This window comes from Oncorhynchus masou, chromosome 15, assembly GCF_036934945.1.
Source record: "Oncorhynchus masou masou isolate Uvic2021 chromosome 15, UVic_Omas_1.1, whole genome shotgun sequence".
Lineage (NCBI taxonomy): Eukaryota > Metazoa > Chordata > Actinopteri > Salmoniformes > Salmonidae > Oncorhynchus > Oncorhynchus masou.
The window spans coordinates 48550133-48785747 of NC_088226.1; the positions used below are offsets into that span (position 1 = coordinate 48550133).

At 43.2% G+C, this 235615-nt stretch overlaps 5 protein-coding genes and 1 pseudogene across 8 annotated transcripts; 3 read left to right on the forward strand and 3 right to left on the reverse strand.

Annotated features, from left to right (window-relative positions):
• Positions 1-19017: 19017 nt before the first annotated feature.
• Positions 19018-26885, reverse strand: rpf1 (ribosome production factor 1 homolog). Its single transcript, XM_064989524.1, has 9 exons — positions 26573-26885; positions 23977-24033; positions 23701-23781; positions 23307-23402; positions 21907-22060; positions 21546-21628; positions 20864-21045; positions 19793-19919; positions 19018-19388 (listed from the first exon to the last, which is right to left on the reverse strand). The coding sequence occupies exons 1-9, from the start codon at positions 26813-26815 to the stop codon at positions 19347-19349; spliced, it is 1065 nt and encodes a 354-aa protein (XP_064845596.1). The 5' UTR covers positions 26816-26885; the 3' UTR covers positions 19018-19346.
• A 35318-nt stretch (positions 26886-62203) lies between these two features.
• On the forward strand, positions 62204-115773 carry LOC135556370 (importin-13-like). 3 transcript variants are annotated; one of them, XM_064989526.1, is made up of 23 exons: positions 62204-62424; positions 82772-82897; positions 82969-83112; positions 85274-85486; positions 85623-85876; positions 101652-101792; positions 102196-102337; positions 102454-102620; positions 103023-103143; positions 103222-103369; positions 104924-105105; positions 105221-105247; positions 105741-105875; positions 107147-107299; positions 107445-107525; positions 107700-107837; positions 107956-108052; positions 109432-109484; positions 110792-110858; positions 111070-111128; positions 112856-112945; positions 113075-113256; positions 113374-115773. In XM_064989526.1, the coding sequence occupies exons 1-23, from the start codon at positions 62386-62388 to the stop codon at positions 113474-113476; spliced, it is 2862 nt and encodes a 953-aa protein (XP_064845598.1). In that variant the 5' UTR covers positions 62204-62385; the 3' UTR covers positions 113477-115773. The 3 variants fall into 3 exon arrangements, with proteins under 3 accessions (XP_064845598.1, XP_064845599.1, XP_064845597.1); XM_064989525.1 differs by lacking the exon at positions 62204-62424 and adding an exon at positions 62705-64128; XM_064989527.1 differs by lacking the exons at positions 62204-62424; positions 109432-109484; positions 112856-112945; positions 113075-113256; positions 113374-115773 and adding an exon at positions 62699-64128.
• A 2116-nt stretch (positions 115774-117889) lies between these two features.
• LOC135556872 (E3 ubiquitin-protein ligase RNF170-like) lies at positions 117890-143359 on the reverse strand (annotated as a pseudogene).
• Positions 143360-144317: 958 nt separating this feature from the next.
• Positions 144318-173167, forward strand: LOC135556371 (protein Hook homolog 1-like). Of its 2 annotated transcripts, XM_064989529.1 has the most exons (23): positions 144318-144529; positions 156419-156504; positions 156739-156811; positions 157578-157628; positions 157796-157928; positions 160352-160419; positions 160670-160732; positions 161027-161107; positions 162256-162419; positions 162555-162695; positions 163008-163208; positions 163431-163542; positions 163684-163771; positions 164206-164269; positions 164345-164485; positions 164555-164642; positions 164790-164821; positions 165062-165144; positions 165236-165336; positions 165474-165575; positions 165728-165796; positions 165942-166011; positions 168167-173167. In XM_064989529.1, exons 1-23 carry the CDS (start codon positions 144458-144460, stop codon positions 168178-168180), a joined length of 2097 nt encoding a protein of 698 aa, XP_064845601.1. In that variant the 5' UTR covers positions 144318-144457; the 3' UTR covers positions 168181-173167. The 2 variants fall into 2 exon arrangements, with proteins under 2 accessions (XP_064845601.1, XP_064845600.1); XM_064989528.1 differs by having other exon boundaries at positions 165942-173167.
• A 3840-nt stretch (positions 173168-177007) lies between these two features.
• On the reverse strand, positions 177008-193462 carry LOC135556373 (cytochrome P450 2J2-like). The gene is made up of 9 exons (XM_064989530.1): positions 193103-193462; positions 192693-192855; positions 180037-180186; positions 179530-179690; positions 179108-179284; positions 178818-178959; positions 178556-178743; positions 178151-178292; positions 177008-177589 (listed from the first exon to the last, which is right to left on the reverse strand). Exons 1-9 carry the CDS (start codon positions 193283-193285, stop codon positions 177414-177416), a joined length of 1482 nt encoding a protein of 493 aa, XP_064845602.1. The 5' UTR covers positions 193286-193462; the 3' UTR covers positions 177008-177413.
• Positions 193463-208235: 14773 nt separating this feature from the next.
• rabggta (Rab geranylgeranyltransferase subunit alpha) lies at positions 208236-215519 on the forward strand. The gene is made up of 17 exons (XM_064989531.1): positions 208236-208354; positions 209303-209336; positions 209468-209578; positions 210202-210326; positions 210474-210661; positions 210888-211145; positions 211344-211427; positions 211510-211592; positions 211688-211783; positions 213195-213300; positions 213468-213519; positions 213644-213732; positions 213840-213928; positions 214017-214133; positions 214252-214365; positions 214484-214571; positions 214674-215519. The coding sequence occupies exons 2-17, from the start codon at positions 209334-209336 to the stop codon at positions 214820-214822; spliced, it is 1752 nt and encodes a 583-aa protein (XP_064845603.1). The 5' UTR covers positions 208236-208354; positions 209303-209333; the 3' UTR covers positions 214823-215519.
• The last annotated feature ends 20096 nt before the right edge of the window (positions 215520-235615 follow it).

The window sequence follows — 235615 nt, forward strand, 5'->3', positions numbered from 1 at the left end:
CGCGTGTAGATATTCTATGTGTGTAGATATTTTATGCGTGTAGATATTCTGTGTGTATGTGTGTGTGTGTGTGTGTGTTAAGTGTGTGTGTGTGGAGTCACAGTCTCATGTGTCTCATATGAAAGGTCATGCATGAGGGTCAGTAATACTGTAGAGAGAGAGAGAGAGAGAGAGAGAGAGAGAGAGAGAGAGAGAGAGAGAGAGAGAGAGAGAGAGAGAGAGTTGCCCTGAGCAGAGCAGTGACATCCCCCTGACAGACAGGCCATTCACCATCTGAATCAGACCCAACATCACGCCCTCTCACTTGGCCTCCCTCCTTACTCCAGCCCCAGGCTTTAGTTGACTGGAGGCCCTCTACAGCAGCATACAGAGAGTCCCTCCCCCACAACCACAATCTCTGCCCTGGCTACCCTGGCTGGAAATCTCTCCCCTAGAGGGGGCTAGGGCCTGGGGAGAGGGGGGAGAGGTAGAGGAGGGAGAGAGGGGTGAGGAAGGAGATGAGGGAAAGGAAGAAAAATAAGAAGAAATGGGTGAAGAGAGGGGTGTGTTTGTCTCCCTTCTGAGTACTGCAGTCTGTCCCTGGCATTGAGGACAATAGAGGAAATAGACCTGTCCAACTGGGGAAGCCACAGCCAATAGCAGGACGAGACAGTGTGGACACAGGAAGTGTCTACAGTCTAGAGGATATGATGACTCATCAGAGAGAGGCTGACAACACAGAGTACAGCGCCCTTCTAGCCAGCCCTCTGATACTACACTGACACCTACAGGATGGGAGGGGAACAGCAATACTGGGCAATTGCTAACCACACTCCTCTGTTGTGTGTGTGTGAGCGGCTGGGGTCTATGCGGTGTGTGTGAGTGGAGGTTTGTGTGTGAGCGAGGGTGAGAGCTTCTATGAGATGAGATGGTTGTTTGTGCCACCCGTTGTGTGAGTGGATTCCTATGGGAGATGTGTGTGTTCCTGCTGGAGAGATGTGTGTTTGTGTGGGGGATTTGTGCGTCTCTGCGGTGCGCGTGTATGTTCCTGCCATGAGTGTGTGTGTCCCAGATTGGTTTTCGGCAGAGAGGGCAGCGTATCTGTCCTGATGTAGCCAGGCTAGGGTGCAGCAGGCAGGGCCAGCAGAAGGTGTGACCGCATGGTAGTATGGAGGGAGGGTGGAGACAACTGTCAAACTCACTGAAACACACAGGACACACCTCCTCTTCCTCCTCATCTTCTTCCTCCTCTTCTTCCTCTTCCTCCTTCTCTACCTCTTCCTCTCTCTGACATAGAATTTTGTCTTTGCTGTGTGATATCATTCCTGTCACCTTGGGCTGATCTGAGGTCAGATTTCGGAGCGTGTCTGTGTCTCCGCAGGTCAGTCTCTGTCTTAAGGTCACTGACCAAGGATGAGTGTGTCACGCTGTCTCAGGTTTCCCGCCCGTGGCTTGTGTGCGCCGTGTCCTGTTAACGTGTAGCGTGTTGTCTGTCTGTCAGCAGGGCTGGTGTGTCCTGGCTATGTCAGACAGAGGACATTAAGATCAGTGTCACAGAAACACACACACACTTCGATGCACGCACACACACACACACACACACACACACACACACACACACACACACACACACACACACACACACACACACACATACAGACGTACACACGCACGCACAGACACACACACAAATGAGTAAACGCACACACACATAGACGTATGCATGCACACACAGACACAAACACGACAAATGCGCTCAAAGACGTATGAACACACATTAAATGTCAGTCTCAGTTTTCCCTTCAGACGCACATTACACACACACACGCACGCACGCACGCGCACACACACACACACACACACACACACACACACACACACACACACACACACACACACACACACACACACACACACACACACACAGAAGTTCACTAGGACAAAAGAGAAGAAATACACACCGAACCCAACGCCAGCCCAAACCAATGATCCTCCTCAGATTCCCTGAAGATTTCCACTGGGTAACCCTGCAGGGAGAGTTAAGTACACATGCGCGTACAATCACACACTTTCTGCAGTACTCACTCAAGTCCAGAGCTCGACAGACAGTGGTTTGTGTCTGTGTGTGTGGTCAGAGGCTTGGGATTGACCAGTAGGGTGTGAGATTCAACACTCAACTTCAACTCCTAAAAACAGCCACTTCACTCATCCACCATGACCAAGACTCTCAGTGCTTTAAACACACATCATAACACACTTCATTAATTACACACAAAGCAATTATAATGACCGAATGACCAAAAAATAACATTAATGACATAAAGAAAAGTAATAGAGTGAATTTAAAGTAACATAATGACAAAAAAGAAATGTCCTGAATATAATGTAGAAGGTCAGGTAGGGAAGTAACGAAGATACATCTGCCTGCAGACCCTAATTATCCAAATGTAGCATGCATCGGTCAGAAAATCAATTCAAACATTTTGAATTGCTGATTCACTAAAATGTTTTGCTCATGTAAGTTTCTTTCTACTTCCCAAAAATACATATATAGTTATTTTGCATGCTGAACAACCTCAGGGAGTATCAGTAGCCTTGTCAAACTGCTTTGCGCGCTGACCAACGCAGGTCGGTGGCCTGTTCCTGATCTTGCATGGTAAGATTACACTTTATTAGTTCAGTGACAACCTATGTAATTTGCTAGGTTATTGTTATTTATGACTATGCGATGTTGAAAATAGTTTTTTACCGGAAATTCAAGAAAACTCCCAGAGACAATTCCCCACGTGGCAAAAACTGGTTAAATCAAAATTCTTAAAACAACATTTAAAAAAACATCAAATTTACAAAATGACATCTGTGCCCAGTGGGTCTCATCTGGCTATTGGCTACAGTTGATGTCAGAAGTTTACATACACCTTAGCAAAATACATTTAAACTCAGTTTTTCACAATTCCTGACATTTAATCCTAGTAAAACAATCCCTGTTTTAGGTCAGTTAGGATCACCACTTTATTTTAAGAATGTGAAATGTCAGAGAGAATGATTTATTTCTGCTTTTATTTCTTTCATAACATTCCCAGTGGGTCAGAAGTTTACATACACTCAATTAGTATTTGTAGCGTTGCCTTTAAATTGTTTAACTTGGGTCAAATGTTTCGGATAGACTTCCACAGCCTTTCAGTTCTGCCCACAACTGTTCTATAGGATTGAGGTCAGGGCTTTGTGATGACCACTCCAATACCTTGACTTTGTTGTCCTTGAGCCATTTTGCCACAACTTTGGAAGTATGCTTGGGGTCATTGTCCATTTGGAAGACCCATTTGCGACCAAGCTTTAACTTCCTGACTGATGTCTTGAGATGTTGCTTCAATATATCCACATAATTTTCCTTTCCTCATGATGCCATCTATTTTGTGAAGTGCACCAGTCCCTCCTGAAGCAAAGCACCCCCACAACATGATGCTGCCACCCCCGTGCTTCACGGCTGAGATGGTGTACTTCGGCTTGACAGCCTCCCCTTTTTCCTCCAAACATAACAATGGTCATTATGGGCAAACAGTTCTATTTTTGTTTCATCAGACCAGAGGACATTTCTCCAAAAAGTATGATCTCTGTCCCCATGTGCAGTTGCAAACCGTAGTCTGGCTATTTTATGGCAGTTTTGGAGCAGTGGCTTCTTCCTTGCCGAGTGGCCTTTCAGGTTATGTCGATATCGGACTTGTTTTACTGTGGATATAGATACGTTTGTACCTGTTTCCTCCAGCATCTTCACAAGGCCCCTTTGCTGTTGTTCTGGGATTGATTTGCACTTTTCACACTAAAGTACATTCATCTCTAGGAGACAGAACGTGTCTCCTTCCTGAGAGGTATGACGACTGCGTGGTCCCATGGTGTTTATACTTGCGTACTATTGCTTGTACAGATGAACGGGGTACCTTCAGGTGTTTGGAAATTGCTCCCTCCCAAGGATGAACCAGACTTGTGGAGGTCTACAAAACAAATGTTTAGGTCTTGGATGATTTGTTTTGATTGTCCTATGATATCAAGCAAAGAGGCACTGAGTTTGAAGGTGGGCCTTGAAATACATCTACAGGTTTTCCTCTAAGTGACTCAAATTATATTAATTAGCTTCTACAGCCATGACATCATTTTATGGAATTTTCCAAGCTGTTTAAGGCACATTCAACTTAATGTATGTAAACTTCTGACTCACTCGAATTGTGATACAATGAATTATAAGTAATCTGTCTGTAAACAATTGTTGGAAAAATTACTTGTGTCGTGCACAAAGTGAATGTCCTAACTGACTTGCCAAAACTATAGTTTGTTTACAAGACATTTGTGGAGGTTGAAAAATGAGTTTTAATGACTCCAACAATGAAGTGTATGTAAACTTCCGACTTCAACTGTACCTACTGTACGGCGCTTACAATCTATTTTATTTAGATTGTTCAGGTTCACCATTGGCAAAATTTTGGTAGTTTTTAAATATGCAGGGTAAAGTTGATAATTTCATGGCGAGGACATCAATCATTTTGCGAGGCGCACTTTACTGTGTGTCTTATTTTATTCAGACATTTATGCAGAAAAATAAAGCATGTTATGATTGCGCAACAAAGACAAAGGAGGCCCATTTATTAGAAGTTGTTTTTTATTCTTGTTCTGTGTAAACAGGGCCTGGTTAGATGGCTACCAAGGTCAGGTGCACTGTATTTAGGTAGGTTTTGTGATTTTGTCAGTGCATACTTTTACATGTTTTTATACTCACCTTCCCCCCCTACTCACAAGGCAGGCAATACGCTCGACCTCATCTTTACTAGATGCTGTTCTTCCACTAACCTCATTGCAACTCCCCTCCAAGTCTCCGACCACTACCTTGTATCCTTTTCCCTCTCGCTCTCATCCAACACTTCCCACACTGCCCCTACTCGGATGGTATCGCGCCGTCCCAACCTTCGCTCTCTCTCCCCCGCTACTCTCTCCTCTTCCATCCTATCATCTCTTCCCTCTGCTCATACCTTCTCCAACCTTTCTCCTGATTCTGCCTCCTCTCTTCCCTTTCTGCATCCTTTGACTCTCTATGTCCCCTATCCTCCAGGCCGGCTCGGTCCTCCCCTCCCGCTCCGTGGCTCGATGACTCATTGCGAGCTCACAGAACAGAGCTCCGGGCAGCCGAGCGGAAATGGAGGAAAACTCGCCTCCCCTGCGGACCTGGCATCCTTTCACTCCCTCCTCTCTACATTTTCCTCCTCTGTCTCTGCTGCTAAAGCCACTTTCTACCACTCTAAATTCCAAGCATCTGCCTCTAACCCTAGGAAGCTCTTTGCCACCTTCTCCTCCCTCCTGAATCCTCCTCCCCCTCCCCCCCCTCCTCCCTCTCTGCAGATGACTTTGTCAACCATTTTGAAAAGAAGGTCGACGACATCCGATCCTCGTTTGCTAAGTCAAACGACACCGCTGGTTCTGCTCACACTGCCCTACCCTGTGCTCTGACCTCTTTCTCCCCTCTCTCTCCAGATGAAATCTCGCTTCTTGTGACGGCCGGCCGCCCAACAACCTGCCCGCTTGACCCTATCCCCTCCTCTCTTCTCCAGACCATTTCCGGGGACCTTCTCCCTTACCTCACCTCGCTCATCAACTCATCCCTGACCGCTGGCTACGTCCCTTCCGTCTTCAAGAGAGCGAGAGTTGCACCCCTTCTGAAAAAACCTACACTCGATCCCTCCGATGTCAACAACTACAGACCAGTATCCCTTCTTTCTTTTCTCTCCAAAACTCTTGAACGTGCCGTCCTTGGCCAGCTCTCCCGCTATCTCTCTCAGAATGACCTTCTTGATCCAAATCAGTCAGGTTTCAAGACTAGTCATTCAACTGAGACTGCTCTTCTCTGTATCACGGAGGCGCTCCGCACTGCTAAAGCTAACTCTCTCTCCTCTGCTCTCATCCTTCTAGACCTATCGGCTGCCTTCGATACTGTGAACCATCAGATCCTCCTCTCCACCCTCTCCGAGTTGGGCATCTCCGGCGCGGCCCACGCTTGGATTGCGTCCTACCTGACAGGTCGCTCCTACCAGGTGGCGTGGCGAGAATCTGTCTCCTCGCCACGCGCTCTCACCACTGGTGTCCCCCAGGGCTCTGTTCTAGGCCCTCTCCTATTCTCGCTATACACCAAGTCACTTGGCTCTGTCATAACCTCACATGGTCTCTCCTATCATTGCTATGCAGACGACACACAATTAATCTTCTCCTTTCCCCCTTCTGATGACCAGGTGGCGAATCGCATCTCTGCATGTCTGGCAGACATATCAGTGTGGATGACGGATCACCACCTCAAGCTGAACCTCGGCAAGACGGAGCTGCTCTTCCTCCCGGGGAAGGACTGCCCGTTCCATGATCTCGCCATCACGGTTGACAACTCCATTGTGTCCTCCTCCCAGAGCGCTAAGAACCTTGGCGTGATCCTGGACAACACCCTGTCGTTCTCAACCAACATCATGGCGGTGGCCCGTTCCTGTAGGTTCATGCTCTACAACATCCGCAGAGTACGACCCTGCCTCACACAGGAAGCGGCGCAGGTCCTAATCCAGGCACTTGTCATCTCCCGTCTGGATTACTGCAACTCGCTGTTGGCTGGGTTCCCTGCCTGTGCCATTAAACCCCTACAACTCATCCTGAACGCCGCAGCCCGTCTGGTGTTCAACCTTCCCAAGTTCTCTCACGTCACCCCGCTCCTCCGCTCTCTCCACTGGCTTCCAGTTGAAGCTCGCATCCGCTACAAGACCATGGTGCTTGCCTACGGAGCTGTGAGGGGAACGGCACCGCAGTACCTCCAGGCTCTGATCAGGCCCTACACCCAAGCAAGGGCACTGCGTTCATCCACCTCTGGCCTGCTCGCCTCCCTACCATTGAGGAAGTACAGTTCCCGCTCAGCCCAGTCAAAACTGTTCGCTGCTCTGGCCCCCCAATGGTGGAACAAACTCCCTCACGACGCCAGGACAGCGGAGTCAATCACCACCTTCCGGAGACACCTGAAACCCCACCTCTTCAAGGAATACCGAGGATAGGATAAGTAATCCTTCTCACCACCCCCCCCCTTTAATGATTTAGATGCACTATTGTAAAGTGGCTGTTCCACTGGATGTCAGAAGGTGAATTCACCAATTTGTAAGTCGCTCTGGATAAGAGCGTCTGCTAAATGACTTAAATGTAAATGTAAATAAGTAAAATGCAGGTCAACAGAGAAATAAATTACAAAACATAGTCTGTTGTGGCCTAGAGACTACACTTTAAGTACATTTCTTCAAAGGAAAATAAGACATGTTATTAGGAAGGTTACACATGTCTTGTGGTTGTGGTCTGAGGTAGGCTATGTTGTACTGTAATTGTGTGTGCATCAATAAGCTCGGTTTGTCTGAATGCCATCCTAGACTATAACAGACACAATTCCGCACTTGCGCATGTCCTTCATCCAGTAGTCATTCACAGTTCTCTTCTTACGACCAACAGTCTGCAGAACCAGCAGCAGCACTTTTTCTTCTCCTTCTCCTTTTTCCTCTTTTCCTCCTCCATCATTGCCCTCCAAACAGAGCTGCTAAGGGGGAGAAACAGCAGGGAGCTATCTTTTTTATTTATTTTTGTAACCTTTTATCACTGAGGCTACAGATCAGTACAGGACAGGAAAGACACCATCCAAATGTTCTGATACAATCAATCAATCAAATGTATTTATAAAGCCCTTTTTACATCAGCTGATGTCACAAAGTGCTATACAGAAACCCAGCCTAAAACCCCAAATAGCAAGCAATGCAGATGTAGAAGCACGGTGGCTAGGAAAAACACCCTAGAAAGGCAGGAACCTAGCAGGAAACCAAGAGAGGAACCAGGCTCTGAGGGGTGGCCAGTCCTCTTCTGGCTGTGCTGGGTGGAGATTATAACAGCACATGGCCAAGATGTTCAAACGTTCATAGATGACCAGCAGAGTCAAATAATAATAATCACAATGGTTGTAGAGGATGGAACAGGTCAGCACCTCAGGAGTCAATGTCAGTTAGCTTTCATAGCCAAACATTCTGCGTTAGAGACAGCAGGTGCGGTAGAGAGAGAGAGAGTTGAAAACAGCAGGTCCGGGACAAGGTAACACGTCCGGTGAACAGGTCAGGGTTCCATAGCCGCAGGCAGAACAGTTGAAACCCGGAGCAGCAGCATGACCAGGCGGACTGGGGACAGCAAGGAGTCAACAGGCCAAGTAGTCCTAAGGCATGGTCCCAAGCCTCAGTTCCTCCTGGAGGGGAGGGAGAGAGAATTAGAGGGAGCATACTTAAATTCACACAGGACACAGGATAAGACAGGATAAATACTCCAGATATAACAGACTCTAGCCCCCCGACACATAAACTATTGCAGCATAAATACTGGAGGCTGAGACAGGAGGGGTCAGGAAACACCGTGGCCACGTCCGACGATACCCCCGGACAGGGCCAAACAGGCCGGATATAACCCCACCCACTTTGCCAAAGCACAGCCCCCACACCACTCGAGGGATATCTTCAAACCACCTACTTACTATCCTGTATATTAATGATATACATTGCCTCAGAAAGTATTCATACCCATTGACTTAATCCACATTTATGTTGTGATACAGACGGAATTTCAAATGTACTAAATCAAAAAAACTTCTCCCTCATCAACACACAATACCCCATAATGACAGTCTAAACATGTTTTTACACATTTTTGTTAATTTAAACAACATTATATACAGAAATATCTAATTTACATAAGTATTCACACCCATGAGTCAATACATGTTAGAATCACCTTCGCAGTGATTACAGCTGTGAGTCTTTCTAGGTAAGTCACTAAGAGCTTTGCACACTTGGATTGTACAATATTTGCCAATTATTATTTGCAAAATTCTTCAAGCTCTGTCAAATTGGTTGTTGATCATTGCTAGAAAACCATTAAATCTTGCCATAGATTTTCAAGCAGATTTAAGTCAAAACTGTAACACGGTCACTCAGGAACATTCACTGTCTTCTTGGTAAGCAACTCCAGTATAGATTTGGCCTTGTGTTTTAGGTCCTGATGAAAGGTAAATTCCTCTCCCAGTGTCTGGTGTAAAGCAGACTGAACCAGGTTTTCCTCTAGGATTTTGCCTGTGCTTAGCATAATTTGGTTGATATTTTATCCTGAAAACTCCCCAGTCCTTAACGATTACAAGCATACCCATAACATGATGCAGCCACCACTATTCTTGAAAATATGGGGAGTGGCATTCAGTAATGTGCAGTATTGTACTTGCCCCAGACATAACACTTTGTATTCTGAACAAAAAGTGAATTGGTTTGCCACAGTCACAGACCAGCAGGGACCCGATTCCCAGTGTTCTCACCAGCACTGGTTTTGGGCCTAACACCTGCTCAAAGTTGTTGATGACAGCCTTGGCCACCTTGTAGGCATCAATGGACTGCTGAGTGTTAGACAGCCCCTCCTTCTCAGTGACTTGGACCCAGTGAATTGACCACAGAAGATTTTGAGTGTCATCAACGATAGCAGGTGTCTCCAAATAGACTTCCTCCTGAAAGGCTTGGTGATCTACTTGAGAAAGCAACCATGCTTCACTTTGAAACCAAGTGCTTCAAGCTGTTTTGGCATGATCTTTATCTTCATCGTGGACTTCACCGTGGCCTCAATATTTGGGAGGGCCTTTTGGATTGTGGGAGAGCTGCTCAGGTCAAGGACCTCAATGTTCTTTTCCTTCACATGGAAGAGATAGAGAGGCATTGTAATGTTAGCTCCATGTACACCTGTGGTGTCTTTACTACAGTTTAAAGCAGCAGTCCATATGTATTGTAGTGTATATCTTAATAAATATACAGGTATAGTTCTCTTAAACAGCAAAAAGTCACAAGTAGACCCAGTCATTCTCTCCGGGACCTCCATGATTTCCACTGCTGCAGATAAGTAGGGAGAGGGGATAAGGTTTGCCTCAAGGTCCTGAGCCTTCATCTCATGGTCTTCTCTATCCACTACCTTGTCTCAAAAGGTTGGCTGGTCCTCATTATAGTCCTGTAGATCACTGCATTACTCCATTTTTGTTTACAAAGCTTTACTACACAAGCTTCCGACCTACCTCACTTCATTGTTCAAATAAAACAAATATGAGAAACCAACCCATTCACAGGGACGATTAACTCTGGAGGTTCTACTAGTATGTACCGATTCTGGTAAATCTGCCTTCAGTTTTAATGCCCCACATTTTTGGAATAGCCTACCAAACTCCCTACAGCTTGACTGGTGCCTCTAGGGCAGTTTAAGACTTTGATGTTGAATGAATTTAATGAGAATTGCAACTGTTCAGATAGAATGTAAATACTTGTATTTTTGGTTTTTGAAGCTGTAGTGTTGATTCTGTAATGTGTAGTTTATTTTAGTTTTTATTGATCCTTTAGAATTTGATGTATTGTTGTCCTCAGGGCACCATTGGAAATGCGACGCTGGTCTCAATGGATTTTCCTGAATAAATCAAAGTTAAATTGTCCACCAGGCTCTCCACGGCCTCCCTGACTTCCTGTGAAATCTCCACCTGGATTTGGCTGATGAGCTCCACCTGGAGCATCTCCTCTGATGTGATCTCAGGCTGGCCCACCATGGTTACCTTCAGATGGAAGAGAGGAAGAAGACATTAGTTCATAGTGTTCCTTTGTGAACTAAAGGTGTAATAACAGATAAATAAACAGTCTATGTGGATGGCACAGGAGCCTGGTGGCACCTTAATTGGGGAGGACGGTCTTGTGGCAGTGGCTGGAGCGAAATAGGTGGAATGGTATCAAACATGTGGTTTCTATGTGTTTGATGCCATTCCATTTGCTCTGTTCCAGCCAATATTATAAGCAGTACTCCACATAGCAGCCTCCACTGGTGGACGGGTGCAGTGGTGTACTGTCTTTCAGGAAATGGAAAAATATGATTATACCTCTCCTGAGGACTGGTGACATTGGCATTGTGATACTCTTAGCTCTCTATGAACTCGCTGCTCAATCTCATGGAGTCTATGGCTACCCTTCACCTTCAACATCTGTACACACAGAAGGAGCCTTTGTTTACAAATACAAAAATTCACAACAAATGTTGTGCCCATTCGACATTGTAATTTGCTTCAGGCTACCACAGCTTTATCTATTAATCTATTCCTCTGTACGACAGGCCATCGTTAGGTCCGGAACCAGGGAAAAGAGAGCGATCAGCCCATTTATTGAAACAGATGAATGTGGTTGGTTACTTTAGGGCACAACATTAATTCAATACTAAAGAGGTCCAAAATAGATGCTTATAAACATGAGAGCTACTGTATAATGACAAATGTACCTGCTCATCAATGTACCACTCTACCTAAAATTATCTTTGAATCACCAGGAGACCAGTAAACAACCAGAAAAACTATTATGGTGGAGAAATTACAAGATGATGTTATAATGCTGTTATTGCATCAAATGGTTGTTTTATGCAACAGAATAAGGGGTTGTTAGAATGCTCATCTGTGTGTGTTCTATTGAAGATGGGCCTCTGGAAGATTTACGATGTCTTTGGGTGATACCGCATTCCAGAGCATGAGTTAATGTTTCTGTTCTATAAGGTACCAGGGAGAGATGACCCCAGGGCCAGACCTTGGTCTCTACACAATGAGATACTGTCTGTTGTGATTTATAAGTATCTTTCATACTAGTCATAACCTTGTGACCCATTCATTACATCTGTTGTTTGTCATGTAGACTGAAGGGGGTGTATCTTGGCTATAAAAGACCTTTGTTCTTTTGTCTCAGGGCTCTCAACGAATCATCTGATAGTGACTCGTCGAACAGCCATCATAAACGCAGAGCACTCAATCAATTCACTTCATATGTGTGTGTTGTATTGACCTGCTCCCTTATTAATACGTTTTTTAAATAGTTTAAGTATAACTGTGACTTGTGTGATAAGTTTGTCTCTCCTCATAAGTTTGTCTCTCCTCATTTGATAGTAAAGAAATTAACCACCACACTTTCTGTACAGAACACTGGACAAAAATCAGATAGAAAGCTGAAATAAGAGCTATATAATCAACCAATGCAAACAACACCAGTGGTGGAAATAGCAGTCTGAATGCAAAATGCATTTTCAACACAAAATAGCCATTCCAATTTTTTATGCAATGACGTGTGATATTGTGATGTCACCGTTAGATGGCACTTGTTGACAAGAATAACCACTCTGTATTCTATGCATTCTAAAACAGAAGGGTCTTCATACCACAGGCTTGAAGCATCATAGTCGAGTGGCTAAACTGCCAAATTTGACAAAATGTTTCACTTTGTGATAAAAGCACCAACTTGGTAGAAAGGTAGATTTCTGTATCCTGAAAAGATTTACATATGGAGTCACCTCAGATTTGGCCCCTTGGGAGGCATTTTTTAAAAGGCCCCAGACAAACACTATTTTACAATTCAGAAGAACTGCTTTCAGGTAAAGACACCAAATGAGTTGCATTAGAGCTAGATTTAGTTTTCTAGATAAACTTACTAAATTTGGCACAGTTAGATTTATTTATGATAGGGGGCCAACACAGATTTGGCCCCTGGGGACAATGGCAGCCATCTTTGAAAATGACCATCTGTTTGTGACTGGACCTATATACTGTGTGTAACTGTTAAACCGTTTGGTGTAAAGGATATCCAGGCCAAGAAGTATAGGTCATGACTTTTAAAAGTCAAAGAAGTGTAGGCCATGACATTTTGTAGATAATTGTAGATTAAAGGTTTGTAAAATAGTGGTATAGTCTGCAGCTATTTAGCAAGATGGCTGCCATGGCTCCCAGGGGCCAAATCTGTGTTGACTCCATATCTAACTCCTTTCAGGGTACATAAAACTGCCTCTGTGCCAAATTTGGTGTGTTTATCTCAAAAATGTCCTTCAGAACAGTAACATTGTATTTACCGACAGTGGTCACTTTGTAAGATGGCTGCCATGGGCCCCAGGGTCCAACTGTATGGTGGCTCCATATCTAAATGTTTTCAGGCTACATATATCTACCTCAGTGTCAAATTTGGTGTGATTGTCTCGAAAAAGTCCATCTGAACAGATAACTAGCACTAACGTCGGCAGCCATGGCCTCCAGGGGCCAAATCTGCGATGGCTCCATATCTAAATATTTCCAGGGTCCATTATTCTAACGATGTGACAAATATGGTGCTTTTATCTCAAAGCAGTCCTTCTGAATTGTAGAATAGTGTTACAGTCTGGGGCCATCCTGAACAATGGCTGCCATGGGCCAAATCTGGGTTGGCTCCGTATCTAAATCTCTGTCAAATTTGGTGCTTTTATCAAAAAAGGTAACAATTTATCAGCTTAACTGCCCACTATCACAGGATATTCTGAGTTAGAGAAATAAAGTCTTGCAAATGTGACATGTTATTAATTAATGCAAGTATCCCAAAATAAATATTAAAACACCCTTCATTAGTGAAAAGAACAAAAAAAATCAAAATAAAACCAAGGCAACATTTACAATCTCTTGGTAAAACAATGGATTACTCAAGGGTATTTGGCCACTTTAGATTTGATGCATTTACAATAATTTACATCAGGGACGGGCAACAGGTGGCCCACAGGCCTTGAATAAAAAATTATAATAAAACACAAAAAAAGCATATATATATTTCACTTAGGGCCCTCAAAAGGCTGGGGTTTTGCATAGCCGCTGTAAGTACGGGTGCTGAAGGTGCTGCAGCACCCCCTAAGAATCCCCCTAAGAATTTGTTTTGCAATAAAAAAACTATTGAACTATTTTTCTGCTGCATTATTTATATACATTATAATACGATTGGAGTAGGTGAGAGAAACAAACATGGGATATTTATAAATGGGGCCCATTCTGCATGGAGAGCTCGCAATGCACTCATGATACACTCTTCTCTATTTAGTTGTGGAGGTTTGGAGTTGGACATATGCTGTGTACAATAGACAGTTTTGCTTGAGTTAAGTCGGGTCTCCTCGCCCTCTCCATCCCTCTCTGTCCCTCTCCCTTTTCTCTTCTCTCCTACTTGTGGTGGATATCAAGTGACCTGGTATTTTGGTATTTTATTAGGATCCCCATTAGCTGTTGCAAAAGCAGCAGCTACTCTTTCTGGGGTCCACACTAAACATGAAACATGACATAATACTGAACATTAATGGACAACAGCTCAAGAACAGAACTATATATATTTTTTTTTACACAAGGCACACGCACACAAAATATCTAGCTCAAATTGGGGAGAGGCGTTGTCAGGTGTTGCTTTATCAGAATACTTTCGCAGTTCACTTGAGCAATATGAGATGGAACAGAGTTCCATGCAATAATGGCTCTGTACGCTTTCTGGAGTTTGTTCATGGGGACTGGGAAAATAATAGAATACTGTATGCTTTCTTGAATTTGTTTTTGCGGACTGTGAAAAGCCCCACCCGTCGTTTAGCACATCTACTAAGTGCATGACACAAGTAATTTTTCGAAAAATTGTTTACAGATTATTTCACTTATAAGTCACTGTATCCCAATTCCAGTGGGTCAGAAGTTGACTGTGCCTTTAAACATCTTGGAAAATTCCAGAAAATTATGTCATGGCTTTAGACGCTTCTGTTAGGCTAATTAACATAATTTGAGTCAATTGGGGGTGTACCTGTGGATGTATTTCAAGGCCAACCTTCAAACGCAGTGCCTCTTTGCTTGACATCATGGGAAAATCAAAAGATATCAGCCAAGACCTCAGAAAAAGAATTGTAGACCACAAGTCTGGTTCATCCTTGGGAGCAATTTCCAAATGCCTGAAGGTACAACGTTCATCTGAACAAACAATAGTACGCAAGTATAAACACCATGGGACCACACAGCCATCTTACCTCTCATGAAGGAGATGTGTTCTGTCTCCTGGAGATAAACGTACTTTGGTGCGAAAAGTGCAAATCAATCCCAGAACAGCAGCAAAAGACCTTGTGAAGATACTGGAGGAAACAGAACATAACCTGAAAGGCCGCTCAGCAGGGAAAAAGCCATTGCTCCAAAACTGCCATAAAAACAGGCAAACTATGGTTTGCAACTGCACATGGGGACAAAGATCGTACTTTTTGGAGAAATGTCCTCTGGTCTGATGAAACAAAAATAGAACTGTTTGGCCATAATGACCATCGTTATGTTTGGAGGAAAAAGGGATGAGGCCTACAAGCCGAAGACACCATCCCAACCGTGAAGCACGGGGTGGCAGCATCATGTCGTGGGGGTGCTTTGCTGCAGGAGGGACTGGTGCACTTCACAAAATAGATGGCATCATGAGGAAAGGAAAATTGTGGATATATTGAAACAACATCTCAAGACATCCGTCAGGAAGTTAAAGCTTGGTCGCAACTGGGTCTTCCCAAATGGATAATGACCCCAAGCATACTTCCAAAGTTGTGGCAAAATGGCTTTAAGGACAACAAAGTCAAGGTATTGGACTGGCCATCACAAAGCCATGTCCTCAATCCTATAGAAAATTTGTGTGCAGAACTGAAAAATCATGTGCGAAGGAAGGAGGCCTATAAACCTGACTCAGTTACACAAGCTGTCAGGAGGAATGGGCCAAAATTCACCCAACTAATTGTGGGAAGATTGTGGAAGGCTACCCGAAACATTTGACCCAAGTTAAACAATTTAAAGGCTATGCTACCAAATACTAATTGAGTGTATGTAAACTTCTGACCCACTGGGAATGTGATGAAAGAAATAAAAGCTGATATAAATCATTCTTTCTACTATTATTCTGACATTTCACATTCTTAAAATAAAGCAGAGATCCTAACTGACCTAAGACGGGGAATTTTTTACTGGGATTAAATGTCAGGAATTGTGAAAACTGAGTTTAATGTATTTGGCTAAGGTGTATGTAAACTTCTGACTTCAACTGTACATTAAAAGTAAGTATTTTAAATGCACACATTTTTAAAGTATTTTAAATGCACATGTGTAATACCATCCGTCTTTTGATGTTAACTGTTTAGCTAGCTAGTTTGCTAAAATATTCGTAACTTTCCTTATCAAACACTATTTTCCACCACAAGTGGCTAAATGCTAATCCCAGATGTTGTGCATCAACATCATTTGTTGTGCATAAACAAGCATTTAGCTACACTCGCATTAACATCTGCTAACCATGTGTATGTGACCAATAACATTTGATGTAGGTTTCTAATCTTTCCATGAGGGCATTTACCTGGGTCCGCGTTGTGGGTAGGCCTCAGGGGGCCTGGCCCGCCCTACCGTAATCTTCCCTGCCCTTCCAAATAAAAATATTTACTTGACCGAGATGCGCGCCAAAAGAAAGTAAGATGCATCAATCTCAGATAAAGCATCCGATCGAGTGAAACAGCATCCCTCTGTCTCAGTATGTGTAGACCACTGATGCCGTCTGGACAAAAAGAGTATGGCATGTCATATTGTTTCTGGCTATTCAGGATCAGATACATGTGCTACATATAGTAAGACAGAAGGGCAATGTTTTGCTCGCTTGAATGCTTTCTCCGGTGAAGAGATTGCCTCACCCTCGCCAAAGTCCACAATACGCCTAATGCATTTTTTGGGGCATATAATGCAGACCGAAGCTTATAACCTGCCTTTGGGACAACAACTGCCACTGGAGCTGCAGGGTAGCCTAGTGGTTAGAGCGTTGGACTAGTAACCGAAAGGTTGCAAGTTCAAACCCCCGAGCTGACAAGGTACAAATCTATCGTTCTGCCCCTGAACAGGCAGTTAACCCACTGTTCCTAGGCTGTCATTGAAAATAAGAATTTGTTCTTAACTGACTTGCCTAGTTAAATAAAGGTAAAACATTTTTTTTTAGGGCGGAGACATGAGCATCTCGTCATTATATACAGATTTCTGGTTTCAGCCTCATGCGAGTTGACAGTTGGCTTCCCCTAAAGTAAATGTATGTTTTTCCAAAGTTAAATGACTCCTTTCAAAATACTTCCCCAGAGAGCATGACTTAGCCACAGAGGATCATTAGTTTCTTATATATATATATATTTTCTGTGGATTGTTTCAAATCACTAGTGCATAGCCCTAGGACTATTTGGGAAGGCCGCTGATTAAGTTGCGGCTGTCTGTAAAAAGCATCTAAAATTAGTGAAGATAACGGGTCTTTAGTATAATTTAAAATGTTGAGACAAGGGGAGGGGTGTGTGGCGAAGATATGCCACCTCTCTCTCCAGAATGCATGCACTCAGCTCTTCAGCTGTCGCCCACAAATTATTGTGCTTTGATTGTATATTTGTTATCAATGTCACCAGTAGGCCTAGTAAATGTACCGGTACTCCTCTGTCATTTGGTTACATTCATTTATGTTAATGCATGTATTAGTTATTTAGCCTACCGTTCTCATTATCAGAGTGGTAACTTTGTTTGCAGAAGTTCACAACCTGCTACAGTTGTGAGAAACAAGTTTTGGTTTATTTCATAATCATTTGAGTTGTCATTTTCATTTGCTTGGAGTGCCCCATGTGAGCACAGGTCTGGTTTCTCTCGAGGAACAGAGGGAGCTTGCACGCCTGAGCATGGATAGAAGTAGACCTACCAGACCTGTTGCATGCATATGTAGGAAAGTGGCCATTTGGGATGTCGGATTTCTGATTGTTTTAACTCACTACATCCACCACTAGCAGAGTTTCTCATTCATTTTTTTTCTCTTCACCTCACAGTAAGTCAAGTATCTTTAAAAAAAAAATCCTTTGCGAATAGATCTTTACAGTATTTGAAAAATCTTTCCAACACTCCCCCAGCCTCGATAATCACCAAGCCTCGGTGACAAACCTATCAAGAGCCCATATATCCAGTGGAAAGCTGTCTGGCAACTCTAGGAAGGCACACGGAGTAGAGGGATTAATGTTATTTGAAAGTACTGGAATTTATCAGGATATTTTCCGTTTTTATTTTGTCCGCTTTAGGCCTATGTATTTTACTTAGTTGACGATGGACGCTATAGGCCTACTGCTGCTCTGGCCTATTTATAGCTTAGTTCCATGCGCTCATTTCTTTAGCCGCCAATGGGATCACAGTGTAGACCATCAATGTCTCCATATGGTAGAGGATGGTGCTCTCACCTTAGTTTAATCTTTACTTTTAGATTTATCATTTTTTATTTAGATTAACCATGTGACAATGATTTTGAAGAAACAAAAACGTTAGTCAAATTAAACTGTTCCACGAAAGTGCATATAAAAATAATCAAAACTCGCAGGCAGGTCAGTAGAAATGGTAGGATAAATTGTAAAACCCATGGGGAAAAACAAAACATGCCCGCCTATGGAAATCAAAGGCCCATCCAAATAATTTGTTCTACTGCCGGGCCTTCACCGAGTAGATAGAGAGGAACTCAAGAAACTGAACCACTGCAAACCAACATAGGAAGTAAAAGAGTTGCCAGAAGATACTCTTCAGTAACGCTTTTTACACCAAGCTGGGTCCTGTGTGGCTCAGTCGGTAGAGCATGGCGCTTGCAACGCCAAGCGTCGTGGGTTCGATTCCCGCTGGGGCCACCCATATGTAAAAGTAGTGGCCCCAGCCGACTTGTAAGTCGCTTTGGACAAAAGCGTCTGCTAAATGGGATATATATATATTGAGGTCGCAACGCAATCATGGTTACATTAAGACGTCTTGGAGCCGACCCGAGATATGGGTCAGAAAACATACCACAATGCAGGGATGGGATATGCCAGTGTCCTCCTACTTTTACCTTCATTCATTCATATTACTCCATCGAAAAAATTGAAACACTGCTAGTTTTCCAGAAAACTGCCCTTTTTGTCCTCATGCTAGCAAGCAGTAGACACCACAGCCATTTTGGAATGGCATTGTCAGTGAATCAGCTCCTTTGTTCTTCAACGAGACGTGCTACGCATCTTGTGGTGCCCCTTAATACACTAAAGGGGAAATTGTATACCTCTTGCTTGTACAACATTTTACATGTATTTGATAATAAATTACTAACATTTCAGAGTACGTACATGTTTTACTTGAAAATATGAAATACCATTTACAGGTACATATTGTTTTGTCTAAAGCACAAAGATAACAAGTGTTAACAAAGCCAGAATCTATAAATCAGACTGCTTTGCTCTTTCACAATGACTGTCTATCAAATGTGAACAAGATGTCATCAAATTAAAATGACAACCTATGACAAGTTGTCACATTTTAAGAGACTTGCATGGCCAAAGGCACGACTGCAATTTTTGCCTGGACACAATCTGACAAACTGGTATGCATTGTAGAAAATGTCTCATGTAGATGATGTCGTGGGAAGGTCCATATGTTTCACTCAAAGGTTGAACCTCCTTCTGCAGACGTCATTTTCATGTCGCTGAAAAGTGTAAAAGCAAATGTAGGTATTATTTAGCTACCAACGAGGATCTGCCCTGATTCTGCCATTCACACTAGTCTAATATCGCAAATCGGTGATAAAACATTTTAATTTTACAGTGGGTAAACATTGATCACCCTTCTCAGGGAGTAAAGTAACACTACCTTTGAAAATAGCCAATGTATTTTTCCTGCAAAAAGTGGATCAACACAAAAGGTGTGCTACACCATTGATCTCAACTTCTCCCCCAAAACCAATGGTTATGGGTTGCAGAGATGAGGAATTATTCAAAATTGAGCTGCACACCTTTACTCCCACAGTACTCTACTGCTCTTGCTAAACGAGCAGTCACTCACAGTTTCAATTGTTCCACAATCAAAGAAAAAAAACAGGACTGAACTCACCTTGAGAACCCACTCATATTCCCCAAACTTGGAGTCAAAGGTCCCCTTCTGTAATGATCGGAGTTTCAGAGTGAAGCGTGGGCCCAGCTCTTGAATACCGACTCTCTTCTCGTTCTTAAAGATGTACCTTTGGAGAGTACAAGGGCATTGACATGTTGCGGACCACTCTATAACCCCATCATTCAGATCTCATTGGAATGGGAAACAACGATGGCCTGACAACAATACTCTACGCGAAGAGAGCAGCAAACACGCACACCTTTGGCCGACGTATTGTGTAGGGAATATGTGACTTGCTCCAGTCACATTGACCCGGACATACATTTTAGCTCTATACATTGTTGAAAAGGGAAGACTATTAAGCTTTAAAATGATGCATAACTTATTTATCAAACCTTAAAGTTTTGCGCAGCAGAGCTAATTACAACAGAGGTATCTCTGATCAGCTGTTCAGAGAAATTACACCCCTGAAGTCTGCATGCTGGACGTCGTAACGCAAGTGTCACTGCAGAAGACATTATGTCTTATTTGGCATAAATTATTAACAAGGAAGCTGCAAGTGAACAGTTTGACAAGATTGTGCGCTAGCTAGTTGGTTAATATGTTTACAAATGAGTTTGTGAGGTGTGCTAGCAAGCTTGTCAGTTGATTGTTAGCTAGCCAATGACTCGTTTTGAAAGGTGGATCTTGTCATCGGAGACATTTAAACGATTAGGGTTAGCTAGAAAACATGTTTTAGTGAATTCTGTTTTAATCCAAAAACACACCATGCCAATCATTTGTCAAAATGTGCATTTTTTATGCTTATGAACGAGCGCGACTTAAAATGATAGAGCACGTCACATACGTAGTTTGGAGAGTATTTGAACATCTGGAAGACCTCGCCGAGACGTATAAATTATGCAAGTGTCGAATTTACAATGCAGATAATGAACATACATCTGCTAGACGTCTTGTCAGTTAGCAAACGATGTCTAAACTGTATTTTCCTGATGTATCCTTCATACATCATGCAAAAACATTGGGCTATCATTATGCAAATGGTTTCTAGGCATTCTAATGAACATTCACCTGTGGAATCTGAAAAAGATGAAGTCTCTCTGGTTGTGGAAAGTGGCGACTTGGCGTCCCACAAACTGGGGGTCGTGAGGAAAAAGGGCAGCAAAGAGTCGTCCCATGCTGTGGCCCAGGCGGGTGGTGAAATTGTTGAGGATCACCTCTGGGGAGTGTTCGGTCGGGTCCTTCCCTCGCCTCTGTAAAAGGTTCTTCTTTCAGTATTTATATTCTCACAATGTATACATTTTCCAGATCCATCCCCTAAGTGAGCTGAGTTTCTGCTTGAAGAATGCCATCATGTGAATAATTATAAAGCACATAGATACAACACTAAAACATTCAGTCTGGGATTGATACATTTTGGGAATTTTAAACAAATTATAGCTATTCATTATTAAAATAATAAAACCTGGAAATACCTCATGAGCTTAGTACAACTGTCTTACCCTATCAGAACAATGTCATTGTAAAAAACACATGGACTGTCAGTTCTTGTATCTATCGTATCTAGTGTGCCGTTTATAAAATTGAGAGGTTAAATTTATCCAGCCCCATCCCCCAGAGAATGTTATTATTATCCCTCAGCTATATATCAAAATAAGTGGCAGAGCATCAGGTTTGTTGTTTTTCAAATGACATACTGTAGCTCTAAGTGAGACATTAACATTTCTGTTTGAACAGTTTTGAAATGTCTTGCCTTCATCTCCTTCCGCAGTCGGACACTGCTGACTTTGAAGTGTGCAGTAGGCCCATCAGGGAGGTGGCAGAGAACCATACCATCTTAGTGTTGTGGTGAAGGAAACAGACATCTACAAGGGACTTTGCATTATTACTGACACCAACTGCAACTCTCCACCTCGAGGTGGGCGGTCCAACTTGAAACAGGACTTAACTGTGTGCCAGGCTGTTAGGATTGTGATACTGAAGCCTGGTGTGTGACTTCAAAGCGAGTGCATGTAATAACAAAACGCAGACCAACAACAGCATTAGAGTATCATAAGCAGTCAACATATTAACAGTCGCAATGTCCCTCTTTCAATCAGTCAACCAAAGGATACTGGGCACCTTACGATCTTCATTGATGACCATGAGGTATGTGAAACCTCTGGCTATACACTGGGGAATGACCTTCTTTAGTGCCAAGCCTCTTCTGTAGTACACGTGTGCGTCGGGGATGACTGTGGCCAGCTGGTTGCAGAACCTCACTGTCCTCTGAAAGACAAAGCAGAAAGCAGACAGTTTTGTAATAACTACCATAAAATGTTACTGTATATCTGATTATTTGTTAGAGAATATTAAGTGACCAATGATCGCCCAGCCCTACATACAGTATTACTCTCCTATATTCCAGTGCGTCAATAACCGTCAACCTTCTTGTCTACAGATATCAGCCTGAGCTAGATTCTGTCGGTCTAATCTTTAGAAGGATTTCTTCCCTTTGTTTGGAATTTTCGGTGATTTACAGGTCAGCTGTGCAGCGCCACGGCTCAGACATCCTCATGAACACACAAGTCGGGCATGTTCCACCTCATGTACCAATAAGTCAGGCACATTTGAGGTCATATTCATAAGCATTTCCCTGTACTGGGTTGTACACCATGTGTATCATGTGCATATGGCAAATAAAGTTGATTTGCTGACACCCGGAGAAGAACATTTCATAAATAATATTAAACTTACCAGTGTTTCGAGAGTTAGATAGTTTTCCTTCCTAAATGTTTTAATGAAATATGTTAAAAAGTAGCTTTTATGTGTTTGAATGGTATGGGCATATACTAGTCATTAAAAATATTAACGTGAGTAGGCCTGATCAGCCAATGAGATCATATTCTATGAACGTTCTTTAAAAGATCTGTTTGATATACAGGTTCTCTCTAATTTATGCTTTGGCCACAAATGAGTAAACAACATTAACAGAATATGAAATTTTAAAAGTGAGATTTTCACTAGGTAGTTACTTCAATATGATAAAGCAGGAGTGGCCAACCCTCTTCCAGGAGAGCTACCAGGTACACAGCCCCCCCCCCCATGTATTGACACCTGAACCAGCAGGTATGCTAGATCAGCATTAAGAAGCCTACAGCAAGGGAGCGGAAAACACCAGCCAAGCCTTCTACAGTTGATTAAAAAGATATTGTTAAAGAAAGCGGTCCAGCAGCAAGGGGAAAAAGTTCAAATGTGTTTAACTGGACTGGCAGTGAAAGATTCTCCGCTTGTGCATGTGGCTGACAACTGCTGTCCTTCCCGGTAAAGCTGCTGCTGGGGTGTGAGGCAAATTTGACGCCGGCTTTATATATAAACCAACGGAGGCGGGTGCATTTTATTTTCTGGAGTGTAAGCACCTTTAGAGCGAAAGCTTGCAGAAGGTATCACCCCCGTGATATCAATCTTCTGAGATTCACAGCGGGACTGAAATAAATAACAGCACCGTCTCTGGGTGCTGTTTTAGTCCACTCACCCCTCTAGGTCTGTCAGATGTGGTAATGAGGACTTTGGGGTTGGTCAGCCGGTTGAAATAGGCCGAAAACTCATCAGTTCCCTCATCAAAGGCCACCTGCAATGGAGGGTATCTGAGTAATATGCGACATCAAAACACTATACTGTAAATGCACGAGATGACATCAAAACACTATACTGTAAATGCACGAGATGACATCAAAACACTATACTGTAAATGCACGAGATGACATCAAAACACTATACTGTAAATGCACGAGATGACATCAAAACACTATACTGTAAATGCACGAGATGACATCAAAACACTATACTGTAAATGCACGAGATGACACCAAAACACTATACTGTAAATGCACAAGATGACATCAAACAGCTCTGCAGAAAGACAGTACCTCTTCATCTTCAGGGTTAACAGTAGTTTCGTCGTATACCCTCTGGTTTTCTATCGTCTTTGGAACTTCCTTTGGGGGAGCCTACATTGGAAAGGTAAGAAGAGTCATCTTAATATCAATTATGTTTAGGCCTACATCTTGGAATTCTTTGGTCTGTCAATAACGGGCTACTCTTATAGTCTTTCTGCTCACAGAGGGCTCTAACAGTTGTCTATTCATTTACAGATCAGTGGGACCAAGTGATGTCATAAGTGTTGCAGCATCCAACCTACTTACCTTGTCACCTAGAGCATCCCTCTCTTTTTTCTTTTTCTTCTTCATTGCCACCTTTTGCTGAAATTAAATTTAAAAAACACCATGTTACATGGATACACTAAAAGACCGGAATAGATACTCTCGCCCAGTTCCCACTGGTAAGACTTTGCACCGGGGCGGCAGGTTTTGCGTCGAGGTTAGAGTGTTGGGCCAGTCACCGAAAGGTTGCTAGTTTGAATCCCGGAGCCGACAAGGTGAAAACCTGTCATTGTGCCCTTGTCATTGTGCCCTTAACCCCAAATGCTCCAGGGGCGCTGGACAATGGTGACCCTTGCCTTGATCCAATTCCCTGTAGGTGTCTCAAGGGGAGTTGGAATATGCAAAACGCACATTTCCATTACACACTTGTATAAACAAGACATAAGGACGCACCTAATTGTTATTATTTTGAGGACTGGGTTGTTCAAGTGTTTTCCCTAAGCAACGACCATCATCCAAACAGCCGTTAAAACTTATTTTCAGCCGGTATCTTAAAAAAATAATAACAAACTGCTGCTTTTCATTTAAAAGTTTCAATTCACTAGCAGAAAAGTCAGCCGAGCCACTTCCCGCTAGAATGAGGATATGTATCTTCTATCGATCTATGGAAAGGACAGGTGCCGGTCAGTCACAAAGCGAGCGATGACTGAGCAACTGCTGTCTGCCCCACCTCCCGGTACCAGTGTGATGTGTGTACGCTGTGGTTGGTCGCAGTCTACATTTCTTTAGCTGGAGGAGGGAGAGCATGGTACTGTGCTTTGATTGATGACCGAAAAGCAAATAATAACTAGTTTATAAAAGGTGTCGAACTGACTGAATAAAGTTAATCTCCTATATTCCTTTGCCATTCATAAGCCATACAACGTGGTTATTAGGGCCGTGATGATACAAGTATCGTGAGACACGTTAGTATTGTGCCAAGGAAACAAAACACGAAGCGGATTGAACTTCTTTAGGAAAATAGACATATGTTTGAAACACACATCATTATGTCGTAATCAAGAGTCACATTTATTTATTTTCCAAGCTAAAGCACACAATATTTTACATACAGCAGGTTTTTAAAAGACCAATGAGTAAGATCTGCTTCGTGTTTTCATTTTTGGCGATTACCTGCAGAAAAATTATGAAATCCCTTTGTTTGGAAGATTGTGAATCATCACTGCAGGAACAAAAGGTCGTTATTCTTCTTCAATTTAACCTTTAAATGTATTTTTCAAGATAATGTGCCCCATTTAATTTCTATTTTAATAATATACATCATTTGAAGAACAAACATCATTGTGGCAATTCAGATATTGCAGTAAAACTGTAAATAAGACAGATTTAATGTTAAAAAAGGTTTCATGTTCTCCACTTAGAAAATTTGATTTGAAAATAGTCCTGATCATATAGGCCTAGATAATATCCAAAAGAACTAACAATACACTGAATTCATACATTTTCAGTCATGTATTTATACATAATACATTTTACCAATCTGGGAGGTAAACGCTATAAAGTATTCAATAATATCACTGTTTATTTCTGATGGAATCAAGGCATTAGAATGTTCCAGAGGCCACCAAAATAGAGCGTGTCCTGCAAAAATGTGCTACTACTAGTAAATGATTACTAATCTATGTACTTTGATATTTTTACAACATTGCATTTTTTACATGTTTGCATTATTTTGTCACTGGTGTTACCTATATTTTAGATGACAATTTAGGCTTTCCAAAATCGCATTTGACCATTTAATTAGTATATTTAATCAAAGAGAAAATGTTAATGATAATATTAAGAAAATATTTTGATTAGTAATAATTTACTTTAATAGGTATGTGTAAAGTTATATTGTGTAACACCAGGGACGGTAACAAAATGACAGTAACACCAGTGACCAATAACACTATTAAAAATATTCTATTAACACCAGCGACGGTAACACCAGTGACAAATCTGCAGGCAAGATGGCATAGCTAATATGGCGGACAGTTGCTCAAACCACACTTGTTAATAAATTGTAAATAAATCACGGGATTTGATCAATTATTGCAATAACATTTCCCCCTACTATAAACTGTCTAACACCTGTGATATCTTAAGGTTCCGCATGAAATTACCAAATGAATCATCAAAAAACAGCCCTTTCTCCAATGAATGTTGCATTTCAAAGAGGTGTTTATATTTTTACAAAAGGGTAACACCAGTGACAAGTAATTGAGGGACAGCTATTCCCTGTAAATTATTTTTTACATTCGTTTTTTAAGTAGTCCACGAAATAAAGCTAATACTTTATATTGCATTATGATATTTAAAGTGGGGAGAATGTTAAACATTGACTCATGACCAGAGGGACAAGCGCATTTCATGCTACTGACCGGATTGTACAATATTTTACACATTTGTGTTGCCATCTAACGGTATTACATACATTTTACATTGTAAAGTTGACATTTAAGGGTTCTTAGTGGTGGTTACGGCGGGGACTGGAAATACACTATTTTCGGAGATGACCCGACTACGACTAAATAAGTAAATAGAGAACTTTAAAGAATTATGAAGTGGGAACACATGCATGCTAAACGTTCATTACCTTCCGTTTCTCCTGCTTCAGCTTCATGAACATGAGGTGTCTGCGTTGTTTATTTTTTATTTCAGACACACTGAATGTGGGGGGAAACGAGAATTCTGCTGGCGCATCCACATGTTCTGGCTCTGTTTTCTCAATCATGCTATCGTTACCATTTTCATGTGGAGGCTTTGGCTGTTTCTTTGGCTTCTTAGTCTTCTTTTTCGTGGGTTTATCCTGTATATCATGCTCTTCTACGACGTCCATGTTGTCAGCTAAATGTATATTCTTTCACGTGTTCTGTCCAGTACTTCCGCCTTGCTTCCTTGTGTAAAAGGAAGTTACGTTCAGTAGAAAAAACTGAACGTACTGCCCTTTCTTCTTCTTTTGTATAATGGGGTTCGCAACAAATATATGTGCATTCCGCCACCTACTGTACAGGTGGATAATTTTTATATATGTTTTAATTTATTTAACCTTTATTTAACCAGGTAGGCCAGTTGAGAACAGGTTCTCATTTACAACTGCGACCTGGATAATAAGGATCCAAAAATGAAAACATTTGTGGTAAATAAATGAATAAAAAATATCATACAAACTATCAGTAACAAAATGTTAATTAAAGTAAATCAGCCTCCTTTTCTGGCTCAGAAGTATCCTGTGATGACGGGACATCTCTCCTGGCGACAGTCCTTGCAGTGCTTCTGCTGTTAAGTCTTGGAGGCGCAAAAACTTCTCGGCTGCAGAGATGTCCAGCTTCTTGGACACTTGTACAATTAATAACTGTGGCTATAAATGCTACAAAATCCACCTTCTTAACAATAAGTGTATCCAGATCACTTGATTGGCGTATAACACTGGCAACTGGTTGTGGTGCATCCACCACCATATCTTCTTTAGAACTGTGGCCTCTTGCCCCTTCAACGCTCTTCACCACCTCCACATATGAGATTTGCTGTACAGCCCTGATCCTTGACACCTCAACCTCTTTCACCCTAACAGGACACTCAGGGAACTCGGAAATATAATCCCCACCACAGTTGCACCATTTTACATTCATACTCTTCAATAATATATTCCTTCTGTCTGCAAACACTTGACACATGGACAAAGTTTTTACACTTCTTGCATTGCATTAGGTTTTGCATGAACGCTCTTACGGCGTACAGTATCTTATATATCCCAACTTTACATCCGGTGGTAAATATACAAACGTCAATAATTGTCACGACTTCCACCAAAGTCGGCTCCTCTCCTTGTTCGGGGGGCATCCGGCGGTCGACGTGACCGGCTTTCAAGCCATCGCCGCTACATTTTTCATGTATCCATTTGTTTTGTCTTGTTTCCTGCACACCTGGTTTTCATTCCCCAATCAATCTACATGTATTTATTCCTCTGTTCCCCATCATGTCTTTGTGTAAGATTGTTTGTGTCACGTGTGTATTGTTGACGCACCAGAATGGCTTGTTTTTCCGTGTTATTTTTCACGAAGATGTTTATTGTTAATCATAATTCTTGACTGTTTTGCGCGTTTTGCACTTTTGGCTAAATAAAGTGTGCGCATGTTCACAAATCGATGCTCCTCTGCACCTGACTTCGCCACCAGTACGCACACATTCTGACAATAATAGAGATAAACTTAGCTCCTTTTTCCAATTCTCCATACGGGTCAAGTGACGTGCATTAACTACTCCTGGATTGTTTTTGCATAAAATATTATCACTGTCCAGATATAACACCTTTTACCCGTGCCCTGCTCCGAAAATCAAAGCTGTCCACTTCATGCGTCGATAATTCCGCGAACCACAATGCGCGCTCCTGTTGCTCTTTAGACACACACGATATAAACACCATGCCACTCCTGTTTACTTTGACTGCATTCACGTTTACCAAAGCTTTCTTCCCCATCCTCGTGACTTCACAAGGGTTTCCCAAATAAACATCCTTATCCAAAAAACAACGTACTCCAACAAGCAACGAGTCATCAGACTAAAAATGTTGGCCTCAAAACAGGTGAGGCTCTTTTGTACAATCAGTGTACTGTACATGCAAGGACTAACAATCCATGACATCCAACAGATAGTTAATCACATGACATTGACGTTTACATAATTGATGTTTATAAACAATTGAGAAATAAAACCTTATATTTGGGCATATGATGGAGACATACAGACGGGAGCTTTTTTCATTGATAATATTTCACGTTCTATTTTATTCACGGCAAATTGCCGTGAGTTGGGGATGTTGAAGTCATACTGCATGAGTATACATGAATGTACTGGAGCTGAATAGCTGTGAATACAGAAAATAGTGGGTAAAGATAATATATTTCTTCCTCCAATTTAGCACACCATCACCATGCTGTAAAATAAATTATATTTAACCTGGAACCAAAACATATGTTGATATAAAAATGTGAAGGAACCAAATAGGCAGTGGTGTTCAAATAACATTGTCAGGAGTCAAACTTGTAAAATCTAGATTATGCTGTTTCAATCAACTACTCAATATTGGTTATGTATTTGGAAATATTACCAATATTTCTGAATTCGCTGTATTTGTAGGTCACACAGATGAATGTTCGACTAAAGCCAGTTTGCGCTGTTCTGTGAAGGGAGTAGTACACAGCATTGTACGAGATATTCAGTTTCTTGGCAATTTCTCGCATGGAATAGCCTTAATTTCTCAGAACAAGAATAGACTGACGAGTTTCAGAAGAAAGTTCTCTGTTTCTGGCCATTTTAAGCATATAATCGAACCCACAAATGCTGGTGCTCCAGATTCTCAACTAGTCGAAAGAAGGCCAGTTTTCTTGCTTCTTTAATCAGAACTACAGTTTTCAGCTGTGCTAACATAATTGCAGAAGGATTTTCTAATGATCAATTAGCCTTTTAAAATTATAAACTTGGATTAGCGAACACAACATGCCATTGGAACACAGGAGTGATGGTTGCTGATAATGGGCTATGTAGATATTCCATTAAAAATCAGCCGTTTCCAGCTACAATAGTCATTTACAAAATTAACAATGTCTACACTGTATTTCTGATCAATTTGATGTTATTAAAAAAAAAATTTTTGTGCTTTTCTTTCAAATACAAGGGTATTTCTAAGTGACACCAGACTTTTGAATAGTAGTGTACTTCAAATACGTCATGATTGATGTATTGTAACAGGCCAACAATGTGGGGTTGACTTCCATACAAGCAGCATACTCATATTTTTACCTCAAAATAGTGTGAAATACACATATAAAAAAAGATTAAATGTCTTCACATTTTACTGGGGGCAATGAGGAGATTCAGGATCCTTCCCCCAAGCATTTCCATATCAATTCTATTGTTTTGGTCAGGTTTGATTTATCCATTTACCCATGGCATATGGTTTACAGTAAATTGTTTCCATGCTCATCAAACCATAGGGGCGGTAGAGAGGTCAATGGAACGCAGACCATGGGGGATAAAAGAAAGACGGCGGATTGGCGCACATTCAACAAATCTAATCTGACAAAGTGGATATTTATCCAATCTGTCATGTATTGCAGGGATAGGCAACCCTGGTCCTGAAGCCCCGCAGGCACTTAATGTTTTTTGATTTAACCAAGATGGAAGACCAGGTGTGTTGAATTTAGGGAATCATAAAACTGTTCAGATAGATCAGTTGGTCAGGTATGGTGTATAGTTGGAACAAAATCCTGCAGTACCTGCGGCACTCTAGGATCAAGGTTGCCTCCCCCTGATGTATTGTAACAGGCCCACGATGTCGTTACTAAAGTCCAATTTGATTATGCAGTATTGGCTGTTTTCGCTGCACAACATTTAGACATTTAGCCCCAATTCAGGTTTAAAACAAGTGACTGCTAAATGCTAACACATTCGTATAAGTTGAAGTCTTAAATTTACATAAACCTTAGCCAAATACATTTAAACTCAGTTTTGCACAATTCATGACATTTAATCCTAGTAAATATTCCCTGTCTTAGGTCAGTTAGGATCACCACTTTATTTTAAGAATGTGAAATGTCAGAATAATAGTAGAATTTTTTTTTCAGCTTTAATTTCTTTCATCACATTCCCAGTGGGTCAGAAGTTTGCATACACTCAATTAGTATTTGGTAGCATTGCCTTTAAATTGTTTAACTTGGGTCAAACGTTTCGGGTAGCCTTCCACAAGCTTCCCACAATAAGTTGGGTGAATTTTGGCCCATTCCTCCTGACAGAGCTGGTGTAACTGAGTCAGGTTTGTAGGCCTCCTTACTCACACACGCTTTTTCAGTTCTGCCCACAATTTTTCTATAGGATTGAGGTCCGGGCTTTGTCATGGCCACTCCAATACTTTGACTTTGTTGTCCTTAAGCCATTTTGCCACAACTTTGGAAGTATGCTTGGGGTCATTATCCATTTGGAAGACCCATTTGCAACCAAGCTTTAGCTTCCTAACTGATGTCTTGAAGTGTTGCTTCAATATATCCACATCATTTTCCTTTCCTCATGATGCCATCTATTTTGTGAAGTGCACCAGTCCCTTCTGCAGCAAAGCACCCCCACAACATGATGCTGCCACACTGTGATTCACGGTTGGGATGGTGTTATTTGGCTTCAAGCCTCCCCCTTTGTCCTATGTACCCAAATTCTTTGAAAATGTGTGCACATATATGAATACATGAGAGTGCAGTGATTTAGAGGGACAGTTTGAACAGAGCATGAACCAGAGAGCCTAGTGTCGCGAACACCTAACCCTTGAATTCCTCCTGACTTCAGAGTCTGGAATGGCTCTTTGATGATGTCAAATGCGTCACTACTGTAGGAGGCGGTCCTTTTACTGGTTGTCTCCTCTGTCTTTCTCATTCAAACATCCACAAGCACAGCCACACACCATCCCAGAGCGCTGCCCCGTTCCATTAAAATGGTTGGATTTTCAAATCCAAACAACGAGAGGTCTCAACACCAAAGGGGAAATAAATATGAGAGAGCCAATCAAAACCGGCGCACAATTTCTGAGCGAATATTGCTTGACAAACATCATCCTTTCTAGACCAGTGTGTTCACAGCTCTCCCTGCCCTGTGAGTCACATGAGCCAGGCTACCAGAGAGCCTGGAGCTAGAAGATAAGTGCACTAACTCCTGTGCCATAAAGGCTCGTTCCTCTTGGTACCATTGTCCTATGGTTTGTGTAGAGCAGCCATGAGATGAACAGGGACAACCAGCTGAGTTTCATTCTCTCAGCAGCTGATGGCAGCATGGCCAAGATGAGGGTGAGTAACCAGTAGATGGCACTATAACATAATTATACATACTGTACTTGGCATTATACATCTCTAGTCTCCCCCATCCCTCCACCTGTTCTCACCCTCCGTGATGCAGTGGGCAGACCTGGCAGCTGTCCAATCACAACTGCAGATCCAGGTCCATGTGTGTGTTGTGTGTGCATGCGAGTGTATGTGTTTACATAAAATAATACTTTTTATTACATACTTAAAAGGTGCAATACATTTGAAGTAATTTCTTCTTCCTCTTCTTCCTGTTGTAATGGTTTCCAGGCCCTAGAGTCTCTAACTCAAGTCTTCATGACATGGACAGAGAGACACTCAGCAGAGCCACATACAGGCCTTACAAGGTACCTATAAATGACAACACAGGAATATAGCAACCAATATTAATAGATTTATTGAATGAATATTGTAGATGTGTTATTCTTTTATCTCTCACAGACGAGATTCACTGGCTGTGAGAGCAGGCGACGGAGAAAGAGCAGGATGGAGAGAGGGATGGAGAGAGGAGACGGTCAGGGCCGGTGAGTTCGGGAGTGGAGAGAAGGAGGAGAGAGCAATGGAGGAGAGAGGTGGGCTGTGAGCTCAGCACTTTGAGAAGGCAAATGACCAGAGCCCACTAGGTAACCTGGAAGAAAGGTGATATGTACTCTGACCCAATCCTAAATCAACCATTAGCCCTTCGTGTGGAACCATACCAGTTTGGAGCAGTTTGTTGAAAGCTGTCCTTTTCGTTGATCGTTGTCATTTACAGTTTCAGCTCTTTTTATTTTATTTATTTTACCAGGTAAGTTGACTGAGAACACTTTCTCATTTACAGCAACGACCTGGGGAACAGTTACAGGGGAGAGGAGGAGGGATGAATCAGCCAATTGTAAGCTGGGGATGATTAGGTGGCCATGATGGTACAGTATGAAGACCATATTGGGAACTTAGCCAGGACACCGGGTTTAACACCGCTACTATTACGATAAGTGCCATGGAATCTTTAGTGACCACAGAGAGTCAGGACATCTGTTTAAAGTCCCATCCCAATATACAGCACCCTACACAGGGCAATGTCCACAATCACTGCCCTGGGGCATTGGGATTTTTTTTTTAAATTGACCAGAGGAAAGGGTGCCTCCTACTGGCCCTCCAACACCACATCTAAACTGCAAAGGGAGTAGTTGGATCATCTGAGGAGAGAGGTGGACACACTCAAACTCTGTTCTCAGGTTGTTTCTGCAGGACTACACATCTCAGACTCAGCGCTGGTCTCTGTAAGAAGGGCAAGCACAGTCTTGCTTACACCTACTCCTTCTGTTTCATCTTACATTATGCGTGTGACAGGGAGGCATGAGGAGGACATGTTTCTTCAGCAGTTGGAGGCCAAAGAGATGAGGGGCCAGTATGAACGCAGCTGCAAGGTATGAATGAATGAACAAATGAATAATAAAAGAATGGATGAAGGTAATTTGAGTGACTCCCGACACCTAACCTCTAAAAAGTATCTTTCCCCAGACACTAGAGGAACTGACAGAGCTACAGAAACCACAGCTTTGACCTGACCAACTGTCTTTCAATATACACACTCTGAGCAGATCAGGTGTTTGTGCGTGTGTAATAATGCTATCTCTGTGTGTCCTGCAGGGCATCTGTATCAGAGCTGAAGGACGAGATCAGGAGTCTGATTCTCAAGGAGAGACAACTCACCTACTTTTACAACACACACAGCAGGCAAAATACAAACACACAAATTCACCTGAGTGGTTTAACCCTCTGTTTCTCTTTAACCTGCTTTTTGGCACTTCATATATGGAGCTACTAATACAGGAGTGCAAATGAACTACCATTCAACTAAACTCAAATAGAACCACTTGGTTTCAACTATGACTTTAGTCCCGTTGATACAGATGAGTGGCACGACAACAAACCCCTTGACTTGTTGGTCTGCAACCAACAAATCTGTCAACTACAGGGCGGTATCCCAAGCAGGAACTCTAAGTTAGCTAACTTTGATAAACATTCAGAAATAGAAATAACTATTGTTAATTAGTTCAAAAAAGGTCAACTTGTATGTGCTGTTGTGAGTGTTGAGTCAGTTAAACCATGTCTATTTCTATCTATCAGTATCCACCTGTCCAAGGTTTATCTACCAGTATCTTTATGAAGTCCGAAATATGAAGTTACTTCAGAATATTTAGGAGAGTTTGCTGGCTCTCTTTGATCCTGCTTTGTGACACATACAGCTAGTCTGTATGTGTGGGGGTGTTCTTCTTTCCTTTGTGTCTAACACACACACACACACACACACACACACACACACACACACACACACACACACACACACACACACACACACACACACACACACACACACACACACACACACACACACACACAGTATTATCTTTACATTTACATTACATTTAAGTCATTTGGCAGACGCTCTTATCCAGAGCGACTTACAAATTGGTGAATTCACCTTATGACATCCAAACTTGGTCTGATTGCACTACCTAAAGATTGAACATAATTTCACCAGGACCTTAAATATACTGGGAGCCATGATTTTCCTCAGTGCAATGGCCTCAGGCAAACAAGTGGCAGCCACATGATGGATAAGACAAACTGGTTACCAATCTTTGCTTTGGGCAAAGGACCAACACAGTCCAACAGAACCTTGCTGAAAGGTTAGTCAAAAGCAGGAAATAGGCCGCAAAGTGACAATCGATACAGGTTGGTTCGTTTTACCCTTCAGGTTGCAAACGTGACAGAATTTACAGTGAAACACAACATCCTGTTTCAGAACAGGCCAGAAGAAGTTACACAAGATATGGTCATACGTCCAATATCTCAGCATCTCTTGTCGAAATGTAACTGTAATTACAAACTCCCTCACCTTTGGTGTTTTGAAAGGAGAGGTCAACTCAGGGGACTGAAACAGGATCACACATAAACGCCTCAGATGGATTGAACATCGTGGATCACTGACATCCTCAACACTAGACTTTCTCCCTGCGACTTTCTTAGACAGAGCACTTGTAACTGGGAACTGGGAACACTCTAGGGTACATTTCTGATAACCCATCAGTTTCCTCTACTCTGGATTCCTTACAAATGACAGGATTTGGCATGACCTTCCCTCCAGCCAAATAATTTCCCAAAATGAATGGCACCCCCTTCACTGGTCGACTAGGGGGTGTGGATAACTACTGGATGCTTTGTTTGAGAAGGTTGTTTTAGGCAACACCTTCATGAAGGCAATTCTTGAACTGCCCGAGTGTCTTTAAATCCTCAAGTTCTTTAATACCTCTTGAGAACCACCAATCAAAATCAGGATAGCAGCTTCACAGCTTTACTGTCATAAACCACCAATCAAAAGAAGGATATCAGCTTCACAGCTTTACTGTCATAAACCACCAATCAAAAGAAGGATATCAGCTTCACAGCTTTACTGTCATAAACCACCAATCAAAAGAAGGATATCAGCTTCACAGCTTTACTGTCATAAACCACCAATCAAAAGAAGGATATCAGCTTCACAGCTTTACTGTCATAAACCACCGATCAAAAGAAGGATATCAGCTTCACAGCTTTACTGTCATAAACCACCAATCAAAAGAAGGATATCAGCTTCACAGCTTTACTGTCATAATCTGAACTCTGGTCAAGAGATAAAGTGGTGTACATTTCCTGAGCTTTTCCCACAAGAACACTTTGGAGGAACAGTGACCAAATATCTCGTGGCCTTTTTAGGGATGTGGAAATCCACTCAAACAGAGTAAAATATACGTCCATCTCCTTTTCGTTGAAAGGCGGTACAAGTCGGCTGTTCCAACCGAGATCAAACTCTGTTGAGGATGATGGCCTGACTGGATTCAGAGTACTTCCAGGTACATCCGATAAGCATCACAATTGGTCCTTTAGTTCAATCAATTCCGCCCATATATATCGAAAATGTCGATTTACAAAGCCCGTTTGATCCAGCAAAAACAGCCTACAAAACCACAACGTCAATACAAAATATTTCAAAAGTTGCCTATAAACTTTGCCAAAATACTTCAAACTACTTTTGTAATACAACGTTAGGTATTTTTAAACATTAATAATCGATCAAATTGTAGACGGGGCAATCTGTATTCAATACATGAACGAAAAGAAACCAGCTCTGCTCTTCACGATATGTAAACATTATTAAAGTGGCATTAGTTAAAGTGACTAGTGATACCATTATTAAATCCATTTATTGAAGTCGCCAGTGATTTCAGTCTGTATGTTGGCAGCAGCCTCTCTGTGTTAGTGATAGCTGTTGAAACGTCTTATGGCTGCTGGGGCAGTATTGAATAGCTTGGTTGAAAGATGCCCAGAGGTGCCCAGAGTAAACGGCCTGTTCCTCAGTCCCAGTTGCTAATATATGCATAGTATTATTAGTATTGGATAGAAAACACTCTGAAGTTTATAAAACTGTTTGAATGATGACTTTGAGTAAAACAGAACTGGGAAATCTGAGGTTGGTCGATTTTCAACCCAGCCCTTATTGAATACACAGTGGGATATGGATCAAGTTGCAATTCCTAGGGCTTCCACTAGATGTCAACCGTCTATAGAAAATTGAATGAGGCTTCTACTGTGTTGTGGGACTGAATAAGAGGGGAATGAGTCAGGCTACTGGCAGAGAGCCATTTCCCAGTCACGCGCATACCACATGATATTTTCCTGCGTTCCGTTCCTCCTTAAGACACAAAGGAATTCTCCGGTTGGAACTTTATTGAAGATGTATGATAAAAACTTCCTAATGATTGATTCTGTACTTAGTTTGAAATTTTAGTTTCTTTGACCTGTAGTATAACTTTTTGAAGTTTTTGTCCGAAGAAATGGTCGACCAGCACCAGCGTTTGGATAGGTGTACCAAACGCGCTAACAAAAGTAGCTAATTGGACAGAAATAATGGACATTAATGGTCGACCAGCACCAGCGGTTGGATAGGTGTACCAAACGCGCTAACAAAAGTAGCTAATTGGACAGAAATAATGGACATTAATGGTCGACCAGCACCAGCGTTTGGATAGGTGTACCAAACGCGCTAACAAAAGCAGCTAATTGGACAGAAATAATGGACATTATCGAACAAATCAAGCATTTATTGTAGACCTGGGATTCCTGGGAGTGCATTCTGATGAAGATCATCAAAGGTAAGGGAATATTTATCATGTAATTTCTGGTTCATGTTGACTCCAAAATTATTGCATGCTTTGCTTTTTCCGTAATGTTTTTTTGAAATCTGACACAGCAGTTGCATTAAGGAGAGGTATATCTATAATTCCATGTGTATAACTAGAATTATCATCTACATTTATGATTACATTTACATTTAAGTCATTTAGCAGACGCTCTTATCCAGAGCGACTTACAAATTGGTGAATTCACCTTCTGACATCCAGTGGAACAGCCACTTTACAATAGTGCATCTAAATCATTTAAGGGGGGGGGTGAGAAGGATTACTTATCCTAGGTATTCCTTGAAGAGGTGGGGTTTCAGGTGTCTCCGGAAGGTGGTGATTGACTCCGCTGTCCTGGCGTCGTGAGGGAGTTTGTTCCACCATTGGGGGCCAGAGCAGCGAACAGTTTTGACTGGGCTGAGCGGGAACTGTACTTCCTCAGTGGAAGGGAGGCGAGCAGGCCAGAGGTGGATGAACGCAGTGCCCTTGTTTGGGTGTAGGGCCTGATCAGAGCCTGGAGGTACTGCGGTGCCGTTCCCCTCACAGCTCCGTAGGCAAGCACCATGGTCTTGTAGCGGATGCGAGCTTCAACTGGAAGCCAGTGGAGAGAGCGGAGGAGCGGGGTGACGTGAGAGAACTTGGGAAGGTTGAACACCAGACGGGCTGCGGCGTTCTGGATGAGTTGTAGGGGTTTAATGGCACAGGCAGGGAGCCCAGCCAACAGCGAGTTGCAGTAATCCAGACGGGAGATGACAAGTGCCTGGATTAGGACCTGCGCCGCTTCCTGTGTGAGGCAGGGTCGTACTCTGCGGATGTTGTAGAGCATGAACCTACAGGAACGGGCCACCGCCATGATGTTGGTTGAGAACGACAGGGTGTTGTCCAGGATCACACCAAGGTTCTTAGCGCTCTGGGAGGAGGACACAATGGAGTTGTCAACCGTGATGGCGAGATCATGGAACGGGCAGTCCTTCCCCGGGAGGAAGAGCAGCTCCGTCTTGCCGAGGTTCAGCTTGAGGTGGTGATCCGTCATCCACACTGATATGTCTGCCAGACATGCAGAGATGCGATTCGCCACCTGGTCATCAGAAGGGGGAAAGGAGAAGATTAATTGTGTGTCGTCTGCATAGCAATGATAGGAGAGACCATGTGAGGTTATGACAGAGCCAAGTGACTTGGTGTATAGCGAGAATAGGAGAGGGCCTAGAACAGAGCCCTGGGGGACACCAGTGGTGAGAGCGCGTGGCGAGGAGACAGATTCTCGCCATGCCACCTGGTAGGAGCGACCTGTCAGGTAGGACGCAATCCAAGCGTGGGCCGCATCGGAGATGCCCAGCTCGGAGAGGGTGGAGAGGAGGATCTGATGGTTCACAGTATCGAAGGCAGCCGATAGGTCTAGAAGGATCTTCACATTAATAGAGCATTATCCTCATAAAAGCTTTACATAAGAGTTTCTCTCTGAACTTGTGTGATACATTTACCATGTCTGTGTTCATGGGGTTCCCTTCCCTTGAGACAGTAAATGGACTACTAATGGTAGTGGCTAGCACTGACTGACTTAACATATTGGGCAACAAGTTACCCTCGTGCGATGTAGTTACATGATTAAAACAAGGAGTGAATTGTATTGAAAGACAACTGCTCAAATTCAGCTGGAAACAGTCATGTCACCAGTGAAGTCTCTTCTGTTGAATCTTCCCAAGGCTCTTCCTGACTAAGACCCAGACATGTAAGAGCATAGATCTGGGTCTGGGCCTGGCTTTGAGAACTACAGTGATGGACAACCCAGTCTCAGAGTTAAGAACGCTTGCTTTGAAATGTAGAATTTTAACTAGCATGAAATTCTTGAGCTGACATGGAGGAGTTTCCCTTGTATTGACTTGCACTCTGTCTATATCTCTGGTGGCTATGAAGAGAGTCCATTAAAGCTCTATAAAAGGTACTAAAGATACTCAGACAAAGACCCCTCCCCCTTTTACAAGTGTGACTGACCAGGTTTGAACCCAGGCTGTCTGCACGCCACAAGACTAGGTTAGCCCACTGAGCTAAAAGCACCAGAGACATGTCTCCCAATCAATAAACAAGAGAAGATTTTAAAAATGAACAATAACAAGCAGGACCTTTAGAGAGGAACTCGTTTTCAATTCGTAAAGTGCAACCGTACTGTATGACACTATAGCCAGCCACAAGGAGCCTACCAGGCTCTAACTGGTGTTGAGAGATGATCCTTCGTTACTGACCACTCAACCAAACCACAGCTGACTGAAAGTGCACCCTAGAATGTAGAATGTAAAAGTGGGAGTGCTGCTGATGGAACCTGGGATCCACACAGATCAAGAGGAGAGCTGTTCACACTCGGAACCCTACTGTTGCGCAAGGACACAAAGGTGAAGAAGGAACGCCAAGGTTGCATCTCAATGGTCTAAAATGGCACCTCCCTCTACCCCATTCTTCATCTGCACTGATCTGAAATCACAGGCTCAATATAAGCAATATGGAGAATGCCTACCAGGGACTGGCTTTCACCAGTCCATTTCTCTCATGTCAGTGCAGATAAAGGAAAGGAGACAAGGACAGGGGAGAAGGAGAATAGATCAGGTTGGACTATAGATACGCAGCCCCAGTTCAGAAAGAGAGGGTCTGTGGGGTTCTAGCTGTTCCACCTGGTCAGAGGCAGAGGGTCTGGGGGGGGGGGGTCCGTTTGGCTGTTCCATCAGGTCAGACTGTGTCCTCTCTGTCTCCATCAGAGGCTGCACATGGACAGGGGAGTATCCTCCATCATATCATCTTAAACAGGGGAAAACGCAACAGGATATCAGTAGGAACACGATTAAATGCTGAACGGTTAGCACTAGTCCAGGTGACAGGCGGTGAGTGAAGTAAATGCTAACAATGCCTACTTAGTGTAATAGCTCACAAAACAAGACTAACGCAATCACAAGTCTTCAGGTCTCATTACTGTTAAGCATTACACTAGCTCTTCACCTAACCACTTGTGTTCTACTGTCTCACCATAGGCAGGTCCTGGAGCATGTGGAACTCAGGCCGCAGGTCCCGTCATTGCAGTTTAATGAAAAGGAGCGGGGTGATGATGGCTGCAGTGACAATGAAGGCTGACACTAGTCTAGCTAGGAGAGGGTCCAGGGCAGGAGCGCCATTATTGAACACTGGCTCCCCTGCTGGGGTTAGGGGAACATATACTATACTGTATATACACACACATATACAGTATAACATACATTGAGTGTATAAAACATTAGAAACACCTGCTCTTTTCATGACAGACTGACAAGGTGAAGGATTTCTCAAGACTACAAATTCCGGCAGGCAGCTCCTGCATGTCATCTCCAGCCGACATGGTCAGCCACCATATACCAGTGCGATATCAGAGACCGTTTATGCCCAATCCATGATGAATCTATAGCGGCAGGGTAGCCTAGTGGTTAGAGCGTTGGACTTGTAACCGAAAGGTTGCAAGTTCGAATCCCTGAGCTGACAAGGTACAAATCTGTCGTTCTGCCCCTGAACAGGCAGTTAACCCACTGTTCTTAGGCTGTCATTGAAAATAAGAATGTGTTCTTAACTGACTTGCCTAGTAAAAAAAAAATAAAGTGTTGAACTTCTTACATTCCCCTTCTCTATTTTAGCTCGCCACTGACTCCACTTTAGCTAGCTAGTGAGCAGTGCAGTTGAGGAAAAAAGTATTTTGTTATACTTAGCCTAGATAATTGTTTGTAAAGTATGTCAACTTTGGTGTCTATTTCAAACCTTATGACATTTTTTAAGGATGAGCATAAGAGCGTTAAAAGGAGAGAGGACCACAATAAGTCCCTATGTCCTCTCTGGATCGTGGTATTGAACGCATTAGCAAGATTCTTTCTCTTCACAGCTGGCTACGTGATTATTTCAGCTCAATGGGTGTAACTTTTGTTGACAATTTCGGACACCTTTTGGAAACAAAACATCTTTCATAAGGAGGGTGGGATCCACCCAAATCACTTGGGCTTCTGGATCCTTTCACAGCATTATAAGGCTGCGTTGAGACAATGACTTATCAATGACCCAAGCACAGCTCAGTTAATACCTACCATTGTGACACATTGTTGTCATAATGCTTCAGCAAATGTACATTACACCAGGGGTGTTGGTAGACACAACGTATGTCCCTCTAACTGTCCTGAATGCCTCACACTGCACTAACATAAATAATATGAGCATATCTACTTCTGTTTAATGTAAAGTAAAGCTAGTAAAGCTATAAAAATAAGCATCCAAAAGTGAACATATGTAGCTTAAGAAACGAGGTCCATGAAATCAATAACTTGCTAGTAACCGATGACATTCCTATTCTGATCTCTGGAACTCACTTATATAATACCTTTGATGATACAGTTGTAGCAATACAAGGTTATAACATTTACAGAAAATATAGAAATTCCAATGTTGGAGATGTTGCTGTTTATATTCAGAACTATATTCCTGTAAATATTAGAGAGGATCTCATGTTAAATACTGTTGAAGTAATATGGCTACAGGTTCATCTGTCTCACCTAAAGCACATTCTGGTTTGGAAGCTGCTATAGACCACCAAGTGCTAACAATCAGTATCTGGATAATATGTGTGAAATGCTTGATAATACAGTGCCTTGCGAAAGTATTCGGCCCCCTTGAACTTTGCGACCTTTTGCCACATTTCAGGCTTCAAACATAAAGATATAAAACTGTATTTGTTTGTGAAGAATCAACAACAAGTGGGACACAATCATGAAGTGGAACGACATTTATTGGATATTTCAAACTTTTTTAACAAATCAAAAACTGAAAAATTGGGCGTGCAAAATTATTCAGCCCCTTTAAGTTAATACTTTGTAGCGCCACCTTTTGCTGCGATTACAGCTGTAAGTCGCTTGTGTGGCTTTTGACATTATCGATCGTAATCGATCATTACACTCCCTGCTATATTGTGCATAAAGAGTTACCTGTCTAACAGAACACAGAGGGTGTTCTTTAATGGAAGCCTCCTAACATAAATTGCAGTTAGCTCAGAACAGGGTTATGAGAGTTATTGACATGTTGAATGCACCGAGCTATCTGTTTGAACTACTAGCGCGCAGCTCCGACACCCATGCATACCCCACAAGACATGCCACCAGAGGTCTCTTCACAGAAAATACACCTTATGGAACAGAGGGGACTGTGAAGCAACACAAACATAGGCACAGACACATGCACACATGATAACATACTGTAGATATGTGGTAGATAATGTGTACTGTAGATATGTGGGAGTGGTGGAGTAGGGGCCTGAGGGCACACACACTGGTACAGGATGTCCATGCACCGGATGGCCTGAGGGATGCACTCCTGTTGTACTGGAAAACAAAGACATTTGGTCAGTGGTGGGTCTTTTTCAAAGCCATGTCAACTGGAAATGGACAGGAAATACATTGTTTATCATAGTGCAAACCGACCTTGGACAATGTGACAAGTTTTCCCACAACACCCAATTCTCAAGCCTCATTGTTTGTTCTTGTTTCCCAATCAACAGCTACTTCTCTGATGAGTGGGTCTTGGAAGTTTAAAAGTGCACAGCAAGTCTGCACCAGCCCATTACTATAACAACACAGGTAAGGTGGGCTGAATCTCAGGATTTTGAAATCTTTTAGTCAAGCATTTGACCTTGCAACATGGATCCTGTTTCTTGCAATGTATTTTGTGGCCTTTGTCTGCCAAAATCATGTCTCCAGAGCTGAAGATCTTCTCAAACCCCAACTTCTGGACAATGGCTTTGTCCAACACAGATCCTGGATACAGATCACTGCAGTATGTTATCACCACATTAGGTGCAACTCCCAGGAGTAGCTTGAAGGAGTGCATTGAACGGTACACAGAGTAGGTTTGCTTCTGTAGATCCATCTGACTTGGAGTAACAACTTCTATGTCAGTACAGTCAATGACCATCCTGCAGTTTCTGCTGGACCCCTGAAAAGACGTTTGGTTCTTCTTCCGACTTGGAACAGTCTTCATGAAGCTACTGAAAAAGGCTTGTAGATCACGTGAATGAAAGTGATGATAGCATTGCTGACAGTGCTTGCACTACAACAGAATAGTTGAGTCAGGTGCAAGTTGGTGTAGCTGTAACATCTTGATTAAGCACCAAAAACACTTTAACCTCAAATGACAGCACCTCAACCCTCCACTTGGCAAAGTAGAACATGCAGTCCTTGTAACCTTCCAACTATTTAACAACAATGTTACACATGTCTTTGTCTGTAAACCCTGTTTCCATTCTAAGTATTTTATCAGACAGCTGTGATGGTGAATACAGCTGATTCTCCTGTAGAACCTTCAACTGCGCTAATGTTTCCTCAAGATACACCTCAGTGATAACATTATGCAACAGTGCAGACAGCAACCTCCTACATTCTTCCGAGGCCGAGGAATGTCGTCTGCCATGTGGATATGTCTGGATCTTCCTCTGTTGCCATGTTGGAGGTGTCTGGATCTTCCTCTTCTGCCTTGGTGGATGTGTCTGGATCTTCCTCTTCTGCCTTGGTGGATGTGTTTGGATCTTCCTCTTCTGCCTTGGTGGATGTGTCTGGATCTTCCTATTCTGCTTTGGTGGATGTGTCTGGGTCTTCCTCTTCTGCCTTGGTGGATGTGTCTGGATCTTCCTCTTCTGCCTTGGTGGATGTGTCTGGATCTTCCTCTTCTGCCTTGGTGGATGTGTCTGGATCTTCCTCTTCTGCCTTGGTGGATGTGTCTGGATCTTCCTCTTCTGCCTTGGTGGATGTGTCTGGATCTTCCTCTTCTGCCTTGGTGGATGTGTCTGGATCTTCCTCTTCTGCCATGTGGATATGTCTGGATCTTCCTATTCTGCCTTGGTGGATGTGTCTGGATCTTCCTCTGTTGCCATGGTGGATATGTCTGGATCTTCCTCTTCTGCCTTGGTGGATGTGTCTGGATCTTCCACTGTTGCCATGGTGGATGAGCTACCTTTTCTGGTAAATACTGGGTCAGTTAAGAACAAATTCTTATTTACAATGATGGCCTACCGGGGAACAGTGGGTTAACTGCCTTGTTCAGGGGCCAAACGACAAAACGATTTTTACCTATGTAATGTAAACTCACTCACTTTTGTACATCGCCTTGGTCCGTACAATTGACCTAATTTTAGCACCCCAAAAACATACTACCTCCAGATCAACTGTAATGTCAATACCATTGTAAAGCACAATTTCTCCCCTTTCCAACAAAATCAATTACATGACCCCAACGCTATCCGTTTCTGCATAATTCAAGAAGACAATGAGCCCCGTCGGGTCTTTAAAAAAATGTTGGGTGGGGAAACAAAACTAATGCGTGATAGTGAGAAGGAGAGATGTTGTGTGGGAAAATTGCTTTTTTTCACTCGATCTGTCCAACTCATCACCTTATCGCCTCTAAAATGTAAAAAAACAACACTATAAAGAGTTTATATAATGTGTCATTAAATACCGATTTGAAGGTTTGTGTCGAATTTGAATCAGGTTTTTAGGGCGGTGCTAAAGTGATCTTAGAAGTAAACAGCGGCTTTGAGAATGATGATCGCATGCATTGATGATGCTAAAAATGACTAGGTATCCCCTCTTACCCCCGTCACTGTCCATTTCTTGTTTTTAGAGAATGAGAGAAGTGCTACACCTGGTGGAGAGAGATTGTAAGACAGAAATAGTTGCTTTATGCGTGCTGTACGTTACAACATGACACGTCACGATGTAACGGAGGGTCCGTTTTTAAAAAACTTTTCTCCAATACTATGGAGCCATTACCATGTCGATCGATGCTTGAATAGAAACCTAGTTCACACCCCTGATTTTGAAGTCAACACAGTCCCATTAGTTTTTTTTGTAGCCTCGTTTGAATGTTGCGGTTGCGCACATTTGTACGGAATGGGGTGAGTTTACGTTAGCTAACTAGCCAACCAAGGTACCTAACTAGTTAACGCACCAGGTGAATATTTAACTAGCTAACTAGTTAACATTAGCTCACTGTTTGTGTAGTCAGACTTTTCAAAGTGGTGACATGCTAGTTAACCAATTATCCTTGCCATGGTGCAGGCCTAATGTTAGCTAGAAGGTCTGACTACACGAACGGTAGTAAACATTGGGATAATTCTAGCATGTCACCACGTGAAAAAGTATGACTACACAAACCGGGAGTTTAAGTTAATTATTTGGCTAGCTCACAAAAAATGTATCAATAAAAAGGTCACAACAGCCATTATGCTAGCCTGTGCTCGTTTTCTTTTTCCTTGTAACATGCATTGTACACGTAATGACAGTCAGTGGTTATCTAGCTAATTTTCATAAGCACCTAGCTAACCACAGATCTTTGGCCTTACCAAAATAGCTTGTTAGCAGCTAGCAAACATGGCTTACCTTATGACACGGCTCCAGCAATGCCTCTCGCTTACAGAGGTCAGAACACAATCAAATGAACGTGTGCTTATCAGAATAGTGGTTACAATCTTGTACAAAGCACAGAACAATCATTGCTTCTGATCAACGGAGAGACCTAAGGTTAGCTAACAATAGTTAGCTACAAAGGTCAAGGTAATTAAAACAATTCTAGTAATTCAAAAATTCTGAAGGTAGGTCATTTGAAAGATGCTAAACAACAATACACACAAGAAATATAAGATATCAATTATTTAAATTAGAAACTACAAAAAGGCTATATTATTTACTAGTTATTCTATTTTACTTCACTTGTTAGGTTCCTTGCGACTTGTTGCTGAGAGTTTGCATGGAGAAATGTAGGCTTTTCCCAATCCTGCAACACTACCTTATGTGATGATGTCAAAGCTTGCAACAGGATGTGTGGTTCTGTATGATAGGCACATTAGGGGCTAATTAGCGTTCCATTTTTGAAGCGTAATTACAGGCAAATATATTGATAAAAGTTACCTTGTCCGAGAGAGATTTACGTGGTTATCAAAACGTCAAGCAAGGGTAAGCACACAAAAACACAGACCTTATATGAAGTTGTTCTAAAATACCCTGTGGAAAAATGAATGGTGGAAAAACTATTGGAATCATTTCCATGTTTGACCACTAGATTTTATGGGTATTATGACTCATACTGTGGTACTCAATAGGGCCGGGACGGGAGAGATGAACAGAGACAGCTGCTGTTTGTGTGTGTTGAATTTTTTTCTCTGAGTTGTAAAAGCAAGCAGAAACTGGCTACTCTTTATTTTACTGATGTAGCTGGCAAGATAACTGTGGTTAGACTTTATAGATAAAAAAAGGTATTTATTCCCAGTGCTGAGCTAGTAGTGTAACTGACATGCAACGCTAGCTAATGTTTCATCCCCTCTAGACTGAGGTTCTGTGTGAAGTGAATGGACTAGCTAGCTAGCACTAGCTACCACAGCCAGTTCAGCTCCAGCCTCTAGCTATCTGTCAGGTAGCAGTATCTCTAACAGCTGTTGTGTGTATGGAAATGTTTTGTAGCCTTTGTTTTGTCCTGTTCAACAGAAGTAAATTAACTTGGCTAGTCTTTGCCAGTTGATGTAGCATTAGAGATATCCAAAAGTTGCCTAACGTTAGCAAGTTTGCTCACTAACTTTAGATATAATTTTTGCCTCAATCACACTAGAACTGAATCAAATGACGAAACCAGCGGCCAAACAATTGAAGACCGATATTCTGACATTTTTTGACATCGCAATGTGAGTTTTTATTAGAGTCAGTATTGCAATGTAAAGTTATTGATCTGTCAGCTTCTCTAGCTAATTCCCTACTTTTTTACACCGGCACGGTATAAACAGCTTTACAAGCTTCACTGTCATGGTGCACAGTCAGCACACAACACTATGCTCATCATGTCTTAGCAGGATAAGATGGTGACAGGTGTCCCAGCAGGGTCAGACAGCAAGGGAAGACCAGTCTTGGGAGCTCAGGTGAATTTTGCAGTATATTATAACAATCAGTGAATGGATACAAAGTTCCATATTGAGTTGATGGGTACAGTAGGCTACAGTCTGGGATCTGGGAATAATGGTCATTTCAATTATTGAACCGTTGATTCTATTCTTGGATAATATAATATATAAGTGCACACCAAGGTAAGTCTTTGTCATGCTTCATCTTAGCAGGATTAGATGGTGACAGGGGTCTCAGAAGTTTCAGGCAGCCATGATGAACCAGTCTGTGACAGAGCTGAGGGGAACAACACTTTATTCTCTCTGTGCAGCAAACACTAGACAAGTGTTAAGGATAGAAACTATTTTAAGGCAGTTTGACAAAACCTCTAAAGATGATTTCCAAACTGTATCAAGGGTTGAGAATTTTCCCAATTACACAAAACATGAAACAAAATGTGAGTAAGTCCCGAGAGACACTATTGATGATGAATGGATACAGATATGTTTAAATGCACATGTCATGTTCATATACTCTCAGTCATAAATTACTGCCATTCAAGACCATACAGAGAACATACTATATTTCATTACGTTTAATAATGTTTACATACTGCTTTGCTCATCTCATTTGTACTGCAGATCTAGGAGGATGCTTTGGCAGTGAGGAGAGCCTCCGTGACACAGTGAAGAGCAGGTTCGGTTGAGTAACCCGTCTTGAAGCCTGACTGGTTCGGGTCAAGAAGATCATTTTGAGGAAAATAGCAAGATAGTTAGTTGGTCAGAGACCGCACACTTAAGTATTTTGGATTTTTTTAAAAGAAGAGAGCGGTCTGTAGTTTGACATCAAAGAAATTAAGTCTTGTGTTTTTGAGGAGGGGAGCGACTTGGGACATTTTGAAGACAGGGAATGCAACCAGTGGTCAGAGATGAGATGAGGGAAGCGAAGAATGGCCTAAGGTCTCCAGAGACAGTCTGGAGAAGGGAGGAGGGGATGAGGTTGAGCAGACAGGTTGTCGGGCAGCCAGACCTCACTAGTCACAGGATTTCATCTGGAGAAAGAGGGGAGAAAGAGGTCAAGGCATAGGGTCGGTCTGTGTGAGTGGGATCAGTGGACTCAATAGGCTGAGTGAATGAGGAGCAGATGTCGTCAACCTTCTTTTCAAAGTGGTTGACAAAGTCTTCTGTAGAGAGGGAGGAGGAGGGGATGGAAGATTAATGAGGGAGGAGAAGATGGGGTTAGAGGCAGAAGCTTGACATTATGAGTGATAGAAAGTGGCGTTCACAGTGGATACAGAGGAAGAGAAGTCAGAGAGGAGGGAGTGGAAGAATGATAGGTTCTCGGAAAGATTAACTTCCCTCCATTTTTTCTCAGCTGCCCGCAGCCCTGTTCTGTAAGCTCGCAATGAGTCACTCAGCCTCGGAGCAGGAGGAGAGGGCCGAGCGAAGAGGACAGTGCGAGTCATAGGACTGTCACAAGATTATCCACATGAACTTTAAATTAATATAATATATATATATGACTGTATCATCTGCATATAGATGTAACTTTGCTGGTTGCATCCCATTTCCCAAATCATTAATAAAAATTGAGAACACAGGAGCACACCTCTATTAATCTTAAGAAAGCTAGACTTCTGATTGTCAGTATATACACATTGTGTTCTGTCAGAAAGATAGTTCCTAAACCAATGTACTGCCCCTTCACTGAGAACAATGTGTCTGAGTCTAGCTATTAACAATTAACTGTCAACTGAGTCAAAGGCCTTTGATAAATCCACAAACAGTGCAGCACAATGTAGCTTTTTATCAAGTGCATTAATGATGTCGTTTCCACTACCATAGCTGCATTTGTGGTGCTCTGCCCTGATCTAAAGCCAGACTGAACCTCGCTCAGTATGTTCTTTTCAATTAAGAAGTTTTTTAACTGTGAGTTCACTAGGGATTCACAGACTTTGGCCAGGATAGGGAGTTTAGCGATAGGACAATAGTTATTAGCATCTGAGGGATCTCCACCCTTTAACAGTGGGAGGACATGAGCTGATTTCCAAATGCAGGGTATGGAATTGGTAAAGAGACTCAAGTTGAAAATGTGAGCCACAGATTCAGTAATAATACCAGCTGCTATCTTTAAGACGTAGGGGTCCGGGTTGTCTGGACCTGCAGACTTTTTAGTGTCTATTGCCTTTAGTGCTTTATAGACCTCAGGATAAGAAACAGGCTCAAAGTTAAAATGGTTAACTAAAGGGCCTATATCATAGTTGACAGTAACAGAGCTTACATTAGAGGCCTAGGCACCACCATTATCAAAAACTGAACCAGCAGATATGGAGTGCTTGTTAAAACCCCCGACAATATGGGCTTTATCCTTCACTTCATTAGAATCCATCATTAAATGGCCAGGAAGGCCAGACATTAGAACCTGACACTGGTTTGATTAGCTTCCAGAACTTGGTAGGGTTGTTTAGGTTCTCTGTGACTGCATTTAAATATTAATCTGATTTGGACTTCCTGATCAATTTGGGGCATTTGTTTCTTAGTGCCCTGACCCTGAATGAGGCCCAGTCAACAGGAGCATTGTCTAGCTTGAGCCCAAGAGATATGTATTTTTCTAATAAATTCTGCCAAGTTATCTGAAAACCAAGAATTGTCCATTCAACTGATTCAACATTTCTTCATAGGGGCATGCTTATCACACAAATGTAATATAAAAATCGTCCCAGGCAGTGTCAACATCGGGAATCAGATTTACTCTGTCAATATTATGGTACAGATCATGTAAGAACGCTTGCTCATCAAACTGTCTAAAATGTCTTTAATTAAAATATAACGGTGTTTGGCTTTGGTCATTTTTGTATTTCTAACACAAGCAATTGCACAGTGATCACTGACATCATTACAGAATATCCCAGTCGATGTGTATTTGTGAGGGGTATTCGTTAGAATAATGTCCAGTGGCGTTGATTTGTTAGGTGCTCTGCGATTCGGTTTTGTATGCGCATTAATTAATTGAGCGAGATTCAGTCGCATAGTTCTTCAAAAGAGTCCGATACAGATGTAAGCATGTCCCAGTTCAAATCTCATAAAACAATTAATTTAGCTTGTGTAGGACATCATCAGAAAGAGAGTTTAGTGCGTATCCCGAAGCCGAGGGCGGTCTGTAGCAGCCGACTACAGTGATGTGGGAGTCCTTATACATATTCACTTTAACCGCAAGCAATTCCAAATGTTTGGCTTTGGTAATCTAGAGAATTTCAGAGGTGTTAAACTCAGATTTCACATAAATTGCAACCCCTCCTCCTTTACTCATCCGATCCGCTCTAAAAAACCGTGTACCCAACAATAGAAATCGAGTTATTTGACACAGATTTCTTTAGGCAAGTTTATGATAAAACATTTACGTCTGCATTTTGTCGTTTCGGCCCATATTCTAATCATGTCTATTTTTGGAAATAGACTTCTGACATTTACATACATGAGGCCAAAACCTGCTCTGTTTTAAAAACCATAGGGAGTCGGTAGGGATTACGTGGTATCTACTGGCCCAGGATTTGGTCGCACATTACCAGAGATGAACAATAAAAGCATAACAATATATCTCAGTTGCCCAATGCGTGAGGACTTGGTGGAGCCAGCACCATTGTGAATAAAACGAGTCTTTAGACACAGAAAGAAAGTAATTCAATAGTTTGATATTTTGGTTGTATGCCATCAAGTGCAGGTCCAATTGCGTTTGAGAGTGGTACAAATGTAATTGCAGAGAGAGAGAGAGACCAAGTTCCTGATGGTATTGACATGATGGTCTCGTCGGAGTGTTTGCAAACTGTAGGGCATAAAGCGAAAATAATTAATTCAGCCTATTTAATCCACGATGGCATGGAGTAAAGATCAGACACAGTAACATATACACATTGCCGGTTTAGAGGTATTTCAGCACAGGTGTGCAACGACCAATAGACGTCGTGTAGAACACGGTAGATGTTCCCACCGCCCACCGTGCATCAGGTTTTCCAATCCGATAACCACTTCTCCGCTCCTAGCCTTCAGTGCGCACCTGCGCTCCCGTAGCAGGCCTTGCGCGCAGACAGACGCTCCTGACACCGTGAGCTCCAACTCCAGAAAGGTGTAGAAAAAAATAAAGGCCTTCTCAATCCGAAATCTTTGTACAGGTAAATTTCATAAAACATAGACTGATAACTAAAAATAATAGTTGTTATATACAGCAACCACCTTCACATAAAAAGTATTTGAGCAGCCCCGGACATACCCAGGGTCAGTGTCAGTCTGATGGGAAAGAGGAAGTAACAGGGAGGTCCTGGCCTGGAAGAGAGAGAATCAGGGAAGGAATTTGGACTTTTAGTTATAACAGGAGAATAGGAGTGTTCTTGCTGAAGCAGTATAAGGAAAGACATGAAACAATATGTTCACATTCTCTGAAATAAGCCCATCTGTGAGTTATGCATTTCTGATGTCAGATGGTCCTCGTTTTCCAGAAGACTGACAGATCCATTAAATCCCTTCAGGACCAGTTAGGATAATTTCCTCTGACTCCTCTATTTTTAAAGAACTGCAGACAGAGACAATTGATGGCCTACTGAAATAGATGGTAAGGGAGAATAGATGTAACATGTATTATTCAACACAAGTCTATGTCTGCTAAAACATTAGTCATGGGGGACATGCTGATAATCAGATTCAGTTGAATTTTAAAGGAGGACTGCCATCATGGAAAATATGTAATATGCATATGGTAATTTCAGAGTGAAGGGAACAATGAGCACCAACATGTGAAATTTATATGAGTGAGTATATCACATTTGGTGTCAAATGATAGCTAAGCGTCTATACAGTGCATTCGGAAAGTAGTCAGACCCCTTGACTTTTCCACATATTGTTACGTTACAGCCTTTTTCTAAAATTGATTAAATATATTTTTTTCTCATCAATCTACAAACAATACTGCCTAAAGACAAAGCAAAAACACGTTTTTAGAAATGTTACATTTACATACATTACCAGTCAAAAGTTTGGACACACCTACTCGTTCAAGGGTTTTTCTTAATTTTTTACTATTTTCTACATTGTAGAATAATAAAATACATTAACACTATGAAATAACACATATGGAATCATGTAGTAAGCAAAACATATTTTCTATCTTATATTCTTCAAAGTAGCCACCCTTGCCTTGACAGCTTTGCACACTCTTGGCATTCTCTCAACCAGCTTCACCAGGAATGCTTTTCCAACAGTCTTGAAGGAGTTCCCAAAACTGCGGAGCACTTGTTGGCTGCCTTTCCTTCACTCTGCGGTCCAACTCATCCCAAACCATCTCAATTGGGTTGAGGTCGGGTGATTGTGAAGAACAGGTCATCTGATGCAGCCCTCCATCACTCTCCTTATTGGTCTAATAGCCCTTACACCGCCTGGAGGTGTTGGGTCATTGTCCTGTTGAGAAAACAAATGATAGTCCCACTAAGCGTTAACAGGATGGGATGGCATAGAATGCTACAGAATGCTGTGATGACCATGCTGGTTAAGTGTGCCTTGAATTCGCAATAAATCAGATGGTGTCAACAGCAAAGCACCCCCAAACAAACACACCTCCTCCTCCATGCTTCACGGTGGGAACAGAGATCATCTGTTCATCTACTCTGCGTCTCACAAAGACCAAAACATCTCAAATTTGGATTAATCAGACCAAAGGACAGATTTCCACTGTTCTAATGTCAATTGCTCATGTTTCATGGCCCAAGCAAGTCTCATTCTTATTGGTGTCCTTTAGTAGTGGTTTCTTTGCAGCAATTCGACCAAGAAGGCCTGATTCACGCAGTCTCCTCTGAACAGCTGATGTTGAGATGTGTCTGTTACTTGAACTCTGTGAAGCAATTATTTGGGCTGCAATCTGAGGGCAGTTAACGCTAATGAAATTATCCTTTGCAGCAGAGGTAACTGCGTCTTCCTTTCCTGTGGCGGTCCTCATGAGAGACAGTTTATTCATAGCACTTGATGGTTTTTGCGACTGCATTTGAAGAAACTTTTAAAGTTCTTGAAATGTTCTAAATTGTCTGACCTTCATGACTGTCATTTCGCTCTCTACCATTTGAAGTATTTTATTAGGCCTATGTGGTCTAAAAAGAAACAATACAATCACGAGGATCCACTTTCATAGATAATATACAGATTCACTGACAGCGCATTGCGCAAACAAAACAACAATCGCAATATGAACTGGAATTACATGGGTCTATTACTGAACTTTTTGTTGAATAACAATATTTGAATTGGAATTGACTGTCACAGGCAAACATGGTTACGAGGAGGGGATACTATAATATCATGATGTTGGGTAACTTTACAACCCTCCTTGTGGAGAAATCAGAGTTAATTATAACACACAAACTAAGAAAAACAATTAAATGCATCATTCTAACATTGCCTAAAATTATGAATAAGACACTAATGAGATAGACTTATATAAGCAATATTACAATGCAGATGTACAAACTATGGCATATATTTGATGATAAGCGGTTTGATTAAGACATGAGCGAGCTGAGACGGATGTAGCCTATATGCCACCTATTTGTTCAGCACTTTTGATATGGACAGCGACAGAATTCAGAACATGGGCCGTTCTTACAGTTTTCTCCCTGTACACCAAGTCAGAACCATAGAATAAATAAAGGGGGCAGGTAAGAAGGCAATGAAAACTGTTACAATATTAAATTATTACATTTCTCTAAAACTGGCTATAGGATAGATGTGCACAACCAATTCCGAACAGTAGGCTCAATTAACAGGGGAACATAAGCAGACAATGAAAGCTCTTAAAATGGGGGCAGGTAAGCAGGCAATGAAAGATGTTACAATATTAGATTATTACATTTCTCTAAAACTTGCTATAGGCTAGATATGCACAACCAAGTCCGAACAGTAGGCTATATGCCTATTTGTTCAGCAGTTTTGAAATGGTCAGCGACATAATTCAGAACGTGGGCTGTTCTTACAGTATTCTCCCTGTCTATCAAGTCCGAACAGTAGGCTATACTAACGGGAGGACAATATTAATAAGCAGACAATGAAAGCTCTTACAATGGGGGCTGGTAAGCAGGCAATGCAATCTGTTACAATATTTGAAGATATTTCTTAAACTGGCTATTGGCTAGATGTGTACAACCAAGTCTGAACAGTAGGGCACACAAGTAGACAATGAAAGCTATTACAATATTTGAAGATGTGATTTCTCTAAAACAGGCTATAGGCCACATGTACACCACCAAGTCAGAACACTAGGCTAAGTTCTAAGGGGGGAAAGGGACCATATTCTTAGGGTGAGGCATATGGGCTACCAACTGCTTTCTACACAACATACACTTAGTATTACTTTCTTAACTACAGTATACATCTCCCTGTCATATTACATCACTTATGCAGCAGCATACTAGACATATTTATGGACTCACCACCTCACTTGAACACCTCACTTGAACACAAAGTTCTCATGGCGGTCCTTCTTGTGGGCAAACTTCTCAATTACTTTGTCATCAAAGTCTGGCATTCTCTGGATGAAGTCATCTTGGATTGATAACATGGCCAATGCATTTAACCTTTTCTGGCCCCCCCAGGGGCCGTGGCTGCACATTTTAGTTCCTGCCCAGCACACCTACTTGCTCTTGATTAGTTTAATCAGGTAGGTCCCTTCTGCAGGAGGGGGCAGAGGAACACTGGTAAAGGCAGCTTCCATCCCTCATTTCCTTCATCTGCACCATACAGATAGAACAACACCATTTTAACCAGGGTCCAACCCTACCACACCCCATGTTTGTCCTCAGAAGATGACTGTGTGTGTGTGAACTAGCATATATGCTGAACTGTCTGTGAATAACATCTCTGTTCATTTCAGCAGACCAACAAGACAGCCTTTTAGTGAGTGTTATTGCTCCATAAAATAAAATACAATTGTATTTTTCACATACAACGGGTGTAGACATTGAAGTGCTTGCTTAGAAACCCTTAATAAAAATGATGGATTAATAGAGATAACGGATTCAGAAGTAGTTCAAATGATCATGGTAAGCCTATACCACTTATTAACAGTGTCATAACCTGCATCTCTCACACGTTCCTAAGTCTTTACTATGCCTGTGAGACAGAGAATGAGAGGCAGTGCAGACCTACAAACTAACAGAGAACGAATATAAAACCAGTCGGGATTAGAGAGAAGAGGAGTAATAAACTACCTTAAATAATTGCTAAAGGCAGAACTGTAACAGCTAATTAGAAACTGATGCACACACATAGACATCGACATACCGTAAATAAATCACACAGACTTTGATATTCAAACAGGGCACAGTTGATCCATGCAGTCTCCGTTCATGCAGTCTCCAGTCCAATTCCTCTCCAACCCACAGAAACATGATGTAACAAACCCCAAAATGGATCTGAGAGGACGAAAATGTATTCTGTCTACATGTATTATATTAAAACAACCTCTTAAACTGCCACAGAAAGCACAGAAGTGAAAATCACAGAGCTTCACACCTTCCTCATTCCAACTCATGTTGAGTGTCACTAGACAACAGACCACGACGTGGATTTTGGTTTCTATCGCTCTCGCCAGTAACTATTAAAAGGCTGTTCGCCTTCTCCTCTGTTCGCACTTCTGTTCCTGATAGCAACAGAGATCTGTTAGTTTGTTAGTTCTTTGTGGCCCTTTCAACTATAAATAACTGCATGCACGGCCGATCAGTGGAGAGCCCAACCCTAACCTTAACCACACTAACCTTATGCCTAACTCTAAGCTGAAAATCAAAACCCAAAAGCAAATGTTTTATTTTCATTAATTTATGATATAGCTTTGTGGCTGTGGTAACTAGTGGAAACCTTTGTGCCTGTCTTTCACACGCTTATCTGCCCTCACATTGGCTAGAATGGTCCCTATACTATTAGTCTTTGGTCAGAAAGGATGTAATCGCCAGTGCTAGTACGGCGCGTACCACCAGTGCCAATAGAAGGGGCGTGATGGATTAGATTAGATTAGACATTTAATAGTCACATGTACATGGCTGCAGATGAAATTACAGTGTACAGTGAAAATGTTAAGCTCCAAGCTCCAACAATGAAATACACCCCATGCTGTGAAATAAAAACTATAAAGGTATACTGAACAAAAAATGTAAATGCAACATGCAACAATTTAAAAGATTTTACTGAGTTACAGTTCATATAAATTCATATACAGTTCATATACAGTTCACATGCACTGAAGATAGGAAACACTGTCACCACTGATATATCCACCATAATTGAGAATTTCAATAAGCATTTTTCTACAGCTGGCCATGCTTTCCACCTGGCTACTCCTACCCCGGTCAACAGCACTGCACCCCCCACAGCAACTCACCCAAGCCTTCCCCATTTCTCCTTCTCCCAAATCCGTTCAGCTGATGTTCTGAAAGAGCTGCAAAATCTGGACCCCTACAAATCAGCCGGGCTAGACAATCTGGACCCTTTCTTTCTAAAATTATCTGCCGAAATTGTTGCCACCCCTATTACTAGCCTGTTCAACCTCTCTTTCATGTCGTCTGAGATCCCCAAAGATTGGAAAGCAGCTGCGGTCATCCCCCTCTTCAAAGGGGGGGACACTCTTGACCCAAACTGCTACAGACCTATATCTATCCTACCATGCCTTTCTAAGGTCTTCGAAAGTCAAGTCAACAAACAGATTACCGACCATTTCGAATCTCACCATACCTTCTCTGCTATGCAATCTGGTTTCAGAGCTGGTCATGGGTGCACCTCAGCCACACTCAAGGTCCTAAACGATATCTTAACCGCCATCGATAAGAAACATTACTGTGCAGCCGTGTTCATTGATCTGGCCAAGGCTTTCGACTCTGTCAATCACCACATCCTCATCGGAAGACTCGACAGCCTTGGTTTCTCAAATGATTGCCTCGCCTGGTTCACCAACTACTTCTCTGATAGAGTTCAGTGTGTCAAATCGGAGGGTCTGCTGTCCGGACCTCTGGCAGTCTCTATGGGGGTGCCACAGGGTTCAATTCTTGGACCGACTCTCTTCTCTGTACTGCTGGTGAGTCTCTGATCCACCTCTACGCAGACAACACCATTCTGTATACTTCTGGCCCTTCTTTGGACACTGTGTTAACAACCCTCCAGGCAAGCTTCAATGCCATACAACTCTCCTTCCGTGGCCTCCAATTGCTCTTAAATACAAGTAAAACTAAATGCATGCTCTTCAACCGATCGCTACCCGCACCTACCCGCCTGTCCAACATCACTACTCTGGACGGCTCTGATTTAGAATACGTGGACAACTACAAATACTTAGGTGTCTGGTTAGACTGTAAACTCTCCTTCCAGACCCATATCAAATATCTCCAATCCAAAGTTAAATCTAGAATTGGCTTCCTATTTCGCAACAAAGCATCCTTCACTCATGCTGCCAAACATACCCTTGTAAAACTGACCATCCTACCAATCCTCGACTTTGGCGATGTCATTTACAAAATAGCCTCCTATACTCTACTCAACAAATCGGATACAGTCTATCACAGTGCAATCCGTTTTGTCACCAAAGCCCCATATACTACCCACCATTGCGACCTGTACGCTCTCGTTGTCTGGCCCTCGCTTCATACTCGTCGCCAAACCCACTGGCTCCATGTCATCTACAAGACCCTGCTAGGTAAAGTCCCCCCTTATCTCAGCTCGCTGGTCACCATAGCATCTCCCACCTGTAGCACACGCTCCAGCAGGTATATCTCTCTAGTCACCCCCAAAACCAATTCTTTCTTTGGCCGCATCTCCTTCCAGTTCTCTGCTGCCAATGACTGGAACGAACTACAAAAAGCACTGAAACTGGAAACACTTATCTCCCTCACTAGCTTTATGCACCAACTGTCAGAGCAACTCACAGATTATTGCAGCTGTACATAGCCCACCTATATTTTAGCCCAGACAACTACCTTTTCCCCAAACTGTATTTTATTTATTTATTTATTTTGCTCCTTTGCACCCCATTATTTTTATTTCTACTTTGCACATTCTTCCATTGCAAATCTACAATTCCAGTGTTTTACTTGCTATATTGTATTTACTTTGCCACCATGGCCTTTTTTTTGCCTTTACCTCCCTTATCTCACCTCATTTGCTCACATCGTATATAGACTTGTTTATACTGTATTATTGACTGTATGTTTGTTTTGCTCCATGTGTAACTCTGTGTCGTTGTATGTGTCGAACTGCTTTGCTTTATCTTGGCCAGGTCGCAATTGTAAATGAGAACTTGTTCTCAACTTGCCTACCTGGTTAAATAAAGGTGAAATAAATAAAATAAAATAAATAAGGAAATCAGTCAATTTAAATAAATAAATGAGGCCCTAATATATGTGGCCATGAGTGGGCTTGTTAGGGCATAGGCCCACCCACTTGACATCCAGGCCCACCCACTGGAGAGTCAGGCCCACCCATGGCTGCACCCCAGACAGAAATACTCCTTAGCACCCCTTCAGACAATCCCACAGGTGAAAAAGCTGGATGTGGAGGTTCTGGGCTGGCGTGGTTTCACGTGGTCTGTGGTTGTGAGGCCGGTTGGACGTACTGTCAAATTCTCTAAAATGACGTTGGAGGCAGTTTATGGTAGAGGAAATTAACATTCAAGTCTCTGGCAACAGCTCTGGTGGACATTCCTGCAGTTAGCATGTCTGTTGCACGCTCCCTTAAAACTTGAGACGTCTGTGGCATTGCACAAATCTGTGCAAAACATTTGAGAGAAATAAGATGTGTGCATATAGAACATTTATTGGGATTTTTTATTTCAGCTCATGAAACATGGGACTAGTGGTGGCTATTCAGAGAGACAGCAGGGAGGGGCAGAGAGACAGAGATGCCCTGAAATTATAATAACGAATACAGAATATTTATCATAGTCTGTGACAGAAATAGGGGACATATGATTTGTACAATATTGAGTGCACCCCTTATATGGCATTGCAGAGTTATATGAATTGAGGAGAAGCATGGCAGAGAAGCATTTATGTTCTGCACAATATTCTAACAATCTACAGAATAAGAGAAATTACAGGAAAAAAATACAATATATATTTGGAAAAACATTTATGAACACCTGACATAGACTGACCAGGTGAACCCTTGTTCATCACCTGCTAAATTCCCTTCAATCAGTGTAGATGAAGGGGAGGAGACCGGTTAAAGAAGGATTTTTAAGCCTTGAGACAATTGAGACATGGATTGTGTATGCTTGCCATTCAGAGGGTGAATGGGCAAGACAAAATATGTAAGTGCCTTTGAATGGGGTATGGTAGTAGGTGCCAGGCGCACCGGTTTGAGTGTACCAAGAACTGCAAAGCTGCTGGATTTTTCATGCTCAACAGTTTCCTGTGTGTATTAGGAATGGTTCACCACCCAAAGGACATCTAGCCAATGACAGGCCACTGGTTGAAAATGGGTCATTGATGAAAGAAGACTAAGGAGGTTGACAAATTGTGCAAAGCAACAGACGGGCTACAGTTAGTCAACTGACAGTCCAGTGCAACATTGGTCCCCAAAGACCAGTGGTGGAAAAAGTACCCAATTGTCATACTTGAGAAAAAGTACATGTACCTTAATAGAATATTACTCAAGTAAAAGTGAAAGTCACCCAGTAAAATACTAATACAAGTATTTGGTTCAAAATATACTTAAGTATCAAAAGTAAATCTAAATGCTAAAATATACTTAAAAGTATAAATAATTTCAAATTCCAAATATTTGTTAAGCAAAGCAGATGGCACCCTTTTCTTGTTTTTAAAATGTACAGGGGTACACTCCAACTCCAACTCATCATTACAAACTATGCATTTTTGTGTAGTGAGTCCGCCAGATCAGAGGTAGTAGGGATGACCACGTGTTCTCTTGATATTGGATATTGTTCCTCTGTCCAGTGTCTGTTCTTTTGCCCATTTTAATCTTTTATTTTTATTGGCCAGTCTGAGATATGGCTTTTTCTTTGCAACTCTGCCTTGAAGGCCAGCATCCCGGAGTTGTCTCTTCACTGTTGACGTTGAGACTGGTGGTTTGCGTGTACTATTTAATGTATCTGCCAGTTGAGGATTTGTGAGGCTTCTGTTTCTCAAACTAGACACTAATGTCCTTTTGCTCAGTTGTGGACCGGGCGTCCCACTCCTCTTTCTATTCTGGTTAGTGCCCCTTTACGCTGTTCTGTGAAGGGAGTAGTACACAGCGTTGTACGAGATCTTCAGTTTCTTGGCAATTTCTCTCATGGAATAGCCTTAATTTCTCAGAACAAGAATAGACTGACGAGTTTCACAAGAAAGTACTTTGTTTCTGGCCATTTTGAGTCTGTAATCCAACCCACAAATGCTGATGCTCTAGATATTCAACGAGTCTAAAGAAGTCAAGTTTTATTGCTTCTTTAATCAGAAGTACAGTTTTCGGCTGTGCTAACATAATTGCAAAATGGTTTTCTAATGATCAATTAGCCTTTTAAAATGATAAACTTGGATTAGCTAACACAACGTGCCATTGGAACACAGGAGTGTTGGTTGCTGATAAATGGGCCTCTGTACACCTATGTACAGTATATCACAAAAGTTAGTACACCACTCACATTTTTGTAAATATTTGAGTATATCTTTTCATGTGACAACACTGAAGAAATGACACTTTTCTACAATGTAAAGTAGTGAGTGTACAGCTTGTTTAACAGTGTAAATTTGCTGTCCCCTCAAAATAACTCAACACACAGCCATTAATATCTAAACCGCTGGCAACAAAATCTGCTGTTTAAACATTTACAATAGTCTACAATAGTCATTTACAACGTTAACAATGTCTACACTGTATTTCTGGTCAATTTGATGTTATTTTAATGGACAAAAAATGTAAACAAGGACATTGCTCAGTGACCCCACACTTTTGAATGGTAGTATATATATATATATATATATATATATATATATATATATATATATCCCTCCGGCAGGTGGCAGTTTTTCGTTGAAAGGAGCAAGGAGTTTTTGCATGAACGTCAGTGAGAGAGTGTCGAATTTGGTCAACCAAAAAATGAATGGCTTATTTGCTACGTGGGGTTTATTTGATCCAATAGAAGGTTCGTAATGCTTAAGTTGTTTCGAGTGTACTGACGTTAATAGGACACGTGACATCCCGGCAACTTTGGAGAAAAGAAGTCTGTATCAGAGTTTTCTCGAGATGGTATGCATATTCATACTATGAGGCCAGCATAGCGTCTCTCTCCATTGAATACATGTGGATGACGTTAACAACCCTCATGGAATATTCAATATAGTATTACAATAATGAGATGTATCCACCAATCCAAATAAAGCATATGTGGGAGCAAGACAGCCTGCGGTGCCTCGCATTGTTAGGGCGGAGAGACATGTATCTTGTCAGTATATCCATAATTTTTTGCGATGACATAGCAGAGCGTTTTACTGTAATAAAAATGTATGCAATGTTTTCAAACAGCCCCAAAGAGGCAATGTTGCACTGTAAACCAGTCTACAAAGCGACGAGAACAAATAGACTAAAAACTCCATCAACCTCTCGGCTTGCCAAATGCAAGCAACGTCGGATAGGTTGAAATGCCAGATATAAGTTACCTCTGGTTCGTTCAGCCATCCACATGTGAAAATGCTATAGCAGATGGCTATATCAGCCGACAGGGCCACAAAAATAATTAAACTCATGAAGTGTCACAGTTGCCTGCCGGTATGTGCACCCATATTATTTTTTTTAAACGTTTTACAGCACATTTTCTGCAATTCTACACATTTTGCCATAGGGTGAAAGTAAAGGGAAAGGGGAGACATGTTTGCAGTTTTTAAAATGATATCTGAGTGGGACTGACTAATAAAATCAATGGGGACCCCCAGCCAGTAATTCGACCATTATAACACGTTTAGATAGCTGGTCGCTAAAATAACTTAACAATCTAAAGCAATGTTAGCTGACATTGGCTAATTGCTGATGCACAATAACAATTTGAAATTGCACCTTCAGTATTCTACTATTGTAACTTGCAACAAACAGCACGTTGTGTTTTTGTCCTCCGGTGGCTAGCTAGCTAAAATGGTTCCTTTCCTAAATTAGCCATGGATGGAGATAGGGATTTGGACATGTGGTTTTACGTCATTCTCTGTACTGGTCAATGATTATAACGGCGACTCTGATCCAACCATAAATTCATACATTGTGCCCCTGGCCTGAGGATGGAAGTTCAATATGTAGCTAGATGTAGAAGGCTAATGTTAACTAGCTGGCTAATCGTTGCCCCTGAAAAGGAAGTTAGGCTAGCGAGTAAGCATTTTAGCCAGGTAGGCTTGGACAACAAAAAATAAAAGCGTGTTTTGTATGACTGTCATAGACCGTTTCGGCAACATGAATGAGAGGAGGATGGCATTGGCATTTCTCTACAAGTAGTGTGAGTCAACATGTTTTTTCTACTTACGCACACACACACAGAAATTAGTACTATGGACAGTCACATGTTATTTAACTTACATGGATTGGACTAAATTGTTTTAGGAACATTTTAGTTGTCACTGTATTAGACTAAGCATAGGTGATTTGATGATGATGAAATATTGAAGTTGAAATGGTGCTGGAATAGTGGAGTCAGCTCCTGTTTTCTTTGTGACTTGTGGTAACTCTCGGGGCTCTACATCAATAGTTGTTTAGTAGTCCGAAAATATCGGAAACATGAACTTGACTATTCTGTAGGTCATGTAACTGTTTGTTACATGCAATATGCTTTGTGGACTCCACCGGAGTTGCTCTCCGGATGTTGCTCTCTGGTTTTGTGATGAAACAAAAGGTGTGGTTGAATTTATGCTGCCACTTACTTCTTATTGTCTCTGCCTTTAGGCCTATATATCACGGTGGCAAGGCATATGAACTAACAGGTTAAAGAGCAAACAATGCAATTATCACAACACATAGGTTGTAATATGGCCGTTCCCCCTGGCTTGGCTTCCCCAGTGATTTTACCCAAGCACAGCAACTGGTGTGTTAGCTGTGGAAGTGCCCATGGTGCTGGAGATCAGAGGTGTCCGGTAAGAGAAAGGCAGGTTGAGGTTGCCAGGATCAGAGTAGTACAGAATGTATTGTATGCTGAGGCAGTGAAGAGAGTAGTAGAGGGAGATCGGTACAGGGTGAGGGATCCTGAGAGGATCCCTGTGAGTAGGCAGAGGCCAATAGAGAGTGATAGGAATAATAATGTGATTCAGTAAGGTGCGTTGCTTCGCATTCATAGCTATGGTTGTCAACTGTACTACTGAAATGGAACATAAGTCACAGAAAATAGAGGTTGTGGTGGCAGTGGCAGAGAGGTACTTGGGATTTTGAGGTTTTACTGTAGAAGAGTTCCAAAGAGTGTTGAGTGGTAGTGTTCTGTCCTCCCAGGCTGTTGGCCTGGTGTAGGATTAAATAGTGGAATGGTGGTAGTGTTTTTTTTTTAATGAGGGCTATTAGTTGCCAGGGTAATTTTTCCTTTCTCAATTTTGTATCACCAAAGATCTTTTTAAACCATCACCACGGAATATGGATTGCACAGTAGGTGGCAGCATACACCTTTCACATTTTTTTGCGGACCGCCATAACTATAGAAGAAGAAGAAGAATTTATACCAGCGTCGTAGCAAAGACACCGCGACTATATACTGGATATCTAGCAACAATTAACTACCACCAATTTCTTATGCTATCGCATGTTTGGATGTTAATGACTTATATCGTCAGCTAAGGACAGGTTTAGCTAGCTAGGTTGTTTTTACACATACATTTCCAATAGGGTATCGAGATGCTAACTAGCTAATGTCATCAAGCCATAAATTGTGACCCCCAGACATACAGAAGAATCGGGGCTCACTGAGGTCGGTCAGTCAGCTTGCTAACAGGGTTTTGCTACGGAAGCTAACACATAATAGCCAGCCATCCAAATCGTGGACAATTGATTAGTACCGCATTCTGTAGCTAGCTAGCTTGAGAGACAGACAGCTAGCTAGCTAGCTAAAGAAGCGCGTCTGTCATTTATTGACAGACCGGCCGGTTGGGCTAACATGGAGACATCGGGGAGAATAGCAACCACGCCAGACGCCCTCGACTTCACAGTGGAAAACGTGGAGAAGGTAAGAATCTTAGTGTATGGACACCTTCTCCAATCAAGCATGTAGAATCATACTAATAATCACAATATGAAATGTGTGTGTAGCCTATGTGTGTCTCTAATGTATTTATATGGGGTAACGTTAGCTATGATGATGGCGGGTCTAGCTACAACATACTGTGTATCATGACGTGAATTAACAGCTACTAGATAGAAAGCTACTTAACAGTGGTGCCACAAACGCGTTGTATTTTGTCCCTGCAGCTGAACATTTCACAATTAGCAAGTCTGCGTTCTGTCCTTGCTTGCTATTACCCTGACTAATCTAAACCAATATGACTGGAGGGCTTTAATTGTTCTCTCTGTGTAGTTGACTGTAAGGATAATACATCCATCCTCTGTCCTCCTCTCACCCGTCTGTGTGAGACACTACATCATCCAAACCACTCTGGAGTCTTATTAAGGTTGTTGTGATCGAATGTAGGCTAGAAGAGAAGGGTGTTGTGCAGTGTTTTGTGAATATACTGCAGAATATCAAAACAACAGTAGATATGAAACTGTGGTCTTTGGTTTAGAAGTCTAGAATGGGAATCAGAAGGAGAAGCAAGGCACTCTTCATAGTGTTTGAAATGCCTTTTTTTTTCTGACATGAGGTGTTTCAGTGTGGTCTTTGTCAGAGAATGAGACATGGGGAAACCATCACAATGTTTTAAATCAATGAAATGTAATTTATCTGATAATGTAATTTCTAGTAGACTATGTAGTGTTACATCTTCCTAACGCCTCATACACACACACTATCCATTCCTCTTCATCTGTCACTGACTGACAAGTGGTAGGATTCATCATCAGTAGCCTATTTTTTTTAAATCTAAAAGCTGTTTTAATGAATGCACAGAGGCTTGTGTGTGTGTGGTCCGACTGTATATTCCGCCACAGGGAGCACCCGGTTTTGATAGGCATGATTAACAGTAGCTGGCAGGTCCGACTCGCTTGCTTACAGCTGCACTAGTGTCGGACAGGCTTCCTGTGTAGATTAGGACACCGAGTGGCTGGCAAAAGATAATAGCTTGGAAAACGTACCATTAATCCAGGGATGACAAATGTATTGTACTCAGAATTGTGCTATTATCTCCTTCCTTCACTCAGTTCTTATTTTTGTGTGTGATTATTTTTGTTCTTTTAAGTGTAGACAGACCTGCTGCTGTGATTTTCACACAATATTATGCCACCATCCACCTGTCTGTGTCTCTCTTGTCTGTGTCTAAACTCTGTCCTAATGAAAAATATAAAATGTGTGTGTGTTACAGTCCATTACTGGCTAACTGCTGTGCAGTGAAAGTCTCAGCTAATGACTAGTCGGCTGGGCTTAAGAGTTGTCTGAGGGGGGCGAGGGGGAGAGAGAAATATGCAGACTATTCTGATACTGGAGGTCATTATAGCCACCAGCCAACTTTCTCCATCTGTCTTCTAAGGTGTGCATGTGTGCGCAAGGGTGGCGTTAGAGTTGAGAAATCAGCATTTTCAAAAAGCAGACCATAAAAAATATGCTTTTTGCACAATATCACCTGCATGTTTTTTGATGTTAGGGCATTCGGAAAGTATTCAGACCCCTCAACTTTTCCCACATTTTGTTACGTTACAGCCTTACTCTAAAATGGATTAAATATATATTTTTTAAAATCTTCATCAATGTACACACAATACCCCATACTGACAGTGAAACAGGTTTTTAGAAATTGTCAAATGTATTAAAAATAAAAACAGATGCCTTATTTACATAAGTATTCAGACCCTTTGCTATGAGACTCGAAATTGAGCTCACGTGCATCCTGTTTCCATTGATCATTCTTGAGATGTTTCTACAACTTGATTGGAGTCCACCTGTGTTAAATTCAATTAATTGGACATGATTTTGAAAGGCACATATAATATAAGGTCCCGTAATTGACAGTGCATGTCAGAGCAAAAACCAAGCAATGAGGTCAAAGGAATTGTCTGTAGAGTTCCGAGACAGGATTGGGTCGATGGACAGGTCTGGGGAAGGCTACCAAAAAATGTCTGCAGCATTGAAGTTCCCCAAGAACACAGTGGCCTCCATCATTCTTAAATGGAAGAAGTTTGGAACCACCAAGACTCTTCCTGGGCGCCCAGCCAAACTGAGCAATCGTGGGAGAAGGGCCTTGGTCAGGGAGGTGACCAAGAACCTGATGGTCACTCTGATAGAGTTCCTCTGTGGAGATGGTTGTCCTTCTGGAAGGTTCTCCCAGCTCTGCAGCGCTCCACCAATCAGACCTTTATGGTAGAATGGCCAGACGGAAGCCATTCCTCAGTAAAAGGCACATGACAGCCCGCTTGGAGTTTTCCAAAAGGCACCTAAAGGACTCTGACTATGAGTAACAAGATTCTCAGGTCTGATAAATCCAAATAGTTCAATATGGGTTTCATCTCAAAGTACTGAGTAAAGGGTCTGAATACTTATGTAAATATGATTCTTCATTTCATTTTTAATTTCTAAAAACTTGTTTTTGCTTTTTCCTTATGCGGCATTGTGTGTAGATTGATGAGGGGTAAACCCAAACACTATTTGGCTAGCAGCCACACAAGTAAATGAGCTTATAATGAAAAGGCAAACTATTTTTTGCAAAAGTGATATATGGCCGTCACATTTCAAATGTTTATCGTAGAAAGAATGTAGCAATTTCCCATTTTTTTTTTTTTTTTGCTGGAAGTTAATCCTGTTACCAGAGAAGAGTTGGCTCCACTGAGAAAAGTACAGGAGAAATGTAGCTACACAGTCAGAGGCTGTCTGCTGATAGAATGCTCGTTCGTGAATCAGAGTGAAGAAGTGCAACTGAAGCACAAAATTATTCCCATGCCGAGCATAAATGAGAGGCATCTTGGATCTGCGTTTACAAAAAGAAGTAAGATATTTGTAATGTGCTTTATCTTTTTTTTTTGCGTGAGAAATGCAGAATTCTGAGCTAACGTGTGTGTCTGAGTTTGACAGGTTTCTGTAATGAATCTCCATGTTGCTGGGTGGCCAGGGATAGGCTTGGGCAGTATACTGTATCGAGTATTTAAACAAAAAATTGAATATTTATAACTACTTTTTAAGTAAATACCTGTCAACTTGTGCAATATGTTAGATGAAAAGATTGTTCTTCATCTTACCTGTCACACTTTTTCATAATGAAGCCACCCGGAAGTCCGGTCACGTGGTGTTTGTTTAAAAGTGTACAACAACAGAGACCGGAGACTTGAGTCACTTCACTGTTGTGCAGCACATGCCAGGTGATCTAGTTACAGTATGGAATTCACAGCTAAATGTTTGCCAGCTAGAGATCTTACAACTATTACATTAACTGTCTAAAGTGTGTTATTTTTATTTAACCTTTATTTAACTAGGCAAGTCAGTTGAGAACATTCTTATTTATAATGATGGCCTACTCCGGCCAAATCCAGGCGACGCTGGGCCAATTGTGCGCCGCCCTATGGGACTCCCAATCACAGCCGGATGTGATGCAGCCTGGTTTAAAACCAGGGACTGCAGTGATGCTTCTTGTACTGAAATGCTGTGCATTATACCACTGTGCAACTCGGCTAAATGCTCTGCTGTTGTGCATTTGGTTTGCTAATTTAGTAGCTAGTTAGCTATCTAGCTTAGGGCTGGGGGTATACCCGCATTTTCTGATATACCGGTATTGATGCACTGACCAGTTTGGGTTTTTACTTTACCTTCTTTAACAGTATTTTAATGTTTAGTTTGTTTAATGTAATACACCGTGACTAACATCCATTTTTATAGTTTGCTTTGCTCCTTGAGTCATCGCGCTCTCTCTCTCTCTCATGCCGCTTTCCACACAGACCTAGCCCCTCCCCTGTCTCTTAAGGAGTGCATTTGTTGTTCCCCGACCACGAGACACTTGCGTTCAGTCTGCATGGTCAATACAGCAACAATGTTGATGACAATGATCCTGTTTTCACTTTGCTTCTTAATATAAATCCACTAGCGTTCTGTTATTACACTGTTCGTTTGTTTCTTACATCTGCAAACTGATAGTCTTTTCTTTACAAGTTGGTCCTAAATCTTGTTATCGCTGGCTTGCTAATTAGCTATACAGGCAGCTAATACCAGTGATGGTGTGGCGCTAAATCAGCATGTTTGTGCAACAGTATCTTCTAAATCAAAGAGGAATATGCAAATCGTGAATATGTTAGCTACATGAAGTAGCGAAGAGAGAACATTCAATGTAGCCAAAGATTATAGTGTCCCACAGGAAACAACACTTTGGTTCCAACCCTGTTACAATAACTCCTCCCTGGCATTGTTATGTCAAACAACACTGTATTCAAAGTGCCCACTATTATATTAGAGCTATGAATTAGAATAATCATTCTATTTCTATTATTCCAAGTGTTTTGAGCTAAATCGGAAGTCAAATCGAAATTATAACAACGGTGACCCATTTCAGGAAACTAGGCGTATGTCGCAGGTCACGATTTCACAGGATAGCCGTTTGAATGTCTTTTTTTTTTATCAAAGCGCGTTTTTGGGGAGAGATGCTTTCTCGAACATTTGAACTTTCACGTGCCTTTAATAACAAACTTGTATGCCATCTGTAAATACGAATACAATTGTTAAATTACGAGCCTAGTTAGGTTAGCCACAGAAAAATACAGCAACCTTCCCGCTAGCCACGGTTGGCTGAGATAACGAGTGGGCTGGAAATGCCGACAGATGAGTTTGGTTTGGTCTGCCATATAGCATGCTTCTGTCTATTTGAGCTGGTCAGTATGTCTAGGTAATCCTGTCTAACGTAGCTTTTTTAAAGATATTGTGTATTAAAACTGCTTAAGTGATGCTCTACACTTTCTGGAGGACTGAGTTTTGAAATAATCAGTGGAATGCATTCGGAAATTGTCTGGCCGTCTCCTCCGATTTCAGAGCGATCTCATTTGAGTGTGCCAGAGAGCTCAGAATAAATGATGAAGTTATGAACGCTCAACACCTGTTGAATATGGCTGGTGTCAATGATCTCATCGGCCAGGGCGTCCGCTGGGCGCCTTGAATGCAAAACGCTCTGAATTTTTGAACAGACAATCTGACAGCACAGTTGCAATCACTAACACTCTGGATAACATAACAGCCTAACCAGCTCTGCTAGGACGAGTAGTAATCTGTGAGCTGTTCTCTCTCACACTTAGATTTCTGGAATATAGGTTGAATGATTATGATTTTTCAACCCCGATACCAATTATTGGAGGACCAGAAAAGCAGATAATGATTAATCGGCCGTTTAAAAAAATAAATAAATAAATAATTTATTTTTATTTATTTGTAATAATGACAATTACAATAATACTGAATGAACACTTATTTTAACCTAAAATAATACATCAATAAAATAAATAATGAAACATGTTCAATTTGGTTTAAATAATGCAAAACCAAAGTGTTGGAGAAGAAAGTAAAAGTGCAGTATGTGCCATGTAAGAAAGCTAACGTTTAAGTTCCTTGCTCCGAACATGAGAACATATGAAAGTTGGGGGTTCCTTTTAACATGAGACTTCAATATTCCAAGCTAAGAGGTTTTAGGTTGTAGTTAATATAGTATTTATAGGACTATTTCTGTCGATACCATTTGTAATTTCATATACCTTTGACTGTTGGATGTTCTTATAGGCACTATAGTATTGCCAGTGTAACAGTATAGCTTCCGTCCCTCTCCTCGCCCCTACCTGGGCTCGGACCAGGAACACATCGACAACAGCCACACTCGAAGCATCGTTACCCATCGCTCCACAAAAGCCGCGGCCCTTGCAGTGCAAGGGGAATAACTACTCCAAATCTAAGAGTGAGTGACGTTTGAAACGATATTAGCACACACCCAGCTAACTAGCTAGCCATTTCACATTGGTTACACCAGCCATTAGGCTGATAGGCTTGAAGTCATAAACAGTGCTGTGCTTGCGAAGAGCTGCTGGCAAAACGCACGAAAGTGCTGTTTGAATTAATGATTACGGACCTGCTGCTGCTCAGTCAGACTGCTCTATCAAATCAGACTTAATTGTAACATAACAACACACAGAAATACGAAGCCTTTGGTCATTAATATGGTCGAATCCGGAAACTATAATTTCAAAAACAAAACGTTTATTATTTCAATGGAGTACGGAACCGTTCTGTATTTTATCTAACGGGTGGCATCCCCAAGTCTAAATATTCTTGTTACATTGCACAACCTTCAATGTTATGTCATAATTACGTAAAATTCTGGCAAATTAGTTCGCAATGAGCCAGGCAGCCCAAACTGTTGCATATACCCTGACTCTGCGTGCAATGAAAGCAAGAGAAATGACACAATTTCACCTGGTCGATACTGCCTGCTAAACTGTATTAGTAGTTATAACTAGTGATTATGATTTGATTGGTTTTTATAAGATACGTTTAATGCTAGCTAGCAATTTACCTTGGCTTCTACTGCATTCGCGTAACAGGCAGGCTCCTCGTGGAGTGCGAAGGTTAGAGCGTTGGACTAGTTAACTGTACGGTTGCAAGATTGGATCCCTGAGCAGACAATATGAAAATCTTTCGTTCTGCCCCTGAACAAGGCAGTTAACCCACCGTTCCTAGGCCGTCATTGAAAATAAGGATGTGTTCTTAACTTCTTGAAACTCCCCATCCCGGATCCGGGATTGTGACTAAGCCTCAGGCTCATTAGCATAACGCAACGTTAACGATTTCTGAAAATCGCAAATAAAATTAAAATAATGCGTTTGCTCTCAAGCTTAGCCTTTTCTTAACAACACTGTCATCTCAGATTTTCAAAATATGCTTTTGAACCATAGAAATTGACTAATTTGTGTAAGAGTATGCAAAGCTAGCATAGCATTTTGTGTAGCATGTAGCACGCAACATTTTCACAAAAACCAGATAACCAAATAAATAAAATCATTTACCTTTGAAGAGCTTCTGATGTTTTCAATGAGGAGACTCTCAGTCACATACCAAATGCGCAGTGTTTATTGAAAGCGTCATTGTGTAGGAGAAATCGTTCCGTTTTCTACATTGCGTCTGGCTACCGAAACGAACCGAAAATGCAGTCACCTACAACGTCAAACTTTTTCCGGATTAACTACATAATATCGACCGAAACATGGCAAACGTTGTTTGGAATCAGTCCTCAAGGTGTTTTTTCACATATCTCTTCATTGACATGCAGTTCGTGGAAGCTTGCTTTACTCTCTGTATCGTATGGAAAAATACTGGCAGGTGACTTTTGTCGACCAATTTCGGCGCAGGACACCGGGCGGACACGTGGTAAATGTGGTCTCTTATGGTCAATCTTCCAATGATCTGCCTACAAATACGTCACAATGCTGCAGACACCTTGGGGAAACGACAGAAAGGGTTGACTCACTCCTCTCGCGTTCACAGCCATATAAGGAGATCATGGAAAACAGAGCCTCAAAAATCCTTGTCATTTCCTGGATGCCATCTCATCTTGGTTTTGCCTGAAGCTCACGTTATAGGGCACGCACAGAGAAGATCTTTGTATTTCTGGACACATCAGAGTGTTTTCTTTCGAACGGTAGCAATTATATGCATAGTCGAGCATCTTTTTGTGACAAAATATCTTGTTTAAAACGGGAACGTTTTTCATCCAAAAATGAAATAGCACCCCCATAGATGTAAGAGGTTAACTGACTTGCCTAGTTAAATAAAGGTATATAAAAATATATATCTATATTTTTAAATCGCGAATTGGCTCCCCAAAATTCCGATTTCCTATTGTTATGAAAACTTGAAATCGGCCCTAATTCATCGGCCATTCCGATTAATCGGTCGACCTCTAGTCTGGAAGTAGCTAGCAAGTTAGCTTGGGTGCTTGACTGCTGTTAGTACATTTCGGGTCAACCTTTAAAGAGATGGTTGTGGCTTAAGAGGGTGTGAATGATGCTAAATGGGTGTAGACAAAGGTCTTTCCAATATTAGTACCAAAACATTCATAGGCCATTTTCTCAAAAGTGAGTTTACAAGTTTAGCAACATTCTAAGCAAAATTACTTACCCATTGTTCCTCAACTGTAGTAGTGTATAATATTCAATTTTGTGTCTCTGAGCCTCTACTGTTATCCAATTTAAAAAAAATGTTTTTTTATTTTTTTACATCACACAACTTCAAATTTTGCTACATAAGATGGTCGGTCACATTGGGTTAAAAAAAAAAGACTAGATTGGTGTCCTATGTCGTGCAGTCCTATGTGGCAGTGTGGAAATGATCTCAAATGAGTGCAGAAATTGCTGGAATTTTTATGCTGTTTAATTAAACTTCAATCAGAATGGAGAAAGACCCATTGAAATCACTTACAATGTGTCTTGCCACCCTAGGGTCATGCACTACTTATAAAGCAAATGTAGAACTTATTTGTATTCTGTGATATGTAATCCATATCGCTCAGCCCTAATCTAGCTAAGTGCTTAGATTCTTGCAAAATCAAGCTTCGCTTGGTAACAGGAGAGGATCCCCTCCTGGATCAAGAGCCTTGCTGTGTAATTTTTGTTTGTGCAGGAAACTGTGAAGCAGCATTTTGAGTTACTTGTATAACTATGAGTTGGGATGTCTGTCCTGCAAATACTGTAGTTTCAGTGAGAGACCTAACTTTTATTTGTTAGAATTGCTAACCTTCGGATCTCAGATGCTCAGTGGGGATGGAAAATAGCGCTCCTTATGTTCTATGCCGGTATTACCGAATGCTTCAAGGTCAGTATGAAGGTATGACATTCTGAATACCGCCCAAGCTTAGCCAGTGACCAGCACCAGATGAGAGGGGGGATGGTAGAGGGGAGATGGGGATGGGTGAGACAGAGGAAAAAAAGCTGTTGCTGCATAGAAGCAGAGATGACGTGATGAGCTGGAGGACAGAGGGGGGGGGGGGGGGGTTGTAGTGTCTGTGACACTGACGGTAAAGGAGGGAGGATGGGAAGTGCAGGGGAAATGGCTTTTCCCTGATAGAACACAGATGACGAAGGTGAGGGAGGGAGAGGAAGAAAGGTGTGTTTAAATAGATGCTGGTGGCCCCTTATTGGTTTTGTCTGTTTCATACTATTTTAAAGCTAGTGTCAATAATTGTTGTAGCTTCCTCAATTGGTCTCCTCGTCTCCTCACCATCCTCTCATTGTCTCCTCTCCTTTATCTGCTCTGAATAGGGATAAATAGAAAGGTGAAAGCGAAGTTGTTGTCCGGAGGGAGAGCTGTTCAGGTATATACCTTGTCCCCCAGTATGTAACTCTATTAGCCGAGTTCAACGCACATGCAAACATCTCTTTAGTGTCCTAAAGCTAAATTGTGCTACCCGTAAGTGGTTAAGCAGCGTCCGCGTCATGGAGAGGTTGGTCCCTGTCTCTGTCTTGGTACCAGCAGTACAATAGCCTTTTTCCTAACTGTATGTCCCTAGCACAATCCCTTTGTCCTCCGGACTGTGTGTACATCTGGGCACCTGTTGTTATTGTAAAATATATTTTTATATATAAGAGCACTCCAGCCGGCGACAGGCGAGTTGGGTGGTGGAATATGAAACTAAAAGGAGTCGTTGTGTAGAGGAGAGCGAGGAATGAACAATATGCGTCTTCTAGTGATCTATTGATAGGACAGGGTCCTGTCAGTCACAAAGTGAGTGATGACCAGGAAACGTAGTCTGCTGTCTGTCCTGCCTCCTGGTTCAATTTGTGCGCTGTGGTTGGTTGCAGTCTAATTTCTTTACGTGGTGGAGGGAGAGACCATGATTCTTGTGAATTTTCAGTTCTGGCTGGGTCACTCAAGGACATTCAGAGACTTGACCAGAAGCCACTCCTGCGTTGTGAACCTTCGCCCCCCAGTCTGAGGTCCTGAGCGCTCTGGAGCAGGTTTTCATCAAGGATCTCTCTGTACTTTGTTCCGTTCATCCTTCCTGACTAGTCTCCCCAGTCACTGCCGCTGAAAAGTATCCCCACAGCATGATGCTGCCACAACCATGCTTCACCGTAGGGATGGTATTGGCCAGGTGATGAGCAGTGCCTGGTTTCCTCCAGACGTGATGCTTGGCAGTAAGGCCAAAGAGTTACATTTTGGTTTCATCAGACCAGAGAATCTTGCTTCTCATGGTCTGTGAGTCCTTTAGGTGCTTTTTTGGCAAACTCCAAGTGGGCTGTTATGTGCCGTTTTTACTGATGAGTGGCATCTGTCTGGCCACTCTACCATAAAGGTCTGATTGGTGGAGTGCTGCAGAGATGGGAGGACCTTCCAGAATCACAACCATCTCCACAGAGGAGCTCTGTCAGAGTGACCATCGGGTTCTTGGTCACCTCCCTGACTAAGGCCCTTCTCCCCCGATTGCTCAGTTTGACTGGGCGACCAGCTCTAGGAAGAGTCTTGGTGGTTCCAAAGTTCTTCCATTTAAGAATGATGTAGTCCACTGTGTTCTTGGGGACCTTCAATGCTGCATATATTTTTTGGTAGCCTTCCCCAGACCTATGCCTCGACACAATCCTGTCTCGGAGCTCTACAGACAATTCCTTCGACCTCATGGCTTGGCTTTTGCTCTGACATGTTCTGTCAACTGTGGGACTTTACATAGACAGGTGTGTGCCTTTCCAAATCATGTCCAATCAATTGAATTTACCACAGGTGGACTCCAATCAAGGTGTTGGACCATTTCAAGGATGATTAATGGAAACAGGATGCACGTGAGCTCAATTTTGAGTCTCATAGCAAGGGGTCTGAAAATGTATGTAAACAAGGTAATTCTGTTATTTTTTAATACATTTTCTAAAATGTCTTAACCTGTTTTTGCTTTGTCATTATGGGGTATTGTGTGTAGATTGAGGAAATAAATGCATTTGATCCATTTTAGAAATAAGGCTGTAATGTAACTACATATGTAAGAAGTGAGGTGTTCTGAGTACTTTCTGATTGCATTGTAGGTATTGAAGTATAGGCCTAAATAAGCTATGGTATTAAAACTAAATAGCATGCTCTCCTATGCCTACAGGTTGATGGTGGTTATACAAGGCTGCTATAGTAAGCCTACAAATGATAATGACATTATTATAATAAGTAATGAGGATCATAATAATAATAACAATAGAGAGATCTAGAAAAAGAAGGGTTATTGTTTGGAAAACTGTAAATAATCTCTAAATAATACCAAATTAAGTGTAACGCCTTTATTACAACTGCCGAGTTTGTGAAATGTTTTCTCCGACATGTGGTTGCGTGAGGCTTGATGCTCATGGAATCAGTAGGCTTATTAAACAGTCAAACGGGCAACAGGAGCTTTCTTATTTCTGTAGATGTATTTGAGGGTTTATAAAGCCAGGCACATTTAACAGCTAAGCTATTGATTATAGACCTAAGTAAGTTGGTTTCTTCTCTCCTCATTTTCTTAGACAATTAAGGCAAGGGCTGTTTTCGACAGTTGTCTTGTACACCATAATTATTATTATTGTGTTTTGCTGCCGCTCGACTAAATAAATCTCGGTTGACCAACAGCCTATTGACCAAACAGTCGACTAAATGAGGTCCGCCTTAATATAATTTCATCCCTGGCATAACAAGTGCACAGGCCGGTAGGCTTTGCAAGTTCACTGTCACGCAGCATTGCCCGAGAGGAAAGACAGCTTCACGACAGGTAGGCATGCATACACCTTTACAGAAAACGGTTTGTCTCTACCTCAAATGGTTAAAAAAAATCCGAACTATACAAGCTACCTTTTTTCTTCCTGTGGATTTGATATAATTTCACAAACCATGTCGCTGGCCGTTTTTAAACTAATCCCCGGCCGATAATTATGGTTTGATAACAAACTAGGTTGTTCAGTCATGTTACCTATCTAGCTAACAATCTAGTAACTTGACAGCAGGACTAGGGAAATTTGATTGTCACTGGAAGAAAGGAAATGTGTCTGCTGATATTCTTTTAAAGGTAGGATTCATATAGGCCTAATGTAAGCCTAAACTATATCAAAAATCTATCTCTTTCTGGTGCTTCTTAAGTTCTGTTTCCCGCCTCATGTTTTAAATGTTGAGCAGTGTGTGTGTTTGTTGGAGAGAGTGGTGTGTGTTAGAGGGAGAGTGGTGTTTGTGTGTGTTAGAACTGAAGAGTAAAGGTTTTATACTGTTTTCCCCTTATTGCAACAGTGACATGCCAATCATTATCCATGTATATTCATTCCTCCTATTCATTCCAAATCACAGGTAGGCCTTTGCAAATATGTACAAATATGTACAAATATGCCATACTATGTAGTATTCTATTATAGTGAACAGTGTGAAGGTAAATTCAATGTGTTGAGTCGAAATGTGAAAATCAGAGACTTTTTTTGTGTAGAACATGCGCATAACGTTTAGAAAATGTGAAAAAGTGTTGGGGGGAAGGGGCAAACAGGATGCTAGGCCACTCCCCCGTGGTATCGCAATACCCGGCCTGGTATCGTATCGTTAGTAAAATGTTGGTATCTTGACAACCCGATATGTAACTGTATTGACCCCCCCAAAATTGAGCTCTTCAGCAAAAAATGTTGAATCCTTGGGATCTGGATATTTTTTTCTCAGTGGAGTAAAGTGAAAATACTTGAAAGTACTAATTAGGTTGTTTTTTGGGGTGCCTGTACTTTTTATATTTGACTACTTTTACTTTACTCCACTCCATTTCTAAAGACAATAATGTACTTTTACTCCTTACATTTTCCCTAACATCCAAAAGTACTCGTTACATTTTGAATGCTAATTAGGACAGGAAAATGGTCTAATTCACACAATTATCAAGAGAACATCTCTTGTCATCCCTACTGCCTCTGATCTGGCAGACTCACTAAACATTTGTAAATGTCTGAGTGCTGAACTGTGCCCCTGGCTATCCGTGAATAAATAAATAATAATTTGTCTGGTTTGCTTAATATATATATATATATATATATATATATATATGACATTTTAAATACTTTTGATACTTGACATTTAAAACCGTATACTTTTAGACTTTTACTCAAGTAGTATTTTACTAGGTGACTTACTTTGACCTAAGTAATTTAAGTTGTCTTTACTTTTACTCAAGTATGAAAATTGGGTACTTTTTTCACTACTGCTTTTTCTATTTTGTTGGCTGCTCTATGTACTTGTGGGAAACACTGGAGAGACTCGAGGCTATTTCAGACATGACTGATATGAGAGGTAGAGCACTTCCAGTTGACAGAATAAGGCATGGCGTCAGTTCTCTTTCCCTTATCGATTGTTTCTTATTTTAGTGCCTGGGGCTAGTACCTTATCTCATATCTGATGTCATCAATCTTCTCAATGGCAACCACATAATGATCATTCAGTGTGTGTGTGTGATGACAGGTTGTTTTATTGTTGCTGACGAGAGTGTGAACTGTCGTTGTTTTCTGTCTAAATTGGTAACATGGGATTAGTATTTGTTTTTTATGTCTCTGCGCAGACAGTCAACAACCACCCTCGCCCCTACAAACGACCCTACACACACATGCGCGCGCACACACACACAGTCCCTGCTTCATTCATCAAATCTCCTACTTCCTCTGCTTGTTTTTTAATCTACATTTCACATCATGAATATTAATATGAACAGTTATGATATAAGAGGACATGGATCTAATTAATAATGATGTTCAGTCAGTATCCTGTCCTTCAAGAAGAGTCTCTGGGCATGCCTCTCTGTCCCCTACGAGTACAGAAGTGAAAACAGAACACAGACGGTACATCATAGTAGCTTCAATGGATACCAAACTCAGATCTGTTGTGTGACTCATGCATATTAGCTTACTGAGCTAAAGCTTAGTCGCTAGATCTGGGAGTTACGAGTCTTCAGGTCTCAGTCAAGGATACACAACACAGTATACTGAACCTACTACATAAACATATAGGCTATCTGCACCCTCACAGTACCGGAGTTAGGAGCAGATTTACTATGTGGCCGGTTACACCTGCGCAATATTTGCATACTTCTCCCCAGAGGGAGTACCCAATGGAAGGCAAACTACTAGGACAAAACCGTGGTTAACAGACAACCTGCATGTGATGGGCTGATAAACATGAATCTGTCTATTTTATTACTCAGAAAATAGCGGGTGCTGTCTCTCTCACTATACTATTTTCTGGGACACTGTGGACTGACCGGCTATTCAATGCAACAACTGCCTACTTACGGAAGACAATTGGACTGAGCTGGGTACCCTAAGCAAACAAATCTCAGTGTTGCACAATTTGCTGGGGAAACCAGTACGTCTACCTACCTTCTCCTTTTCTACACCTCAGGCTGGATGTCATCCCGATATGGTGAGTATCACCGCCCTGTCAGCACTCTTTGACTGACTGGTCAGTGCTTCACCAGGGCCTCTTACCAGGGAAGTCTCCCCTGCCTGTGGAAAATGGGACAGGACCGACGCTTCTAGAGGACCTTGCAGATGCTACAGTCTCTGATCCCACAATGGAATCACATCTTGGGCTGTTGTGGTGACCACATTAATGCCAAAACAGCAGTCATGAGTCATGACAGCAGTAAAAGTCCATGTGACAGTTGAGTCATGGTAATCTCCTTTTATGTGGTCTGGACATGAGTCAGTAGTACCCAACTATCGAGCAACCATCAGGTCCCTAATGGCCTGGTGCTCAGCGCTCTTTTGTCCCTCTATGCAGGCCTGGGCAAAGGCTGGCCTGGGAGCCGTATGCGGCCCGTGACCTAATTCAATATGGCTCGCGGAATCAGGCTCAGATCACATAGAATTTGCCATAGTAAAGTTGTGAAAAATGTATTTGTTATTCAAATTAAAAGCCCAATGAATACTCGCATTTGTGTAATAATTTAACTCCCACCGCTTGTGGAAGATTTATTTTGAAGGCACGTATAAATAGCAACTGCAAGAGGACAGACCGTGGCTGACACACACACACACACGTCACAGTTACAAATGGTAGCTAGCTAGAAATCGCGGAATTTTATTTCTTCTCAAATATTTACAAGAAAAGGAAACTAGACTGATTTGTAGGGTGTTCCAGCAAGATGTATCGCCAGGTGTATGGTGTTTCCGCCGACACATTGTTGTAGTCGCTCTGGATAAGAGCGTCTGCTAAATGACTTAAATGTAAATGACTTAAATGTTATGGCTGGCTTCCCGGGTTAAGCGGGCATTGTGTCAAGAAGCAATGCGGCTTGGTTGGGTTGTGTTTCGGAGGACGCACAGCTCTCAACCTTAGCCTCTCCCGAGGCTGTACGGGAGTTGCAGCGATGAGATGACTGTAACTAGTAATTGGATACCACAATTATTTTTCTGCATTGCATTACTCATCAGGAAGTGTTCTGAAAATGAGCCATGTTGTGGATACAGTCACTAAAGTGGTAAACTTCATAAGAGCAAAATCTTTTAATCACCGGCAGTTTGTCTCCCTGTTAGAAGAGATATTCAGATCATGCAGATTTCCCCTACCACACAAACGTGAGATGGCTGAGTTTGGGGAAGGTGCTTAAAAGGGCGTGAGACCTGAAGTCGGAGATGGCTGAGTTTTTGCAAATCAAAGGAAAATATGTGGATTTCCCTCAACTGCAACATAAAGAATGTTTGTCTGATTTTGCCTTCACCGTGGACATCATGGCCCTAATGAATAAACTGAATTACCAACTGCAAGGGAAGGGCCTTTTTGCACATCAGATGTACAGCCGGGAGAAGTATACATCGCTGCTGCATGCTTTGAACGGTGTGTTTTCTCGTCGGTTTGAGTATTCTAAAGTGTTGGGAAATAACACTTTCACCTTCAATGTGGATAACGCTCCCACTGACCTGCAACTTGAGCTTATCGATCTTCAGTCTGATGCAGTGATTGGAGAACTATTCAAAACAATGTCACTGAGGTTCTATGCTTCTTTCGATTAACAACTTTCCAAAGATTAGGAGTCATGCTCAGAAGATGTTTGTACTGTTTGGGTCAACCTATGTATGTGAACAGACATTTTCAGTGATGAAATATAACAAGTCAAGACACAGTTCATCTCTTACTGACTCTCACCTCTCAGCAATCCTGCGCATAGCGATGTCAGAAACTATACCTGACTTCACTGCTCTAGACAATGCCAATCAGAGACTTCACTCCTCACATTGATTGAGTAGTTTAAATGTTATGTTGAGCCCTCTCTTTCTTGTTTTTTTTGTGCGTACCTGTTAAGATTTCTGTACTTTTCCCTCAGTGTAGTTCATTGCATGTTTAATAATGAAAATACCTACCAAAAAGAGAACATAGATGTGGTTTATTTCTGTGCATGTTAATTCAAGTAAAAGAAGTAGCATATCTGGATGTGATTTACAGTAGATATAATCCTGTAATATGATTCTGGCCTGTGATGTCAAATATATATTCTAATGTGGCCCCCCATGGAAAATAATTGCCCAGGCCTGCTCTAACCACTGACGTCAATGCAAATTAGATCGAAACTCACATCAAACACTTAAAAGCACAACACTGTTATGATGATAAAACTCGTCTCACTCAACAGTTTCCCGTGTGTATCAAAAATGGTCCACCACCCAAAGGACATCCAGCCAACTTGATACAACTTGGTGTATTTTGGGGTAATGTTACTGGACCCCAGGAAGAGGATCTGTAATGGGGATCCTTAATAAATACAAAATACAATACCAGGTGCTCCAACCTGGTCCACAGCTGCAGGTAGGGAGGTTGTTCAGCTCAGCAGTAGGCTGGCACATTCAGCCACAGCAGTTTCACTAGTTGCCCTGAACAGAAAGGATATCTGATCTCTGGTGGCTAATGAAACAATAGAGCTGTTAGTTGATTTGCATTTGGCTGACTGTAGTGAGATGGGTCTCACACCCCAGGTTTTGCTCAGTCTGGAGTGTGTCTCGGGGATGAGAAGTTACCTTAGATCACACAGTGGACAGAGGTAATGACCTGGTTTGAACTCTGGGAAATCATATTCTTGGAGGGAGACATTTCAGTAAAGACACCGCTCCTCAGTAAAAATCACTTTATTGGTCAATTGCACCCTTCGAAAGACACACATGCATACATATATACATACACTGCTCAAAAAAATAAAGGGAACACTAAAATAACACATCCTAGATCTGAATTAATGAAATATTATTTTTTTCTTTACATAGTTGAATGTGCTGACAACAAAATCACACACAAATGATCAATGGAAATCAGATTTATCAACCCATGGAGATCTGGATTTGGAGTCACACTCAAAATTAAAGTGGAAAACCACACTACAGGCTGATCCAACTTTGATGTAATGTCCTTAAAACAAGTCAAAATGAGGCTCAGTAGTGTGTGTTTCCTCCACGTGCCTGTATGACCTCCCTACAACGCCTGGGCATGCTCCTGATGAGGTGGCGGATTGTCTCCTGAGGGATCTCATCCCAGACCTGGACTAAAGCATCCGCCAACTCCTGGGCAGTCTGTGGTGCAACGTGGCGTTGGTGGATGGAGCGAGAAATGATGTCCCAGATGTGCTCAATTGGATTCCTGGGGAACCGGGCCAGTCCACATCAATGCCTTCCTCTTGCAGGAACTGCTGACTGAGGTCTAGCATTGTCTTGCATTAGGAGGAACCCAGGGCCAACCGCACCAGCATATGGTCTCACAAGTGGTCCGAGGATCTCATCTCGGTACCTAATGGCGTCAGGCTACCTCTGCTGGAGGGCTATGCAGCCCCCAAAGAAATGCCACCCCACACCATGACTGACCCACCGCCTAACCAGTCATGCTGGAGGATGTTGCAGGCAGCAGAACGTTCTCCACGGCGTCTCCAGACTGTCACATGCTCCGTGTGAACCTGCTTTCATCTGTGAAGAGCACAGGGCGCCAGTGGTGAATTTGCCAATCTTGGTGTTCTCTGGCAAATGCCAAACGTCCTGCACGGTGTTGGGCTGTAAGCACAACCCCCACCTGTGGACGTCGGGCCCTCATACCACCCTCATGGAGTCTGTTTCTGACCGTTTGAGCAGACACATGCACATTTGTGGCCTGCTGGAGGTAATTTTGCAGGGCTCTGGCAGTGCTCCTCCTGCTCCTCCTTGCACAAAGGCGGAGGTCGCGGTCCTGCTGCTGGGTTGTTGCCTTCCTACGGCCTCCACGTCTCCTGATGTACTGGCCTGTCTCCTGGTAGCGCCTCCATGCTATGGACACTACACTAACAGACACAGCAATCCTTCTTGTGTGTGTGTGTGTGTGTGTGTGAGAGACAGTTATAGCAGTGTTTCAATAAGGAACAACCGAGGACTGGAATATGATTCAGGCAGTGATCTCTACCATATGACACACACAACCTGAACCTATTCATACTGTGTGTGTGTCCACTCTAGGAGGTGATTTCAAAAGGAAACAAAGGGACCCTGCACAGACATGTCTTTCCATTAGACAATGTGTCAACCAGCCACCCACCACACTAGCTCTTGGTCAGGGCGCTAGGGTTGATCTACATACCAGCACTGGAGAGCCTCTTGATACTGACTGTCTCTATTGATGGTGTTCTTTAACAGCAGTCAGTCATACAAGAGTCTAGAAACAACGTTCCTGTTCTAAATGACATATAATTGCATTGCAAGAATTATACTGACTCTCCCTCCCATCTCTATCTTGCTATCTATAGGGGCTCCACCAGTTGTACTATGACCCTAACATTGAGAATAAGAACCTGGCCCAGAAGTGGTTGATGCAGGCTCAGGTCTCCCCTCAGGCCTGGCAGTTCTGCTGGGCTCTGCTCAGCCCTGACAAGGTATGAAATGCCCACATGCGCTCGCACACATGCAAATACACACACCTATACATAACCCTCTCTCTTCCTAGGTTCCTGAAATCCAGTACTTTGGGGCTAGTGCCCTCCACACTAAGATATCCCGCTACTGGTCTGATATCCCTTCTGACCAGTATGAGACCCTGAAGACTCAACTCTTCTCCCAGATCGCCTGCTTCTCCTCCGGATCCAAGATGGTGGGTAAATGGATGGACAGTTGGATTTATTAGATCAATAAAAATACTAGTGATGCACCGATATTATTATAATTTTGGCAAATACCGATATCAGATATTTTCCTTGCCAAATAACCCGATACCGAAAATCGATTATTTAACATTTTAGCGGTCTTTTAAGCATTCTAGTGCAGTTAAATATTTAAATCACACACGGACACAGCGGTCTAAGGCACTGCATCTCAGTGCAAGAGGCGTCACTACAGTCCCTGGTTCGAATCCAGGCTGTATCACATCCGGCTGTGATTGGGAGTCCCATAGGGGGGCGCACAATTGGCCCAGCGTTGGCCGGGGTAGGCCGTCATTGTAAATAAGAATTTGTTCTTAACTGACTTTCCGAGTTAAATAAAGCTTACACACCACACTGACCAAAAAGTAATTTTGTTGGCATTTACGTATGTCCCCATTACCAGTAAAACCTAATCAAAATCAATTTACTTTCACTTACTTGCTGTGCTGTTTCGTGGTTCGCTTGTATAGTCATTTCATTCTCAACCAGGGTTTCTATGGAACGCCGTTTGGGTCTTTGCGTGTCCAAAAAGATACACGTCAAATAAGCATGTTGACTAATCAGGTCCTGAATATGACTGCACGTCACATAATAAATTAACACGTTCATACATGTTTTACTCAGTTATTACACTATCACTCCGTATTTTGTATGTCACACCGATACATATGCTATGATGCTGGTATAGTTGTCTCGCGCACCTACAGTTCTGGTCATTAAAAAATCTAGCTAACTCATTGATGCAAACAATCTATTTCAGTAGCTATAGTAAGCTAGCTAACTATATAGCTAGTTGTCATCTACAATAACCCTAATTAACCCTAACTTATTTTAATAATGGTGGTCAACCAATCTATGTGAAGCTAGCCACGATAAGGATTAGCCAAGAATAGGAATCAACAAAAGACTAATTTGTCAATTTGACAAATATCTGAAATCACACTGGATGTGTATATATATATATATATATACACTGCTCAAAAAAATAAAGGGAACACTTAAACCACACAATGTAACTCCAAGTCAATCACACTTCTGTGAAATCAAACTGTCCACTTTGGAAGCAACACTGATTGACAATAAATTTCATTATAAGAGTTCTTATTTGAATAATGGTGGTCAACCAATCTATGTGAAGCTAGCCACGATAAGGATTAGCCAAAAATAGTAGACTTTGCAGTTAGCCTTCAAAATAAAAGTATGTCATTGACAGTGACGCAAATGAATACAACTAGTAGAGTTATGTCATAATTTAATAGATCATGCTTAATATGTTTATTGATGTTTATTGATGCGGGGCGGCAGGGTAGCCTAGTGGTTAGAGCGTTGGACTAGTAACCGGAAGGTTGCGAGTTCAAACTCCTGAGCTGACAAGGTACAAATCTGTCGTTCTGCCCCTGAACAGGCAGTTAACCCACTGTTCCTAAGCCGTCATTGAAAATAAGAATTTGTTCTTAACTGACTTTCCTGGTTAAATAAAGGTAAAATAAATAAAATGTGTATATTTTTTTATGACACCCAAAGGTCCAAACGGCGTTCGATAGTATGTTGTGAAGCTAATAGCAGTGATGCTATTACTGCATAACTCCGGTAGGGCAACATCTGAACAATAGCGCACTTGGTAACGTTAGTATGTACCGGTGCTCGACCAGTCGCGAAAGCCAACATCACCCACGACAGGGAACGGTTGATTGTCAAGAGCAATGAATTTCGCCTTTGAGTTGTCTCGCTGAAATTCTTACTCTTTCAAATGACTGCTCGACTTGTTGACTGCTCAATCCACACTGCAGACATTGTGGGCGAGGTTAGGAATGCTGTGTTGCATGTTTAGCTCTACATTTTACGTGGTGTCATTACGTCATGTACCTTATGTAGGTATGCATGTCAACTTTGACATTGGTTTTTCACATTGGCATTAAACTAGACATCGGGCCAATATCAACGGTGGCATTTTTAGCTAATATCGTCCGATTCTGATATGTTCACCGATATATATCCTACATCCCTAAAAAACACATATAACTGGCGGTAGCTACGTGCCTTAAAAACCATCAAGCATAAACACAATTGTAAAGTTGTTGACTTACAAGACGTTGTGTTCCTGTTTCCAAGGTGCTAACGCGTCTGTGTGTGGCGCTGGCCTCCTTGGCCTTGAACACCATGCCAGAGGTGTGGCCGGGCGCCGTGCCAGAAATGGTGCGTGTGTTCCAAGAGGAGGGAGGGGGGGTGGATGGCCGGGCCAGATGTCTGGCCCTGCTGGAGCTTCTGACCGTCCTGCCTGAAGAGTTCCAGACCAGCCGCCTGCCGCAGTACCGCAAGGGACAGGTGAGGGGGTGCTGGAGACTGAATAGTGCCAATGGGGACAACAAAAATGCAGAGGGGCACACCGATGCACACACAAAAGGACAAGTGGGGGCCGGGTTAGTATTTCCTGTAACCTTGTGTGTCTCTCTGTCTGTAGGTGCGAGGTGCTCTGGGTCGTGAGTGGGGGTCAGTGTGTCCACTGCTGCAGCAGCTGCTGCGTCAAGGGGACAGTCCCGGGGCAGTGAAGGCTCGTGTCCTGCGCTGTCTGTCCTCCTGGGTGCTGCTGGACGTCCCTCTCAGTGAGAGTGAAGGACTGGTGGAGGACTGTTTCACTGCTCTACCAGACCCCGAGCTGTTTGATACCGCCGTGGAGGCTATTGTCAACGCCATATCACAACCCGACTCCCAGAGGTGTGTCTGGGCCAGGGGGAGGTTGAGTGGGTGTGTGAGTGGGTGTGTCATCCAGAGTATGTGAGTGGAGCGGAGTGTGCCCAATGGGAATCTCGCCCCGCGCTCCAGTCAAAAGGCTGGAGCGTCGGCCTTCTCGCCTGCTCTAATTTCACTCCAGTAGCGCTCACTTCACGAGCTCAGGGCATGCCAGGCCCAGCATGCATTTGCATCTACTTGTGTTCTGCTATAGCCCCTTGCTTTAGCTACTGTCATGGCGTTAACTAAATATTTCCATAAAGAAACTGACCAAGCACACAGGTGCTAAATCAAGGTGAGTAAGAGAGGGAGTGTGGTGATGTAGTGTCCACAACTAAAGAATCATTGAATCTGAAAAGACATGTAGCCCGACTGCATGAAGGTGCACTTACTATGTGCACATGCTAGAAGAAAGGAACGAGGTGGGTAGATAACTGTCTCGTTTTTTCCCCATTTACCTGTACAATAGGCCATAATTGATTTTGGCCCAATAGACCTGGCATATTCCCACGTCCAAGGAGCTTTACGTTTTTATTGGGTTATTTTGCCTAAAAACGTTTAGGCCTACCTAAAACAAGAGAGAGAAAAAACAACTCTGCATCTCCCCAGCCTGGCAAAAGTGGCCAAAAGGGTGTTTAGAATTCCCAGTTGCTCTGCGAGTGTGGAGAGGATGTTCTTCGCTGCTGACTTGCTCTCCAGGCACCATCACATGAGCCTGAAGCCACAGACTGACCAAACTCATGTTTCAAAGGCACTGGGGTTATGTTTTGTTTAATTTGTATTTAATTCTAAGTAAATCACAGCAGATATGCGCATTTTATAGACTATAATGATTTTAATACAACAAAATGTTGTTTAAATGCTGAGCGCTTTATGTTCCTACCAGCCTATTGTGTCACACTCACAAATGCTTCACAATGTATTTATTTGTAGGCCTTGAAATAATTAAAACAATATAGCCTTACTTTTTGTTCATTCTTAGGCTCCTGACCTATTTAGTGTTTATATGATGTTTTAATATGTCATGTAGCCTTTTTTTTAAATGATCTGGGCTTCTTACATTCACCTTTTAATGTTTATTCAAATACTTTTCATTCAAATCCATGTTTGGTAGGTCCAGGAAGTCACACAAATAATTGTGTGTTGGTTAAATTGTGATTTTAATGAATGGAGTGAATTTGGAGCAGCAGTTTCTTTCCATTGTGAGCGTGGAGTGGTTTTTAGTGGAGGTGTTGGAAAGGACATGTAGTATCGAAGCAATGCGCAAGCTCCGCTCCATGAGCGATTGAGCGGGATTTCCAACCAAAGAGATGGGAAGGGAGCAAGAAAGACATCCAGGGAGAGATGACAGCCAAGAGGACGGTGCATGTATGGGAAGGGCATCTGAGAGAGGGTAGGGGAAATAGGGATGCAGAGAGAAATACAGGCAAGGGAGAGTTGACAGTTGAGGGGAGGATGAAAGGAAATAGGTTTACTGGGGGAGAGAATGGAGGGAGTACATGGAAAGTTGACTGCCAGGAAGGGAGGGGCATTTCTCGGCTGGCTGGTGTTGCCATGGTTACAAAGCTGGGGAGCGATGTCATCATGCTCCGATTGGCTCCGATGGCAGGCACCCAGTACCCCCTCCCGAGAGACGGGGAGGGAAAGAAAGATGAGCAAGGGAGGAAGAGGTGCAACATCTACCCGGCAGGTTGGAGCTATGATTACTCTGCTGACAGGCCTGTTCTCACACGCACAGCACACATTACTGCTCTCTTCAACTTCTCAAGTCTTTTCAACATGTTGTTTTTATTGATCTATAAGTAAGGCCAGTATGACTGTAGGAGGAATGAATATGAACCTCATATTTCAATTGTAGTGTCATCCAACCTGAGGCAGAAACACTCAACATTTGATGGTTGTGTACATTTTTGTGTCTGTTTGTGTTTGTCGTTCCTTCCTCTTTCCTTCACGTACAATGTTTCCCTTTCTCTCCCTTTCCTCTGTCATAACCCTTTTCACCCATTTTCCTCCTACTTAATTACTGGACAGGGGAAATTAGTTGCCTGGCAACAAGACCGGTGGACCAATAGCATCCTCCCAAATGACTTCACTGTAATGTGTTTAAACGGAGGGAAAGGGAGGAAAAGAGGGAGGTGAAATTAGGTGCTTTTAAAAGAAATCCACCCAAAACCACTCATTCCTTTTCGTTTACATTGTTAAATAACACTGAGAACAATATTTTTCATTTTAGCATTATAAAAAGGTTGGTAGCAACATGGGAAATCGTTGTGGAAATCTGTTGCTGCTCTTGTCGACAACAAAATCTACAGTGCATTTCTCCCTCGATGGGCTAGGTAGCTAGCTAGCAAGCAAACAGCTCCACACAATAATAACAAAGACATTATCAGCATGTAAAGTAGCTAGTTGGCTGTAAAATTGCCTAAACAAACTGCACTATCAATTTAGGAGTCTACAATATCAATATGTTCAACCTGCAGATCAATTTGCCTCAGAGTAGAGTCTGACATTCACAATGGCTGATATAATTTTGAGGGGAGAGCATGGGCAACGTTTTGTATGTCAATGGGCTGCACGGTGCATTCTGTGCGATTTTTGGGACAAGGAACGTTCTCCATCACGGAATGAAAGGGAGTCTATTGGGCACTAGCTCAGAAATCCAACATTAGCACGGATTTCATCAACGAGAAGTAAAATATTACTAATCTTTTCCCGATTGATGTATGGTGGAGTTAACTTGCTATCTGTAATATTGTATAGGTTTGGAATCATCAAATTTACATACTTTCGAGGAAAATAGGCACGTTTCTTGACAAAGTGCAATCGAAAAGGATTCTGACCTCCTTGACTGTTACCACATTTTGTTATGTTACAGCCTTATTCTAAAATGTATTAAATTGTTTTTCCCCCTCATCAATCTACACTGCGATTATAGCCTTGAGCCTTCTTTGGTATGACACTACAAGCTTAGCACACCTGGATTTGGGGAGTTTCTCCCATTCTTCTCTGCAGATTCTCTCAACCTCTGTCAGGTTGGATGGGGAGCATCGCTGCACAGCTATTTTCAGGTCTCTCCAGAGATGTTCGATCGGGTTCAAGTCTGGGCTCTGGCTGGGCCACTCAAGGACATTGAGACTTGTCCCGAAGCCAGTCCTGCGTTGTCTGGGCTGTGTGCTTAGGGTTGTTATGTTGGAAGGTGAACCTTCGCCCCAGTCGGAGGTCTTGAGCGCTCTGGAGCAGGATATCCCTGTACTTTGCTCCATTCTTCTTTCCCTCGATCCTGACTAGTCTCCCAGTCCCTGCCGCTGAAAAACATCCCCACAGCATGATGCTGCCACCACCATGCTTCACCATAAGGATGGTGCCAGGTTTCCATCAGATGTGACGCTTGGCATTCAGGCTAAAGAGTTCAATCTTGGTTTCATCAGACCAGAGAATCCTGTTTCTCATGGTCTGAGAGTCCTTTAGGTGCATTTTGGCAAACTCAAAGCAGGCTGTCATGTGCCTTTTACTGAGGAGTGGCTTCCATCTGGCCACTCTACCATAAAGGCCTGATTTGGTGGAGTGCTGCAGAGATGGTTGTCCTTCTGGAAGGTTCTCCCATCTCAGAGGAACTCTGGCACTCTGTCAATGACCATCGGGTTCTTGATCACATCCCTGACCAAGACCCTTCTCCCCCGATTGCTCAGTTTGGCCATGTGGCCAGCTTTAGTAAGAGTTTTGGTGGTTCCGAACTTCTTCCATTTAAGAATGATGGCGGCTACGGTGTTTTTGTGGACCTTCAAAGCTGCAGAAATGTTTTGGTACACGATCCTGTCTCGGAGCTCTACGGACAATTCCTTGGACCTCATGGCTTGGTTTTTGCTCAGACATGCACTGTCAACTATGGGACCTTACATAGATGTGTGTGCTTTTTCTCAATCATGTCCAATCAATTGAGTTTACCACAGGTGGACTCCAAGTTGTAGAAACATCTCAAGGATGATCAATGGAAACAGGTTGCACCTGAGCTCAATTTTCGAGTCTCATAGCAAAGGGCCTGAATACTTACAGTTGAAGTCGGAAGTTTACATACACCTTAGCCAAATACATTTAAACTCAGTTTTTCACATTTCACAATTTAATCCTTGTAAAAATTCCCTGTCTTAGGACTGTTAGGATCACCACTTTATTTTAAGAATGTGAAATGTCAGAATAATGATTTATTACAGCCTTTCATCACATTCCCAGTGGGTCAGAAGTTTACATACACTCAATTAGTATTTGGTAGCATTGCCTTTTAAATTGTTTAACTCGGGTCAGATGTTTTGGGTAGCCTTCCACAAGCTTCCCACAATAAGTTGGGTGAATTTTGGCCCATTCCTTCTGACAGAGCTGGTGTAACTGAGTCAGTTAACTAGGTCTCCTTGCTTGCACATGCTTTTTCAGTTCAGCCCACAATTTTTCTAGAAGTTTGAAGTCAGAGCTTTGTGATGGCCACTCCAATACCTTGACCTTGTTGTCCTTGCATGCTTAGGGGTCATTGTCCATTTGGAAGACCCATTTGCGACCAAGCTTTAACTTCCTGTCTGATGTCTTGAGTAGAGGTCGACCGACTGATTTTTCAACGCCGATACCGATTTATTGGAGTACCAAAAAATATGATACCGATTTTAATTGGCCGATTTAAATAAATAAATAAATCATAATAATAATGACAATTACTACAATACTGAATGAACACTAATTTTAACTTAATATAATACATCAATAAAATCAATTTAGCCTCAAATAAATAATGAAACATGTTCAATTTGGTTTAAATAATGCAAAAACAAAGTGTTGAAGTAAAAGTGCAATATGTGCCACGTAAAAAAGCTAACGTTTGAATTCCTTGCTCAGAACATGAGAACATATGAAAGTTGGTGGTTCCTTTTAACATGAGACTTCAATATTCCCAGGTAAGAGGTTTTAGGTTGTAGTTAATATAGTATTTATAGGACTATTTCTCTCTCTACCGTTTGTATTTCATATACCTTTGACTATTGGATGTTCTTATAGGCACTATAATATTGCCAGTGTAACGGTATAGCTTCCGTCCCTCTCCTCGCCCCTACCTGGGCTTGGACCATCGACACATCGACAACAGCCACACTCGAAGCAGCGTTACCCATCGCTCAACAAAAGCCGCAGCCCTTGCAAAGCAAGGGGAACAACGACTCCAAGTCTCAGAGCGAGTGATGACACTGATTTGAAACTCTGTTAGCGCTCATCCCGCTAACCAGCTAGCCATTTCACATTGGTTACACCAGCCTAATCTCGGGAGTTGATAGGCTTGATTGAAGGCATAAACAGCTCAATGCTTGAAGCACAATGAAGAGCTGCTGGCAAAACACACGAAAGTGCTGTTTGAATGAATGCTTACGAGCCTGCTGGTGCCGACCATAGAGCAGCCTGACTGATCAATCAAATATCAAATCATAGACTTAATTATAACATAATAACATACCGAAATACGAGCTTTAGGTCATTATGGTCGAATCCGGAAACTATCTTTCAGGGAAATACGGAACTGTTCCGTATTTTATCTAACGGGTGGCATCCATAAGTCTAAATATTCATAATGTCATAATTACTTAAAATTCTGGCAAATTAGTTTGGCCCAAACTGTTGCATATACCCCGACTTTGCGTGCAATGAACGCAAGAGAAGTGACACAATTTCACCTGGATAATATTGCCTGCTAACTTCTTGACGCTACCCATCCCTGTAGCGGAATCATTTTCGTCAGCAACCGCTGAATAGCATAGCACAACAGTCAAATAATATTACTAACAAATATTCATATTCATGAAATTACAAGTGCAATATTGCGAAACACAGCTTAGCCTTTTGTTAATCACCCTGTCATTTCAGATTTTGAAATTATGCTTTACAGCGAAAGCAATCCAAGCGTTTAAGTTTATCGATAGCCTAGCATAGCATTATGTACACTTAGCATCAGGACGCATGGTCACGAAAATCAGAAAAGCAATCAAATTAACCGTGTACCTTTGCTCTTCGGATGTTTTCACTGACGAGACTCCCAGTTAGACAGCAAATGTTCCTTTTGTTCCATAAAGATTATTTTTATACCCAAAATACCAACGTTTGTTTGTCGCGTTATGTTCAGAAATCCACAGGAAAGAGCGGTCACCACAACAAAGACGTATATTCCAAATAATATCTATAATGTCCACAGAAACATGTCAAACGTTTTTTATAATCAATCTTCAGGTTGTTTTTAAAATATATATTCGATAATATATCAACCGAGTGTGTAGCTTTTTCCATAACAGCGGGAGGAACAATGGTGGCTTTACTCAATTGCGCACAAACTCACTCTGAGAGCCCCCATCTCTCCACTTACGCAATGTGATCCTTCACGCTCATTTTTCAAAATAAAAGCCTGAAACTATGTCTAAAGACTGACACCTTAGGGAAGCCAGAGAAAAAGGAATCTGGTTGATATCCCTTTAAATGGAGACTAGACATTTCTATCCGAATCTGTCAATTATATGCATATTCTAGCATCTGGTCCTGAGAAATAGGCCGTTTACTTTGGGAACGTTATTTTTCCAAACATAAAAATAGTGCCCCCTTGCTTCAAGAGGCTAACCTGGATTTCTTTTAGCTAAATTTGCAGGTTTAAAAATATATACTTCTGTGTATTGATTTTAAGAATGGCATTGATGGTTAGGTACAGTCATGCAATGACTGTGCTTTTTTCGCAAATGTCTTTGTTAGGAAGAAATAGTCTTCACACAGTTTGCAATGAGCTAGGCAGCCCAAACTTCTGCATATACCCTGACTCTGTTGCAAGAGAAGTGACACGATTTTCCTAGTTAAAAGAAATTCATGTTAGCAGGCAATATTTACTAAATATGCAGTTTTAAAAATATATACTTGTGTATTGATTTTAAGAAAGGCATTGATGTTTATGGTTAGGTACATGTTGGAGCAACGACAGTCCTTTTTCGCGAATGCGCACCACATCGATTATATGCAACGCAGGGCACGCTAGATAAACTAGTAATATCATCAACCATGTGTAGTTAACTAGTGATTATGCTTGATTGTTTTTTTATAAGTTAAGTTTAATGCTAACTAGAAACTTACCTTGGCTTCTTACTGCATTCGCATAACAGCGTAATCAGGTGGTTAGAGCGTTGGACTAGTTAACCGTAAGGTTGCAAGATTGAATCACCGAGCCACTGGAATTGTGATACAGTGAATTATAAGTGAAATAATCTATCTGTAAACAATTGATGGAAAAATTACATGTGTCATGCATAAAGTAGATGTCCTAACTGACTTCCCAAAACTATAGATTGTCAACAAGAAATTTGTGGAGTGGTTAAAAAACAAGTTCTAATGACTCCAACCGAAGTGTTTGTAAACTTCTAACTTCAACTGTATGTAAATAAGGTATTTATTTTATTTATTTTTATCTAATTTGCAAACATTCTAAAATCCTGTTTTCATTTAGTCTTTATGGTATATTCTAAGTAGATAAGGGGGAAAATGTATTTAATCCATTTTAGAACAGCAGACTGGGATAAGGATTGATTGAATATGTCTGTAAACACACTAGCCAGCTGGTCTGCGCATGCTCTGAAGACGCGGCTGGGGATGCCGTCTGGGCCTGCAGCCTTGCGAGGGTTAACACGTTTAAATGTTTTACTCACCTCAGCTGCAGTGAAGGAGAGTCCGCAGGTTTTGGTAGCGGGCTGTGTCAGCGGCACTGTATTGTCCTCAAAGCGAGCAAAGAAGTTGTTTAGTGTGTCTGGGAGCAAGACATCCTGGTCCGCGACGGGGCTGGTTTTCTTTTTGTAATCTGTGATTGACTGTAGACCCTGCCACATACCTCTTGTGTTTGAACTATTGAGTTGCGACTCTACTTTGTCTCTATACTGACGCGTAGCTTGTTCGATTGCCTTGCGGAGAGAATAGCTACACTGTATTCGGCCATGTTTCCAGTCACCTTGCCCTGGTTAAAAGCAGTGGTTCGCGCTTTCAGTTTGGCGTGAATGCTGCCACCAATCCACGGTTTCTGGTTTGGGAATGTTTTAGGTGTTGCTGTGGGTACGGCATCGCCGATGCACTTGCTAATAAACTCGCTCACAGAATCAGCGTATTCATCAATGTTGTTTACCCCAGTCCTCAGCAGTCTAATCCCTGTACCTTTTGCAGAATATCAGTCTGTCCCTGACGTTTTTCCTGGAGAGAAGTGGCTTCTTTGCTGCCCTTCTTGACACCAGGCCATCCTACAAAAGTCTTCACCTCACTGTGTGTGCAGATGCACTCACACCTACCTGCTGCCATTCCTGAGCAAGCTCCGTACTACTGGTGGTGCCCCGATCCCGCAGCTGAGTCAGCTTTTGGAGACAGTCCTGGCTCTTGCTGGACTTTCTTGGGTGCCCTGAAGCAGCCTTCACAACAATTGAACCGCTCTCCTCAAAGTTTTTGATGATCCGATAAATGGTTGATTTAGGTGCAATCTTACTGGCAGCAATATCCTTGCCTGTGAAGCCCTTTTTGTGCAAAGCAATGATGTCAGCACTTGTTTCCTTGCAGGTTACCATGATAAACAAAGGAAGAACAATGATTCCAAGTGGAGGTTGACTGATTAATCGTAATGGCCGATTAATTAGTGCCGATTTTTCAAGTTTTCATAACAATTGGAAATAAGTATTTGGACACCGATTTGGACAATTTATTTTTATTTTTTTAAATATATATTGTGGCAAACCTCTTCAAGGTTAGGAGCGTTTGTCACAAACTAAGTGGCAAACTGTCACCAAATCACCCAAGAATGAGAGTTCTTTCGAACAGGACAGTACCTGTGTGTTTGTTTCTCCGTCCTGGTCCACCCAGGCCGTAGGCGAGGTCAAGGATAGCAGGGTTCGGTACACGAATCGGGTTCTCGGTAGGTCCAGGTCCAAACGCCAACAGGTAAGTCCAAAACAGTCCAGCTCATACACGGTAAATCCAGCCAATCTCTATTGTCTCTTTCTCTATTGTTCATAGATCCTTCCAGCACTCTCTTCTTCTCTTCCTGGTTTTTCTTGACCCTTTATCTGTGGGTTGGCTCCACCTTCTGAGGGTTCCCCTTGCTTCTGGGACTTGTAATTTTGGTGGTCGGCCATTTTGTGATCTGTAGTTCTGACAGGGGTGGCCATTTTAGTGATCGGGCAGAGCCCGTTTATTAGTTCTGCTCTCACATATCTGCCATTTACCACTCGACCCCCTTCTTTGCCACAATATTTTTAAACATTTTATTTAACTAGGCAAGTCAGTTAAGAACACATTCATATTTTCAATGACGGCCTAGGAACGGTGGTTAACTGCCTTGTTCAGGGGCAGAACGACAGATGTTTACCTTGTCAGCTCGGGGATTTGTTTTAGCATCCTTCCGGTTACTAGTCCAATGCTCTAACCACCTGCCTTGCATTGCACCCCACGAGGAGCCTGCGTGGCAGGCTGACTACCTGTTACGCGAGGGCAGCAAGAAACCAAGGTAAGTTGCTAGCTAGCATTAAACTTATAAAAAAACAATCAATCTTCACATTATCACTAGTTAACTACACATGGTTGATGATATTACTAGTTTATCTAGCGTGTCCTACGTTGCATATAATCGATACCTATTAATTTCTCATCGAATCACAGCCTACTTCGCCAAACGGGTGATGATTTAGAGCTGTTGTTGCAACAAACCTGACCGTCAATATCAATGTCTTTCTCTAAAATCAATACACAAGTATAGATTTTTAAACCTGCATATTTAGTTAATATTGCCTGCTAACATGAATTTCTTATAATTAGGGAAATTGTCACTTCTCTTGCAACAGAGTCAGGGTATATGCAACAGTTTGGGCTGCCTAGCTCATTGCAAACTGTGTGAAGTCCATTTATTCCTAACAAAGACTGTAATTAATTTGCCAGAATTTTACATAATTATGACATAACATTGAAGGTTGTCCAATGAAACAGCAATATTTAAACTAAGATAAAATACGGAACACTTCTGTATTTCACTGTAAGAATAAACGTTTTGTTTTCAAAAAGATAGTTTCCGGATTTGACTATATTAATGACCTAAGGCTCGTATTTCTGTGTTTTATTATGTTATAATTAAGTCTATGATTTGATATTTGATAGAGCAGTCTGACTGAGCGATGGTAAGCAGCAGCAGGCTCGTACGCATTCATTCAAACAGCACTTTCGTGTATTTTGCCAGCAGCTTTTTGCAATGCTTCAAGCATTGAGCTGTTTATGATTTCAAGCCTATCAACTCCCGAGATTAGGCTGGTGTAACTGATGTGAAATGGCTAGCTAGTTAGCGGGTTGCGCGCTAATAGCGTTTCAATCGGTGATGTCACTCGCTCGGGGACTTGGAGTAGTTGTTCCCCTTGCTCTGCAACCGCCGCGGCTTTTGTGGAGCGATGGGTAGCGAGGCTTCAAGGGTGGCTGTTGTCGATGTGTTCCTGGTTCGTGCCCAGGCAGGGGTGAGTGGGACGGAAGCTTTACTGTTACACTGGCAATACTAAAGTGCCTATATAAGAACATCCAATAGTCAAAAGTATATGAAATACAAATGCTATAGAGAGTAACAGTCCTATAATTCCTATAATAACTACCACCTAAAACTTCTTACCTGGGAATATTGAAGACTCATGTTAAAAGGAACCACCAACTTTCATATGTTCTCATGTTCTGAGCAAGGAACTTAAAAGTTAGCTTTTTTACATGGCACATATTGCACTTTTACTTTCTTCTCCAACACTGTTTTTGCATTATTTAAACCAAATTGAACATGTTTTGTTATTTATTTGAGGCTGAATTGATTTTATTGATGTATTATATTAAGTTAAAATAAGTGTTCATTCAGTATTGTTGTAATTGTCATTATTATAAATAAATAAAAATTGTCAGATTAATTGGTATCGGCGTTGAAAACTCATAATCGGCCGACCCCTAATTCCCAAGCACCACCCTCCTTTTGAAGCTTCCAATCTGTTATTCAAACTCAATCAGCATGACTGGGTGATCTCCAGCTTTGTCCTCGTCAACACTCACACCTGTGTTAACGAGAGAATCACTGACATGATGTCAGCTGGTCCTTTTGTGGCAGGGCTGAAATGTTTTTTTGTGATTCAGTTAATTTGCATGGCAAAGAGGGACTTGGCAAGTATTTGCAATTCATCTGATCACTCTTCATAACATTCTGGAGTATATGCAAATTGCCATCATACAAACTGAGGCAGCAGACTTTGAGAATTATTATTTGCGTAATTCTCAACTTTTGGCCACGACTGTACATTCCATTGCATTCGCCAAATCAGTTAACATCATTTGAATAAACATTCTACATTACCATGGATGTGATTTTGTCACAATGCCAGGCAGCCATTGCAAGTTTACGCATGAGTTAAGGCTGGTTTTTACTTGGCGCAGTGACTTCATGAACATGCAGTTGTCGTCCGACGTCAAACTTTTGAAAAAGTATATACTCAAAAACGACAGGCTGCATGACATCAGCAGCCTGGTGGTCCAATATAACATAACTGCTGTATTTCAAATCAAATGTTATTAGTCACATGCGCCAAATACAACAGGTGTAGTAGACCTTACAGTGAAATACTTACTTACGAGCCCCTAACCAACAATGCGGTTAAAAAAATAAAATAAATAAATGACCTAATAAGTAATTGAAGAGCATCAGTAAAATAACAATAGCGAGACTATATACAGGGGTGGGGGGGTAGCCATTTGATTAGATGGCTTGGGGGTACAAGCTGTTTAGAAGCCTCTTGGACCTAGACTTGACACTCCGATACCGCTTGCAGTGCGGAAGCAGAGACAACAGTCTTTGACTAGGGTGGCTGTTTATTTATTATATTTTATTTCACCTTTATTTAACCAGGTAGGCTAGTCGAGAGCAAGTTTTCATTTGCAACTGCGACATGGCCAAGATAAAGCATAGCAGTGTGAACAGACAACACAGAGTTACACATGGGGTAAACAATTAACAATTAACAATTAGTCAATAACACAGTAGGGAAAAAAAGGGGAGTCTATATACATTGTGTGCAAAAGGCATGAGGAGGTAGGTGAATAATTACAATTTTGCAGATTAACACTGGAGTGATAAATGATCAGATGGTCATGTACAGGTAGAGATATTGGTGTGCAAAAGAGCAGAAAAGTAAATAAATGAAAACAGTATGGGGATGAGGTAGGTGAAAATGGGTGGGATATTTACCAATAGACTATGTACAGATGCAGCGATCGGTTAGCTGCTCAGATAGCAGATGTTTGAAGTTGGTGAGGGAGATAAGTCTCCAACTTCAGGGATTTTTGCAATTCGTTCCAGTCACAGGCAGCAGAGTACTGGAACGAAAGGCGGCCAAATGAGGTGTTGGCTTTAGGGATGATCAGTGAGATACACCTGCTGGAGCGCGTGCTACGGATGGGTGTTGCCATCGTGACCAGTGAACTGAGATAAGGCGGAGCTTTACCTAGCATGGACTTGTAGATGACCTGGAGCCAGTGGGTCTGGCGACGAATATGTAGCGAGGGCCAGCCGACTAGAGCATACAAGTCGCAGTGGTGGGTGGTATAAGGTGCTTTAGTGACAAAACGGATGGCACTGTGATAAACTGCATCCAGTTTGCTGAGTAGAGTATTGGAAGCTATTTTGTAGATGACATCGCCGAAGTCGAGGATCGGTAGGATAGTCAGTTTTACTAGGGTAAGTTTGGCGGCGTGAGTGAAGGAGGCTTTGTTGCGGAATAGAAAGCCGACTCTAGATTTGATTTTCGATTGGAGATGTTTGATATGAGTCTGGAAGGAGAGTTTACAGTCTAGCCAGACACCTAGGTACTTATAGATGTCCACATATTCAAGGTCGGAACCATCCAGGGTGGTGATGCTAGTCGGGCATGCGGGTGCAGGCAGCGATCCGTTGAAAAGCATGCATTTGGCTTTACTAGCGTTTAAGAGCAGTTGGAGGCCACGGAAGGAGTGTTGTATGGCATTGAAGCTCGTTTGGAGGTTAGATAGCACAGTGTCCAAGGATGGGCCGGAAGTATATAGAATGGTGTCGTCTGCGTAGAGGTGGATCAGGGAATCGCCCGCAGCAAGAGCAACATCATTGATATATACAGAGAAAAGAGTCAGCCAGAGAATTGAACCCTGTGGCACCCCCATAGAGACTGCCAGAGGACCGGACAGCATGCCCTCCGATTTGACACACTGAACTCTGCAAAGTAATTGGTGAACCAGGCAAGGCAGTCATCCGAAAAACCGAGGCTACCGAGTCTGCCGATAAGAATATGGTGATTGACAGAGTTGAAAGCCTTGGCAAGGTCGATGAAGACGGCTGCACAGTACTGTCTTTTATCGATGCCGGTTATGATATCGTTTAGTCCCTTGAGTGTGGCTGAGGTGCACCCGTGACCGGCTCGGAAACCAGATTGCACAGCGGAGAAGGTACGGTGGGATTCGAGATGGTCAGTGACCTGTTTGTTGACTTGGCTTTCGAAGACCTTAGATATGCAGGGCAGGATGGATATAGGTCTGTAACAGTTTGGGTCCAGGGTGTCTCCCCCTTTGAAGAGGGGGATGAGTAGTCCTGTAGTCCTTTTTTGGGGCCTTCCTCTGACACCGCCTGGTATAGAGGTTCTGGGTGGCAGGAAACTTGGCCCCAATGATGTACTGGGCCGTACGCACTACCCTCTGTAGAGCCTTCCTGTCGGAGGCCGAGCAGTTGCCATACCAGGCGGTGATGCCACCAGGATCTGAGGACCCATGCCAAATCTTTTTGGTCTCCTGAGGGGGAATAGGCTTTGTCGTGCCCTCTTCACGACTGTCTTGGTGTGTTTGGACCATGATAGTTTGTTAGTAATGTGGACACCAAGGAACTTGAAGCTCTCAAGAATGTGAGCGTGCTCGATCCTCCTTTTTCTGTAGTCCTGACATGCATGCATAATGACCTGCATGTTAGTGTATCACAAGGTTGGTGCCACCCTATTTGGGGAGGACAGTCGCATGGTAATGGCTGGAGCAGAAGATTGGAATGGTATCATACACTTGGGTTCTATGTGTTTGATGCCATTCCATTTGCTTCGTTGCAGCCATTATTAGGAGCCGTCCTCCCTTCAGCAGCCTCCTCTGATGTGTATTACTTCCTCCCATTCCTCCAGTCAAATCACAGGTAGGCCTTTGCAAATACGGGCGAATCATCCGTTCTGTGCAGTATTCTATCAAACACTGAACAGTGTGAAGTTAAATTCAATGTGTTTTATTGAGTAGAAGTGTGAATTTCAATGACAGGTTTTCAGAAACTGTGAACAACCGTCCGGGGAACGGGGCGAACAGGATGCTAGGCCATAGATTTTTTTTTTTGTTCCCCACTGTGGTATCTCGATACTACTCGGTATCATGATACTTGGCCTGGTATTGTTTTTATAATTTTGGTTTCATGACAAGGTGAAATCCCTGAGCAGGTTCGTTCGTCTCCAGCAACTGAGTTAGGAAGGATGCCTTTAGCTTTGTAGTGACTGGGTGTATTGATACACCATCCAAAGTGTAATGAATAACTTCACTCTGCTCAAAGGGATGTTCACTCTCTGTCTTTTTATTTTTTACTCATCTACCAATCGGTGCCCTTCTTTGCGAGGCATTGAAAAACCTCTCTGGTCTTTGTGGTTAGATCTGTGCTTGAAATTTACTCCCTGACTGAGGGACCATACAGATAATTGTATGTGTGGGGGTACAGAGATTGGGTAGTCATTTGAAAATCATGTTAACCACTATTATTGAACAATGAATGAGTCCATGCAACTTACTATGCACATTTTTACTCCTGAACTTATTTAGGCTTTCCGTAACAAAACGGTGGAATCTTCATTGACTCCAGACTTTTCAGCTTTTAATGTTTAATACGTTTAAATGTTTTACCAACAAAATTCCACTTTGACATTACGGGGTATTGTGTGGAGATCAGTGACACCAAAATCTGTGGAAAAAGTCAAGAGGTGTGAATACTTTATGAAGGAACTGTAAATATTCAGAAGTCAGAACCAATGATACTGGAAGGTTGTCCGGATCTGGGAACACACACACGCACACACCTGCATCATACACAGTGTCAATTGTAGGGTAAGATGACAGAATGGCAGTTTGAGCTTAATTAGAATAGCAGAGCAGGAGGACAGGGGTGTGTGTACATGCGTGGGAGTGTTGCTTCTGTATTCTGTTCACGTTGTGTCCGACCTCCAGCCAATCTCGATTTCCCTCTTAGAGGGTAAAATAAAAACATTATTTTATGGACATTACTGTTCCAGTTTCCCAATGAACGACCCTGAATACCTCAGAGAGATGGAGGTGGAGAGAGAGTGATAGACCCACAGCGTGTGTGAACATGCATAATGCAGACAGACGGATAGATGTGGGGCGTTATTAAATGGGTCTGTGTGTCTAAACGAGAGATGTATTGGTGCTTCCGGAGAAAAAGCCAATAGATTTATTAGAAAGGACTGAGACGGCAGGAAGAACAGACCAGGGTAATTTCAGCCGTCAAGAGAACTGGAGAAATGAAACAAAGAAACTGAGCGATGAAGCTGGTAAAAAGTGAAAGTTTTCTGTGTGTGCGCGCATGGAGGTTTGAGTAGAGACTTTTCCCCTGGCATGTGAACTAACCCATCTCTTTATGTCTCCCTGTCTGTGTGTGTAGATATGTGAACACGCTACTGAAGCTGGTGCCACAAGTCTTGTCCCTGCAGGAACAACTAAGAGAGGCCGTCCAGAACGGAGACATGGAGACGTCACACGGAATCTGTCGCATCGCTGTCGCGCTGGGCGAAAACCACTCCAGGTGCGTGCGCTGTCACCACATCAATCAATCAATCCTTTCACTTCCCCGCCTCACACTGCTTGGTGACAACATTGATGCTGCTGGGTTCATTCACACAACCAATCTACAAATAATCAGATCAGATGACGTGTTCAGTTTCAAGCTCAGGCCCATCCTGGTAAACAAGCTGTTTTGTTATTGTGTGTTTCTGTCTCCGGAGGCGTCATGTCTCCCTGTGTATGTCAATGGCTCCAGTCTGAACCCTTCAACTGTCACACTCTATCTAGAGAAAAAGCCCTGCTTGTCCCACCTCACCTCACTCTTCCTGCGCACTGACCTAGTTTTCCTGGCTCTGTGTCCCTTTCACTTACTCTCTCCCTTTTCTTTTCTCTCCTTTTCCATCTCTTGATCTCAACCCCCCCAGGGCTCTGCTGGAGCAGGTAGAGCATTGGCAGGGCTTTCTCGCATTGGTCAACATGATCATGTTCTGCACTGGGATACCAGGACACTATCCAGTCAACGAGACGACCAGCTCCCTCACACTCACCTTCTGGTACACACTACAGGTATGCACTCTACACCCTAACACTGGAACCCAGGACACTTAACGTTACACCCTAAACCCAACTACCCTGTTCAGAATAACAGCACTTAACAGTACACACTCTCGCTCTCTCTCCAGGATGACATCATGTCGTTTGACTGTGAGAGACAGGCGGTGTATCTGCAGGTTTATAGACCTGTGTATTTCCAGCTGGTGGATGTTCTGCTGCATAAAGCCCAGTTCCCCTCTGATCAGGAGTATGCATCATGGTCCTCAGATGAGAAGGAGCAGTTCAGGATTTACAGGTACAAGAGTGTAGTTGGGGTTGTGTGGGTGAGCGAGTGAAACGCAGTATGCCGACAGGTCTATTGCTGGGTGTGTTTGTGGTTGTAAAAGCCTGTAAGTGAAGTGGCAGCTGAGAGGGCACACATTTTGGATGATAATGTTTGAGTCATCAGATGCTCAGAAGCACATTACTAACAGCACATTATAAAGTGATGCCCTGCTGTTAGTCCCTGCACAGTTAAATGGTGCCTTCTATTTCACTTGATTTGAGGTGTAAACACAAAAACTGAACCTTGTGACACACCACTCCCCCCCCACCCCATAGCATTGATTGTTCCACCTCTATAACAAAACCTTGCCTTCTGTTGGTGGTATGCATTACACTCCTGTATTCCAAGACTTAACACATTTGTGTGTTCCAGGGTGGATATCTCAGACACTCTGATGTATGTGTATGAGATGCTAGGAGCTGAGCTGCTCAGTAACCTGTATGAGAAACTAGGACGAATATTGACCAACACAGAACAAGCCTCGTCATGGCAGGTACGGTACACATACATTCAACACACACACACACACACACTGAATACACTGTCTGAAGCCTTTAATTGTCTCCTCCAGCATACAGAAGCATTGCTGTATGGGTTCCAGTCTATAGCGGAGACGATAGATGTCAACTACTCTGATGTCATCCCAGGCCTGATCGGACTCCTCCTCAGAATCAACATCAACAACGTCCAACTGGCCGACACCGTCATGTTCACTATCGGTAGGTACTGATACGCTCATACGTGTTCACGATAGGTATTAATTAGAGGTCGACCGATTAATCGGAATGGCTGATTAATTAGGGCCGATTTCAAGTTTTCATAACAATCGGAAATCTGTATTTTTGCACGATTTGCCGATTTTAAAAATAAATTTAAAAAATAATGATAATATACATTTTTTTTTACACCTTTATTTAATCTTTATTTCACTAGGCAATTCAGTTAAGAACACATTCTTATTTTCAATGTTGGCCTAGGAACGGTGGGTTAACTGCCTCATTCAGGGGCAGAAAGACAGATTTTCACCTTGTCAGCTCAGGGATCCAATCTTGCAACCTTACAGTTAACTAGTCCAATGCAATAACGACCTGCCTCTCTCTCATTGCACTCCACAAGTTACGCAAATGCAGTAAGCCAAGGTAAGTTGCTAGCTAGCATTAAACTTATCTTATAAAAAACAATCAATCATAATCACTAGTTAACTACACATGGTTGACGATATTACTAGATATTATCTAGCGTGTCCTGTATTGCATATAATCCGACTGAGAATACAAGTATCTAAGTATCTGACTGAGCGGTGGTAGGCAGAAGCAGGCACGTAAACATTCATTCAAACAGCACTTTCGTGAGTTTTGCCAGCAGCTCTTCGTTGTGCGTCAAGCATTGCGCTATTTATGACTTCAAACCTATCAACTCCCGAGATGAGGTTGGTGTGACCGAAGTGAAATGGCTGGCTAGTTAGCGCGCTAATAGCGTTTCAGACTTCACTCGCTCTGAGCCTTAGGGTGGTTGTTTCCCTTGCTCTGTATGGGTATCGCTGCTTCGATGTGGTGGCTGTTGTCGTTGTGTTGCTGGTTCGAGCCCAGGGAGGAGCGAGGAGAGGGACGGAGGCTATACTGTTACAATAAAGTGCCTATAAGAACATCCAATAGTCAAAGGTTAATGAAATACAAATGGTATAGAGGGAAATAGTCCTATAATAACTACCACCTAAAACTTCTTACCTGGGAATATTGAAGACTCATGTTAAAAGGAATCACCAGCTTTCATATGTTCTCATGTTCTGAGCAAGGAACTGAAACGTTAGCTTTCTTACATGGCACATATTGCACTTTTACATTCTTCTCCAACACTTTGTTTTTGCATTATTTTAACCAAATTGAACATGTTTCATTATCTACTTGAGGCTAAATTGATTTTATTGATGTATTATATTAAGTTAAAATAAGTGTTCATTCAGTATTGTTGTAATTGCCATTATTACAAATACTTAAAAAATTAAATTAAAATTGGCCAATTAATCGGTATCGGCTTTTTTTGGTCCTCCAATAATCGGTATCGGCTTTGAAAAATCATAATCGGTCGAATTCTAGTATTAATACAGTGATACCTGTCATCTTGTTGTGCGTTGTTCATCCAGGGAAATAATAAGCTGGAAAAGAAGAGAAACTAATTGGACAAGAGAACAGGAAAAGCACCCTTTGTCTCCTGTAGCATAAAGTGTTCAGTGTTTTCATCCACTGTGTTCTTCTTCTCCCTCCTCCCTGTAGGAGCTCTAGCAGAGTGGTTGGCGGACCACCCGGTGATGTTGAGTAGTGTTTTACCTCTGGTACTCCAGGCCTTGGGGAACCCAGACCTCTCCATCTCCTCAGTCTCCACACTCAAGAAGATCTGCCGAGAGTGCAAATACGACCTGCCACCCTATGCCTCCAATATAGTGGCTGTATCACGTGTACGTGTACCATATATGTTTTATGTCTAAATTAGTGTTTTCTGAATCAAATTATTACATGTATGTCAATATTTTATTCTTATTCTTCTGCTTCTGCTATCCTCTCTCTTCACAGGAGGTGCTGAGCAAACAGATTCACAAGGTCAGTCCCAGTCCTGTCTGGAGATGATGCAAGCCGTAACCCCAATGTCCCGACTCACTGGACCCACTCTACTGTTTACAACATCCTGGAGAATAATTTATAGTGAAATTCAGAGTCCGAGTCAAACTTTCAAAAACTTTGTTGCCTGTGCATTTGGTACATGCAACAATGAGCATATTCAATACATTCAAATGAACCACAGGGAGTACATCAGACCATAGAATCAGTCAGTCCATTCAGTCACGAAAGCAAGGTAAGAGCCGGTGACAAGACTGGATGGTAGCTAGCAAAAGACCACTTATCAAATCACATTTTATTGGTCACGTACACATGGTTAGCAGATGTTATTGCGAGTGTAGCGGAATGCTTGTGAGGAGTCAGCACAAGGAGTCAACCTTTCAAAAGTCCTGGAACTGTGTAACAATGTTCTCTCCTCTTCCTCTCGCTCTCTCTTCCTGCTCCCCTCCCTCCTCTTCCCTTCCTCTCTCTCCAGACCAGTCAGTGTATGTGGCTGATGCAGGCCTTGGGCTTCCTGCTGTCTGCTCTGCATGTGGAGGAGATACTGAGGAACCTGCACTCTCTCATCACTCCCTACATCCAACAACTTGAGAAACTAGCTGATGAGACGGTACACACACACACACTGTGGTAACAGTGTTATTACAGTGACATATTTTCCTCTGTTGGACTGCGGCCATATGAACAGACAGTGTGTGTGGCGCATCCATGCAGACACACAAACACACACGCTTGCGCGCACAGACACACACACTCTTCTCTTTCTTTTGTTTCTTCCCCCTCTCACTGTTGGACTGTGTCCATATGAACAGGCGTTGTATCTGTGTGACTCCACTGCAGTTGAACATTTCTCTGTGGGACCAGATTGGCTTCATCACTACACCATTGGTTACTGAATCACAGGGCCATAACACCCACACACCACGTTCTTTATTAAATGTCAGGTCTAATGAATCCAAGCTTTATCGGAGCTAAAAATAAGGATTTGACATTTTCTCATAAAAAAGAAGCTGACATTAACTACAAATAGGGATGTGACATTATCAGTGTTGAATTAGTCTTTCTCCCCTGATCTATTGGTCTGAAGTCAGCAGAGACCTGAGTGTCTGGGTGAACAGAGATGTCAGTTCAAATGAAGAGTTTCATCTCTTTTTCTCTCTTGTGCTCACTTTCTCCTTCTCTCTACGTCTCACACGCTCTGTGATGTATAGCCATAACATCAGACTATGGAATCGGGTTGTCTGTGCAGCCTAACAAACACTGGCACCCTAAGGCAAGACATGAAACTGCACCTCCACTATGTAATTAGCTACAAGCAATGTCTGGTTTTATGCATTTAGGGTGGTATTCTGACTTAAATACAGTGCTCTTCACTAAAATGTTCACCCATTGATGTCTCTGAATGATTAAGGCATAAATCCAAGTTGAACATACCCATCTCAAATGAGCGTGTGTTCAGTTGCAACATGACCCGTTGCTCATTAAGAGACGGGTCGTCAGCCCAGCCACATGACTCCTCCCTTGTACTCCACAGCTCCGTTGTCATGGATACCAAGCAGTGATTAAATGGTTGCTAATGAAGCTTTAATTAGTGTTGTCACCCGAGAGAGAGAGAGAGAGAGAGAGAGTGTGTGAAATCTGCAGAAAAATGAAGCCATCAACTGACTGACGCACCCAAACTCCTGTCTTTCACTGATCCCTCTTTCCCTTCTTCTGTCCTTTTCACTCCATCCCTCCCTTCATTGTCTTCCACTGTCTTTTTGCTTCACTTAACTCGTTCACAAAAACCAACAGATAGAAAAGGAGTGATGCCAAATCTTGTTTCAGCCTTTCTTCGTAAAGCTATTGACTTACTTTCTCGGTCCCTCTTTCCCTCTCCAGCCCAACCCGTCCAATAAACTAGCGATAATCCACATTCTAGGTCTGCTGTCCAATCTCTTCACTACGCTGGACATTAGCAAACAGGAGGACGAATCAGGAGAGAGCACTGCTCCCCCTGTCAAAACTGCCCCACTCCCACCAGGGCCTAACCCGGTGAGATGCACCTTCAACTTCATCATCCTTATTATCATCATCAGAACTCAGCCAGATGCAACCTCTTTTAACGGGAACGTTCATCCAGTTTTCATAATTTGATCCTCATTTAGCTAGTGTTGTCAAACTAACCTGTGTGTTCTAGGTGGTGGTGGTCCTACAGCAGGTCTTTGCTCTCATTCAGACGGTCCTCAGCAAGTGGCTCAATGACTCTCAGGTGGTGGAGGTGAGACATGAACACACACACACAACAAAAAAAGTGATGCGTTGTCTCAACAGTTTCAATAAATGATCTGCACGTTCATGAAACATTAAAAGAATCCAGCCTGAACCAGCTGAAATTACTCTCATTTCACTCCCTGCTCCCTGCCCTCCCATCTCTCTCCCGACATCCTCCCAGGCCGTGTGTGCTATCTTTGAGAAGTCAGTGAAGACTCTCCTCCATGACTTTGCCCCCATGGTGTCTCAGCTCAGTGAGATGCTAGGACAGATGTACAGTACCATACCACAGGCCTCAGCACTGGACCTCACACGACAGGTACATACACACACACACACACACACACTCTTGAGAACACTCGCATACACCATACACACTCACATGCATACATTCAGAGGCGCACCGATGTGAAACCGTCTGTGGTTGTGTTTGACAGATGGTCCATATATTTGCCAGAGAGACGGACCACTTCCCTCCCATCAAGGCTCTATTTGAGCTGGTCACCTCAGTAACACTCTCCATCTTCCAGCAAGGTAGGGGGTCCTGCAGGGGAGGGGGAGGGGGGTCATCTCTGCCTGTTTTTGTTTTGGGTGATTTTGATTGACAGACAAACCTGCACACACCTGCTTTCACAGGAAAACAAGGAACATGGAGAATGAACATGGCTTCCATGAAAAATGCTTTTTGTGTGTGTCAACTAATACCTGCATAACACAAGGGGAAACCAGGATGGCTGCATCTCAATAGTCTAAAGTCCTTGTCTTCTCATATTGCTTTCACCTGCCCTGTGTTTTTAGATGAGGGCAGATGAAGGGGAGGAAGCCACGTTAGACTGTTGAAATGCATCCTCTGTCCTCCTGTGCTCTTATGAAGAATTACACAAGAACGTTTTGTTTTTGAAGCTGATAATATCCAGTGGGTCTTACCTGAAAACTGTCTGCCTCTCTTCTCCCCTTTCAGTTCTCCTCTCATACCCTTCTCCCTCTTCTTCTGCTTTGTCTGTGTTTGATTGATAATGGCTGCCTCTCCTTTTTTTTGTTACTTTCTTTCTGAGCAGGTGTCCTTCAATGTTGCTCTGTGGCCAGTATCTTATACAATATGGTGCAATGTTACAAAACACAAGAGAATGTGGTTGCAGAACAACGTTCATATAGAAATGTATTGAGTAGAACAGTCTTTTACAGAACGGGGAATTGTGTGGGCTCTATTCGTTGCATTTCTATCTGGGTTGCACCCCACTGAATAAGCCTGTAAGGTGGGGGTGTGTATGGGGAGTTGAGGGATGGGGTTTTGTTTGAAGTCTAGGAATAGGGAAGGGTTGCCTCGTAAGTGTTCATCTTTTTGGGGGGTGGTTAATGGTCAGTGGTACTATCCCCTAGGTGGTTGTAAGCCACACAGAAAAACATTACCTTGCCTATTGTATTACACGGTGGAGCTATTAGCAAGCCCCTAGGGTCTAGGAGATGCCTAGGGCTTTGGGTGGCTAGTCCAAGGGACGAGGGATTGATTTGGGACTTGACGCCCCTTTTCTCTGAAGCATTACAGTAACAGTTGCCTCCTGGGTTCCCCACTCCAATACCACTTTTTTGTTATTTTTAGGTTTATTTTTCTCTCGTTATTCTTTCGTTTTTTATCTCCAAATGGAACCCATGTCTCCTCTTTCTCTGCCTGTTTTCTGTTCGTTTAACCGCTCACTGTTTTCCCAAAGACTCTTCCAAAGCTTCACATGCCCCTCCTCCCTCTCTCTCCCCCTTTGTTTGTTCTTTACTCACGTGTGACAATTATTTCAATGAGATCTTTTCTGTTCTCTTTTCTTTCCACATGACTGTTGAATCGGTTGAGTTGCTGTTTGTATATTATTATTCTCTTTATTCTTTATGATTTGTTAAGTTTCATCTTTATTATATTTTAGGACCCAGGGATCATCCTGATATTGTTGATTCATTTATGCAACTCCAAGCTCAGGTGTGTTTTTGGTTTCTTATTTCATTCACTTTGGGTTTCTCTCTCGTTCTGTCTCTCGCTCACACACACTCTCTCAAGCTCTCTCTTTCTCTTTGTTCTTTGTTAAAGGGTCTGAGGGCGACCCATCATAATGGCATGGCAGAGAATAGACAGTAGTTAGTGGTATTGAAGGATGGACTCTGTCTCCTTCAATACTCAGGGCTCTAACCATTCTGATGAGGGAGTAAGGGTCAGTGTTCACCAAGGTCTTGTCCAGTAGGCACAAAACATGACAAAATGCTTTGTAATGAGGAGGGACTACCAGAATGTGTCCTATAATAAACATGTTCATGTTCGGTTGTCTTCTGAACATGACCCTGGGATGTAGTTCCCTGTGACCTCAATGGTTAGAATCCCCTAGCCATGCCCCTTTTCTGATGTCATTCCAACCCATAGCCAATCAAAGCCACAATTAATTAATATTCCATTAATTAATCAATTCAGGCGAATTGGGTGCCCTCTTTTTGTTTTTCTTCCTTCTACATTCTTCCTTTAATTTCTATCTTTGGATAGAGCTGATCTCCATCTCTCCTCTTCCCTCGCTCCCTCTCTTTTCCTCCATCCTGAATGAGTTCATTACAGTATCAGTTGTATTTATCCGTTCATGTACCTTACTTATGTTGCATATTCAATCCAAACAGGCCAAAAAAAGGGAGAAAAAATTGTGTATCAGAATGAAATTGATACAAACAGCAGCTACAGAACCATCATTGCCTTTAGTTTGACTTAAGTTTTAAATAATTTCTGTTTGATTTCCTCCAGTTTGCTTGCTGAGTTTTCATTGGAGCAAAGTTGTGTACTGTATGAGTGATAGTTTATCGTAGAGAGAGGGAGTCAGTTAGTCTAGCCTGGTAGCCTCCACTGTTTATCTGCTTGAGATGACTCCTTTAGCCCAGTTCTCATTCACTCCTTCTCAAGAATTTAAAAGCATTGGGATTGGTGTAAGAAACACTGTCTATACCAATCCAATACTGTTAAATCCCCAAGGGGGAGTGAACGAGATCGCACTTCAGGGAGAAGGGGGACAATCAGTATTTGGCTTTTGTTGTATATCTATGTCCCAGAATTTTTTCCTGACCTTGTGGGCAAACAGTTGGACATGACAATGGCAAAGGAGTTATCTAATGCAGACACAGTTCTGTCTACGAGGCTAGGAGAGTGGGGGGTTCAGTATTTTCCGGGGTGGGAGGTAGTAGTTGGGGTGTACCCCTGGAGTAGGGGAATAGACTCCTGCCCTGTGTCATGCCTCTGTCTGCCTCCTACTGTAGGCCCTCAAACGGAAGCCAGATCTCTTCTTGTCTGAGAGTCTTGACGTGAAAGCTGTGTTCCATTGTGGTAAGTGTGTGTTGCTTTGCTCCCGCTCACACACACTGCTCATTGTATGTGTTGCCGCGTTTCTCTTAACACACACACACACTTTGTCAATTGTCGTGCCTCAGATCCACAGAGATTGTGCTGGAAACATCTGAAGAACAAAAGTGTTAGTGTTGAAATAGAAATAAGTATTTGGATGTTTCTAATATGTTCTCCCCTCTCCCCTCTGTAGGACTATTGTCACTGAAATTCCCTGAGGCTCCAACAGTCAAGTCTACCTGCTTGTTTTTTGTGAGTGTACACACTAGGGATGTGAAAAATGTACAAATATTCTTAACGTTTAAAATGCTATTTTCTTTAGCGTTTAAATATATATTTATTTTTTCATAAAATGACCTGAAATTAGAATCCTGATATGGTACTGCGTTTGACCGCTAGGGGGCATTGCAGTTCAATCTACGAGAAACCTGGCTACCAACCTACCTGTCGTCAGTTACCACAGCCACAAAGTCCTAAAGCCTACCTATTTCTACAATTTATCTTCTTAAAATGTGATTTTAAACCTAACCTAAACCCTAACCACACTGCTAACCTTAAATTAAGACCAAAAGATAATTTTTGTTTTCATACATTTTTACAATTTATCCCATTTTGACTTTGTGGCTGTGGTAACTAGTGGAAACCCAGCAGACGGCGCTCACCTTACTGCTGTCCCCCAGTCACGCAGCAACGATGGTATTAATGCCATTTTAGGTTCTCTGTGTGCCTCTACTCCATGTCCTTAGTTGTCAGTGCGTACTTCATCAATGTGAAAGCTCATCGCAGTGATTTATCACGGCTTGTTCATATACGTCCATCAGGGCCGTCAGGTTTTTTTCACATGGCATCTCGTGGTCTGATTCTAGATAAGCCAATTGACAATGGCTGCATATCAACTGTAATCATTTCTATAATCAGCTCTGTGATTTTCTCACTCCGTCCCTTATCGCACTGCTGCCCAGCGATGGGTTGGTTTTCTCACGGTGCCTCCTTTCAGAATTGCACCTGTACTGCCACTGTAGCTCAATTCCACCTCGCAAAGTTTGTATTTCATTAGCTTCTCATTTAACTTCTCAAAGTATTGCCATACAGGACTTTGCTGTTTACGCCATTTTTCTAACTGTTAACAACGATGGCGTGTGGCGCACTTTATATCCGTGGCAAATATATGAAACAAAAAATATAAACCGAACGATTTCAACAATTCTACTGCATTACAGTTCATAGAAGTCAATTGAAATGAATTCATTAGGCCCTAATCTATGGATTTTACATGACTGGGCAAAGGTGCAGCCTTGGGGGAGCCAGGGCCAGCCAATCAGAATGAGTTCTTCCCCACAAAAGGGCTTTATTACAGACAGAAATACTCCTCAGTTTCATCAGCTGTCCAGGTGGCTGGTCTCAGATGATCCTGCAAGTGAAGAAGACTGATGTTGGGGTGCTAGCCTGGTTTCACTTGGTCTGCGTTTGTGAGGCCGATTGGACGTACTGCCAAATGGACATTCCTGCAGTCAGCAAGCCAATTGCATGCTCCCTCATCTTGAGACATCTGTGGCATTGTATTGTGTGACGAAGCCGCACATTTTAGAGTGGCCTTTTATTGTCCCCAACACAGGAGAAAAAAGATTTTTGTGTGTACGGAATATTTCTGCGATCTTTTATTTCAGCTCATGAAACATGGGACCAACGCTTTACATGTTGTTTTTATATTTTTGTTCGGTATATCTCCTGCTTACAGCATTGTTGTGTTAGGTATTTGTTTAATTTTAATTTTTGCCTTTATGATGATGATAATGACCTGGACCTGTTAATGGTAGTTTTGTGATAACTGCACTATGATCTATAAAAAATTTAAAATTATTGTTTAAATGTCACATCCCTAGTACACACACACACATTTTAGGATAACAGAGGTGAATCTTGTTGAGATGGGATATTAGTGTTGTGGCTTGTTCTGATAGTCCCTGTGTGTGCCATAGACGGAGTTGTTGCCCCGCTGCTCAGATGTGCCCCCAGTGGCCAGAGTGGTGCAGGACAACGGAAAACTACTGCTGCAGGCCGTACTAGAGGTAAACCTACATACTCACATCCTCGCTAATGTGTTTTACCTGTCCTACTGTATACTGAAACATATCACCTTACTGACTGGTCTTTGCACCCTCGCGCTCTTTCTTTCTCGCTCTCTCTCGCCCCCCCAGGCAATCGGTGGAGGTTCATCTCGTAGTCTGATGGAACAGTTTGCTGAGGTGCTGTTCAGTCTCAATAAGCACTGTTTCCCTTTGCTCACCGTGTGGCTGAAAGAGGCACTGCAGGCACAAGGCTTCCCCTCTACGAGGGTCACCACAGAACAGAAAGACACCTTCACCCAACAGATACTCAGGTACTACACGCACGTATAGACACAGACATGCACACACACATTGGTTTTCTGTCTTTGTCTTGACTATTTCTCGCTCCCTCCTCCCTTTCTCTCTCCTCCCTTTTCTTCCTACTCTAGAGAGCGAGTGAATAAGCGGAGGATGAAGGACATAGTGAAGGAGTTTACACTAGTCTGCAGAGGTCTTCACGGGACCGAGTATGCTGCTGAATACTGCCTCTGACCCTTGACCTTGCCATGACCCCCAGGCAGGACACCACATTACTACAGTGCCCATAAACCCCTCAACTGGAGTTTCCATTGGACGATAGAAACAAGACCCTCCCCGTAGAACAGAAAACAGCTCCCCATAAAGGTCTGCCAATGATGGAGCTATGTCACACCCCACAGCGGTCTGAGGAAGGTTGCTCAACCCCCCCCCCCCCCCCATTTCTGTGACTTCAATTACAAGCATGCCCTCTGTTTGTCTCGCTTTGACTTTTGGTTACGATCTTCCATGGCTCCAAGGCTGTTTCTCTGCTGTTTCCTGGTTGTTTAGCATCTGAGACGATAGTGGTACTGTACCTACCGTACGTAGCTAGCTAGTTGACCTATGTATCTTTGGAAAGAAAACCAAAATAAATATATATCTAAACATATATATATATAAACACACACACATATATAAATACCTAATGTAACGAAACACAGCCAGTCCTGCTGCTGCTAAACAGGAAGAGGGAGGGACCAATGACAGGACAGCATTCTGTGGATAGACACATATTTTCAGCATAATGTATATCGTACAACACTGACTCGCGCACCCCCATGCTCTTACGTTTGCCAAAATTATTGTGGAACGTCATGTGAACTAGTCTTTTATTTTGTGTATTTGATAGTTGCCTTGATGGGGAAATTATGAGGGGATTGATTGAAGATTGAACCACTGACTAAGTAGAAGATTATAGACTCTGCTCTCCTGCACCTGCCATACACAGTCTCTCTCACACACACACACACACACCAGTCACACACACACACACCAGTCTCACACACACACCAGTCACTCACACACGGTCACAAAACTGTAGTTTCCTCATGAATCTAGAATGTATTTAGTTCAGGAGAGTGATACAGAGGTAGGAGAGTTGATGAATGTTGGGAGGGGATCGATGGGGGTGTGTAGGAGAGGGGTATGTTGTCCTAGCTGTGGACTACAGTCACTGTAATCGTGCAACTCTATTAATCATGTTGTGCGTATTAACAGGCATATTACTGAACATTTCTGTGCGTGTGTGTGTATGGGCTCATGTTTTTGCGCAAGTGTGCAGATGTCTGCCCCCCCACTTATTGAGTGCACTTATATCGGACCTACATCACTTTCACATACCAACCCCCCCCCCATGGCCCCGCCCCCTTTAGAAACGGACCCCACCCTCCCATTTGACACTCTTAGTCCTCCCATACATACAGCACATGTCCCGAGTACTCTACTTCAATGTTCTCCGCTTGCCACACAGACCAAAATAATACAACAGTCCACTAACCTCCACATGGCCTGGATTGACTGACAAGTCCTAACCAACGACTAGATGAACTCATCCATATGATCTATAAACCAGTAGAACAAACCGCACACCATACTGCTCTTAACCGGTGCCTGTCAACCAGTGTCTTATCAACCAACCGGTTGCCTGCCTAGACTGAAACCAGAGGGAGGGGGGTAGTCACTGATGTCTGAAAGATTATTCAGGAAGTATATTTGCACTGGGCGCCAGATGAAATGGAATTGAGACTGTCTGAAATGAAACCAACGTGCACTACTTTGAGAATAGATGGAGATCAGAATAGGGTACCATTTAAGACGGATGAAACGATTGGTGCAGCCGGCTCCCTTGTTTATTTCCTGGTTCCTTATTGCATCAACTGGGTCCATTCTCTCTTTCTGTCACTCTAGGTGCCTGCAGACATGTAGCATGTGTGTGTTTTTGTGGTAAGGGGATGGGTGATTGTGAAATACTGTGAGTGTGACACTGTGAGACAATTCTCTGGGTCGAAGTTGGCCTTAGACAGATCGTGGATCCTCTTAACCATTACTGACTGAAGATGCAAGACTGACTTTAGATCAGTGTCTCGTGTTGACTTCATCCAGCGCCTACGGGTACAGTCTGGGAATATGTTGTCACTGAGAGAGGAGAGGAGGAGTGGGTGAGGGAAGGGGGGGGATAAAATGTACATTTTCTTTTTTGTACTTTGTTTTAATTTATTAAATATATCTTAAGACGGCACTTCTGGTGTGAGAATGTGTCCATTAAACACTTTCAGGCACTTCCTACTGGCCACTATGTTAGGTCTGTGTTTAATGTAATGTAAATAAAAAATGTTAAATGAAACATCTGTTACAGTTATAGGGCACCAATCTGTATTAATTCAACATGTTCATGGTCATCTTTCTCATTTTCCAAAGCAAAGAAGAGAATAACATTTTCAAGATCACAATTAAAGGTTCTGATTCGGGCATTTAGAAAACTTTGGAATGGATGGGTTTGTGAGCTATGTCATCTTATTTACATCACTGAATAATCGCACACAATTTATTTAAAAAAAAATGTTTTTCCATACCAGCAATGGTTACAGTACAAGTAATGCATGCGCAGTCTTCCTAGTGTCTGTGTGTGATGGAGACTTTTGTGCCAGCGTCCTGTTTTCCAGAATATTTGGGCTGCTTAAACAATGTTGCAGGTGAAAATGTATTGGTTGTGGGTTTTTGGGCTACTTCTAATGCCATGGAGCCCATGGTGGAACTTTTATATATTTTAAGATTTAGTACCAGTCAAAAGTTTGGATGTACCTACTCATTTCAGGGTGGTTCTTTATTTGACTGATTTCTACATTGTAGAATAATATTGGACATCAAAACTAGGCAATTAAACATATTGAATCATGTAGTAACCAAAAAAGCCACCCTTTGCCTTGATGACAGCTTTGCACACTCTTGGCATTCTCTCCACCAGCATAATGAGGTAGTCACCTGGGATGCATTTCAATTAACCGTTGTGCATTGTTCAAAGTTAATTTGTGGAATTAATTTCTTTCCTCAATGCATATGAGCCAATCAGCTGTGTTGTGACAAGGTAAGGGTGGTATACAGAAGATAGCTCTATTTGGTAAAAGACTGAATCCATATTTTGGCAAGAACCGCTAAAATAAGCAGAGAGAAACAACAGTTCCATCATTACTTTAAGACATGGTCAGTCAATGCTGAAAATGTCAACTTTGAACGTTTCTTGAAGTGCAGTCGCAAAAACTATCACGAGTTAAGATGAAACTGGCTCAGAGGACCGCCACAGGAAAGGAAGACCCAGAGTTATCTCTGCTGCAGAGGATAAGTTCCTTCCAGTTAACTGCACCTCAGATTGCAGCCCAAATAAATGCTTCACATAGTTCAATTAACAGACACATCTCAACATCAACTTTTCAGAGGAGACTGCGTGAATCAGTCCTTCATGGTCGAATTCCTGCAAAGAAGCCACTACTAAAGGACACCAAGAAGAAGAGACTTGCTTCGGCCAAGAAACACGAGCAATGGACATTCGACCGGTGAAAATCTGTCCTTTGGTCTCATGAGTCCAAATTTTAAGTTTGGTTCCAACTGCAGTGTCTTTTTGAGATGAGGAGTAGGTGAACGGATTATCTCGGCATGGGTGATTCCCACCGTGAAGCATGGATGAGGAGGTGTGATGGTGTGGGGATGCTTTGCTGGTGACACTGTTGGTGATTTATTTAGAATTCAAGGCAGAATTAACCAGCATGGCTACCACAGCATTCTGCATTGATACGCCATCCAATCTGGTTTGCGCTATCATTTGTTTTTCAACAGGACAATGACCCAAGACACCTCCAGGCTGTGTAAGGGCTATTTGACCAAGAAGGAGAGCGATGGAGTGCTGCATCAGATGACCTGGCCTTCACAATCACCTGACCTCAACCCAATTGAGATGGTTTGGGATGAGTTGGACCGTAGAGTGACGGAAAAGCTGCCAACAAGTGCTCAGCATATGTGGGAACTCTTAAGACTTTTGGAAAAGCATTCCAGTTGAAGCTGGTTGAGAGAATGCCAAGAGTGTGCAAAGCTCTCATGAAGGCTATGGGTGGCTGCTTTAAAGAATCTAAAATATATTTTGATTTGTTCCATATGTTATTTCATCGTTTTGATGTCTTCACTATTATTCTACAGTAGTGTAACATGTAGTGTGGGGCGGGGTAGTAATATGAATGTTTCTTACCATTTCAGAAGTGAAAAAGACATCCAAACCGAAGTTGGACTCCAGTGTGAGGGAGCTGTATTGTCTAGCTAACTCTCTCACTGTTGATGACTACACCAGGCAGCAGTGCTAGTCAACATGCGTAGTCCAGGAGATCACTTGAGCTGTCTTTAACGTTCCAATGTTCACGCAACTACTAACACAGAGTTTGATTGGTCCGCTGTCTATCACTGGAACTGTTCAATTATATTGGAAGATTAGTTATCGTGTAATTTACTGACAAATTGACAAATGGTTTATGAACTGTTCTTTCAAATGGAGAACTAAATAAATACATTTCAATAAATACAACATGTGGAGATGCAATAATTGACACTCAAGGACAAGGAACAAACCTTTAGAACAATAAATACAACATTTATAGAATTATAAGTGTTTTACAAGTATTCACAATGTTAAGGAATAATCAACGTGGGGGTGTTCTATGGAAAATAACAAGCTACTTGAAAGGTGTTCTGACCTTCCACGGAGTTGCATTCTATTCCAGAGAAAGAGCCCCGAGTTGATTATCCTTTTAATACCATGGCTATAATTGAACATTTACTTTAGACGCTAACAAGTTTACTAGATAGCTACACTACTTGCAGTGGTAACCACACCATCAGTCCTAGCTTGGCATTATGAACATCCAGTGGTGGAAAAAGTACTCAATTGTCATACTTGAGTAAAAGTAAAGATAGCTTAATAGAAAATAACTCAAGTAAAAGTGTTAAATCACCTTATGAAATACTACTTGAGTATACTTTAGTATCAAAAGTAAATGGAATTGCTCAAATATATTAAGTATCAAAAGTCAAAGTATAAACCATTTCAAATTCCTTATATTAAGGAAACCAGACGGCACAATTTTCTTGATTTTTGTTTTACATTGATGGATTGCAAGGGGCACACTCCAACTCTCGGACATAATTTACAAACAAAGCATTTGTGTTAAGTTATCCTGCCAGATCAGAGGCAGTTGGGATGACCTGGGATGTTCTCTTGATAAGTCTGTGAATTGGACATTTTTGGGTGTCAGGGAAAATGTATGGAGTAGAAAGTACATTATTTTCTTTAGCAATGTATTGAAGTAAAATATAAATAGTAAAGTACAGATACCCCAAAATATCAACTTAAGTACAAATATTTAAAGTACTACTTAAGTACTTAACACCACTTTGAAAATCGAATTCAACAATTTGACATTGGTATTCAATTATTTGTTTATTTTTTTAACCTTTATTTTACCAGGTAAGTTGACTGAGAAAACATTCTCATTTACAGCAACGACCTGGGAAATAGTTACAGGGGGGAGAAGGGGATGAATGAACCAATTGGAAGCTGGGGATGATTAGGTGGCCATGATGGTATGAGGGCCAGATTAGGAATTTAGCCAGGATACCTTGGTTAACAACACCCCTATTTTTACGATAAGTGCCATGAGATCTTTAGTGACCACAGAGAGTCAGGACACCCGTTTAATGTACCATCCGAAAGATGGCACCCTACACAGGGCAATGTCCCCAATCACTGCTCTGAGGCATTGGGATATTTCTTTAGACCAGAGGAAAGAGTGCCCCCTACTGGCCCTCCTTCACCACTTCCAGCAGCATCTGGTCTCCCATACAGGGACCGACCAGGTGACAGGACAACCCTACTTAGCTTCAGAGGCAAGCCAGCAGTGGGATGCAGGGTGGTATGCTGCTGGCAAAAGCAGTTGAAACATACTGTATAACATTTCATAATTTAGCAAGCAATCTTATCAAGACACTCTTAACATGTAAGAATGAACTATATCCATTGAATTCTACTGTAAGTTATATGGAATTATACAATGGGTGGGTCTAATCCTGGATGCTGATTGGTTAAAACCGCATTCCAGCTGGTGTCTATTTAAGCAATCAGGTACGAGGGGGTGTAGTATATGGGCATCATTACATCAAGTGTATTTGTGGTCTATGCCATGTAAGGAAAAACAAAACAAGCTCTGAAAACAAGGATAGCCGAATTCAGGAGTAATATCAGGACCCTTGACCAGAGAAACCCTGTGGCTGTGCATTTCGTGGAGGCTCGTCACAACATTAGCTCTTTGAGATACATTGGCATCGAACATGTTAAGACTCCTAGAAGGGGGGGATACTGATAATCTATTATTGAGAAGAGAATTGTACTGGATTCAACATTTGTGTACCATGTCTCCTAGAGGTCTGAACCAAGAGTTTGATAAATCAAAGTGAATATGTCACTTTGATTTGTCTTGCCTTCCAGGTTAACCACTTGGTCATTTTGTAAATATATATTATTTTCTGGAACTACTACATGTACTCATCTCATTGTTATTCAATTATTAGAGATACACATTGTTTTTGCACCCACCATGCGTCATGTCCACAATGGTCATGTGAGGTGAAATGTGTATATTTTGGGATGTGAGCACTCAGTTTATTTGACCTGACGAAGATTAGTTTCAGATCGAAACGTTGTCAATAAATCTGTGAATTGGGAGCTTTAACAGTGTGCGGGCCTTCTTGTTCTATACTCGTATTCTTTATTAGCCCAGCACCTATGTTTTTAAGGATGTGCGTATAACCACAAACTTTTCTATATGGCCAAACTATCATGGCTAAGGGCTGTTCTTATGCACGACGCATCGCGGAGTAGCTAGATACAGCCCTTAGCCGTGGTACCGTACACTGGCATCATACCACAAACACCTGAGGTACCATATTGCTATTATAAACTGGTTACCAAAGTAATTAGAGCATTTTCAAATAAATGTTTTGTCATACCCGTGGTATATGGTCTGATATAACACGGCTTTCAGCCAATCAGCGTTCAGGGCTTGAACCTCCCAGTTTATGATTCACAAATGACCATAGGCTGAATCTATACCTATTTACTCCATCTGACTGTGCATCTGACTGGATAATCAGTTCAGCCAGGCCATTTATTTACTAGATCTACATTGTAAAAAGCATCTAGACATTATCTCCCATTTCTTTTAGACTAGCATTTGGTTTTCAACAGCGGAGATTTGTAATAACCTTGCTGTCTGTCTCTCCAACATTTAAACATTGTTTCAATATTAACATTCAATCTCCAGCTGTCCTATGGTAATGAACGTCTCGAGAAAGATAGGCTTGCAGATTTTCTCAGCCAGTCGAAATCATGAATCTGCATAATTTCTTTGGAAATATACAAAGAAAAGAAAAACACGAAATGTAGCTCGTTTGCTTTCATTTCAGCTTCAGTTTGAAATGATTGTGTTAGCTGTGTATTTGGCTATCTATTCCGAACAGTGGCCTGGCGAGAGGGCAAATGTTCTATGCCAGGCGAAATCGCACATTATTAGTTCATTGTTATGGATGAATCCACATTCAAGGTCTGTAGAAAACAGCTTAAACAAATGCAAATGCAGTTACTTTGGCTGCACTTTTTTGGTGTGAATGTAAGTTGGCCATAGTTGGCTAGCTAGCAAGCAAGGGATAAGAACGTTGCCAGCCAGTATGGCAATGGAACATTGAGAACAGACTTCGTCTCGGGCCTAACAACACCCGTGCCAATATAGCTTCCAAACACTGCCAATATATCCTCCAAATATCCTCCAATGCTTCTCTGGCATTATCACTTAATTATAAACTGGGTGGTTCAAGTCCTGAATGCTGATTGGCTGACAGCCATAGTATACCAGACCGTATACCACAGATATGATAAAACATTATTTTACCTGTTCTAATTACATTGGTAACCAGTTGGTAACATGGCATCGTGCCTAAGAACAGCCCTTAGCCGTAGTATATTGGCCATATACCACACCCATCATGCCTTATTGCCTAAACCATGGAATTGTTGAATAGTCTTTTCTGATTGGCTTGAAGGGCATTCTAGAGTGTGCATTATTTCCCTACAGCGCACAGTATATTTTCACTGTTGAGTTCAATGGCTATAGTGAATTTGTACATGTTTTGTTTGAGCTGCTGTGATGGAAATGTTTGTTTGTGCTTATCAGATAATCAATTTCTGCGTTCTGTTTGTGCTTTTCTGATAACCAATTTCGGTGTTCATGCAAGTGACTGATTGAATGCCTGGGAGAAATCCTGTAGTATTTGAAATTTGGAAGTACGCCCAGACCCCCAGTTTCAAGGTCTCAGCTTGGAGAGAAGAAGCCTCATGAGGTATTGGTCTGCCACATGCATGAACCAGTATTGGTCAGTCACATGAAGGATAGCAATCCGTCACATGAATGATAGCAAATAAATAATGAACAGGCTAAATCATGCAAGTATTACTTTCTGTGTAAGTATATAAGAGAACTAACGGGACTGCCACATTAGAGACCCTGATCAACATGTGTACTATGGTGCATTGAGTTGGTTGGAACCTCTCCAGCAAGCTGACAATAAACAATGATTCATTTTAGATTTACTTTGAGTGTCCCTGTGTAAGAATTTCCACAACATTGCTTTTGAAAGCAAAAGTCTAATTGGAAACAGTATTGGTAATGTTGAATTCAAAATTCATAATAGCAAGTTAGGACTGATGGTTTGGTTAGCTAAACTAGCAAGTCTGTTTGTTCGGTTACCACAGAAACTACTGTAGCTATCTAGTTAAGTTGCTAGCTAGCTACTTCAGTGTATGTTAAGCACATTTCTCCCAGCAAAGAACACGTCTTAATATATAGCCATGGTATAAAAGGGATAATCAACTTGCGTTCTCCAGAAAATAATGCAACTCCAAGGAAGGTCAGTTCCACTCCGCTAGTGGTGTGTCGTGGAACACACCTTCCACGTGTTCATTATTTTCCAAAGAAAGTATATCCCCCTCCTTGATTATCCCTTACATAATGCACGTTCTAGAATGCCAATCAGAAGCAAGTTACCACACAACGCCTTGGTAAAATATCAAGTATTTACAGTTTAATTTTACCGTAGGGTGCAACACAATAGGTCTACATTTAATCGGCACCCTCTTGAACAGACCCCGGGTCTCACTGAACCACTGAAGGCCTGTGATAACGATAACTGTCTCCAAAATAAAGGCTACAGGTACTGTATATACTGTAGGAGTAGAAAAACTACACCAAAAAACAAAATAAAATGCTACATCGTAATCCATCAAACATGCCCACTCTCAAATGAGTTGAGTAGGACTCAGTGGAGGCTGGTTGTAATGGCTAGAATGGAATTATGTTAGATACCATTCCATTCCAGCCATTATAATGAGCCTGTCCTCCTATAGCTCCTCCCACCAGCCTCCACTGGTAGGCCTACACCGCATGGTGAAACTAGTTGTGAAGGTTCCACCATGTAGCTTTCACCATCTCACCAGATCACTGGTCATGAAGGCAAGGTGTGAGACAGTTGAGACACGTACGTTAGCATACATTCATCAACGCATAAACTGGGTCCCTGGTTAGACTGCCTGCTGTTCGCCTGTAATTAGCTGTAAACCTAAATGTTGTCTATGCTAGTGCTACAGTGAGTTCAACACCTGCTAACACCAGGATGAAAACCAGCAGACGGACGTTGCTGACATTTTGCCAGGTTTCAATCAAAAAATAGTTTCTTCACCTTGAGATCTCCTGTTGAAACAAAGGTTAAATCACTGCAGGTTGTCATCTCTGCTGCTACAGTGAGTTACTGAGCAGACCTACTCCCTGTGTGGCTGTGTGTGCTGAGGAGTTCCCCCTCTCTGGCGCCATTTGCTGGTTGATGTTGATAACACAGGTGAGCAGCATGAAGACCACCACCAGGTCATCCAGGACCCCCAGGAGGCCAGACAGGGAGGATGAAGTGACCAGGGGGGCAGAGGAGAGGGACACCATGGCCCCAAGACAGCAGAGCACCCCCCCCCCCCACCCCATAGCTGCTGCGAGCTAGCAGGAACAGGGGCATGTCACACAAGTAGTCTGTCACCCAAGGGACAGAAGACAAGACAGGGGCACAGGTGTGAGTAGAGGGTGTCACGGTCACCTCACCTGGCTTCAGGTGGGATAGAGATCTGGCTCGTGTTCACTAGAGTAGAGCATGATGTAGCAACGGGTTTTGTAACGTTTTCTTATTTTAGATCAATCCAGATGAAGTAAAGGAAATGACGAGAGGTGGCCACTTTAGGGTATTGAGATGTACCCAACAGTATCAACCACAGGAGTGAGAGAGAATTGTATTCTACTTTAGTGTGATATCCTTCCATTGTCCTTGTACAATACAGTCTCTATGCGGTGGTTGCGTAAGCAGTATTCCAGTTACAAAACCATTATCAGAGGGATGGGAAAGGAACTTCCCTTTATTAACATGTAAATACTGCCATCTTTTCTGCAGCCACATTCAAGGTCAAAATTAAATCACAGAACCTTATATGTTCTACAAACGCGAGAGACATCAAGCTATCTACAGTGTAACAAAGGCTATGAAGCTCTAGTCTAGCGTGCAAAAAATACCTGCAGAAAGACCCTTGAGAATGTGTTGTATGGTCCTCTTGATGCTATGGGAGCGCTATTTCATTTTTGGATAAAAAGACGTGCCCGTTTTAAGCGCAATATTTTGTCACAAAAAGATGCTCGACTATGCATATAATTGATAGCTTTGGAAAGAAAACACTCTGACGTTTCCAGAACTGCAAAGATATTCTCTGTGGGTGCCCTAGAACGGGAGCTACAGGCAAAACCAAGATGAAACGGCATCCAGGAAACCAGCAGGATTTTTGAGGCTCCGTTTTCCATTGTCTCCTTAAATGGCTGTGAATGCGAGAGGAATGAGCCTGCCCTTTCTGTCGTTTCCCCAAGGTGTCTGCAGCATTGTGACGTATTTGTAGGCATATCATTGGAAGATTGACCATAAGAGACTACATATTCCAGGTGTCCGCCCGGTGTCCTCCGTCGAAATTGGTGCGTCTTTTTCAGCTGCTGGTATTTTTCCATGCGATTCTGAGGGGAAAGCAGGCTTCCACGAACTGCATATCAATGAAGAGATATGTGAAAAAACACCTTGAGGATTGATTCTAAACAACGTTTGCCATGTTTCGGTCGATATTATGGAGTTCATTCGGAAAAAGTATGACGTTTTGGAGACTGAGTTTTCGGTTCGTTTCAGTAGCCAAATGTGATGTACAAAACGGAGCGATTTCTCCTACACAAAGATTCTTTCAGGAAAAACTGAACATTTGCTATGTAACTGTCATGTCTTGTTATGTCTGTTCCTGTCCTTTCTCTTCATTCTCTCTCTCTGCTGGTCTTTTTATGTTACCTTCTCTGTCTCTCATCCCTCAGCTGTTCTACATTTCCCCTAACTAGCTCATTCTCTCTTTCCCCACCTGTTCTCTCTTTCCCCTCTGATTAGGTCTCTATTTCTTTCTCTGTTCCTGCTACTTTCAGTGTCTGATTCTTGTTTGTGTTTTTTGATGCCAGAAGCAAGCTGTCGTCTCGTTTGCTTCCACCTTGTCCTGTCCTGTCGGAGTCTGCATGGCAGGTGCAACCTGCATTATACTACGTTCTTTTGTTCCATTGACTACGTTGGAAGAGGATTTATGCCATTCCTGTTTTTTATTAAAGAACTCTGTTTTCTGTTAAAACCGCGTTTGGGTCTTCACTCAAGTTCATAACAGAAGAATCAGACCAAGAATGGACCCAGCGGCTCCGGACCCTTTTCACTCCGCCGTCGAGATCCAGGGAGCGATGCTAGGCAGACACGAGGAGGAATTGTCTGCTGCTCAACATGCCGTTGAGACCCTGGCCGTCCAAGTCTCCGACCTCACAAGACGGGTTCACCAACTCCACCTCGATCCACCGCCCACTTCCAGGGTTTCCGAGTCTCCGGAGCCCAGGATCAACAACCCGCCGTGTTACTCTGGGGAGCCCACTGAGTGCCGCTCATTCCTCACTCAGTGTGATGTGGTGTTCTCTCTCCAGCCCAACACTTACTCCAGGAGCGCAGCCCGCATCGCCTACGTCATTTCTCTCCTTACCGGACGGGCGCGTGAGTGGGGCACGGCAGTCTGGGAGGCGAGGGCTGAGTGTATTAACCAGTATCAGGACTTTAAGGAGGAGATGATACGGGTTTTTGACCGTTCTGTTTTTGGCGAGGAGGCTTCCAGGGCCCTGTCTTCCCTATGTCAGGGGAATAGATCCATAACGGATTATTCTATTGAGTTTCGCACTCTCGCTGCCTCTAGTGACTGGAACGAGCCGGCTTTGCTCGCTCGTTTTCTGGAGGGTCTCCACGTCGAGGTTAAGGATGAGATCCTCTCCCGGGAGGTTCCTTCCAGTCTGGACTCCTTAATAGCTCTCGCTATTCGCATAGAGCGACGGTTTGATCTTCGTCGCCGAGCTCGTGGAAAGGAGCTCACTTTCTCCGTTGCTCCCCTCTCCACATCACTGCCACCTGCCGCATCACTGCCACCCTCCCCCGCCGGCTCGGATGCTGAGCCTATGCAGCTGGGGGGTATTCGCATCTCGGCCAAGGAGAGGGAACGGAGAATCACCAATCGCCTCTGTCTCTACTGCGGCTCCGCTGGTCATTTTGTCACCTCATGTCCAGTAAAAGGCCAGAGCTCATCAGTAAGAGGAGGGCTACTGGTGAGCGCAACTACTCAGGCCTCTCCTTCTGGATCACGCACTACCTTTCCGGTCCATCTCCGCTGGCCCGGTTCATCTGCTTCCTGCAGTGCCTTGATAGACTCTGGGGCGGAGGGCTGTTTTATGGACGAGACCTGGGCTCGGGAACATGACATTCCTCTCAGACAGTTAGGGAGCCCAGGGCCTTGTTCGCTTTAGATGGTAGTTCTCTCCCCAAGATTCAGCGTGAGACGCTGCCTTTAACCCTCACTGTCTCTGGTAATCATAGCGAAACCATTTCTTTTTTAATTTTTCGTTCACCTTTTACACCTGTTGTTTTGGGTCATCCCTGGCTAGTGCGCCATAACCCTTCTATTAATTGGTCTAGTAATACTATCCTATCCTGGAATGTTTCTTGTCATGTGACCTGTTTAATGTCTGCTATCCCTCCTGTTTCCTCTGTCTCTTCTTCACAGGAGGAGCCTGGCGATTTGACAGGGGTGCCGGAGGAGTATCACGATCTGCGCACGGTGTTCAGTCGTTCCAAGGCCACTTCTCTCCCTCCACACCGGTCGTATGACTGTAGTATTGATCTCCTTCCGGGAACTACTCCCCCGGGGTAGATTATACTCTCTGTCGGCTCCCGAACGTAAGGCTCTCGAGGATTATTTGTCGGTTTCGCTCGACGCCGGTACCATAGTCTCCTCCTCCTCCCCCGCCGGCGCGGGGTTCTTTTTTTGTTCAGAAGAAGGACGGGTCCCTGCGCCCATGCGTGGATTATCGAGGGCTGAATGACATAACAGTTAAGAATCGTTATCCGCTTCCTCTTATGTCTTCAGCCTTCGAGATCCTGCAGGGAGCCAGGTTTTTCACCAAATTGGACCTTCGTAACGCCTACCATCTCGTGCGCATCAGGGAGGGGGACGAGTGGAAGACGGCGTTTAACACTCCGTTAGGGCACTTTGAATACCGGGTTCTTCCTTTCGGCCTCGTTAACGCTCCAGCTGTCTTTCAGGCACTAGTTAACGACGTCCTGAGAGACATGCTGAACATTTTTGTTTTCGTTTACATGGATGATATCCTGATTTTTTCACCGTCTCTCTCGATTCATGTTCAGCACGTGCGACGCGTCCTCCAGCGCCTTTTGGAGAACTGTCTTTATGTGAAGGCTGAGAAGTGCACTTTTCATGCCGCCTCTGTCCCTTTCTCGGTTCCGTTATTTCCGCTGAGGGCATTAAGATGGATCCCGCTAAGGTCCAGGCTGTCATTGATTGGCCCGTTCCTAAGTCACGCGTCGAGCTGCAGCGCTTTCTGGGCTTCGCTAATTTCTACCGTCGTTTCATCCGTAATTTCGGTCAGGTGGCAGCTCCTCTCACAGCCCTTACTTCTGTTAAGACGTGCTTTAAGTGGTCCGTTTCCGCCCAGGGAGCTTTTGATCTTCTTAAGAATCGTTTTACATCCGCACCTATTCTTGTTACACCTGACATCTCTAGACAGTTTGTTGTTGAGGTTGACGCGTCAGAGGTGGGCGTGGGAGCCATTCTTTCTCAGCGCTCTCTCTCTGACGGCAAGGTCCATCCTTGCGCGTTTTCTCTCATCGCTTATCGCCGTCAGAACGTAACTATGATGTTGGTAATCGCGAACTGCTCGCCATCCGCTTAGCCCTAGGCGAATGGCGACAGTGGTTGGAGGGGGCGACCGTTCCTTTTGTCGTTTGGACTGACCATAGGAACCTTGAGTACATCCGTTCAGCCAAACGACTTAATGCGCGTCAGGCTCGTTGGGCTCTGTTTTTCGCTCGTTTCGAGTTTGTTATTTCTTATCGTCCGGGCTCAAAAAACACCAAACCTGATGCTTTATCTCGTCTCTTCAGTTCTTCTGAGGTCTCCACCGACCCCGATGGGATTCTCCCTGAGGGGCGTGTTGTCGGGTTGACTGTCTGGGGAATTGAGAGGCAGGTAAAGCAAGCACTCGCTCACACTCCGTCGCCGCGAGCTTGTCCTAGGAACCTTCTGTTCGTTCCCGTTCCTACTCGTCCGGCCGTTCTTCAGTGGGCCCACTCTGCCAAGTTAGCCGGCCACCCCGGCCTTCGGGGTACGCTCGCTTCCATTCGCCAGCGTTTCTGGTGGCCCACTCGGGAACGTGACGCGTCGATTTGTCGCCGCTTGTTCGGTCTGCGCGCAGACTAAATCTGGGAACTCTCCTCCTGCCGGCCGTCTCAGACCGCTTCCCATTCCCTCTCGACCGTGGTCTCACATCGCTTTAGATTTTATCACCGGACTGCCTTCATCAGCGGGGAAGACAGTTATTCTTACGGTTGTCGATAGATTCTCTAAGGCGGCTCATTTCATTCCTCTCGATAAGCTCCCTTCTGCTAAGGAGACGGCTCAGATCATTATCGAGAATGTTTTCCGAATTCATGGCCTTCCGTCTGACGTCGTTTCCGACAGAGGCCCGCAGTTCACGTCTCAATTTTGGAGGGAGTTTTGCCGTTTGATTGGGGCTTCCGTCAGTCTCTCGTCCGGCTTTCATCCCCAGTCTAACGGTCAAGCCGAACGGGCCAATCAGACTGTTGGTCGCATTTTACGCAGTCTTTCTTTTCGTAACCCTGCGTCTTGGTCAGAACAGCTCCCCTGGGCAGAGTACGCCCACAACTCGCTTCCCTCGTCTGCTACCGGTCTATCCCCTTTTCAGTGTAGCCTCGGGTACCAGCCTCCGCTGTTCTCATCTCAGCTCGCCGAGTCCTGCGTCCCTCCGCTCAGGCTTTTGTCCAGCGTTGCGAGCGCACCTGGAAGGGGGTCAGGTCGGCACTTTGCCGTAATAGGGCGCAGACTGTGAGGGCCGCTAATAAGCGTAGGACCAAGAGTCCTAGATATTGTTGCGGTCAGAGAGTATGGCTCTCCACTCAGAACCTTCCCCTTAAGACAGCTTCTCGCAAGTTGGCCCCGCGGTTCATTGGTCCGTTCCGTATTTCCCAGGTCATTAATCCTGTCGCAGTGCGACTTCTTCTCCCGCTATCTTCGTCGCGTTCACCCGGTCTTCCATGTCTCCTGTGTTAAGCCCGTTCTTCGCGCCCCCGCTCGTCCCTCCCCCCATCCTTGTCGAGGGCGCACCCATCTACAGGGTTCGTAAGATTTTGGACATGCGCCCTCGGGGCCGTGGTCATCAGTACCTAGTGGATTGGGAGGGGTACGGTCCTGAGGAGAGGAGTTGGGTTCCCTCTCGGGACGTGCTGGACCGTTCGCTGATCGATGATTTCCTCCGTTGCCGCCAGGTTTCCTCCTCGAGTGCGCCAGGAGGCGCTCGGTGAGTGGGGGGGGGGTACTGTCATGTCTTGTTATGTCTGTTCCTGTCCTTTCTCTTCATTCTCTCTCTCTGCTGGTCTTTTTATGTTACCTTCTCTGTCTCTCATCCCTCAGCTGTTCTACATTTCCCCTAACTAGCTCATTCTCTCTTTCCCCACCTGTTCTCTCTTTCCCCTCTGATTAGGTCTCTATTTCTTTCTCTGTTCCTGCTACTTTCAGTGTCTGATTCTTGTTTGTGTTTTTTGATGCCAGAAGCAAGCTGTCGTCTCGTTTGCTTCCACCTTGTCCTGTCCTGTCGGAGTCTGCATGGCAGGTGCAACCTGCATTATACTACGTTCTTTTGTTCCATTGACTACGTTGGAAGAGGATTTATGCCATTCCTGTTTTTTATTAAAGAACTCTGTTTTCTGTTAAAACCGCGTTTGGGTCTTCACTCAAGTTCATAACAGTAACTGAGAGTCTCCTCATTGAAAACATCCGAAGCTCTTCAAAGGTAAATGATTTTATTTATTTGGTTATCTGGTTTTTGTGAAAATGTTGCGTGCTAAATGCTACTCAAAATGCTAAGCTAGCTTAGCATACTCTTACACAAATTAGTGATTTGCTATGGTTCAAAAGCATATTTTGAAAATCTGAGATGACAGTGTTGTTAAGAAAAGGCTAAGCTTGAGAGCAGGCGCATTATTTTCATTTTATTTGCGATTTTCAGAAATCGTTAACGTTGCATTATGCTAATGAGCCTGAGACTTTATTCACGATCCCGGATCCGGGAAGGGGAGTATCAAGAGGTTGGTTAAGATTATCTGAAGGTTTTGTGTTACTAGGTTGTAGTGTGGTAGTAGCATGTTTTAATAAACGTTGTGTGTGGTACTCATAGAGATAGAACAATGTAATATATGGTCTATGGTGGTACTGACCCTTCGAGGGGTTCCTGAGTAACGTTTGTTGTAGTCTGTAAATTCTCCCAGAACCTCCCTCCTTTCTGTCTGACCCAAATAGATGACACAGGACACTGACCAGAGAGAGAGAGAGAAAATCCATTCAAATTACATTCAATCAATTCTGAACCATTATTTATCACTTTTATTCAACATAATTTTGCTATTTTTCTTGTCGGATAACAAGTGTAATATCATGGTAATAATGGATGTTTCTACAGTTGGGTGTATCTTTCTTACCCTTTGTCTACACAGAGGGCAGCTGATGGCATCCAGCCAGGACCCAAGTCTCCAGTACGAGATCAGACAGGGAGCTGCAGACAGAGAAACAAGGTAACATAAATACAGTGCCTTGCGAAAGTATTCGGCCCCCTTGAACTTTGCGACCTTTTGCCACATTTCAGGCTTCAAACATAAAGATATAAAACTGTATTTTTTTGTGAAGAATCAACAACAAGTGGGACACAATCATGAAGTGGAACGACATTTATTGGATATTTCAAACTTTTTTAACAAATCAACAACTGAAAAATTGGGCGTGCAAAATTATTCAGCCCCCTTAAGTTAATACTTTGTAGCGCCACCTTTTGCTGCAATTACAGCTGTAAGTCGCTTGGGGTATGTCTCTATCAGTTTGTGTCATGAACACTGCTTGTGCTCATAGAAATAGGGGATCCCCAATGCTGGAAAGGGGGCCCTGATTCAAAACGTTTGGGAACCCCTGCACTTTTTAATAGAACCGCAGGGGTTCCAGGAATATTTCCAGCGTCATTGCAAACTGTTTTAGAGACAGACCGACAGGGCCTGGTAGTGCTCTAGTTCTCCCTGTCAGAATAAGGAACAGAGGATTTGGAAAGCATCAACTCCTGCAGAAACGGCTCTAGGGTTATTTTGAGTAACTTAATTTATGTTCCCTTAACTCTGCCTTCTCGTGAGTTTATGCAAACTGTCATCTACCATTCTGATAGATTGGAGACTATCAGAAAATGTGGTTGAAACGTTAATAATTTGGTTGTTATTTCATTGGTTACCTTGAGGCAGATGCCCCCAGATGCCCCCCCACTTTCTTCACTGATTTCTCTAAACTATTGTCTATTGTGCTTTAGAACAATGATAAAATAATTGTGTTGGTTTTAATATTAATGTTGACAAAGACACTGACTCCAATGCCATTGAATTTCTTCATCTTTTGAGCTTTATGGACTTTATCCAACATGTTACTGGGAATACCCATAACAGTGGCCATTCTCTGGACCTGTTATTACCAAGGGGCTTTCTATTGACATATCGTCTATAGTTGATGTTGCTTTATCTGATCTACACGGTGTATTTTGTACTACCTTGTTGCCCATAACACAGGGTAATACTGAACGCATTATTTAGAAACGCCATCTTACCTTTGAAGAGGCTACAGATTTTATTAAGTGTATGAACAATACTCGATCACCTACTCTGCCTTCCTCTTGTGATGATTTAGTTGATCACTTTCATAGCAAATTAAGTGCAACCATTGATACCATAGCTCCAGTAAGGTTGAAAAAGGCCACATCCAAACAGAGAGCCCCTTGGATGAGTGAGGAAACTAATCAATTCAAGAGAAATTACAGAAAGGCAGAGTGGAAGTGGAGAAGGTCAGTGGCAACTCCATTATGATATTCTGAGAGCAACTTGGCACATTCATAGCAATTAGAAATGCCAGATGTGGGCCTCCCGAGTGTGTAGCGGTCTAAGGCACTGCATCGCAGTGCTAGAGGTGTCACTACAGACCCAGGTTCGATCACGGGCTGTATCACAACCGGCCGTGATCGGGAGTCCCATAGGGCGGTGCACAATTGGCACAGCTGAGGGGTGCCGAAACTGTGGACATACTATATTGAAACCAGATCTTAAAACACACCGGTTTAGCTTTGCTTTTCCTTAGCGTGATTTTTAGTCATTCAGTCTTTATTGTTTTTCTTTTGTTTTTTATCCTCTTACATTTGTTGTGTAATAAATATATATATTTTTTTTTTCCTGGGAAGCACATTGCGTTGCATTCCATGTCTGAACTGTGCTGGATAAATAAAGCTTGATTGGATTTGATTTGATGTAAATGTTAATATGCTAGCTTCTGGGCCCTGAAGACCTCTTTCTATCCGTACAAGTCTCTCTTGACCCATAGATAAATCCGATCAAATTCTGGTTTCGGGGGATGGTGTGTGGTTCTGTCTTACCACAGTAGAGATGGCCCCAGGTGGTCTGTACAGGGAAGCTGGCAGTTTGCAGACACACAGGGCAGAGCCAGTCTCTGTGGCCCGCAGATGGACAGATCTGAGAGGTGTCCTTGAGAAAGAGGAGTACATTGGTACAGTTAGAGATAAATATAACACAGGTTTCTGTTTCTCCTCTGCACTTAATTGATCACAAAAGAGTGATTGGACACTGTGGCCCTCATGAACATGAGATACACCCCCCTGGAATAGCAAGACAATAACAGAAACAAACACCTGAGAAGAGATAAAGCCAAGGTCTTATAAATCACAGTGGACCTCATCATAAGGAATTATCAGCTCTTAAATGATCAAGGTCTAAGTTAGCTTGCCAGCTGGATGGAGCTCTACGATCTCCTCCTTCACTCCAGACTGCCTCTGTTCTCAGCATTATTAATAACATTAATGGTTATTAGTAAGAGTTATCAGTTAATTTAGAGATTTTTTGGTCCATTAATATTAGTATTTGAAAAAGTAAAAATAAAAATGAAGAAACTTTGATGAAAATGTACGTTTCCGTTAGTTTATCATACTAACGTCATCAAAATGTCATGAATTGTAACCACTTTAAAATGGACATGCACTAGTGTACAAAAAATTATCAACATCTTGTAGTGTCTATTGTACCTTTTGATTGACACTGCTGTGTGATTGTATTGGTTGTCACATTAGTGCTTAGAACCCTTCATGTGAAGGTGGTAAATGACCTTTTAATGGCACCAGACCGAGGCTCTGCATCTATCCTCGTGCTCCTAGACCTTAGTGCTGCTTTTGATACCATCGATCACCACAACTACAAAAAGCACTGAAACTGGAAACACTTATCTCCCACTAGCTTTAAGCACCAACTGTCAGAGCAGCTCACAGATTACTGCACCTGTACATAGCCCACCTATATTTTAGCCCAAACAACTACCTCTTTCCCTACTGTATTTAATTTATTTATTTTGCTCCTTCGCACCCCATTATTTTTATTTCTACTTTGCACATTCTTCCATTGCAAATCTACCATTCCAGTGTTTTACTTGCTATATTGTATTTACTTTGCCACCATGGCCTTTTTTTGCCTTTACCTCCCTTATCTCACCTCATTTGCTCACATCGTATATAGACTTGTTTATACTGTATTATTGACTGTATGTTTGTTTTGCTCCATGTGTAACTGTGTCGTTGTATGTGTCGAACTGCTTTGCTTTATCTTGGCCAGGTCGCAATTGTAAATGAGAACGTGTTCTCAACTTGCCTACCTGGTTAAATAAAGGTGAAATAAATAAATAAATAAATAAAACATTCTTTTGGAGAGATTGGAAACCCAAATTGGTCTACACGGACAAGTTCTGGCCTGGTTTAGATCTTATCTGTCGGAAAGATATCAGTTTGTCTCTGTGAATGGTTTGTCCTCTGACAAATCAACTGTAAATTTCAGTGTTCCTCAAGGTTCCGTTTTAGGACCACTATTGTTTTCACTATATATTTTACCTCTTGGCGATGTCATTCGAAAACATAATGTTAACTTTCACTGCTATGTGGATGACACACAGCTGTACATTTCCATGAAACATGGTGAAGCCCCAAAATTGCCCTCGCTAGAAGCATGTGTTTCAGACATAAGGGATGAGTGGATGGCTGCAAACTTTCTACTTTTAAACTCGGACAAAACAGAGATGCTTGTTCTAGGTCCCAAGAAACAAAGAGATCTTCTGTTGAATCTGACAATTAATCTTAATGGTTGTACAGTCGTCTCAAATAAAACTGTGAAGGACCTCGGCATTACTCTGGACCCTGATCTCTCTTTTGAAGAACATATCAAGACAATTTCAGGGACCGCTTTTTTCCATCTACGTAACATTGCAAAAATCTGAAACTTTCTGTCCAAAAATGATGCAGAAAAATTCATCCATGCTTTTGTCACTTCGAGGTTAGACTACTGCAATGCTCTACTTTCCGGCTACCCGGATAAAGCACTAAATAAACTTCAGTTAGTGCTAAATACGGCTGCTAGAATCCTGACTAGAACCAAAAAATTAGATCATATTACTCCAGTGTTAGCCTCCCTACACTGGCTTCCTGTCAAAGCAAGGGCTGATTTCAAGGTTTTACTGCTAACCTACAAAGCATTAAATGGGCTTGCTCCTACCTATCTCTCTGATTTGGTCCTGCCGTACATACCTACACGTACGCTACGGTCACAAGGTGCAGGCCTCCTAATTGTCCCTAGAATTTCTAAGCAAACAGCTGGAGGCAGGGCTTTCTCCTATCGAGCTCCATTTTCATGGAACGGTCTGCCTTCCCATGTCAGAGACTCAAACTCGGTCTCAACCTTTTAAGTCCTTACTGAAGACTCATCTCTTCAGTGGGTCATATGATTGAGTGTAGTCTGGCCCAGGAGTGGGAAGGTGAACGGAAAGGCTCTGGAGCAACGAACCACCCTTGCTGTCTCTGCCTGGCCGGTTCCCCTCTTTCCACTGGGATTCTCTGCCTCTAACCCTATTACAGGGGCTGAGTCACTGGCTTACTGGGGCTCCCTCATACCGTCCCTGGAGGGGGTGCGTCACCTGAGTGGGTTGATTCACTGATGTGGTCATCCTGTCTGGGTTGCCCCCCCCCTGGGTTGTGCCGTGGCGGAGATCTTTGTGGGCTATACTCAGCCTTGTCTCAGGATGGTAAGTTGGTGGTTGAAGATATCCCTCTAGTGGTGTGGGGGCTGTGCTTTGGCAAAGTGGGTGGGGTTATATCCTTCCTGTTTGGCCCTGTCCGGGGGTGTCCTCAGATGGGGCCACAGTGTCTCCTGACCCCTCCTGTCTCAGCCTCCAGTATTTATGCTGCAGTAGTTTATGTGTCGGGGGCTAGGGTCAGTTTGTTATATCTGGAGTACTTCTCCTGTCCTATACGGTGTCCTGTGTGAATTTAAGCATGCTCTCTCTAATTCTCTCTTTCTCTCTCACTGAGGACCTGAGCCCTAGGACCATGCCTCAGGACTACATGACATGATGACTCCTTGCTGTCCCCAGTCCACCTGGCCGTGCTGCTGCTCCAGTTTCAACTGTTCTGCCTTATTATTATTCGACCATGCTGGTCATTTATGAACATTTGAACATCTTGGCCATGTTCTGTTATAATCTCCACCCGGCACAGCCAGAAGAGGACTGGCCACCCCACATAGCCTGGTTCCTCTCTAGGTTTCTTCCTAGGTTTTGGCCTTTCTAGGGAGTTTTTCCTAGCCACCGTGCTTCTACACCTGCATTGCTTGCTGTTTGGGGTTTTAGGCTGGGTTTCTGTACAGCACTTTGAGATATCAGCTGATGTACGAAGGGCTATATAAATCAATTTGATTTGATTCATGGCATTTGCATAAAACATCTTAAGTGTTATCCTGAAAGGGACACTTAAAAAATCTCCAGCACCACCCCAACATCAACATACAGTTGAAGTTCGAAGTTTACATACACCTTAGCCAAATACATTTAAACTCAGTTTTCACAATTCCTGACATTTAATCCTAGTAAACATTCCCTGTCTTAGGTCAGTTAGGATCCCCACTTTTTATAAGAATGTGAAATGTCAGAATAATAGTAGAGAAAATTATTTAATTCAGCTTTTATTTCTTTCATCACATTCCCAGTGGGTCAGAAGTTTACATACAATCGACTAGTATTTGGTAGCATTGACTATAATTGTTTAGTCTTGGGTCAGACGGTTTGGGTAGCCTTCCACAAGCATCCCACAATAAGTTGGGTGAATTTTGGCCCATGCCTCCTGACAGAGCTGGTGTAACTGAGTCAGGTTTATTGCCTCCTTGCTCGCACACGCTTTTTCAGTTCTGCCCACAAATGTTCTATAGAATTAAGGTCGGGGCTTTGTCATGGCCACTCCAATACCTTGACTTTGTTGTCCTTAAGCCATTTTGCCACAACTTTGGAAGTATGCTTGGGGTCATTGTCCACTTGGAAGACCCATTTGCGACCAAGCTTTAACTTCCTGACTGATGTCTTGAGATGTTGCTTCAATATATCCACATAAATTTCCTTTCTCATGATTTTGTGAAGTGCACCTGTCCCTCCTGCAGCAAAGCACCCCCACAACATGATGCGGCCACCCCGTGCTTCACGGTTGGGATGGTGTTCTACGGCTTGCAAGCCTCCCCCTTTTTCCTCCAAACATAATGATGGTCATTATGGCCAAACAGTTCTATTTTGGTTTCATCAGACCAGAGGACATTTCTCCGAAAAGTACGATCTTTGTCCCCATGTGCAGTTGCAAACCATAGTCTGTCTTTTTATGGCGGTTTTGGAGCCAGTGCCTTCTTCCTTACTGTGCGGCCTTCAGGTTATGTCGATATAGGACTCGTTTTACTGTGGATATAGATACTTTTGCACCTGTTTCCTCCAGCATCTTCACAAGGTCCTTTGCTGTTGTTCTGGGATCGTTTTGCACTTTTCGCACTCAAGCACATTCATCTCTAGGAGACAGAACGCGTCTCCTTCCTGAGCGGTATGACGGCTGCGTGGTCCCATGGTATTTATACTTGCGTACTATTGTTTGTACAGATGAACGTGTTACCTTCAGGTGTTTTGAAATTGCTCCCAAGGAAGAACCAGACTTGTGGAGGTGTACAATTTTTTTCTGAGGTCTTGGCTAAATGTATTTTGATTTTCCCATGATGTCAAGCAAAGAAGCACAGATTTTGAAGGTAGGCCGTGAAATACATCCACAGGTACACCTCCAAATGACTCAAATTATGTCAATTAGCTTATCAGAATCTTCTAAAGCCATGACATCATTTTCTGTAATTGTACAAGCTGTTTAAAAACACAGTCAACTTAGTGTATGTAAACTTCTGACTGACTGGAATTGTAATACAGTGAATTATAAGTTTATAAATCTGTCTGTAAACAATTGCTGGAAAAATTACTTGTGTCATGCACAAAGTAGATGCACAACAATAAATTTGTGGAGAGATTGAAAATCGAGTTTTAATGACTCCAAGGGGGGGGGGGGGGTATTGTCTACTAGTTAGTTGGTGATGTCATTGGAAACATTTATCTTCCTCTCTTTTGACTACAAAACATAGAAACATGTTATTTTCATGTACAGTGTGTTGGTGCTGAAGATGTTGAATATGAAGTTGAACTTCTTTGACATTTCCCTTTAAGGGTTTACCTTAAAGTATAATTTCCCCTTCTCAAAGGATGTTGCATCGAACCTCTCAAACATTTCCTTAGCTAAGTGCATCATTTAAGGGTTTTATGGTGGTTTGAAGGCATGTATGACCATGTAATTAGAAATTAGAATACTCGAATAAACATTAACATCCTTCTAATGGTCCAAATGTCAGCCATGTTGGTCAGGGAGTTGATCTACCACAGTGCTGTGATAAGATATTGTGTAAAACAATGAATGTGAAGAATTGATCTGCACTGTACAGTATGTGTGTTAGCTAGCTCGCCAGGCAGTTTTAGAGGAATGATTCCATAAATGTTTTTAATTAACTGACAATTTGTCAACATTACATTCCAACAATGCAGTCAATCCACAGCCATACATGCACTGGCTCAAATCATGTCATGATAGGACTAGTTGTAAATTGTAAATGCAACAAGTACTGATATTGTATCATACAATAGCACTCACAGCTATATATGAAATCAAAAATCTGAGACATTTATGGTCTGTTTACATATATTTACTTATACTTATTTATACCTATTTTCCACCATAAGTTGCAAATAAATTCATTCAAAATCCTACAAAGACCCCTTCCCTTTTTCCATTTTTTTTTTTACGTTACAGCCTTATTCTAAAATGGATTCAATAATTCTACACACAATACCCTATACGAAAAAACAGGTTAAGACATTTTTTCAAATGTATTACAAATAAAAAAACAAAATACCTTATTTACATTACTATTCAGACCTTTTGCTATGAGACTCAAAATTGAGCTCAGGTGCATCCTGTTTCCATTGATCATCCTTGAGATGTTTCTACAACTTGATTGGAGTCCACCTGGGGTAAATTAAACTGATTGGACATTATTTGGAAAGGCGCACACCTGTCTATATAAGGTCCTACAGTTGACCGTGCATGTCAGAGCAAAAACAAAGCCATCGAGATACATATCTGGGGATGGATACCAAAAATCTGGGGATGGGTACCACCCAGACTCTTCTTAGAGCTGGCAGCCCAGCCAAACTGAGAAATCAGGAGAGAAGGGCCTTGATCAGGGAGGTGACCAAGAACCCGATGGTCACTCTGACAGAGCTCCTCTGTGGAGATGGGAGAACCTTCCAAAAGGACAACCATCTCTGCAGTGCAAGATTCTCAGGTCTGATGAAACCAAGACTGAACTCTTTGGCCTGAATGCCAAGCGTCACGTCTGGAGGAAACCTGGCACTATCCCTACAGTGAAGCATGGTGGTGGTAGCAGCATGCTGTGGGGATGTTTTTCAGCGGCAGGGACTGGGAGACTTGTCAGGTTTGATGGAAAGATGAATGGAGCAAATACAGAGAGATCCTTGATGAAAACCTGGTTCATCTTCCAACAGGACAACGAGCCTAAGCACAGCCCAGACAACGCAGGAGTGGCTTCGGGACAAGTCTCTGAATGTCCTTGAGTTGCACAGCCAGAGCCCGGCTTGATCCCGTTCGAACATCTCTGGAGAGACCTGAAAATAGCTTTGCAGCGACACTCCCCATCCAACCTGACAGAGCGTTAGAGGATCTGCAGAGAAGAATGGGAGAAACTCCCCAAATACACGTGCCAAGCTTGTAGCGTCATGCCCAAGAAGACTTGAGGCTTGCGAAAGGTGCTTCAACAAGGTACAGAGTAAAAGGTCTGAATACTTAAAAAAAATTAATTTGGAATCATAACTGGGATCTTATGGCTAACTACCCAGTGCAAGTTTAGTTTGTTTTGTATAAAAGCCAGTAACTAGATACTACTGTAGATGCCCCATTATGTTCCCCTATACCAAGTACCCAAACTAGTTAACCGTGAAAATCCTAAAATATCAGACCGTTACAGTCTATGTACCAGGCACCCACATTTTCTGACACCCACACATGAATCACCCAACCACACATCCACTAGCAGTCTCTGCAGTGTGTGAGTGGGTGGTGTGTAGAGGAGAGGGTATAGATCCTCTGTTTATGCACAGAGAAAAGAAGACTTACCTGGGATGAGAGCTGTGGGAGGGTTGCATGGTCTGATTCATCTGGCAGCTGTCTGATCGAGAGCTAGAAGTGTCGGTATGGTAGCTGTAGACAGACAGAGAGCCTGAGAGTGTGTCTGTAGAGTGTGTGTTTCCCGGACAGGCTTGAGAAGGAAATGCTTCCTGACAGCATCACTGTACACAATAAAACTGACTGGTATTGTTAATCATTAACTAGGCCTTTCGATCTGGGAGCTGAGGACTGCCTGCCTGCCTGCCTGCCTGGAAGTGACCTAGAGAGACCATTGAGTGACAATGTACTAGTATGACATAACATAGAAGCAGATTCTCTCATATGTGATAGATGCGATTGGTAAATTTGATTATAAAATGAAATCAATAAGGGCTCAAAACAAAAAAACTGTGACCACTCCCATCTCCGCATTCTATTTTGATCATGTGACCACCCACGCAAGGTCAAAGCTATTCTCTTTGACCCCACCTTTTTAGTTCAACTTGGTCAATGATTTATTATATGTTTACTCAGCCCTGGCCCACATATTTTTGAATTTTATTTTTTTTTAACCATAAAACACCAGCTCTGAGGTAATGAAATAGAGTTGTGAAATAGCTTATTGTTGTCTATCCATATGTATTAGACTACTGTTAAATGGCTACACAGTTGAAATGAAACCCTCTCTAAATTCACTAAGATTGGCATCATAATAGTCTTCATACATAAGTCTGGACTGGTAGATACAGATTAGCAATGCCCAAGGTCAAGACTACAACTGAATTCCCACAGTCTGCCATGATAATGAGTAACAACATTTACACAAATGTTTACCTTACAGTTTTTGGCCAAAAGAAGAAGGTCAAAATGCCTCAGAATGTCTAATTACAACAAGAGTTGATCGATGTCACAGGGGCCACAAACAGTGATTTTGATGCTGGAGATGGCTAAAGTCCCATGTCACACAAACACACACACTGATTACAAGCGGTTTGTCCCAGATTCCTTACTAACCCATCGTGACTGGCCAGTAAGTCCAGGTTAAATATATGACATTACTAAATACACTACCGTTCAAATGCTTGGGGTCACTTAGAAATGTCCTTGTTTTTGAATGAAAAGCCAGCTGCCTGGAGTCGCCTCTTCACTGTTGACGGTGAGACTGGTGTTTTGATGGTACTATTTAATGAAGCTGCAAGTTGACGACTTGTAAGGCATCTATTTCTCAAACTAGACACTCGAAAGTACTTGTCCTCTTGCTCAGTTGTGCACCGGGGCCTCACACTCCTCTTTCTATTCTGGTTAGGGCCAGTTTGCCCTGTTCTGTCAAGGGAGTAGTACACAGTGTTGTACGAGATCTTCAGTTTCTTGGCAGTTTTCACATGGAATAGCCTTCATCTCTCAGAACAAGAATAGACTGACGAGTTTCACAAGAAGGTTATTTATTTCTGGTCATTTTGAGCCTGTATTCGAACCCACAAATGCTGATGCTCCTGATACTCAATTCGTCTGAAGAAGGTCAGTTTTATTGCTTCTTTAATCAGAACTACAGTTTTCAGCTGTGCTAACATAATTGCAAAATGGTTTTCTAATGATCAATTAGCCTTTTAAAATGATAACCTTGGATTAGCTAACACATCGTGCCATTGGAACACAGGAGTGATGGTTGCTGATAATGGGCCTCTGTACACCTACAGTATGTAGACATTTCATTAAAAATCAGCCGTTTCCAACTACAACAGTCATTTACAAAATTAACAATGTCTACACCGTATTTCTGATCAATTTCATGTTATTTTACTGGACAAAAAATTCGCTTTTCTTTCAAAAACAAGGACATATCTATGTTACCCCAAACTTTGGAACGGTAGTGTATATAGAGTACCAGTCAAAAGTTTGGACACACCTACTCATTCCATGTTTTTTCATTATTTTTACTATTTTCTACATTGTAGAATAATAGTGAAGACATCAAAACTATGAAATAACATATATGGAATCATGTACTAATATAAAAAGTGTTGAAACAAATGAAAATATATTATAGAATTTATTTTATCTTCAAAATAGCAACCCTTTGCCTTGATAACAGCTTTGCACAATCTTGATATTCTCTCAACCAGTTTCATCTGTAATTATTTTCGAACAGTCTTGAAGGAGTTCCCACATATGTTGAGCACTTGTTGGCTGCTTTTCCTTCAATCTACGGTCCAACTCATCCCAAACCATCTCAATTGGGTTGAGGTTGGGTGATTGTGTAGGCCAGGTCATCTGATGCAGCACTCCATCATTCTCCTTCTTGGTCAAATAGCCCTTACCCAGCCTGGAGGTGTCTTGGGTCATTGTCCTGTTGAAAAACAAATGATAGTCCCACTAAGCGCAAACCAGATGGGATGGCGTATTGATGCAGAATGCTGTGGTAGCCATGCTTGTTAACTGTGCCTTGAATTCTAAATAAATCACCAACAGTGTCACCAACAAAGCACCCCCACACCATCACACCTCCTCCTTCATGCTTCACGGTGGGAACCACACATGTGGAGATCTTCTGTTCACGTACTCTTTGGCTCACAAAGGCATGGCGGTTGGAACCAAAAATCTCAAATTTGGATTCATCAGACCAAAGGACAGATTTCCATTGGTCCAATGTCCATTGCTCGTGTTTCTTGGCCCAAGCAAGTCTCTTCTTCTTATTGGTGTCCTTTGTAGTGGTTTCTTTGTAGCAATTTAACCATGAAGGCCTGATTCATGCAGTCTCTGAGCGGTTGATGTTGAGATGTGTCTGTTAATTGAACGATGTGAAGCATTTATTTGGGCTACAATGTTTGAGGCTGGTAACTTTAATGAATGTATACTTTGAACAGGGGAATCTCTGGGTTTTCCTTTCCTGTGGCGGTCCTCATTAGAGCCATTTTCATCATAGCGCTTGATGGTTTTTGCTATTGCACTTGAAGAAACTTTTAAAGTTCCTGAAATGTTCCGCATTGACTGACCGTGTCTTAAAGTAATGATGGACTGTTGTTTCTCTTTGCTTATTTGAACTGTTCTTAACAAAATATGGACTTGGTCTTTTACCAAATAGGGCTATCTTCTTTATACCACCCCTACCTTGTCACACTGATTGGCTCAAATGCATTAAGAAGGAAAGAAATTCCACAAATGAACTTTTAACAATGCACACCTGTTAATTGCAATGCTTTCCAGGTGATTACCTCATGAAGCTGGTTGAGAAAATGCCAAAAATGTGCAAAGCTGTCATCAAGGCAAAGGGTTACTTTGAAGAATCTCAAATATAAAATATATTGAGTTGTTTAACACTTTTTTTGGTTACTACATGATTCCATATGTGTTATCTCATAGTTTTGATGTCATCACTATTATTCTACAATGTAGAAGATAGTAAAAATAAAGAAAACCCCTTGAATGAGTAGGTGTGTACAAACTTTTGACTGGTACGGTATATATTTATTTTTTTACAATACAAAGCATACACATACAAATAACAACATAAAGACGCTCACAAACATTCACCTCACCCCTGCCCAGACCCACCTGCTCACACCCACATCTCCAGCGCCCGCATCACACTTCGCCACAGGGCCTCAAACTGCATCATTTGATTTCTCTCTGTTGCCCAAATACTTTCAACACTTAGACAATAAACAATTTGACCATTCCATTGTGTTATCGATTGAGGATGGTTTGATTTCCAGTTTTTAACTATACGTTTTTTCAAGATGAGTATCTCACTGCACCCTCTTATGCCATGTCTTGAAATATTCAGACAGACGGATTAAAAGCAGCCAACTTTCTATCTCCGCCCATAACTTTTGGACTTTATAGCATTCCCAGAATGCATGGTTTATTGAGTCATTTATTTATTATATTATTTTGTCTCTTGTGTAATAAATTCTATGCATAAATGTATATTGGATTAAGCGCACATCTTTTCTCTAACTGTTAGTTATGTTCCAACATTCCCTCCATCTTGTGCCAATATCAGTCATTTATCTATTTATGTAATGATAATATTTTCCCAGACTAAGATTAAGCCTACTCCTGGACTAAGATTAAGCCTACTCCTGGACTAAGCATGCTTAATAGAACATCTCAAATGAAAGTGCTTTTTAGTCCAGGATTTAACTTAATCTGGGTCTGCGAACAGTGCCTAATCCGGGCCTGGGTTTGGTAAAGGAGAATGGGCATTTTGTTCTCATGAGACCAGGCACCTGAGTTTCCCTAATTATATTTGTGTCAAACTAAATTGTAATAAAAAGTTAATTCCTCACATGACTCTTTTTACCATGGTTGAGGTCGAGGAGAAATCTTGAAATAGGGAGAGAAACAATCTCAGATAATTGAGGTTAACAAACATTTGATTTTGCTATGTGACAGACTCCATCGTATCCCCACAGCCCTGTCAGTCAGTTCGTCGGATATTCAATCTGATTGGTCTGTCTGTTACAGTCAGCTCAGTGCCATAGGCGTTTTATTCCTCGTTCTTGCTATTTATCCCGTCAATCCCTGATCCGTCTCAACCGAAAACGTCAAAGCGGCGGCTATTCACGTAGAAACTCACGGGGCTTTTACAGCGTAGTGACCAGGAAACATGCCTACATTACGCAGTTAGCGCTAGAGATCCAACCGCCGCAGGTGAGGTCAAATGCAGAGGGAAGGGAAACCGCGTCGTTGTTGACAGGTGCAGTGAACAATCATGTCTAGCCTTACCCGACGCGGAGAAATGGAGACTGACAAAGTGGTGTTGTGTGAGAGCCTTGCTATATGGGTAAGTATGTCAATGATTTCCGCTGTTCATTCAGAGAGCGCTCTAAAAAGCGTCTGATTGCATGAATGTCTGCTGTTTTACCGATGACGGTATCGTTTACCTATGGCAGGTAGGTTAGTGTTTGCCCATTCATAAACGCTAACCTTTAGGCTAGGGAGGGTGCGCTTTAAGAGCCACGACGCTTGCTCTAAACCAGGGATGGGCAACTTTGATGGGGGTGGGGGCCACAAAAAAATCTGCAGTCATCATGACTGGCCGCAGTGGCTCACTACTCTGTTTACCCACATCCATACACACATGCAGTCACAGCTGGTCCTAGTTTTTTGGGGGCCCTAAGTGAAATGTTGTTGCAAGCAAAACATTTTAGCAGCCCTCTTGACAGCAGAGAGAAACAATTTTAAGTATTACAGTTAATTACCTGCAATTCTACACATTTTGCCTTAGGGTGGGGAGAAATGTGCAGTTTTGTATTTAATATCGCAGCGAGGGTGACTAACAAAATCAATGGGAAAAACCAGTCGGTAATTTAACCATGATTACAAGTTTACATACCTGGCTAAACTAATTTATCAATCTAAATAATGTTAGGTGACATGGGCTAATTGAGTGACTGTCAGTGACATGACATGAGAAGAAATGCTGATGCACAACCAAATTCCATAATTGTATTCTACTATTCTAACTCAACATATATTTTGGGTCAATTGATCTGCTGGTCTAAACATTAACACACATCACTAGCGGTATGGTTTTGGAAATGTATCTTTCATGTCAGTGAGAAATTACAAATTTTCATAAAACAAAAGGTTCAATAACTACACACCTTTTATAGGGTTATGGTTAGTGTTCCCACACGGCCATATCTCCATGTTACATCGCTTGTTGACAGATGACCACCTGTGTTAATTAGCTACCTGTGTGTAAGCCTAACTGAGCAGGAAGGGTAGTTTGTCAATTAGAGGCACACAGCATATGGACCTGTGCAAATGTTATTGTTATTTTACCTGTACTTAACTAGGCATTTCAGTTAAGAACAAATGTTTACTTTCAATGACAACCCACTGTTCCTAGGCTAACTGCCTTCCTGTTCAGGGGCAGAACAACATTAATGACCTTGTCTGCTCGGGGATTTGATCTTGCAACCTTTTGGTTACTTGTCCAACGCTTTCACCACTAGGCTACCTGCCGCCCCAAATCTGCTACAGTAAGTGTATTTTTATTTTATTTGAATAAGTATTTCTTTCTGATCTGAAACATATTTCGAAAACCATTTTTCAAGTGATCATTTTTTACCTTTCCAAACGTTAAAACTAGAGGTCGACCAATTATGATTCTTCAACGCTGATACCGATTTATTGGAGGACCAAAAAAGTCGATACTGATTTAATCGGTCGATTAAAAAAATTGTAATAATGACAATTACAACAATACTGAATTAACACTTATTTTAACTTAATATAAAACATCAATAAAATCAATTTAGCCTCAAATAAATAATGAAACATGTTCAATTTGGTTTAAATAATGCAAAAACAAAGTGTTGGAGAAGAAAGTAATATGTGCCATGTAAAAATGTGGGCCATTGTGTGGAGCGATGGGTAACGATGCTTCGAGTCTGGCTGTTGTCGATGTGTTCCTGGTTCGAGCCCAGGTAGGGGCGAGGAGAGGGACGGAAGCTACACTGCTACACTGGCAATACTATGGTGCCTATAAGAACATCCAATAGTCAAAGGTATATGAAATACAAATGGTATAGAGAGAAATAATCCTATAAATACTAAATTAACTACAACCTAAAACCTCTTAGCTTGGAATATTGAAGTCTCATGTTAAAAGGAACCACCAACCTTCATATGTTGTATAGCTTCCATCCCCCTCCTCGCCCCCACCTGGGCTCGAACCAGGAACACATAGACAACAGTCACACTCGAAGCATCGTTACCCATCGCCCCACAAAAACCGCGGCCCTTGCAGTGCAAGGGGAACAACCACTCCAAATCTAAAAGCGAGTGAAGTTTGAAACAGTATTAGCGCACACCCAGCTAACTAGCTAGCCATTTCACATTGGTTACACCAGCCATTAGGCTGATAGGCTTGAAGTCATAAACAGCGCTGTGCTTGCGAAGAGCTGCTGGCAAAACGCACGAAAGTGCTGTTTGAATGAATGATTACGGGCCTGCTGCTGCTCAGTCAGACTGCTCTATCAAAGCAGACTTAATTATAACATAATAACACACAGAAATACGAGCCTTTGGTCATTAATATGATCGAATCCGGAAACTATCATTTCGAAAACAAAAAGGTTTATTTCAGTGAAATACGGAACCGTTCTGTATTGTAGCGACCCGCACAGACAGCTGTGTGTTATGTGTTAGGCTAGGAGGTGGTTGTGTTGTACTGACCAGTACCCGGTGTTCGCGGGGTCCGGCATGTCAATCAACCTGCTATCTGCCAATCACGGGAATGCCTGGAATGTTCTGATGCCGGGCATCCTGGTGGTTGGCGGAGTGGCATGGAGGGGGGTTGGGCAGGGGGGTGGAGCATTAGAAGTTAAGACCAGGTTCAGCCTTTATTCTCTCTCTCTTACGTCTGGGCTTCCCAAGAGAAGGTCACGATTGGCTTGTGGGTTATCTGTCATCTTTTTGGCGTGTGCTACGGCCCAAACAGTAGCCTGTGTAAAGTTGGTTTAATAAACCGTCAATTCGCAAACTCAAGCCTCTGTCTGGACAATTGTTCATTTATGATCTAGTCAGGTCATTACATTGGTGTCAGAAGTAAAAACGTTGATACAAGTTAGCCAGCTAGCTAGCTGACTTATGTGGCTAGCTACCGTAGGTGAGAACGGGGATTGAAAATGCGTCGAGGGAATCCGAAAGTGAAGGTGGAGGTAGGGGACGATTATGGCCAAGGAGGTGCGTGTGAATGGACGTCGGGGGTTCTGTCTGAGGAGATCGCCAGGGCGTCGGAGCGCAGAGGCCGCTTGAGGGAGGACGTTAGAGCGATGGCGGCTGACGCGGGCATGAGTGCTTCGTCGACTGTATTTCGCGCGGATTCTGGTGGGCGGACCGAAGTGGCGACGCGGCGTGACGAGGAATCTGGGGCTCAGGATGTAAACAAACATGGCGGCGCCCAGTTCCCGGCTGCGTCCGTATCTGTTAAGACCCCGAAGTATTCCGGTAAGGCGGATTGGGAAGCTTTTCATGCTCAGTTTGAACTGTTAGCTCATTTTAGGGGGTGGTCGGATGAAGAAAGGGCACTGCAGTTGGCTTTATGCCTCACGGATGAAGCTCTGGCCTGTTTGATATTGATTAGCCCCGAGTACAGGCATGATTATGGTGCTTTAGTGGGAGCACTGAGGAGGCGCTATGGACAGTGTGTACAGCCCGGGCTACTGCGCTCCAAACTGAGTAATAGACGCAGGCAGCCTGGAGAGCCTCTACGGGTGCTAGCTAATGACATTGAGAGCCTCTCTCGGCGGGCATATGCTCACATGCCCCCCTCCGTGCAGAGCGAGCTAGCACGGGACCGGTTCATACGGGCGCTCTCTCCTACGGAGCTGCGCATACAGACCCAGCTGGCTCATCCTGAGTCATTGCAGACAGCCTTGGAGATGGCTTTGGAGAGGGAGCTGGTGTGGGCTGGGGCTTCAGCTGGGGCTTTGGTGGGGGTGCAGGGAGACACACCCTCTGTGCGAGCTGGGGGGCAGAGCAGCCCGGAGCCGGAAAAGCCTGCTTGGGTGGCCGAAATGACAAAACTCATTCGGGCTGTGTCGCTACAGGCGGCACGAAACACTAGCCCTGGTCCCAGGGTCTGCTGGGGTTGTGGCCAGCCAGGCCATCTGCGCCGAGATTGCCCCATGTCCCCCCAGAGCTCAGGGAAACGGCTCGGGGTCCGCATAGACCGGGTAGTGCAGACCCCTGGCTTTCTATCCCAACCACCATCATCTTCAGGAGGAGCCCACCGGCACAGACGGGGAAGCAAGGCTCCACTTCCCCCAGAAGCAGACGAGGGCAAGCGGATGGAGCCTGTTGTTGTGGTGGGCCGGACCTGTGTTGAGGACTTTTGTCATGTCACTGTGGAGGGGGTGCCCTGCTCCGCCCTGGTGGACACTGGGTCCACAGTAACCCTGGTGAGGCCAGATATTGTGCCAGGTTGGACTCAGTGTGAGCCTACAACTGTGCAGCTCCGCACAGTCACAGGTGAGCTGGCACCCATGAAAGGGAAGGGAATAATGACTCTGACAGTAGGGGGCAGGACTGTGCGTCATCCTGTGTGGGTGGCGGCTGTGCAGGACCCTTGTATCCTGGGGTTGGACTTTCTTAGGAGCACAGGCTGCCAGTTAGACCTAAATAGGGGCACACTGAGCTTCCAGGGAGGGACGGAAGTCACCATGGCTCCCCCTAATGTCACATTCACTCAACCCAACAAACCCTTTACTCCAACAGTTAAAGCAGCAGAGACTCATGGCTGCGCCCCCTCCCCCACAGCTGTGTGTGACTTTTCCCCAGTCCCCCTGTCACCTACGGCGGTGTGTTACATTCCCCAGCTACCTCCATGACACAGCCCTCTGTGAGCCCGGGCCGCAACCCCCCAGCCCAGCTACCCCAGATGGGAGAGGAGAGGACACTGTCTGCAGTGAGGGAGATATGGGGGAGGAACTGTGTTGGTCTTGACCCCGAGCAGCAGGAACGGTTGTGGCAGTTGCTGTTTGAATTCAGAGACAGCTTTGCGTTGAGTGAGGAAGAGGTGGGTCAGACTCATCTGGTGCAGCATGAGATCGACACAGGTGATGCTCGACCCATCAAGATGCGTCCCCGCCGTATCCCGCTGGCACGCCAGGAGGCGGCAGACAAGGCTGTGTTGGAGATGCAGCGGGCAGACTTCATTGAGCCCTCAGACAGCCCCTGGGCGGCGCCAGTCGTCATGGTTCCGAAGAAGGGGGGCAAGCTGAGGTTCTGTGCGGACTACAGGCGGCTGAATGAGGTAATCAGGAAGGACTCATACCCCATACCACGTATCGATGAGTCGCTGGACCTGGTTAGGGGGTCCTCCTGGTTCTCCTCACTAGACCTCCGCAGTGGCTACTGGCAGGTGCCCCTCTCCCCAGAGGCCAGAGCCAAAACTGCGTTCTCCACTAACAGAGGACACTGGCAGTTCAAGGTCCTGTGCTTTGGCCTGTGCAACGCTCCAGCTACTTTTGAGCGTTTGATGGACAGGGTGCTGGATGGCATCCCCGACAGCAGTGTCTGGTATACCTCGATGACATCCTGGCCCATGGCAGCTCCTTCCAGTCAGCCCTGGGGCGCTACGGCGTGTGCTGGAGAGGGTGGCTGCCGCAGGTCTGAAGCTCCACCCCGAGAAGTGCCACTTCATGAGGAGAGAGGTGTCCTTCTTGGGCCACCGAGTGGGGAAGGAGGGGATCAGCACCATGGAGGACAAGGTAGGGGCTGTCAGAGACTGGCCCACCCCCACCGACCAGCGTCAGCTGAAGAGCTTCCTGGGCCTGGCCTCGTACTACAGGAGGTTTGTACGGGGCTTCTCAAGCGTTGCTGCTCCACTGAACCGCCTGCTGCCGAAGGACAAGGCTTTCACTTGGACAGTGGAGTGTGAGGAGGCGTTCAACACCCTCAAACGTGCACTGATCGGGGCCCCCGTGCTCGCCCCCCCTGACCTCACCTTGCCCTTTATCCTGGACACAGACGCGAGCAATGTGGGCATGGGTGGGGTGCTGGCCCAGGTGGGGCCAGAGGGGGAGAGAGTGGTGGCGTACTTCAGCAAAACATTTGACAAACATGAGCGCCGCTACTGTGTCACCCGGCGGGAGCTCTTGGCTGTTGTGGCTTCCGTCAAACACTTCAAGTACTACCTGGGTGGTCTGCCCTTTACTGTAAGGACTGACCACTCTGCTCTCCAGTGGCTCATGTCTTTCAGAGAGCCAGAGGGGCAGGTGGCACGCTGGTTGGAGGAGCTTCAGCCGTATGACTTCACGGTGGTGCACAGGGCAGGGGCAGGGGCACGCCACTCCAACGCCGACGCCATGTCCCGTCGGCCCTGTACTGCAGACGGCTGCCGCCACTGTGAACGGAGAGAGGGATGGGAGAGAGAGCTGCGGGAAGAGGAGGGTGTCTGTGCCACAGTGTGTCGGGCGAGCGGGCCTGTCTGCTGCGAGCTGCAGACTGTCGACGTGGCTGAATGGCGGCAGCAGCAGGGACGGGACACAGACCTACAGCCAGTGTTTCAGTGGGTAGAGGCGCAGGTGAGGCCACCATGGGAAGAGGTGACAGCGCTCTCACTCGCGACCAAGGGGTTGTGGTCGAAGTTTGAGAGACTGCGGCTGGCTGATGGCGTGCTACAGCGGGCATGGAAGGAGTCAGCTACGGGAGAGGAGAGGTGGCAGGTGGTGGTCCCAAAAGCATTGCGGGAGGCTGTGCTCCAGAGTACTCATGGGGGGGTGGGGACTGGACACTTTGGGGTCACAAAAACACTGCGCCGTCTCCGTCAGGGCTTCTACTGGGGGCAGCACAAGAGGGATGTGGAGGACTTTTGTCGCCGCTGTGACAACTGCACAGTGAGAAAGGGCCCCCCAGGCCGCTCTCATGCTCAGCTCCAATAGTTCCCAGTGGGGGCTCCCATGGAGAGGGTGGGAGTGGATGTAGTTTGGCCGTTCCCCACCACAGACAGTGGAAACCGCTGGGTGCTCACGGCCATGGACTATTTCACAAAATGGCCCGAGGCCTATGCTCTGCCTGACCAGGAGGCAGAGACCATCGTCGACGCCCTGACAGCGGGGATGTTCAGCAGGTTTGGAGCTGCAGAGTCCATCCACAGCGACCAAGGCAGAAACTTTGAGTCCCGTGTGTTCGCCACCATGTGTGAGAGGCTGGGTATGCACAAGACCCGCACTACTCCTCTCCATCCTCAAAGTGATGGCCTTGTGGAGCGCTTCAACAAAACGCTTGGACAGCAGCTGGCCATCGTCTCTTCCAAACACCAGCGTGACTGGGACAAGCACCTGCCTATGGTCCTCATGGCATGCCGCTCCGCTGTCCAAGACTCCACCTCCTGCACGCCTGCCCTCCTCATGCTGGGGAGAGATCCGCACCCCTGCGGAGATGGCGTTTGGTCGGCCCCTGGATAGCCCTCATGTTCCTCCGGGGCCGGAGTATGCCCGGAGACTCCAGGACCGCCTGGAGACAGCCCACACCTTCGCCAGAGAGCAGCTGGTGAATGCAGGTGTGAGGCAGAAAAGGAACTATGACGTGCACACCCGGGGAAGGCACTTTGTGGCTGGGGAGCTGGTCTGGGTCTACAGCCCCCTAAGGAAAAAAGGCAAATGCCCCAAGTTGGACAGTCACTGGGTGGGACCCTGCAGTGTCCTGGAGAGGGTAGGGGAGGTTGTGTACCGGGTGCAGCTTCCTCCCAGGGGGAGAAAGGTGGCACTGCACCGGGACAGGTTAGCCCCATACAGAGGGGCCTCTTTTCCCCAAACCCCAGGAACCCCCACAATTCCCCTCTCTGGCAATGACATTCTCCAGGCACCCACCCTCAGGTGCCGCAGACAAGGCTCCAGACAGCCCACTCCCCCTGTCTCCCCCCCTGTGTCACCGCGTGGTTCCCCAGAGCCACGGACTGTATTACCCGTTCCCGCTTCCTTGTCCCCCATATCCCTGCCTTCATCCCCTGGTTCCCAGAGGGGCACTCTGCGACCATCACGGCCACGCAGGCAAAGGAGACCTCCGGGTCGCTTCAGAGACTTTGTTTGTTCCCTCGGGGACGAGGGACTTTGTGGTGGGGGGCTGTGTAGCGACCCGCACAGACAGCTGTGTGTTATGTGTTAGGCTAGGAGGTGGTTGTGTTGTACTGACCAGTACCCGGTGTTCACAGGGGTCCGGCATGTCAATCAACCTGCTATCTGCCAATCACGGGAATGCCTGGAATGTTCTGATGCCGGGCATCCTGGTGGTTGGCGGAGTGGCGTGGAGGGGGTTGGGCAGGGGGTGGAGCATTAGAAGTTAAGACCAGGTTCAGCCTTTATTCTCTCTCTCTTACGTCTGGGCTTCCCAAGAGAAGGTCACGATTGGCTTGTGGGTTATCTGTCATCTTTTTGGCGTGTGCTACGGCCCAAACAGTAGCCTGTGTAAAGTTGGTTTAATAAACCGTCAATTCGCAAACTCAAGCCTCTGTCTGGACAATTGTTCATTTAAATGTAAATGTAAATGATCTAGTCAGGTCATTACAGTATTTTATCTAACGGGTGGCATCCCTAAGTCTAAATATTCTTGTTACATTGCACAACCTTCAATGTATGTCATAATTACGTAAAATTCTGGCAAATTAGTTCGCAATGAGCCAGGCAGCCTGAACTGTTGCATATACCCTGACTGCGTGCAATGAACGCAAGAGAAATGCCACAATTTTACCTGGTTAATATTGCCTGCTAAACTGGATCAGTAGTTATAACTAGAGATTATGATTGACTGTTTTTTTTCTACGAAAAGTTTAATGCTAGCTAGCAATTTACCTTGGCTTCTACTACATTCGCGGAACAGGCAGGCTACTCGTGGAGTGCAATGGTTAGAGCGTTGGACTAGTTAACTGTGCGATTGCAAGATTGGAACCCCTGAGCTGACAAGGTGAAAATCTGTCGTTCTGCCCCTGAACAAGGCAGTTAACCCACAGTTCTTAGGCAATCATTGAAAATAAGAATGTGTTCTTAACTGACTTGCCTAGTTAAATAAAAGGTTATTAATAATCGGAAGTCAGCGCCCAAAAATACAGATTTCCGATTGATTAGGGCCAATTTAAAGTTTTCATAACAATCGGCCATTCCGATTAATCGGTCGACCTCTAGTTGATACCATTCTCTTTTACATTTTACTTTGTAAAAATAAGCTGTTATGGGACGGTTTTATTGACTGACTCTATTATTAACCAAATGTATTGTAACAGAAGCGAAAACATGCTATGTGTTGCAGTAGGCCTTTAGAATAATTTAAAACGTATCTTTGACGCTATCCAAGTTTATGAGCGGGAAACAAATGATGCCAGTCAACTTGCACCGCTGGCCCATCGAAACTACACCTAAACTATACTGAAACTAATTTCTCACATAATAAGATTTGGCCTATAGACTATTACTTTTACAATAATCTGATGAGTGATAATATTAGGTTTATCAGTTATCAAATTGTACATGAAGAGAATGGCTCATCTTGTAATTGACAGATGCAGGGAAAGAAGCATCACTTTATCAAATCCTCCTTCAGTCACTTGCAGGTAGAACATTTTCATTTATATAAAGTATCAGAAAGAGCATATTCTGCAGTTTCTATTACACTTACTTTTGTCAAATAACTCAACTGTGACTGAGTTGAATGCTGAACTGAATGATGAGGGTGATTGAATTTAGAACAATGTAGTGTAATGATGATGAAGAATTGTGGGCGGTCTAATTATTTTATTATGAATGGAAATGGTATATACTTTCCCCTGGGAGTGTAACATACAATGTGTGTAGTTCACAATGGCAATCCGGACCAAAAGAATGGACGCACTGACAGCATTGTAAATGCTGCAAAATTTAGATGAGTTGGAGTCTGATGGCGGATCTGATATTGAGCTTGAAATCGACGTTGCTGATGAAGTCTCTTCATTTGATTCTGATGTTGACTTTGAGCCTCCGCCTCTGATGCCTGAGCCTCGCCGCAGAAAAACCATAAGAGCCAACGGAGAGAGGGATCCCAACTGCCACGGCGAGACAGGAGTCTGGGAGGGATGGCACGGTTAGGGTAGAAAAGAGTGACGAGTTTATGTGACATGAAGATGTTGCAGCCCATCAGAGATTGGACTGTTGTTTATGCGCACAGAAAAGGAAACAGTGCGTGGGACATATCTCTGGATAAACTCAAAGCATTTATTGCACTCTCGTACTGGATGTCCGCGGTGCCTACGGCGGAAAGAGTATGGATGTGGAGTCATTTTAGTCTGATAGGTATGAGGTGGACTTTCACCATGCCGCGCAACCGCTTCTGAGAGATTATGCGACACATGCGGCAGGTGTACACGAAACAAGGCCCATGAAAACTGTGTGCAGAGCAACCGATTTGTTTGTTTGTTTGTCTTGCGCACGCAAAGCCCAAAGCTGTGTGCTGACTGTGGGCCCGAAGCATAAAGAGAAGACGAGATCGATTAATGCGATAAGGCACGCGTATAAGAGCAAAACACAGTGTTGGATACCATCAACAAATTACTGTTGTATATCTTGTCATTAATGTTTTTCTACAAATATTTCTTTATGCAATTCATCCTTTACAATTGTTCATGCACTGGTGCTTTTGTTTTAGGAATAAGGCAAATAATTTCACATGTGCAGCTGGCTGGTTATAATATCTTTTTCGTTTCTACTTTGTCAAAAGAAGCTGGAACTGGACTTCATGATTTACTATAACTCTATTACTAATCATATCTACAAATAAAGTTGATCAAATGGATTACACTGTATCATATGGGAAACTAAAATAGGCTGGATGCCAAGGGAAGCCAGGCTTCCCCAAAAAATGGACCAATTAAAAAAAAAATATATATATATTTTTTTTCATCTCTCTGTGTTTCATAATTTTCTGTCAATTCGCAAGAGGCTGAATGTATCTCACAGTAGAAAGCATCCAAGCCAGTGAAACAGCCCCCCGGTCTCTCTACGTGTAGGCCATCTATCTGATGCTGTCTGGTCCAAACCAGGATGACATTGTTACCACCCATAGTATTGAAGGCAAGGGAAGCCGGCGAGCATCTGGCCTCCCTTGACAAAAAAAAGTACACAATGTGTCAATCAGCATTGAACTAAACTGAGCGAGCTCAACTGTGAATGGTCCTGCCGCAACAACAAAAGAAGTGTCATGGGAAGCCAGCTTGGATTTTGGCGTCACTCCTATCAAATCCCATTGAGGACATACAGCAATTCAAGTTTTTCTGTCAATAATGTATCTCGTTGTGTTGTCCTCTGGTGGCTAGTGAGCTAGCTAGCTAAAATTGGGCCTTTCCATTCGCCATGGATGGAGATAAGGATTTCGACTTATAGTTTTACTTAATTCTCTGTACTGGCCAATGATTCTAATCAAACCATCAGAATCGGCTTGGCTTCCCCAGTGATTTTACCCACGCACCGCTACTGAGTGGGGATACGTTGTATACCTGCTGCGTATACCCTCCACTACACAACTGTTAATAACCAAACCCCCTCCGAAATGTATGTTAATCGCTCAGCACCACTGTTTTCTCAAATTAAATTCAGCATAAAAAAAGGAGCACATTTTTAAGTTTGTTCCAACTGAGCGAGTCTGACCACAAACAATGCGCATGATGGATACTTTTTGTCTTCTTCTAATGCCTCTTAAGGGGAAAGTAATCCAAAAGTAACTGAAAGTAACCAGTTTACGTTGCTGAGTTTGGGTAATCCAAAAGTTACATTACTGATTACAATTAGAGGTCTCAACCTTTGTCACAGGCTTTCACCTCATGAGCGAAGCCTGGGAGCTGAGGCTAGTGGTCATCTGACATCATGGAGAACAGTCCTGGAGGGTGAATTATTCACAAATCCACCGTAGCCGAGCTTAGAAGCATTTCTCTCTGGGGCTGTCTCCCAGTCTCAATTGACACAAGCTTTCTCTCTTTCTGACCAAGGTTTGTCTCTTTTCTATCTGCACACCCATGACATATGTTTGATGGTTCACGATAGGCTTTGCAACTTGATGCTATACGATGAATGCAAATGGAGATAGATATCAGTGTCTCCAACTGCCTCCCCCTTTTCTCATTCCTGTCCCAGCGTCTCCCCTTCTCCTCGGTCTCTACTCTAACCTGTGCTATTCTCACCGTTTGTATCACCCTCAGCTCCAGACCTTCAACACTGCAGCACCATGTACGACTGTAGAGGAGCTGACCACTGGAGCTGCCATTTCTCAGGCCCTGCATCAGATGTGAAGAACATGCATACACACACAATTCACAGTATACGTCCAGGCTGCAGAGACATGAATTTATACTGACAATCTTACCCTGGCTGAATATTAAACACACTGGAGTCGGGTATCAGTCAGATTCTGGGGTTGGATATTTTCTGATTTGAATACGGTTGTTTAGTAGACTTTTTTTGTCCAATGCTTATGCGTGTGTGTGTGTGTGTGTGTGTGTGTGTGTGTTGTGCAATGCAGAGATCCAGTGTGGTTCAGTGAGAGTTGGCTTGGTCGCATTAAAGAAGATGTTGGGAATAACTGGAGACTGAAGGTGCTGAACTCCATACATACCTCTTTCTGTCCATCCCTTCTCTCCCTTCCCTCTTTCTCTCTGTACCTCCATCCCTAATTCCCTTGCAATCTTTCCTTCCTTCTCTGCTTCCATCCCTCCTTCCCCTCTCCCTCCTTCTTTCCCTCCCCTACTGACCTCACAGATTACTGCACCTGTACATAGCCCACCTATAATTTAGCCCCAACAACTATCTCTTTCCCTACTGTATTTAATTTATTTTGCTCCTTTGCACCCCATTATTTTTATTTCTACTTTGCACATTCTTCCATTGCAAATCTACCATTCCAGTGTTTTACTTGCTATATTGTATTTACTTTGCCACCATGGCCTTTTTTTGCCTTTACCTCCCTTATCTCACCTCATTTGCTCACATCGTATATAGACTTGTTTATACTGTATTATTGACTGTATGTTTGTTTTGCTCCATGTGTAACTCTGTTGTTGTATGTGTCGAACTGCTTTGCTTTTTCTTGGCCAGGTCGCAATTGTAAATGAGAACTTGTTCTCAACTTGCCTACCTGGTTAAATAAAGGTGAAATAAAAATTAAATAAAATAAAAAAAGCCAGTGTGGCTGCTCTCTGCTGGCCCTGTCAGTATTTTAGCCAGCCATTGGCCTGTCAGGTATCCTCTCCAGATCAGAGAAGACTCACTCAAAATGTTTCCATAGCTCACAGTGAAGAGATTCTTTGAGGTGTAAACTTTGTTTTTTTTGTAGAGTGATGAGTGTGTAACTTCTTTCTCCAGATTAACAACCTGAAGAAGATCCTTCAGATGATGGTGGATTACTACAATGAGGTCAGTAGAAGCACTGATTTAAAACCCTTTATGTCTGGTTCTATTCTCTTTCTATGTCACTGGGTCCTGAGCCAGCAGATCTCAGACTTCTCCCTCCCAGACCTAGTCCAGGTAATAACTGTTTAATGTCTAGTTATAACTGTTATATTCTCTTTCTATGTCACTAGGTCCTGAGCCAGCAGATCCAGGAGTTCCCCCTGCCAGACCTGGTGAAGGTGGCAGAACACTCAGACCCTATAGAACTGGGACGACTGCTGCAGCTCACACTGGGCTGTGCTGTCAAATGTGAACGCAAGCAAGGTATTACGCTTACACACACACACACACACACACACACAGTGTATTCGGAATGTTTTCAGACACCTTCACCCTCCACTTCACTTTGTTTTCACTTTTTCACTATTGTGTTACAGCCTTACTCTAATATTGGTGAAATAGTTCCCCCCCCCTCAATATACACACAATACCCCATCATGTTAAAGCAAAAATAGGTTCAGACATTTCAAAATTATTAATACATTTTTTTAAAATTCCATTTACATAAGTATTCAGACCCTTTACTCAGTACTTTGTTAAGCCATCTTTGGCAGCGATTACAGCCTTGAGTCTTCTTGGGTATAACGCTACAAGCTTGGCACACCTGTAATTGGGGAGTTTCTCCCATTCTTCTCAGCAGATCCTCTCAAGCTCTGTCAGGTTGGATGGGGAGCGTCACTGCACAGCGATTTATTTTCTACAGACAATTCCTTTGACCTCATAGCTTGGTTTTTGCTCTGATGTGCACTGTCAACTCTGGGACATTAAATCATGTCCAATCAGTTGAATTTACCACAGGTGGACTCCACTCAACAGTAATGTGTGTAGATTGATGAAGAAAATGTTTTATTTAATCAATTTCAGAATAAGGCTGTAACATAACAAAATGTGGAAAAAGTCTGAATACTTTCCCGAATGCACTGTATATACCGTGCCTTGCGAAAGTATCCGGCCCCATTGAACTTTGTGACCTTTTGCCACATTTCAAGCTTCAAACAGAAAGATATAAAACTGTATTTTTTTTGTGAAGAATCAACAACAAGTGGGACACAATCATGAAGTGGAACGACATTTATTGGATAATTCAAACTTTTTTTAACAAATCAAAAACTGAAAAATTGGGCGTGCAAAATTATTCAGCCCCCTTAAGTTAATACTTTGTATCGCCACCTTTTGCTGCGATTACAGCTGTAAGTCGCTTGGGGTATGTCTCTATCAGTTTTGCACATCGAGAGACTGAAATTTTTTCCCATTCCTCCTTGCAAAACAGCTCGAGCTCAGTGAGGTTGGATGGAGAGCATTTGTGAACAGCAGTTTTCAGTTCTTTCCACAGATTCTCGATTGGATTCAGGTCTGGACTTTGACTTGGCCATTCTAACACCTGGATATGTTTATTTTTGAACCATTCCATTGTAGATTTTGCTTTATGTTTTGGATCATTGTCTTGTTGGAAGACAAATCTCCGTCCCAGTCTCAGGTCTTTTGCAGACTCCATCAGGTTTTCTTCCAGAATGGTCCTGTATTTGGCTCCAACCATCTTCCCATCAATTTTAACCATCTTCCCTGTACCTGCTGAAGAAAAGCAGGCCTAAACCATGATGGTGCCACCACCTTGTTTGACAGTGGGGATGGTGTGTTCAAGGTGATGAGCTGTGTTGCTTTTACGCCAAACATAACGTTTTGCATTGTTGCCAAAAAGTTCAATTTTGGTTTCATCTGACCAGAGCACCTTCTTCCACATGCTTGGTGTGTCTCCCAGGTGGCTTGTGGCAAACTTTAAACAACACTTTTTATGGATATCTTTAAGAAATGGCTTTCTTCTTGCCACGCTTCCATAAAGGCCAGATTTGTGCAATATACGACTGATTGTTGTCCTATGGACAGAGTCTCCCACCTCAGCTGTAGATCTCTGCAGTTCATCCAGAGTGATCATGGGCCTCTTGGCTGCATCTCTGATCAGTCTTCTCCTTGTATGAGCTGAAAGTTTAGAGGGATGGCCAGGTCTTGGTAGATTTGCAGTGGTCTGATACTCCATCCATTTCAATATTATCGCTTGCACAGTGCTCCTTGGGATGTTTAAAGCTTGGGAAATCTTTTTGTATCCAAATCCGGCTTTAAACTTCTTCACAACAGTATCTCGGACCTGCCTGGTGTGTTCCTTGTTCTTCATGATGCTCTCTGAGCTTTTAACGGACCTCTGAGACTATCACAGTGCAGGTGCATTTATACGGAGACTTGATTACACACAGGTGGATTGTATTTATCATCATTAGTCATTTAGGTCAACATTGGATCATTCAGAGATCCTCACTGAACTTCCGGAGAGAGTTTGCTGCACTGAAAGTAAAGGGGCTGAATAATTTTGCACGCCTAATTTTTCAGTTTTTGATTTGTTAAAAAAGTTTGAAATATCCAATAAATGTCGTTCCACTTCATGATTGTGTCCCACTTGTTGTTGATTCTTCACAAAAAAATACAGTTTTATATCTTTATGTTTGAAGACTGAAATGTGGCAAAAGGTTGCAAAGTTCAAGGGGGCCGGATACTTTCGCAAGGCACTGTGTACACACACATACACACACACACGGTGCAGTCACAGACTGACACCCAAAACAAAAACTATGTGCGCATATTAGTGTGTAATCCTCTCTTTTTCCTTTCCCTCCGCTCTCTCTCTTCCTCTCCAGAGTACATCCAGATCATCTTGACTCTGGAGGAGTCCGTACAGCATGTGGTGATGACAGCCCTTCAGGAGGTGAGGCTTAGCCTGACCAGGGCCATTCTCTCTGATTGATTTCAAATAGTTTGTCATGCATGGTATGATCTTACAATTGCCCATTTGTGTTAAAAAAGCCATTTACCAATACTGTGATGTTGATAAAGTACATGTCATGACATCTCTTTGGCTTTAGAAAGTCATTTTAGAACACCTGTGGCATGTGAATGAGTAGTATTGTTGTTGGCTCTAACCAAACCTGTACCATGTCTCTGTCTCTGTGTGTTAGCTGATGAGTAAAGAGAACATGGCCCAGTTTGGAGCAGAGCCACCGGGGGACATAGAATCACAGGTGAGAGGAGGAGATCCACTGTGTTTGGCCTCTAATAGTCTGTTGTGTTGTTGCTGACAGTTCATATTTCTCTAATGTTGACACTGGTGGACCTGGAACAAGAGGTGAGAGGAGATCCACTGTGCTAGGCATCTAATAGAATGCTGTTGTCTTTATTATAGTTGTTGTTTGCATATCTCTCAATAGTTGACTGCTTGTCTTACTCTTTAATTAGTACTGCGATATTGTCATCTCTCCTTGGAGCTGCTGAAGTAGGCTTTAGAGCTGTATTGTTAAGTGTGTTTGTGTGTGTAGTTGAAGGCTCTCGAGGACCTGGCAGATCTGATGGCAGAAAATGAGGAGCTAGCCCAGCGCTGTCAGGAACTCGACGTACAGGTATATACAGATTTTAAGTACTTTATTTGAATCCACAAATCACATTACCTCATAAAGGATTCATACATTTCAAAGGTTGTTCATACGAGGACACTTAAGGAAACAAAAAGCACCTTCACCTCCACACAGCTCGGCTGCCCATAACGGCAGGCTTGCAATCTGAAGGTCACATACTGTAAGCCTATGTATGTGGCCGAGGATGCCAAATATCAATGACACACACACAACCCTGGTACTGTATAAACTGGGTCTGTGTTATGTGCTGTGATGCCAAAGGCTATTGTCTGTGGCTGGTGTAGCAGAAGGGCTGTGGTTTTACAGACTAAGCCACTGCTCTTCCCCTACCTGCTCTCTCTGCCATACCCTGCTCTGCCTGGCTGGGGAAAACCATAGTACAGGACACATTTCTGCTATTGGTTACTGATTAGGTCAAGTCCATGTTGTATGGGCCTCTCGTGTCTCCAGATCGAGTTGTTACAGTAGATCACCAGTGTCTCTCTTCAAGGACACACAGAGAGGTAAGTCAACATGGCTGCTCGTCGTCAAGGCGGACAAAAAACATCTAATCCCTGGTTGCCGGGGCGGATTAAAATATCTATACCCTGTCGTGCTCTTTGTCGCTAACGTATCACTCATTTAAACTACGTGGTGTGTTAATTTGTAGTGTTTGGGAACAGGTGGAGAGAAGACACTGGGTTGAATTACATTTTTTTTTTATGCACACACACACAAAGCTTCTATTCCCAAGTATTGTCTCTGACATAAAGCATGACTAATAAACAGAGGAGAGGCTGTGTCAGGGAGAATAACTAACCAGCCTTTCAACCTATTAGTCAAGATGTTGTTGAAGGTTTTGTGTGGCTTCACTGCACTGTACTTTCAGGGTGTAATAATGATGCTTTGTTTGTTGAACAGTTGGCGAGAACGGGTCTTTCCCACTAGAGATGACTTGATGCTTATCACATCTCTCAAAGACTCTTTTAGTTACCTTTCTCCCCATTCTTCAGGCATCTGTGACCATGTGGTCCCTCCTTAATTAATGGATAAACTGTAAAAAATGGGGGGTTGGAGCTTAATGTTCTCGCTACAAATTCATATTTTGGGATTGAGACACAGCCCACCTCTGACCCTAGTTTGACCCTTGTCAGGTGACGGTCCTTCAGGAGGAGCGGAACAGCCTATTAGCTGAGAACGACGTGCTGACGGACCGAGCCAATCAGCTGGACTCGTTTGATGACCCGAGCACGCCCTCCGGACGGAAACACAGCCAGCTACAGATACAGCTAGAGACACTACAGGAGGAGAACTTTAGGTGTGTGTGTGTCATGTGTCCGTGAAAACAAATCGCACTGGAACGACTCTTAGAGATATTCATCACAGCACTTACAGATGTCTTTCTCCCTCTGTGTGTGTGTGTGTGTGTGTGTGTGTGTGTGTGTGTGTGTAGGCTAGAGGCAGCTAAGGATGACTACCGTATCCACTGTGAGGAGTTGGAGAAGCAGCTGATCGAGGTTCAGCATCGTAACGACGAACTCACCAGCCTGGCAGAGGAGTCACGAACACTTAAAGACGAACTCGATATCCTCAGGTGTGTTTGGTGGCGATCTCGGTCCTTTATTTCAGTTGTAATCATCAGATCATCTGAGATGTGCATCACTACCTGGAATGTGTATAAATGGGAGTGGGAGAGAGGAAGTGGTCAGTTTGAGGTAAGGGTATGTAACCTTTATTTAACTAGGCAAGTCAGTTGAGAACAAATTCTTTATTTACAATGACGGCCTACAGTAAGACCAGTAAGAACGTGTTGTTTAGGCCCTTGCTTTAATCGATTTGCCTGTTTTATTTATTTATTTATCTTTATAAATTCAATTAAATGCAATAAATTTATAAATGTGTGTAGGAGCTGTTCGGACCATGCTGTGAAGCTGGAGGCGTCAGTGGAGACATACAGGTGTAAACTGGAGGACCTGGGAGATCTGAGAAGACAAGTCAAACTGCTGGAAGAGAAGAACATGACCTACATGCACAACACTGTCAGTCTGGAGGAGGAGCTACGCAAGGCTAACACTGCCCGTGCACAGCTGGAGACATACAAGAGACAGGTGGGACATGCCTGAGAATATACTAGAAACAGAACAATTCCTAAAGGTGTCCCCTCCCTTCTGCCCTGTGGGTCTGACAGAACTGGGTTGGGAAAAACAATATGCCAGAACTCTGTGACGCTTTTGCCCTTACTTAGCAAATCGTCTCTGAGGAGACATCATTTTGGAATGACAAACAGCCAATCAGGGGGCTTACTAAATCTACTTCCTGTTTCCTACCCGGTCCAGGAGCTGTACCGTAAGTTGTCAGAGGAGTCTCGGCGGGCAGACAACCTTGCTTATGAAAAGAAGAAGTTTGAAGAGAAACATGACGCCGTGATGAGGGAGAAAGAGGTACAGACTGGATCCGAACACTTTCTATTCAAACCTACCTGGTCACCCTGACATGCAAACACATTAGGGGAAGGAATGTTTTAACAATAATCTAATGCTGTTGACTTGTCTCCTGATGATGATGATGATGATGGTCATCAGAGGATCATCATTGAGCGAGACTCTCTGAAGGAGACCAATGAGGAGCTGCGATGTAACCAGGCTCAACAGGACCAGCTCCTACAAGCAGGTAGCTCATTGGACCATCACATTGACAATGTAGACTGACTGGTGCTGCATATGATTGGAAAACAGATTTACTGTAGTTGAGGTTTGGTTTTCGTTGATAAAGTGTTGGCGCGTTCGACATTGCCGACGACTTTAAAGGCTAGTCGAGACAGGCAGGTTGCAAGTTCAAACCCCGAGCTGACAAGGTACAAATCTGTCGTTCTGCCCCTGAACAGGCAGTTAACCCACTGTTCCTAGGCCGTCATTGAAAATAAGAATTTGTTCTTAACTGACTTGCCTAGTTAAATAAAGTGTAAATAAATAACTACTCAATGTTATTTTCAGATCAGTTAGTCACAATTTACCCATGATACATCACGGTTTTGAACACCGCCTGTGTCTCTCTGAAGCCTACAGAGACACATGGCTACTGATCTGCTCTCTGTTTCTCCACAGGGATGCCAGCTGGTAGTCCAACCCATGATAACCTTGCTGCTGAGATCCTACCTGTAGAGTACAGGTAGTAATTTAATAGTTGTTTGTTTTGTGTGTGAGACACTGACTGCACTAACTGTGTGTATCCTTGTCCATACAGGGAGAAGTTTATCCGGCTCCAGCATGAGAATAAGATGTTGCGTGTGCAGCAGGAGGGATCAGAGAATGACAAGATCTCTGAACTACAGACACTGCTAGAGGTGGCACACAGAACCTGCTCTGAACTGGACACTGACAACAGGTAAGCTGTGTTTTTTTTTACTTCCGGTTTGACTGTGATGTACTTCCGGTGTGTCTGATGTACTTCCAGGTTAAGCAGGGAGAGGGTCACTGAGCTGCAGCAGCAGGTAGAGGATTTACAGAAAGCCCTACAGGGCCAGGGAGCCAAGACTGATGACGTGAGTTCAACCAGACATATAACTTTATAGTATACCGCTATATCCAACATTAACCCTAAATATTGCATAATACTGCCTCTCATATGTACAGTAGCAGCTGTGAGGTAACTGTGTGTTCGCTATCTTACAACTGCTCTTTGTTTGCAGTCTCACCTGAAGAGGAAACTGGATGCTCATATGTAAGTATGGTCCATACTGCTTTTTGAGACCTCTATGGCTGCGTTTACATAGGCAACCAAATTCTGATATTTTTTTTCACAAATTGATCTTTTTGACCAATCAGATCAGCTCTGAAAAAGATCTGGTGTGAGTAGATCTGATGTGATTGGGGAAATTATCAGAATTGGGGTGCCTGTATAAACACAGCCATACTTCCTCCTGACAGAGACATCTAAAAAGTAAGGTGTTTTATTATCCAGGGTGCAACTGAACGAGGCGCAGGATGAGATCATGAAGAAGAAAGAACTCCTTGAGGACTTGCAGCCAGACAACACACAGACCTGTGAGTACAACTACAACAACCATAACGCGACCACAACAATGGCGGTATAGTACGGAGTAACCCCAGTGAGTGTTGTCCATCTGTCCCTTAGCTCTGAGACTGGATGAGCTGATGGCTGCTCTGAAGAAGAAGGATGATGACATGAGAGCCATGGAGGAGAGATACAAGATGTACCTGGAGAAAGCACGCAATGTGATTCCTTAATCATTCATTCATTCATTCTTCTCACATCCAACTAACAGCTGGACAAAAAATAACAAGTGCAGAAAAAGAACATACCTCTCTTTGCTGCTCCTCCCACCAGTGATATCTCTGTCTCGGTGCTGTAGGTGATCTGTGCATTGGACCCCAAGCTGAACCCAGCCACAGCAGAGATCCAGGCTCTAAAGAACCAGCTGACGGACAGAGACAAGAGGATCCTCAGCCTGGAGGTAACACAGATCTTTAACCCCTGACCTTTGGCCCTTAACCATTAGCCATGAGGCACTCATTGACATGGGGATCCATAGTACTTATCTCACAATGCACTCACAACCTCTTGTATTGATCGTCTCTCTCGTTCTCTCTGTGTCTCTCTCTGTAGAGGGAGTGTGAGAAGGCAAAGCTGAGAGAGTATGAAGAGAAGCTGATTGTAACAGCATGGTACAACAAGGTTAGAACATGTAGTCAGAATAGACACGTTGTATTTTCTTCTGAAAATAAAGGACAGGAATGTACCTTTTACAAATGTTAGTTATACAGAGCTTTTGTTCCAACTCAATTAAACATTCCTGTTGCATGTCTTCCACCCCCTTCAGAGTCTGAGCTTCCAGAAGCTGGCGATCGAGGCCCGTCTCGGGGGTCGCTCCACCTCCATGGTGCCCCCAGGTCAGTCCTTCCTGACCCAGCAGCGCTAGGTCACCAACGCTGCCCGCAGGAACCTCTCTGTCAGCATGCCTGCCACCACCACTAAGTAGACCTGGGATGGGTGACTACTGAGGTGGGCCAGCGTGTGTACAGGCTTCTTCTATTAATGTTGAACCATGGTTAGTTCAATCAGGTGTGTTAGTGCGGGTCTGGAACAAAGGCCTGCTGACACTGCGGCCCTCTAGGACTGGGATCTCCTACATCTGACGTAAACAAACAAATGGCTCCTCTCTAACTCCTTTCCAGAAATGTACACTCAAGTGACCTTAAGCACATTAGTTCTCAGTCCCTGGAGAGGGGACAAGCATGCACTGACTGACATGAACATGAGCACTTACTCTAACCAGGTTCCCTCCTCACTGATACACCAGACTGTAACAGTTATACTCCTCACTACAGTTTAGGATGTTTATTATCTCCGGTAATGAGTTAGGTCTGGCAACCCGACCAACCTGCTTTATTAGCATAGCACATAGCCTAGCACATAACACTGACTGAGCCCTACCATATACCTGTGTTAGCCTAGCTAGCAGCAGGCTCTGACTAGCAGTGATTCCTAACCTTGACATATCCTGACATGTACACTGAGTGTACAAAACATTAAGAACACCTTCCAAATATTGACTCCTATGCCTCACACAGTTGTGTCAAGTTGATATGGATGTCCTTTTGTTCCCCGAGCCACTTAGTTATCACTTTTGATACACATGGGAAACTGTTGAGTGAGAAAAAAACCCACAGCGTTGCAGTTCTTGACACAAACCTGTGCTCCTGGCACCTACTATCATACCCCATTTTAAAGGCACTTAAATATTTTGTCTTGCCCATTCACCCTCTGATTGGCACACAAACAGTCTGTCTCAAGGCTTAAAAATACTTCTTTAACAGTTCTCCTCCCCTTCATCTACACTGATTGAAGTGGATTTATCAATAAGGAATCATAGCTTTCACCTGGATTCACCTGGTCAGTCTACAGTTGTGGCCAAAAGTTTTGAGAATGACACAAATATTAATTTTCAAAGTTTGCTGCTTCAGTGTCTTTAGATATTTTTGTCAGATGTTACTATTGAATACTGAAGTATAATTACAAGCATTTCATACGTGTCAAAGGCTTTTATTGACAATTACATGAAGTTGATGCAAAGAGTCAATATTTGCAGTGTTGACCCTTCTTTTTCAAGACCTCTGCAATCCACCCTGGCATGCTGTCAATTCACTTCTGGGCCACATCCTGACAGATGGCAGCCCATTCTTGCATAATCAATGCTTGGAGTTTGTCAGAATTTGTGGGTTTTTGTTTGTCGACCGGCCTTTTGAGGATTGACCACAAGTCCTCAATGGGTTTAAGGTCTGGGGAGTTTCCTGGCCATGGACCCAAAATATCGATGTTTTGTTCCCCGAGCCACTTAGTTATCACTTTTGCCTTATGGCAAGGTGCTCCATCATGCTGTAAAAGGCATTGTTCGTCACCAAACTGTTCCTGGATGGTTGGGAGAAGTTGCTCTCGGAGGATGAGTTGGTACCGTTCTTTATTCATGGCTGTGTTCTTAGGCAAAATTGTGAGTGAGCCCACTCCCTTGGCTGAGAAGCAATCCCATACATGAATGGTCTCAGGATGCTTTACTGTTGGCATGACACAGGACTGATGGTAGGGCTCACCATATCTTCTCCGGACAAGCTTTTTTACGGATGCCCCAAACAATCAGAAAGGGGATTCATCAGAGAAAATTAATTTTCCTTGTCCTCAGCAGTCCAATCCCTGTACCTTTTGCAGAATATCAGTCTGTCCCTGATGTTTTTCCTGGAGAGAAGTGGCTTCTTTGCTGCCCTTCTTGACACTATCCTCCAAAAGTCTTCGCCTCACTGTGTGTGCAGATGCACTCACACCTGCCTGCTGGCATTCCTGAGCAAGCTCTGTACTGGTGGTGCCCCGATCCCGCAGCTGAATCAACTTTAGGAGATGGTCCTGGCGCTTGCTGGACTTTCTTGGGTGTCCTGAAGCCGCCTTCACAACAATTGAACTGCTCTCCATTAAGTTCTTGATGATCCAATAAATGGTTGATTTAGGTGCAATCTTACTGGCAGCAACATGATGACGGCATGTGTTTCCTTGCAGGTAACCATGGTTGACAGAGGAAGAACAATGATTCCAAGCACCACCCTCCTTTTGAAGCTTCCAGTCTGTTATTCGAACTCAATCAGCATGACCGAGTGATCTCCAGCCTTGTCCTCGTCAACACTCACACCTGTGTTAACGAGAGAATCACTGACATGATGTCAGCTGGTCCTTTTGTGTCATTTTCAAAACTTTTGGCCACGACTCTATGTCATGGACAGAGCAGGTGTTCCTAATGTTTTGTACGCTCAGTGTGTATTGAGTCAGAGATGTTAGTTATTCTGTCTATGGATGTGCTAAAAACTATATTCACAATTGGAGCTTATAAGACAAATGTGGTCTTAATTGGCTTATTTTAATGCTGAATATAGCTGATATTATAAAATGTTTTTATACTACAACAAAACGATGAATGAACCGCACTATGCAGTTAAAGGATGTTACAATAATCTAATCAACCATTGGACTACAAAGAGTTTTACCTCTGTGATCTTTCTCTTCTGTGTTTCACAATCACCAGAGTGAAAATGGAATACAGGAGAAATGGGTGTATTTGGGGCTGGCAACCAAAAGTTGGTATTGCAGCACAGATCGATCCATTACTAGTTTCTTACACAAAAGCAGTCTATACTGCAGACCTGTGTCAACATCCTGTAATGCCATACTGACACAAGCATCTCTGGTGCTGCAACAACTAATCATTCAATCAACTCAGAAATCCAGGACTTTTTAATGGTGTTTATTTTTGATACTGTGATCTGACTACTAGAACTTAGAGCATGCGCTATCGGAACACTGTTGGGCTTTTACAGTGCCTTCAGAAAGTATTCATCCCCCTTGACTTATTCTACATTTTGTTGTGTTACAGCCTGAATTCAAAAATGTATTTAAAAAACACACACAAATTACCCATCTACACACAATAGCCCATAATGACAAAGTAAAAAAACATGTTTTTAGAATTTTGTAAATGTATTGAAATTTTAATTTACAAATATTACAGCGGTGAGACTTTCTGGGTAAGTCTCTAAGAGCTTTGCACACATGGATTGTACAAGATTTGCTCATTCTTTTTTATTTTATTCTTCAAGCTCTGTCAAATTGGTTGTTGATCATTGCTAGACAGTCTTGCCATAGATTTTCAAGCAGATTTAAGTCAAAACTGTAACTAGGCTACTCAGGAACATTCAATGTCGTCTTGGTATGCAACTCCAGTGTATATTTGGCCTTTTGACTTATTGTCCTGCTGAAAGGTGAATTTGTCTCCCAGTGTCTGTTACTGTAAACCAGGTTTTCCTCTAGGATTTTGCTTATGCTTAGCTCTATTCTTTTTACCCCAAAAACCTCCCTAGTCCTTGCCCATGACAAGCATGCCTGTAACATGTTGCAGCCACCACAATGCTTGAAAATATGAAGTGTGGTACTCAGTGATGTGTTGTATTTGCCCCAAACTTAACGCTTTGTATTCAGGACATGAAGTTAATTTCCTTGCCTCATTTTTTTTTTTCCAGTTTTACTTAAGTGCCTTATTGCAAACAGGATGCATGTTCTGGAATCTTATTATGTAGAAACTTCCTACTTTTTAGTCTGTCATTTAGGTTAGTGTTGTGGAGTAGCTACAATGTTGTTAATCCACCCTCAGTTTACTTCTATCACAGCCATTAAACTCTGTAACTGTTTTAAGTTAACCATTGGCCTCATGGTGAAATCCTTGAGCGGTTTCCTTCCACTCCGGCAACTGAGTTAAGAAGGACGCCTGTGTCTTTGTAGTAACTAGGTGATTTGATACACCATCCAAAGTGTAATTAATAACTTCACCATGCTCAAAGGAATATTCAATGTCTGCTATTTGCCCTTCTTTGCGACACATTGGAAAACCTTGGTCTTTGTGGTTGCATCTGTGTTTGTAATTCCATGCTCAACTGAGGGGACCTTACATATAATTGAATGTGTGGGGGACAGAGATTAGGTATTCATTCAAAAATCATGTTAAACCCCCTTATTGCACACAATGGGTCCATGCAATTTGTGACTTAACAACATTTTTACTCCTTAACATTTGGGCTTTCCATAACAAAGCGGTTGAATACTTATTGAGTCAAGGCATTTCAACTTTTCATTTTTTATTAATTTGTAAAAATGTATAAAAATATAATTTCACTTTGACATTATGTGTATGCCAGTGACACAAAGTCTCAATTTAATCCATTTTAAATTCTGGCTGTAATGCAACAAAATGTGGAAAAAGTTAAGGGGTGTGAATAGTTTATGAAGGCACTGTGTCTTGTGTCTGGATGAGTAGAAGGGAATCAACAGTATAATAATCTATACAGCACTACTGTAATCAGGGTTCAAACACCAGCGTGGGATTTTAGAACTGCTTTCACAGACCCCCATTTGTTATTGTTGTGCTATGAAATATTGAAATGTGGATTAACTAAACCAGAATTAAACCATGTCCTGGATGTATTTAATCTGCATTTGTGAAACAAGTTCCTAGATGAAATATTGTTCCTCTCTGATGAAGCAAAAATGCAGTGACAACTTTTGAATTTCTTACAAATGTGTTTGGGCATGTTGGCCCTCTGGGGTGCACTGGGATCTCTGAATGAAACATGAAAAGCTCTGTAAAATAGCTATCAATTGATTTGATCATTGTCTACAATCCCTACTGGTTTGGATTCCCAGCCTTGTAGTGAAGCTTAACATAGCTCAAAGCTAGCAGTTAGCTAGATGTTGGATTTGCTCTTTTTGGGAAATGTGATATTCCAGTATGTCATGTGATGCTTCTTACGTTATGTACACACACATACCACATTGTTTTAGCTGTAGTATCTAGACTCGTGCCTCTAGGTCAAATCACATTTTATTGGTCACATATTTAGCAAATGTTATTGTGGGTGTAGCAAAATGCTTGTGTTCCTAGCTCCAACAGTGCAGTAGTATATAACAATACACACATCTTAAAGTAAAATAATGGAATTAAGAAATATATAAATACTGAGACGAGCAATGTCAGTGACATTGACTAAAATACAGTAGATGTATATACAGTTGAAGTCAGAAGTTTACATACACCTTAGCCAAACACATTTAAACTCAGTTTTTCACAATTCCTAACATTTAATCCTAGTAAAAATTCCCTGTCTTAGGTCAGTTAGGATCACCACTTTATCTTAAGAATGTGAAATGTCAGAATAATAGTAGAGAAATTTAGTTCTTTCATCCCATTCCCAGTGGGTCATAATTTTACATACACTCAATTAGTATTTTGTAGTGTTGCCTTTAAATTATTTAACTTGGGTCAAATGTTTAGGGTAGCCTTCCACAACCTTCCAACAATAAGTTGGGTGAATTCTGGCCTATTCCTCCTGACAGAGCTGGTGTAACTCAGTCAGGTTTGTAGGCCTCCTTGCTCGCACACACTTTTTCAGTTCTGCCCACTAATTTTCTATAGGATTGAGGTCAGGGCTTTGTTGTAGTTTTTTGCCATTTTGCCACAACTTTGGAAGTACACTTGGGGTCAGTGTCCATTTGGAAGACCCATTTGCGACCAAGCTTTAACTTCCTGACTGATGTCTTGAGATGTTGCTTCAATATATCCACATAATTTTCCCTCCTCATGATGCCATCTGTATTGTGAAGTGCACCAGTCCCTTCTGCAGCAAAGCACCCCCACAACATGATGCTGTCATCCCCCGTGCTTCACGGCTGGGATGGTGTTCTTCGGCTTGCAAGCCTCCCCCTTTTCCTCCAAACATAATGACATTATGGCCAAACAGTTATATTTTTGTTTCATCAGACCAGAGGACATTTCTCCAAAAAGTACAATCTTTGTCCCCATGTGCAGTTGCAAACTGTTGTCGGGCTATTTTATGGCGGTTTTGGAGCAGTGGTTTCTTCCTTACTGAGCGGCCTTTCAGGTTATGTCGATATAGGACTCGTTTAACTGTTTCCTCCAGCATCTTCACAAAGTCCTTTGCTGTTGGTCTGGGATTGATTTGCACTTTTCGCACCAAAGCACATTCATCTCTAGGAGATGGAACACGTCTCCTTCCTGAGCGGATTGACAGCTGCGTGGTCCCCATGGTGTTTATACTTGCGTACTATTGTTTGTACAGATGGATGTGGTACATTCAGGCATTTGGAAATTGCTCCCAAGGATGAACCAGACTTGTGGAGGTCTACAACATTGTTTCTGAGGTCTTGGCTGATTTCTTTTGATTTTCCCGTGATGTCAAGCAAAGAGGCACATAGTTTGAAGGTAGGCCTTGAAATATATCCACAGGTACGCCTCCAATTGACTCAAATTATGTCAATTAGCTTATCTGAAGCTTTTACAGCTATGACATCCTTTTCTGGAATTTTCCAAACTGTTTAAAGGCACAGTCAACTTAGTGTATGTAAACTTCTGACCCACTGGAATTGTGATACAGTGAATTATAAGTGAAATAATCTGTCTGTAAACAATTGTTGGAAAAATTACTTGTGTCATGCACAGAGTAGATGTCCTAACTGACTTAGTTTTTAACAAGAAATTTGTGGAGTGGTTGAAAAACGCATTTTAATGACTCCAACCTAAGTGTATGTAAATTTCCGATTTCAACTGTATACGAAATAAGTGAAACAGTATGTAAACATTATGAAAGTGACTAATGTTCCATTTATTAAAGTGACCAGTGATTCCATGTCTATGTACATATGGTAGCAGCCTCTAAGGTGCAGGGATGAGTAACCGGGTGGTAGCTGGCTAGTGATGGCTTTTTAGGTTCTCTTGCAGTGGATGGTACTTGTACACCTACTGATTATTCACATATACAATACCATGTATACAGAGATCAGCGCAGCACTAGGCAATGAGATTGCAACAAAGCTGTTCAGATAGTACTTATTGATTGTGTTAGTGGAAAGATAAGGAAGTGTGAATTGTGAAATTATTATATGAAATGAAAAATAAGCCTTTGGTTTTCATGCATTGAAAAGAATAAACACACAAATGTATTTTTCTAAGTGTTGTTGAATTTGTGTTGTGGGTTGAGAAACCCGTGTCACCCTCAGTGTCCATGTCCATATTTAGATTTTTACTCACTTTCTAATCAAAACAAAAAAAGTGATCATCCATAACACAACACATGTTGTCATTGCTCACATTTCCTTTGATCAACATTTATATTATTTTTGAGTGCACAAACTGAAAAAATTCAGAAAATCAAACTTACTTGTATAACTTACTCAGGCTACTCTTTCAGTTATTAGTATATTGATGCTGTACTGGCTTACATGCTGACCACACCACCCACGTTGCAAAATAAATGTACACGTTATTTATTCATGCACCAACACTGCTTGCACATGTCAATGAGGGTCTGCATAGTCAGGCGCTAAAATAGAACTTGGTTCTATTTGTGATGATTGATGCGCTGCAAGTCCTGCCTCTCCCGTCTGGTTTTTAGGAGCATATGTCAGTAATTGAAAGATTAACTGAGCTCCACAGTCCAGCCCAGTTGGTGGCGGTAAGTCCCCATTTTAAAGTTGGTATACTCTGTATAGAAATGCTAATGTAGAGATTGTTTACATTGCAGTTGGAAGCTAACCCTCTCTGTTTACATTCCTTACTCCTTTAAAAAAAATGTTTTTAACCTTTATTTAACTATGCAAGTCAGTTAATTAAGAACAAATTCTTAATTTCATTGATGGCCTAGGAACAGTAGGTTAACTGCCTGTTCGGGGGCAGAATGACAGATTTGTACCTTGTCAGCTCAGGGGTTTGAATGTTCAACCTTGCGGTTACTAGTCTAACACTCTAACCACTAGGCTACCCTGCCGCCCCTTTCACTACCCACATAGAAACTGATGCTCTTTTAAACACTTTATGTAATCTCAGGTCATTGAACAGACTTGTATCACCATCATTAGCTTTGTTGATCAGCACAAGCTCTGGCCCAAAGGTAAATGTGGTAGAGGTGAATTCAGATGTATCTCAGGGTGTGTAATGGCCCTGAAGTACTGCTCTAACTATCATCGCTTGGCACATTAAATTGAGGTTTAGGATGAAGTTAGGATAGGATAAATTGAGGCTTAGGACCAGCATAGACTAGATGAAATCAGATTGACATCCACATAGCATTGTTGGAGGTGGAACTGTATTACAGCTGTCAAATCAACGAGTGGCTGATTGCGTTACCTTATCGTGGACGCTACCATTGGATGCAACGAAACCACACCTGATTAAAATCTAAACAAATCCCATGCAGCCGCGTTACAGGTTCAAACACTTAAATTAGACTGGTACACAAATACCCCCTCCAAATGAACATGAAACCATGCATAACACACTGTAAATGGTTTGACATTATTTCTAAGGCAGCTCCAAAATGCAGGTGTTTCAGCCTTGCTCAGTGCTTTCTGTGGTGGTGGGGCTAGCCAGCAGAAAATACAGAGAGTTGGGCCTGATTGGCTCAGGTTTCTGTCATGATTGGCTCAGTTTTCTGTCACTCATGGGACAGTACGTAATCTCCAAATCTAAAGTTAGAGCTCGGAAATTTTAGGTCCTTGGGTTCTGCCATAGAGTTATTAGAAGTGCCCATCCAAGACGGCTCAAGGTCATTGGCCACAGATAGAATGAAATCAAATCACATTATATCTACAGTAGCTTTGATTGGACTGATCATGTCAACATCTTACTTTCAAAGTATCAGTCATCATCAGTTGTCATCAAGTTGGCAATCTACTGGCAAATCCTTTTAAATCCTTGTTCAATTAAGAGAAATAATGAAGAGAAATGATAACTTATCGATGCTCATAGGTCATTGTACATAAAGATTACACAAGTTGGAAATCACACATTTGCACAATGAGTCGTTTGGAAGAAATCAGTGGTTAACTGCAAGCATTGCAAATAAACCTCTAATGTTAGCCTGCTGTTCAATGGAGTGGCTGGGTTTTTCCCCCCGACTTCCCACCATAAAGCCAGAGAATGCCAGACTGATTGATGACAATATTTGCCAACAAAGGACCACTGTGCCACCTTTACAGGGTGAGTCCATAAATGTATTGTATGCTGCTGCATAAATGATGTAATATGCAAGGGAGAAATGTATACTGTAGCTAAGAAAGTAAAACTAAGTGTATGTTGTGTAGTAAGCTGTTAGTAGCTCATGTGCCTCACCCTAATGATTTTGTCTATTTTCACCAACGCGGTATTGTAAACACATCGTTGGGTATGTGTGCTTGTTTGGCAACTTTTTTTGTACAGCTTTGACAATGCTACTGATATTAGTTGTGTGCACGCCGAGGAACTTAAAACTTTCCACTCTCTCCACTACTGTCCCGCCGATGTGGATAGAGGGCTGCTCCCTCTGCTGTTTCCTGAAGTCCACGATCATCTCCTTTGTTTTGTTGACATTGAGTGTGAGGTCATTTTCTTCACACCACACTCTGAGGGCCCTCACCTCCTCCCTGTAGGCCGTTTCGTTGTTGTTGGTAATCAAGCCTACCACTGTAGTGTCGTTTCCAAACTTGATGATTGAGTTGGAGGTGTGCATGGCCACTCAGTCATGGGTGAACATGGAGTACAGGAGAGGGCTGAGAACGCACCCTTGTGGGGCCCCAGTATTGAGGATCATTGGGGTGGAGATGTTGTTACCTACCCTCACCACCTGGGGGCGGCCCGTCAGGAAGTCCAGGACCCAGTTGCACAGGGCAGGGTGTAGACCCAGGGTCTCGAGCTTAAGGATGAGTTTGGAGGGCACTATGGTGTTAAATGCTGAGCTGTAGTCAATGAACAGCATTCTTACATAGGTATTCCTCTTGTCCAAATGGGTTAGGGCAGTGTGCAGTGTGATTGCGATTGCGTAGTCTGTGGACCTATTGGGGCGGTAAGCAAATTGGAGTGAGTCAAGAGTGTCAGGTAGGGTGGAGGTGATATGGTCCTTGACTTGTCTCTCAAAGCACTTCATGATGACGGAAGTGAGTGCTACGGGGCGGTAGTCGTTTAGCTCAGTTACCTTAGCTGTCTTGGGAACAGGAACAATGGTGGCCCTCTTGAAGCATGTGGGAACAGCAGACTGGGATAAGGATTGATTGAATATGTCCGTAAACACACCAGCCAGCAGGTCTGCGCATGCTCTGAGGACGCGGCTAAGGATGTTGTCTGGGCCTGCAGCCTTGCGAGGGTTAACACGTTTAAATGTTTTACTCACATTGGCTGCAGTGAAGGAGAGCCCGCAGGTTTTGGTAGCGGGCCTGGTCAGTGGCACTATATTGTCCTCAAAGCGAGCAAAGAAGTTGTTTAGTTTGTCTGGGAGCAAGACATGGTGGTCCGCAACGGGGCTGGTTTTTCTTTTGTTGTCCGTGATTGACTGTAGACCCTGCCACATACCTCCCGTGTCTGAGATTCACTGCTAACTGTATGTGTGGGTTACAGAGATGGGGTAGTCATTAACAAATCATGTTAAACACTACTATTGCACACAGAGTGAGGCCATGCAACTTATTTTGTGACTTGTTAAGCAAATGTTTGCTCCTGAACTTATTTAGGCTTGGCAAATTTGTAAAACATTCTAAAAACATAATTCCACTTTTGACATTATGGGTTATTGTGTGTAGATCATTAACACAAAATATTTTAAATTCAGGCTGTAACACAACAAAATGTGGAAAAAGTCAAGGGGTGTAAATACTTTCTGAAGCGACTGTAAATATTTGGTCACACTATTCATTTTGTATATGGTTTCCTAGAAACTTGGGGTGGTTCAACTAACCCTTTGGCCCAATTTCCCCACTTTCCCCTACTGACTATAACTAAACACAGGTCACTGCTTTCAAATCAACCTTAAGTCATTCACCTTTGCATATCTTTATTTGATACAAAGTACACAGTTGTATGACAGGGAAATCAATATTCTGTTCAAAAGTGTAAAAAATGTAAAGAAGAAACCAAGAACATTATGTTCAGAATGTATATTGATAGAATCTATAATTGGACCTGGAAAATGTGTAATTTCAGTAAATCTGCATTAGTAAATTGCTATTAGTTCAGTATTGAGTGCTCCGTAAATTGCAGTTACCTGTAGTTGAATCAATAAAATACACAGTAATTATATCCTGTAGTCTACTTCTCCCTGTCCAGTGAATCGCAACACTCACAGCTGTTTCCTGCTTCTTCCAGCCAGCCAGTTTGGAGACATCATGTGATGCTCTATGTTTTGATCAGAGTGTGGGGGAAATGGTCAATGTGAGGAGGTGGTCACCGTGGCAGGGCTCGGACCAGGAACTCTGCTGGGGAGTGAGTGAACCCCAGGACACCCTCCAAACTGGGCATGGCTCCAGGGACCGGAGACCAGGAGAAACGCTGGAGCAAGGAGGAGAAGAACAGGAACAGTTCCATACGAGCCAGATGCTCCCCCACACACGCACGCTTACCTGGAGAGACAGACACACACACATTTAATCTGAGGAGACACACACGCTTACCTGAGGGAGAAAGATATGTGACTGACTGGGTTTGAACTTGGATCATTTGTGAAAAGCTCAGGAGTGGAAGATATTACAAGTGGTTTGAGAGGCGAGCCAGCAACCGGAGGGTTCAACTGAACAAAATCTGTCTGGAAATGAGCTGGCAACAGGAGAGGAGCTGGTATCAAATCCTAGATGCTATTGCCTACCGTTGTAACCCTGAGCAATGCACTTAACCCCCCAAAACAACAGCTCCCTGGGCACTCAGTGTGGATGCCCCACACCTCTCCAAAAACCTGTATACGTGTGTCTTTCGGACGAGTTCTGATAAAAGCTGATGTCAAATTTCAGTTGGACCTTCTGTACAATTGACCCATAAAGAGCTCTTAATCTTAATGTTAAGTTTTCCGGTCACAGGCAAGGTTACTCATCAAACAGGTTTGTAATAAAAACATTAAAACACAACCCACATAGATCATAACCTGAGCAACAAATAATACATGTTGTACGGATAGTCTGTTGTATCACCTGCTGAGAAAGGCAGGAAGGCATCTCTCCTTCTGAACTGTCCTTCAGAATCCAGGAAGTGCTCTGGGTTGAAAGTGTTTGGAGTTTCCCACTCGTCTTTGTCAAACAGCACCGAAGACAGGTTGGTGCTGACAACCGTCCCCTGAATAGCACAGAGATATTGTAACTCACAGACTGCCCACCTGCCCAGCAATGTGCAGAGCAGGACTATAGGCTTTTATCAGTTGTAGCAACCGTATGGTTAAGTTGGTACATTAATGACTAACTGTACAAATCATCCATGGATTTTGGTAGCTATTGTTCGTATTCTACTAGCCTTGAGAGCTGAATGTCACAAAAGTTCAGGGACAAGTATCATTCACTTGACACATGGAGGGACTCAGGACTGTTAATGCTGTATCTTACCTTGGGTATGAAATATCCCCCAAGTTTTGTGTCTTTGCTGGCCATCTTGGGGAAACCCAGCGGCACAATGTTTCCTATCCTCTGTGTCTCATGGATGACAGCCTCAGTGAAGGGCATGTTGGGTCTGTCAGCCGTGGTGGGCTGGCGGGACTGTCCTATCACTCTGTCTATCTCAGCCTGGACCTTCTCTGGAGGGATAAAGGAGAAGGGATCAATCAATTGATCAATCAAACTCAGTGGTGCTGTGGAAGAGTTGACTCACCCTGTATCTCTGGGTAGTTCATCATGTAGACCAGGGCCCAGCGTAAGGTGGTGGCAGCGGACTCCATCCCAGCCTCAATCAGGTCCAGAGTACACACCACCAGAGTCTCTGTGTTGAAGCCAGCTTTAGGGTCCTCCTTCCTCTGAGAATGTTGAAGGAGAAGGTGGATTGGAATGTGTCAAAATAAAACAAAACATGACTTGTCTGTCTGGTAGAAGTGGTTTGCTACATTCACGTGATGTGTGTCTTTGACCTTTGTCTTAGTGTTGGCTACTATTCTGGTACCATACCTTGTCCATCTCTGTGAGGTATGTGTCTATGTAGTCCCGGGGGTCCTCTGGATCCCAGTCCTCCTGATGCTTCTCTATCTCTGCCCGCAGGAAGTCGGTGATCTGTCGGTAGTTGGAGTGGATGGTCTGGTGGGGACCAGGCAGGTATTTCATGATGTGTGGGAAGGCATCATACAGCTGGGACAGGGAGGGACAGAGTTACACATACAGATCAAACTACAGGAGAACAGTTGTTTATTTTCCTGTTTATACTGTATGTGCATAATAGTTATGATAAAAGGATAGGATTTTTCAGGTAATTCACCAAAATAGTTTTGCGATGGACAGGGACATGAGCTCTGACCACTGAGAGCTACGCTCTAAGTTTAACATCCCAACTGAAGGAGTTAAGACCATTGACCAGCCAACAACTTGACACCCACCTGAGCCCGAGCAGTGCCGGATAATATCACAACCTCGTTGTCCAAGCGTAGGATCTTCTGGAAGTTTTCATCGCTGTACTCGAAGCGATGGCCGAACACCACAGAAGAGATAATGTTCCCCACCGCGTTGTTCAGGATGTAATGGGGGTTGAACCCTCCCCCTGACAGTAACACATACTGGCTATGCAAAGCTTGGATGGATTCTCTCATCAACTGTTTTCCTGCATGTGTCTTTATTATTATTTATTATTATTATTATTATTAGTAGTAGTAGTAGTAAGTTAAGTATAAGTGGACCAAAGGCACATGAAGGTTACACTTATTCTATAGGGGACACAGTTGACATGATATATTGATAGAGTGTGCAAGTATCAAGTGTGTTCTCACAATGTTATGACAGGAATGTGTACAGTACATGTCCGGTGCATGTCTACAGTGCAGTGTTGTTATTTCTATAACATAAAAAGCAGTAACCCTAACCCTACATATACTGTACTGTATACATACCCTGCTCCTCTCTGAAGGCCTCACACAGGAAGTTGCTCTCCAGCTGGATGTGGTGCTCCAGTCCCTTCTTCCCTTCTCCGAAGTATCGCAGGTGGGTATGAGCAAACTTTCTCTGGCTCTTCCACATGAGACCGTTGCTTAGAGTGATACCTGAGGTCAAAGGAGAGGTGGAGATTAAGAGCCAGGTATTGGGTGGATCTCAATAGTCTAAAATGTCATCGCCTTCATCTCCTTTCCCCCATCTGCAGTGATAGGTGCATTGGAAAGTTAATTCCTGGTAGGCATCCTTTTCAGCTATTTCAGATGAAGGAGAGGAAGCGAGGTAGGCAAGTGTCTTTGGATTATTGACAATATATACAGTACCAGTCAAAAGTTTAGACACACATACTCATTAAGGGTTTTTCTTTATTTGTACTATTTTGTGCATTGTAGAATAATAGTGACGACATTGAAACTATGAAATAACACATATGGAATCATGTAGTAACCAAAAAAGTGTTAAAGTGTTATATTTTATTAATTTGAGATTCTTCAAAGTTGCCACCCTTTGCCTTGATGACAGCTTTGCAAACTTTTGGCATTCTCTCAGCTTCATGAGGTAGTCACCTGGAGAATGCATTTCAATTAACAGGTGTGCCTTGTTAAAAGTTCATTTGTGGAATATCTTTCCTTCTTAATGTGTTTGATCCAATGATGTGACAAGGTAAAGGTGGAATACAGAAGATAGCCCTATTTGGGGGAAAAACAAGTCCATATTATGGCAAGAACAGCTCAAATAAGCAAAGAGAAATTACAGTCCATCATTACTTTAAGACATCAGAAGGTCAGTCAAGTTTATTAGAGCTAACTGCACCTCAGATTGCAGCCCAAATAAATGCTTCACAAAGCTCAAGTAACAGACACATCTCAACATCAACCGCTCGGAGGAGACTGTGTCAATCAGGCCTTCATGTTCAAATTGCTGCAAAGAAACCACTACTAAAGGACACCAATAAGAATAAGAGACTTGCTTGGGCTGAGAAACACAAGCAATGGACATTAGACCAGTGGAAATCTGTCCTTTGGTCTGATGAGTCTAAATTTTAGATTTTTGGTTTCAACCGCCGTGTCTTTGTGAGACGCAGAGTAGGTGAACGGATGATCTCCGTATGTGTGGTTCCCACCATGAAGCATAGAGGAGGAGGTGTGATGGTGTGGGGGTGCTTTGCTGGTGACACTCAGTGATTTATTTAGAATTCAAGGCACACTTAACCAGCATGGCTACCACAGCATTCTGCAGCAATACGCCATCCCATCTGGTTTGTGCTTAGTGGGACTATCATTTGTTTTTCAACAGGACAATGACCCAACACACACTTCCAGGCTGTGTAAGGGCTATTTGACCAAGAACAAGAGTGATGGTGCTCCATCAGATGACCTGGCCTACACAATCACCCAACCTCAACCCAATTGAGATGGTTTGGGATGAGTTGCCAAGGCAGCAGCTACTCTTCCTAGGGTACAAACATATTAAAGCACCTACATTACATATAAAACAAAAGATAAAACAGGACATCATATAACATTATTACACCACTACATATCTACAATACAAAATGTTTAATACTACCATACAACAATATCACAATGTATGTATATGTCTGTACCTTTCTGTGTGTCTCTTCACACTTCCCATTGTTCCATAAGTTGTATTTTTTCCTGTTAAAAAAAAAAAATCTGATTCTACTGCTTACATCAGTTACCTGATGTGGAATAGAGCTCCATGTAGTCATGTCTCTATGTAGTACTGTGCGCCTCCCAGTCTGTTCTGGACTTGGGGACTGTGAAGAGACCTCTGGTGGCATGTCTTGTGGGGTATGGCTGTCCGAGCTGTGTGCAAGTATTTTAAACAAACAGCTTGGGTACATTCAGCTTGTCAACACCTCTTACAAAAACAAGTAGTGATGAAGTCAATCTCTCTCCCACTTTTAGCCATGTGAGATTGACTTGCATGTCATTATTGTTAGCTCTCGGTGTACTTTTAAGGGCCAGCCGTGCTGCCCTGTTCTGAGCCAACTCTCTTTTCCCTAAGTCCCTCTTTGTGGCACCTGACCACACCACTGAACAATAGTCTAGGTGCGACAAAACTAAGGTCTGTAGGACCTGCCTTGTTGATAGTGTTGTTAAGAACGCAGAGTAACGCTTTATTATGGACAGTTATGACAGTGTACAATCCGGTGTCACTCCAAGCAGTTTAGTCACCTCAACTTGCTAAATTTCCACATTATTCATTAAGAGATGTAGTTGAGGTTTAGGGTTTAGTGAATGATTTATCCCAAATACAATGCTTTTAGTTTTGGAAATATTTAGGACTAACTTATTCCTTGCTACTCATTTTGAAACTAAATGCAGCTCTTTGTTAAGGGTTGCAGTCATTTCAGTTGTTGTAGTAGCTGACGTGTATAGTGTTGAGTCATCCGCATATGTAGACACACTGGCTTTACTCAAAGCCAGTGGCATGTTGTTAGTAAAGATTGAAAAAAGTAAGGGGCCTAAACAAAACAACAATTCTAACTGGATTATGTTTGAGAGGCTTCTATTAAAAAACACCCTCTGGGGGGCTGCTAGGGGCGCAATGTGCGACCGACGTGTTTTCCGTTTGCTACTGCAGTATTCTTACAGTTTATGTGTATTTTGCAGCAAAATCGTATTTATTTTCAAATATTAGTTTGGTGGTCGCTTTCCGTAAAACGCAAGACCACTTTGCTTTCCAATCTCAGCATGTCGACGAAACATAAGGCCAAAAACATGACTTTGAGAAAACTCGGACTACAAGACACACTCTTATCACCGTCCTCTCCTGAGTCTGAGGGCCCGGAGACTCATACTTTACCCGGAGGTGCGGCTTGGCCTGGAATTAACATTCTCGAGGCCATCAAACTACTACGCTCTGAGATAGTTGAAATACGGGAGGTTTCTGATACTTTAAAAGCAGATCTAACCATCCTGCTGAACGAGACGGTTCCAGCCATCACATCACTCAAAACAACGACGACTGCAGCACTGGAGACCTCCGCTACCAGTGTCTCAGACCTCACTACCTCCCTGGGTGCTTACGTAAAATGCCTGGCTTCAGATCTGAAAAAGGTACAGGAGAGTTGTGTGAGTTTAGAGGGTTTCTCTCGTCGCAATAAACCTGAGACTGGTATCGGTCCCAGAGTCAGCAGAAATGCCTCGCGCCACATATTTTGGAAGGATGTTCTTGCCATGGATGAGAAGCCCCTGATTGATCGTGCTCACCTGTCACTGCGCCCAAAGCCCCGGGATGATGACAGGCCCCGTGACATCATTCTTCGAGTGCACTGTTTCCATGATAAGATGGAGATTCTCCGACGAGCCCGCAATACCACTCTGAGCTTTCAATGACAGAGCTTCTCTATCTACCAGGACTACTCCCCCACTGTGTCCAGGCAGAGCGCAGATTTAGGGCAGGCCAAACGACTGCTACGGGACCATCCAGGTGTGAAGTATGGACTTCGATTCCCAGCCGTCTATGGCTTTCTCATGATGGGAAAGACTACACATTTGATTCTCCGGGTGAGGCTATGGCTCACATTCAACGTCCCATCAAAAAGTCTTGTACTTGCCCATAGATCAGCAACTGTTGCTTGCGAACTGTGGATATTAAGTAAGTAGCCTACCTGTGGTACAACTATGTTTAGTTATAACGTACTAATTTGGCTTATTTGATGTGAACTAATATTTTGATCATCTAGTGTGCTTGCCTTACAAGCATTTTAATTTCATTGTATTAAGGGTTTATTTAACTCCTTTGTTTCCATGCTGTCTAATTCACCTATTCAGTTTGTTTACATAGTGTCTCAGTGACTCAAAATATCTTTGGTTATTTGTTTACTGCATCTGTTTGTACTGACCCAGTAAACAGTAAATGTTCCGAGGCTACACGTTTTGGGGGGTCTTCACTTCAATGCTAAAGGTTTTGAACGTCATTTCTGCCCAGCAAACTTTCAACGTTGCACATACGTCGTTTTTTTGGTCCTGGCTGTAAAGTTGTCTTATATTATTTATATATATATACGTGTATATATATATTTTTATGGGGGGGGGGGGGTCATCTTACTACAATTTGCTTACATCAAATTAGATTTTTGGTTGAGAGCCTTGATACATTTAATTTATTTTCTCTCTCAATGCTTGTTATAAGACTGGGAATATAATTATATACATCTACGAGTGGTGCTTTTCTAACTTCAATTGCACACGGGATTCACTATTTATTTTTTCTCTCTTTTTGCTGCTTGATCCACTAACACAAAACGCAGCTTTAAAGAGCAGGACTATGGGTTTGGGTTTAACACTGCACTCTCACAGACATACTGTGTGAAGAGAACATATCATATTTAGGCTTCTACCTTGTTTGTTGTGGTATTGTCTGGGATGTGGGGAGGTGGTTGGGGGGAATTGGTCAGTTCTAATGTTGTCATTCTGTCTTCTTTTTAGTTTTTTACAAGTATTGTACACTGTACATTATTACTCAGAGACAAGTTATACTTGGGTTTTTGGGCATTCATTGCTTTTCCACACTATGCTCTAATGACAGGGTTGTATAATGGTGAGTGCTCGGGTTGGCCGAATTAATACGTTCAAGTACATTTCGTGGAACATCAAAGGGGCTAACAACCCTGTGAAGCGTAAGAGGGTTGTAAAGGGTTTGAATGCAAATTTTCAATTTCTACTAGAGACTCACTCGAGGGCTGGTAAGCACTTTAGGATGTGTAGGGACTGGGTTGGTCAACTGTTCCACTATAACTTTCATAGTAAATCAAGAGGTACTGCCATTTTGGTTGATAAATCTACTCCCTTTGTAGCTTCTGCCTAACCTTCGGAGGAGTACTTATGAGAGTATTTTTATTTCTGACCATTCACCATTAGTGCTTGACCTACAGTTTCCCCAGCAACCTCCTGTGTTATCAATGGCGTTTTAACCCCATTTTACTCTCAGGTAAGGAGTTTGTCAATTTAATTTCTTCTGAAATCACCTTATTCCTAGAAATTAATTCAACGCCAGGTATGTCCTGCTCTACCACGTGGGAGTCTCTCAAAGCATGCCTAGGTGGCCAAATAATTTCTTAAACAGACAACAAAATCAAAGGTCGCTCTCAGCAGCGTTGAGACCTGGGTGAAGCCATAGCTACATTGGAAGAAAAGTATGCTACAGATCCTTCCTCTGATCTACACTTGAAGTCAGAAGTTTACATACACCTTAGCCAAATACATTTAAACTCAGTTTTTCACAATTCATGACATTTAATCACAGTAAAAATGCCCTGTCTTAGGTCAGTTAGGATCACCACTTCATTTTAAGAATGTGAAATGTCAGAATAATAGTAGAGAGAATTATTTATTTCAGCTTTTATTTATTTCATCACATTCCCAGTGGTCAGAAGTTTACATACACTCAATTAGTATTTGGTAGCATTGCCTTTAAAGTGTTTAACTTGGGTCAAACGTTTTGGGTAGACTTCCACAAGCTTCCCACAATAAGTTGGATGAATTTGGGCCCATTCCTCCTGACAGTGCTGGTGTAACTGAGTCAGGTTCATAGGCCTCCTTGATCGCACACGCTTTTTCAGTTCTGACCACACATTTTCTATGGGATTGAGGTCAGGGCTTTGTGATGGCCACTCCAGCACCTTGACTTTGTTGTCCTTAAGCCATTTTGCCACAACTTTGGAAGTATGCTTGAAGTCATTGTCCATTTGGAAGACCCATCTGCGACCAAGCTTTAACTTCCTGACTGATGTCTTGAGATGTTGCTTCAATATATCCACATAATTTCCCTCCCTCATGATGTCATCTATTGTGTGAAGTGCACCAGTCCCTCCTGCAGCAAAGCGCTGCCACCCCCGTGCTTCACGGTTGGGATGGTGTTCTTCGGCTTGCAGGCCTCCCCCTTTTTCCTCCAAACATAACAATGGTCATTATGGCCAAACAGTTTTTATTTTTGTTTCATCAGACCAGAGGACATTTCTCCAAAAGGTACGATCTTTGTCCTCATGTGCAGTTGCAAACTGTAGTCTGGCTTTTTTATGGTGGTTTTGGAGCAGTGGCTTCTTCCTTGCTGAGCGGCCTTTCAGGTTATGTCGATATAGGACTCAGTTTTACTGTGGATATAGATACTTTTGTACTCGTTTCCTCCAGCATCTTCACAAGATCCTTTGCTGTTGTTCTGGGATTGATTTGCACTTTTCGCACCAAAGTACGTTCATCTCTAGGAGACAGAACACGTCTCCTTCCTGAGCTGTATGACAGCTTCGTGGTCCCATGGTGTTTATACTTGCGTACTATTGTTTATACAGATGGTACCTTCAGGCATTTGGAAATTGCTGCCAAGGATGAACCAGACTTATGGAGGTCTACAATTTTTTTCTGAGGTCTTGGCTGATTTCTTTTGATTTTCCCATGATGTCAAGCAAAGAGGTACTAAGTTTGAAGGTAGGCCTTGAAATACATCCATAGGTACACCTCTAATTGACTCAAATGATGTCAAATAGCATATCAGAAGCTTCTAAAGCCATTACATAATTTTGGGGAATTTTCCAAGCTGTTTAAAGGCACAGTCAACTTAGTGTATGTAAACTTCTGACCCACTGGAATTGTGATACAGTGAATTATAAGTCAAATAATCTGTCTGTAAACAATTGTTGGAATTACTTGTGTCATGCACAGAGTAGATGTCCTAACCGACTTGCCAAACCTATAGTTTGTTAACAAGACATTTGTGGAGTGGTTAAAAAATGAGTTTTAATGACTCCAAACTAAGTGCATGCAAACTTCCAACTTCAACTGGACATAAAGAATGCCAGGTACTCCAATCTGCATTTGATGAGCTTTCTACCAGACAAGGTGAACAATTAATCTAACGAGCTCGATACAGAGTGTATGAATAAGGTGACAAAGCCAGTAAACTCCTTGCACATCAGATCTGTAAATCTGAGGCCTCACGTTTAATTCCACCAATAGGAACCCTGTCTGGTGCTACCACAGTTATACATAAAGAAAGAAATTATCAATTCAAACAATTTTACTCTGAGCTATACACCTCTGAATCTCCTCAATACCCTTTGCTGATTGATTATTTAATGGTCTGAATATGCCTTCAATTGATACCGACTCCCATGACTGTTTAGAAGAAGAATTTACACCTATGGCATTTATATTAAAACAAAAATAACTCTGTATTTGACACCCCTGTGACTTAAGGGTTGGATGAGCATTTCTTGGTGTGGATGCCTTGTTCATCTTGCCCTGTCAGAGACTAAAATGTGAGCTTGTTTTGCGCTGTTTTTTATTTTGTTTACACCTACATAAAAAAAGCATTGTAAACTTTATTTTTGGTCCAGTGGATGGTCGGTCTGTGGCCATGACTCTCTGTGAGTGTGAGTGGTTACATTTCTCCACCCATATCCCTTGTCTGTTTACAGGAACAATGGTGACTCTGTCCCTGTACTACAGATTGCACTTTAACCTTTGTAGCCTTCTGCCTGGAGTGTTTAACTTGTCTAAAGTATGGTATCTTTATAGCTAGTCTTTTTTATTTTTTGTAGTTGTATATTATTTATATTGTTTTGTGTTGTCTTATGTGTGTAAAACTGAATAAAGAGTTAAAAAAACACCCTCTGTGTTCTTTTAGACAAGTAACCATTTATCCACATTATAACAGGGGGTGTAAAGCCATAAAACATTTTTTAGGCAGTAGACTATAATCGATAATGTCAAAAGCTGCACTGAAGTCTAGCAAGACAGCCCCCACAATAATTTTATCATCAATTTCTTTCAGACAATCTTCAGTCATTTGTGTATGTGCTGTGCTTTGCTGAGTGTCCTTCCCTATAAGCATGCTGAAAGTCTGTTGTCAATTTGTTTACTGTGAAATAGCATTGCATCTGGTCAAACAATTTGTTTTCCAGAAGTTTACTAAGGGTTGGTAACAGGCTGATTGGTTGGCTATTTGAGCTAGTAAAGGGTGCTTTACTATTTTTAGGTAACGGAATGACTAACTTCCCTCCATGCCTGAGGGCACACACTTTCTAGTAGGCTTAAATTGAAGATGTGGCAAATAAGAGTGGCAATATTAATATTAATTTTACATCCAGATTGACCCCGGTGGCTTGTCATTATTGATAGGCAACAATTTTTTCACCTCTTTCAAAAGGACTTTACGGAATTCAAAAGTACAATTCTTGTCTTTCATAATTTGGTCAGATATACTTGGATGTGTAGTGTTAGCGTTTGTTGCTGGCATGTCATACCTAAGTTTGCTTATCTTGCCAATGAAAAGGTCATTAAAATAGTTGGCAATATCAGTGGGTTTTGTGATGAATGAGCCATCTGATTCCGCGAATGATGGAGCCGAGTTTGCCTTTTTTCCCAAAATTTCATTTAAGGTGCTCCAAAGCTTTTTTACTATCATTCTTTATATCATTTATTTTTGTTTCATAGTATAGGTTATTTTTCTTTTTATTCAGTTTAGTCACATGATTTCTTAGTTTGCAGTATGTTTGCCAATCAGTTGGGGTGCCAGACTTATTTGCCATACCTTTTGCCTCATCCCTCTAAACCAGGTATTCCCAAATTGGAGTACCCCCAAGGCGTCGGGGGTCCGCCAAATAAAAATGTGATTTTTATTTTCACATTTTCAAACAGTCCATTTATATTTTCCAACGGGGCTATACATTTGGGTGAGTTTTTTTTCTTGCCTGATTAGCCTAATTTCACTGCCAAAAATCAAATTAAACCATCTTGTGTTCAGCGAAATAACAACACAATGTGAAGTACAGGTAGCCTAGTCAAATAATTAACATCCAATCACATTAACCATTACTCTCTCACGGGAATTCCACTAATTGTCCGTATGTAGCCAAATGTAGCTGCTGCTCATTCCGTTTGATTGATAATTAATAAATGGTTAAAAAAAGTAAGGCCTGCGTCCATAGAGGCACATACCAGTTCTACTGGTAGTACTGCTACTACCAGCAGTACTACACCTGCAGCTGTCGACGACACAAGTTGTTCTGCTTCCACGAGCACATGCAAAGCTAGCATCAGTAATTATACATTTGTTGTTAGCCCGGCTAGCATGGACACTGACAGTTGTGAATCTGATGCAGCCGAAGAGCTACTGCCACCTTACCCGGAAAAGCACCGAACAACAGACAGGGATGTTGGACCATCGAAGAGGAGCAAATATGATGAGAACTACATTGATTTGGGGTTCACTTGCAGTGGGGAGAACAAGTATTTGATAACCTGCAAAATCGGCAGTGTTTCCTACTTACAAAGCATGTAGAGGTCTGTAATTTTTATCATAGGTACACTTCAACTGTGACAGACGGAATTTAAAACAAAAATCCAGAAAATAACATTGTATGATTTTTAAGTAATTAATTAGCATTTTATTGCTATTTTATTTTATTAGGTTATTAAATTGAGAGACAAGCTTAAAGTTTTCTTTAAAGACCATAATTTCCACTTGTCTGACAGCTTGCATGATGAGTTTCTCACACGACTGGCCTATCTGGGTGATGTTTTTTCTGGCCTGAATGATCTGAATCTAGGATTACAGGGACTCTTCGCAACTATATTACATGTGTGGAACAAAATTGAGGCTATGATTAAGAAGTTGGAGCTCTTCTCTGTCTGCATTAACAAGGAAATACACAGGTCTTTCCATTTGTGTGCAAATTAACTCAAGCTTTACGGACAATGTCAAATGTGATATAGCGAAGCACCTGAGTGAGTTGGGTGTGCAATTACTCAAGTACTTTCCCGAAACGAATTATACAAACAGCTGGATTCATTATATCTTTCATGCCCTGCCTCCAGTCGACTTACCGATATCTGAACAAGAGAGCCTAATCGAAATTGCAACAAGCGGTTCTGTGAAAATATAATTTAATCAGAAACCACTGCCAGATTTCTGGATAGGGCTGCGCTCAGAGTATCCTGCCTTGGCAAATCACGCTGTTAAGACACTGATGCCTTTTGCAACCACATACCTATGTGAGAATGGATTCTCGGCCCTCACTAGCGTGAAAACTAAATACAGGCACAGACTGTGTGTGGAAAATTATTTAAGACTGAGATTCTCTCCAATACAACCCAACATTGCAGAGTTATGTGCATCCTTTCAAGCACACCCTTCTCATTAACCTGTGGGGAATTATTCACCATTTTTGATAAACAAATAAAGTTTTATATGTAAGATGGCTAAATAAAGAGAAAAATGATTGATTATTATTACATTATTATTTGTGCCCTGGTCCTATAAGAGCTCTTTGTCACTTCCCACAAGCCGGGTTGTGACAAAAACTCAAACTCATTCTTATGCTTAAAAAGGTATCTTATAGTGTATGGTTGACAGGCATACAATGATGGCAAAAAACAACATTTGAGAGTGCACTGACCCTGGTGCTAGAGGGGGTACGCAGCTGGAGGTTGAATGTTTGAAGGGGTACGGGACTATAACATGTTTGGGAACCACTGCTCTAAACCATACCATTTTTCAATTCCTCATCAATCCAAGGGGATTTAACAGGTTTTACAGTAGTTTTCTTAATGGGCGCGTGCTTATTAGTAACTGGAATGAGCAATTTCATAAATGTGTCAAGTTTAGCATCTAGTTGCCCTCTTTACACCCCACAGACCAGCAAATATTCTTTACATCATCAACATACGAATCCCTACAATATGTATTGTATGACCTCTTATACACTATATTAGCCTTTGGAACTTTGGTTTTCCTAGATATGAATACTATATTGTGATCACTACATCCTACGGATTTGGATACTGCTTTAAAGCAAATTTCTGCAGCATTAGTAAAGATATGATCTATACATGTTGATGATTTCATTCCTGTGCTGTTTGTAAATACTCTGGTAGGCTGACTGACAACCTGAACGACGTTGCAGCTACTGGTTACAGGTTTTTTTAAATTGAGTGGGAAGCTTGATGAGAGTCAGTCAATATTTAAACCCCCCAGAAAATATAGCTCTGTTGATATCATTTACATTATCAAGCATTTCACACATATTATCCAGTATGGTGGCAAAAGTGCAAGATTATGTTATAATACTTTTATTGCATCAAATGGTTGTTTTATTTCAACAGAATAGACTATTCTTAACTATTGTTTGTGTGTTCTACTGAGAATGGGCCTCTGGGAGATAACACTGACAGGAGATTTACTATGTCGTTTGGGTGATAACACCTAAAGAGCATTCCAGAGCATAGGTTAATGTTTTCTGTTTATACCGTACCAGGGAGAGATGGTTCCAGTTTGGAGTCGCAGGGCCAGATACTGGTCTATACAATGAAAACTGTTGACACAGCAGATACTGTCTGCTATGTATTATAGGTATCTTTCATACAGATCTTAACCTTGTGACCCATTCTATATATCTGTTGTTCATCATGTAGGTTGAAAGGGGTGTATCTTGGCTATAAAAGACCTTTGTACTTTTGTCCCGGGGCTCTCAACGGATCATCAGAGACGGTGATTCGTTGACCAGCCATCGCTATTGCAAACTCTCACTATTAAAGATTTAGTTGAAGTATAACTCTGACTTGTGTGATAAGTTTGTCTCTCCTCATTTGATAGTAAAGAAATGAACCACCACACCAGTTACTGACTGTTGGCACTTGGTGGTCTATAGCAGCTTCCCACAATAATAGGCTTAAGGTGAGGCAGATGAACCTGTAGCCATATTACTTCAACAGTATTTAACATGAGATCATCTCTAAGCTTTACAGGAATGTGGTTCTGAATATAGACCTCAACACCGCCCCCGTTGGCATGTCTGTCTTTTCGGGAGACGTTATAACCATGTATTGCTACCACCGTATCATCAAAGGTATTATCTAAGTAAGTTTCAGAGATCAGAATATGAATGTCATCTGTTACAAGCAAGTTATATACTTCTTGGACCTTGTTTCTCAGGCTGCACATGTTAACATGGGTTATTTTGAGCACTTTTCTGGTTTGCTTGATTGTTTTTAATACTTTACTGGGAAGCTTATCAGAAGTAAACTTGCTCATGTTATTTATATTGGAGCTGATAGTGCAGGGTGAGCTGCACACAGTGGTCTGCCTACTAGGGCACACCACCTCAATACTAACAGTATAACTGTTGGACCATAGAGCGAAGGAAAAGCAGCCAACAAGTCCTTAGCATATGTGGGAACTCCTTCAAGACTGTTGAAAAAGCATTACTCATGAAGCTGGTTGAGAGAATGCCAAGAGTGTGAAAAGCTTTCATCAAGTGACTACTTTGAAGAATCTAAAACATGTTTTGATTAACACTTTTCTGGTTACTACATGATTCCATATGTGTTATTTCATAGTTTGATGTGTTCACTATTATTATACAATGTAGAAAATAGTAAAAAATAAAATAAAATAAAAACCTTGAATGAGTAGGTGTATCCAAACTTTTGACTGGTAATGTACATAATGCAGAATTTTCATATCTAACATGTTTATCATTTCCAAAAAAGCAACAGGAGTACATTCTAGTGCTCACAGCCTTTCTCACTGGAGCCTGGCCTGGTCAGAAGTGGTGCACTATGTAGGGAATAGTGTGCCACTCACTCACCAATGCCTTTGAAGGTGACATGAAACAGAGGGACAATGGGCCGGTCATAGAAACTGTCCAGTTGGTTGACCAGAGCTTCCTTCACCATCTTATACCCTGAGATAAACACTACCCTGTCACTGCCTCGACGCAGGCTGAACACTGGACCATAGTCCTCAGCCATCTACAGGGAAGGAAGGAATGGTTGTGACACATTTATTAAATTTTTATAAAATATTTAACCTTTATTTAGAGAATCCCAATTGAGACCACAGTTATTTTTCAATGGTGCCCTGTGTAAAACACGCCACATGCAAGTCAAATCTGTGTCAATTATTTCACTACACTAGTAAAGATATAGTATTGGTAGCATAAGTCATTAGTAATCAAATATTTCTGATTAGCAATGATTATATGAGTATTTTTCTGACCTTGTCAATGGTCTTGAAGTCGAGCCCTGTGAAGATATTACCCAGGAAAGGAACAGACCAGGGTCCAGGAGGGAAGTTAGTTGGAGTTCTGTTTCTGACGATGTCCACCACCAAGAGAAACACAAAGATAAACACCAGCCAGCCCTTCACATCGAAACAGTCCAATGCCGCCAGCAGAATCATGGTGAGAACAGCTGTTTTTGCAGACTCTAAGACAGGTTGAAATGCTCTCTGTGATACTCTCTCTCGGTCTTTCTCTCTCAGTAGACTCTCTCTTTCTCTCCGTTTCTGTCTTTCTCTCTCTGAAGCCCTCCTCTTTCTGTCTCTCTTTCTCTTAGCAGCCTCTCCACTACCAAGCCTATCCTTGGCAGTAGTAACTATAAGAGTCAGTGACAAGGAGGAAAACGAGGCTGCCCGACTATTAACTTGTGGTCTCAGGAGTAGTGTTGTTCTGTAATGGGAAACCTTTCAGAGTTTATGAGAAAAACAAAGGAATACCAGACATGCAGGAGAGGGAGCACAAACTTTCTCCCTAACATGCACTTTTGTAAATGTTTTCAGAAGCTGTAAAACTAGCCGTGATCTTGTTACAAGAAGGCTATCTACAGAATAAACCAACAGACAAGTTTAACTACAATAACATTCTCAGTAACATTTATTTGTTTTTGGTATTACTGTGGAATGTTGGTGTTTATATACAGTTGAAGTCGGAAGTTTACATACACTTAGGTTGGAGTCATTAAAACTTGTTTTTCAACCACTCCACAAATTTCTTGTTAACAAATCATAGTTTTGGCAAGTCGGTTAGGACATTTACTTTGTGCATGACACAAGTAATTTTTCCAACATTTGTTTACAGACGATTATTTCACTTATAATTCACTGTATCACAATTCTAGTGGGTCAGATGTTTACTTACACTAAGTTGACTGTGCCTTTAAACAGCTTGGAAAATTCCCGGAAATTATGTCATGGCTTTAGAAGCTTCTGATAGACTATTTGACATCATTTGAGTAAATTGGAGGTGTACCTGTGGATGTATTTCAAGGCATACCTTCAAACTCAGTGTCTCTTTGCTTGACATCATGGGAAAATCAAAAGAAATCGGCCAAGAACTCAGAAAAAAATTGTAGACCTCCACAAGTCTGGTTCATCCTTGGGAGCAATTTCCAAACACCTGAAGGTACCCCGTTCATCTGTACAAACAATAGTACGCAAATATAAACACCATGGGACCACACAGTCGTCATACCTGTCACGTTCTGACCTTTATTTCCTTTGTTTTGTCGCTATTTAGTATGGTCAGGGTGTGAGTTGGGGTGGGAAGTCTGTTTGTTTTTCTATGATTTTGGGATTTCTATGTTTCGGCCTAGTATGGTTCTCAATCAGAGGCAAGTGTCGTTAGTTGTCTCTGATTGCGAATCATACTTAGGTAGCCTGGGTTTCACTGTTTGTTTGTGGGTGTTTGTTTCCGTGTCTGTGTTTTTCACCACACGGTACTGTTTCGGTTTTCGTTCGTTTCACGTTTATTGTTTTTGTATTCATAGTGTTCAGTTTATGTTTTCTTAAATAAACAACCATGGCCATTTACCACACTGCGCATTGGTCCTCCGATCCTTCTCGCTTCTCCTCCTCAGATGAAGAGGAGGAGGAAAACCCTTACAATACCGTTCTGTCTCCTAGAGATGAACATACTTTGGTGCGAAAAGTGCAAATCAATCCCAGAACAACAGCAAAGGACCTTGTGAAGATGCTGGAGGAAATAGGTACAAAAGTATCTATATCCACAGTAAAACGAGTCCAATATCGACATAACCTGAAAGGTCGCTCAGCAAGGAAGAAGCCACTGCTCCAAAACCGCCATAAAAAAGCCAGACTATGGTTTGCAACTGCACATGGGGACAAAGATTGTACTTTGTGGAGAAATGTCCTCTGGTCTGATGAAACAAAAAGGAGAAAAAAGGTGGAGGCTTGCAAGCTGAAGAACACAATCCCAACCTTGAAGCGCGGGGGTGGCAGCATTATGATGTGGGGGTGCTTTGCTGCAGGAGGGACTGGTGCACTTCACGCAATAGATGGCATCATGAGGAAAGAAAAATTATGTGGATATATTGAAGCAACATCTCAAGACATCAGTCAGGAAGTTAAAGCTTGGTCGCAAATGGGTCTTCCAAATGAACAATGACGCCAAGCATATTTCCAACGTTGTGGCAATATGGAGTAAGTACAACAAAGTCAAGGTATTGGAGTGGCCATGACAAAGCCCTGACCTCAATCCTATAGAAAATGTGTGATCAGAACTGAAAAAGCGTGTGGGAGCAAGGAGCCCTACAAACCTGACTCAGTTACACCAGCTCTGTCAGGAGGAATGGGCCAAAATTCAACCAATTTATTGTGGGACGCTTGTGGAAGGCTACCCAAAACGTTTGACCCAAGTTAAACAATTGAAAGGCAATGTTACCAAATATTAATTGAGTGTATGTAAACTTCTGACCCACTGGGAATGTGATGAAATAAATAAAAGCTGAAATAAATCATTCTCTCTGCTATCATTCTGACATTTCACATTCTTAAAATGAATTGGTGATCCTAACTGGCCTAAGACAGGGAATTTTTACTAGGATGTCAGGAATTGTGAAAACATGTGTTTAATGTATTTGGCTAAGGTGTATGTAAACTTCCGACTTTCAACTGTACCTTAGTTGAATGCATTGACTGTAAGTTGCTCTGAATAAAAGTGTCTGCTGACAGCCTATACGGAGGAGGTCAGAGACCTGGCGGTGTGGTGCCAGGATTATAACCTCTCCCTCAATGTGATCAAGAGAAAGGAGATGATCATGGACTACAGGAAAAGGAGGGCCGAGCACACCCCCATTCTCATCAATGGGGTTATAGTGGAGCAGGTTGAGAGCTTCAAGTTCCTTGGTGTCCACATCACCAACTAACTATCATGATCCAAACACACCATGACAGTCGTGAAGAGGGCACTACAACACCTATTCCCCCTCAGGAGACTCAAAAGATTGGGTCCTCAGATCCTCAAAAAGTTATACAGCCGCACCATCAAGATCTGGTTGCATCACTGCCTGGTATGACAACTGCTCGGCCTCCGACCACAAGGCACTACAGAGGGTAGTGCGTACGGCCCAGTACATCACTGGGGCCAAGCTTCCTGCCATCTAGGACCTCTATACCAGGCAGTGTAAGAGGAAGGCCCTAAAAATTGGCAATGACTCCAGCCACCCTAGTCATCGACTGTTCTCTCTGCTACCGCACAGCAAGTGGTAATGGAGTGCCAAGTCTAGGTCCAAAAGGCTTCTTAAGAGCTTCTACCACCAAGCCATAATACTCTTGAACAGCTAACCAAATGGCTACCCGGACTATTTGCAATTGACCTCCCCCCCCCATTTTTACACTGCTGCTACTCTGTTTATTATATATGCATAGTCTCAATTACCTCGACTAACCTGTGCCTCCCCCACACATTGACTCTGTACCGTTACCCCCTCCCTGTATGTAACCTCGTTACTGTTATTTTATTGTTGCTCTTTAATTAGTTGTTATTTTTCTTCTTCTTTTTTCTTCTTTTATACTTCAGTTTATTTAGTAAATACTTTCTTCACACTTATTTTTCTTAAAAACTGCATTGTTGGTTAAGGTCTTGTAAGTAAGCATTTCACTGTAAGGTCTACACCTGACAAATAAAATGTGATTTGATCAGATGATAATGCTTATTGCTAAATAGCACACCTGCCTTATAATATGGACCATTTGATTTTTATTCATTTTGGAGTAGAATTTCCTTTACCAGAACTGACCTTCTCACAGTCATACTCCCCAAGAAAAGTGCAGGTTCCTCCACGACCTGTACTATAGTGTTATGTGTGCTTTTGTCAGTATATATTTAGGTTAATATATAATATGACAGGGAAATCAATACCCCGTTCAAGGGTGTAAAAAGCAGGGAAACACTGTATGTGTACAGTACATATATTGAGATCATCTATAATTGGACTGGAAAACATTTAGTAAATCTGCAGTAGTAAGTGGCTTACCCAACCTCCCACCTCTGTCTGTATAAATGTCCTCAGAGTCAAGCGCTATTTTCTTTATAGAAAGGAAAGCTAGAGAGCTGCATATTTTGGTTAAATATTAAATAAATGACTCATGGATCACATGATTGCCTCTTCACCCCCTTGTTGTCATCAGGTTAAAATGTATGGAGCAATTTAATTGCCAACAGAAATTGTATATGAATTCCATAATTTTGAATTTATATTAAAATTTTATCATTGAATTTACAAATTGAACTTCAATTTCATGATTTGAAACGGAATCAAATTAATATTGTATTCAGTAAAAAAAAAAAATCAATTTAACTCCATTTTCAAATTCAATATGTAAATATTAGTTTTGATATGGTAAACATTGCATTCATTTTCTGCATTTAACTTCTCAGATGCATTTAGATTACGTTTTCAAATGTTGTTATCTAAATTCAGATTAAAAACCTAAAAACAACATCCGGGTACTTTGCCAGCCAGGAAAGCTAGCGGAGAACAGATAGAATCAAATGCTATCTGGTAAACAGAAGCTGGTGGTATGAATGTTTTCTGAAGCCAATGTGGCAATTAGAATTTATTTTCTTCATATGAATATGGCTCTAAGATTTTAGATCCAACTTCCGCAGCACCATTGTAAACGAGACCACGCTGCAAGTAACTCTTCCTCCTGATTCAACTAATATCAAGACTCAAACTCAGAACCTCTGCCTCGCAAACATGTGATCTCCTTCTTGAAGCAATCCAACCCATCGTGCTATTGAAAAAGGCCTTTTTCAATTGTGCAAGGGGCAACACTTCAGGCTGAGGAGTGAGTTTCACAGATTCCCATCGATTACACCAGGGGTAGGCAACTAGCTGAATTATTATAATTTTTTTGACTAAAAACTACACTCAAAACTTTGGGGGGCCCCAAAAAATGACTTGCAGACTGGTTTTGGCCACAAGTCTTCAAGATCCAGCAAGGTTCCTTATCAAGACGGCATGGTTTGGTAATCTAGTTTGACATGTGTTAGTTTGTGTTAGATATGTTAGTTTCGAGTCTCCGGCAAGGGTAGTCATTGTAAGGGTAACATGTGACTGACTGGGTTATGACTGTGTTAGCCTGCTAAGCTAAATGGGTCTGTTCAAGGAGGTCAAAGGGGGGTGATGTGTAACACAGGTAGTTCAGTGACCGCGCTTGTGTAATGAGTAGTCTGTGTGGTCCTCTGTAGCTCAGTTGGTTTACGCTTGCAACACCAGGAAGTGGGTTTGATTCCCTGCACCACTCATACGTGAAATGTATGCATGTATGACTATAAGTCGCTTTGGATAAGAGTATCTGCTTAAAGGCATATAATATTATGAGCAACTTGAAAAGTTACATTTCCTGTCTGACGCACAAGAGACCTGGGTTAGAACCCCATCAGTCAAACTAACACCTGTCTTCAGGTCTCAGACAAGGTTGCTCATCAAATTTATGGATCACCAAACCATTGGTTGCACTCTCATTAAATGGGTTGCACAAATCCTTCACCTTCTGTTTGCCACAAAAAGGGTTGTTGCTGTTGTGCAGTAGGCCTGATTTGGAACCCAGTCAGTTATATTGGTGCCGTAATCTCAAATCGCAATATTTACCATATTGAAACTGAATATATAAATATTGAATTTCAATATTGAACTACATTTAAATGTAATTTCAAAACTGAATGCAATATGAATTCGATTCAGTTTCAAATCATGCAATTTAAGTTACATTTGTGAATTCAATTATTACATTTGTGCATTACAAATTCAAAAATATTTCATTCAAATTCAGTGTTTTAATTCAAAATGATTGAATTCAAATAAATGTTCTGTTGGCACTGAAATCGCTCCATGAAGCCATGTCTGACTGGGAGTCAGATGGAACACATCAATGTGAATCCTGGGTCTTTGTGCTGGGCTGGAGGAGGAGGGGGCCAAAATATGGTTGTTGATGTATAGTAGGAAAGGCTAGCGTTGTATTATATAACAAGTAGGGGGTTCCTGGAAAGAGGGGAATAGGGCTAACATTGGTTTGAACTTTTGCAAATCTATGAGGACAGTCTTCATCATTCATTCTCTCTCTCTCTCTGCTTTCTAACCACTTGGTTCTCAAATTACAGAGAAGCACACACACACAGATAAAAAATGGATCTTACAGTACGTGCTCCGTAGACCACCACCACTACTACTGAATCTACAATGTTTCTTTGTCTTTGTTGCCCCACTATAACTAATAATTAACAACTGATGAATCATTTACAGTGCAATATAATTTACAACAAAAATAGCTGTACTTTATCTGCTCTCTTAATATTATACAGTCAACACTATCTGCCTTTGTATGGTACCTATACCTTACTTAGCATAACTAATGACAGGTCACTGCTTTCAAATCAACCAGAAGTCATTCACCTTTGCATATTTTGAATGGATACAAAGTACACAGCGGCATGATAGGGAATCAACACTCAGTTCAAGAGTGCAAAAAGCAGAACACCATGTATAGTTCATTTGAGTACAGGCTTAACTGAGTGAACAATAAAAGAGTAGAAGAAACGAGGCTATGCTCATGATGATACGTTTGTATTCATTAGAAAGGTTTGTGATCATACGCACATCCTTAAAAACATAGATGCTGGGCTAATAAAGAATACTAGTATAGAACAAGAAGGCCCGCACACTGTTAAAGCTCCCAATTCACCGCCTTATTGACAACGTTTTGATCCAAAACTGATCTTCGTCAGGTCAAACACACTGAGTGTTCACATCCTAAATATAGTAGTGACCCGCACAGACAGCTGTGGGTTATGTGTTATGCTATTAGTTGGTTGTGTTGTACTTACTAGTACTCAGTGTTTGCGGGGTCCGACATACCAATCAACCTGCTATCTGTCAATCACGGGAATGCCTGGACTGTTCGGATGCCGGGGATCCTGGTGGTTGATGTAGTGGTGGGGAGGGTCTGGCAGAGGGATGGAGCATTGCAATTTAAGACCGTTTAGCCAATGTTCTCTCTCTTACGTCTGGTCTTCACAAGAGAAGGCTCACAGTTGTTTTATGAGGGTATCTTTAATTTATTTGGCTCAATCCTCTGTCTGGACAATTGTTCCTTTATGATCTATTCAGGTCATTACATTGGTGTCAGAAGTAAAAACGTAGATAAAAGTTAGCTAGCTAGCTGACTACCGTGGCTTGCTAACGTACTTGAGAACGGGGGTTGAAAATGCTTCGAGGGAATCCTGTCACACCCTGATCTGTTTCACCTGTCTTTGTGATTGCCTCCACCCCCTCCAGGTGTCACCCATCTTCCCCATTATCCCCTGTATATTTATACCTGTGTTCTCTGTTTGTCTGTTGCCAGTTCATTTTGTTTTTCAAGTCAGCCAGTATTTTTGTTCTCAGCTCCTGCTTTTCCAGTCTCTCTTATTCCCACCCTCCTGGTTTTGACCCTTGCCTGTCCTGACGCTGAGGCGCCTTCCAAATAACCCCCTGTCAGAATTCTCCCCCTGACAGTATTCTCCCCCTGTCAGAATTCTCCCCCAAGAGTCAAAAACTTTCTGTGGCACACATCAGAGTCAAATACTCTCTATAGAACAAACTTCATGGCAGGATAGGCAACCAAAATTAATAATTAATGTATGTGTGTTATATTAAATATAAAGGAGATGGTAAAATGTTGGAAAGCAATAAACATAAACTATGGCTGAATTATTATCCTACACTTTCAAAAATACTAGTCGCATAAAACATGGGAGTGATGAAAAATTTTGACAAAGAGATTTATTTAGAAACTAATACAAGTCAGTAGCGGATTTAGGTACGGGCGACATGGGCAGCCGGGCATCTTAAACCCGCCCCGGGTGCGGGCGCTGAAGGGAGGGTTCGCCCAGGGCGCCATACAAACTAGAACCACCACATACACTTGAAACAAATAGCCAAACCGAAAACTGCAGACAAAAATGCTTTCTGGTTCTAAGATCAGTGAAATTGTGTTTGCCTTCCAAGCCAACAACCTGGGTTCTATTCCCTGCCCCGCCGTTCACACAATATCATGACTTTATAAATCGAAAAATAGATGTAACAACTCCAGATTGACCCTTTAATAAGAGGCCAGTTTTTTGATGACATCACCGTTTTAGTGACATGCCATGCTGCGGGACTGCAGCTGGATGCATCTATAAAAATGTAGTCTTTATTACAAGGAATGGTATTCTTCTTTTCTTTTGGACATCTTCAGCATCTTACTGACATATCATCAGTAACCATATATGTCACTTAACTAAAGGTAGTAGCATAATCATAATATAATTATTATTCTCCTTATGTTCGAAATAAATGTTTGTACCCTGTGTCGTTTCCTCCACTGTCCCTTCTCCCCTACTGGGCTTGAACACACGTGATCGCCTGCCTTACAAACAGACCAGGGGTGCATTCAGTAGGATGCAACGTTTTGGAACGACATCATTTGATAACAAGATAGACATATATATATATATATATATATATGTTAGATATTGCTGCACTGTGGGAACTAGAAGCACAAGCATTTCGCTACACCCACAATAACATCTGTTAAACATGTGTATGTGACCAACAAAATATGATTTGTTCCCCCCAGTATATCACTGTAAACATAACTATGTAATTTCAATAATATTAATAATACGCATTGAAAGCACTTGTGCTGATTATAGACACTTAATAGCGCAGTACACGCTAACCAAGGTTGCCAGGTGCACGGTGTTTCCTCCAACACATTGGTGCAGCTGGCTTCCGGGTTGGATGCGGACTGTGTTAAGAAGCAGTGTGGCTTGGTTGGGTTGTGTTTCGGAGGACGCATGACTTTCATGCCATGGGCAGAGTGAAATTGAAAGTGGCAGTTTTTATTTTCCAACATGTTCTCTTTTCAATTTCTATTAAAATTGTCTAAGTGTATGCACTTTACTTCTTGGAAGTGTGAACCAGGAGAGCAACACCACACCCCAACCACGCCCCAATGCTGTACATTCTAGCCATGTTGGGCTCTCTGTAAATTGATTTTGGACTAGTGTAACCAACACACAGGGTCCAAACCCAGGTCTCTTGCGCATCAATAAAGCATAGGCCTGCTTTATTGGCAGGGTATGTGTGCTTTAGCCAGTCTGATAATACCACTAACCATTATTGAAGTTACAGCTAATCAGCTCCTGGGATCTACTAGAAAAGCACCTAATGATGTTCACCCGTACTCCAGATATAAGCGTGATACACCTTGGTCTGAGGAAACAGATAATATACATTTCAACCTACTATGTGTGCCAGTAGGTGTTCCTTAGGAATTCTAGGCCCTAAACAGGAATGATGGTTTATGGCATCTACTACCAATTCTAGGCTCATCTATTGTGGATGCCAAACAGAAATCATGGATAAATTATATATACTATAATCAACAACAGTTTGTTAACTATACCCGCTCTGCCCTTACTGGTATGGCTGAGCAATTGGAGGCTACTACCAGGACCGCCAGGCAGAATAGATTGACTTTAGATATGATCCTGGCCAGTCGGGGAGGGGTTTGCAAAATGTTTGGTGAACAATGTTGTACGTTTATACCTAATAATAACAGTCCTGATGGGAGTATATCAAAAGCATTGGTTGGGTTGGACGAGCTTTCGGCAGAAATGAAGGGCGTGGCTGGGGTGGAGGAGTCTGGCTGGATGTCTTGGATGGGGGTGTGGCTTGGTGAGTATGCATCACTGGTGGTTACTGGATTTCTGACCCTAATTCTTGTGTTTTTGTTATTGATGTGTTGTGCTGCTTGCATCATACCTTGTTTGAAGAAGTCTGTTACAGATGTGGTACAGGCTTCAGGCATGATGCCCTTGCTTGATGCTCCTGAAGGAGATGCAGATATGGAATCTAACTTCCGGAGAAAGATGGGGCTGACTGAGGATGACCCCTGGTTTGCTGTGGGCGAGGTCGTGGAATGATAACTTCTTAAATGCATAACGTGTACGATATAACTTGTCCTCTCTTATGTGAAGGTTTAGAGTCCCTGGGTGGCAAGGAGCCCACCTGGTACAGGATAGGAGTAGCTGAGAGGACCAGATGGTTTATAATAATGCTTTGCTTTGCTTTGCTTTACTCTGTTTTCCATGACAAAAGTTTTATCCTATATCTAACATGTCAATAAACAATGAGGTTTTATCCTATTGTTGATAAGTGACAAGTTGTAGGTGTCAAAAGGGGGAGTCGAAAAGCAACCCTCAGCAACCTAGTATATCGGATGATGTGGTTACACCCCACAGGGGTGTAAAAAGGGGGATTGTGAGGTTCTGTGTTATACACTATAGCCCTTACCATATCATATATGATGGAATATTATTTGCTGTTGGCTTGTGTGGGTATATGTGTTATGCAACATAGTTGACTTGAGACATTGTTAACAGTTTCAGGGCCATGGGCCTTCTCATGATGGAAAAATACATAATAACATGAAGACAGGAACTGTGCAATGAGTTGGGGGGCACATTCAGAACGTAGTGTTGCGAGAACAAACGGTCTTTTGTTAGATAAAAGGAGCCAGATGCCTGATAACTGTATATTCTACACAACTACAACGACTGACCGCTGAAGCGTCCCGGGGCCGGGACCAGCTCTGCGCCAACAATCAACGATAGGCTGGGTGAGTTTAAACCACGCCTAGTCTCTACTCTGACAGGCCGGCTCAGAAGCAGGAACTACTTCTGTCATCAGAGTATATTATAATATCTTTGTCAGGAACAAGTCAGTTCTCTGTTTGCCCTGGAAGGTGTGACAGAGAGCCCGTATATACGAAAATTGCATTTACCACTTATTGCTTAGCTAATAAAAAATACATAGTATACAATCAGTGACTCAATGTCATATTTATCCTGATACCAGATTTGAATTGACGCAACCCAAACACAATTTGATCTTTAGCGCCATCTGTTGAGTAGCCTACCTGATAGAGCCAAGTACCCCTGAATGCAGTGGGTGGGGTCAAATGGTTGACTCTGCCCACCATTTTTTTGGTACATCTGAGCTTTGACAGTCACGCACTGAATACAAACACACATGTTGAATACAAACGTATTTCATTTTTGAAGATCATAATAAATATTATATAAAGTGGTACCTACACATGAGTTGTAGCACGTTTTGCTTCATGCTATATTTGAGACAAGCTACTGATATTGTTGCAGTGAACAGACTTGTTATGTCATGTAGTGTTAAAATTGTGTTGATAAATGTTATAACTTTGTATTTACATGATTTAATTAAGCATATATATATATATATGCTTAATTAAATCATGTAAATACAAAGTTATAACATTTAATACCTATCCTGATTTATAATGCTATTTCCTTTCCTCATGAGAATGGAGACAGACTATACCATATAGGCATACTGACTAGCTGAATGTGCTTTGTACATTAAGTTCGACCAGCTCCAGTGAAGAGGTTAGAGACTCGGGTGACTTCTAAGTCATCTTTACTAAACAACATAATTAACAATTGAAACAATTAACACAGCAGACAAAAACAAGGTTTGTCCACTCCTCAAAAATGGCTTCACTCCTGCTCCTCAGAAGAGGCAGAGAGTAATTTTCTTGTTGTCAACTGCCTCCACATAGAACATCTCATAATCTCTCTGTAACAGGAACGAGAACATGAATGGTTCCTTGAGGGGAATATTTTCGTCTTCATCCAGGCCATTATACAACCGTTGTTCTTTAAGGGTTGTAATGTGGTCTACCCTGCCCATCCCAATTACACTAGGGAGGGAAACGGTGCCTTTAAATGTTTGGAGTTCGCACCACCTTGCTGCTCTAGGGTGTCCCTTAGAAGAACATCTGCTTCCTTGAAGAAAAAGTAATTAAGAGTAGTGCCTCATTGAGTGATCCAGGTCAAATTACAACCCACTTTCACAATACCACCATGCAAACAAAAGCCACTATTACTAAAGGGGTTTTCAGTGATATCTAGAACTACTCAACAAGTCATCACAACTATTATATATTGCCATGCATCAAGCCTTCAGCATGGTGTGAACAAGGTACCATTTTCAATAAAGGAATGACAATCAAATGGTACAGTTCAGGGGAATCATTTGAAGGAATATCTAACCTGATCATCATCCACACCAAAAGTCCTCCAAGGTCCAGGGGACAAGATCTGAGCAATGTTTCTGTCAACACAGTGTATGTGAAAGTAAAGTAAAATTAGAATTCAAACAGCTTTTTATGCTCCAGCATGCATAACAGTTTTGAAGACCGCAGTCAGGGGCTTCTCCCCCAGGACAGTAATTTACTTTGTGCTGTGAAAGTCATATGATAAAATATTTTTGGAAGAGTAAAATGTACACAAATTAACCACGCTTTTATGGACAATTTAAACATAATCCAATTATATATTATTAATTTTTCACCAGAAAAAGTAATGTTTTTTAACAAATCACAAGTGGAGTACCACCCCTAATGCCCTAATGGACGGGTCCCGACTGCAATCAAATCAATATTTAATAATAAGGAGATATAACCCTGGCCTACAGACAAAACAAAAATTTATTTTTGCGTATTTAGGAAAATTATTCACCTCATCTTCTATTAAACATAGAATTTACACCATAGGAATCTGGATTCTACTTTACAGGTACAGTATATAAAGTATAATATACGTAAATTAGGCATAGTAATAATTAGACAATGGTGAATAACCATGACTGCATTTGTATTTACCTTCTTTATTTCTCTCTCCCCCATCACACAGGCAGACCTTCAACTTGTGCTGTTGGGGAAGGGCATTCTGGCAAAAACTTGGCAGGAAACACAATCCTGGGTGCAGAGGAGTTTGACACAACGAAGAGGACTGCCCAGTGTGTAAACTGACAGACAGCTGTTGCTGGCAGACAGGCCACTGTGGTAGACACACCTGGCTGGTGGTGGAATCACTAGTTTGCGGTGACTTCAGCACAGGACAAGCAGGAAATTGCTCTTGCTGTGTCCCACATGCCTTCCTCCTTGTGCTTTCCTTGCACATACTGCACGCAGACACAGTGGACGAACACCTGAACCACCTCCTTGAGCAGAGGGTATGGAGACACACCATGGTGCTCTTTACCAGGGGGAATTGACTTGTGGACATGACATTAGAGCAGCACATTTCAAGTGAGGGAGGCATCCTTCAAAGGCTTGTAGAAAACTGTGAGAACAGGTACCATATCATAGACAACAGAAACAGGGAGAATGTGACTGGGGTCACTGACTGTTGCAAAATATAGAGAGGATGGTAGCACAGAGTGGTTGTTATCAAATTCACAATGATATGATTGTACAGTTGCTGCAGAAGAGATAGGATGTGAAGAACTGAGGGATGCTGAGGCTAATGAAGATGAAGAAGAACAGAGCAACTGTGGGTGGTGAGTATATATTGGGATTAGGTTTGGAATCTATGGGATGAATGTTTTCTGGGTGGTGGGCGTTAATCAATTAGTGAAATTCAATGCTCTGTAAACAAATATTGTCATCTCTCCCCTTTGTCTGTCCATCTTTTTGTCTGCCTTATAGGAGGAGGTAAACATGATGTGGAGGTGAGGGCTGTGTTTCTGGGTGCAAACTGTGTTGGGAGGAGCATGGCAGGGAACACCATCCTGGGCAGAGTGTTTGATACTGAAAGACTGGCACACAGTGTGAGATGACAGGGTGAAGTGGCTGGTAGGCAGGTGGTCTTAGTTGATGCGCCTGGCGGGAAGTGTGAGTTCACCACTGAATTTGATTCTGAGGACTCAGTGCGGACTGTGGCCCTATGCTGCCCTGGACCCAATATGCTCCTTATTGTGATTCCTGTATTCTCCTCATTCACTGAATGGCGAATAAGACAGATACCTGGCTCATGTACCTGGGAGAAAAGGTTTGGAGTCACGCCATGGTGTGACTTTACTAGACGCTCCACTGCTTTCTGTATCATGATCTCTCTTCTTCCTATGTCTTTCCACTACCGGCCATTCCGGTCCTTGACCCTCATCCTCCCGCTCCATGCCATCAGAACTGACACTTTGTTCGCATTCCAGCACAGCTGTTGCTTTACCAACTTTTCCTCAATTTCATCCGCACTACTCTCCGCCATTTTCCATTCCCCAAACTATGGATAAACTCTACACGCTTCACCAATCAAGGAACCTCATGCGAACAACGTACACAACTCGACCCTGGAAGACCCATTCTTCTTCTTCAGTGGGGTTTATCGGCATTGGCATCCAACGTTATGGTGCATTACCGCCACCTACTGTAGCAATACATGCTCCACGGTCTCTGTTTCCTGGCAATACTCACACTTTCCTGTTGGATGATTTCCTACCACATGTAAGGCCTTATTCAACTGGCTGTGTCCCACCCTTATTATTGTAAAAATAGCCTCCTCTCTTCTGTCCTCCCTTTCCCCCTTACTGGAAATAAATGCCTGCCCTTGGTCACTCTATTCCACTGCTCCTGCCATCTCTGCACCATCACTGTCCAGATCAGGCTTTTTGCCTCTGTCTTGCCCATTGAAACTACGACATCAACATCCCCACTTCTATGTGCTTGTTTAGCCAGTACATCCACTGCCTTGTTCCCCTCCACCACCATATGGGCTGGGACCTTAGTAAATCTTATCTGTTTACCCATCTGTCTAATCCTGCCATGTGGAAGACGCATTGTAAAAGTAGAGGCTTTTTGTATTAAAACGTGTCCAAGTGCAACATGCCTAGCTCTGCCCACTAGGGCGTGGCTTACGGAGTGGTCTTTTATATAAATGCTTGTCTCACAGTATTCCATTTGGTACTGGCACTGACCCTGTATATAGCTTCCTCTCTTATTTCTTATTTCTCGTGTTCTACATTTTGTATTAGTTATACTATTTTATATTGAATCCTGCACTGTTGGGTAGGGCTTGCAAGTTAAACATTTCACTGTACTTGTGACAAGTAAAACTTGAAACTGAAACGTGTATGTCCATCCACAAGAGGGAGCCATACATATCATAAACTCCATTGGTCGTGACGTCAATTTCCACGGGCCGGAAGTTCAAATTGTAGTTGTTCGCCTCACTGCCACTGGGTGACACAGGCACACATCAATATTTCGTCTGAAAACCAAAGTAAACGAATCCACACATTGCTACAACAGCAGTAGACTTTTGGAGTGAGTATATGTGGTGTTATTATGTTGGAATTTATGTTAGTAAATGTGTTTTTATCGAATCTACATGTGAATAAGCGGGTATACTCAACGGTGCGTCCGACAGCTTGGGGTCCTGTTTTGTTGATGGGCGATTGCCAAGTCGAAGCGCTAATCATGTGTGTTTACAAATACTTTCGATTGGCGAGTCGATCTTCATGTATTCAGCAAACTGATTATTATTATGCTGTAGCCGACTTGACACAACTCAGTATTCCCCTCACTCGGTGTTTTGCTGCCATCAGAAGGTTGGTGCGGTTTGGGGCAAGTGTGTGTGATTACGGCCCGCAATTCGGGGCGTTCCTGCATGTGGGAATTCCTGTATCTGCATGAACACCCCCCCCCCCCCCGACATATCCATTGGTTTCTGCATGAACGCCTCCTCTTCTGTACCTTCCTGCCGACCTCTGTACTTGAAATAAATGCCTGCCCTTAGTCACTATTCCACTGCTCCTGTCATCTCTGCATCACTGTCCCTATCAGGCTTTTTGCCACTGCCTTGCTCATTGAAACTACGACATCAACATCCCCACTTCTAAGTGCTAACTAGCTAGCGCATAACGTTAAGTGTCCTTCGCTCCCGCCTGCCGAACACCTGCCCTCGCTGATGTTAACAGAACTGCGGGAAAACAAACCGTCCTCAGCAGGCAGGGGCGAAGGACAATGTCTACCGTTGTCGCCGTCGCCTCATCTGTAGTTTTTATCGGCGGTTGGCATTCAACGTTATGGTACCTGCTGCACTGGTGCGCCCCCACCTCCCGTCTGTCCTAGCTTAAAAATTGACCAAAAGTAGTATAAAGAGGTGTCCCGCAGATGCAGGCCACAATTGATTTGAGTGTGTACGTGCAAGCGCCTGACGGTTCCGTGGTTCACATACTTGATTCGCCATCTCAATCTGCTCTTTGGTTTTAGATTTGCACAGCCTATTCCCTGAACTGACACGATGGTGAGTGAAGAGTGATTATTTTTCTGCTTTCCCACTGTTTAAGTTGGATTTAGTTATTGTCATCTTTTAATCATTACTGGATATCAATGCGATGTGTTAATTAAGTGTCTTCCTGTCTGTCTTTCTCACAGCATGGACGGGTAAAGCTGAAGTCCACCGCCCAGCAGGAAGAAGAGAAGAGAAAAGAGAGAGAGAAGAAACTCAAGATTTATGTGGCAGCACGAGATGCTACCTTTACTAAGGTCTGTTTGACATAGACGCATTCAGTCAAAATCGGAAGATAAGGGCCTCCCAGGTGGCGCAGTGGTTAAGGGCGCTGTACTGCATCGCCAGCTGTGCCACCAGAGTCTCTGGGTTCGCGCCCAGGCTCTGTCGTAACCGGCCGCGACCGGACGACGCACATTTGGCCTAGAGTCAGGGAGGGGTTGGCTGGTAGGGATATCATTGTCTCATCGCGCACCAGCGACTCCCGTGGCGGGCTGGGCACAGTGTGCGCCAATCAAGGTTGCCAGGTGCACAGTGTTTCCTCCGACACATTGGTGCGCCTGGCTTCCGGGTTGGATGCACACTGTGTTAAGAAGCAGTGCGGTTTGGTTGTGTATCGGAGGACGCATGACTTTCAAACTTTGTCTCTCCCGAGCCCGTACGGGAGTTGTAGCGATGAGACAAGATAGTAGCTACTGAAAAATAAACAATTGGATACCATGAAATTGGGGAGAAAAAGGGGTAAATTAAAAAAAATATATATATATATATAAATCTGAAGATATGGCTTCCCTGATTATGCAGTTGCTTGGATGGGATGACAGAGCTGTGAAGATCACATTTCATCACTTCCATTTTCCTTTTCTCTTGCTGGTTTTAGAGGATGGAGGGTGTGTTGGATGATGAGGCCCTTCAGTTGACCCAGCAGCTGCTATCCTCCAATCCTGATTTTGCCACTCTCTGGAACTACAGGAGAGAGATCCTGTTGCACCTGGAGACTGTACGGTGAGGACACTACAACTCTTATGATGCATTTTTGCCCATGGTGGCACAGCTGAGTCTCTTGTAGCTATTATTATCTGAAAGTACCAATACTTGTCATTATTTAAGTGCATCATACTCATACATGTCTCATCCTTTTCTCTGTATCAGTGAGGAGGATGACGTGCAGAAGATGTATGAGGCTGAGTTGTTGTTTCTGGAGTCGTGTTTGAAGGTGAATCCCAAGTCGTACGGCAGCTGGCACCACAGAGGCTGGGTTTCAGCCCGCCTGCCCAGACCTGACTGGGCCAGAGAACTGGGCCTGTGTGACCGCTGCCTTAGTCTGGATGACCGCAACTGTGAGTCAGAGGGTAGCAGGATGATAGTGAGGGAGGAGAGGAGTTGGGGAGGGACTACAGCTTTGAAGGAGGATGGGTGGAGAGGTGGATGAGACGGAGCTTCATAGGGACAAGAGATAGAAATGAATGTGGCAGAGGATCAAAATATATTTTGACGTCCTGGTCCCTCCATTCATATTTTTTTATATTTTTTCTCAATTTCAATTTCCCCCCTCATCTTTCTCAGTTCACTGCTGGGACTATCGCCGGATGGTGGTGAAGATGTCTGGTGTGCCTGTGGACCAGGAGCTGCAGTTCACTGACCGTCTCATCGGCTCCAACTTCTCCAATTACTCCAGCTGGCACTACCGGAGCACCCTCCTTCCCCTACTCCACCCTGAGTCCCCTGACCCCCCCTCGCCCTGCCACCAGCCCTCCCACTCCTCCCCTCCACCCTCCCCCCAGACACACTCTCATCGTGTCTGTGAGGAACAGCTGCTCAAAGGTATGGACAACATCATGGCCAGGCAGAGTTACAAACATGTATAGATATATTGTCAGTGTAATACTTTAAACAGGCAGACAGAGGGCACTGTCACTAGGAATACCATGGGTTGGATGGAAGGCAGAATAATGAGTTGATGTGTGCTGGTTGTCTGTGTTATCATCATACATTATTAAACCCTTTGTTGTTGTTTTTTAGAGTATGAGCTTGTACAGAATGCCTTCTTCACTGACCCCAATGACCAGAGTGCCTGGTTCTACTACAGGTGGTTGCTAGGCAGAGGTGCGTGTATCATTTTGTATTTTCTATGTAAATTGTCTTTATTATCTTCCAGCAATGAGCTCTGTTCCTCTGCCTTTCTCAGCGGAGCGAGAGGAGATGATAAGCTGTGTGTTTGTCAGCCGTGAGGAGGAGAGCGTGGCTGTGGCCTTCTCCAGACCTGTCAATGTGAGTACTCCCTCAAAGTAGACACTTTACTGTAACGTGTATGTCCTCAGCTCCTTCTACAGTTAAACTCCATTCCTCCCTGACTCTCCTTTCAGGCTTCATCTAGTGGTCTGATGCTGGTGTTGGATGGTCAGCCCCAGCGTGTGGAATGGAGGAGTGTCCATCCTCACTTCAGACACAGCCCTGTCTGGGTATCCTTTCCTTCATGGTCATGGGTCAAATGTGAATGATAGGGCAAAATGTTGATTTCTGCCTAAAGGCATACCTAACCATAATTATGTAGTCACTTTTGAGGACACAAGCTCAAGTACATAGTACAAATCATATGATTTTTGTCCTTTTCAACAAAAGTGGACCAGTAGGGTTTGAAATGACTGAAATGCTTACTAAATATAGTAACAATCAAATTATATTACAATCACATTTCTATTAACTAAATAAATATGATAATACTTAGTAACAGTACAATATTGGCACAATTTCATTTAACTGATCACACAATTTTTCTATAAGTCCACTGAGCAGTGTAGACACCATTCAAATTTGTGCAGAACCAGTTACAACTTCAGCTTGAAGCTCAAAGTGATTTAGTCTGTCTTTGAGCAAGAGAAAGGTGTTTTGCTACAATTATATGAAATTATTTAGTGTTTTTTCATGTTGTGAGCTCTAAATCCAGCTGAGAATATCACAGTGAGATGAAACCACAATGGCTGCACTTGCTAGACTGTCACCGTTCATGTGCTGTCTCACTTGCTCAGAGGAAGAGAACATTTATTTGTCTGAATAAGCCAGAAAATGTGACGCATCACTCCCTATGCAAATGTGGGGTATGCAACCTGCTCCGCTGAGAGAGTGGAGACGGAGAGCAGACAGGTGGGGCTTTTTGGCCCTATATGGTATAGGACCCTACAACGTTCACAAGTGCTTTTTACACAGATATCAGACGGAACCAGTCCAGAACAGCTCAGTCCCCCATAAGGGAGACTTTTAACATCTCTAAGAGGCTAAAGACATTACTCTGTTCTAGGCATGTGGTAATGCACTTTTCCTTTGTGCTGCTCAGTGCTCACTGTTTCTTTTTCATTCCTTTCTCATCCCTGTGTTGTAGTCTACAGTAGGTTTCATCATTCTTAACATGTCTCTTTTTGATAAGAGCTCTCCATATCTGTTACTGAAACGCAGGTAGAGAAAGAAACCAATGAACCTTTACAGACATAGAGAATTACTTTATCTCTGCAGAGCGTTGGGCCAGTAACCAAACGGTGGCTCGTTCGAATACCCGAGCTGACAAGGTGAAATTTCTGTCTTGTGCCCTTGACCAAGGCACTTAACCCTAATTTGCTCCACGGACACGATACTACTATGGCTGACCCTGTAAAATAAAAATTGTCACTGCCCCTATCTGGTGAATGTGACATAAAACTAGTGTTATTATTTTATTTTTTTACACACTACCATACAAGGATCTATGTTGAACCTGTCTTCGAGACGGGCAATGCTCAACAGGTATTTGCAACATATAATGTTATACATTCGATCACTTTAACAAATACAAGCATCCACACTTACTCTATTTGATTGTGGACCTTAACATGGTGTCAGATCTGTGCTCTTCCTCCTGGCACTATCAGTGACATCATTAATGAACACAACCTGACCGTGCACTGGACTGAGAAACACACTCACAGAGACTGTGCTCTGTACACAGGTGAAATAATGTTTATGTGCGAATGCACCTTCTGTGTGACTGAGTACATGCTCTTGTCTTTTTTTGTGTTAACATGTCTGCGATGGGTATATAATGTTTTAGACTTCAGTCCTTGCTCTCTGCTGCCCTCTAGCCTCACCTCATAGTATTGCCTCCATCTTTAACAGGTCGGTCTGAGAGTTGGTGCAGGGATTCTGCCACTGACCAGGAGCTCTTCAGGTACAGTGTGTGTGGTGTGTGTGTGTGAATAGCAGAGCTTTAGAAGGTTCGCTGGTTGGTATATCAGACTTTCTGTTTACTGAATGGGGAAAAAATACCTCAGCATCTTTTTTGTCTCTGGTAGGAGTGAGCTGTCTGTGGAAAAGACCTCTGTGTTGCAGTCTGAACTACAGTCCTGCAACCAACTTCTGGAGCTGGAGCCCCAGAACAAGTGTAAGTACACACTTTGAGTGTAGTGTGTATGTTAGGGTTTATTATTTATCTATCACTATTGGAAACGTCACAAAATTTATGACAATTGTAATTTCTCACTTTCTCAGGGTGCTTGCTGACCATCGTTCTGCTTATGAGGGCGCTAGATCCCCTAGGTTACGAGCGAGAGACCCTTTCTCACTTCCAGACTCTTAAAGTTAGTGCTTTACAGGGCTATTACATAGTCGTGTACACTAATACATAATAGATGTGTTTTCTATCACTGCTCTGTCTTTCTCACACAGGAGGTGGACTCCATGCGCTCTGCTTATTACGGTGACCTGTGCAGTAAGTTCATGATCGAGAACACCATTCTCAAGATGGAGTACGCTGAGGTCCGGGTCTTCAGTCTCTCTGACAAGGTTAGTGCTGTCTGTTCCTGTCTGTATCTGTCTATCCTTGTCCATCCAGAGTTTTACTCCCCATTCTCTTCTTTGTGGCTGTAAGTCCACCTAATGTCTTTCACCCTCACCTCTACAGAACCTGACCATGTTATGTCACCTGGACCAGCTGCTATTGGTCACTCATATCAATCTATCATGCAATCAGCTGCTTAGACTGCCTCCTCAGTTTGCCATGCTGCAGTGCCTCGAGGTATAGTACTTACAAAAACTTTGTTATGATCAAATTAATATTTATTCATGTGCTGTACTCTAGTTTTTGTACTTAATATTTTGATGTTTGTCTAACAATATGGCCTTTCATTTCCCAGGTATTGGAGGCTGATGACAACGCTATTGAGAATTTGGATGGACTGTACTATCTCCCCAAGTTGCAAGAAGTGTCCTTGAAGAACAACCGTATCCTTGCCTTTCTCTTTTGATCAGTTTCAATGTGGTAATACATTAATGTTTTATAATACTGTTAGATATGTTGTAATTTTCTTTGACCGTAATATTCAGAAATATCCAAACTCTCTGACCTTCAACTCCTGACTTCCTGCCCAAAGCTGACCTGCCTTGATCTCCGTGGCAACCCTGTCACCCAGATTGCCAACATTCAATCTGAGTTGACTGAGCTACTGCCCTCAGTCACTGACCTCCTGATCTGATTGGACAAACAGCAGGGCTCATTCTAAGTTTCCCTTAGTCACAGATTTAGGATCAGCTTATCCCCCCCAAACCATAACCATTCTAGGGGGAAAATGGAAAAACTGACATTAGATTAGTGTCTAGGGGCAACTTCCCCATATTCCCGGCGTACTACCATCAGCAGTATTTGTCTGTGTCCATGTTTGTGGGCATGCATATATGTGAGAAGCAGAGGGGTGTTTTAAGTGTTTTGTCTCCTTTCCACTATGTATTCCTCTTGTGTGGTGATATTGATTCACAGCGACCCTCCACTAATTTTAATGCCTGATAACATTGGACCTTCTATCAGAGACTTCACAAAGACATTCTCACAAACGTGTGTGTTTATGTGTATGTACAGTTTGTGCGTGTGTGCACGCTCTATCTCTCATACAGTTCAAGACACCAAACTGCATGCCGATTCACTGATAGAGGGTAATATTACTAACTGTGTATGAGTGAGCATGGTGAGAATGTGGCTTTTAGTAAGCACTGAAACAGCATCTGTATGGTGGTTGCAGTAGGACCTTGATCAGAAGAATATTGCAAAATACTTATCTGTGGTTGTATTTTTGAAACAGTTGTGCAAAAATGTTTATGAAATTAATCTATACTGTTAAACAACTGTAAATGACTATTCCACCAATAAAACAGCACATGCGGTGTCACTGCCTCCCAGAGAGTCTCCTGTGTGTTTCTGTGGTGTTGTGAGGGAGGTTCAGTCAGGACTCAGATTTTCCTTCTGTTGTGTGGCTCAACTGTAACCACACATTACTTGTCCCCCATGACGGGGACTGTGGATCTGTCTCCGTTTGTTCACATGCGATATCTGACAGCACTGGCCTGATTTTGATGAAACTTGGGTGAATGATGCGTCTTGCCATAGTATTCCGGTGTTTACAAAGTTAAACTGATCGGCGCAAGGCGGGGGCTACAGTAATTAACTGAAATGTGTTAGTCACATGCGATATCTCAATTGGCCCAAGGGTTGCATTATTTGCAGGTGAAGACATCTTTACTTTTGCCTTGTTATAAATTAGCTTGGTGGGTGTGTCTGTATGTGCCGCCAGAGTAGATTTAACATGAATGGATTAACACAATTCTGTACATTGTATCAGTGGTGGAAAAAGTACCCAATCGTCACACTTGAGTTAAAGTAAAGATACCTTAATAGAAAATGACTCAAGTAAAAGTGAATCACCCAGTAAATTCCTACTTGAGTAAAAGTCTAAAAATATTTGGTTTTAAATATACTTAAGTATCAAAAGTAAAAGAATAAATCATTTCAAATTCCTTATATTAAATTAAGAAAACCAGACAGTACCATTTTGTTTTATTTACGGATAGCCAGGGGCACACCCCAACACTCAGACATAATTTATGAACGAAGATTGTGTTTAGCCAGTCTGCCAGATCAGAGGCAGTAGGGAAGACCAGGGATGTTCTCTTGATATGTGTGTGAATTAGACCATTTTCCTGTCCTGCTAAGCATTCAAACACTTTTGGGTGTCAGGGAAAATGTATGGAATAAAAGTGAATAATATTCTTTAGGAATTCTTTAGGAATGTAGTGAAGTAAAAGTTGTAAAAAATATAAATAGTAAAGTACTGATACCCCAAAAACTACTTAAGTAGTACTTTCAAGTATTTTTACTTAGGTACATTACACCACAGCATTTTATTCACATGTTTGATTTGGCGTGAAAGGATCCCACTAATTAAAATCTGTGCACTTGCGTCATCGCTGTCCTCCGCCTGCTACACAAGCAGGTGTTGCCACCTGTCTTGCTGTGACGTTGTTTGTGTACAGGGTGGTTCCAAGAAAAGGATTGGATAGTGGTTTAGTTATTTCACAATCAAAGTTTCACGTTTGATTATGAAATATTAGGTGCAGTTTGAGATTCACAAAGGAATGTATGGTTTAACCCTTTTTTTTTACAAAAGAAACTAAAAAGAAACATCACACAGAGGATGTGTTTATTAGCTGTTTTGTCACTCCTTTCCTTTCACTCCTTTCCTGTTTTGTCACTCCACACCTTTTTGTCACTCCTTACCTGTTTTGTCACTCCACACCTTTTTGTCACTCCTTTCCTGTTTTGTCACTCCACACCTTTTTGTCACTCCTTTCCTGTTTTGTCACTCCACACCTTTTTGTCACTCCTTTCCTTTCACTCCTTTCCTGTTTTGTCACTCCACACCTTTTTGTCACTCCTTTCCTGTTTGTTTCTAGTGCTTGCTAATAAAACTGATCACATTGCTGTAACGTTAGTAAAATGGAAAATGTTATCATCAATCCAAAAGAGATGCATTTTGTTGGGTAAATGGTATAGGCAGGTGGATATTAATTGGCATAGAGGCATGAATGTCAGACCATAGTTGGAATGTAACAAGGAACATAATTGTGATAATTTACAGCAGGATATATTAATTATTAACAGTTTGATAGCATCCATGTCAAGTGATCACAGCTTGGTTTTGTTGTTTTGAAAAGTTTGTTGTTTTGAAAGTGTATTGGTCTGAGGAGCTATTTTGGGTTACAGCTAGCCTAGCTGCTAGCTAGCTGCATAACAAGCTAGCAGGGTTTTCTTGAAGGCTTGAACCGCGGATTGTCTCTGGGTTTGTGGCTGTCTAGATCCCTGCTGTTTGTTGTTTTCAACCTTCCATTTGACCTACTCTGTTTGGAACTGCGAAGAGTAACAGCGTAAGCTACGTTGCTAGCTACCATGACAAAGACCAAAGCTGGCAGGAGTACCGTCAAGGACAGTGGTGTCTCTATCACACGTGAAGGATCTATTAAAGGAACAAAAATAGTTCTACAAGTAGTTGCTACAACAAGAAAATAGCTTCAACTGTTTTGTCCAAATACTAGGGGATTCAACTACTAAAAGAATGGAAGACCTGACCAAAGAGGTCCAGGACCGAGAGAAGAGTTTGCAGTTCTCCCAGTGTCAGCTCAATGAGTAAATCATTGAGAGAGCACATCAGTTATGTGTGTGAATCCATGATAACAATGACTGATAAATCAGACTCGAGGGACAAAGGCGGAACAACATGGTTGTGGACGGAATTGTAGATTCTCCACATGAGACATGAACGGAGTCTGTGGGCAAAGTGAGGGAAACGATCTCTGAGAAATTGAAGATGGACCACAGGAAGATTCAGTTGGAGCGCGCCCACAGGACTGTAAAACCGGCCCAGGCGACAGGCCCAGGCCGATAGTGGTCAAGTTCCTGAGGTTCAAGGACAAAGTAGCTGTTCTGGAAAGAGCCAAGAACTTGAGAGGAACGTATATCTTCCTCAACAAGGACTATCCTGAAGCTGTGCGCCAGAAGAAAGCTGCCAGAGTGCGTGGGGACATTGATTACATCCGCTATGACAGGCTCACTGTTCACCCTCCATCACAGAAGCCTGGAGGGGATGATACAGCCAAGCCTATGGGTTTGTAGCTTCAACCCTGCAACACACACACACACACACACACACACACACACACACACACACACACACACACACACACACACACACACACACACACACACACACACACACACACACACACACACACACAAATTGATTAATAGACTGCAGAATATGTATTATTTTCTCTTGCTTTGTTTGCTCTTTTCCATATTATATCTATCTCTGATAAGCTACACAGGAAAAGGCTGAAAATAGCCCATATTAATATATGTAGCCTTAGAAATAAGGTTCATGAAATCAATAACTTGCTAACATCAGATAACATTCATATATTCGCCCTTTCTGAAACTCACTTAGATAATTAATTTGATGACACAGCAGTAGCAATACAAGGACATAATATATCCAAATTCAATTCCATCTCATTGAATCAGATTGCTTATTCATCACAAAACCATTTGATGTTGCCAATTCTTTTTATGATTACTTCATTGGCAAAGTGGGAAAACTTTGTCAGGAAATGATAACAACGAACAAGCCATCGTATTCATGCATAAAAAAACAAATATTGAAAGAAAAGCATTGCAAATTTGAATTCTGTGAAGTTAGTGAGGGAGAGGTGGAGACATTGTTGTTATCAATCAATAATGACAAACCTCCTGACATTGACAACTTAGATGGAAAGCTACTGAGGATGGTAGCTGACTCCAGCCACTTCTATCTATTATTTATTTAATCTGAGCCTAAAGGAAAGTCTTTGTCCTCAGGCCTGGAGGGAAGCCAAATTAATTCTGCTATTACCCAAGAGTGGTAAAGTGGCCTTTGCTGGTTCTAACAGCAGACCTACAGTATAAGCTTGTTGCCAACTCTTAGCAAATTTCTGGAAAAAATTGTGTTTGACCAAATACAGTGCTATTTCTCCATAAAGAAATTAACAATAGACTTTCAGCATGCTTATAGAGAAGGGTACTCAACATGTACTGCACTGACACAAATGACTGATGATTGGTTGAAAGAAATTGATAAAGAGTTGCAGTCTGTTTTGGAATGGGTGGCCAGTAATAAACTGGTCCTGTACCATTGTATTTGGTACAAATCAAAAACAAGACCTCAGCTGAATCTGGTAATGAATGGTGTGGCTGATGAACAAGTTGAGGTGTTACCTTAGATTGTAAACTGTCATGGTCAAAACATATAGATTCAATGGTTGTAAAGACGGGGAGAGGTCTGTCCTTAATAAAGAGATGCTCTGCTTTCTTGACACCACACTCCAAAAAGCACGTTCTGCAGGCTGAAATCGTGTGTCCAGTGCTGCAAGGAAAGACATAGTTAAGCTGCAGCTGGCCCAGAACAGAGCGGCACGTCTTACTCTTCATTGTAATCAGAGGGCTGATATAAATACTATGCATGTGTCACGACTTCCGCCAAAGTCGGTTCCTCTCCTTGTTCGGGCAGCGTTCGGCGGTCCACCTTTCATTTTTCCATTTGTCTTGTCTTGTTTTCCTACACACCTGGTTTCAATTCCCTCAGTATTAGACATGTATATAACCCTCTGCTCCCCCCATGTCTGTGTGTGGAATTGTTTGTTGTTTCGTGTATGTGCACGAATGTGTGCAGGGTGCTTGGTCGACTGTTGGAGCATGACCTGTACGTCAAGGCTGAGAAATGCCTGTTCTTCCAACAGTCCAGTCTCCTTCCTAGAGTACCGCATTTTCACCTCGGGGTGACCCTATCCCCTCCTCTCTTCTCCAGACCATTTCCGGAGACCTTCTCCCTTACCTCACCTCGCTCATCAACTCATCCCTGACCGCTGGCTACGTCCCTTCCGTCTTCAAGAGAGCGAGAGTTGCACCCCTTCTGAAAAAACCTACACTCGATCCCTCCGATGTCAACAACTACAGACCAGTATCCCTTCTTTCTTTTCTCTCCAAAACTCTTGAACGTGCCGTCCTTGGCCAGCTCTCCCGCTATCTCTCTCAGAATGACCTTCTTGATCCAAATCAGTCAGGTTTCAAGACTAGTCATTCAACTGAGACTGCTCTTCTCTGTATCACGGAGGCGCTCCGCACTGCTAAAGCTAACTCTCGCTCCTCTGCTCTCATCCTTCTAGACCTATCGGCTGCCTTCGATACTGTGAACCATCAGATCCTCCTCTCCACCCTCTCCGAGTTGGGCATCTCTGGTGCGGCCCACGCTTGGATTGCGTCCTACCTGACAGGTCGCTCCTACCAGGTGGCGTGGCGAGAATCTGTCTCCTCGCCACGCGCTCTCACCACTGGTGTCCCCCAGGGCTCTGTTCTAGGCCCTCTCCTATTCTCGCTATACACCAAGTCACTTGGCTCTGTCATAACCTCACATGGTCTCTCCTATCATTGCTATGCAGACGACACACAATTAATCTTCTCCTTTCCCCTTCTGATGACCAGGTGGCGAATCGCATCTCTGCATGTCTGGCAGACATATCAGTGTGGATGACGGATCACCACCTCAAGCTGAACCTCGGCAAGACGGAGCTGCTCTTCCTCCCGGGGAAGGACTGCCCGTTCCATGATCTCGCCATCACGGTTGACAACTCCATTGTGTCCTCCTCCCAGAGCGCTAAGAACCTTGGCGTGATCCTGGACAACACCCTGTCGTTCTCAACCAACATCATGGCGGTGGCCCGTTCCTGTAGGTTCATGCTCTACAACATCCGCAGAGTACGACCCTGCCTCACACAGGAAGCGACGCAGGTCCTAATCCAGGCACTTGTCATCTCCCGTCTGGATTACTGCAACTCGCTGTTGGCTGGGCTCCCTGCCTGTGTCATTAAACCCCTACAACTCATCCAGAACGCCGCAGCCCGTGTGGTGTTCAACCTTCCCAAGTTCTCTCACGTCACCCCGCTCCTCCGCTCTCTCCACTGGCTTCCAGTTGAAGCTCGCATCCGCTACAAGACCATGGTGCTTGCCTACGGAGCTGTGAGGGGAACGGCACCGCAGTACCTCCAGGCTCTGATCAGGCCCTACACCCAAACAAGGGCACTGCGTTCATCCACCTCTGGCCTGCTCGCCTCCCTACCACTGAGGAAGTACAGTTCCCGCTCAGCCCAGTCAAAACTGTTCGCTGCTCTGGCCCCCCAATGGTGGAACAAACTCCCTCACGACGCCAGGACAGCGGAGTCAATCACCACCTTCCGGAGACACCTGAAACCCCACCTCTTCAAGGAATACCTAGGATAGGATAAGTAATCCTTCTCACCCCCCCTTAAATGATTTAGATGCACTATTGTAAAATGGCTGTTCCACTGGATGTCAGAAGGTGAATTCACCAATTTGTAAGTCGCTCTGGATAAGAGCGTCTGCTAAATGACTTAAATGTAAATGTAAATGTTAAATGGGGTGGAGATGGAGAGTGACCGCATTTCAGCCATGCGTAATTGGCCGACTCCCACCACGGTAAAGGAGGTGCAGCGGTTTCTAGGGTTTGCCAATTACTACCGGAGGTTTATCCGGGGTTTTGGTCAGGTAGCGGCTCCCATTTTCTAAATGCTGAAGAGGGGACCGGTACGTTTGCAGTGGTCGGCAGAGGCGGACAGGGCTTTTGGTCACCTGAGGGCTCTGTTTACCTCGGCTCCCGTGCAGGCCCATCCGGATCCCTCTTTGGCATTCATAGTGGAGGTGGACACGTCCGAGATAGGATCCGCGCTCTCTTAGCACTCGGGTACGCCACCGAAGCTCCGTCCCATTGCCTTCTTCTCGAGGAAGCTCAGCCCAGCAGAGCGAAACTATGACGTGGGGGATCGGGAGCTGTTGGCTGTCGTCAAGGCTCTGAAGGCGTGGAGACATTGGCTTAAGGGGGCTAAACACCCTTTTCTCATCTGGACTGACCACCGCAATCTGGAGTACATCCGGGCAGCGAGGAGACTGAACCCTCGCCAGGCAAGGTGGGCCATGTTTTTCACCCATTTTGTTTTCACCCTCTTGTACAGACCAGGTTCCCAGAACGTGAAGGCAGACACACTGTCCCGGCTGTATGACACAGAGAAGCGGTCCATGGATCCCACTCCCATACTCCCGGCCTCCTGCCTGGTGGCAACGGTAGTGTGGGAGCTGGAAACGGACATTGAGCAGGCGTTACGTGCAGAGCACACTCCCCTCCAGTGTCCCGCTGGGCGTCTGTACGTTCCATCTGCTGTCCGTGACCGGCTGATCTATTGGGCCCACACGTCACCTTCCTCTGGTCATCCAGGCATCGGTCGGGCGGTGCACTGTCTGAGTGGGAAGTACTGGAGGTCCACATTGGCTAAGGATGTGAAGGTTTATGTTTCCTCTTGCTCAGTGTCGCGCAGCTCCTAGGCACCTGCCCAGAGGTAAGGTACACCCCTTACCGTTCCACAACGGCCGTGGTAGCACATGTCGATCGACTTCCTGACCGATCTCCCCCCATCACAGGGAAACACCCCGATCCTGGTTGTTGTGGATCGTTTCTCTAAGTCCTGTCGTCTCCTTCCTCTGCCCGGTCTCCCTACAGACTGCAGAGGCCTTGTTTACACACATCTTCCGGCACTACGGGGTGCCTGAGGATATAGTGTCTGATCGGGGTCCCCAGTACACTTCGAGGGTCTGGTGGGCGTTCATGGAACGTCTGGGGGTCTCGATCAGCCTTACCTTGGGTTTTCACCCTGAGAGTAACGGGCAGGTGGAGAGAGTTAACCAGGATGTTGGTAGGTTTATGCTGTCTTATTGCCAGAACCGGCCAGGGGAGTGGGCAGCATTCGTGCCCTGGGCAGAGATGGCCCAGAACTAGCTTTGTCACTCCTCCACTAACCTCTTCCCTTTCCAGTTCATACTGGGGTACCAGCCGGTTCTGGCTCCTTGGCATCAGAGTCAGACCGAAGCTCCTGCGGTGGACGACTGGTTCCGGTGCAAGGAGAAGACATGGGACACCGCCCATGTTCACCTTCAGCGCGCCGTGCTGTGCCAGAAAGCCAGCGCAGACCGTCACCGCAGTGATGCCCCGGTGCATGTACCGGGGGACCAAGTCTGGCTCTCGACCCGAAACCTGACCCTCCGCCTGCCCTGCCGGAAGCTGGGTCCGCGGTTTGTGGAGCCGTTCAAAGTCCTGAGGAGACTGAACGCGGTGTGTTACAGGTTACAGCCCCCCCCCCCCCAATTACCGTATTACCCCTCGTTCCATGTGTCTCTCCTCAGGCCGGTGGTGGCTGGTCCTCTCCAGGAGTCTGAGGTGCGGTTCTTCCGCCCCCTCTGGACATCGAGGGGGCCCCGGTGTATGCCGTTCGCTCCATACTGGATTTGAGGCATCTGGCGAGGGGCCTTCAGTACCTCGTAGAGTGAGAGAGGTACGGTCCGGAGGAGAGATGCTGGGTTCCGGTGGAGAACATGTTGGACCCTTCAATGCTGCGGGAGTTCCATCGTCTCCGTCCGGACCGCCCTGCACCTCGCCCTCCGGGTCGTCCCCGAGGCCGTTGTTGGCGTGCTGCTGGAGAAGTGCGTCAAGGAGGGGGTACTGTCACGACTTCCGCCAAAGTCGGTTCCTCTCCTTGTTCGTTCGGCGGTCGACGTCACTGGCTTTCTAGTCATCGCTGATCCACCTTTCATTTTTCCATTTGTCTTGTCTTGTTTTCCTACACACCTGGTTTCAGTTCCCTCAATATTAGACGTGTATATAACCCTCTGTTCCCCCCATGTCTGTGTGTGAAATTGTTTGTTGTTTCAAATATATGTGCACGCTAGACTGGTTTGCGCTGGGTTATGTCAACCCATATTGTGTTTAGTGTTCTTAGTGCCGTGTGTTTTGTTCGCTGAAATAAAAGGCTCCTTTGGCTACACAACTTCTGCTCTCCTGCGACTGACTCCCTTACAGCCAGTTACGCATACCTAACAGCATGCTCTTGGGTAAGAGTTGAGGATAGACTGGCTGCATCACTTATTTTTATAAGAAACATTGATGTGTTGAAAATCCCAAATTGTTTGCATGGTCAACTTACACACAGCTCTGACACACACTTACCCCAACTGACATGCCACCAGGGGTCTTTTCACAGTCCCCAAATCCAGAACAAATTCAAGAAAATGTACATTATTATACAGAGCCATTATTGCATGGAACTCTGTTCCATCTCATATTGCTCAAATAAACAGCAAACCTGGTTTCAAAAAACAGATAAATCAACACCCCACGGCAAACGCCACAATGGGTGCCTTTAAAAAAAATGTACAGTGGGGAGAACAAGGATTTGATACACTGCCGATTTTGCAGGTTTTCCTACTTACAAAGCATGTAGAGGTCTGTAATTTTTATCATAGGTACACTTCAACTGTGAGAGACAAAATCTAAAACAAAAATCCAGAAAATCACATTGTATGATTTTTAAGTAATTCATTTGCATTTTATTGCATGACATAAGTATTTGATACATCAGAAAATCAGAACTTAATATTTGGTACAGAAACCTTTGTTTGCAATTACAGAGATCATACATTTCCTGTAGTTCTTGACCAGGTTTGCACACACTGCAGCATGGATTTTGGCCCACTCCTCCATACAGATCTTCTCCAGATCCTTCAGGTTTCGGGGATGTCGCTGGGCAATGCGGACTTTCAGCTCACTCCAAAGATTTTCTATTGGATTCAGGTCTGGAGACTGGCCACTCCAGGACCTTGAGATGCTTCTTATGGAGCCGCACATTAGTGCCCTGGCTGTGTGTTTCGGGTCATTGTCATGCTGGAAGACCCAGCCACGACCCATCTTCAATGCTCTTACTGAGGGAAAGAGGATGTTGGCCAAGATCTCGCGATACATGGCCCCATCCATCTCCCCTCAATACGGTGCAGTCGTCCTGTCCCCTTTGCAGAAAAGCATCCCAAAAGAATGATGTTTCCACCTCCATGTTTCACGTTTGGGGTGGTGTTCTTTGGGTTGTACTCATCCTTCTTCTTCCTCCAAACACGGCGAGTGGAGTTTAGACCAAAAAGCTCTATTTTTGTCTCATCAGACCACATGACCTTCTGCCATTTCTCCTCTGGATCATCCAGATGGTCATTGGCAAACGTCAGACGGGCCTGGACATACGCTGGCTTGAGCAGGGGGACCTTGCGTGCGCTGCAGGATTTTAATCCATGATGGCGTAGTGTGTTACTAATGGTTTTCTTTGAGACTGTGGTCCCAGGTCTCTTCAGGTCATTGACCAGGTCCTGCCGTGTAGTTCTGGGCTGATCCCTCACCTTCCTCATGATCATTGATGCCCCACGAGGTGAGATCTTGCATGGAGCCCCAGACCGAGTGTGATTGACCGTCATCTTGAACTTCTTCCATTTTCTAATAATTGCGCCAACAGTTGTTGCCTTCTCACCAAGCTGCTTGCCTATTGTCCTGTAGCCCATCCCAGCCTTGTGCAGGTCTACAATTTTATCCCTGATGTCCTTACACAGCTCTCTGGTCTTGGCCATTGTGAAGAGGTTGGAGTCTGTTTGATTGAGTGTGTGGACAGGTGTCTTTTATACAAGTAACGAGTTCAAACAGGTGCAGCTAATACAGGTAATGAGTGGAGAATAGGAGGGCTTCTTAAAGAAAAACTAACAGGTCTGTGAGAGCTGGAATTCTTACTGGTTGGTAGGTGATCAAATACTTATGTCATGCAATAAAATGCAAATGAATTACTTAAACATCATTCAATGTTATTTTCTGGATTTTGTTTTAGATTCTGCCTCTCACAGTTGAAGTGTACCTATGATAAAAAATGACAGACCTCTACATGCTTTTTAAGTAGGGAAACCTGCAAAATCGGCAGTGTATCAAATACTTGTTCTTCCCACTGTAGGAGGAGACATTGGGCCACCAGAACATCTCTGTCCTTGAGCTGTTCTTATCAATGTTCTGTATTATGTCATGTTTAATTTGATGGTCATTAAATAATTAAATAATGTAAGGGGTCCTGGGTGGCTCATCGTGCTCTAGTGACTCCTTGGGCCGGGCGCCAGCAAGCTGACTCCGGTCGTCAGTCGAACTGTGTTTCCCCCGATTCATTGAGGAGTTGTGGAGATGAGCCAAGGGACCTTATTTGGGGAGAAAACAGGGTAAAAAATAAGCTTCTGGCCATACCATCGGGTCTAATTAGTACTGGAACGGGAGACCGCCTGGGAATACCAGGTGCAATAAATGCAGACACAGAAGGTAGATGGTAGAGCTCCGATATTTATTATAACAAAGGGAGTAGGCAAAGGCAGGTTGGGGACAGCCGACCAAGTCAGAGTCCAAACAATACCAGACGATAGGCAGTCTCGAGGTCAGGCCAGGCAGGGGTCAGAAACCAGATCCGAGTCCAAAACAGTACAAGGGGATAGGCAGAATGGTAGTCTGGGGACAGAAGACAGGACTGTTAGACATGGGCTTAATCCTAGACATATGGAATGTAGGGTGAATACAGAAGGTACGAGGTAACAAGAGACAGACAGCAGTGGAACTAAGGACTCTAGAGATGGGAAAAGGACCAATGAAATGGGGGGGACAGTTTGCGGGACTCTACCCGAAGGGGCAGGTCCTGTGTGGACAGCCATATACCCTCTGTCCAATGCGGTAGCGGGGAGCTGGAGTCCGACAGCGGTCCACTTGTTGACGATACCTGGAGTTGGTCTTGAGAAGTGTTACCCGAGCTCTTCTCCAAGTATGTCGACAGAGGCAGACAAACATCTGGGCCGAGGGTTCGTTGACTTCTGGTTCTTGTTCTTATAAGAGTGGAGGCTGGTACCCCATGGAGCACTCAAAGGGGGAGAGTCCCGTGGCTGAACAGGGAAGGTTGTTCCAGGCATACTCCACCCAGACCAGTTGTCGGCTCCATGTAGGGGTTGGTTGAGATAAGGCATCTTAGGGTTGTCTCTAGGTCCTGGTTAGCTCGCTCCGGCTGGCCGTTAGATTGGGGTAGAAATCTGAAGGATAGGCTGGCCGACGCCCCAATAAGGGTGCAGAATGCCTTCCAGAACTGAGGACCCCGGTTGGAAACCGTATCCACCGGGAGTCCATGGATCTGGAAGACGTGCTGCATCATGAGCTGGGCCGTTTCCTTGGCAGAGGGAAGTTTGGGGAGAGGGGTGAAATGAGCAGCCTTTGAGAACCGATCCACCACCGTCAGAATGATGGTGTTGCCATCAGATGGGGGAGCCCAGTGACAAAGTCCAGAAAGATACGGACGATGAGGGACCAGTAGTGGCTGTGGAAGGCCAGAAGGAGCTTGCCGTGGAGTCTTATTCTGAGCACACACACCGTGCACGCGGCAATGAAGGCAGAGACTTCAGGAACCATTGTGGGCCACCAGAAACATTGTCGGAGGAATGCTAGGGTACGGCGGGAACCTGGATGACAGGTCAGCCTGGAGGAATGAGCCCATTCCAGGACCCAGGACCGGACTGAATTAGGGACAAACAGCCGGTTAGCCCGGGCCCCCTTCAGGTCCAGGCTGGGAATGTTGTGCCTTGCAAACCAGTGTCTCAATCTCCCAATCCACTGAGGCTGCAAGGCATGCGTTAGGGAGAATGGTTTAGGAGACCGAGGACGTGGCAGAGGAACTGTAGAGGCAGGAGAGGGCATCAGGCTTCACTTTTTTGGACCCTGGGTGGTAGGAAATGGTCACCGGGCCTGCCTGGAGTTAAGGCGCTTGGCTGTACTGAGATATTCCACATTTGTATGGTCGGTCCAGACCAAGAATGGCTGTTCTGCTCCTTCCAGCCAGTGCCTCCCCTCTTCCAACACCATCTGGGCCGCCAGGAGTTCTCAGTTGCCTACATCGTAGTTTCTCTCTGCAGGATTGAGATGATGGAACAGGAAGTCACAGGGATGAAGCTTTTGGTCCTGGGCAGATCGCTTGGACAGGATGGCCCCCACTCCAACGTCAGAAGCATCAACCTCCACCACAAATTGACGGGACGGGTCCGGATGGACGAGGATGGCTGCGTGGTGAACCGATGCTTCAGGTCCACAAAGGCTCTGTCGACAGCTGGAGACCATGTCAATGGTACTTTGGGAGAGGTGAGTGCAGAGAGGGGGGCCGCCAGGGTACTGTAGCCCTGAATGAAACGGAGGTAGAAGTTAGCGAAACCCAGGAAGCGTTGTAACTGCACCCTGGATGGGTTAGGCCAATCTACCACAGGATTATCCAACTCACCCGTAGCTGATGATTCTCTGGGAACCTCGGGTGTTTTTGGCTCTCCTCGGAAATACACACTTTGGGAATTTCTGGATTCCTTAGGACGAGTGCCATCAGACGAATGAGTGTTCCTGAGGCTCGACCTCCTCTCACACCGGCGTTCTCGTAAGCGGTCATCAAAATCCTAATCGAAAGGGCGATAAAGGAATTGAGGTCCAGTGGTATTTCCCGAGCTGCGAGCTCGTACTTTATCCCCTTTGACAGTCCATGGAGGAAGGTGTCGAACAGAGCATCTGGATTCCAGGGCCTATGTGCGAAAATCTACTGTGTAGTTTGCCACACTATGGGAGTTCTGATGTACCTGCTCTAGGTTTCGAGCCAGCTCCCTCCCTGGCACCGGAGAATCTAATACCTTCCTCACTTCTGCCATGAAATCCTCCAAGCTCTGGCACACAGCGGGTTGCTGCTCCCACACAGCTGTTTCCCAGGAGAGAGCCCTTCCAGACATTAGCGCGATTAAATACGCTATCCTCGATCGGTCAGACGGGAATCATAACCACTGAGTTTGCTTGTTGTCCTCAGCACTCCAAAAGTCAAGACATACTAACTCGAACTGCCACAGAGAGACAGGAAACAAAGGGATATCAACACAGTCATTGGGATTGCACAATATGAGAGACAGTTTGTAAGTAATATGTAAGAACCAGTGGCGACCCGTCAGTCAGGGCAGGTGGGACAGAGCCCCGCCTGTTTAGCATGTTATTTTGGCATTAATACGTGTCACATATCAGTTTGCAAACCATGTAATTTTTTTTATAAAATGTAGTTAATAAAGCCACATACAAACATGGGCTTTCTTGAGTAAAGCAGCTCCAAAAAGCTCATTGCTTTCTGTGGTGGTGGGGCAGCCAGCGGAAAATACAGAGCGTAATTGGCTCAGTGTTCTGTTACTCATGGGGACACTACGTCAACGCAAAATCTACCGGGAGAGCTCGAAAATTCAAGCCCCTTGGGTGCTGCCATAGAGTAACATTAGAAGTGCCCATCCAAGAAGGCTCGATGTCATTGGCCACAGATACAATTACCTCAAATCACGTTATAGCTAGCATAGCTTTGATTGGACTGATCATGTCATTCTTTCAAAATCTTAGCTAGCAAGCTAGCAATCATCATAATGAATCAAGTCGACAATCTACTGACAGATCCTTTTCAATCCTTCTCATATGAAGAGAAATAATGAAGAGAAATTATAGATAAAACGTATCGGTGCTCATCGGCCATTGGATATGAACATTACACAACAAGTTGGAAATCACAAATTCAACAATGAGTGGTTTGGAAGGAATCCGTGTCTACCTGCAAAAATTGCAAAGCAATCACTAGCCTGCTATTCAGTGTGGAGTGGGTGAGTGTGTCATGTTCATGATAAGGACGGGACCAAGGCGCAGCATGTGTCGAGTTCCACATCTTTATTTGCAGTGAAACTTAAAAAAATAAAAAAATAAACAAGCGACGAAACGTAACCTCAGTGGTGCTACAAGCACATACACAAGCAATATCCCACAAAAACAGGTGGGAACAGGGACACCTTAAGTATGATCCCCAATTAGAGACAACGATAATCAGCTGCCTCTAATTGGGAATCATACTCAATCCCAAACATAGAAATTGGAGGATGACAGGTAGGGTGGAGGTGATATGATCCTTGACTAGTCTCTCAAAGCACTTCATGATGACAGAAGTGAGTGCTACGGGGCGATAGTAATTTAGTTCAGTTACCTTTGCATTCTTGGGTACAGGAACAATAGTGGCCATCTTGAAGCAAGTGGAGACAGCATACTGGGATAAGGAGAGATCGAATATGTCTGTAAACGCACCAGCCAGCTGGTCTGCGCTCTGAGGACGCGGCTAGGGATGCCGTCTGGGCCGGCAGCCTTGCGAGGGTTAACACGTTTAAATGTCTTACCTACGTCAGCCATGGAGAAAGAGAGCCCACAGTCCTTGGTAGCGGGCTGCGTCGGTGGCACTGTGTTATCCTCAAAGCGGGCAAAGAAGGTGTTTAGCTTGTCTAGAAGCAAGGCGTCAGTGTCTATGACGTGGCTGGCTGTCCTTTTGTAATTCGTGATTGTCTGTGAACCCTGCCACATACGTCTCCTGTCTGAGCAGTTGAATTGTGACTCCACTTTGTCGCTATACTGACGTTTTGCCTGTTTGATTGCCTTGCAGAGGGAATGACTACTCTGTTTGTATTCTGCCATATTCCCAGTCACCTTGCCATGGTTAAATGTGATGGTTCTCGCTTTCAGTTTTGCGCGAATGCTGCCATCTGTCCATGGCTTCTGGTTAGTGTAGGTTTTAATAACCAATCAGCATTCAGGATTAGTCCCACCCATTGTATAATACAAAAACAAAGACTCCAGTTAAAACCACTAACACTGTTTTATTCCCCTTGTACATCACTGCACGCGCGATAAAACAGAAGAGCATGTACTACGATATTGTTTTATTAGGTTGCTGGATGTTTATCTCCTCCTTTTCAAAAACAAGAACAAATGTGCCTGGGGCGGCCAGTGGCACTGTTTCACCTTTTGGGGATCTCAGCTTTAAGGTCTGAAAGGCATTTGCTCATTGGGCAAGTCAGGAGTATTTTTGTGTTGGCCAAAGATGTAAAGTAGCTTTTTTTCACCTAAACACAGGGGAGGAACAAGAAGGACCAGACTACTGGAATTCTTTGCATTTGGTTTGTTATCAGTAAAAACAAAATCACCTGCCCAATGGGGCAACCAAAGAACAGGCTCAACTTCCGCAACTGCTTAGATCACTTGCCCATGGCAATATGGCAACCCTTACCAATACCTCAGTATGTGTGTGTGTAACTATGTGTATGAACCAGTCCATGTTCTCTCCATATGTCTGGGAAGACTTTTAGCTGACATTATTGTACGTTTTTGTGTGTAAGTGAACAATTTGTGTGAATATACGTATACTGACACAATCCACAGCAGTTAAAGTTAAGTGGAAAAAGAAAGTCGTGGCATTATTGTATGTAGGTTTGAATTCTGCCAACATGCTGTTGTAACGGCGTTCTTTTGTTGTTGAAGGAGAGTCGGACCGAAATGCAGCGTGTAAGTTACTCATGTTTATTGAATGAAGACAAAACGAACGAACTAACACGAATAACTAAATAAATACGAAAAAAACAACAAACAGAACGAAACCTAATACAGCCTGACTGGTGCAACCTACACAGAGACAGGGACAATCACCCACGAAATGCAAAGCGAGAAACAGGCTACCTAAATACGGTTCCCAATCAGCGACAACGAGAAGCACCTGACTCTGATTGAGAACCGCCTCAGGCAGCCAACCTAATTAACACCACACACCCCCCTAATCAACTAGAATCCCAAACACTACAAACCCCAAAACGAAAATACAATACATAATAACCCCATGTCACACCCTGGTCTGACTAACTAATAAACTAAAACACACAATACTAAGACCAAGGCGTGACAGAACCCCCCCCCTAAGGTGCGGACTCCCGAACGCACCTCAAAACCATAGGGAGGGTCCGGGTGGGCATCTGTCCATGGTGGCGGTTCCGGCTCCGGACGTGGACCCCACTTCAAAAATGTCAATGTTCCTCCCCTTCGCGTCCATAGATAATCCACCCTAACCGCCGACCATGGCCGAATAGTCCTCACCCAGAACCCTACATAATAGAAGAGCAGCTCGTGACTGAGGGGCAGCTCGTGACTGAGGGGCAGCTCGGAACTGAGGGACAGCTCGGGACTGAGGGACAGCTCGGGACTGAGGGACAGCTCGGGACTGAGGGACAGCTCGGGACTGAGGGGCAGCTCGGGACAGAGGGGCAGCTCGGGACAGAGGGGCAGCTCGGGACAGAGGGGCAGCTCGGGACAGAGGGGCAGCTCGGGACAGAGGGGCAGCTCAGCACTGAGAGGCAGCCCAGCACTGAGAAAAAGCCCAGTACTGAGAAAAAGCCCAGTACTGAGAAAAAGCCCAGCCAGGAAGTAGAATCCGGCAGATCCAGGCTGACTGGCGGATCCTGGTTGACTGGCGGATCCTGGCTGACTGGCGGATCCTGGCTGACTGGCGGATCCTGGCTGACTGGCGGATCCTGGCTGACTGGCAGATCCTGGTTTACTGGCGGATCCTGGCTGACTAGCAGATCTGGAAGAGTCTGGATGACTGGCAGATCTGGAAGTGTCTGGATGACTGGCAGATCTGGAAGAGTCTGGATGACTGGCAGATCTGGAAGAGTCTGGATGACTGGCAGATCTGGAAGAGTCTGGCTGACTGGCAGATCTGGAAGAGTCTGGCTGACTGGCAGATCTGGAAGAGTCTGGTTGACTGGCAGATCTGGAAGAGTCTGGTCGACTGGCAGATCTGGAAGAGTCTGGTTGACTGGCAGATCTGGAAGAGTCTGGCTGACTGGAATGGTCTGGCTGACTGGCAGATCTGGAAGAGTCTGGCTGACTGGCAGATCTGGCTGCTTCATGCTGACTGACGGCTCAGGCTGCTCCATGCAGATTGACAGCTCTGGCGGCTTCCTGCAGATTGGCAGCTCCATGCAGACTGGCAACTCCACGCAGACTAGCAGATCTGGAAGAGTCTGGTTGACTGGCAGATCTGGAAGAGTCTGGCTGACTGGCAGATCTGGAAGAGTCTGGCTGACTGGAATGGTCTGGCTGACTGGCAGATCTGGAAGAGTCTGGCTGACTGGCAGATCTGGCTGCTTCATGCTGACTGACGGCTCAGGCTGCTCCATGCAGATTGACAGCTCTGGCGGCTTCCTGCAGATTGGCAGCTCCATGCAGACTGGCAACTCCATGCAGACTAGCAGATCTGGAAGAGTCTGGTTGACTGGCAGATCTGGAGGAGTCTGGCTGACTGGAATGGTCTGGCTGACTGGCAGATCTGGAAGAGTCTGGCTGACTGGCAGATCTGGCTGCTTCATGCTGACTGACGGCTCAGGCTGTTTCATGCAGATTGACAGCTCTGGCGGCTTCTTGCAGATTGGCAGCTCCATGCAGACTGGCAACTCCATGCAGACTAGCAGCTCAGGCTGCTGTATACAGACAGGAGGCTCCGGCAGCGCTGTAGAGGAGGAAGGCTCTAGAACCGCTGAACAGACGGGAGACTCCGACAGCGCAGGAGAGAGAGAAAGCGCTGGCTGCGCTGAACAGGCGAGGCGCACTGTAGGCCTGATGCGTGGTGCTGGCACTGGTGGTATTTGGCCGAGGACACGCACAGGAAGCCTAGTGCGGGGAGCTGCTACTGGAGGGCTGGGGTGTGGAGGTGGTTCTGAATAGACCGGACCGTGCAGGCGCACTGGAGCTCTTGAGCACCGAGCCTGCCCAACCTTACCTGGTTGAATACTCTTGGTTGCCCTGCCAGTGCTGTGAGGAGAAATAGCCCGCACTGGGCTATGTAGGCTAACCGGAGAAACAGAGCGCAAGGCTGGTGCCATGAAAACCGGCCCAAGGAGACGCACTGGAGAACGGATGCGTAGAGCCGGCTTCATAGCATTTGGCTCGACGCTCAATCTAGCCCAGCCGATACGCGGAGCTGAAATATACCGCACCGGGCTATGCACCCGCACTCTGGACACCGTGCGCACCTCTGCATAACACGGTGCCCGTCCGGTCTCTCTAGCCCTCCGGTATGCACAGGGAGATTGCGCAGGTCTCCTACCTGACGCAGCCATACTCCCTGATAGCCCCCCCCAAAAAACATTTTGGGGCTGCTTTTCGGTTTTTGCTCTGCGCCGCCGTGACTTTCTCTTTAACTCCATTCTTCGATAGCCCTCTTTGCACTGCTCCAGTGAATCCCAGGCGGGCTCCGGCACTCTCTCCGGGTCGGCCGCCCACCTATCTATTTCTTCCCACGTCGTTAAATCTCATGTCCATTCTCTGAATAATTCCTCCTCCCTTTGCTGCTCCTGCCTGTTGACACGCTGCTCCTGTTTACTCTTCGCCTGCTGCGCTTTAGGGCGGCTACACTCTTCTGGTTTAGCCCAGGGTCCTCTTCCGTCAAGGATTTCCTCCCATGACCAGAAATCCTTAAAACGAGGCTCCTCTTTGCGCGGCTCTTCTTTGCGCTGCACCTGCCTGTTGACACGCTGCTCGGTCCGAGAGTGGTGGGTGATTCTGCAACGGCATTATTTTGTTGTTGAAGGAGAGTCGGACCGAAATGCAGCGTGTAAGTTACTCATGTTTATTGAATGAAGACAAAACGAACGAACTAACACGAATAACTAAATAAATACAAAAAAAAAACAAACAGAACGAAACCTAATACAGCCTGACTGGTGCAACCTACACAGAGACAGGGACAATCACCCACGAAATGCAAAGCGAGAAACAGGCTACCTAAATACGGTTCCCAATCAGCGACAACGAGAAGCACCTGACTCTGATTGAGAACCGCCTCAGGCAGCCAACCTAATTAACACCACACACCCCCCTAATCAACTAGAATCCCAAACACTACAAACCCCAAAACGAAAATACAATACATAATAACCCCATGTCACACCCTGGTCTGACTAACTAATAAACTAAAACACACAATACTAAGACCAAGGCGTGACAGCTGTATTCATTCTGGCTCATTAGGAAATTCTTGCAATGACATGTTTCCGTTTCCTGACCCATGGTACCGTGAGCCTGGTTCCTAAGAACCTTTCTACTAAATCTACTTATTCATGATAAAAAGTCTACTTCTCACCCTCACTGTTGACAAACAGAAATTCATTTCACTGACATTTATACAAAATAATGGTGAAATGAATGTTATGAGAATGTGAAGCATCAAGTTATAAGATATTGCACTGTCCTGTGATAGGGGCTATGTTTCTGCTTAAAGAGACCCATGTGGATTTGATTTTACATCACATGAGAATCTCAGATATGTTGAACTTTACATTTGTCACCATGAATTCTCTCAGATTGCAGAGCTAACTGTTTTACCATATACAGTATAATACAGCAAATGTGGATACCGTATGACAGGCGTTGTGTTTACATATTTTTAGAATGCACTGTAGTTACAGATCATGTCCTAATGACTGCTCTGTGTTTGGAGGGGTTTGTTTGAACTTACTCAGAGGCAACTTTCCCCTTTGAAGTCACAAGATATATGGGAAATGGCACTCTAAGGGGCTCACATGAGAGTGAGAGTAACATCAC

What these genes read in the sequence shown, in the direction of transcription:
- rpf1 (XM_064989524.1), bottom strand. Translation starts at nt 26,815, where the DNA reads ATGGACGTCGTAGAAGAGCATGATATACAGGATAAACCCACGAAAAAG. An exon ending in CATCTGACAGACCTAGAGGG is followed by an intron (nt 22,061 to 23,306) that starts GTGAGTGGACTA and finishes TTTGTCTTTCAG; the next exon opens with AGGACAGTGAGGTTCTGCAA. An exon ending in TGAAGATCGTAAGGTGCCCA is followed by an intron (nt 21,629 to 21,906) that starts GTATCCTTTGGT and finishes CACAACACTAAG; the next exon opens with ATGGTATGGTTCTCTGCCAC.
- LOC135556370 (XM_064989525.1), top strand. Translation starts at nt 64,060, where the DNA reads ATGGAGACATCGGGGAGAATAGCAACCACGCCAGACGCCCTCGACTTC. An exon ending in CACCGTCATGTTCACTATCG is followed by an intron (nt 103,370 to 104,923) that starts GTAGGTACTGAT and finishes TCCTCCCTGTAG; the next exon opens with GAGCTCTAGCAGAGTGGTTG. An exon ending in TTCACCCAACAGATACTCAG is followed by an intron (nt 113,257 to 113,373) that starts GTACTACACGCA and finishes TTCCTACTCTAG; the next exon opens with AGAGCGAGTGAATAAGCGGA.
- LOC135556371 (XM_064989528.1), top strand. Translation starts at nt 144,458, where the DNA reads ATGTCTAGCCTTACCCGACGCGGAGAAATGGAGACTGACAAAGTGGTG. An exon ending in AGGAAACTGGATGCTCATAT is followed by an intron (nt 164,822 to 165,061) that starts GTAAGTATGGTC and finishes TTTATTATCCAG; the next exon opens with GGTGCAACTGAACGAGGCGC. An exon ending in GCCAGACAACACACAGACCT is followed by an intron (nt 165,145 to 165,235) that starts GTGAGTACAACT and finishes TCTGTCCCTTAG; the next exon opens with CTCTGAGACTGGATGAGCTG.
- LOC135556373 (XM_064989530.1), bottom strand. Translation starts at nt 193,285, where the DNA reads ATGATTCTGCTGGCGGCATTGGACTGTTTCGATGTGAAGGGCTGGCTG. An exon ending in CCGGCACTGCTCGGGCTCAG is followed by an intron (nt 179,285 to 179,529) that starts GTGGGTGTCAAG and finishes TCCCTGTCCCAG; the next exon opens with CTGTATGATGCCTTCCCACA. An exon ending in CTTCCTGCCTTTCTCAGCAG is followed by an intron (nt 177,590 to 178,150) that starts GTGATACAACAG and finishes CTGTCTCTCCAG; the next exon opens with GTAAGCGTGCGTGTGTGGGG.
- rabggta (XM_064989531.1), top strand. An exon ending in GAGATGCTACCTTTACTAAG is followed by an intron (nt 209,579 to 210,201) that starts GTCTGTTTGACA and finishes TGCTGGTTTTAG; the next exon opens with AGGATGGAGGGTGTGTTGGA. An exon ending in CCTTCTCCAGACCTGTCAAT is followed by an intron (nt 211,593 to 211,687) that starts GTGAGTACTCCC and finishes CTCTCCTTTCAG; the next exon opens with GCTTCATCTAGTGGTCTGAT.